The sequence below is a fragment of the Heterodontus francisci genome, chromosome 2 (assembly GCF_036365525.1).
Source record: "Heterodontus francisci isolate sHetFra1 chromosome 2, sHetFra1.hap1, whole genome shotgun sequence".
Taxonomy (NCBI): Eukaryota; Metazoa; Chordata; class Chondrichthyes; order Heterodontiformes; family Heterodontidae; genus Heterodontus; species Heterodontus francisci.
Genome location: NC_090372.1, coordinates 55,376,220 through 55,620,012, shown reverse-complemented (window position 1 = coordinate 55,620,012; position 243,793 = coordinate 55,376,220). Strand labels below are relative to the sequence as shown.

At 45.5% G+C, this 243,793-nt stretch overlaps 1 protein-coding gene across 1 annotated transcript; it reads right to left on the bottom strand.

Annotated features, from left to right (window-relative positions):
- Positions 1 to 715: 715 nt before the first annotated feature.
- Positions 716 to 177,649, bottom strand: LOC137380597 (E3 ubiquitin-protein ligase MARCHF11-like). The gene is made up of 4 exons (XM_068052664.1): positions 177,278 to 177,649; positions 130,608 to 130,763; positions 61,210 to 61,402; positions 716 to 1,041 (listed from the first exon to the last, which is right to left on the bottom strand). The coding sequence occupies exons 1-4, from the start codon at positions 177,647 to 177,649 to the stop codon at positions 716 to 718; spliced, it is 1,047 nt and encodes a 348-aa protein (XP_067908765.1).
- Between the last annotated feature and the right edge of the window lie 66,144 nt (positions 177,650 to 243,793).

Below are 243,793 nucleotides of genomic sequence, written 5' to 3'. Positions count from 1 at the left end.
TCAAAAAAAGAACACAAAGGATATTTAGGGAATTAAAATGTCAAAAGCTGCACTAAAATCAGGGTTAAGGCATATTGTTGAGACAGTATAGTGTGAGCTTTACCCTGCATCTAACCCTCACCTGTGCCTCATCTGGGAATGGGAACATTTGAGGCCAATACTGAATTTTAAAAAGCAGGACATTTTTCCATTTTCTAGCATTGACTTGTCTCTTTGATGAATACAAAATTCACCAAATTTAAACAATAGTAATTGGGAAACAAACCACTTGAGTTTCATTGGCTTTGTCACTGCTCTGTAACAGGTCCCTATTTTTATTCTAAGTATATTACCCAGTTATAATTTTGCAAGAAACTCTGTGGAATCTTTGTAAAGTAATAGTTTTGGACTTGGAAGGATGGGCTCAAACATATTACTGTTTAAGTAAGGTATTTTGGCAATGTATTTTATTTTTGAAAACTATTAATTGCAGTACACCATGAAAAACATATGCATAAAATATTAAGCTACAAACACAAATCAACTGACATATTTAATGTCTTAAAAATATATATATTACAGTAGCAATCAAGTAAGCACCATATCAAAAGTGCATGCATTTTATAAAAGTATTTTTAAATATATTACATTTACTTACCCTGTATACTTGTTTGATCATACAGCACAAATTTAGGAATAAACATTGCCTGTTAATTAGGCTGTGAGAAATACATTTTCATACTGTTGTTACCCTCATTACCACCTCAGCGGAACTGTTGTCATCATACTCCTCATCGTGTGGCCTGAATCGTGTGAGTAAATGTAATAAAGTGTAGCTGCAGTGAAATCCTTCAGACATTAACCGAGTAGAACCAACAGACCTTTGTGTTCTGAATTGATTCAGGGAGGCCCAAAATGTTTGATTGGCAGAGCTTTCAGCGTTGCTGCTGTTAATTTCTACATCTTTTGTTTTGTCGTAATTTAACACAGTCCAGTGTAGATTAACAGCTCTCCAGCGTTTAAATACCCGATATATTGCTGCTCCTTCATGAACAATTAGGCCTGTGAAAAAGAATGAAGTATGAAGTTAGAAGTATGACATTATCATAAGGGATGTGATTACAGTTCATTTTTGCATTGCAAGCACAGCATCAGGCCTCTGTCAATAATGAGTAGCCTCAGTTATCTAAATGGATGGTACCAGTAGAACACCTCTAATCAAAGCACTGAATTTAGACTTTCATAGGGAGATACCAAGATCTACATGGTACATCTCAGGTCACTGTAATTCAATCAGGAAATGAACAGATCGCGGAAACTGGATCTGCAATCTCTCACTCTGTGGCTTACACATAAATATGAGCATCATCTTTATGTAATCCTTTTCATAATCTAAGTGTACTAGTTCTAATTATTTTTGTTCCTAAAAATAGGGATATTTAACTACATTCTTATCAACATCATTCTATAGATTATTTTCCCCAAGCAGTCACAGACCTTATCACATTATTGATAACTTCCCCAATTGGTCATTCCTATAACCTTTCAAGTAGAATGGAAAAAATTAATAAGTTAATATTAAAGGGCGGCACAGTGGCGCAGTGGTTAGCACCGCAGCCTCACAGCTCCAGCGACCCGGGTTCAATTCTGGGTACTGCCTGTGAGGAGTTTGCAAGTTCTCCCTGTGTCTGCGTGGGTTTTCTCCGGGTGCTCCGGTTTCCTCCCACAAGCCAAAAGACTTGCAGGTTGATAGGTAAATTGGCCATTAGCAATTGCCCCGAGTATAGGTCGGTGGTAGGCAAATATAGGGACAGGTGGGGATGTGGTAGCAATATGGGATTAGTGTAGGATTAGTATAAATGGGTGGTTGATGGTCGGCACAGACTCGGTGGGCCGAAGGGCCTGTTTCAGTGCTGTATTTCTAAAAAAAAAGTAAACATGTTTCATGTGCTGAACTCTGGGAATAGGAAGAACAAAACAGGGTGAATTGATTAGTAATGTAAATGTATTTTGGATTCAGTTTGTGTACATAATTTTTAGTTAGAGTCAGAGGAAATTCCACTTTCAAAACTTGATGGACAAATACTCTTTAAATCACTGTTTACAGAGACTAAGAGGAATGGTGATTAAATAATGTGAATAGAAGAAAAGCAGGGTAAAATCAGTTTACATGTACTATTGGTGAGGGGACTGTGTGTGTGCATCTAACATTTATGAGTACAGTCAAATAAAAATGTTGATAGCATAGCTATTTTAGTCCAGGTTCTAAATTGTTATGCAAGTTCAGAGGCCACAATGGAGCTAAGGGATTTACAGAAATTAACAGGTATTGAGGATTTTTATAACAAAGGAAGTTGAGAAGAGTACATCGAGGTACACATACAAGGAAGCAGGCAGTCAACATAGAAACATAGAAAATAGGAGCGGGTGTAGGCCATTCGGCCCTTTGAGCCTGCTCTGCCATTCATTATGATCATGGCTGATCATCCAACTCAGTAACCTGTTCCAGCTTTTGCCCCATACCCTTTGATCCCTTTACACCCAAGAACTATTTCTAACTCCTTTTTGAAAACATTCAATGTTTTGGCCTCAACTGCTTTCTATGGTAGCAAATTCCACAGACTCACCACTCTCTGGGTGAAGAGATTTCTCCTCATCTCAGTCCTGAAAGGTTTACCCGATATCCTTAGACCATGACCCCTGGTTCTGGACTCCCCCACCATCGGGAACATCCTTCCTGCATCTATCCTGTCAAGTCCTGTCAGAATTTTATAGTTTTCTATGAGATTCCCCCTCACTCTTCTGAACTGCAGCGAATATAATATTAACCAACTCAATCTCTCCTCATTAGTCAGTCCCGCCATCCCAGGAATCAGTCTGGTAAACCTCTGCACTCCCTCTATAGCAAGAACATCCTTCCTCAGATAAGGAGACCAAAACTGCACACAATATTCCAGGTGTGGCCTCACCAAGACCCTGTATAATTGCAGAAAGTCATCCCTGCTTCTGTACTTGAATCCTCTCGTTACGAAGGCTAACATACCATTTGCCTTTTTTACCGCCTGTTGCACCTGCATGCTTACCTTCAGCGACTGGTGTACGAGAACACCCGGGTCTCGTTGCATATTCCTGTCTTCCTGTTTTTGCGACCAAAGTGGATAATCTCACATTTATCCACATTATACTGCATCTGCAATTCATTAGCCCACTCACTCAACTTGTCCAAATCACCCTGAAGCCTCTCTGCATCCTCCTCACAACCCACCCTCCCACCCAGTTTTGTGTCATCTGCAAATTTGGAGATATTACATTTAGTTCCCTCATCTAAATCATGAATGTATATTGTGAGTAGCTGGGGACCTAGCACCGATCCCTGCACTACCCCACTAGTCACTGCCTGCCATTCGGAAAAAGACCCATTTATCCCTACTCTTTGTTTCCTGTCCACCAACCAATTTTCTATCCATCACAATACACTACGCCCAATCCCATACGCATTAAATTTACGTGCTAATCTCTTATGTGGGACTTCGTCGAAAGTCTTCTGAAGGTCCAAATAAACCACATCCACTGGCTGTCCCTCATCAACTCAACTAGTTACATCTTCGAAGAATTCTAGTAGATTTGTCAAGCATGATTTCCCTTTCATAAATCCATGCTGACTCTTTCCAATTCAACCACTGTTTTCCAAGTGCTCTGCTATAAAATCTTTGACAATGGACTCTAGAATTTTCCCCACTACCGAGGTCAGGCTGACTGGTCTATAATTCCCTGCTTTCTCTCTACCTCCCTTTTTAAATAGTGGGGTTACATTAGCTACCCTCCAATCTGTAGGAACTGTTACAGAATCTATAGAATCTTGGAAGATGACCATCAATGCATCCACTATTTCTAGGGCCACTTCCTTAAGTACTCTGGGCTGCATAACATCAGGCCCTGGGGATTTATCGACCTTCAATCCTATCAATTTCCACAACACCATTTCTTTCCTCATACTGATTTCCTTCAGTTCCTCCCTCTCACTAAATCCTGTGTTTCCCAACATTTCTGGTATGATATTTGTATCCTCCTTTGTGAAGACAGAACCAAAGTATGCATTTAGTTGGTCAGCCATTTCTTTATTCCCCATAATAAATTCTCCTGTTTCTGACTGATTTGTCTTCACCAATCTTTTTCTCTTCACATACCTAAAGAAACTTTTATGTCAGTTTTCATGTTCCCCGCAAGCTTGCTCTCATACTCTATTTTCCCCTTCTTAATGAATCCCTTGGTCCTCCTTTGCTGAATTCTAAACTGCTCCCAATCCTCAGGTCTGTTGTTTTTCCTGGGAAATTTATATGCCTCTTCCTTGGATCTAATGCTATCTCTAATTTCCCTTGTAATCCATGGTTTGGCTACCTTTCCCGTTTTACCTTTGCACCAGACGGGGATAAACAATTGTTGCAGTTCATCCACGCACTCTTTAAATGTTTGCCATTGCCTATCCACCATCATCCCTTTAAGTAACGTTTCCCAATCCATCTTGGCCAACTCGCGCCTCATACCTTTGTAGTTTCCTTTACTAAGATTCAGGACCCTTGTCTCAGAATAAACTACGTCACTCTCCATCTTGATGAAGAATTCTATCATATTATGGTCGCTCATCCCCAAGGGGTCTCGCACCACTAGATTGTCAATTATTCCTCTCTCATTACACAATACCCAGTCTAGGATGGCCTGTTCTCTAGTTGGTTCCTCAACGTATTGGTCCAGAAAACCGTCCCGTATACATTCCAAGAATTCCTCCTCTACGGTATTATGACTAATTTGATTTGCCCAACCTATATGCAGATGAAAGTCACCCATAATTACAGACGTTCCCTTATCGCATGCATCTCTAATTTCCTGTTTAATGCCATTCCCAACATCACTACTACATTATGGGGGTCTATATACAACCTCCACTAACATTTTTTGCTCCTTAGTGTTTCTCAGCTCTACCCATATAGATTCCACATCGTCAGAGCTAATATTCTTCCTCACTAGTGCGTTAATTTCCTCCTTAACCAGCAATGCAACTCCACCACCTTTTGCCTGTCCTTCCTAAACATTTAATATCCCTGGATGTTTAGATCCCATCCCTAGTCACCTTGCTGCCATGTCTCCGTAATCCTGACTATATCATACCTGTTTACATCTATTTGCGTGATTAATTCTTTTTTTTTTTACGAGATACTGCACTGAAACAGGCCCTTCGGCCAACCGAGTCTGTGCCAACCATCAACCACCCATTTATACTAATCCTACATTAATCCCACATTCCTACCTCATCCCCACAATTCCCCTACCACCTACCTATACTAGGGGCAGTTTATAATGGCCAATTTACCTATCAACATGCAAGTCTTTGGCTGTGGGAGGAAACCGGAGCATCCGGCGAAAACGCACACAGTCACAGGGAGAACTTGCAAACACCACACAGGTAGTACCCAGAATTGAACCCGGGTCACTGGAACTGTGAGGCTGCAGTGCTAACCACTGCACCACTGCGCCATTTTATTGCAAATGCTCCGCGCGTTAAGGCACAAAGCCTTAAGGCTTGTCTTTTTAACATGACTTGTCCTCTTCCCAATATTTTTCACTCTGTCCCTGGTTGATTCTGGCCCTTGATTTCTCTGCCTATCACTTTTCTTATTCCTCTTACTGTCTTTTGTTCTTGTCTTTGATTCCCCCCTCTGTCTTCTTGCAAAGGTTCCCATCCCCCTGCCATTTTAGTTTAAACCCTCCCCAACCACTCTAGCAAATACTCCCCCTAGGAGATAGGGAGGGGTGAGGCCCTGGAGGGATTTGAAAATGAGCATAAGAATTTTAAAACTGAGGTGTTCTGGACCAATGTTATCAACGGGCATAAGGTAATGCATGAACAAGACTTGCTGCGAGTTAGGGCATGGGTAGCAGAGTTTTGGATGAGGTCAAGTTTACGTCGGGTACAAGATGGGAGGTCAGCCGGGAGAGCATTAGAATAGTCGAGTCTAGAGGGAATAAAGGCATGTTTCAGAGTTACCGCAGCAGATAAGCTGACACGGGGTGGAAACAGATGATTTAACAGAGATGGAAGTAGGCGGTCTTGGTGACAGAGAGTATATGGGATCTGGAGCTCAGCTCAGGATTAAATTGACCATTAAGTTTGCAAAGTCTGGTTCAGCCTTAGATACCGGCAGAGGGATGGCTAGGGAACGGATTTTGTGACAGGAACCAAAGATAATGGCTTCGGTCTTCCCAAGGAAATTTCTACTCATCCAATACTGGATGTCGAACAAATCAGAGATGTTGGAGGGGTCAAGGGAGATGGGGTGAAGTAGAAATCGTTGTCAGCATGGAACCTGATGTTTTTTCAGATGTTGTCATCAAGGAGAAGCATGTAGACGAGAAGTAGGAGGAAGCCAAGGACTAATACTGGGGGAGAGCCCAGAGGTAATGGTGCAGGAGCAAGCTATTGCAGATGATTCTCTGGCTATGACTAGATACAAAGGAATGGACCCAGAAGAGGGAATATTAGAATATGTTAGAATATCTTAAAAAAAATAAGGGGAAAGTTTTTTTTGTTGAAAATAAAACCTCTGGTGATAAGGTGAGTACTACTAAAGTGTTTTCTTTTAAGGACTTTAGATTGGAGTGGGTAGAACAAGGCCCCTAGTGCAATTAGTATTTTTTAATTAAGGAAGTAACTAATTAACCTAAGGGTAAGTCATGGCAGGAGAGCTAAGCCCTGTGATAGGCTCGTCCTGCACTATGTAGGAAATCAAGTGCGCTTCCAGTGTCCCTGACGACCATGTGTGCAGGTAGTGTATCCATCTGCAGCTACTGGCTACCCGCATTACGGAGCTGGAGCTGCGGGTGGATTCACTGTGGAGCATCCGCGATGCTGACGATGTCGTGGATAACATGTTTAGTGAGGTGTTCACACCGCAGGTAATGGCTGCACAGGCAGAAAAGAGATGGGTGACCACCAGACGGAGTAGTAGGCGTAGGCAGGTAGTGCAGGTGTCCCCTGTGGCCATCCTCCTCTCAAACAGATATATCGCTTTGGATACTGTTGTGGGGTGGGGCGGGGCGGGGGATGACCTCCCAGGGGAAAGCAGCAACAGCCAGGTTTGTGACACCACGGAGGGCTCTGCTGCACAGCAGGGCAGGAAAAGGGTTGGAAGAGCTATAGTGATAGGGGATTCTATCGTAAGGGGTGCAGATAGGCGTTTCTGTGGCCACAAATGAGACTCCAGGATGGTATGTTGCCTCCCTGGTGCTAGGATCAAGGATGTCTCAGAGCGGCTGCAGGACATTCTGAAAGGGGAGGGTGAGCAGCCAGAGGTCGTGGTCCATATTGGTACTAACGACATAGGCAGGAAGAGAGATGAGGTCCTGCAAAGTGAATATAGGGAGTTAGAGTCATAGAGTCATACAGCATAGAAACCGGACCTTCGGCCCACTGCGTCCATGCCGACCATAATGCCTATCTAAACTAATCCCACTTGCCTGCATTAATTCCATATCCCTCTATGCCTTGCTCATTCAAGTACCTGTCACGATGCCTCTGAAATGTCGCTACTGTTCCTGCCTCCATCACCTCCCCAGGCAGCTCATTCCAGATACCCACTATTCTTTGTGTGAAAGATTTACCCCTTTGATCCCCTTTAAACCTCCTCCCTCTCCCCTTAAATCTATGCCCTCTAGTTTTAGTCACCCCTACTATGGGAAACAGACTCTGGCTATCTACCCTATCTATGCCTCTCATAATCTTATATACCTCTATCATGTCCCCTCTCAGCCTCCTTTGCTCCAGGCAAAACAGACCCAGCCTATCTCTCTTCAGAACTCAAGCCTTCCAAACCAGGCAACATCCTTGTGAATCTTTTCTGCACCCTCTCTCGCTTAATCACATCTTTCCCGTAGTGCGGCAACCAGAACTGCAAAGAGTACTGCACATGCGGCCTAACCAACGTTATGTACAACTGTAACATGACGTCCCAACTCTTGTACTCAGTGCCTCGGCCGGTGAAGGCAAGCATGCCATATGCCTTCTTCACCACCCTGTCCATCTGTGTTGCCAGTTTCAGAGAACTATGTACTTGCACCCCAAGGCCTCTCTGCTCAGCAACACTCCCCAGGGCCCTATCATTCACTGTATATGTACAACTGTAACATGACGTTCCAACTCTTGTACTCAATGCCTCGGCCGATGAAGGCAAGCCTTCTTCACCACCCTGTCTACCTGTGATGCCACTTTTAGGGAATGATGTACTTGCACCCCAAGGTCTCTCTGCTCAAGAACACTCCCCAGGGCCCTGCCATTCACTGTATATGTCCTGCCCTGGTTTAACTTCCAAAAATGCATCACTTCACACTTGTCTGCGTTAAATTCCATTTGCCACTCCCTTGCCCATTTTCCCAGGTGATCTATATCCTGTTGTAACCTTAGACAACCTTCTTCACTGTCCACTAAACCACTAATTTTGGAGTCATCTGCAAACTTACTAATCATGCCCCTTACATTCACATCCAAGTCATTAATATATATGACAAACAACAGAGGGCCCAGCATCAATCCCTGCGGCACACCGCTGGTCACCGGCCTCCAATTTGAAAAACAACCCTCCACTACCACCCTCTGCCTCCTAACACCAAGCCAATTTTGTATCCAATTTGCTAGCTCACCCTGGATCCCATGTGTTTGAACCTTCTGGACCAGCCTAACATGGAGACCTTGTCAAAGGCCTTGCTAAACTCTATGTAGACAACATCCATCGCCCTGCCCTCATCAATCCTCTTGGTCACCTCCTCGAAAAGCTCAATCAAATTCGTGAGACATGATTTCCCATGCACAAAGCCATGATGACTATCCCTAATCAGACCATGCCTTTCCAGATGCATATAAATCCTGTCTCTCAGAATCCCTTCCAATAACTTTCCCACCACTGATGTAAGGCTCACCGGCTTGTAGTTCCCTGGCTTATCCCTGATGCTCTTCTTAAATAAAGGCACAACATTAGCTATCCTCCAGTCTTCTGGTACCTCACCCATGGCTAACGATGAGACAAAAATCTCTGCCAGGGCCCCAGCAATCTCCTCGCTTCCCATAGCATTCTAGGATACACCTGGTCAGGCCCTGGGGATTCATCCACCTTAATGTGCTTCAATACCTCCAACACCTCCTCCTTTGTAATGTTGATATGCTGCAGGACATCGGTGTTCCCTCCCTTGAACTCACTAGCTTCCATGACCTTCTCCACGGTAAATACGGACAAGAAATATTAATTTAAGACCTCGCCCATTTTCCATGGCTCCACACATAGATTGCCACACTGAGCTATAAGGGGATCTACTCTCTCCCTAGCTACCCTTTCACTCTTAATATACTTATAGAATCTTTTAGGATTCTCTGTTATCTTATCTGCCAGGGAAATCTCATGGCCCCTTTTCGCCCTCCTAATTTCCTTCTTAAGTGTACTCCTACATCCGCTATACTCCTCGAGGGACTCACTCAATCCTAGCTGCCTATATCTGACATATGCCACCTTCTTTGTCCTGACCAGACCCTCAATATCCCTCGTCAACCAAGGTTCCCTAAACTTGCCAGCCTTGCCCTTCCTTCTAACAGGAACATGCCGGCCCTGAACTCTTCCTATCTCACTTTTAAAAGCCTCCCACTTGCCAGACGTCCCTTGATCTGTAAACAGCCTCTCCCATTCAACTTTTGAGAGTTCCTGTCTGATGCCATGGAAATTAGCTTTCCCCCAATTTAGGACTTCAACCTGAGGACCAGTCCTATCCTTTTCCATAACTATCTTGAAGCTAATAGAGTTATGGTCACTGGTCCCAATGTGCTCCCCCACTGACGCATCAACCACCTGCCCATCCTCATTTCCTAAGAGGAGGTCGAGTGTAGCCCCTTCTCTAGTAGGGCCATCCACATACTGCTTCAGAAAACTATCCTGGACATACTTAACAAATTCTTCCCCATCTGATCCCTTAGCACGAAGGCATTCCCAGTCAATATTAGGGAAGTTAAAATCACCTACTATTACAAACCTATAATTCCTACACCTATCTGTGATTTCCCTACATATATGCTCCTCCACTTCCCTCTGACTACTGAGGGACCTATAGTATTACCCATCAAAGTGATCACCCCTTTCTTATTTCTAGGTTGTACCCATATGGCCTCGCTGGACATTCCCCCCGGGATATCCTCTCTAAGTACTGCCGAAATGTTCTCCCTAATCAATAGTGCAACTCCCCCTCCTCTCTTACCTCCACCTCTGTCATGCCGGAAGCATTGGTACCCCGGAACATTGAGCTGCCAGTCCTGCCCATCCCTCAACCACGTTTCCGTGATAGCTATAATATCACAATCCCATGTATCGATCCATGCTCTGAGTTCATCTGCCTTACCTGTAAGGCTTCTAGCATTAAAGTAAATGCAGTTTAGCCTATCAGACCTTCCGCGCTCCCTGTCCTGCCCCTGCCCAGCCTGCCTACTGGACTTTCTTGCTTTAACCTCTACATTTGCCTCAACTATCTCATCTGAGAGAATACAACATTGGGTCCCACCCCCCCTGCAAGACTAGTTTAAACCCTCCCGAGTAGTACTCGTAAACCTCCCTGCAAGGATATTGGTCCCCCTCCAGTTTAGATGCAACCCGTCCTTCTTGTACAAGTCACCTCTGCATCAGAAGAGATCCCAATGGTCCAAGTAGCTGGAGCCCTCCCGCCTACACCAGCTCTTCAGCCACGCATTCATTTGCATAATCCTCCTATTCCTACCCTCACTAGCACGTGGCACAGGGTGTAATCCTGAGATTACAACCCTCGAGGTCCTGCTTTTTAATCTTCTGCCTAACTCCCTATATTCACTTTGCAGGACCTCATCTCTCTTCCTGCCTATGTCGTTAGTACCAATATGGACCACGACCTCTGGCTGCTCACCCTCCCCTTTCAGAATGTCCTGCAGCTGCTCCGAGACATCCTCGACCCGAGCACCAGGGAGGCAACATACCATCCCGGAGTCTCGTTTGTGGCCACAGTAATGCCTATCTGCACCCCTTACGATAGAATCCCCTATCACTATAGCTCTTCCAACCTTTTTCCTGCCCTGTTGTGCAGCAGAGCCCTCTGTGATGCCACGAACTTGGCTGTTGCTGTTTTCCCCTGGGAGGTCATTCCCCCCCAACAGTATCCAAAGCGGTATATCTGTTTGAGAGGGGGATGGCCACAGGGAACTCCTGCACTACCTGCCTACGCCTACTACTCCGTCTGGTGGTCACCCATCTCATTTCTGCCTGTGCAGCCATTACCTGCGATGACCACCTCACTAAACGTGCTATCCACGACTTCCTCAGCATTGCGGATGCTCCACAGTGAATCCACCCGCAGCTCCAGCTCCGTAATGCGGGTAGTCAGTAGCTGCAGCTGGATGCACTTCCTGCACGCATGGTCGTCAGGGACACTGGAAACGTCCGTGATTTCCCACATAGCGCAGGAGGAGCCTATCACAGGGCTGAGCTCTCCTGCCATGACTTACCCTTAGGTTAATTAATTACTCCCTTAATTAAAAAATACTAATTATACTGGGGGCCTTGTTCTACCCACTTCAATCTAAAGTCCTTAAAAAAAAACACTTTAGTAGTATTCACCTTATCATCAGAGATTTGTTTTCCAACAAAAAAAAAACAACTTTCCCCTTTTTTAAAGATATTCCAACAGCTGCTACTCACCAACCAATCACCTTGCAGCTCTCCTCTGACGTCACTGTTTGCCCTTTTTTTCAAAACCCGGCACGCTGGAAGAGGTCTGACTGCTGTCCGCTCCCGGAAGGTAACAGTTTGACAGAAGGTTAAAAAACAGGACCTCAGGGTTGTAATCTCAGGATTACTTCCTGTGCCACGTGCTAGCGAGGGTAGGAATAGGAGGATAAGGCAAATGAATGCGTGGCTGTAGAGCTGGTGTAGGCGGGAGGGCTTCAGCTATTTGGAACATTGGGATCTCTTCTGGTGCAGAGGTGACCTGTACAAGAAGGACGGGTTGCATCTCAACTGGAGGGGGACCAATATCCTTGCGGGGAGGTTTGCTAGTACTACTCGGGAGGGTTTAAACTAATCTTGACAGGGGGGGGGGGGGGGGAGAGGGGTAGGGGTGGGACCCAAAGTAATAGTCTGTATGATGAGATAGTTGAGGCAAATGCAGAGGTTAAAGCAAGCAAGTCCAGTAGACAGGCCGGGCAGGGGCAGGACAGGGAGCGCGGATGGTCTGATAGGCTAAACTGCAAGAAGTCTTACAGGTAAGGCAGATGAACTCAGAGGTGGAGGTAAGAGAGGAGGGGGAGTTGCACTATTGATTAGGGAGGACTTCACAGCAGTACATAGCGGGGATATCCCAGGTGGAATGTCCAGCGAGGCCATATGGGTAGAACTTAGAAATAAGAAAGGGAAATTAGGAGGGCAAAAAGGGGTCATGAGATTTCCCTGGCAGATAAGATAAAGGAAAATCCTAAAAGATTCTATAAATATATTAAGAGTAAAAGGGTAGCTAGGGAGAGAGTAGGTCCCCTTAAGAAGCAGTGTGGCAATCTATGTGTGGAGCCACGGGAAATGGGCGAGGCCTTAAATGAATATTTCTCGTCAGTATTTACCGTGGAGAAGGTCATGGAAGCTAGTGAGTTCAAGGGGGGGGGGGGGAACACCGATATCCTGGAGCATATGCACATTACAAAGGAGGAGGTGTTGGAGGTTTTGAAGTGCATTAAGGTGGCTATATCCCCAGGGCCAGACCAGGTTTATCCTAGGATGCTATGGGAAGCAAGGGCGGAGATTGCTGGGGCCCTGGCAGGGATTTTTGTATCATCGTCAGCCACGGGTGAGGTACCAGAAGACTGGAGGATAGCTAATGTTGTGCCTTTATTTATGAAGGGCAGCAGGGATAAGCCAGGGAACTACAGGCCGGTGAACCTGACATCAGTGGTGGGAAAGTTATTGGAAGGGATTCTGAGAGACAGGATTTATATGCATTTGGAAAGGCATGGTCTGATTAGGGATAGTCAGCATGGCTTTGTGCGTGGGAAATCATGTCTCACGAATTTGATTGAGTTTTCCAAGGAAGTGACCAAGAGGATTGACGAGGGCAGGGCGATGGACGTTGTCTACATGGACTTTAGCAAGGTCTTTGACAAGGTCACACAAGGTAGCCTGGTCCAGAAGGTTCGAACACATGGGATCCAGGGTGAGCTAGCAATTTGGATACAAAATTGGCTTGGTGATAGGAGGCAGAGGGTGGTAGTGGAGGGTTGTTTTTCAGATTGGAGGCCGGTGACCAGTGGTGTGCCGCAGGGATTGATGCTGGGCCCTCTGCTGTTTGTCATATATATTAATGACTTGGATGTGAATGTAAGGGGCATGATTAGTAAGTTTACAGATGACACCAAAATTAGTGGTATAGTGGACAGTGAAGAAGGTTGTCTAAGGTTACAACAGGATATGGATCACCTGGGAAAGTGGGCAAGGGAGTGGCAAATGGAATTTAACGCAGCCAAGTGTGAAGTGATGCATTTTGGGAAGTTAAACCAGGGCAGGACAAAAACAGTGAATGGCAGGGCCCGGGGGAGTGTTCTTGAGCAGAGAGACCTTGGGGTGCAAGTACATCTAGAGTTAGATTAGGGCCAATCAAGGATAGTAGTGGAAAGTTGTGTGTGGAATCAGAGGAGATAGGGGAAGCGTTAAATGAATATTTTTCGTCAGTATTTACAGTAGAGAAAGAAAATGTTGTCGAGGAGAATACTGAGATTCAGGCTACTAGGCTAGCTGGGAATGAGGTTCACAAGGAGGAGGTGTTATCAATTTTGGAAAGTGTGAAAATAGATAAGTCCCCTGGGCCAGATGGGATTTATCCTAGGATTCTCTGGGAAGCTAGGGAGGAGATTGCAGAGCCTTTGTCCTTGATCTTTATGTCATCATTGTGGACAGGAATAGTGCCGGAAGACTGGAGGATAGCAAATGTTGTCCCCTTGTTCAAGAAGGGGAGTAGAGACAGCCCTGGTAATTATAGACCTGTGAGCCTTACTTCGGTTGTGGGTAAAATGTTGGAAAAGGTTTAAGAGACAGGATTTATAATCATCTAGAAAAGAATAAGTTCATTAGCGATAGTCAGCACGGTTTTGTGACGGGTAGGTCGTGCCTCACAAACCTTATTGAGTTTTTCGAGAAGGTGACCAAACAGGTGGATGAGGGTAAAGCAGTGGATGTGGTGTATATGGATTTCAGTAAGGCATTTGATAAGGTTCCCCACGGTAGGCTATTGCAGAAAATACGGAAGTATGGGGTTGAAGGTGATTTAGAGCTTTGGATCAGAAATTGGCTCGCTGAAAGAAGACAGAGGGTGGTGATTGATGGCAAATGTTCATCCTGGAGTTTAGTTACTAGTGGTGTACCGCAAGGATCTGTTTTGGGGCCACTGCTGTATGTCATTTTTATAAATGACCTGGAAGAGGGTGTAGAAGGGTGGGTTAGTAAATTTGCGGATGACACGAAGGTCGGTGGAGTTGTGGATATTTCCGAAGGATGTTGTAGGTTACAGAGGGACATAGATAGGCTGCAGAGCTGGGCTGAGAGATGGCAAATGGAGTTTAATGCGGAAAAGTGTGAGGTGATTCACTTTGGAAGGAGTAACAGGAATGCAGAGTACTGGGCTAATGGGAAGATTCTTGGTAGTGTAGATGAACAGAGAGATCTTGGTGTCCAGGTACATAAATCCCTGAAGGTTGCTACACAGGTTAATAGGGCTGTTAAGAAGGCATATGGTGTATTAGCTTTTATTAGTAGGGGGATCGAGTTTTGGAGCCACGAGGTCATGCTGCAGCTGTACAAAACTCTGGTGAGACCGCACCTGGAGTATTGCGTGCAGTTCTGGTCACCGCATTATAGGAAGGATGTGGAAGCTTTGGAAAGGGTGCAGAGGAGATTTACTAGGATGTTGCCTGGTATGGAGGGAAGGTCTTACGAGGAAAGGCTGAGGGACTTGAGGTTGTTTTCGTTGGAGAGAAGGAGGAGGAGAGGTGACTTAATAGAGACATATAAGATAATCAGAGGGTTAGATAGGGTGGATAGTGAGAGTCATTTTCCTCGGATGGTGATGGCAAACACGAGGGGACATAGCTTTAAGTTGAGGGGTGATAGATATAGGACAGATGTCAGAGGCAGATTCTTTACTCAGAGAGTAGTAGGGGCGTGGAACGCCCTGCCTGCAGCAGTAGTCGACTCGCCAACTTTCAGGGCATTTAAGTGGTCATTGGATAGACATATGGATGAAAATGGAATAGTGTAGGTCAGATGGTTTCACAGGTCGGCGCAACATCGGGGGCCAAAGGGCCTGTACTGCGCTGTAATGTTCTAATTCTAAAAATACATCGTTCCCTAAAAGTGGCATCACAGGTAGACAGGGTGGTGAAGAAGGCTTGCCTTCATCGGCCAAGGTATTGAGTACAAGAGTTGGAACGTCATGTTACATTTGTACATAATGTTGGTTTGGCCGCATTTGGAGTACTGTGTGCAGTTCTGGTTGCTGCACTACAGGAAAGATGTGATTAAGCGAGAGAGGGTGCAGAAAAGATTCACAAGGATGTTGCCTTGTTTGGAGGGCTTGAGTTATGAAGAGAGATTGGATCGGCTGGGTCTGTTTTGCCTGGAGCGAAGGAGGCTGAGAGGGGACATGATAGAGGTATATAAAATTATGTGAGGCATAGATAGGGTAGATAGCCAGAGTCTGTTTCCCATAGTAGGGGTGACTAAAACTAGAGGGCATAGATTTAAGGTGAGAGGGAGGAGGTTTAAAGGGGATCAAAGGGGTAAATTTTTCACACAAAGAATAGTGGGTATCTGGAATGAGCTGCCTGAGGAGTTGGTGGAGGCAGCTCATTCCATTTTCATTGCAGCAGCTTTTTCGGGAGCAGAGAGTGCGAGCGAGTGAGCAGCTGGGAAGGTCAGTTTAAAGTAAATTTAATTTCTTTTTGTTTTCAGTGGAGACCAGGGGGCTGCTGGGTAAGTAAAACCCTATATATTTGGGCCGTTTAAAAGAACTTGCCTTTCATTGCAGCAGCTTTTTCGGGAGCAGAGAGTGCGAGCGAGTGAGCAGCTGGGAAGGTCAGTTTAAAGTAAATTTAATTTCTTTTTGTTTTCGGTGGAGACCAGAGGGCTGCTGGGTAAGTAAAACCCCATATATTTGGGCCGTTTAAAAGAACTTGCCTTTCATTGCAGCAGCTTTTTCGGGAGCAGAGAGTGCGAGTGAGTGAGCAGCTGGGAAGGTCAGTTTAAAGTAAATTTAATTTCTTCTTGTTTTTCAGTGGAGACCAGGGGGCTGCTGGGTAAGTAAAACCCTATATATTTGGGCCGTTTAAAAGAACTTGCCTTTCATTGCAGCAGCTTTTTCGGGAGCAGAGAGTGCGAGTGAGTGAGCAGCTGGGAAGGTCAGTTTAAAGTAAATTTAATTTCTTTTTGTTTTTCAGCGGAGACCAGGGGGCTGCTGGGTAAGTAAAACCCTATATATTTGGGCCGTTTAAAAGAACTTGCCTTTCATTGCAGCAGCTTTTTCGGGAGCAGAGAGTGCGAGCGAGTGAGCAGCTGGGAAGGTCAGTTTAAAGTAAATTTAATTTCTTTTTGTTTTCGGTGGAGACCAGAGGGCTGCTGGGAAAGTAAAACCCTATATATTTGGGCCGTTTAAAAGAACGTGCCTTTCATTGCAACAGCTTTTTCGGGAGCAGAGAGTGCGAGCGAGTGAGCAGCTGGGAAGGTCAGTTTAAAGTAAACTTAATTTCTTTTTATCTTTCAGCGGAGACCAGGGGGCTGCTGGGTAAGTAAAACCCTATATATTTGGGCCGTTAAAAAGAACGTGCCTTTCATTGCAGCAGCTTTTTCGGGAGCAGAGAGTGCGAGCGAGTGAGCAGCTGGGAAGGTCAGTTTAAAGTAAACTTAATTTCTTTTTATCTTTCGGCGGAGACCAGGGGGCTGCTGGGTAAGTAAAACCCTATATATTTGGGCCGTTAAAAAGAACGTGCCTTTCATTGCAGCAGCTTTTTCGGGAGCAGAGAGTGCGAGCGAGTGAGCAGCTGGGAAGTTCAGTTTAAAGTAAACTTAATTTCTTTTTATCTTTCGGCGGAGACCAGGGGGCTGCTGGGTAAGTAAAACCCTATATATTTGGGCCGTTAAAAAGAACGTGCCTTTCATTGCAGCAGCTTTTTCGGGAGCAGAGAGTGCGAGCGAGTGAGCAGCTGGGAAGGTCAGTTTAAAGTAAACTTAATTTCTTTTTATCTTTCGGCGGAGACCAGGGGGCTGCTGGGTAAGTAAAACCCTATATATTTGGGCCGTTTCTGAACCCGAGACACTACACCTGTAGTGTCTCCCACCCGCCCTCCTCCTCTAACCAAAAAAAAAGGACTCGGTGGTGTGTAGATAAGGTAAGGGTTTTTCTATTTCTCTTTTTTTTAAATTTTATCGTGTGATTGTTTAAAAACTTTTCGTTCCTTTTTCATTTAACTAAGTTTAAGCTTAAGATTAAAAATGGCAGGAGATCTCAGACCTGTGACATGCTCCTCTTGCTCAATGTGGGAGCTCAGGGACATGGCTGATGTCCCTGACTCCTTCACGTGCAGGAAGTGGGTCCATCTGCAGCTCTTGTTAGACCGCATGACGGCTCTGGAGCTGCGGATGGACTCACTTTGGAGCATCCGCGATGCTGAGGAGGTTGTGGATAGCACGTTTAGTGAATTGGTCACACCGCAGATTAGGATTGCTGAGGGAGAAAGGGAATGGGTGACCAAAAGGCAGAGAAAGAGCAGGAAGGCAGCGCATGTGTCCCCTGCGGTCATCTCCCTCCACAACAGGTATACCGTTTTGGATACTGTTGAGGGAGATGGCTCACCAGGGGAAGGCAGTAGTAGCCAGGTTCATGGCACCGTGGATGGCTCTGCTGTTCAGAAGGGCGGGAAAAAGAGTGGAAGGGCTATAGTCATAGGGGATTCGATTGTAAGGGGAGTAGATAGGCGGTTCTGTGGTCGAAAATGGTATGTTGCCTCCCAGGTGCACGGGTCAGGGATGTCTCAGATCGGCTGCAGAACATTCTGAAGGGGGAGGGTGAACAGCCAGTTGTCGTTGTGCACATAGGCCCCAATGATATAGGTAAAAAACGGGATGAGGTCCTACAAGCAGAATTTAGGGAGTTAGGAGCCAAGTTAAAAAGTAGGACCTCAGAGGTAGTAATCTCAGGATTGCTACCAGTGCCACGTGATAGTCAGAGTAGAAATGAAAGAATAGTCAGGATGAATGCGTGGCTTGAGAGATGGTGCAGGAGGGACGGGTTCAAATTTTTGGGACATTGGGACCGGTTCTGGGGGAGGTGGGACTATTACAAATTGGACGGTCTACACCTGGGCCGGACTGGAACCAATGTCCTTGGGGGTGCTTTTGCTAACGCTGTTGGGGAGGGTTTAAACTAATGTGGCAGGGGGATGGGAACCAAATGAGGTCAGTGGAGAGTAAGGAGGTAGTAACTAAAGCCTGTAAGGAACTAGATAATGAAGTCAGCGTGACTAAGGGAAAGAGTAGGCAGGGAGCAGATGATGAAAGCAAAGGGACTGGTGGTCTGAGGTGTATTTGTTTTAATGCAAGAAGTGTAGTAGGTAAGGCAGATGAACTTAGGGCTTGGATTAGTACCTGGGAGTATGATGTTATTGCTATTACTGAGACTTGGTTAAGGGAAGGGCATGATTGGCAACTAAATATCCCAGGATACCGATGCTTCAGGCGGGATACAGAGGGAGGTAAAAGGGGTGGAGGAGTTGCATTACTGGTCAAAGAGGATATCACAGCTGTGCTGAAGGAAGGCACTATGGAGGACTCGAGCTGTGAGGCAATATGGGCAGAACTCAGAAATAGGAAGGGTGCGGTAACAATGTTGGGGCTGTACTACAGGCCTCCCAACAGCGAGCGTGAGATAGAGGTACAAATATGTAAACAGATTATGGAAAGATGTAGGAGCAACAGGGTGGTGGTGATAGGAGATTTTAATTTTCCCAACATTGACTGGGATTCACTTAGTGTTAGAGGTCTAGATGGAGCAGAATTTGTAAGGAGCATCCAGGAGGGTTTTCTAGAGCAGTATGTAAATAGTCCAACTCGGGAAGGGGCCATACTGGACCTGGTGTTGGGGAATGAGCCGGGCCAGGTGGTTGACGTTTCAGTAGGGGACTACTTTGGGAATAGTGATCACAATTCCGTAAGTTTTAGAATACTCATGGACAAAGACGAGAGTGGTCCTAAAGGAAGAGTGCTAAATTGGGGCAAGGCCAACTATACCAAAATTCGGCAGGAGCTGGGGAATGTAGATTGGGAGCAGCTGTTTGAAGGAAAATCCACATTTGATATGTGGGAGGCTTTTAAAGAGAGGTTGATTAGCGTGCAGGAGAGACATGTTCCTGTGAAAATGAGGGGTAGAAATGGCAAGATTAGGGAACCATGGATGACAGGTGAAATTGTGAGACTAGCTAAGAGGAAAAAGGAAGCATACATAAGGTCTAGGAGGCTGAAGAAAGACGAAGCTTTGAAAGAATATTGGGAATGTAGGACCAATCTGAAATGAGGAATTAAGAGGGCTAAAGGGGGTCATGAAATATCTTTAGCAAACAGGGTTAAGGAAAATCCCAAAGCCTTTTATTCATATATAAGGAGCAAGAGGGTAACTAGAGAAAGGATTGGCCCACTCAAGGACAAAGGAGGAAAGTTATGCGTGGACTCAGAGAAAATGGGTGAGATTCTAAATGAGTACTTTGCATCGGTATTCACCGAGGAGAGGGACATGACGGATGTTGAGGTTAGGGACAGATTTTTGATTACTCTAGGTCAAGTCGGCATCAGGAGGGAGGAAGTGTTGGGTATTCTAAAAGGCATTAAGGTGGACAAGTCCCCAGGTCCGGATGGGATCTATCCCAGGTTACTGTGGGAAGCGAGAGAGGAAATAGTTGGTGCCTTAACAGATATCTTTGCAACATCCTTAAACACGGGTGAGGTCCCAGAGGACTGGAGAATTGCTAATGTTGTCCCGTTGTTTAAGAAGGGTAGCAGGGATAATCCAGGTAATTATAGACCGGTGAGCCTGACGTCAGTGGTAGGGAAGCTGCTGGAGAAGATACTGAGGGATAGGATCTATTCCCATCTGGAAGAAAATGGGCTTATCAGTGATAGGCAACATGGTTTTGTGCAGGGAAGGTCATGTCTTACCAACTTTGAGGAAGTGACAAAGTTGATTGATGAGGGAAGGGCTGTCGATGTCATATACATGGACTTCAGTAAGGCGTTTGATAAGGTTCCCCATGGTAGGCTGATGGAGAAAGTGAAGGCGCATGGGGTCCAAGGTGTACTAGCTAGATGGATAAAGAACTGGCTGGGCAACAGGAGACAGAGAGTAGCAGTGGAAGGGAGTTTCTCAAAATGGAGACGTGTGACCAGTGGTGTTCCACAGGGATCCGTGCTGGGACCACTGTTGTTTGTGATATACATAAATGATTTGGAGGAAAGTATAGGAGGTCTGATTAGCAAGTTTGCAGATGACACAAAGATTGGTGGAGTAGCAGATAGTGAAGCGGACTGTCAGAGAATACAGCAGAATATAGATCGACTGGAGAGTTGGGCAGAGAAATGGCAGATGGAGTTCAATCAGGGCAAAAGCGAGGTGATGCATTTTGGAAGATCCAATTCAAGAATGAACTATACAGTAAATGGAAAAGTCCTGGGGAAAATTGATGTGCAGAGAGATTTGGGTGTTCAGGTTCATTGTTCCCTGAAGGTGGCAACGCAGGTCAATAGAGTGGTCAAGAAGGCATACGGCATGCTTTCCTTCATCGGACGGGGTATTGAGTACAAAAGTTGGCAGGTCATGTTACAGTTGTATAGGACATTGGTTCGGCCACATTTGGAATACTGCGTGCAGTTCTGGTCGCCACATTACCAAAAGGATGTGGATGCTTTGGAGAGCGTGCAGAAGAGGTTCACCAAGATGTTGCCTGGTATGGAGGGCGCTAGCTATGAAGAGAGTTTGAGTAGATTAGGATTATTTTCATTAGAAAGACGGAGGTTGAGGGGGGACCTGATTGAGGTGTACAAAATCATGAGAGGTATAGACAGGGTGGATAGCAAGAAGCTTTTTCCCCAGAGTGGGGGTTTCAATTACAAGGGGACATGAGTTCAAAGTGAAAGGTGAAAAGTTTAGGGGGGATATGCGTGGAAAGTTCTTTCCGCAGAGGGTGGTGGGTGCATGGAACGCATTGCCAGCGGAGGTGGTAGACGCGGGCACGATAGCGTCTTTTAAGATGTATCTAGACAGATACATGAATGGGCGGGAAGTAGAGATACAGACCCTTAGATAATAGGCGACAGATTTAGATAGAGGATTTGGATCGGCGTAGGCTTGGAGGGCCGAAGGGCCTGTTCCTGTGCTGTAATTTTCTTTGTTCTTTGTTCTTTGAACAGTAGCAACATTTAAGAGGCATCTGGACAGGTACTTAAATGAGCAAGGCCTAGAGGGATATGGAATTAATGCAGGCAGGTGAGATTAGTATCGATAGGCATTATGATCGGCATGGACGCTGTGGGCCGAAGGGCCTGTTTCTATGCTGTACGACTCTGAGGGCAATCCAGTCTAGCTGCACAATGGAGGAGAGCCATCGGAAGAGGAAGGTGTAGTCAACTGTGGCAAAGGCTATAGACAGGTAGAAAAGGATGAGGAGGGACAGTTTACCATGGTGAAAGTTGCATCGGATATCATTTGTGACTTTGATATGGGCCGTTTCAGTGCTGTGAAAAAGGAAGAAGCCTGATTGGAGATGTTCAAAGATGGTGTTGCGTGAAAGATGGGTCCGGGTTTGGGAGTTGACAACATATTCAAGGTTTTTAGAGAGCAAAGGGAGGTTAGATGGGCCAGTAGTTTGCAAGGATGGAGGTGCCAATGGCTTTTTTTTTTTTGAGGAGAGGAGTGATGATGACAGTTATGAAAAGGAGAGGAAACCGTTAACAATATCAGCTAACATTGGGACCAGGAAGGGAAGTTAGACAGTCAGCACCTCCAACAATAAGTGTGAGGTGCTTGTGAACTTCTTTTTCACGAAGATCGAGACCATCCGATCCCTCCATTCCACTCGCCCACCAAGCCAAACGTCCTCTAAAGCTCCCCTGCTGCCCTGGCCCTGAACTCACATCTTTCTCTAGTTTCTCTTCCCTCGTGCCCTCTCTGAGCTCATCTTGTCCATGAGACCTACCTCCTGCTCCCTCGATCCTATTCCCATTAAGTTGCTGAGCACCCAACTTCCCCTCAGGTCCCCATATCAGCCAATATTATTAACAGTTCTCTCTCTTCAGGTGCTGTCCCTCTCTCTTTTAAATATGCCATCATTGCCACTCTCCTCAAAAAAAATCAACCTTTACTCCACTGTCCTTGCAAACTACCGTTCCATCTCCAACCTTGTGAACATGTTGGTTTCTTCCAAATCCGTGCCCATCTTTCCCAGAACTCCATGTTTTAAGCTCTCCAATCAGGTTTTTGCCCCTATCACAGTACTGAAAGAGCACTGATCAAAGTCACAAATGACACCCTTTGTGACTGTGACAAAGATAAACTTTCCCTCCTCATTCTTTTTGACCTGTCTGCAGCCTTTGAAACAGTTGATCACTCCATCCATCTCCCTGGCAACAGTCTGAGATTAAGCCAATCTGTTCGCAATCTTGGTGTCATATTTGACCCCGAGGTGATCTTCCAACCACATATTCGCGCCATTACTAAGGAAATTACTATTTCCTCCTCAGTAATATTGCCCAACTTCGCCCCTGTCTCAGCTCATCTTCTGCTGAAACCCTCATTCTTGCCTTTGTTACCTCCAGACTTGACTATTCCAATGTACTCCTCGCTGGCCTCCCACATTCTACCCTCCGTAAACCTGAGGTCACCCAAAACTCTGCTGCCTGTGTCTTAACTTGCAGCAAATCCCATTCACCTATCACCTCTGTGCTTGCTGACCTATGTTGGCTCCCAGTCAAGCAATGTCTGCGGCGCAGTGGTTAGCACCACAGCCTCACAGCTCCAGGGACCCGGGTTCGATTCTGGGTACTGCCTGTGCGGAGTTTGCAAGTTCTCCCTGTGACCGCGTGGGTTTTCACCGGGTGCTCCGGTTTCCTCCCACAGCCAAAGACTTGCAGGTTAATAGGTAAATTGGCCATTATAAATTGCCCCTAGTGTAGGTAGGTGGTAGGGAATATGGGATTGTTGCAGGGTTAGTATAAATGGGTAGTTGTTGGTCGGCACAGACTCGGTAGGCCGAAGGGCCTGTTTCAGTGCTGTATATAAAAATTATCCTTTTTTTCAAATCCCTCCATCGCTCACCCCTTCTTATATTTGTAATGTCCTCCAGCCCGACAACCTTCTGAGATACCTCTGCTCATCTAATTCTGGCCTCTTGAGCAACCCCAATTTTAATTGCTCCACAATTGGTGGGGGTGCCTTCAGTTGCCGAGGCACGAAACTCTGGAATTCACTCCATACACCTCCCCACCTCTCTACTTCACTTTCCTCCGACAAGATACTTCTTAAGATCTACCTCTTTAATCAAGTTATTGGTCATCTGACCTACTATTTCCTTATGTGGCTCAGTGTCATATTTTGTTTTATAATACTCCTGTGAAGCACCTTGGGATGTTTTATTACATTAAAGGCACAATATTAATACAAGTTCTTGTTGTTGTAATAGGGTCAAGGGAGCAGGTAGTGGGACTTATGAACAAGATGAGCTCGGAGAAGGCATGAGGGGAGATAGGAGAGTAACTAAAGAAAGATGGAGAAAGGTGGGGGAAACTTGGGGGATGTTTGCCTTGGTGGGCTAGTGGAAAGGAGGCGGCAGAAACAGCTGAACAGATGGTCTCAATATTAGCAACAAAGAAAACCCTAAGTTCCTTGCACTTGTGAACTGAAGGTAGAGGGGGCAGGAAAGAGGGGTTTAAGAAGAAGGGTTTGTAGTGAAACAGGAAAACCCGTGGTTATTTTGCTTTCCAGGGTGATCCTGGAGAGTAGGATCTGATATTCCTTCAGGTGGTTCAGCCAGATCTGGCAATGAATCGCTAAACCAGTTGTCTGCCATAAATGTTCAAGTTATGAGGGAGTTGAGATGGGGCCATACTTGGGGGAGAAAAGAGAGAGAGTAATGGTTTTAATGGGGGAAAAGGCATCCAAGGTGGAGGTGATAGACTGACTGAGCGGATGAGTAGCTACAGAAATATTTTGCCAAATGGAGGGCCATTGGCTAGACAGTTGAGAACTTAAAAATGACCTAACAGTTTTTTTGGGGAGCGTTGAAGGAAATGGAGTTGGGATGGGGAAAGGGGGATGTCTGAGTGGAGAGGGAACCAAGGAGGGGCCTTACCTGTGATGGGCATGATGGAGTAGAAACACCATGTGAAATGGCAAAGTCTAATCAAGAGAAAGGCTAAGTTAGAGAAATGCCAGCATATATCAACTCCATGCAACTGAAAGAGTTTAGTATGTGATTGAATACTCGCAGAAGTGGGAAGACTGAAATATTTACATGACAATCCAAAATTGGATAAGGCCATAGAAACTGTGCATCCTTGATAATCAAATGATGGGAGAGGAAGCTAGATCTATGGTCATGAATAGGAAAATAGTATGGAGAGAAAGTCTGATAAATCAAAGAGAGAATATAATTATCAGCATCAATGTCATGCATCTTAGAATGCTTGAGGAAACAATTGAAAACATAAACAAGGCTTAGGAGCTTTATGAATGCATAATATGTGCCGAATATATGAGGAATATCAGGAGTAGTCAGTATAGAGTGGTCGCAAAAAGAATGCATTGCAAACAAAGTGTAAAAGTTGGGAATTTGGTGCAAGTGGGAATTCGTTCCAGAGGGTGAAAGAGGTGTTGTTTTTTGTCTCTGATACTTATAGTTGTTTGTGTTACAGCTAAATATTCAATATAATCTACCTGTAACTTAAACTAGACCAAGGGATTAATTAAAAGACTATAAGCTATTTGAGTAAATGCATAGACTAATTAATTAAATAAGTAAAGGTTATATATGGATAGCAGGTGGTGTGCTGCAACTACAGTATGTGGGAGCTTTCAGAGGGAAATGCAATCCCAAACAACTACCTCTTCACTATGCGTCTTCATCTCGAGAAACTTCAGGTCAGAGTTGTTGAGCTGGAATCTGAAGTGCAGATTAGGTTAGGAAGTGGTACAGTTCTTGTTATTGGCCGTGAGCAGGACAGTATGACTGTGAGTCAGGCAGGTAAGGGAGAAGCCTAGAGAAGTTGCTCCAACAGATACGAGTTTCTTGCTACCTATGTGGATGAGTGCAGTCAGCAAACTGACCATAGCACCATGGTAAAGGAGACCATTCGGAAGGGGGTGGGGCGAGGGGGAGAGGTGAAAAGGGATGAGGTAGTGATAGGGGACAGTATAGTCAGGGAGCTAGATACTGTTCTCTGCACCTGCAACCGAGAATTCCGAAGGTTGTGTTTCCTGCCTGGTGCCAGGGTTTAATACATCTCCTGATGGCTGGAATCTTGGAGATGGAGGACTGGACCAACAAAATAGGTGGAATGAGAAATGAAATTCGGCTGAAGGAGTCTGAAGAGCTAGGGTCAAAATTAATAAGCAGAATCTCAAAGGTAGTAATCTTTGGATTACTATCTGGGAGATGGGGGTTTTGATGCATGGGGCACTAACTGGCACCAGTATTGGGGAAAGAGGGAGTTGCTCTGTTGGAACAGGCTCCACTTAAACTCTCTGGTCTGTTTGACCTTTTGCCAATTTGTGACAAAATGAAAAAAGAGGGGTCGTAATTTTGATAATAAAGGATGACATAAGGACAGGAGTGAGGAAGGATCTTGGCTCGAAAGAGCAGGAAGTAGAATTGCTGTGTGTGGAGATAAATAATTTCACATTGCATTTGAAAATGATGTACAATAGCCCGAAACGAAAGCATTGAATAAGCAGGAGGGCCGAGTTGGCTAAATTAGCTAGATTGGGAAATTAGGTGTCAAGGTATAATGGTAGATGAGCAATGGCAAACATTTAAAGAAATACTTAATCATTCTCAACAAATTTATATTCCAACGAGAAATGAAAATTCCAAGGAAAAAGAGATCCTAACAAGCAATTAAGGATCGAATTATATTTTTAAAAAGGCTTAGACTAGTAAGTCTGAGGATTGGGCAAGTTTTAGATACCAGCAAAGGATGACCAAAAATATTGATAGAGGGAGAAAATAGAATATGAGGGCAAACCAGCCAGAAATACAAAAAACAGATTGTAAGAGCAAGTATGTAAAAAGACAGTAGCAAAAATAAACATGGGTCTGTCAGAGGCTTAGACAGGAGAAATTATAATGGCGAATAAGGAAATGACAGAAACTTTAAACAAATATTTTGGCTGGTATTTTGCCAGCCCATTGGAGTTGAGCTGGGAGGTAGGAGGGGCAGGAAAATGGTGGTGCAAGGGTGTCCAGAGGGAAGCCCGGTGTGGCTACTCCACCATTGGATATTCCCAGAGGTGGGAATGGCAGCAGTTCAGCCACCGACAAACCGGAGGCAGGTGGCCAATTTACATAATTAAAAAGCATTTTCCTGGGCAGCCGGCAATGGACCCCCACCGTGTGGGGAGGCTGCCACCTGCATGGAGGTGGCCTCCCAATGGCTTCCAGGGAGGGCTGTGGTCCTTGGTTTCTGCAGGTTCCATGCCTTGAAGAGGGGGCCCCCAGCTGCAATAGCCGCTCGTGGCCCTGTAGTGCCGTTGGGGGGATTACTCCTCTGATCGCCTGGGCCTGCCTGCCTGGCCCTCACGCAGCAATAAATTATTCATTCAATTTGCCTGCGAGGGCACCTCAATATGGAGGTGCCCTCCCTTTCCGCTCGGAGCCTCAGCAGCGACCACTTGTACTGGTGGCACTGCTGAGGCTTCAGAGCTGCTGCCATCCTTAATTGGACGATGGTCCTGGCGGCGGCCTCTTAATTCATCACCACCGGGAAAATTGCCACTGCTGTCCCGCTGCTCCCCCCAACATAGGTTCAGGACCCGCATTGGACCCAATGTCGGGCCTTACCTTGTGGCAGTAAAATCCCTGCCTTTGTGTCTGTCTTCACAGTAGAAGGCACAAAAAACATACCAGGAATTGTGCAGAATAAAGGGGCTAATGAGAGTGAGGAACTTAAAATAATTAGTATCAGCAGAGAAAGAAGTACTAGAGAAATGAATGGGGATGAAAGCTGACAAATGCCCTGGATGTGACGGCCTACATCCAAGGGGTTCAAAAGAGTTGCTGTGGAGATAGTGGATGCACTAGTTATGAGTTTCCAAAATTCCCTAGATTCTAGAATTGTCCACTGGGACATTGATAAAGCACCACACGAAAGGGTGTTGCACAAAATAAGGGTTCATGGGCTTCGGAGTTATATATTAGCATGGATGGAGGATTGGTTAATGCACAAGAAGCGGGGAATTTTCAATTTGGCAAGCTGTAATTAGTGCTGGTGCCTCAGTTATTTACAACTTAGATGAGGGACCATGTGTAACATATCCAAGCTTGCTGATGATACAAAGCTAGGTGGGGAAGTAAGCTGTGAGGAGGGCACAAAGGCGGGAATCATATGGACATAAAAAATAATCGAGGGTCAAGACCATTTCCTGGTCCCGACCCCGCTCGGGTATAAGGGGTGCCAACAGAGGGAATCTTCCAGGAGATGGCCAATTAACAGGCTGCCTCTGCATCTGGCGCCAATTACAATGGTGGAAGAATTCCAGAGGTGTGAATGCAAGACAATGCAGCCCACACCAGTGGAGTTCGGCAGCCCCCAATGTGAGACCAGTGAAAGCACTGCTGATGGCTAAGCAGATGGAGCGATTTTTTTTTTTATTCGTTAGGGGGATGTGGGCATCGTTGACGAGGCCAGCATTAATTGCTCATCCCTAACTGCCCTTCAGAAGGTGGTGGTTAGCGGACTTCTTCAACTGCTGCAGTCTTTGGGTTGTAGGTACACCCACAGTGCTGTTAGGAAGGGAGTTCCAGGATTTTGACCCAGCAATAGTGAAGGAACGGTGATATAATTCCAAGTCAGGATGGTGTGTGGCTTGGAAGGGAACTTGCAGGTGCTGGTGTTCCCAAACATCTGCTGCCCTTGTCCTTCTAGGTGGTCGAGGTCATGGGTTTGGAAGGTGCTGTCGAAGGAGCCATGGTGAGTTGCTGCATTGCGTCTTGTAGATGGTACACACTGCTGCCACTGTGCGTTGGTGGTGGAGGGAGTGAATGTTGAAGGTGATGGATAGGGTGTCAATCAAGCAGGCTGCTTTGTCCTGGATGATGTCAAACATTTTGAGTGTTGTTGGAGTTGCACCCATCCAAGCAAGTGGAGAGTATTCCATCACACTCCTGATTTGTGCCTTGTAGATGGTGGACAGGCTTTGGGGAGTCAGGAGCTGAGTTACTTACCGCAGGATTCCTAGCCTCTGACCTGCTCTTGTAGCCACGGTATTTATATGGCTATTCCAGTTCAGTTTCTGGTCAATGATAACCTGCAGAATGTTGATTGTGGGGGATTCAGCGATGGTAATGCTATTGAACATCAAGTGGAGATTGTTAGATTCTCTCTTGTTTGAGATAGTCATTGCCTGGCACTTGTGTGGCGTGAATGTTATTTGCCAGTTATCAGTCCAAGCATGGATGTTGTCCAGGTCTTGCTGCATATGGACACTAGCTGCTTCAGTATCTGAGGAGTCGTGAATAGTGAACATTGTGCAATCATCAGCAAACATCCCCACTTCTGACCTCCTGGTGCAGGGAAGGTCATTGATGAAGCAGCTGAAGATGTTTGGACCTAGGACATTCCCCTGAGGAACTCCTGCAGTAATGTCCTGGGGCTGAGATGATCGACCTCCAACGACCACAACCATCTTCCTTTGACTCCAAACACCGAAGAGTTTTCACCCTGATTTCAATTGACTCCAGTTTTGCCAGGACTCCTTGATGCCATACTCGGTCAAATACTGCCTTTCAGTCACTCTCACCTTCCCTCTGGAGTTCAGCTTTTTTGTCCATGTTTGGACTGAAGCTGTAATGAGCTCAGGAGTTGAGTGGCCCTGGTGGAATGCAAACTGAGCGTCAGTGAGCACGTTATTGCTGAGCAAGAACCACTAGATAGCACTGTCAACGACCCCTTCCATCACTTTGATGGTGATTGAGAGTAAGTTGGCAGGGCGGTAATTGGCCGGGTTGGATTTGTCCTGCTTTTTGTGCACAGGACATAGCTGGGAAATTTCCACATTGCTGGGTAGGTGCCAGTGTTGCAGCTGTACTGGAACTGGTACTGGGGAGGTGGTGGCATAGTGGTACTGTCACTGGACTAATAACGCAGACCCCCATGTTAATGCTTTGGGGACATGGGTTTGAATCCCAGCACAGCAGATAAAAGCAATAAGATACAAAACTTGTAAATCTTAAGATAGACCTCAGAATTAAAAAAAATGTGTGGTTAATTTTCCCCAGATATTTTACTTTGCTTAAAGTGGCGCAGTGGTTAGCACCGCAGCCTCACAGCTCCAGCGACCCGGGTTCAATTCTGGGTATTGCCTGTGTGGAGTTTGCAAGTTCTCCCTGTGACCGCGTGGGTTTTCATCGGGTGCTCCGGTTTCCTCCCACAGCCAAATACTTGCAGGTTGATAGGTAAATTGGCCATTATAAATTGCCCCAAGTATCGGTAGGTGTAATTGAGGGAAGGTGGTAGGAATATGGGATTAATGTAGGATTAGTATAAATGGGTGGTTGATGGTCGGCACAGACTCGGTGGGCCAAAGGGCCTGTTTCAGTGCTGTATCTCTAAACAAAATAAATAAAAAATAAAAAAAAGCCTCCGAGTTGTCCAAGATGGGGGCCTTGTGCTGAATCGCTGATTTAGCCCACGCTTAGTGCAAATTACATCTTGGTAAAGGAGTTGAATAACTGCCTAGAGAATCATTAAGGGGCTGATTGCCACTTAAATTGCCCACCAGCACTCAAACAAAGCCGTGAAGCATTTTGGTGGATAGCTTTTGACATAACTCCCTCTCCTAACAGCAACCAGCTGATTGGGAGTAAACAAGTCATTGCTAGTACTTTGAGCACTACTTAAAGGCACCTTTCACTTGCTGCTGGAGGTTTGAAGTGGTCTTTTGCAATGTATCAGGCAACTCTCTGGGACACTTTGTCAAGACTTCCCCAATACTCTATCAACATTATTTCAGATGTTCTCTGAGCAGTACACCTAAAAAGAATAAGTAAGGTGCTAAGCTACCTTATTGGATACTTTATCAGAGTCACCAGGAGAAAGGGTCTGGTTGGCCTCCGGTATCTTGTTCAAGGTCCCCCTTGGTCCAAGGAGGAATCAAAGGAGGACATGAGGCCAGGTAGAGCAGCATCAGCTGCTGCAGGAGAGAGAGACAGAAGGGCAAGGAGGACTTTGTGGGTACAAGACATCTTTCCTCATCTGAACCTCCTCCACCAGGAACTCCAGTTGTGCGTCCAAGAACCTGTGCGTTCTCTCCCTCATTCCCTGAGCCATCCTGAAACCTGCTGCTGTTTGTCAACCAACAAACTTCACACTTTCAGTGGAAGTGGGTACGTAGAACCCATAAACACTGCTCCATGAAAATTGCTTCTGATCAGCACTTGAGAAGTAAACTTGCAAGTGTCTGTTTTAGCACCTCCAGGCAAGTTCAAACTACAGTAATCAGCAATTGGGCACAAAATTGCATTTTAAAACCAGACTTTCAGACAGATGGGTCTTATTACCAGAGCGCCCATTTAGCACCTGTTTTCACCGATTGACCAAAATCACCCCATTTACCTCACACAAAGGGCTGGATTTACCAAGCCCATGACGTTGGGTTCTGTGGCTGGGAGATATGGAAGATTGTTCCGGCAGAAGCCCGCCACGGAGGCAGACACCAGGAGGGCCTGGCTCGATACTCCTGGTGGCGGCTAGGCTCCGTGGCGGCACCCCCGCCACTGGGCAATGGGAATTGATTAACAATGTTTAAATGAATGAGATGAATACATTTAAATAAATTTACCTTTAATCTTCAGGGCCCACCGCGATCCTCAATGTGGCGGCCAGCACTCCTGCGCCTTCAATTCCCCATCTGGGAAAAGCCGGCATGACACTGCTGGGGAGGGGGGAGGAGTTAAGATTTTCAGTGCGATGGGAGGGGGAATGGGGTCAAATAAACATTATGGGTGTAGGGGATGGTGGAAAGGGGTGAACTTTAAACGTTGTGCAGTCTGAGAGGGGGGATGGTCAGATTTAAAAGGTTAGTGTTTTGAGGGGGAAAGGGCAAATAGTTAATGTAATTGTTCTGGAGGGGGTGGGAAAGGGGAGTTAGAAATTTATTCAATAGATTTGGGGAGTGTAACTTTAAAAATTTAAATATGCTGGCAGGACTGGCTGCCCTTTAAAAATGGCGCAAGTGCCTGTGCACAGACAGCTGACGGTTACGAACAACCCGCCCCTCCATGTGATTGGGCGAGGCGGGCAGTCCCGGCTTTTAAATGAGCCACTGCATGGGAGATTGCGGCGGCTGTTTGGCATGCGGCCCGCCATTTATTTGAGCTCGGCACGCTCTTAAAATCCAGCCCAAGTTGTGGATATGAGGAATAGACTTCCAGCAGAAGCAAGAAATCTTGGGCTGGATTTTACAGACCACCCGATGTCGGGGGTCGTGGCAGCGGGGGGGGAAACTGCCATGCACCCTGACGCCGCGAAGGCCCGGCCCGATATTGCCGCTGGTGGTGAGGCCTTGTGGTGGCACCCCCCCCCCCCCCCACCGCCACTCGACAACAGGAGCCCCATTTAAATATTGAAATTAATTTAAATCAACAAATTCATTACCTTACACTTCTGCCCGTCGGTCCCGCTGCGATTTTCGTGCCGCTGGGCGATACTCCTGTGCCTTTGGATCCCCGTCTGGGGAACCGAGGCGGAACACTGGTGGGGAGGGTGGAGGAGGTAAGTTTCTCAGTGCGTGTGGTGGGGGGGAACAGGCTCAAAGTCATATCATTGGTGTAGGGGATGGTGGGAAAGGTTACAGTGTAAAGTTTATGAACTTGGGCGGGGAAGGTCAGGCGGACAACATGTGTGTTTTGGGGGGGGAGAAGAGGGCAAGTAATTAATTCTATAGTTATTGGGGGGGTGGGAGAGGGGCAAATTAAATGTTTAAAAAAAATTTCTTACCTGCTTCTTTAAATATTTAAATTGATCGGTAGGGCTTGAAGCCCTTTAAAAATAGCGTCAGTGCCTGTGTACAGGCAGCTGATGCCATTTGCCGGGGACGGGTAGAACGCCCCCTCCACGTCATTGGAAGGGGGGGCGGGGGGGGGTAGTCCGCCCCAGCTATTTAAATGGGCCGCCGAACCTAATATCGTGGCGGATCCGCGATGTGCGGCCTGTATGGGTGGGCCGCCATTGTTTTTGCCCGCCGCCAATTTCAGCGGCAGGAGTATAAATTCCAGCCTCTTGGGTGCAAAATTTGATAGCATCTGTAAATGCGCACGGAAGTTGCAAAGCGTGATTTACCGATACCCATAGAAACTTTTTGCTGACTGCTCATTTAAATATTTGCAGCGTGCAGTCAGTGCTAAGCATGCTGTTGAGTGGCTGCATGCAATGCCTGAGCAGGGGTGCAACATCGTGAGAGGCTAGCACAAGTTCAAGCTAGCTTGCACTATTTTAGGCCAGACCCGCAATGTCTACCACCTAGAAAGACAAGAGCAACAGATGTATGGGAACACCACCACCTGCAAGTTCCCCTCCAAGACACACACCATCCTGCCGTTCCTTCACTGTCGCTGGGTCAAAATCCTGGAACTGCCTTCCTAACAGCACAGTGGGTGTATCGACATGCCAAGAACTGCAGCAGTTCACCACCACCTTCTCATGGGCATTTAGGGCTGGGCAATTAATGCAGGGAAGATGACAGTATGCTCCTACGTCATTATCCTTCTCATGTCCCACTTCTCCCTGATCCCAAAATCTCTTCTAAATTTACAAATTTCAGATGGTCTTAGCATGCACCAGATGCTTTTTCCCCTCCCCTCACTGCAACCTTACCCTGTGCCTTTTTCCTTTCTGATCCCAAGAACTGCAACCTAGCCAGGCAATTGTGCAGGAATGTGAAGTGCAAAAGGAAGAACAGAGTGATGATGATGAAACACTGTCACTTGATTTCATACTTGCAGCCATCAGCCCTGATACTGGCACTGTATGTACTTTAGAGGGTAACATAGATGTGGGATCTTCCATCGGGCATGAGTGGCAAAGAGGATAGGGTACAGCAAGTGCTAGCGTGCCAGAGAGTGAGGCTGCATATAAATTCTGCTGCAGAGGACTCAAATGACGAGTTCAGTGGGGCAAGCAAACAGGAAAAGGCTGATGATCATGCACACAAAAATTTCTGGTATATTGGCAGGCCTACTAGAAAGCCTGCGGTCCCTGTCAAGGAGCATGGAGGCTTCAGGCACCAACTTGGCACAGAGCTTGGTGCAGATGTCTCAGCTTCCATTGCAGCACAAACAGAAGCCACACAATGTCTGAGTGCTATTGTGGAAGCTCAGACTGAGGTCATGCAAGCACGCTCAGACTGCTGCAATCATGGCTGAGGATACCGGTATTTAAAGGTGGCTTGCAGGGTCACACTGTGGTCCAGCAGTCTGTCCTCAAGAAGATTATAAGGACTGTTGAGGTGCCACCCTGGCTGTGGCTGTGGCTCTATGGAGCATGAAGCTGCTGTCCTCTCTCAGCATTCGTCCTCTCACCACTGCCAATCTGTCAGTGCCCTTGCTGTTGCGTGACAGCCAGCCAGCCCAGACTGCTGCTGCCCATGCCAAGATGCTGCAGTCCAAAGCCTGGCCTTCTAGGGCCAAAGTTGCACGAGGTCGTCCTGCAAGACCATCTGCACTCTCCCCACTGAAAGCAGCCATGCTACAACCACTGGTGTAACACAGTGTAGAATCACAACGCAAAGGTACACAGAAGTCACTCTAAGGCAATGCACAAGGATGATTAGTTGACTTCTGTATGGAATACTAGATGACTTGCTTGATAAAGTTGTATGGAATGTTTGTTTTGTGATGATTTTTATTTCAGCGTTGTGGCCAAGAGGACATTCTGTAACAGATGGTCCATAAGAGGGATAGTAAGGTGTGGAACTGCTGAATGGGGAATTGGCATTGCATTTACTTGTACGGCAGTCAGATAAGCCGATCGTGGACAGCCTGGTCAGAGTCATAGAGTCATTATTAGAATTAGAACATTACAGCGCAGTACAGGCCCTTCGGCCCTTGATGTTGCGCCGACCTGTGAAACCATCTGACCTACACTATTCCATTTTCATCCATATGTCTATCCAATGACCACTTAAATGCCCTTAAAGTTGGCGAGACTACTACTGTTGCAGGCAGGGCGTTCCACGCCCCTACTACTCTCTGCGTAAAGAAACTACCTCTGACATCTGTCCTATAATCTTTCACCCCTCAACTTAAAGCTATGTCCCCTCGTGTTTGCCATCATCATCCGAGGAAAAAGACTCTGACTATCCACCCTATCTAACCCTCTGATTATCTTGTATGTCTCTATTAAGTCACCTCTCCTCCTCCTTCTCTCTAACGAAAACAACCCCAAGTCCCTCAGCCTTCCCTCGTAAGACCTTCCCTCCATACCAGGCAACATCCTAGTAAATCTCCTCTGCACCCTTTCCAAAGCTTCCACATCCTTCCTATAATGCGGTGACCAGAACTGCACGCAATACTCAAGGTGCGGCCTCACCAGAGTTTTGTACAGCTGCATCATGACCTCGTGGCTCCGAAACTCGATCCCCCTACTAATAAAACCTAACACACCATATGCCTTCTTAACAGCCCTATTAACCTGGGTAGCAACTTTCAGGGATTTATGTACCTGGACACCAAGATCTCTCTGCTCATCTACACTACCAAGAATCTTCCCATTAGCCCAGTACTCTGCATTGCTGTTACTCCTTCCAAAGTGAATCACCTCACACTTCTCCGCATTAAACTCCATTTGCCATCTCTCAGCCCAGCTCTGCAGCCTATCTATGTCCCTCTGTACCCTACAACACCCTTCGACCCTATCCACAACTCCACAACTCTATCCACAACTCCATGGCACAAAAGGAGGTCATTCAGCCCTTCAAGTCCATGTCGGCTTTCTGTAGAACAATCCAATCAGTCCCATTCCCCTGCTCTATTCCCGTAGCCCTGCAAGTTTATTTCCCTCAAGTGCCCATCCAATTTTCTTTTAAAATAATTTCGTTTCAGCTTCCACCAACCTCGTGGGTAGTGAGTGCAGGTCATTATCACTCGCTGCATAAAAAAGTTCTTCCTCACATTTCCCCTGCAACTTTTGCACATCACCTTAGATCTGTATTCCCTAGTCCTTGTCCAATAGCTAATGGGAAAAGCTTTTCTTTGTCTACTTTATCTAAACCTGAAATAAGCTGGTACATCTCAATCTCCTTTGCTCCAAGGAGAACAACCTCAGCTTCACTAACCTAACCTTGTAGCTAAAATCCCTGTTCCCTGGAATCATTCTGGTAAATCTCCTCTGCACCCTCTCAAGGGCCCTCACATCCGTCCTAAAGTGTGGTGACCAAAACTGGATGCAATACTCTAGTTGTGGCCTAACCAGAGCTTTATAAAGGTTTAGCATAACTTCCCTGCTTTTGTGCTCAAAACCTCTATTTATGAAGCCCAAGACCCGTATGCTTTGCTAATTAAATTCTCAATATGCCCAGTCACCTTCAAATATCTGTGCACATGAACCCTCAGGTCCCTCTGTCCCTGCACATTCTTTAACATCCATAAGTCTATATTGCCTCTCCCTATCCCTTCTGCCAAAATGCATTACCTCACACTTCTGCCAGTTGTCTGCCTTTTCTGCTCGCCTACCTATATCCTGTTGCAGTCAATTAGTATCATCCTTACTGTTTGCCACAACTCCAACTTTGGTATCATTGGAAAATTTTGAAATTTTACAGGTCAATGCCAACTATCCTGGCAGCGGTCATGATACCTTTATTCAGTGGAGAGAGAAGCAGAGTTAACGTTTCAGGTCTGTGACCTTTCATCAGAACTGGCAAGGATTAGAAATGTAATTAGTAGGTTTTAAGCAAGTGAAGTGGGTGGGGGAGGAGAGAACAAAAGGAAAGGTGTGTGATAGAGCAGAGGGCAGGAGAGATTAACTGACAACGAGGTCATGGGGAAAAGGCAAAGGGAGTGTGCCAATGGTGTGGTGAAAGACAAAGCATTAGTGCAGAGAGAGTGTTAATGACAGAATAATGAACAGCTCTGTCCAAAAGCACAAACATGAAAAACCAAGTTTAAGGCAGGCACATGGTAAAAAAAAAAATGATAAAACAACATAAAATAAAATAATAAAATGGGCCAGTCATGCTCTGAAATTATTGAACTCAGTGTTCAGTCCGGAGGCTGTCGAGTGTCGAATCAGAAAATGAGGTGCTGTTCCGTGAGCTTGTGTTGATGTTCACTGGAACACTGCAGCAGGCGAAGGACAGAAATGTGGGCATGGATGCAGGGTGGTGAATTGAAATGGCAAGCAACCAGAAGCTCGGGGCATGCTTGCGGACTGAGCAGAGGTGTTCCACAAAGTGGTCACCCAATCTGCGTTTGGTCTCCCCAATGTAGAGGCGACGACATTGTAAACAGTGAATACAGTATACTAAATTGAAAGAAGTACAAGAAAATCGCTGCTTCACCTGGAAGGAATGTTTGGGGCCTTGGATGGTGAGGAGAGAGGAGGTAAAGGGCAGGGATTACACATCCTGCGATTGCATGGGAAGGTGCCGTGGGAAGGGGACGAGGTGTCGGGGGTAATGGAGGAGTGGTGCGGTGGGAACGATGTCTTAGGAATGCTGACAAGGGAGGGGAGGGGAAGATGCGTTTAGTGTTGGAATCATGCTGCAGATGGCAGAAATGGCAGAGGAAGATCCTTTCGATGTGTAGGCTGGTGGGGTGCAAAGTGAGGACAAGGCGAACCCTGTCGCGGTTCTGGGAGGGAGGGGATGGGATGAGGGCAGAAGTGCGGGAAATGGGTCGGGCATGGTTGAAGGTCCTGTCAACCACAGTGAGGGGGAATACTCAGTTGAGGAAAAAGGAAGACATATCAAAAGCACTGTTGTGGAAGGGTGCATCATCAGAGCATATGCGTCAGAGAAGGTGAAACTGGGAGAATGGAATGGAGTCCTTCCAGGAAGCAGGGAAGTGTATTTGAGGTAGCTGTGGGAGTCAGTGGACTGATAATGAATATTAGTGTGCAGTCTATCCCCAGAGACGGAGGCTGAGAAGTTGAGGAAGGAAAGGGAAGTATCGGAGATGGACCATGTAAAGCTGAGAGAAGGGTGGAAATTAGAAGCAAAGTTGATGACATTTTCCAGTTCGGGGAGAGAGCAGGAACCGGCACCGATACAGTCATCAATGTACCAGAAAACAAATTGGGGAAGGGGGCCTGCGTAGGACTGGAACAAGGAAAGTTTGACATACCCCACAAAAAGACAGGCATAATTCGAACCCATGTGGGTACCCATAGTACCACCTTTTATTTGAAGGAAGTAAGTGGAGTTGAAGGAGAAGTTGTTCAACATGAGAACAAGTTCAGCCAGGCGGAGGAGGGTAGTGGTGGTTGGGGATATTCATTATCAGCCCACCGACTCCCACTATATATAAAGGACAGGATTCTAGCTATCAGCACCATCTAAGAAAGTTTAACAGTAAGGAAGTTAATCTTTGATATTGAACCCTAAAATTTGGATTGATATGCAACATTGAGGTGAAGCTACAGAATTCTTGTATTCTTGACGTAAATATGGGATAAAAGCATGGTCAGCTTTGTTATATCTCTGTGATATTAATCCACTCGCACAAGTTAACTATCCTCATTCATTCAACAGATACTAATGGGAGTTTGGAACAGCATCCCAGTTTAGGACACAGGTGTTTTTTCTGCATGATTATAACTGGCAGATATAGGCATCAGAACACTGATGTTACTAATGCAACAAGTAAGGCCAAATCTCCTTAATAATCATAAACATCTATCCTTCTGCGACATCTGCCCCAGAAAATTTCATTTGTATTGGATTTGGATATTTGAAACTAAGGAGTACTTGGAACTTTTATTTTTTGATAGTATTAATGAGGTGGCGTTCTCCGTATTCATACATTTTCTCATCTACTGTCCACTTCTGTTTATATTTTTTTACTTGTTTGTGGGATATGGGTGTCGCTAGCTAGGCCAGCATTTATTGCCCATCCCTCATTGCCCCTGAACTGAGTGGCTTGCTGGGCCATTTCAGAGGGCATTTTAAGAGTCAATCACATTGCTGTGGGTCTGGATTCACATGTAGGCCAGACCAGGTAAGGACAGCTGATTTTCTTTCCTAAAGGACATTAGTGAGCCAAATAGGTTTTTACAACAATCGACGATGGTTTCATGGTCACCATTAGACTAGCTTTTTTAAATTCCAGATTTATTAATTGAATTCAAATTTCACCATCTACCGTGGTGGGATTCAAACCCGTGTCCCCAGAGCATTAGCCTGGGCTCTGGATTACTAGTCCAGTAACATCACTACGCCACCACATCCTCAATATCTATTGCTGCTTGCCATTAAGATGGGAAGTTCACCAACATGCAGTCATTATTAGAAAGGCTAAGATTATTTTCAGCAAGTCACAATACAGTGAATTAAGTATGTTAACCCTGTATAGTTGGCCAGCGTTAATCTATTATACACTAAAATAAATGGGTTCCGAAGAAGGGTAACTGACCCGAAACGTTAACTCTGCTTCTCTTTCGACAGATGCTGCCAGACCTGCTGAGTGGTTCCAGCATTTCTTGTTTTTATTTATTATTGTTAATTTATTATAGCCTGGTATGTGCATCCTTTGAAGGAGTCACATTTCCAATTCACCAATGTCCCAGGTACAAGAAAAGTAAAGCTTCACAGAAAGTACAAAATGCAACATTGGATGTGATAGAGGTAGGTTTGAAAACTTGTAGAAGCATAATTAATGTGTTCAAATAAACTACGCAATTAATTTTCATCTTAACTGTATTAGGTTGAATTCATTATTTTCAGGGACTGGAGTAGTACTTCAGCTATATCAGTTACTAAATCTTATTGTCAGTCTATGTGTGTATATCAACAATTTTTCTACAATTTTCTTTCCAGGGAGATGATAATTAGAGTTACTAATGAAATAATGTTGACCAAGAATTTTAATTTGGAATACAGGTGACTTAAGTTTTGGTTCTTCAATTAAAGAACTACAATTAATATAATTTTATACAACTCTAACAGCTCTGCAGCCTTGAGCAATTTTTTTCGGAAAGGAAGAAGCATACTTATTGCAATGTAGTTTGCAGAGAGCGGATTTGCATAATAGCAATACTTAACAGTACAATTAACACTTCTATTAGTGTAATGTGGTGCAGGACAGTGAGTCTAAATTGAATTGCCTATTTGATCAGTAGCCTAAATCCAAATGGGACCCAGTAACTTAAAACCTCATCACCAGAACTTTCAAACAAGCACCAAGACGTAGCTTGGCTGGTGGTGAGAAGGGCCCTCCCCGTCAGATCCTTCATGCACACCCGAAGTCTCGCCCCCTCCGCACAGTGCCCCCGCGTTGGCTGTGGTGGGGAAGAGACAGTCGCTCACCTCCTCCTGGAATGTGCCTTTGCAAAGCAGGTGTGGAAAGAGATGCAGTGGTTTTTGTCAAGGTTCATCCCAAGCAGCTCTGTAACACAGGAGTCTGTGCTCTACGGGCTGTTCCCAGGGACGCACACCGAGACAAACATCAACTGCTGCTGGAGGACTATCAATTCGGTGAAAGACGCCCTTTGGTCTGCCCGAAACTTGCTGGTCTTCCAGCGCAAAGAGTTGTCCACCACCGAATGTTGCAGACTGGCACATTCCAAGGTCCAGGACTACGTGCTGAGGGACGCACTAAAGCTTGGGGCAGCCGCAGCAAAGGCTCAATGGGGAAAGACCACAGTGTAAGGTTCCCCCACCAAGCTGGACTGAGGGGCTGGATCCATGGGAAACCCCTCGAACTGTATCGTTAATATTCCCAATTGCTGTAAATGCAAAACTGTAATTGACATGACAATTGTGAAACGGAAGGGTTGGGAAGAAACTCATGACAGTATTGAAGGAAACTGATCTCCCTTCTTGCAATGTTTGTATTTTTTGGTGCTGTTTGGAAACTGTTTGGCAATGTAATTTTTACAGATTTTTATGAATAAAGTATATTTTGGAAATAAAAAAAAATGTGTTGCAGAATGTCCTTTTGCGTGTCATTGTTGTGAAACAGATAGTAAGCTATGTGAGGCACTATGTAATGCTAATAGAGGAAGAGAGTTTGATACATTTCTGCTTTTTCAGATTGGTATCCTAGAATTACATTGAAATGCTGAAGAGATAATGGGAGTAATTTTCATCTCTACTGCATGGCCCTGGGAAGGACAGCATTACCCCTGAAATAATCAAGAGTGCCAAGCCTGCTATACTCTCAGCACTACATGAACTGCTATGCCTGTGCTGGGACGAGGGAGCAGTACCTCAGGACATGCGCGATGCCAATATCATCACCCTCTATAAAAACAAAGGTGACTGAGGTGACTGCAACAACTACCGTGGAATCTCCCTGCTCAGCATAGTGGGGAAAGTCTTTGCTTGAGTCGCTCTAAACAGGCTCCAGAAGCTGGCCGATCGCGTCTACCCTGAGGCACAGTGTGGCTTTTGTGCAGAGAGATCGACCGTTGACATGCTGTTCTCCCTTCGTCAGGTACAGGAGAAATGCTGCGAACAACAGATGCCCCTCTACATTGCTTTCATTGATCTCACCAAAGCCTTTGACCTCGTCAGCAGACCTGGTCTCTTCAGACTACTAGAAAAGATTGGATGCCCACCAAAGCTACTAAGTATCATCACCTCATTCCATGACAATATGAAAGGCACAATTCAACATGGTGGCTTCTCATCAGACCCCTTTCCTATCCTGAGTGGTGTGAAACAGGGCTGTGTTCTCGCACCCACACTTTTTGGGATTTTCTTCTCCCGACTGCTTTCACATGCGTTCAAGTCCTCGGAAGAAGGAATTTTCCTCCACACAAGATCAGGGGGCAGGTTGTTCAACATTGCCCGTCTAAGAGCGAAGTCCAAAGTACGGAAAGTCCTCATCAGGGAACTCCTCTTTGCTGACGATGCTGCTTTAACATCTCACACTGAAGAGTGCCTGCAGAGTCTTATCGACAGGTTTGCGGCTGCCTGCAATGAATTTGGCCTAACTATCAGCCTCAAGAAAACGAACATCATGGGGCAGGACGTCAGAAATGCTCCATCCATCAATATTGGCGACCACGCTCTGGAAGTGGTTCAAGAGTTCACCTACCTAGGCTCAACTATCACCAGTAACCTGTCTCTAGATGCAGAAATCAACAAGCGCATGGGAAAGGCTTCCACTGCTATGTCCAGATTGGCCAAGAGAGTGTGGGAAAATGGCGCACTGACATGGAACACAAAAGCCCGAGTGTATCAAGCCTGTGTCCTCAGTACCTTGCTCTATGGCAGCGAGGCCTGGACAACGTATGTCAGCCAAGAGCGACATCTCAATTCATTCCATCTTCGCTGCCTCCGGAGAATACTTGGCATCAGGTGGCAGGACCGTATCTCCAACACAGAAGTCCTCGAGGTTGCCAACATCCCCAGCTTATACACACTACTGAGTCAGCGGCGCTTGAGATGGCTTGGCCATGTAAGCCGCATGGAAGATGGCAGGATCCCCAAAGACACATTGTACAGCGAGCTCGCCACTGGTATCAGACCCATCGGCCGTCCATGTCTCCGCTTTAAAGACGTCTGCAAATGCGACATGAAATCCTGTGACATTGATCACAAGTCGTGGGAGTCATTTGCCAGCGTTCGTCAGAGCTGGCGGACAGCCATAAAAGCGGGGCTAAAGTGTGGCGAGTCGAAGAGACTTAGCAGTTGGCAGGAAAAAAGACAGAGGCGCAAGGGAAGAGCCAACTGTGTAACAGCCCCGACAATCAAATTTTTCTGCAGCACCTGTGGAAGAGCCTGTCACTCTAGAATTGGCCTTTAGAGCCACTCCAGGCGTTGCTCCACACACCACTGACCACCTCCAGGCGCTTACCCATTGTCTCTCGAGATAAGGAGGCCAAAAAGAACTGCATGGCAAGTAACCGAGCAAAGCAGATCACCTTCCCATTGTAGGAGCAGGCTGATGTGCATCTCACTGAGACTGACGTGAGAGGGTGGCAGGAGGCCATGTTGGAATTTTAAAAAGGGTCAAAGATTTTGAATGTAATGCACTAGGGTTCAGGAAGCCAATGTAGGTGATGAAAATGGGAGAAGGGGTCTTTGTCAGGGACTGGAGATGGGCAGCTGAGTTTTGAAACAGTTGAAGTTGAAGAGTGAAGGATAATAAGGAAAATATTGAAGAAATCATGCTGAGACGCGTCAAAGGCACAGACAAGGGATACAGCAGTGGAGAGGCTGAGGTAGGGGTGGAGACGGACAATGTTATGCAGGTAGAAAGTAGCAGGTTTGCTGAATAGGGTGTGAAGTTTGAAACTGGGTTCTGAGTCAAACAGGATGCCATGGTTTTATGCAATGTGCTTCAACTTGAGTCAGAGGCCGGGGTAGAGGATGGATGGAATCAATGACAATGAATCACTGTTTATGGCAGGGACCAAAAATGATAGCTCTGTTTTCCTGATGTTCATGTGACAAAAGTGAAATATATTTATCTAGGTGACTGCCTTTTAAATCCCGTCATAATATATAAATATTTCTAAAGTCTAATGCAGCAATTAGCAGTGCAATTCTGGGATTCCTGCTCTGCAACTGAAAGTGTGAGGGATTGGATTCCCAGGTCCCGCCAGCCATCGACGTACAGCCAATCCCAAATGGCAGAAATGGAGCTATTTCCACAATCATGGCAAGTAGGCTATGCCTGGTGTGAATTCTATTAGGTGTAGGCGGAGCATAATTGGCAGAATTCTGGAGGTAGCCCAGGAACTCCACCCCTCCACTACCCACCTCCTGTCCCTAAATTGTGAATGGCGGTGGACAATTAAATACCTAATGGGAGGAGATGGCTCTGTGAACACCCCCATCCTCAATGATGGCAGAGTCCAGCTAATCAGTGCAAAAGACATGGCTGAAGTTTTTGCAGCCATCTTCAGCCAGAAGTGCCAAGTGGATGATCCATTCCACCCTCCTTCTGAGGTCCCGACCTTTATAGATGCCAGTCTTCAGCCAAGCCAATTCACTCCGTGTGATATCAAGAAATAGCTGAGTGCATTAGATATAGAAAAGATTCGGCGCCCTGTCAACATCCCGGCTGTAGTGCTAAAGACTTGTGCTCCAGAACTAGCTGCACCTCTAGTTGTTCCAGTACAGCTACAACACAGGCACCTGACTTGTCCACAAAAAAGCAGGACTAATCCAATCTGGCCAGCTACCAATACCTATCAGCCTATTATCAATCATCAGCAAAGTGATGGAAGGTGTCACCAACAATGACAACAAGCGGCACCTACTCACCAATAACCTGCTCACCGATGCTCAGTTTGGCTCCAGACCTCATTACAGCTTTGGCCAAATATGGACAGGAGAGTTGAATTCCAGAAGTGAAGTGAGAATGACTGCCTTACCATACCAGCAGTATTTGACCAAGGTGGCATGAAGGAGCCCTAGTAAAATTGAAGCTGGTGGGAATCAAGGGAAACTCTCCACTGGTCATACCTAGCACAAAGAGGACAATCATCTCAGCCCCAGGAGCTCCTCAGGGATGTGTTTGGGCCCAACCATCTTCAACTACTTCATTAATCACCTTCCCTCCATCATAAGGTCAGAAGTGGAGATACTGGCTGATGATTGCACAGTGTTCAAAAAATCTGTGTTTTCGAGTCATAAGGCAGAATTTTGCCAGTCCCTGGTAGACGGGCAGGGAGGCAGGGGGTGAGGGGCTGGTAAAATCAGGAGGAGTCACTGCTCGTCTCCTTTCTTAGAGACCATCTGCTTTCAGAAAATCTGATAAATTTATCTGGAATCAAAAGTCAATATCCCATTGTCCTTTTCCGATATGCAATGTTTACTATTCTGACTTCAGCAGAGTTGCCTGGGCCTTCCATTGTTTCCAGGTATTAGCAGCTGCCATGCACATTTGCATTCTCAGAATCACTGACTCCTTGTTTACAATCCGAAAGTCTGGGAGGGTGAAGTTCATTGTTCTTCATGTGCCATACCCTTGCAGTTTCTCCTTTTCAAAAAAGTCTTGGATCTTGATTGGGAGGACTCTTGTGCGGAGGGTTTGGTAAGGTAAGGTTTACCTTTATTTTCACTTAATCTCTGTGTCAATTTAGAGCAGAGGGGATGGAAGCTAGGGCAGTTGCATGCTCCTCTTGCAGGATGTGGGAGGTAAGGGTCACTTGAGTCCCTGCTGACTTCACCTGTGGGAAGTGCACCCAACTCCAGCTCCTCACAGACCGCATTAGGGAACTGGAGCTGGAGCTGGATGAACTTTGGATCATTCAGGCGGCTGAGGGGGTGATAAGAGAGCAGTAAAAGGGAAGTAGTGACACCTAAGTTACAGGATAAAGGTAGCTGGGTGACTGTCAGGGGAGGGAAAGGGAATAGGCGCACGGTGCAGGGATCCCCTGTGGCCGTTCCCCTCAATAATAAGTATACCGTTTGGATACGGTATGGGGGGACGACCTACCAGGGGAAAGCCACAGCGGCCAGGTCTCTGGCACTGAGCCTGGCACTGTGGCTCAGAAGGGAAGAGGGGAGAATAGGAGAGCGATAGTGATAGGAGATTCAATGGTTAGAGGAACAGACAGGAGATTCTGTGGTCGCAAACGAGACTCCCGGATGGTATGTTGCCTCCCGGGTGCCAGGGTCAGGGATGTCTCGGATCGAGTCTACGGGATTCTTAAGGGGGAGGGGGAGCAGCCAGAAGTCGTGGTACACGTCGGTACCAATGACATAGCTAGGAAAAGGGATGAGGACCTGAAAAGCGAATATAGGGAGTTAGGTTGGAAGCTAAAAGGCAGGACGAGCAGGATAGTAATCTCAGGATTGATACCGGTGCCACGTGCTAGTGAGGCTAGAAACAGAGAGCGAGTGCAGCTGAACACGTGGCTACAGAGCTGGTGTAGGAGGGAGGGCTTCAGATATGTGGGTCATTGGGAAACCTTCTGGGGAAGGTGGGACCTGTACAAGAAGGACGGGTTGCATCTGAACTGGAGGGGCACCAATCTCCTGGGCGGGAGGTTTGCTAGAGCTCTTCGGGAGGGTATAAACTAGTTTGGCAGGGGGATGGGAACCGGGGCTACGGATCAGTGGATGGGGTAGCTGTTGAACAGGCAGATACAGAGTGCAGAGAGTCTGTGAGGAAGGTTAGACAGTTGACAGGGCAAAGTTGCAGCCAGTATGATGGGTTGAAGTGTGTCTATTTTAATGCAAGAAGTGTCAGGAATAAGGGTGATGAACTTGGAGCATGGATCAGTACTTGGAGCTACGATGTTGTGGCCATTACGGAGACTTGGATATCACAGGGGCAGGAATGGATGTTGGATGTTCCGGGGTTTAGATGTTTCAAAAGGAATAGGGAGGGAGGTAAAAGAGGTGGGGGAGTGGCATTGCTAATCAGGGATAGTATCACAGCTGCAGAAAGGTAGGTCGTCGAGGAGGGTTTGTCTACTGAGTCATTATGGGTGGAAGTCAGAAACAGGAAAGGAGCAGTCACTTTATTGGGAGTTTTCTATAGACCCCCCCAATAGCAACAGAGACAGGGAGAAACAGATTGGGAGGCAGAGTTTGGAAAGGTGCAGAAGTAACAGGGTTGTTGTCATGGGTGACTTCAACTTCCCTAATATTGATTGGAACTTCCTTAGTGCAAATAGTTTGGATGGAGCAGTTTTTGTCAGGTGTGTCCAGGAAGGTTTCCTGACTCAATATGCAGATAGGCCGACTAGAGGGGAGGCTATGTTGGATTTGGTGCTTGGCAACGAACCAGGCCAGGTGGCAGATCTCTAGGTGGGAAAGCATTTCGGTGATAGTGATCACAACTCCCTGACCTTTACAATAGTCATGGAGAGGGACAGGAGCAGACGGGATGGGAAAATATTTAATTGGGGGAGGGGAAATTACAATGCTATTAGGCAGGAACTGGGGAGCATAAATTGGGAACAGATGTTCTCAGGGAAATGCACGACAGAAATGTGGAGGTTGTTTAGGGAGCAATTGCTGCGACTGCTGGATAGGTTAGTCCCGATGAGGAAGGGATGGTAGGGTGAAGGAACCTTGGATGACAAGAGATGTGGAACAGCTAGTCAAGAGGAAGAAGGAAGCTTACTTAAGGTTGAGGAAGCAAGGATCAGACAGGGCTCTGGAGGGTTACAAGGTAGCCAGGAAGGAACTGAAGAATGGACTTAGGAGAGCTAGAAGGGGACATGAAAAAGTCTTGGCGGGTCGGATTAAGGAAAATCCCAAGGCGTTCTACACTTATGTGAGGAACAAGAGGATGGCCAGAGTGAGGGTAGGGCCGATCGGGGATAGTGGAGGGAACTTGTGCCTGGAGTCGGAGGAGGTAGGGGAAGTCCTAAATGAATACTTTGCTTCAGTATTCACTAGTGAGGGGGACCTGGTTGTTTGCAAGGACAGCGTGAAGCAGGCTGATATGCTTGAACAGGTTGATGTTAAGAGGGAGGATGTGCTGGAAATTTTGAAAGACATGAGGACAGATAAGTCCCCGGGGCCAGACGGGATATACCCAAGGATATTACGGGAAGCGAGGGAAGAGATTGCCGCGCCTTTGGCGATGATCTTTGCGTCCTCACTGTCCACTGGAGTAGTACCAGATGATTGGAGGGTGGCAAATGTTATTCCCTTGTTCAAGAAAGGGAATAGGGATAACCCTGGGAATTATAGACCAGTCAGTCTTACGTCGGTAGTGGGCAAATTATTGGAGAGGATTCTGAGAGACAGGATTTATGACTATTTGGAAAAGCACAGTTTGATTAGAGACAGTCAGCATGGCTTTGTGAGGGGCAGGTCATGCCTCAGAAGCCTTATTGAATTCTTTAAAGATGTGACAAAACACGTTGATGAAGGAAGAGCAGTGGATGTGGTGTATATGGATTTTAGCAAGGCGTTTGATAAGTTTCCCCATGGTAGGCTCATTCAGAAAGTGAGAAGGCATGGGATGCAGGGAAAGTTGGCTGTCTGGATACAGAATTGGCTGGCCCATAGAAGACAGAGGGTGGTAGTAGATGGAAAGTATTCAGCCTGGAGCTCGGTGACCGGTGGTGTTCCGCAGGGATCTGTTCTGGGACCTCTGCTGTGTGTGATTTTTATAAATGACTTGGATGAGGAAGTGGAAGACTGGGTTAGCAAGTTTGCCGATGACATGAATGTTGCTGGAGTTGTGGATAGTGTGGAAGACTGTTGTCGGATGCAGAGCTGGGCTGAGAAGTGGCAGATTGAGTTCAACCTGGAAAAGTGTGAAGTGATTCATTTTGGAAGGTCGAATTTGAATGCAGAATACAGGCTTAAAGACAGGATTCTTGGTAATGTGGAGGAACAGAGGGATCTTGGGGTCCATGTCCATAGATCGCTCAAAGTTGCCACCCAAGTTGATAGGGTTGTTAAGAAAGCGTATGGTGTGTTGGCTTTCATTAACAGGAGGGTTGAGTTTAAGAGCCGCGAGGTTATGTTGCAGCTCTATAAAGCCCTGGTTGGACCACACTTGGAATATTGTGGTCAATATTGTGGTCAGCGGGAGAAGAGCTTTGAAAAGCACGCCAAGAAATCGGAATCCACAGAGAGAGAGAGAGAACAGCCGGAGCAGAGCTTTGAAAAGCGCGCCAAGAAATCGGAAGCCACAGAGAGAGAGAGAGAGAACAGCGGGAGCGCAGCTTTGAAAAGCGCACCAAGAAATCGGAAGCCACAGAGAGAGAGAGAGAACAGCGGGAGCAGAGCTTTGAAAAGCGCACCAAGAAATCGGAAGCCAGAGAGAGAGAGAGAGAACAGCGGGAGCAGAGCATTTCTCGTGTATAGGCGGAGTGCACGCGGGACTGCTGGGTAAGTGAGGTTACATATCTGGGCGGTTGCTTTACCCGAAACACTACTCGGGTAGTGTCTCCCACCCATCCTCCTCCTCTAACCAAAAAAAAAAGTTCTGTCCGTCGGATTGCTAAGCTAACAAGTTTTGAATTGTTTTTTTGGTTTTCAGTAGATTTGTTGGGAATTTAGAATTGTGGGAATGGAGGTGAAAGCAGTTGAATGTTCCTCCTGCAGAATGTGGGAGGTAAGTGTCTCATGGACAAAGACGAGAGTGGTCCAAAAGGGAGAGTGCTAAATTGGGGGAAGGCCAACTACACCAAAATTCGGCAGGAGCTGGGAAATGTAGATTGGGAGCAGCTGTTTGAAGGTAAATCCACATGTGATATGTGGGAGGCTTTTAAAGAGAGGTTGATTAGCGTGCAGGAGAGACATGTTCCTGTGAAAATGAGGGATAGAAATGGCAAGATTAGGGAACCATGGATGACAGGTGAAATTGTGAGACTAGCTAAGAGGAAAAAGGAAGCATACATAAGGTCTAGGCGGCTGATGAAAGACGAAGCTTTGAAAGAATATCGGGAATGTAGGACCAATCTGAAACGAGGAATTAAGAGGGCTAAAAGGGGTCATGAAATATCTTTAGCAAACAGGGTTAAGGAAAATCCCAAAGCCTTTTATTCATATATAAGGAGAAAGAGGGTAACTAGAGAAAGGATTGGCCCACTAAAGGACAAAGGAGGAATGTTATGCTTGGACTCAGAGAAAATGGGTGAGATTCTAAACGAGTACTTTGCATCGGTATTCACCGAGGAGAGGGACATGACGGATGTTGAGGTTAGGAACAGATGTTTGATTACTCTAGGTCAAGTCGGCATAAGGAGGGAGGAAGTGTTGGGTATTCTAAAGGGCATTAAGGTGGACAAGTCCCCAGGTCCGGATGGGATCTATCCCAGGTTACTGAGGGAAGCGAGAGAGGAAATAGCTGGGGCCTTAACAGATATCTTTGCAGCATCCTTAAACACGGGTGAGGTCCCGGAGGACTGGAGAATTGCTAATGTTGTCCCCTTGTTTAAGAAGGGTAGCAGGGATAATCCAGGTAATTATAGACCGGTGAGCCTGACGTCAGTGGTAGGGAAGCTGCTGGAGAAGATACTGAGGGATAGGATCTATTCCCATTTGGAAGAAAATGGGCTCATCAGTGATAGGCAACATGGTTTTGTGCAGGGAAGGTCATGTCTTACCAACTTAATAGAATTCTTTGAGGAAGTGACAAAGTTGATTGATGAGGGAAGGGCTGTCGATGTCATATACATGGACTTCAGTAAGGCGTTTGATAAGGTTCCCCATGGCAGGCTGATGGAGAAAGTGAAGGCGCTTGGGGTCCAAGGTGTACTAGCTAGATGGATAAAGAACTGGCTGGGCAACAGGAGACAGAGAGTAGCAGTAGAAGGGAGTTTCTCAAAATGGAGACGTGTGACCAGTGGTGTTCCACAGGGATCCGTGCTGGGACCACTGTTGTTTGTGATATACATTAATGATTTGGAGGAAAGTATAGGTGGACTGATTAGCAAATTTGCAGACGACACTAAGATTGGTGGAGTAGCAGATAGTGAAGGGGACTGTCAGAGAATACAGCAGAATATAGATAGATTGGAGAGTTGGGCAGAGAAATGGCAGATGGAGTTCAATCAGGGCAAATGCGAGGTGATGCATTTTGGAAGATCCAATTCAAGAGTGAACTATACAGTAAATGGAAAAGTCCTGGGGAAAATTGATGTCCAGAGAGATTTGGGTGTTCAGGTCCACTGTTCCCTGAAGGTGGCAACGCAGGTAAATAGAGTGGTCAAGAAGGCATACGGCATGCTTTCCTTCATCGGACGGGGCATTGAGTACAAGAGTTGGCAGGTCATGTTACAGTTGTATAGGACTTTGGTTCGGCCACATTTGGAATACTGCGTACAGTTCTGGTCGCCACATTATCAAAAGGATGTGGATGCTTTGGAGAGGGTGCAGAGGAGGTTCACCAGGATGTTGCCTGGTATGGAGGGCGCTAGCTATGAAGAGAGGTTGAGCAGATTAGGATTATTTTCATTAGAAAGACGGAGGTTGAGGGGGGACCTGATTGAGGTGTACAAAATCATGAGAGGTATAGACAGGGTGGATAGCAAGAGGCTTTTTCCCAGAGTGGGGGTTTCAATTACTAGAGGACACGAGTTCAAAGTGAAAGGGGAAAAGTTTAGGGGGGATATGCGTGGAAAGTTCTTTACGCAGAGGGTGGTGGGCACCTGGAACGCATTGCCAGCGGAGGTGGTAGATGCGGGCACGATGGAGTCTTTTAAGATGTATCTAGACAGATACATGAATGGGCAGGAAGAAAAGAGATACAGAACCTTAGAAAATAGGCGACATGTTTAGAGAGAGGATCTGGATCGGCGCAGGCTTGGAGGGCCGAAGGGCCTGTTCCTGTGCTGTAATTATCTTTGTTCTTTGTTCTAAGAGTGTCCCTGCTGACTGCATCTGCGGGAAGTGCACCCAACTCCAGCTCCTCGAGAACCGCGTTAGAGAACTGGAGCTGGAGCTGGATGAACTTCGGATCATTCGGGAGGCGGAGGGGGTTATTGAGAGGAGTTATAGGGAGGTAGTCACACCTTAGGTAAAAGAAGTAGGTAGATGGGTTACCGTCAGGGGAAGGAGAGGGAACCAGTAGGCAGTGCAGGGATCCCCTGTGACCGTTTCCCTCAACAACAGGTATACCGTTTTGGATACTGTTGGGGGGGACGACTTACCAGGGATAAGCAATGGGGTACAGGTCTCTGGCGCAGAGTCCGTCCCTATTGCTCAGAAGGGAAGGAGGAAGAGCAGCAGAGCATTAGTCATTGGGGACTCCATAGTTAGGGGAACAGATAGGAGGTTCTGTGGGAACGAGAGAGACTCACGGTTGGTGTGCTGCCTCCCAGGTGCCAGGGTTCGTGATGTCTCGGATCGTGTTTTTGGGATCCTTAAAGGGGACGGGGAGCAGCCCCAAGTCGTGGTCCACATAGGCACCAACGACATAGGTAGGAATAGAGATGGGGATTTAAGGCAGAAATTCAGGGAGCTAGGGTGGAAGCTTCGAGCGAGAACAAACAGAGTTGTTATCTCTGGATTGTTGCCCGTGCCACGTGCTAGCGAAGCGAGGAATAGGGAGAGAGAGGAGTTGAACACGTGGCTGCAGGGATGGTGTAGGAGGGATGGTTTTGGTTTCCTGGATAATTGGGGCTCTTTCTGGGGTAGGTGGGACCTCTACAAACAGGATGGTCTTCACCTGGACCAGAGGGGTACCAATATCCTGGGGGGGGGGAGATTTGCGAGTGCTCTTCGGGGGGGTTCAAACTAATTCAGCAGGGGGATGGGAACCTAAATTGTAGTTCCAGTGTACAGGATGTTGAGAGTAGTGAGGTCAGGAATAAGGTTACAAGGACGCAAGAGGGCACTGGCAAGCAAGAACTTGGTTTAAAGTGTGTCTACTTCAACGCCAGGAGCATCCGGAATAAGGTGGGTGAGCTTGCAGCATGGGTTGGTACCTGGGATCTCGATGTAGTGGCCATTTCGGAGACATGGGTAGAGCAGGGGCAGGAATGGATGTTGCAGGTTCCGGGATTTAGATGTTTCAGTAAGAACAGAGAAGATAGTAAAAGAGGGGGGGGTGTGGCATTGTTAATCAAGGAGAGTATTACGGCGGCAGAAAGGACGTTTGAGGACTCGTCTACTGAGGTAGTATGGGCCGAGGTTAGAAACAGGAGAGGAGAGGTCACCCTGTTGGGAGTTTTCTATAGACCTCCGAATAGTTCCAGAGATGTAGAGGAAAGGATAGCAAAGATGATTCTTGACAGGAGCGAGAGTAACAGGGTAGTGGTTATGGGGGACTTTAACTTTCCAAATATTGACTGGAAATACTATAGTTCGAGTACTTCAGATGGGTCAGTTTTTGTCCAGTGTGTGCAGGAGGGTTTTCTGACACAGTATGTAGACAGGCCAACCAGGGGCGATGCCACATTGGATTTGGTACTGGGCAATGAACCCAGCCAGGTGTTAGATTTAGATGTAGGTGAGCACTTCGGTGATAGTGATCACAATTCGGTTAGGTTTACCTTAGCGATGGGCAGGGACAGGTATATACCGCAGGGCAAGAATTATAGCTGGGGGAAAGGAAATTATGATGCGATTCGGCAAGATTTAGGATGCGTAGGATGGGGAAGGAAACTGCAGGGGATGGGCACAATCGAAATGTGGAGCTTATTCAAGGAGCAGCTACTGCGTGTCCTTGATAAGTATATACCTGTGAGGCAGGGAGGAAGTTGTCGAGCGAGGGAGCCGTGGTTTACTAAAGAAGTTGAAGCGCTTGTCAAGAGGAAGAAGGCGGCTTATGTTAGGATGAGACGTGAAGGCTCAGTTAGGGCGCTTGAGAGTTACAAGCTAGCCAGGAAGGATCTAAAGGGAGAGCTAAGAAGAGCAAGGAGAGGACACGAGAAGTCATTGGCGGATAGGATCAAGGAAAACCCTAAGGCTTTCTATAGGTATATCAGGAATAAAAGAATGACTAGAGTTAGATTAGGGCCAATCAAGGATAGTAGTGGGAAGTTGTGTGTGGAATCGGAGGAGGTAGGGGAAGTGTTAAATGAATATTTTGCGTCAGTATTTACAGTAGAGAAAGAAAATGTTGTTGAGGAGAATACTGAGATTCAGGCTACGAGGCTAGATGGGATTGAGGTTCACAAGGAGGAGGTGTTATCAATTTTGGAAAGTGTGAAAATAGATAAGTCCCCTGGGCCAGATGGGATTTATCCTAGGATTCTCTGGGAAGTTAGGGAGGAGATTGCAGAGCCTTTGTCCTTGATCTTTATGTCGTCATTGTCGACAGGAATAGTGCCGGAAGACTGGAGGATAGCAAATGTTGTCCCCTTGTTCAAGAAGGGGAGTAGAGACAGCCCTGGTAATTATAGACCTGTGAGCCTTACTTGGATTTATAATCATCTTGAAAAGAATAAGTTCATTCGCGATAGTCAGCACGGTTTTGTGAAGGGTAGGTCGTGCCTCACAAACCTTATTGAGTTTTTCGAGAAGGTGACCAAACAGGTGGATGAGGGTAAAGCCGTGGATGTGGTCTATATGGATTTCAGTAAGGCGTTTGATAAGGTTCCCCACGGTAGGCTATTGCAGAAAATACAGAAGTATGGGATTGAAGGTGATTTAGTGCTTTGGATCAGAAATTGGCTAGCTGAAAGAAGACAGAGGGTGGTGATTGATGGCAAATGTCCATCCTGGAGTTTAGTTACTAGTGGTGTACCGCAGGGATCTGTTTTGGGGCCACTGCTGTTTGTCATTTTTATAAATGACCTGGATGAGGGTGTAGAAGGGTGGGTTAGTAAATTTGCGGATGACACGAAGGTCGGTGGAGTTGTGGATAGTGCCGAAGGATGTTGTAGGTTACAGAGGGACATAGATCGGCTGCAGAGCTGGGCTGAGAGATGGCAAATGGAGTTTAATGCGGAAAAGTGTGAGGTGATTCACTTTGGAAGGAGTAACAGGAATGCAGAGTACTGGGCTAATGGGAAGATTCTTGGTAGTGTAGATGAGCAGAGAGATCTTGGTGTCCAGGTACATAAATCCCTGAAAGTTGCCATCCAGGTCAATAGAGCTGTTAAGAAGGCATATGGTGTGTTAGCTTTTATTAGTAGGGGGATCGAGTTTCGGAGCCACGAGGTCATGCTGCAGCTGTACAAAACTCTGGCGCGGCCGCACCTGGAGTATTGCGTGCAGTTCTGGTCACCGCATTATAGGAAGGATGTGGAAGCTTTGGAAAGGGTGCAGAGGAGATTTACCAGGATGCTGCCTGGACTGGAGGACATGTCTTACGAAGAAAGGTTGAGGGAGCTAGGGCTTTTCTCATTGGAGCGAAGAAGGATGAGAGGTGACTTGATAGAGAGGTACAAGATGATGAGAGGCATAGATAGAGTGGATAGCCAGAGACTTTTTCCCAGGGTGGAAAGGGCTATCACCAGGGGGCATAATTTTAAGGTGATTGGAGGAAGGTTTTTGGGAGATGTCAGAGGTCGGTTCTTTACACAGAGAGTGGTGGGTGCGTGGAATGCACTGCCAGCGGTGGTAGTAGAAGCAGATACATTAGGGACATTTAAGCGACTCTTGGATAGGTACATGGATGATAGTAGCATGAAGTGTATGTAGGTAGTTTGATCCTAGAGTAGGTTAAAGGTTCGGCACAACATCGTGGGCCGAAGGGCCTGTACTGTGCTGTACTGTTCTATGTTCTATGTTTGATTCTCTGTTGTCCTGGCAACCAAGATTCCGGTCTTGTCTTTAAACTGAGTGAATGTGTGGTCAGCTGACATCTCTGACTCCATCACAGTTTTTATAAACATAATCGTGTTACAAAGTCTATTGTTCATAACACCTTACTGATGTTAAACTGATCAGCCTGCAGTTACTAGGAATATCCTTACACCCTTTCTCGAATAAGGGTGTCACTTTGCCACTCTCCAATCATCTGGCACCTCCTCTGTATCGAGGAAAGATTGAAAGAATTATGGCAAGCCCTTCTGCTATCTCCATCCCGAATTCCTTTAATAACCTGGGATGCAAGCCATTTGGATGAGGCGACTTGTCCACTCTTAAGCATAGCCAGCCTTTCTACTACATCCTGCGTATCAATTTTCACCCCACCCATTACCTCTACCATCTCTGCTTCTATTGATATTTTGTCGGCATTCTTTTCCTCAGTAAACACTGATACAAAGTACTCATTGAGTATTCTAGCCTTGCCCTATGTCTCAAAGCACATATCATTTGTCTCTAAAAGGACCCACCATGCCTCTTACTGCCCACTTGCTATTTACATGCCGGTAGAAGATTATTGGGTTACCTTTCGGTTCACTGCTCTTCTATTCTCAGTCTCTCTTTGCCAGTCTTATTTTCCTCTTCACCTCCCCTCTCAACTTATTGTACTTGGCCTGGTTCTCACTTGAAGAATTCACTTGACATGCATCATACATCCTCTTTTTTTGTTTCATCATATTCTATATCTCCATCATCATGCAAGGAGCCCTGGCTTTGGTTCCCCTGTCTTTCCCCCTTGTTGGAATGTACCTAGCCCCTGAAACATATCTTCCTTAAAGATCACCCATTGTTCTGTTACAGTTTTTTCTGCCAAACTTTGGTTCCATTTTACCCTGGCTAGATCCTCTCTCATTCCACTGAAGTTGGCCTTCTTCCAATTTAGGAATTCTACTTTAGATTGTTTCTTGCTTTCTACCATTACTAATCTAAACCTTAAGATACAATGATCACTCTTACCCAAATGTTCTACCACAGTTACTTTGTCCAGCTCATTCCCCAGCACCAGATCCAGCAATGCCTCCTTCCTAGTGGGACCAAGTACATACTGGTCAAGGAAGTTCTCCTGAACACATTTCAGATACTCCTACCCCTCCTTACCCTTTATTCCAACATTATCCCAATTGCTCTTTGGGTAATTGAAGTTCCCCAATATCACCACTCTACCTGCAGATTTGGTCCTCTCTCTCTCTCTGGTTTGCAGGTGATCTACCTGCTTTATGCCCTTTCAGGGCCCTAGAATTTCAGGACCCATGTTCCCATTCACATTGATACAAATAATACAAGATTGTCTCCAAACTGAGAAAGGAACAAAAACAAAGAATTCAAGCATAAACAATGCTGTTTGATTAGTTCAGTTATGTATATGGCTTATTCTCTCACAATGACATTGTTGGGGTGGAAAAGAAATCACTCCATTAGGAGCTCTAGCTACATTTGGATATGTAACAAATAAGTACCACTAATCCTACTGAACTGGACAATGGAAGAAAGACATTAGAGAAGGACCATGTGATTAACCATGTTGGAAGATGCAGAGAGGTCAAAGAAAATGAGGAAGGATAATACGCAACAGTCACAGTTGTGTGGAGGCGTAAACCTGTTTGAAGGGATTCAAACACAGAGATGCAGGCAAGGTGGGCATGAATCTGGGAGGAAACAACATGTTCCAGAACCTTCAAGAGGAAAATGAGATTGTGGACAGCACAGACCAGACATGGACTGATTTACCAAAAGCTTACTTGGTAAAGAAGTTCTCGACGTCATAGGGAATTGGAAGCATCATGAAAAATGTAAGGGACCTGACCTGACTCTGGATTTAATTTCACCAGTTTTGTGACTCCACCAAAAATAGGACCATATTGGCCCATGTCCACCACCAATGCAGTCCCAAGCTCCCTGTCTCACAAACTTGGGACTTGTGACTTTGCTCCAGAGTGAAACTGCTTTGCACTAAGACTCGTGTGTAAGCCAAAGATTTTAAAAGCCAATTACTCCCTGGTAGTAAATGAGGAAAAATGCAACTTTCAATTAGAATACTTATTTTCTCTGAAGGTTCCGCCTAAGCTTGGATAATAATTACTGTCAAATGCCTCACCTCAGTGACCGTTCTTCATTTCTGAACCAGATAGTGATCCTTTGATCATTGGGGGTGAAAAACAAGCCTGATGTCCTCACCCAATGTCCACACACATAAATACTGTGCAGTAGGAATCATTGGATAGCAATCCAGGCTGAGAATGCTTCGCTGTTTCCTTCCCTCACAAGTCCAGGGGCACTGAGACCAATTTATAATGTTCTTTCAGCAAACTCAGCACACTTCAATATACAAACCTGAGACCTTTCTGCTCTGGTTGGCTTACTAGCAGTTAGTGCAGTTAAGACTGAGCCATTCGAGGAATCTCAATTAATGCTGTTATTCATTTGCACTGATGAGGCTTGGGAGTTAGTGAGCATGGTACATGGTTTGGGGATATCATGAAGAGGCAATCCTTTAGGAAGTACCTTTTAGTTGCGCAAATTCACAGGGTTATGCAAGCTGTGTTAATGCAATCACATATTGATAAATGGACTCTTTTTCACCTTGGGCAAATGCGGATTAATTAAGGAAAGCCAACATGGATTTCTTAAGGGAAAAATCATGTTTCACTAACTTGCTGGCATTTTTTTGAGTAGGTAACAGAGACAGTTGATGAAGTGGTGTACATGGACTTTCAAAAGGCCTTGGATACAGTGCCACACAACAGACTTGTGAGAAAACTTATCGTTCGTGGAATAAAAAGGACTGATACATGGATAGAGAATTGTTGAGTGACAGGAAACAAAGTGTTGTGGTTAATAGATGTTTTCAGGCTGGAGGAAGGTTTGTAGTGGAGTTCCCCAGGGGTCAGTGTTGGGACCCTTGCTTTTCCTGATATTTGTCTTAATGACCTAGACCTTGATGTACAGGGCACAATTTCAAAATTTGCAGATGATACGAAACTTGAAAGCATTGTGAACTGTAAGGAGAATAATGTAGAACTCCAAAAGGACGTTTTATGATACTAAAGCAGTAAGGTACTTTGAGAAATACTCGGTGTATTGTGGTATAATACATTTGCACTGATACTGCATTATTTCAACATCTAAGCCACTTAGTTTGGAGTAATGTAGTCCTATGTAGGACTTGTACAAAGCTGTAAAGGGGGATAATGGGTGGAACTAAAGGGATGAAGGCTGGTGCAACTGCTAATTTAAAAAACAATAATGGTGGAAGTACCTCAGGTACAGCATTAATACTTTTTCATCACCTTCCATGTGTCTGTTTTTGTCAAGGGGAAGTTACATTTTTAATCAGTATACTAAACTTGTTTGAGCCCTTTAAATCCTGATACATAAATCAGCTAAATCCTTGAAGGTTAGATTTTTATATCTCTAAAACTCGCCTCAACTTCTAAGTTGTGGATAAACAATTACATTGGAACTTTTTCAGTTCAATGGCTATGATTATAAATCCATTTCCAGATGGCCAAATGGCAGGGGGCTGTCTGCAGTGGCTATTTTCATTAGGAGAATGATTTGCTTACACCACGGCTTTATAACTGCAGGCAGGTCACTGGTAACAGGAACATAGGAACAGGAGCAGGTCATTTAGCCCCTTGAGTTTGATACGCCGCCATTCAATAATATCCTGGCTGATCTGTGACCTAACTCCAGAGGTCTTTTGCTCCAAATCTTAGTTTTTTTTTAGTTTAGTTTTAGAGATACAGCACTGAAACAGGCCCTTCGACCCACCAAGTCTGTGCCGACCATCAACCACCCATTTATACTAATCCTACACTAATTCCATATTCCTACCACATCCCCACCTGTCCCTATATTTCCCTACCACCTACCTATACTAGGGGCAATTTATAATGGCCAATTAACCTATCAACCTGCAAGTCTTTGGCATGTGGGAGGAAACCGGAGCACCCGGAGGAAACCCACGCAGACACAGGGAGAACTTGCAAACTCCACACAGGCAGTACCCAGAATTGAACCCGGGTCGCTGGAGCTGTGAGGCTGCGGTGCTAACCACTGCGCCGCCTTAATAACTTTGAATCACAATCTATCAATCACAGATTTAAAATTTACAATTGATCTAGCATCTATTGCCATATGTGGAAGAGAATTCCAAACCTCTATCACCTAATTTCAGTCCTGAAAATTCTGGCTCTAATATTTAGCGTATGCCCCCAGACTTAGACTCCCCAACCAACGGAAATAGTTTCTCTCTATCTACACTATCTGTTTCCCTTAATATCTTGCAAACATTGATCAAATCACCTCTTAACCTTCCAAATTCAAGGGACTACAACCCTAGTTTGTGTTATCTCTCCTCGTAATTTCACCCTTAGAGTCCAGGTATCATACTGGTAAATCCATGTTGCACTTCCTCCAAGGCCAATATATCCTTCCTATGGTGTGGTGCCCAGAATTGCTCACAGTACTCCAGATGTGGTTTAACCAGGGCTTTGTATAGCTGAAGCCTGACTTCTACCCCCTTTTATTCTAGTTCCCTAGATATAAAGGCCAGCATTCCATTAGCCTTTTGATTATTTTCTATACCTCTTCATGACATTTTAATGATCTATGTACCTGGATCCCCAGGTCTCTTTGGACCACCACTGTTTCTAGCTTTTCACAATTTAGAAAGCACCCTGTTCTATCATTTTTAAGTTCAAATTGGATGACCTCACATTTGACTACTTTGAAATGTATTTGTCGCAGTTTTGCCTGTTCACTTAATCTATCAATATCTTTGGGAAATTCTATACTTCCATCTCTCTTTGTGGTAGACTCCTTGTTATTTGAGTATGTCGATCACACTGCTTACAATTGTGCCTACCTTTGTGTCATTGCAAAATTTGGATCTAAGTTGTTAATGCATACTATGAATAGTTCAGGCCCCCACCCAGATCCTTGCAGGACACCACTCATCACATTCTGCCAATCGAAAGTCTACCTGTTATCCCTACACTCTGGGCTGAATTTTATGAGTCCTCCGGTGTCGGCGGTCGTGGTGGTGGGGTCCTGGAAAATTCTTCTGGGACAGGCCCGACATGACCTCCAATGCCAAGAAGGCCCATCACATTTTACCAGCAGCGGCGAGGCCTTGGTGCGTATATTTAAATGTTAAAATTAAGTAAAATAAATGCAAATTAACTTAACTTGTTCTGACGGCTGTCCCATGCCAATATTCTGGCCGCTGGCCGGAACTCGTGCGCTTCGCATGACATTGGTGGGGAGGGGGGAGGAGAGAAATTATCAGGGCGGGAGCGGGGAAAAGCACTTTTTTTTGGCTGAGGGGATGTTAGAAAGGGGTTGAAGGACAAAGGTAGCAATGTTCGAGGGGGGCAAAGTTGATGATGGGAGAAAAGTTTATTATGTGTCCTAAATACATTTGATGGTCATTGGGGGGGTGGGGGGAGAGGGGCTTCTATCAGTTAATAAAGTTTAAAATTTTAAGTTGCCCTCCATGTCCTTTTAAAATTAAAACTGCCAGTAAGGACTTGCAGCCAGCCCTTTAAAAATGATGCCAGCACCTGCGTGGTGGTACCAGACGCCAATGCCTGGGATGAAGCGACCTCCCCCGGTACGTCATGGAGGGGTGGCCGCTCTGCCCCTTTCACTTAAATGAGCCCCTGCGCAAAATATCGTGGGGGTTCAGTGACGGTGCATCTGTGCAAGCGGACCACCAAGATGAGAGCTCGCCACCACAATTTGCAGCGCGCTCATATAATTCAGCCCTCTGTTTCCTGCCACTCAGCCAATTTCCTAACTAGGCCCATAATTTTCCTTCAATTCCATGAGCTTCGACTTTAACTGGTAGTCACATATGAGGGACTTTATCAAATATCTTCTGGAAGTCCCTATAAATAATATTCATAGATAATCCCCTGTCCACTACTTTAGTTGCCTCTTCAAAAAATAGTAAATATCTCTCAAATTTCTGATATTAAGAAACCTGCAATAAAGACAACCTGTGCTTAAAAAATCCTCCCTCTAATAAATTATAATTTAACAGACAGGACTCCTATTGTGCCATTTTTATGCCATACAATAAGAATTTTTAAAATATTTCCATCCAGGGCTACAGCTTAGCATCTTACCTGCTGCCTTCCCCTTTCTCACGCTGACATTCCACACTTCAGGGGCGAATGTCTCTGGTACAAAATATACTAATATACTACTTGTGCCTTTCTAATGGGACCAGAAAATAGCCAATGTAGGCCATACCTACCTTTGCCAACATGGAGCTGTATTGCTCAACAATCTGAAAATGTTCCCTTTCCCACACTCAGCAAAATCAGTATCTAATAATTTAAACCTGGAAATTGATGCTTATGCCATTAACGGATGAATGCTTAATGCCTTTGAATGACATTATACTGTCGGTTATTTTAAAGCAACATTAATCCATTTGCTTTGAATGGGTTAACAACAACCCCTCCTATCATCAATGATAACTTTGAAGCCTTAATGTGTAACAGAAATATTGATTTGGCTCTTACGCATTCAACGTACCTATGCAAACTAGATCCATAAAGCCATACATTCCATAGCAGATCTGAAATAAGATGTCTCTCCTCTGCCAAACTGCAGCAGGACTGAAGGCTGACCAAAGAAGCCAGGTCACACTTGCTATCAGAAAAAGGCAACCAAGGATCACTGCTATTATTTGAACCTTCTCAACCAAGGTCACTGTGATAGGTTCCCACTGCAGAAGAAAACAAACAACATATTCATTTGAAATGAACATCAATAAATAAAATTTAGGTTTTTTTTTAAGCCAACTGCTCCCACCATTCATATAGATTGCCTTTTGCAAACATTAGGATATAATTTTACATTTGCAACAAATAAATGTGTTGTATACAGTGCAGTGCTGTTCTATGGAGGTAATGTTGTGGATATGGCAATTATCCCTCACTAGGAAACACAAACTATTATCAACATACTTTCTTCCCCATATACAGGTCTCAGTTCGTTACTTGAATTGCTGTTTTCACTCAATAGTGATATATTACCAGTGAGTTCAATGATTCTCATTAGTAGAAGCAGGACCTCTCCCTACCAAAGTAAACCAGACTGGAATCCATTCTGTCGTCCAAAAATTTGGTAATGCCAGAGTTCTGCTTTTTATTTGTTTTATTTATTTTTCTACTGTTTTAGGGCTACTTTGTAAAACTTAGGAACTTTACAAAATAGAAATTAACCAATTTCTTGTAGTTGGAACAGATATATGTTTATTATGCATTAAATTAATTTCATTATACCTCCACATCTGCTGCACTTGTAGGCAGCACTAGGTACTGTCACACACACAAGAAGTGCGATTATAAACAAAATCTGAAAAGCTATAAAAACTGACTTTGTTTTCAAAAAATGAACCTTTCTTTTAAAAAGTAAACAATGCTCCAAAATGGCCACCGAAGAAGAAAAAGGGCTTGGCCTTTTGTATATTCAAACTGACAGGGACATAGGAAAATCTTCAAAGTTTTGAGGTGTCAATTGCACCCATCCTACACCCATCCTAAAACAGTCCAGAATTGATTGTCTTCTTCTGAAGCAAAGAAGGTGTGGAACAGCAACGTCCTGGGCCATTGTGTGATCACCATGGCGAAGAGACCAAAATGTGAAGTAACACAGCTTTACCTTAACAAAGCAACCTACAGAGAGATACCCCCAGAGAGAGAAAAAAAAGCAACATCCAGAAGCTTGTTTCCAGCAAATCAGAAGGCGCGTGCCCTGCTGTAGAATTCTGCATCTACACTATACAGCAGCGAACTAGAAGTGATCCTCTGACTTCAACTGAACTGTCAACCAAGAGAGATATGTACAATCATCTCAGGCCTGCAACCAACGAGAACTCAATTTCCAAGAGAATTCAACAGATTTACTGTGACCTCCCCTGAAACCTACCCCCTATTTATAATCGTTTTCACCTTTTTTCCCCCCTTCTATCTGTCTCTTCTTCTCTGTGTGTGCAAGCAAGTGCGTGAGTGGATGCAATTGCGATAATTTCGGGATAAGGCCTATTGATCAATAAACAATTGATTTTCTGTTTAGTAAACCTGCAAGAAAACCTGTTGCTGTCTGTTTATTTGACAAATAAAATACCAAGGGACGAAACCCTAATAACAAAAACACATTTGCTGCCATCAGGTGGGGAGTTGAACAGTGAGAACCTGAACAGTGGGAACCAACCACATCTCGCCATAACAGTAACAGTGGCCGTAACAGTATTTTCAATATTAAAGGTGTAATATTTTGTGCCGCTTGTGTGATACACAATAGCTTTTATGTAACTGTGAGATTGTATCCTCCTTTTAGTGAGCAATTTGGCCGCAGGGTGTTTTTTTACTCAAATAACTCAAAATGCTTCTGGAAAATGTTTTTAACCTGTCTTTTCTTCCTCAGGAACTGACATTTCTATTGTCCCAACAAATAAGAATTTATGCAAATTTTTTTAAAATCCAAAAAATATGTATTTACAATAATATGGTTACATTTATCAATTGAAATATGTTTTGTGTCTTTTAATGTCTTAATTAAAGCATTTAGAGCAACAGCCTAGGATTGGGCTTGATATTTTTGCCCAGAGCTGATTATTGTGAGCTGATTTTGGATTGTGCAGTTTCTTTTGGGCCTCCTTATCTCGAGAGACAATGGATACGCGCCTGGAGGTGGTCAGTGGTTTGTGAAGCAGCGCCTGGAGTGGCTATAAAGGCCAATTCTGGAGTGACAGGCTCTTCCACAGGTGCTGCAGAGAAATTTGTTTGTTGGGGCTGTTGCACAGTTGGCTCTCCCCTTGCGCCTCTGTCTTTTTTCCTGCCAACTACTAAGTCTCTTCGACTCGCCACAATTTAGCCCTGTCTTTATGGCTGCCCGCCAGCTCTGGCGAATGCTGGCAACTGACTCCCACGACTTGTGATCAATGTCACACGATTTCATGTCGCGTTTGCAGACGTCTTTATAACGGAGACATGGACGGCCGGTGGGTCTGATACCAGTGGCGAGCTCGCTGTACAATGTGTCTTTGGGGATCCTGCCATCTTCCATGCGGCTCACATGGCCAAGCCATCTCAAGCGCCGCTGACTCAGTAGTGTGTATAAGCTGGGGATGTTGGCCGCTTCAAGGACTTCTGTGTTGGAGATATAGTCCTGCCACCTGATGCCAAGTATTCTCCGAAGGCAGCGAAGATGGAATGAATTGAGACGTCGCTCTTGGCTGGCATACGTTGTCCAGGCCTCGCTGCCGTAGAGCAAGGTACTGAGGACACAGGCCTGATACACTCGGACTTTTGTGTTCCGTGTCAGTGCGCCATTTTCCCACACTCTCTTGGCCAGTCTGAACATAGCAGTGGAAGCCTTACCCATGCGCTTGTTGATTTCTGCATCTAGAGACAGGTTACTGGTGATAGTTGAGCCTAGGTAGGTGAACTCTTGAACCACTTCCAGAGCGTGGTCGCCAATATTGATGGATGGAGCATTTCTGACATCCTGCCCCATGATGTTCGTTTTCTTGAGGCTGATGGTTAGGCCAAATTCATTGCAGGCAGACGCAAACCTGTCGATGAGACTCTGCAGGCATTCTTCAGTGTGAGATGTTAAAGCAGCATCGTCAGCAAAGAGGAGTTCTCTGATGAGGACTTTCCGTACTTTGGACTTCGCTCTTAGACGGGCAAGGTTGAACAACCTGCCCCCTGATCTTGTGTGGAGGAAAATTCCTTCTTCAGAGGATTTGAACGCATGTGAAAGCAGCAGGGAGAAGAAAATCCCAAAAAGTGTGGGTGCGAGAACACAGCCCTGTTTCACACCACTCAGGATAGGAAAGGGCTCTGATGAGGAGCCACCATGTTGAATTGTGCCTTTCATATTGTCATGGAATGAGGTGATGATACTTAGTAGCTTTGGTGGACATCCGATCTTTTCTAGTAGTCTGAAGAGACCACGTCTGCTGACGAGGTCAAAGGCTTTGGTGAGATCAATGAAAGCAATGTAGAGGGGCATCTGTTGTTCACTGCATTTCTCCTGTATCTGACGAAGGGAGAACAGCATGTCAATAGTCGATCTCTCTGCACGAAAGCCACACTGTGCCTCAGGGTAGACGCGCTCGGCCAGCTTCTGGAGCCTGTTCAGAGCGACTCGAGCAAAGACTTTCCCCACTATGCTGAGCAGGGAGATTCCACGGTAGTTGTTGCAGTCACCGCGGTCACCTTTGTTTTTATAGAGGGTGATGATGTTGGCATCGCGCATGTCCTGGGGTACTGCTCCCTCGTCCCAGCACAGGCATAGCAGTTCATGTAGTGCTGAGAGTATAGCAGGCTTGGCACTCTTGATTATTTCAGGGGTAATGCTGTCCTTCCCAGGGGCTTTTCCGCTGGCTAGGGAATCAATGGCATCACTGAGTTCCGATTTGGTTGGCTGTATGTCCAGCTCATCCATGACTGGTAGAGGCTGGGCTGCATTGAGGGCAGTCTCAGTGACAGCATTCTCCCTGGAGTACAGTTCTAGGTAGTGCTCAACCCAGCGGTCCATCTGTTTGCGTTTGTCAGTGATTATGTCCCCCGATTTAGATTTGAGGGGGGTGATCTTCTTGATGGTTGGCCCAAGAGCTCTCTTCATGCCATCATACATTCCTCTGATGTTTCCGGTGTCTGAGGCCAGCTGAATATGACTGCATAGGTGTTGCCAGTAGTCGTTTGCGCAACGCCTAGCTGTTCTTTGTGCAGTACTTCTGGCTGCTTTAAGTGCTGCGGATGTTAAATCGCTGGGGGCTTTCTTGTAGTTCAAAAGTGCAATGCGCTTAGCGGCTATGACAGGTTCCAGCTCTTCATTATGAGATTGAAACCAGTCTGCATTTCTCTTTGCACTTTTGCCGTAGGTGGTCAAAGCTGACTCATAGATGGCGTCTCTGATGTGGGCCCACTTGGTCTCAGCATCCCCTGTGGGAGTGTTTTGAAGGGCTGTTACAAGTGAATTTAGAAATTTTTGTAACAGCTGTGGGTGAGAAATTCTGCTCGTGTTGATGCGCGGGTGGCCCTTCTGCTTGGAATGATGCAACTTCTTTGGTCTGAGTCTAACCTTGCTGCACACCAGGGAGTGGTCGGTGTCGCAGTCCGCACTGTGGAAGCTGCGTGTGATTTGAACACTGTTTAAGGCGGCTCGCCTTGTGACAATGAGGTCTAGCTGGTGCCAACGACGTGATCTTGGGTGCCTCCATGAAACCTGGTGACAGGGTTTAGTGTGAAAGAACGAGTTGGTGATGCAGAGGTTATGATAGGTACACAACTCAAGCAGTCTCTGCCCGTTCTCATTCATCCTTCCAACGCCATAGCGCCCAAGGCAGGAGGGCCATGAGTCATGGGCTTGATATTGGGCTTGATATTTTTGCCCAGAGCTGATTATTGTGAGCTGATTTTGGATTGTGCAGTTTGAGCATGTGTAATGTAGCTAATTTTCCAAGATGCACTAATGTCAGAGCTATGGCACAGAAAGAGGTAATTCGGCCAATCAAGTCCATGTCGGCTCTACATGGAGCTATGCAGTCAGTTCCACTTCCCTGCTTGATCCCTGTAGCCCTGCAAGTCTTATTTCAATAAGGTGGCCATCCAACTTTCTCTTGGAGTTCCGAAGAAGGGTCACTGACCCAAAACGTTAACTGTGCTTCTCTTTCCACAGATGCTGCCAGACCTGCTGAGTGGTTCCAGCATTTCTTGTTTTTATTTCAGATTTCCAGCATCCGCAGTATTTTGCTTATATTTCTCTTGAAGTCATTGATCGTCTCCACTTCCATTACCAACGTTGGCAGCGAGTTCCAGGTCATTACCCGCTGCGAAAAAAAGTGCTTCCTCATATTGCCCCTGCATCTTTTGCCTAAAACTTTCAATCTGTGTCTCCTAGTCATTGTAACATTTGTTAATGGGAACAGTTTTTCCTTATCTAACTTAGCTTGCCTAACTTGCTTTTCATAATCTTGTACACTTCAAGTAAATTTCGCTTCAATCTCCTTTGTTCTATGGAGAACAAACCCAGCTTTTCCAAACTAACCTTGTAACTAAAATCCTTCATCCTGGAACCATTCTTGTAAATCTCCTCTGCACCCTCACATCCTTCCTGAAGTGTGGTGACCAGAACTGGACGCAATACTCCAGTTGGGGCCTAACCAGAGCTTTATAAAGGTTCAGCATAACTTCCCTGCTTTTAACATAGAACATAGAACAGTACAGCACAGTACAGGCCCTTCGGCCCACGATGTTGTGCCGACCCTTTAACCTACTCTAAGATCAAACTACCAAAATACCCTTCATTCTACTATCATCCATGTACCTATCCAAGAGTCGCTTAAATGTCCCTAATGTATCTGCTTCTACTACCACCGCTGGCAGTGCATTCCACGCACCCACCATGCTCTGTGTAAAAAACTGACCTCTAACATCTCCCCGAAACCTTCCTCCAATCACCTTAAAATTATGCCCCCTGGTGATAGCCCTTTCCGCCCTGGGAAAAAGTCTCTGGCTATCAACTCTATCTATGCCTCTCATCATCTTGTACACCTCTATCAAGTCACCTCTCATCCTTCTTCGCTCCAATGAGAAAAGCCCTAGCTCCCTCAACGTTTCTTCATAAGACATGCCCTCCAGTCCAAGCAGCATCCTGGTAAAGCTTCCACATCCTTCCTATAATGAGGCGACCAGAACTGAACACAATATTCCAAGTGTGGTCTAACCAGGGCTTTATAGAGCTGCAGCATAACCTCGCAGCTCTTAAACTCAATCCCCCTGTTAATGAAAGCCAACACACCATACGCCTTAACAACCCTATCAACTTGGGTGGCAACTTTGAGGGATCTATGGACCTGGACCCCAAGATCCCTCTGTTCCTCCACATTACCAAGAATCCTGTCTTTAAGTCTGTATTCTGCATTCAAATTCGACCTTCCAAAATGAATCACTTCACACTTTTGCAGGTTGAACTCCATCTGCCACTTCTCAGCCCAGCTCTGCATCCTGTCAATGTCCCGTTGCAACCTACAACAGCCCTCCACACTATCCACAACTCCAGCAACCTTTGTCTCATCAGCAAACTTACTAACCCAGCCTTCCACTTCCTCATCCAAGTCATTTATAAAAATCACAAAGATCAGAGGTCCAAGAACAGATCCCTGCGGAACACCACCGGTCACTGAGCTCCAGGCTGAATACTTTCCATCTACTACCACCCTCTGACTTCTATGGGCTAGCCAATTCTGTATCCAGACAGCCAACTTTCCCTGTATCCCATGCCTCCTTACTTTCTGACTGAGCCTACCATGGGGAACCTTATCAAACACCTTGCTAAAATCCATATACACCACATCCACTGCTCTTCCTTCATCAACATGTTTTGTCACATCTTCAAAGAATTCAATAAGGCTTGTGAGGCATGACCGGCCCCTCACAAAGCTATGCTGACTATCTCTAATCAAACTATGCTTTTCCAAATAACCATAAATCCTGTCTCAGAATCCTCTCCAATAATTTGCCCACCACCGACGTAAGACTGACTGGTCTGTAATTCCCAGGGTTATCCCTATTCCCTTTCTTGAACAAGGGAATAACATTTGCCACCCTCCAATCATCTGGTACTACTCCAGAGGACAGTGAGGACGCAAAAATCATCGCCAAAGGCGCGGCAATCTCTTCCCTCGCTTCCCACAATAACCGTGGGGATACCCCGTCTGGCCCTGGGGACTTATCTATCCTCATGTCTTTCAAAATTTCCAGCACATCCTCCTTCTTAACATCAACCTGTTCGAGCATATCAGCCTGTTTTTATACTCAATGCCTCTATTTATGAATACAAGGATTCCATCTGCTTTACTAACCTTCTTCTTCTTTGACCTCCTTGTCTCGCGAGACAATGGGTAAGCGCCTGGAGGTGGTCATTGGTTTGTGGAGCAGCGCTTGAAGTGGCTATAAAGGCCAATTCTAGAGTGACAGACTCTGTCTTTTTTCCTGCCAACTGCTAAGTCTCTTCGACTCGCCACACTTAAGCCCCACCTTTATGGCTGCCTGCCATCTCTGGCTATCGCTGGCAACTGACTCCCGTGACTTGTGCTCAATGTTACAGGACTTCATGTCGCATTTGCAGACGTCTTTAAAGCGGAGACACGGACGGCCGATGGGTCTGATACCAGTGGCGAGCTCGCTGTACAATGTGTCCTTGGGGATCCTGCCATCTTCCATGCGGCTCACATGGCCAAGCCATCTCAAAAGCCACTGACCCAATAGTGTGTATAAGCTGGGGATGTCGGCCGCCTCGAGGACTACTGTGTTGGAGATGCAGTCCTGCCACCTGATGCCAAGGATTCTCCGGAGGCAGCGAAGATGGAATGAATTGAGACGTCGCTCTTGGCTGACATACGTTGTCCAGGCCTCGCTGCCGTAGAGCAAGGTACGGTGGACACAGGCTTGATACACTCGGACTTTTGTGTCCGTGTCAGTGTGCCATTTTCCCACACTCTCTTGGCCAGTCTGGACATAGCAGTGGAAGCCTTTCCCATGCGCTTGTTGATTTCTGCATCGAGAGACAGGTTACTGGTGATAGTTGAGCCTAGGTAGGTGAACTGTTGAACCACTTTCAGAGCATGGTCGCCGATATTGATGGATGGAGCATGTATGACGTCCTGTCCCATGATGTTCGGTTTCTTGAGGCTGATGGTTAGGCCAAATTCGTTGCAGGCAGCTGCATAAGGTTCAGCATAACTTCCCTGCTTTTGTACTCAATGCCTCTATTTATGAATACAAGGATTCCATCTGCTTTACTAACCACTCTCTTAATATGTCTATCACCTTCAAAGATCTATGTACATGCACCCCCAGGTCCCCCTGTCCCTCACACTCTTTAGAAAGTGCAATTTAACTGTCATGTGGAATAATTTTCCTTTGTTGCAGCAATATATGCGCAATGGTTTTTCATAATTATTCAAACAAGAGTTGGAGGACAAAAGCTTTATTCAGGTCTAATTATATTAAGTAATAACAAGAAATAATGCTGGAACCACTCAGCAGGTCTGGCAGCATCTGTGGAAAGAGAAGCAGAGTTAATGTTTAATTCACTAATTATATTAAGGTTTATTAAAAAGAGAGGGTCTATTTTTAAACAATGACAATTTTTGTGGGCCCTTTGGGATGGGCTGGGAGACAGAAGAGGGTGGAATATTGGGATGGAAGATATTGGGATGAAAGTCTGACGTCTTCACTTTGCTGCCGGACCTTCCCGCCGCCAACCAATATGGCGGGAGGATACCATAACTGAATGCAGCGGGAAGATAATTAAGTCAATTAATTATCTAATTGGGAGCAATTTTACAGGGGTGGGGGGGGGGGGGGGGTTCCATTTTATGAACGCCGCATGGGAACCACGGGTTTTCAGAGACTCGCCTGGTAAAAGGAGGCCACAAACAAGCTGGAGGATGTGCTGGCTATGATTTTCCAAAATTCCCTCGATTCTGGAACAGACCCAGCAGACTGGAAGTTAGCAAATGTAGCACCGCTATTCACGAAAGAAGGGAGAGAGAAAACAGTGAACTACAGGCCTAGCCTAACTGGTCATCAGGGAAGTGCTGGAATCTATTATTAAAGAAGTCTTATTAATGCTGTCAGAAAAGCATTTTGATTAGAACAATTCAACATTTTACAAAAGGGAAATCCTGTTTGACAAATTTGTTAGAGTTTTTTGAGGATGTAATTAGTCCCGTAGATAAAGCGGAACCAGTAGTTGCGGTACACTTGGATTTCCAAAAGGCATTCGATAATAGAAACATAGAAAATAGGAGCAGGAGTAGGCCATTCAGCTCTTTGAGCCTGCTTCGCCATTCATTATGATCATGGCTGATCATCCAACTCAGTAACCTGTTCCTGTTTTCTCCCCATACCCTTTGATCCCTTTCGACCCAAGAGCTATATCTAACTCCTTCTTGAAAACATACAATGTTTTGGCCTCAACTGATTTCTGTGGTAACGAATTCCACAGGCTCACCACTCTCTGGGTGCAGAAATTTCTCCTCATCTCAGTCCTGAAAGGTTTACCCCATATCCTTAGACTATGACCCCTGGTTCTGGACTCACCCACCATCGGGAACAACCTTCCTGAATCCACCCTGTCAATTCCTGTTAGAATTTTATAGGTTTCTAGGAGATCCCCCCTCACTCTTCTGAACTCTAGCGAATATAAGCCCAACCGACTCAATCTCTCCTCATACATCAGACCCGCCATCCCAGGAATCAGCCATACAAAAGTTTAATACACAGGATAAGGGCTCAAGGAGTTGGGGATAATATATTAGCATGGATAGAGGATTGGTTAATGGACAGAAAGCAGAAAGTAGGGATAAATGGGGCATTGTCAAGTTGGCAGGCTGTGACTAGTGGAGTGCCGCAAGGATCAGTGGAGGGGCCTCAGCTATTTACAATTGATATGAATGACTGAGATGAAGAGACAGAGAGTGATGTATCTAAATTTGCTGACGATACAAAGCTAGGTGGGAATGCAAGTTGTCAAGAGGACACAAAGAGGCTGCAAAGAGATGAGATAACTTAAGTGAGTGTTTTAAGTAAGTAAGTAAGTGATGGAGTATAATGTGGGGAAGTGTGAGCTTATTCACTTTGGTCATACGAATAGAAAAGCAGAATATTTTCTCAAAGGCATGAAATTTGTAAATGTTGATGTTCAGAGAAACTTGGGCGTACTCATACAAGCACATCGAGAGAGAAAGAGAGGAGAGAGTGTTTAAAAACAGCGCAGGAACTCTGGGAGCAGCAAAGTACATTGGAAGTGAAAAAGAGGAAAGAGAGCATTTAAAGACAGCACATGAACTCCAGGAGTAGCAGACCACATCGCCAGGGTTTGAAGTGCATTTGTTTCAATGCGAGAAGTATAACAGGTAAGGCAGATGAACTTGGAGCTTGGATTAGTACTTGGAAATATGATGTTGTTGCTATTAGAGACTTGGTTGAGGGAAGGGCAGGATTGGCAGCTAAATGTTCCAGGCTTTAGAAGCTTCAGGCGGGATAGGGGGGGATTTAAAAGGGGTGGGGGAGTTGCATTACTGGTTAAGGAGAATATCGCAGCTGTACTGCGGGAGGACACCTCAGAGGGGTCATGCAGCGAGGCAATATGGGTGGAGCTCAGGAATAGGAAAGGTGCAGTCACGATGTTGGGGGTTTACTACAGGCCTCCAAACAGCCAGCGGGAGGTAGAGGAGCAGATACGTAGACAGATTTTGAAAAGATGTAAAGGTAACAGGGTTGTGGTGGTGGGTGATCTTAACTTCCCGAATATTGACTGGGACTCACTTAGTGCTCGGGGCTTGGATGGGGCAGAATTTGTGAGGAGCATCCAGGAGGGCTTCTTGAAACAGTATGTAGATAGTCCAACTAGGGATGGGGCCACTCTGGACCTGGTATTGGGGAATGAGCCCGGCCAGGTGGTCGAAGTTTCAGTGGGGGAGCATTTCGGGAACAGTGACCATAATTCCATAAGTTTTAAGATACTTGTGGATAAGGATAAGAGTAGTCCTCGGGTGAAGGTGCTAAATTGGGGGAAGGCTAATTATAACAATATTAGGCAGGAACTGAAGAATTTAGATTGGGAGCAGCTGTTTGAGGGTAAATCAACATCTGACATGTGGGAGTCTTTCAAACGTTAGCTGATTAGAATCCAGGACTAGCATGTTCCTGTGAGGAAGAAAGACAAGTTTGGCAAGTTTTGGGAAGCTTGGCTAATACGGGATATTGTGAGCCTAGTCAAAAAGAAAAAGGAATCATTCGTAAGGGCAGAAAGGCTAGGAACAGATGAAGCATTTGAGGAATATAAAGACAGTAGGAAGGAACTTCAGCAAGGAGTTAGGAGGGCTAAAAGGGGTCATGAAAAGTCATTGGCAAACAGGATTAAGGAAAATCCCAAGGCTTTTTATACGTATATAAAGAGCAAGAGGGTAACCAGGGATAGGGTTCTGAAGAAGGGTCACTGGCCCGAAACGTTAACTCTGCTTCTCTTTCCACAGATGCTGCCAGACCTGCTGAGTTCCAGCATTTCTTGTTTTTGTTTCAATTTCCAGCATCCGCAGTATTTTGCTTTTATTATAGGGTTGGCCCACTCAAGGACAGAGATGGGAATCTATGTGTGGAGCCAGAGGAAATGGGCGAGGTGCTAAATGAGTACTTTGCATCAGTATTCACCAAAGAAAAGGACTTGGTGGATGATGAGCCCAGGGAAGGGAGTGCAGATAGGCCTTGACAGAAATCTTTGCATCCTCATTGGCTACAGGTGAGGTCCCAGAGGACTGGAGAATGGCCAATGTTGTGCCTTTGTTTAAGAAGGGTGGTAAGGATAATCCAGGAAATTATAGGCCGGTGAGCCTTACGTCAGTGGTAGGGAAACTATTAGAGAGGATTATTCGGGACAGGATTTACTCCCATTTGGAAACAAACTAACTTATTAGTGAGAGACAGCATGGTTTGTGTAGGGAACGTCGTGTCTTACTAATTTGATTGAGTTTTTTGAGGAAGTGATGAAGATGATTGATGAAGTAAGGGCAGTGGATGTTATCTATATGGACTTTAGTAAAGCCTTTGACAAGGTCCCGCATGGCAGACTGGTACAAAAGGTGAAGTCACACGGGATCAGAGGTGAGCTGGCAAGATGGATACAGAACTGGCTCGGTCATAGAAGACGGAGATTATCAGTGGATGGGTGTTTTTCTGAATGGAGGGATGTGACTAGTGATGTTCCGCAGGGATCAGTGCTGGGACCTTTGCTGTTTGTAGTATATATAAATGATTTGGAGGAAAATGTAGCTGGGCTGATTAGTAACTTTGCGGATGACACAAAGGTTGGTGGAGTTGCGGATAATGATGAGGATTGTCAGAGGATACAGCAGGATATAGATCGGTTGGAGACTTGGGCGGAGAAATGGCAGATGGAGTTTAATCCAGACAAATGTGAGGTAATGCATTTTGGAATGTCTAATGCAGGTGGGAGGTATACAGTAAATGGCAGAACCCTGAGGAGTATTGACAGGCAGAGAGATCTGGGCGTACATGTCCACAGGTCACTGAAAGTGGCAACGCAGGTGGATAAGGTGGTCAAGAAGGCATACGGCATGCTTGCCTTCATCGGTCGGGGCATAGAGTATAAAAATTGGCAAGTCATGTTGCAGCTGTACAGAACCTTAGTTAGGCCACACTTAGAATATTGCGTGCAATTCTGGTCGCCACACTACCAGAAGGACATGGAGGCTTTGGAGAGGGTACAGAGGAGGTTTACCAGGATGTTGCCTGGTCTGGAGGGCATTAGATATGAGGAGAGGTTGGAAAAACTTGGATTGTTTTCACTGGAACGACGGAGGTGGAGGGGCGACATGATAGAGGTTTAACAAAGTTATGAGCGGCATGGACAAAGTGGATAGTCAGAAGCTTTTTCCCAGGGTGGAAGAGTCAGTTACTAGGGGACATAGGTTTAAGGTGCAAGGGGCAAAGTTTAGAGGGGATGTGCGAGGCAATTTTTTCACACAGAGGGTGGTGAGTGCCTGGAACATGCTGCCAGGGGAGGTGGTGGAAGCAGATACGATAGCGACGTTTAAGAGACATCTTGACAAATATATAAATAGGAAGGGAATAGAGGGATATGGGCCCCGGAAGTGCAGAAGGTGTTAGTTTAGGCAGGCATCAAGATCGGCGCAGGCTTGGAGGGTCGAATGGCCTGTTCCTGTGCTGTACTGTTCTTTGTTGATGTCACTAAACAGCTGCAGAGCACCCTGAGGGAGGGTGAACAGCCAGCAGTCATGGTCCATAGGAAAGGGGTCTGATGAGGCGGTGCTATGCTGGATTGTGCCTTTCATATTGTCATGGAATGAGGTGACGATACTTAGCAGCTTTGGTGGACATCCGATCTTTTCTAGTAGTCTGAAGAGACTGCGTCTGCTGACGAGGTCAAAGGCTTTGGTGAGATCAATGAAAGCAACGTAGAGAGGCATCTGTTGTTTGTGGCATTTCTCCTGTATCTGACGAAGGGAGAACAGCATGTCAATGGTCAATCTCTCTGCTCGAAAGCCACACTGTGCCTCAGGGTAGACACGCTCAGCCAGCTTCTGGAGCTTGTTTAAAGCGACTCGAGCGAAGACTTTCCCCACTATGCTGAGCTGGGAGATTCCACGGTAGTTGTTGCAGTCACCATGGTCACCCTTGTTCTTATAGAGGGTGAGGGTATTGGCATCGCGCATGACCTGTGGTACTGCTCCCTCGTCCCAGCACAGGCAAAGCAGTTCGTAGAGTGCTGAAAGTATAGCAGGCTTGGCGCTCTTGATGATTTCAGGGGTAATGCCGTCCTTCCCAGGAGCTTTTCCGCTGACTAGAGAATCAATGGCATCACTGAGTTCCGATTTTGTTGGCTGTACGTCCAGCTCCTCCATGACTGGCAGAGACTGGGTTGCATTGTAAGGAATAGTAATTTAATAGGTGGGGTCAGAGTAAAGGAGAAAGAAATAAAGTCTCAATCAGGTTTACTCTGCATGTATGTGAATGCACGGAATGTGGTTAATAAGATTGGGGAGTTCGAGGCGCAGATTGCCATGTGGAAATACCATGTTTTGGCTATAACCTGGCTCAGTGAAGGACTGGGTGTTAAATATTCCAAGTGGATCAAGTATCAGTTGGAGAACATTTAGGGAACAGTGATTATTGTATCATAAGGTTCAGGCTGACTATGGAAAAGGACAAAGAATAATCCAGAGTACGAATAATTAACTGGGGGAAAGCCAACTTCAATTGTGTAAGAACGGATCTGGGATGAATAAATTGGAGCCAAAGGTTGACAGGAAAAAGAGTAGCTGAACAATGGGCTACCTTCAAAGAAGAGGTATTTTGGGCATAGTCAAGGTATATTCCCTCAAAAGGGAAAGGTAGGGTAAACAAAGCCAAAGCTCCCTTCATGACAAAAGAGGAAGAGAAAGTGTGCTTATGACAGATGTCAGGTAGAAATTACTATTGACAACCAGGCTGAATATAGAAAGTTCAGAGGGGAAGCAAAAAAGCAAATAAGAGAAGCAAAGACAGAGTATGAAAAGAGACTGGCAGCTAACATAAAATGGAATCCCAAAGTCTTCCATAGACATATAAATAGTAAAAGGGTGGTAAAAGGAAGAGTTGGGCCGATGAGGGACCAAAAAGGGGATTTACGCATGGAGGCAGAGGACATAGCTGAGGTATTAAATGAATACTTTGCATCTGTCTTTACCAAGGAAGATGTAACTTAGGCAATGGTGAAAGAGGAGGTAATTCCGACACTTAGAAGGGTTTAAAATTGATAAGGAGGTGGTAGTGGAAAGGCTGTCTGTATTTAAAGCGCATAAGATACCAGGACTGGATAAGATGCATCCAAGGCGCCTGAGGGAAGTCAGAGTGGAAAATTGCAAAGGCACAGGCCATAGTTTTTCAGTCTTCCTTAGACTCGTGGGTGGTGCCAGAGGACTAGAGAATTGCAAAGGTTACACCCTTGTTCAAAAAAGGGTGTAAAGATAAACCCAGCAACCACAGACCAGTCAGTTTAACTTCGTGGTGGAGAAACTTCTAGAAAGAATAATTTGAGACAAAATTAATAGTCACATGGACAAATGCAGGTTACTTAAAGCAAGTCAGCATGTATTTATTAAGGGAAAATCATGTTTGACTAACTTGCAGGAGTTTTTTGAAGAGGTAACAGAGAGGGTTGATGAGGGCAATGCAGTTGATGTGGTGTACATGGACTTCCAAATGATGTTTGATACAGACTAGTGAGCAAAGTTATAGCTCATCAAATAAACAGGACAGTAGCAACATGGATACGGAATTGGCTGAGTGACAGGAAACAAAGAGTAGTGGTTAATGGATGTTTTTTGGGCAGGAGGAAGGTTTGTAGTGGAGTTTATTTATTTATTTAGAGATACAGCACTGAAACTGGCCCTTCGGCCCACCGAGTCTGTGCCGACCATCAGCCACCCATTTACATTAATCCTACATTAATCCCATATTCCTACCACATCCCCACCTTCCCTCAATTCCCCTATCACCTACCTATACTAGGGGCAATTTACAATGGCCAATTTACCGATCAACCTGCAAGTCTTTGGCTGTGGGAGGAAACCGGAGCACCCGGCGGAAACCCACGCGATCACAGGGAGAACTTGCACACTCCGCACAGGCAGTACCCAGAATCAAACCTGGGTCGCTGGAGCTGTGAAGCTGCGGTGCTAACCACTGCGCCATTGTGCCACCCTTAGTTCCCCAGGGGTCAGTGTTTGGACCCTTGTCTTTCCTGATGCATATTAATGACCTAGACCTTGATGTACAGGGCACAATCTCAAAGTTTGTAGACGATATGAAACTTGGAAGCATTGTGAATTGTAAGGAGGTTAGAGTAAAACTTCAAAAGGACATAGACAAATCGGTGGAACGGGTAGACAGTGGCAGATGAAGTTCAATGTGGAGAAATGTGAAGTGATTCATTTTGGTCGGAAGAACATGAAGAGACAATAGAAAATAAATGGCACAAGTCTAAAGGGGGTGCAGGAGCAGAGGGAACTGGATGTATATGTGCATAAGTCATTGAAGGTGGCAGGACAGGTTGAGAGAGCGGTTAATACAGCATACAGTATCCTGGGCTTTATTAACAGAGGCATAGAGTACAAGAGCAAGGAAATTATGTTGAACTTGAACGACACATTAGATTGGCCTCAGCTGGAGAACTGCATCCAGTTTTGGGTGCCGTACTTTAGGACAGATGTAAAAGCATTGGAGAGAGTACAGAAAAGATTCATGATATTTGTTCCAGGGATGAGGAACTTCAGCTATGTCAAAGAACAGTGGCCATTCGGCCCTCCAAGCCTGCGCCGATCTTGATGCCTGCCCCGATCTTGATGCCTGCCTAAACTAAAACCTTCTGCACTTCCGGGGTCCGTATCCCTCTATTCCCATCCTATTCATGTATTTGTCAAGATGCCTCTTAAACGTCTCTATGGTACCTGCTTCCACCACCTCCCCCGGCAACAAGTTCCAGGCACTCACCACCCTCTGTGTAAAGAACTTGCCTCGCACATCCCCTCTAAACTTTGCCCCTCTCACCTTAAACCTATGTCCCCTAGTAACTGACTCTTCCACCCTGGGAAAAAGCTTCTGACTATCCACTCTGTCCATGCCGCTTATAACTTTGTACACCTCTATCATGTCACCCCTCCACCTCCGTCGTTCCAGTGAATGTCGATAAATTGGAGAGGTTCGGATCGTTTTCCTTGGAGAAAAGAAGGCTGAGAGGAAACTTGATGGAGGTATACAAAATCATGAGGGGTCTGGACAGTGTAGATAGGAAGAAACTGTTCCCACTCATGAAAGGTTTGAGAACGAGAGGGCACAGACTGAAAGAAATTGGTAAAAGAAGCAAAAGCCACGTGAGGAAAATATTTTCCACGCAGCGAGTGGCTAAGGTCTGGAAGGCACTGCCTGAAAGTGTGGTGGAGGCAGGTTCAATTGAAGCATTCAAATGGGAATTAGACTGTTATCTGAACAGGAAGAATGTGCAGGGTTACGGGGAGAACTGAGGAATAGCACTAAGTGAATTGCTCACTCAGAGAGCTGGTGCAAATATGATGGGCCGAATGGCTTCCTTCTGCACAATTCTGTGATTCTGTGATCGTACAATCATCAGCGAACATCCTCACTTCTGACCTTATGATGGAGGGAAGGTGATGGAAGGGAAGATGAAGCAGCTAAAGAGGTTGGGCCTACTCCTGTAACAATACCCTGGGATTGAGATGATTGCCCTCCAACAACCACAACCATCTTCCTTTATGCTAGGTATGGTGTCCACCAATGGAGAGTTTTACCCGATTCCCAATGACTTCAATTTGGCTAGGGCTCCTTGATGCCACACTCGGTCAAATGCTGCCTTGATGTCAAGGGCAGTCACTCTCACCTCACCTCTGGAGTTCAGCTCTTTGGTCCATGTTTGGACCAAAACTGTAATGAGGTCAGGAGCCCAGTGGCCCTGGCGGAACCCAAACTAAGCATTGGTGAGCAGGTTATTGCTGTGTAAGTGCCGCTTCATAACACTGTCGACGACACCTTTCTTCACTTTGATCGAGTGTAAACTGATGCGGCGGTAATTGGCTGGTTTGGATTTGTTCTGCTTTTTGTGGATAGGGCAATTTTCCACACTTTCAGGTAGATCACAGAATAGAATCATAGAAAGTTTATAGCACAGAAAGACACCACTTGGCCCATCGTATCTGCACCAGCCGAAAAAAGAGCCACCCAGCCTAATCGCCTAATCCCACTTTCCAGCATTTGGTTCGTAGCACTGCAGGTTACAGCACTCGAGGCGCATATCCAGACAACTTGTAAATGAGTTGAGGGGTTCTGCCTATACTACCCTTACAGGCAGTGAGTTCCAGACCCCTACCACCCTCTCACTGAAAAAACCTTTCCTTACCTCCCCTCTAATCTTTCTACCAATCATTTTAAATCTATGCCCCCTAGTCACTGACCTCTCTGCTAAGGTGACTTGGCCCTTCACATCCACTCTATCTACGTCCAATTTGGTACATTTCAATCAAATCTCCCCTCAGCCTCCTATGTTCCAAGGAGAACAACTCCAGTCTATCCAATCTTTCCTCAAAACTGCATTTTTCCAGTCCTGGCAACATCCTCGTAAATCTCCTCCATCCTTTCTGTAATGAGGTGATCAGAATGGCACACAGTACTTAAGTCGTGACCTAAGTAATGATTTATACAATTCCAGCATAACCTCCCTACTCTTATATTCTATACCTCGGCTAATAAAGGAAAGGATTCCATATGCCTTCTTAACCACCTCATCGACCTGCCCTGCTACCTTCAGAGATCTGTGGACATACACTCTAAGGTCCCTCACTTCCTCTCAGTATTCTCCCACTAATTGTGTATTCCTTTACTTTGTTTGACCTCCCCAAATGCATCACCTCACACTTCTCCGAGTTAAATTCCATTTGCCACTTTTCTGCCCATCTGACCAATCCACTGATATCTTCCTGCTCGCTATCAACCACACGGCCAGTTTTTGTGTCATCCGTAAACTTCTTGATCATGCTCCCTACATTTATGTCCACATTATTATATATACCACAAAAAACAGGAGACCTAGTACTGAGCCCTGCAGAACGTCACTGGAAACAGCCTCCCAGTTGCAAAAACACCCATCAACAATCACCCTTTGTTTCCTGCCACTGAGCCAATTTTGTATGCAGCTTGCTACATTTCCCTGGATCCCATGGGATTTTTTTGTTTAACCAGTCTGCCATGTGGGACCTTGTCAAAAGCCTTGCTAAGATCCATGTAGACCACATCAACTGCAACAACCTAATCAATGCTCGTTACTTCTTCAGAAGATTCAATCAAGTTAGTCAGACACCATCTTCCCTTAACAAATCCATTCTGATTATCCTTGATTAATCCATGCCCTTGTAAATTACAGTTTATCCTGTCTCTCAGAATTGATTCCAATAATTTGTCGACTACGGAGGTTAGCCTGAATGTCCTGTAATTATTTGGTCCATCCCTTGCTTCCTTTTTAAACAAAGGTACAATGTTAGCAATTCTCCAATCCTCCGGCACCACACCAGTATCCAGTGAGGACTGGAAAATGATGGTCAGAGCATCCGCTATTTCCTCCCTGGCTTCTTTTAACAGCCTGGGGTACATTTAATCCAGCCCTGGTGATTTATTCACTTTCAAGGATAGTAATCCCATTAATTCTTCCTCTCTCCCTATGTTTATCGCATCCAATCCTTCATACTCCTCCTTAACTACAATATCTGCATTGCCCCCCTCTTTTGTCAAGATAGATGCTAAGTATTCATTAAAAACCACACCAACATCTTCCACCCCTACACATAGATTACCTTTTTGGTCTTTTATGGGCCCTACTCTTTCCTTAGTTATCCTCTTACTCTTAATATATTGATAAAACATCTTTAGGTTCACGTTGATTTTGCTTGCCAATATTCTTTCATGTCCTCTCTTTACTTTCCTCATTTCATTTTTTATTTCACCCCTCCACTCTCTATACTCCTCTCGGCTTTCTGTAGTATGGAGTTCTTGGTGTCGGACATAACCTTTCCTTTTCTGCCTTATCTTACCCTGCAAGCTCTTTTACATCCAGGGGGCTCTAGATTTCCCTGTCCTACCCTTTCTCTTTGTAGGAAGATGTTTACTCTGCACCCTTGAATCTCCCCTTTGAATGCCTCCCACTGCTCTGACACTGATTTACCTTCCAGTAGCTGTTTCCAGTCCACTTTCACTAAAATTGGCCTTGGCCAATTGAGAATTCTAACTCCTGTTCTATCTTTGTCCTTTTTCATAATTACTTTAAAACTGAATTATGATCACTACTACCAAAATGCTCACCCACTGCCACTCCTTCCATCTGCCCAGCTTCATTTCCTAAAACCAAGTCCAAAACTGCACCCGCTCTTGTTGGACTTGCTACATACTGGCCAAAACTTTCTCCTGAATGTACCTCAAGAATTTTTCTCCCTCAATTCCTTTCACACTAAAAATAACCCAGTTAATATTGGGTAGTTAAAATCCCCTACTATTACTGTCCTATTGTTTTTGCACTTCTTGGAGGCTTGCCTGCATATCTGCTCCTCTATCTCCCTCTGACTGTTTGGAGGTCTACAGTACACTCCCAGCAGTGTGATTGCCCCTTTTTTGTTCCTTAGCTCAATCCATATGCTTCATGTGATGATCCTTCTAACATATCATCCCTCCTCACAGCTGTAATTGTTTCTTAGACCAAAATTGCCAACCCCTCCTTTTTTATCCCCTTTCTATCGTGTCTGTAAATCCTGTAACGTTGAGCTGCCATTCGTGTCACTCCTTAAGCCATATTTCTATAATAGCTATGATATCATACTGCCACGCGTCTATCTGTGCCCTCAGCACATCTGCTTTATTTGCTATACTCCTTGCATTGAAGTAGATACCCTTGAGCACTGCCAAACTCTTTTTTTTATTTTCTAAACTTTGTTTCCTCTGCTTTCCAAACTCACCCATTAATTTTCTGCCTTCCATTTTCATTTCTGATTTTGTCCCAACTGAATTTATCCTCAGGTCCTCATCCCCCTGCCAAACTAGTTTAAACCCTCCGCAACAGCACCAGCAAAACATCCCGCAAGGAACTCAGTCCCGGCTCTGTTCAGGTGCAACCCGTCCAGCCTGTACAGGCCCCATCTTCCCCACAACTAGTCCCAATGTTCCAAGAACCTAAAGCCCTCCCTCCTGCACAACTTTCCAGCCACACATTCATCTGTCTTATCCTTCTATTCCTGTACTCATTTGCGCATGATACTGGGAGTAATCTGGAGATTACTACTTTTGAAGTCCTGCTTGCTAATTTTCTACCTAGCTCCCTAAATTCTGACTGCAGGACCACATCCCTCTTTCTGCCTATGTCGTTGGTTCTGACGTGGACCACTAATGCTGGCTGTTCACCCTCCCCCTTCAGAATGCTCAGTGACATCCTTGACCCTGGAATCATGTTTGCAGCCACAGAAATGCCTATCTGTTACCCTATCAAATCACCTATCACCATGACTTTTCCAGCCTTTCTTGTAGCCCACTGTGCATCTGAGCCACCTGTGATGCCATGAATTTGGCTCTGGCTGCATACCCCAGATGAACCATCACTCTCATTAGTATTCAGAACCCAATTGGAGAGTGAGATGCATTCAGGGGACTCCTGTACTACCTGCCTAGTCCTTTTTGATTGCCTGGTGGTCACCCATTTCCTCTCTCCCTGCATACACTTAAGCTGCTGGTGACCACATCTATAAACGTGTTAACCACAAAACTCTCAGCCTCACAGATACACTGCACTGACACCAGCTGCTGCTCAAGTTCCAAAACCCAGAGCTCAAGCTGCTGCAATTGACGACACATCTGCACATATGGTTATCCTGGAGTTCCCACATAACACAGGATATGCACGCCAGAGGTTGGAACAGCCCTGCCATTCCTCTATCTATTAAATTATAAACCTTCCTACTACTAACAAACCCTGCTACTACTGAATACCATGAGTTGAGAATAAAAGGAAAAAAAAGGAAAAAAAAAATACTCACCAACCAACTACTTACCTGATTCCCACTGATGTTGTAGATGCCAGTGTTGTAGCTGTACTGGAACAACTTGGCTAGTGGCGCAGCTAGTTCTGCAGCACAAGTCTTCAGTACTACACCTGGGTTGTGGTCAGGACCCAGTATCCAGAGCCTTCAGCCGTTTCTTTATATCACATGGAGTGAATCGGATTGGCTGAAGATTGGCATCTGTGATGCCGAGATGGATCATCCACTTGACACTTCTGGCTGATAATGGTCGCAAATTCTTCAGCCTTGTCTTTTACACTAAAGTGCTGCACCCCCCACCCTGCCACAACTACCCCATCATTGAGGATGGGGATTTTTGTGGACCCCCCTTCTCTGGTTAATTGTTTAATTGTCCACCACCACTCATGTCTGGATGTGGCAGGACTGCAGAGCTTTGATCTGATCCATTGATTGTGGGTTCTGTCTATTGCATCCTCTTCTGTAGTAAGCTTGTGTTGTAGCTTCACCAGGTTGACTCCTTATTTTTAGTCTGCCTGGTGATACTCAAAGAGATCAAAGGGTATGGGGTGAAAGCGTGAACGGGTTACTGAGTTGGATGATCAGCCATGATCAGAATGAATAGCGGAGCAGGTTCGATGTGCCGAATGGCCTACTCCTGCTCCTATTTTCTATGTTTCTATGTTACTCCTGGAATGCTCTCCTGCAGTCTTTATTGAACTAGGGTTGATCCTTTGGCTTGATGGTAATGTTAGAGGGAGGGATATGCTGGGTCATGAGGATATAGATTACTATGTCAGGCTGTTGTTTGACTAGTCTGTAGGACAGCTCTCTCAATTTTGGCACAAGCCCCCAGATGTTGGTAAGGAATGTTTGAATGGTTGACAGGGCTGGATTTCCATTGTCATTTCCGGTGCCTAGGTCAATGCTGGGTCAGCAGCTCCTTCGCCCCTCTGCTAGTGAGCATAGCTCCACTAGCCACAATGCCTGAGGAGAGTCCTGTATCCAGCCAGGGCCCTCCAGGCATCGGGCAGCCAGAGGACAGTGGCCGAAGTCATCACAGGCCAAGGGGCAGCATGATCAGCAGCCTGCCTCCGGCCCAGCTGGTAGCGCAGGGGTTACACTTCATAGAGGCACTCAAACGTATTAAAAAAAACATCTAGAGACACTTGGGTTTCACGGGTGTTTGACATTTCTCTTATAAAGTTCTTTAGTTTTTGAAATTAACTTTCTTTGTGAAAAATTATTCTATCATGCCTTAATTGTGAGCTGCTGACTTCACCCTTCCCCTTTAGCGGATCCCAATGTAGGCACAGCCCGCATTTGATTAGCATCTCCCACGGGTCATAGCGCCTGATTCAGCAGGGCACTAGGCACGGAAGACAAGTGGAAAGGAGAAACTGACTGCATGCATTGAGGTGAGTCTTTATTAATTTTACTCTGAGAGGCCATCATGGTGGTTGGAATTGGGTAAGTTTGAGACTGTCTCTTGCATCTTTGGCCCCTCGCTCAATGTGCCTGGCCTCTGATGCAAGGGCTTCAACATCCAGTGCTACCTGCTCATCACCCTCCTCCACGTCCTCTTTGTCAGTGGAGGAGCGGCATTCAGTCATGTCCTCATCATGCAAGGCTTCCCCCCTCTACAGTACTGGATTATGCAGAGCACAGCAGACCACCACGATATGCGAGACCCGTGCTGGGGCATACTGCAGGACTCCATCGAATTGATCAAGGCACTGGAATCTCATCTTCAGAGCCCAATGGCCTGCTCAATGATCGCTCGGGTAGAACCATGGCAAGTGTTGTACCGCTCCTTCACTGCATTGTGACGGTTCCTCACAGGCATCAGTTGCCAAGTCTTCAATAGGTAGCCCTTGTCCCTGAGAACCCATCCCTGAAGGCGAGCAGGGAGCTGAAAAAGCTGTGGCAACTGGAACTGTTTAAATATGTGGGCATCGTGGCTGCTTCCCGGGAAGTGGGCATACACCTGCAAGAAACGCTTTCAGTGGTCACAGACCAGTTGAACGTTGGTGGAATGGAAGCCCTTTTGTTGATGATGATGGCTGGCTGATCCATTGGAGCCTTGATAGCCACATGTGTACAATCTAACACACCTTACACCTGGCGAAATCTAACGATTGCCCCGAAGCTGATTGCCCTCTTGGCCTTACTGTCAGTGCCAGTCCAGTACCGCACATAGTCGCCAGTCCTCTTGAACAGGGCATTGGTCACCTCCTTGATGCAGCAGTGGGCTGCTGCCTGGGAGATGCCACACATGTCCCCGGGGATCCTTGGAATGATCAAGAGGCGTAAACGTTAAGTGCCAGGGTGATCCTCAGGGCCACTGGCATAGGATGACCCCCGAATCCCATAGGTCACAACTCGTCCTGCAGCATGGCGCATAAGTCAGCGACAGACTCCTTGGAGAACCGCAGTCTTCGCTAACACTGCCGCTCGGACAATTGGAGGTAGCTAAGGCGGGTCCAGTACACACTCTGTTGTAGATCGGCCATTCTTGGCATGGCCAGCTGCTGCTGCTCTCGTCGTGGAGATTCACGGGCAGGTGCAGCTGCATCCCGGCCCTTCCTCCGTTGGAGGCGCCGCATCATACCATGGGGATCCAGAAAGACAGGGTGTATGAGACCCGTGCCAGGTGATCAGTATGCCTCCAGAGCACTATCAACACAGAGACAAACCTACCTTGACAGCTTTCCTTTTACTACTCCTCTCGGCAGACTTGCTAATGGCCCTCAAGTGCACACCCTTGCTGTTAGCCGACCCTTTCACCCAGCAGTATGGGTGCCCAACCCACTCACGCAAGAGTTTGGGCACCTGATACTGACACTCAAGCCCTGCTTGCAGACCACCCGAGACCCAGCTCCCCACTGCAGATCACCTGAAACTCAGTCCCCCACTTTGCAGACCACCCGATTCCAGCCCACCCAGTACTGCCACCCGAGACCAAGCCCACTCGTGCAAAGCACACAGCACTGCAGTCTGCTCCCTCCACTTCCCCTATGCAGTACTAGTCATGACTGCCTACCCATTGCGCACTGAGGCCTTGCCTCAGTGCCACCAGTTTTCAGCGGCCAGGGTTCCGAAGGCACATGATGGCTTCCCATCGTCCACTTAATTCCAAGCCCCACATTGAATCACTTTCAGTTACAGGCAAGTGCATGAAAATTGCAATTTAGAACAAAGAACAAAGAAAATTACAGCACAGGAACAGGCCCTTCGGCCCTCCAAGCCTGCGCCGATCCAGATCCTCTATCTAAACATGTCGCCTATTTTCTAAGGGTCTGTATCTCTTTTCTCCCTGCCCATTCATGTATCTGTCTAGATACATCTTAAAAGACGCCATCGTGCCCGCATCTACCACCTCCGCTGGCAACGCGTTCCAGGCACCCACCACCCTCTGCGTAAAGAACTTTACACGCATATCCCCCCCTAAACTTTTCCCCTTTCACTTTGAACTCGTGTCCTCTAGTAATTGAATCCCCCACTCTGGGAAAAAGCCTCTTGCTATCCACCCTGTCTATACCTCTCATGATTTTGTACACCTCAATCAGGTCCCCCCTCAACCTCCGTCTTTCTAATGAAAATAATCCTAATCTACTCAACCTCTCTTCATAGCTAGCGCCCTCCATACCAGGCAACATCCTGGTGAACCTCCTCTGCATCCTCTCCAAAGCATCCACATCCTTTTGGTAATGTGGCGACCAGAACTGCACGCAGTATTCCAAATGTGGCCGAACCAAAGTCCTATACAACTGTAACATGACCTGCCAACTCTTGTACTCAATACCCCGTCCGATGAAGGAAAGCATGCCGTATGCCTTCTTGACCACTCTATTTACCTGCGTTGCCACCTTCAGGGAACAGTGGGCCTGAACACCCAAATCTCTCTGGACATCAATTTTCCCCAGGACTTTTCCATTTACTGTATAGTTCACTCTTGAATTGGATCTTCCAAAATGCATCACCTCGCATTTGCCCTGATTGAACTCCATCTGCCATTTCTCTGCCCAACTCTCCAATCTATCTATATTCTGCTGTATTCTCTGACAGTCCCCTTCACTATCTGCTACTCCACCAATCTTAGTGTCGTCTGCAAACTTGCTAATCAGTCCACCTATACTTTCCTCCAAATCATTAATGTATATCACAAACAACAGTGGTCCCAGCACGGATCCCTGTGGAACACCACTGGTCACACGTCTCCATTTTGAGAAACTCCCTTCTACTGCTACTCTGTCTCCTGTTGCCCAGCCAGTTCTTTATCCATCTAGCTAGTACACCTTGGACCCCAGCCGCCTTCACTTTCTCCATCAGCCTGCCATGGGGAACCTTATCAAACGCCTTATTTAAATAGCAGTCCCATCACTTCAGGGCAGTGACACCCCCTTGGTGCTTTTCCACTGCTGACTAAATCCGGAACCTATGTCATGATCCCAGATTTCTTGGAGGACGCTATTCTCTGCTCCCCCCCCACCCCCATCCCTCCGATCCTGCTCCAAACAGCCTCACGAAATTCAGCCCACTGTGCAATTTTGATCTCTATATTTATCTAAGGATATACTTGCATTGGAGGCAGTACAGTGAAGGTTCACTAGATTGGTTCCTGGGATGAGAGGGTTTTCCTATGATGAGAGGCTGATACGGATGTGATGGGCTGAATAGCCTCCTTCTGCCCTGTAACAATTCTGTGATTCAGAGTAAATTGGGTCTATATTCTCGGGTTTAGAATAATGAGAGGTGATCACATTGAAACATACAAGATTCTGAAGGGGATGAATAGGGTAGACACAGACATTTTTTCCCCGGCTGAGGAATCGAGAGCAAGAGGGCACAGTTGGTGCAGTGGTTAGCACCGCAGCCTCACAGCTCCAGGGACCCGGGTTCGATTCCGGGTACTGCCTGTGTGGAGTTTGCAAGTTCTCCCTGTGTCTGCGTGGGTTTTCTCCGGGTGCTCCGGTTTCCTCCCACAAGCCAAAAGACTTGCAGGTTGATAGGTAAATTGGCCATTATAAATTGTCACTAGTATAGGTAGGTGGTAGGGAAATATAGGGACAGGTGGGGATGTTTGGTAGGAATATGGGATTAGTGTAGGATTAGTATAAATGGGTGGTTGATGTTCGGCACAGACTCGGTGGGCCGAAGGGCCTGTTTCAGTGCTGTATCTCTAATCTAATCTAAAAAAATAAGGGGCCAATCATTTACAGCTGAGATGAGGAGAAATTCCTTCACTCAAAGTGTTGTGAATTTTTGGATTCTCTACACCAGAGGACAGTGGATACACCAGCAATTAATATATTTAAGGCTGAGATAGACAGATTTCTGGTCTCATAGTGAATCAAGGGATATGGGGAGCAGGTGGGAGTTGTAAGGTGGAGCAGGCTCAATGGGCCATGGAGAGTGGAGCAGCAAATGAAGGCAGGAGGGAAGGAGAAAAGATACTAGCACTATGGAGGTGTGCTGCCAGATTCCCATCTGGGCATTGGCACTTCAGCACAAGAAATGGGTTGCGGGTGGGAGGTGTCTGGTTAAGAGGCCTTGGAAACAGAGATGCCACCTGCCATGGGCCGCATTCACCCAGACTTCGGGGCCTCCGGAAAGAAGGAGGAGGAGCAGAGAGGGAGGAAAGTCCAGCCATAGGCAGCCACAAATCAGCAACCTCAGGGCCAAGTGGAGGGCCTGCCTCAGGAAGGGGACACAGGAGCAGGGTGCATAAGGGCACACCACCAGCTTCCTGAGCACAGAAGAGGTTACCCTCCAGAAAGAAACCACCCTCAGCCACCTTTAAACATCTGAGCAACAGTGTCACAGAGGACACTGCCTTTCCAGGGAGGTCATCACTGAACTGTGTGCCATGCTGGAGGACAAGCTTAGCCCAATGGGAGGTGGTAGCCATCCAATGCCAATGGCATTGAAGGTCACCATGACTCTGAACTTCTATGCCTCCAGATCTGTCCAGCAATCCAGTGGAAATATGTGTGGAATCTACCAGCAGCTCATCAATGCAGCGAGACGGTGACCTGTTCAAGGGGGCCAGTAAATATGTGCATTTCTGCAACGATCTGGACAGTCAGGCTGAGAGGTCCATCCGGTTCAGTGCCATATTTGGATTTCCCCAGGTGCAGGGCATGATTGGCCACATGTGTGCAGTCATTCTATGTCTCCCACAGACCAGCCAGTGGCCTTCATCAACAGGAAGGGCTTCCAGTCACTCAATGTAAAACTGGTCTGTGATCACAGCAGGCAAATCCTTTAAGTCTGTGTTTGGTTCTGGGGAAGCCGCCACAATGCCTATATACTTCGGCAGTCCCAGATGCCACGGCTTCTGTGCCCGCCCCCCCCACGTACCTTCAGGGATGGATACTCAGCGACAAGGCCTATCCACTGAGGAAAAGCCTACTAATGCCTGTGAGGAACCCATGCACGGTTGCAGAGGAGAGGTACAACACCTGCCATGGGGCAACCCGAGTGACCATCAAGCAGGCCACAGGGCTACTGAAGATGTGATTCAGGTGCCTTGATCGATCCAGTGGAGCTCTTCAGTATGCCCCAGCAAGGGCCTTGCATATTGAAACGGATATTGCATATTGCACACGAGAGGTCACTGACCTGAAACGTTAACTCTGCTTCTCTGTCCACAGATGCTGCCAGACCTGCTGAGTATTTCCAGCATTTCTTGTTTTTATTTCAGATTTCCAGCATCTGCAGTATTTTGCATCTATCTTGCATATCATGGTGGTCTGCTGTGCATTGCACAATCTGGTGCTGCAGAAAGGGGAAGCATTGAACAATGAGGAACTCATGGATCGCGATGCCTCCTCCGATGATCTGGATGTGGAGGCGGCTGCTGACCAAGCAATGCAAGATGAGGGACCTCAGAGACCATAGGCAAGGCACAATGAGATACATGCAAGGGAGGTTCGGGATGCGCTAATACTCAGATGTTTTAAATGACCCTTACTACCTGTTGGATCCATACCAATAAAGCCTTATCTTTCTGCAGCCCTGCTGTCACCTCCTTCATTGACCATTCCATCACCCTGCACCCAGTTGCACATCGCACAGCGGCAAGGGTAATGCATTGAATGCACACAGCATGGTCACTTGCAACCAGCCCCATGAGGAAGCCAGAGTAGAACTGAAGTCCCATAGGGCCACGACACAAGGAAGGAGATTTAGCACCAATACATTAATCCTTTAGTAAACGGCAAAAGAAACGCAAGGCTTCGCAGTTTGACACTCTCTGCTCCCATCAACCCCAGTGCAGCTAGGTGCCCTTCTTAACTCTCTTCCATGTGCTCCTATGTGGTGCTCCATTTTGCGGGCAGCTGAGATGGAGGCAGGCTGCTGACCTTGCTGCCCTGTGGCTGAGGATGATCTTAGCATCGTCCTCTGGCTGCCTAAGGCTGGAGGGCCCAGAATGCTCAGGCGGTTCAGCACATCCTACACAGTCATCATGGCTACCTGAGATGCTCATATCAATGGTAGCAGGACGAAGGAGCCACTGTCCACACCAGGAGCGTCCTGAGAGAAGCCCCCAGATTCAGAAGACAGCTACTCCTCCTCTTTTACAAGGTACACTCTTACCTCCCTGCTGATTTGAGAAATGCAAGCACCTGGTGGAGACTCTGGGTGCCTTGTCTCCCCCTTTCACCTTGCCACTGCTGCATAGAGCTCATGGAGGAGGCAATGGCATGCAGTTCTGTGCAAACCTCCGGCATCCACTGAGTGGTCTGCTGGATCTGGCTCTCCATGAGGGTCATCAATCTCTTGATGGAGGACGCCAAGCATGCACCAGTCAGAGACATGGCAGCACTCATGGCTTGGATGGACTCCTCTATCATTCACTCGTGTGCATAGCCTCTGGAATCTCCGCAAGTTGTTCCTTTACCTTATGCTGCAGCTGCAGCATTTGCCATGATGCCAAAAACTCCAGAGGCACATCATCAGCCTGAGGCTCAGCATCGCCCTGGCCTCCAACGTCCTCCGACTTTCAGTGGCCTCGACTGTCACAGCCTCAGTCAGCTGCTCAAGCGCATCTGTGGCATGCTCAACAGGCTGTGACCCCGAATATATGGAGACCCACCCATGTGTACTGGTGGAGGGTGTGGGAAATGATATGATGGTGCACCCTCGGAGGTCCCTTCCTCCTCCTCAGAGTTGGGCAGCTGTCCCCCGGCCACTGTAGCTCTCTGTCCTTTGGCCTAATCTGTGTGAGAGAACAGACAGATTAGTATTATGCATTTCCTATTACGTCCTTCCAAGTACTCCTAGTGTGCAGCTCCATATGTCCAGTGGCAGTCACATGAGCACCATGCCTTGTGTGCGTTAGAGGCTTCCTGTCCCTCTACACCCGGCCACTCACTCTCTTTCGTCTGCACTCCTGACTCGCCATCAGCAATGGCGCGGCCGCCATGCTGCCCTGTCAGTTCCAACACCTCCTCCTCCATGGGGGTTAGGATGGCCAGGAATGGAACCTCTCCACTGGTCTTGGCCTGTTCCATGAAGTTATGTCTGTCTTCTCCTGCAAGAAGAAAGATGAAAGCTGTTAGTCATCCCATGAAGGCAAGCACAATGCCTATGCTGGTGGCAGCCCAGCAGCTCAAAATGGAGGCACCTGAATGCCTCCTGCATGTAGCCACTCTTGAGGGACCTTGCTGGAGTCAACAGTCACAGATGGACGCCTCTCACTGAGAAACAGTCATGCCTCTGACAGGATATCTTGCTGCCTAACCTCATTGCCACCGACGGGGTGGTCACTCTCTCCACCAAACTCACCCTCTTGTGTGCCACATGCAAAGGTCAAAGGGAAAAGAGGTATGGAGTACTCACCTTGGCAGAACAAATAAAGTCATTGACGCACTTGTGGCAACCCCATGGCTGCTGACCTCCTCTGCAATCTCCATCCAGGTTTGCTTAGTCAGGCAGACCGGTCTCCTCCTCCCATCCCTGGGGAAGAGGACCTCCCTCCTTGCCCTTGCAGCCTGGAGGAGAGCCGGCAGGAGGTATCACTGAACCATGGTCTTCCTTCTGCCATTTCTGCTGCCGTTTTCCTTCCTTTCTTAAGGTTTCCAGGCAGTTCCTGTTAGATTCAGTGCTGGTAGCTCTTTAAAGATGCTGCCAGCTTCAGCCATGGCATGACCGCCGCCTCTCTGCCCGCCTCCACTCCCTCAGTGGTCGGCCCTCACGCCTTCTGACTCTTAATTGACTGGCTGTCGTAAGTTCACATGTGGCTAGTTGATACCCGCCAAAGCAGAAGTGGCTCCTGCGGGTTGAGCCTGCAGCTTCGCCACAAAATTCAGCCCACTGTGTTGAAATGTGTACAATTGAGGAAAAATAGACTGCTCATTATACACCTGTTGTATCTCTTATTTTCTGTGCTTTTCACTTTAGAAAATGAATTCAGCTCAGAAAGAGAATGGCCCTGATATTTCCATGGCTACATTTTCAGTATGTGGTGACTGGAGTTATGAGCAGGAAACCTGGAGGTGAGGATTTCTCGAAAGTCCTGTATGACATAATTTCTTTCTGATGATTTCCTGCCTGCTGGCCAACCTGATTTACAACCCAGCTGCTTGTCGGGCAGGCAAATCTGCAGCTCAAGGTCACACCCGAGCAAAGGGTAGATAGGGAAGGTAGAAGGATTGCAGTTGGCAGGGTCTCGTGGAGGGTGGAGGTCTCGCGATGGACGGGTTGGGTCAAGATGGTGGTTGGGGGAACAAGATTGCGGTTGGGGCGGTCTCTGGGAAATCTTGTGACAGTCGGAATGACGTTGAGATGGCAGTCAAGGGAGCAAGATGGTAGTCAGGATGGCGGTCGGGTGGGGTGAGATGGCGGTCAGTGGGAGTGCGATGGTGGTCAGGGGATGGAGATGGTGGTCAGAGGTTGAGATAATGTTTTAGTTTAGTTTAGTTTAGAGATACAGCACTGAAACAGGCCCTTCGGCCCACCGAGTCTGTGCCGACCATCAACCACCCATTTATACTAATCCTACACTAATCCCATATTCCTACCAAACATCTCCACCTGTCCCTATATTTCCCTACCACCTACCTATACTAGTGGCAATTTATAATGGCCAATTTACCTACCAACCTACAAGTCTTTTGGCTTGTGGGAGGAAACCGCAGCACCCGGAGAAAACCCACGCAGACACAGAGAGAACTTGCAAACTCCACACAGGCAGTACCCAGAATTGAACCCGGGTCGCTGGAGCTGTGAGGCTGCAGTGCTAACCACTGCGCCATAATGGTCAAGATGACAATCGGAATGGAGTCTGATGGCAGCATTATGGTGTTCAGGAGGTGAGATGGTGCAAGGGATGCAGGGGGGGTGGGAGCACCCGTGGGATGGTTGATGATGCTGGGGTGAGAGATAGCAGGAAGAAGTTGGCCAACATTAGCTAAAAATTAAAAAACTTGTAAAAATGCAGGAACGTAGTGTCCTTGAATGTTATCAAACTGACCCATCTCCACAGAGTGGATTGGCCCCTGCCTTCTGCCCTGCCTCTGTTAAAACCAGAAGTTGTCAGGTTTGAAATTTTTTTAATTTTACCTTCTCAACCAAGCCAACCCAACCTGTTCTTGACAGTTAAATTTATCCCCAATGTGTCCTTCCTCGTTGGAGTTCAGTTTAATTTTTAAGAAATATGAAAATTGAAGCATACAGCTTTTGATTCCCTCACCTAAGAGTGCACCAGCAAATAAGGTCACAGTAGGTAAAATGGTAAAAATACAGAATTAAAGGCGCTTTATCAGAATGTATGCAGCATTCATAACAAAATGGATGAATTGATAGCACAAATAGAAATAAATGACTATGATATGATAGCCATTATACAGAGACGTGGTTGCAAGGCGACCAAGACTGGGAACTAAATATTCAAGGGTATTTGACATTTCAAAAGGATAGGAAGAAAGGAAAAGGAAGTGGGGTAGCTCTTTAATAAAGGATGAGATCAGTGCAGTAGTGAGAAATGATCTTGGCTCAGAAGATCAAACGTAGAATCAGTTTGGGCGGTTATAAGAAATAGCAAAGGAAAGAAGTCACTGGTGGGAGTTGTTTATAGGCCCCATAACACTGTAGGGCAGAATATAACTCAAGAAATAATGAAGGCTTGCAGGAAAGGTACTGCAATAATTGTGGCCGATTTTAATCTTCAATTAGATTGGACTAATAAAATTGTCAAAGGAAACCAGAAGGATGACTTCAAACAGTGTATTATAGGGACAGTTTCTTAGAACAATAAATTCTGGAATCAACCAGGGAACAGATTATTTTAGACCTGGTAAGGTATAATGAGACAGGATTAATAAATGACCTCATAGTAAAGAATCCTCTAGACAAGAGTGATCATTACATGATAGAATTTCATATTCAGTTTGAGGGTGAGAAGTTTGGGTATGAAAATAGTGTCTTAAACTTAAATAAAGGCAATTACAAGGGAATGAAGATGGAGTTGGCTAAAGTAGACTGGGAAAATAAGTTAAAAGCGAAGACAGTAGAGAAGCAGTGTCAGACATTTAAGAAGAAATTTCATAACTCCCAACACAGAAGTATTCCATTGAGAAAGAAAGACTCCATGTGAAGGATGTACCATCCATGGCTAACTAAGGAAGTTAAGGATGGTATCAAATTAAAAGAAAAGGTGTACAATGCAGCAAAGATCAGAGGTCGGCCTGAAGATTGGGAACATCTTAGAAACCAGCAGAGGATGACTAAAAAAAGGGAGAAATTAAAATATGGAATAAACAAGCAAGAAATTTAAAAACAGACAGTAAAAGCATCTAAAACTATATAAAAAGTAAGAGAGTAGCTAATATAAGTGTTGGTCCCTTAGAGGATGAGACTGGCAAACTAATAATGGGAAACAAGGAAATGGCAAAGACTTTGAACAAGTATTTTGTATCTGTCTTCACAGTAGAAAACACAAAAAGCATCCCAAGAATAGCAGAAAATGAAGTGGCAAAAGGAAGGGAAGAACTTAAAACAATCACTATCACTAAAGAAAAAGTACTAGGAAAACTCATGGCACTAAAAGCTGACAAGTACCTTGGAAGTGATGGCCAGCATTCTAGGGTTTAAAAAAAAGTGGTTGCAGAGAGTTGTAATCTTTCAAAATCCCCTAGATTCTGGAAAGGTTTAAGTGGATTGAAAAACTGCACGTAACACCTCTATTCAAGAAAAAGGCAGGGGTGGGGGGGAGGGGCGGGGGGAGCGACAGAAAGTGGAAACTGTGGGCCAGTTAGCCAACCATCTGTCATTGGAAAATGCTAGACTCCATTATTAAGGAAGTAGTAGTAGGACATTTAGAAAATCATAAAATCATGTTGACTCTGCCTGATTGTATGAAAGGAAAACTGTGTTTGACAAATTGATTAGAGTTCTACGAGGATATGACAAGCAGGGTGGATAAAGGGGAACCATTAGATGTAGTGTATTTGGATTTCAAAACGGCATTCATTAAGGTGCCACATAAAAGGTTACTACACAGGATAAGAGCTCATGGGGGTAACATATTAGTATGGATCGAGGATTGGCTAACTGACAGGAAAGAGAGAGTCGGGAAAATGGGGCATTTTAAGGTTGGCAAACTGAAACCAGTGGAGTGCCACAGGAATTAGTGCTGAGGCCGCAACTGTTTACAATCTACATTAATAACTTGGATGAAGGTACCAATTGTATTGTAACCAAATTTGTGGACAATACAAAGATAGGTAGGAAAGCAAGTTGTGAGGAGGACATAAAATATCTGCAAAGAGGTATAGATAGGTTGTGAGTGGGCAAAAATTGGGCAGATGGAGTTATAATGTGGGGAAATGTGAGGTTGTCCTCTTTGGCAGGAAGAATAGAAAAGCAGAATATTATTTACATGGAGAGAGACTGCAGAATGCTGTGGTACAGAGGGAGCTAACTACCTTTGTACATGAATCACGAAAATTAGCATGCAGGTACAGGAAATAATTAGGAAGGCAAATGGAACGTTAGCATTTATTACAAGGGGGCTAGAGTATAAAAGTAGGAAAGTCTTGCTGCAAACAAAAGAACAAAGAACAAAGAAAATTACAGCACAGGAACAGGCCCTTCGGCCCTCCAAGCCTGCGCCGATCCAGATCCTCTATCTAAACATGACGCCTATTTTCTAAGGGTCTGTATCTCTTTACTTCCTGCCCATTCATGTATCTGTCTAGATACATCTTAAAAGACGCTATCGTGCCCGCATCTACCACCTCCGCTGGCAACGCGTTCCAGGCACCCACCACCCTCTGCGTAAAGAACTTTCCACGCATATCCCCCCTAAACTTTTCCCCTTTCACTTTGAACTCGTGACCCCTAGTACAACTGTACACCTAGATTACTGCATACAGTTTTGGTCTCTTTACTTAAGGAGCAATAGACTTGCTTTGGAAACAGTTCAGAGAAGGTTCACTAGGCTGATTCCTGGAATGAAGGGCTTGTCTTATGAAAAAAAGTTGAGCAAGTTATACTCATTGGCATTTAGAAGAATGAGAGGTGATCTTATTGAAACATACAAGATTCTGAGGGCGCTTGACAGGGTAGATGCTGAGAGGATGTTTCCCCTTGTGGAGGAATCTAAAACTAAGGGTCAGAGTTTCAAAATAAGGGTCTCCCTTTTTCAGACAGAGATGAGGAGGAATTTCTTCTCTCAGAGGGTAGTTAATCTTTGGAATTATTTTCCCCAGAGAGCAGTGGAGGCTGGGTCATTGAATATATTCAAGGCTGAGTTAGACAGATTTTTGATCTACAAGGGAGTCAAGGGTTATGTTCTTATTACTTCGTTATCACTGGTGTTACATTGACATAAAATTTAAATAGAGACGGAGAGAAACAGAAATAGCGGGCTGCATTTTACAAGTTCGCTGCCGATCTCAGCAGCAAGCGTCAAAGATGGTGGCCCACACGTGCAGGCTTTAACCCGCAAAGCTGCCGTGATATTAAATGCGGCTGCTCATTTACATGGTCGGGGCAGATCACCTCCCCCCCCCACCCCCCCGATGATGTGGAGGGGCGGGCGGTTCATCCCTGGCAACAGCGTAGGCACCATTGCGCAGGCACCAACCCCATTTTTAAAGGGCTTCGAGTCCTTCAATTTCAGTTAGATATTTAAAATTATAGACCTTTTAACTTTTATTGAAAAAATTGTAGTAATGTTTCTCAACCTTCTCCTACACCCCCAATCACCATACAGTTCATTCCTTGCCCTCTCCCCCACCCCCTGCAACATGCTTACCTTTCATACCCCCAAAGTTTATGAACTTTTCACTTCAACCCCTTTCCACTATCTCCTGGGCCAATCGGATTGCTTTGACCCCACTCCCCTCACCCCCTACACTGAAATACTTACCTGCTCCCCCCGTCCCACCAGTGTCCTGCATCGAATCTACGGACGGAGATACGAAGGCGTGAGAGAGCTGTCCACCAGCAAAAATATCACACCGGTACAGACAGCAGGAGCAGGTATGTAACTGAAAACTTTAAATAAATTAACATATTTAAATTTGAGCCTGCTGCCGAGTGGGGTGGGGCCAACATGAGGCCTCGCCACTGCTGGCAGTATGACACTTTTCTACCCCCGCCCCTCCACATTCCCCGACGCGGGGGTTCTGTAAAATTCGCCCCAGAGAATGAGAGATATCTTTACTCATCTTAATTAGTTTAAAGAATGTTAAGTTTTGAAAATTCTGTCACTTGTGCTTTGTTCATTATATTCAGAATGTTCACATTTTCTTATAGATGTGTGCAAAAGAGAACTATACATAAAGATACATGTCTTGGAACTAATCACACAACACAAAATACAATATTAACAGAGATCTTTGGACAGTCACAAACCAGTGATGTCATCGATGGAATTTAATTGGAATTTTGGAGCAGATGCAAGCCATTCCAAACCAATTGCGACATTTCACCAGAGTACTTTCACTTTATCCTTACTCGTGCCTCTTAACTCTCAAACCAATTACCAACCAATGTTACAAGCCTACCTTCAATTTTGCAGACTCGGAGGGCGGAGTTCCGGAGCAGTGCGTATATAAAAAAAAACTTACCTCGAGGATTCTCGGAGCAGACTAGGAGGGCGGAGTTCTGGAGCGGTGAGTATACAGAGTAAGTTACCTCGGGTGGGGGAAAACAAAAGCTGAAAAAGTGACGTCACAGGAAAGCTGTGACCTGATTGGCTGGTAGGGAATCTGTACCGAATTTGAAAATAAAACTGATAAAAATTGATTAAATCACTAATTAACTAATTAATAAGTAGAGTAACTAAACCAGAGGGAGGAGATTACTGTATTTAGACAGCATTTAATATTTATTGTAGAAATCTAGCACTCGGGAGCACATAGTGAAGTGGATCATAATTTAGTAAGGATTTAATAAGTATTTATTTTATATCAATTAACTAATTAGTGCTAGAAATGTCAGTTAGAGGGGTGAAGTGCTTCACCTGTGAGATGTGGGAAGTCCGTGTCGCTTCCAGCGTTCCGGGCGACGACATCTGCAGGAAGTGTACCCAGTTGCAGCTCCTCACAGACCGCATGGATCGGTTGGAGCGGCAACTGGATGCACTGAGGAGCATGCAGGTGGCGGAAAGCGTCATAGACAGGAGTTTTAGAGAAGTGGTTACACCCAAGGTGCAGGCAGATAGATGGGTGACCGCTAGAAGGGGCAGGCAGTCAGTGCAGGAATCCCCTGTGGCTATCCCCCTCTCGAACAAGTATACCGTTTTGGATACTGTTGGGGGGGATGGCCTATCAAGGGAAAACAACAGCAGCCAGAGCAGTGGCACCACGGCTGGCACTGTTGTTCAGCAGGGAGGGACAAAGCGCAGAAGAGCAATAGTTATAGGGGACTCTATAGTTAAGGGCACAGATAGGCGCTTCTGTGGACGTGAAAGAGACTCCAGGAAGGTATGTTGCCTCCCTGGTGCCAGGGTCAAGGATGTCTCTGAACGGACAGAGGGCATTCTGAAGGGGAAGGGTGAACAGGCAGAGGTTGTGGTACACATCGGTACCAATGACATAGGCAGGAAGAGTGATGAGGTCCTGCAGGGGGAGTTTAGGGAGTTAGGTAGAAAGTTTAAAAAACAGGACCTCGAGGGTTGTCATCTCTGGATTACTCCCTGTGCCACGTGCCAGTGAGGCTAGAAATGGGAAGATAGTGCAGCTAAACACGTGGCTGAGCAGCTGGTGTAGAAGGGAGAGTTTCAGATATCTGGACCATTGGGCTCTCTTCAGGGACAGATGGGACCTGTACAAGAAGGACGGGTTGCATCTAAACTGGAACGGCACTAATATCCTGGCTGCAAGGTTTGCTAGCGTCACTCGGGAGGGTTTAAACTAGTGTGGCAGGGGGGTGGGAACCAGAGCAGTAGGACAGCAAGTGAAATAAATGAGGAGGATATAGTAAATATGGCCAGCAGGATTAAGAGGAAGAGCAGGCAGGGAGATGTTGCTGAGCACAGCGGGACTGGTGGTCTGAAGTGCATTTGTTTCAATGTGAGAAGTATAACAGGTAAGGCAGATGAACTTAGAGCTTGGATTAGTACTTCGAAATATGATGTTGTTGCTATTACAGAGACTTGGTTGAGGGAAGGGCAGGAATGGCAGCGAAATGTTCAAGGCTTTAGAAGCTTCAGGCGGCATAGAGGAGGATATAAAAGGGGTGGGGGAGTTGCATTACTGGTTAAGGAGAATATCACAGCTGTACTGCGGGAGGACACCTCAGAGGTCATGCAGCGAGGCAATATGGGTGGAGCTCAGGAATAGGAAGGGTGCAGTCACGATGTTGGGGGTTTACTACAGGCCTCCCAACAGCCAGCGGGAGGTAGAGGAGCAGATATGCAGACAGATTTTGGAAAGATGTAAAGGTAACAGGGTTGTAGCGGTGGGTGATTTTAACTTCCCCGATATTGACTGGGACTCACTTAGTGCTAGGGGCTTGGATGGGGCAGAAATTGTGAGGAGCATCCAGGAGGGCTTCTTGAAACAGTATGTAGATAGTCCAAATAGGGATGGGGCCATTCTGGACCTGGTATTGGGGAATGAGCCCGGCCAGGTGGTCGAAGTTTCAGTGGAGGAGCATTTCGGGAACAGTGACCATAATTCCATAAGGTTTAAGGTACTTGTGGATAAGGATAAGAGTAGTCCTCAGGTGAAGGTGCTAAATTGGGGGAAGGCTAATTATAACAATATTAGGCAGGAACTGAAGAATTTAGATTGGGGGCAGCTGTTTGAGGGTAAATCAACATCTGACATGTGGGAATCTTTCAAACATCAGCTGATTGGAATCCAGGACCAGCATGTTCCTGTGAGGAAGAAGGATAAGTTTGGCAAGTTTCGGGAAGCTTGGATAACACGGGATATTGTGAGCTTCGTCAATAAGAAAAAGGAAGCATTTGTAAGGGCTGGAAGGCTTGGAACAGATGAAGCACTTGAGGAATATAAAGACAGTAGGAAGGAACTTAAGCAAGGAGTTAGGAGGGCTAAAAGGGGCCATGAAAAGTCATTGGCAAACAGAATTAAGGAAAATCCCAAGGCTTTTTATACATATGTAAAGAGCAAGAGGGTAACCAGGGAAAGGGTTGGCCCACTCAAGGACAGAGATGGGAATCTATGCGTGGAGCCAGAGGAAATGGGTGAGGTACTAAATGAGTACTTTGCATCAGTATTCACCAAAGAAAAGGACTTGGTGGATGATGAGCCTAGGGAAGGGAGTGCAGATAGTCTCCGTCATCTCATTATCAAAAAGGTGGTGTTGGGTGTCTTGCAAAGCATTAAGGTAGATAAGTCCCCAGGGCCTGATGGGATCTACCCTGGAATACTAAGGGAGGCAAGGGAAGAAATTGCTGGGGCCTTGACAGAAATCTTTGCATCCTCATTGGCTACAGGTGAGGTCCCAGAGGACTGGAGAATAGCCAATGTTGTTCCTTTGTTTAAGAAGGGTGGTAAGGATAATCCAGCAAATTATAGACTGGTGAGCCTTACATCAGTGGTAGGGAAACTATTGGAGAGGATTCTTCGGGACAGGATTTACTCCCATTTGGAAACAAACGAACTTATTAGCGAGAGACAGCATGGTTTTGTGAAGGGGAGGTCGTGTCTTACTAATTTGATTGAGTTTTTTGAGGAAGTGGCGAAGATGATTGATGAAGGAAGGGCAGTGGATGTTGCCTATATGGACTTTAGTAAAGCCTTTGACAAGGTCCCGCATGGCAGACTGGTGCAAAAGGTGAAGTCACACGGGATCAGAGGTGAGCTGGCAAGATGGATACAGAACTGGCTCTGTCACAGAAGACAGAGGGTAACAGTGGATGGGTGTTTTTCTGAATGGAGGGATGTGACTAGTGGTGTTCCGCAGGGATCAGTGCTAGGACCTTTGCTGTTTGTAGTATATATAAGTGATTTGGAGGAAAATGTAGCTGGGCTGATTAGTAAGTTTGCGGACGACACAAAGGTTGGTGGAGTTGCGGATAATGATGAGGATTGTCAGAGGATACAGCAGGATATAGATCGGTAGGAGACTTGGGTGGAGAAATGGCAGATGGAGTTTAATCTGGACAAATGTGAGGTAATGCATTTTGGAAGGTCTAATGCAGGTGGGAGGTATACAGTAAATGGCAGAACCCTTAGGAGTATTGACAGGCAGAGAGATCTGGGTGTACAGGTCCACAGGTCACTGAAAGTGGAAACGCAGGTGGATAAGGTAGTCAAGAAGGCATATGGCATGCTTGCCTTCATCAGTCGGGGCATAGAGTATAAAAATTGGCAAGTCATGTTGCAGCTGTACAGTACCTTCGTTTGGCCACACTTAGAATATTGCGTGCAATTCTGGTCGCCACACTACTAGAGGACGTGGAGGCTTTGGAGAGGGTACAGAGGAGGTTTACCAGGATGTTGCCTGGTCTGGAGGGCATTGGCTATGAGGAGAGGTTGGAAAAACTCGGATTGTTTTCACTGGAACGACGGAGGTGGAGGGGCAACATGATAGAGGTTTACAAAGTTATGAGCGGCATGGACAGCAAAAATCATGAGATATAAGATTTAATGCATAAAGGTAAAGAAGCATATATAAACACACAATGGTTACTCATTCCATTTTCGCAGAATAGTCGACTTTGGCAAAATTCGATCCTCCTACTAGTTACTAAAAATTAAACTCGTTTTGTTCGTCCACTACAGTCACTGTAAATAAGTGACATTGCACATTATTATTGTTATAAAATCGTATTTTTTGTTTACACTTTGTTCTTGGGATGTGGGCATCACTGGCAAGGCTAGATTTATTGTCCAACTCTTATTGCCCTTGAGAAGGTGCTGCCTTCCTGAACTGCTGCAGTGCGTGTTGTGTAGGTACTCCCACAGTGCTGTTAGGCAGGGAGTTCCAGGATTTTGACCCAGCGATGATGAAGGAACCACCGTTTCCAAGTCAGGATGGTTTGTAACTTGGATGGAAACTTCTAGGTGGTGGTGTTCCCATGCACCTGCTGCCCTTGTCTTTCTAAGCAGTCCAGAGGGAGGTAGGAAGAAGTGTCAGAGTTGGTGTTCAGCCTTTGCAAGGTAGAGGTCGTTTCAACAGACAACAATAGTCTCTCGTCAGTACAATCTTAGGGTTGGACCTAAGGGAACGGAGTGCAGCAAGTTCAGAGGCAGACAGTGAGTGAGGGCAGCAAGAAATTGAGACGGTCGATGTCACACTGGCAGTTCCCAATGAAAAGATCTGAGAAGGTAAGGGGCCTGAGGAAGGGGTCCATAGATAGGGAGCACACATGGAGATTGCTGTATGGTGGGAGGACTCCTGGCCAATGAAGTGGGCACAGAGGCAAAGGCAATGGAAGCAGAGCTGGGCGTAGTTCCGAGCTTGAAATTCATTGAGACGGGGGCATAAAGAGTTGAAACTTAGGCCTTTTCTGAGGACAGATCATGCAAAGTTAGAGAGAGGGAAAGGTCAGAGGGTATCGTGAGGGTATCTGGCTGAAGATGGATGCAAATGCTTCAGACTTGGCTTCTGCACTGATGTCCTGGGCTCCCCCATCATTGAGGATGAGGATGTTTGTGGACCCTATTCCTCCTGTTAGTTGTTGAACTGTCCACCACCATTCTTGACTGGATGTAGCAGGACTACAGAGCTTAGATCTGCTCCGTTGGTTGTGGGATGCTTAGCCCTGTCTATCGCATGCTGCTTACGCTGTTTGGCATGCAGGTTGAAGCTTCACCAGGCTGACATCTCATTTTTAGTTATGCCTGGTGCTGCTCCTGGCATGCCCTCCTGCACTCTTCATTGAACGAGGGCTGTTCCTCGGGCTTGATGGTAATGGTAGAGTGGGGGATGTGCCAGGCTATGAGGTCACAGATTGTGGTTGAATACAATTCTGCTGCTGATCATGGCCCACAGCGCCTCATGGATGCCCAGTTTTGAGTTACTAGATCTGTTTGAAATTTATCGTATTTTGCATGGTGGTAGTGCCACACAACAGTACCTCAGTACCTTGCTCTATGGCAGCGAGGCCTGGACAACCTATGTTGGCCAATAGCGACATCTCAATTCATTCCATCTTCACTGCCTGACGATGCTGCTTTAACATCTCACACTGAAGAGTGCCTGCAGAGTCTCATCGACAGGTTTGCGGCTGCCTGCAATGAATTTGGCCTAACCATCAGCCTCAAGAAAACGAACATCATGGGGCAGGACGTCAGAAATGCTCCATCCATCAATATTGGCGACCACGCTCTGGAAGTGGTTCAAGTGTTCACCTACCTAGGCTCAACTATCACCAGTAACCTGTCTCTAGATGCAGAAATCAACAAGCGCATGGGAAAGGCTTCCACTGCCACGTCCAGACTGCCCAAGAGAGTGTGGGAAAATGGCGCACTGACACGGAACACAAAAGTCCGAGTGTATCAAGCCTGTGTCCTCAGTACCTTGCTCTATGGCAGCGAGGTCTGGACAACGTATGTCAGCCAAGAGCGACGTCTCAATTCATTCCATCTTCACTGCCTCCAGAGAATACTTGGCATCAGGTGGCAGGACCGTATCTCCAACACAGAAGTCCTCGAGGCTGCCAACATCCCCAGCTTATACACACTACTGAGTCAGCGGCGCTTGAGATGGCTTGGCCATGTGAGCCGCATGGAAGATGGCAGGATCCCCAAAGACACATTGTACAGCGAGCTCGCCACTGGTATCAGACCCACCGGCGGTCCATGTCTCCGCTTTAAAGACGTCTGAAAACGCGACATGAAATCCTGTGACATTGATCACAAGTCGTGGGAGTCAGTTGTCAGCGTTCGCCAGAGCTGGCGGGCAGTCATAAAGACGGGGCTAAAGTGTGGCGAGTCGAAGAGACTTAGTAGTTGGCAGGAAAAAAGACAGAGGCGCAAGGGGAGAGCCAACTGTGTAACAGCCCCGACAAACAAATTTCTCTGCAGCACCTGTGGAAGAGCCTGTCACTCTAGAATTGGCCTTTGGCCTTTACTCCAGGCGCTGCTTCACAAACCACTGACCACCTCCAGGCGCTTATCCATTGTCTCTCAAGATAAGGAGGCCAAAGAGTAAGAGTGCCACACAACACAATGGTTGGTACCCTCAGTGTGAAGACCTACCAAAGGCACCTCCAGGCTCTGGAGAATTTCCACCAGTGGTGTCTCTGCAGGATACACAAAGTCAAGTGGGAAGACAGGCAAACAAACTCCAGCAACCTCACTGAAAGCTCTAGCATTGCAACCATGATTATGTGAAATCAGCTCCACTGGTCTGGACACTGCATCCACGTGCCAAATAATCAGCTTCTGAAGCAGATCTTTTCACAACTAAAGGATGGCACCTGATCGCAAGGAGGACAGAATTTTTTTTTTTTAAGGACACTCTCTGAAGGTCTCAATGAAAAGGGGACAAATTGACATCATCGCTTGGGAGGAACTGCCGCAAACCATACCATGTAGTAGTGCCTCATCCAACAAGCAGCAACATTCAGAAACTGACTGCATCAACTCTGTTTTGTAGAAGCAACTAACACGAAAGGAGAGCAGAACTCTGGCTTGAGAAATCCCCCCCCCCCTTCCTCAGGGCAACTCTTGTCCTGTCTGCCCAAAGACCTGTGGTTCCAGGATTGGTGTGCTGAGTCACCTGAGGATATACAATTCATGAAGCCTGGCAGGTGTCATCCTCGTTTCGAGAGAGTGACAACAACAAAAATATTGAAGGGATAAAAGGTGATAAATGGCAAGAGAGCATTCAAGAGGGATGTCAGAGAATAGAACCAGGTGAAGTAGAGCACAGGACTGAGAATGGCCGGGTGTAAAAACACATGAGAATTTGGGCAGGGGAGATGGTGTCTGACCTATGGGTAAAGGACTGTGATCTGTAATCTGGGGGTACTTTCAGAAGAGGGCAAAAGGTGCTTGGGATCTAGGAGAACAGCAAGGGAGGAGCTGAGGCTTGTAAACACTAATGAAGATTTGGGTCCTTAAAGCATGAAGAGGGGAGGCTGGGGCCATCCAATGCTTTGGTAGACAGGCAGTTCAGCATCTAGTGAGAGAGGCAGTGAGCACATAAGGAAGTCAGTGTGTGTTTGGGAGAAGGCTGTGGGTGCTTGGGAATGGAAAGGAAAATCGGGCGGGTTGTATAACAGATGAACAATCTGTTATCACCCGTTTTGTGCTCCTGCCAAAGTTTAATTTCACCCCCAGTGTGAAATAATAGACTGCCAAGGTGAGACAGTACAGGAAGGTAGAATGATCAATGCTTCTGAAGACGACAGAGAAATTGTCAGAGAATGTCACTAATGAAGTTTACCAGAGCAGTCTTTGTCCTATGAGCAAAGTTAGCAGGATAATATTCAGGATTTGCATTTGCCAATTGTATGAAATATCTAAACTAGTTGCGGAGGTCAACTGCAACACCCCGATTTCTCTCTTTTTCATGTCCATTAAGTAAGAACGTATGTGAGCGTGGCCCAGTGTTCTCCTGAGACTATTTGTTATGAAGATATTCAAACTTTGACAGCAGAAGTTAATTTCAACACCATAAACTTTGTATACGTACGATGCTAGCTTCTGCTGTTTGCCGGAGTTCTGGCAAAAAATAAAGAGCAAAGAGCAGAGGTAATTTGTGCAAGTACACAAGCCACTAATTTCAGTTTTAAGAATGTAAGTATCTTGGAGCTGGACTTTAAGGAGCCCTCAACGTCGGGATCCATGGCGGAGGGTGCCTGAAGATGGCCCCAGATGAGGCCCGCCAAGGACCTCGACACCAGCCTCCCTGCCGCTAGGTGGCGGGACTACAATTTCATTATTCAAATCAATGAAATTAATACATTTAAATATACTTACATCTCATCTTGCTGGCCCGCCACGATCTTCGGCCCGGCAGCTGGCACTCCATGCCTTTAGATCCCAGTTCGGGGTAACAAGGCACAACACAGGTGGGGAGGAGGTAAGTTTATCAATGCCGGGGTGGTGGTGTGGGGGAACGGGGTCAAATACATGTAGTGGATGTAGGGGATGGTGGGAAGGGTTGTAGTTGTAGGAAATCTCCTGCTGATTACCTATCATTCCCCGCCACCACACCGCACCCCCTCCCCCCGCCAGCTGATGAATCAGTACGCCTCCAGGTGGTGAGGGAACCAACAAGAGGGAAAAACATATTTGACCTCGTCCTTACCAACCTGCCTGCCACAGATGCATCTGTCCATGACAGTATTGGTAGGAGTTAACAATATTGAAAATGCTGGTCCCTTTAATTAAACAGGACTCATTTCAGTGTTAATAGAGAGCGGGTGATGCTCATTATAGTTTTGTATTTAAGGGCTGGGATTTTGCCCAGTTGCGGAGTTGCCTCTGGACAGAGAGTTAGTCCAGATAGAAGGAGTGGGAACTGATGTTTGGACTGAAATATGAATTACCAGTAAAACAGTTATGGATCAGAGACTGTTATTGGCGTTCTCATTTTGGTGACTGGACATCTGCCTGTTTAACAGGAGTGACCACTGCACAGTCCTTGTGGAGACGAAGTCCTGTCTTCACATTTAGGATACCCTCCATCGTGTTGCACTACCACCGTGCTAAATGGCATAGATTTTCAAACCGATCTAGCAATGCAAAACTGGGCATCCATAAGGCGCTGTGGGCCAATAACAGCAGCAGAATTGTACTCAACCACAATCTGTAACCTAATGGCCCGGCATATATCCCACTCCACCATTACCATTAAGCCGGGGTATCAACCCTGATTCAATGAAGAGTGCAGGAGGGCATGCCAGGAGCAACACCAGACATACCTCAAAATGAGGTGTCAACCTGGTGAGCTACAACCCAGGACAGCATTATGCCAAACAGCATAAGCAGCATGCGATAGACAGAGCTAAGCGATCCACAACCAATGGATCAGATTTAAGCTCTGCACTCCTGTCACATGAATGGTGGTGACGATTAAACAACTAACTGGAGGAAGTGGTTCCACAAATATCCCTATCCTCAACGATGGGGGAGCCCAGCATATCAGTGCAAAAGATAAGACTGAAGCAGTTGCATCCATCTTCAGCCAGAAGTGCCGAGTGGATAATCCATCTCAGCCTCCTCCTGAAGTCCCCAGCAGCACAGATGCCAGTCTTCAGCCAATTCGATTCACTCAAATGACTGAAGGCACTGGATACTGCCAAGGCTATGGGTCCTGACAACATTCCGGCAATAGTATCACAGAATAATAGTGCAGAAGAGGCCCTTCGGCCCATCGAGTCTGCACCGATGCATTAAAACACCTGACCTGTCTACCGAATCCCATTTGCCAGCACTTGGCCCATAGCCTTGAATGGAGACCTTTGTACTGAAGACCTTTGCTCTAGAGCTAGCTGCGCCCCTAGCCAAGCTGTTCCAGTACAGCTACAACACTGGCATTTATCCAGCAATGTGGAAAATTGTCCAGTTATGTCCTGTACACAAAAAGCAGGACAAATCCGACCCGGCCAATCACCACCCCATCAGTCTACTCTCGATCATCAGTAAAGTGATGAAGGGAGTTGTCAACAATGCCTCAAGTGGCACTTGCTTAGCAACAACCTGCTCACTAATGCTCAGTTTGGGTTCCGCCAGGGCCACTCAGCTCCTGACTTCATTACAGCCTTGTTGCAAACATGGACAAAAGAGCTGAACTCCAGAGGTGAGGTAAGAGTGACTGCCCTTGCCATCAAGGCAGCATTTGACCGAGTATGGCATCAAGGAGCCCGAGCAAAACTGGAGTCAATGGGTATCAGGGGGAAAACACTCCACTGGTTGTTAAGTGAGTCATACCTAGTGCAAAAGAAGATGGTTGTGGTTGTTGAAGGTCTATTATCTCAGCTCCAGGACATCACTGCAGGAGTTCCCCAGGGTAGTGTTTTAGGCCCAACCATCTTCAGCTGATTCATCAATGACCTTCCCATCATAAGGTCAGAAGTGGGGATGTTTGCTGATGATTGCACAATGTTCAGCACCATTCACGATTCCTCAGATACTGAAGCAGTCAGTGTAGAAATGCAACAAGACCTGGACAACATCCAGGCTTGGGCTCATAAGAGGCAAGTAACATTCGTGCCACACAAGTGCCAGGCAATGACTCTCAAAGAAGAGAGAATCTAGCCATCTCCCCTTGACATTCAATGGCATTACCATCGCTGAATCCCCCACTATCAACATCCTGGGGTTCACCATTGACCAGAAACTGAACTGGAGTAGCCATATAAATACCGTGGCTACAAGAGCGGTCAGAGGCTAGGAATCCTGAGGTGAGTAACTCACCTCCTGACTCCCCAAAGCCCGTCCACCATCTACAAGGCACAAGTCAGGAGTGTGATGGAATACTCTGCACTTGCCTGGATGTGTGCCGCTCCAACAACACTCAAGAAGCTCGACATCATCCAGGACAAAGCAGACTGCTTGATTGGCACACCATCCACAAACATTCACTCCCTCCACCACTGACGCACAGTGGAAACAGTATGTACCATCTACAAGATTCACTGCAGCAACGCACCAAGGCTCCTTAGACAGCACCTTCCAAACCCACGACTTCGACCACCTAGAAGGACAAGGGCAGCAATTGCATGGGCACACCACCACCTGCAAATTCCCCTGCAAGCCACACACCATCCTGACTTGGAACTATATCGCCATTCCTTCACTGTCACTGGGTCAAAATCATGGAACTCCTTTCCTAACAGCACTGTGGCTGTACCTACCTCACATGGACTGCAGGGGTTCAAGAAGGCAGCTCACCATCACCTTCTCAAGGGCAATTAGGGATGGGCAATAAATGCTGGCCTAGCCAGCTACGCCCACATCCCATGAATGAATTTAAAAAATGTCAAATGGCATTTAAGACGTTGAAGGCCATTTTAACAAAGGGACCAGTTCTTACAGCCCCAGATTTTAATAAACCATTCAAGGTAGCTGTCAACACCAGTGACATAGGGGTCAGAGCAGTACTGCTCCAAGATAACAATGCTGGTATGGAACGGCCCATGAGCTACTTCTCTACGAAGCTTAACAAACATCAAAGAAAGCACTCAACCATCAAGAAAGAAGCTTTAAGTCTTGAACTGGCTCTATAATTATTTGAGGTATATTTAACCAATTTTCTTTCTTTTGGGCCTCCTTATCTCGAGAGACAATGGATACGCGCCTGGAGGTGGTCAGTGGTTTGTGAAGCAGCGCCTGATATATAGTCAGGGAGAAATGCTGGTTTATACAGACTACAATCCACTTGTGTTTCTGGAAAAGTTCAGAACAAAGAACCTAAGGCTGTTTCACTGGAGTTTAACGTTACAGCCATTTATCCTACGAATTGTACATGTTGCAGGGAAAAGCAACGTAATTACTGATGCTCAGTCCAGAGTTTAAAGAGCTATAAGAGTGAGATGTGAAAATTTTAGAATGTTTGAATTCTACTAATCCCAATTCTGTTCTGAATTAAGCTGTATGATTTTATAAATATGATGGACATAAAATATGATTTTATGGGACCCCTTGAGGCAGGGAGAATTATGACCAGTGGTGGGGATGGAAGGCTCGTTGCCCCTCCATCAGCAAGCGATCTTATCGGGTGGGGGAGCGGGATAGGCCGATGACAGCCTTCCTACTCAGAGACTAACGGAGGCCCTTGAGTGGCCTATTAAGGGACTCTTCCCACCGCCGCTGAGATCTCAGCAGTGGCGGGGTGTGCCTCTGCCATGCGGGAAGGGCGCCGTGTAAAACAAGGCGCACTCCCTGCAGGCTTGGGGGGGTCCCTCCTCTATGGGCAATCTGAGGTCCACAGAGAACCCCCGCTGGGAACCATTTCACCCCCCGGGAACCCTCCTCCTGGACTGCACAACTACCGTTTTCACTCCCTCAGCAGGACCTTCTGACTGGCCCCAGTGACCCCACCTCACCATCTGATTGGCCAGCTGCTCATGGAGCCGGGATCCCAATTTTTAAAAGGATGGGGATCCTGGCTCATAAAACTTTCATGTAAAAAGACTAGAGGAATGCGCCAGGGGGCGGGGGGGAGGGGGGAGGTCAAGGAAAAGCCGAGTCGGGGTTCTGCCTCCGACACAAGATCCACCCCGATGTGGTTTTGTAGAAAATGTAAGTGTTAACTGTACTGTATGTAGTAAGCTATTTGTTAAGAATATTTATGGTATTACGAAATTACTGTACCTTTGAACTATTGTAAAGAAAACATTACTGCAGTAAAAATAATTTTTTACATGGGGGGAGGGGGAATGGTGTGATTCAGTCCGAGTGTGCAGACTGCTATTTGAACAGTTGAACTGTTGAATGTACTGCTAGGCAGTGACTTTGGGATGATAAGCTTGTGTTTTTCCTGAGACAGTCATTTACTGGAAAAGGAAACTGAAAGCTTCAGAGTTCTGCAGAAGATAGAACTGAAAGAAACTAGTTAAAACAATCAGTCCTATGATCAGAGGTGTGACTAGAGACACGTGACTGGAGCTCAGGTGCCATTTAGAAGACCAGTCTGCAGTGTGTGTTGAAGCAAGCAGCAAGGTGTGTTCTTTTTTTATAAAGAGACAAAGTTGCTGTAATTGGATAAAAACAAAATACTGCAGATGCTGGAAATCTGAAATAAAAACAAAGTGCTGGAAATACTCAGGAGGTCTGGCGGCATCTGTGGAGAGAGAACTGGCAAAGATTAGAAATGTAATAGGTTTTGAACAAGTAAAGCGGGATGGTGGTGGGGGTGGGGTGGGGGGGGGGAGTGGGGAAGAGAACAAAAGGGAAGGTGTGTGATAGGACAGAGGGCCGGAGAGATTAACTGAGCAAGGAGGTCATGGAATAAACGCAAAGAGTGTGTGTTAATAATGTGGTGAAAGACAAAGCATTAGTGCAGAGAAAGTGTTAATGACAGAATAATGAACAGCCCTAGCCAAAAGTATAAACATGAAAAAAATAGTAGGCAAAGAGGTTGGTATGCCAGACAACAACAGCAAGTTTGATCACAATGTTAGACCTGAGAGAACGGAGTGCAGCAGGTTCAGAGGGAGACAGGTCAGAGTGAGGGGAGCAGAGAAATTGAGACGGCCGATGTCTCGCCGACAATTCTCAATGAAAAGAGCAAGAGCACAAGTCCTCCCCTTGACCAGCAGACCCATTCACCCGCCTCCAGCATACTCCCTCAACCTCAACACCCCCCCCCCCACCCCCAGCCTCTTGCCTGCTCTTGCTCTTACGCCTGTCTTTTTGTGGGATATGTTGAACATTCCTTGTTCCAGTCCTACTCAGGCTCCCTCCCCCAAATCTTTTTCCAGTACATTAATGATTGTATCGGTATCATTTCCTGCTCCCGCTCCAAACTGGAAAACTTTATCCACTTTGCTTCCAATTTCCACCCTTCTCTCACCTTTATGTGATCCATCTCTGACACTTCCCTTCCCTTCCTCAACTTCTCTGTCTCAATCTCTGGGGGTAGACTGCCCACCAACTCCCAAGCTACCTCGAATACACTTCCTCACACCCTGCTTCCCGTAAGGACTCCATTCCATTCTCCCACTTTCCTCGTCTCCAACACATTCAAAGCATCAACCTCCGCCATTTCTGCCACCTCCAGCGTGACCAATCGCATCTTCCCCTTCCCCTCCTGTCAGCATTCCGAAGGGATCGCTCCCCCCGCAATACCTCGGTCCACTCCTCCATTATCCCTGTCACCACGTTCACCTCCCATGGCACCTTCCCATGCAATTACAGGAGGTGTAATACATACCCTTTTACCTCCTCTCTCCTCACCATCCAAGGCCCCAAACACTCCTTTCAGGTGAAGCAGGATTTACTTGTGCTTCTTTCAATTTAGTATACTGTATTCACTGCTCACAATGCGACCTCCTCTACACTGGGGAGACCAAATGCAGATTGGGTGACCGCTTTGTGGAACACCTCCACTCAGTCCGAAAACATGACCACGAGCTTCCTGTCGCTTTCCATTTCAACACACCCCATTGCTCTCATGCCCACATTTCTGTCCTGGGCTTGCTGCAGTATTCCAGTGAACATCAACACAAGCTCAAGGAACAGCACCTCATTTTCCAATTAGGCACACTACAGCATTCTGGACTGAACATTGAGTTCAGAGCATGTCTGGCCCTTGTTTATTTTTATTTTATTGTATTTTGTTTCATTTTTTGACCATGTGCCTGCCTACTGTTATTTTCATGTTCATGCTTTTGGCTAGGGCTGTTCATTATTCTGTCAAAGAACAGTACAGCACAGGAACAGGCCATTCGGCCCTCCAAGCATGCGCCGATCTTGATGCCTGCCTAAACTAAAACCTTCTGCACTTCCGGGGTCCATATCCCTCTATTCCCATCCTATTCATGTATTTGTCAAGATGCTTCTTAAATGTCTCTATGGTACCTGTCATTGACACTTTCTCTGCACTAATGCTTTGTCTTTCACCACACCATTAGCACACTCTCTTTGCCTTTGCTCCACGACTTCCTTGTCAGTTAATCTCTCTGGCGCTCTGTCCTATCACACACCTTCCCTCTTGTTCTCTTCCCCCAGCCCCGCTTTATTGGTTTACAACCTATTACATGTCTAACCTTGCCAGTTCTGATGAAAGGTCACCGACCTGAAATGTTAACTCTGCTTCTCTCTCCTTAGATGCTGCCAGACCTCCTGAGTATTTCCATCACTTTCTGTTTTTATTGCTGTAAATGGAACCTGTTTGCTGGGAGCTGGCCCTCAGTGAATACAAGGTGGTACAGGTGTTTTCTGTGACTTAAGGAGTTACTTAAGGCAACACTGGTGGAGCTACGGCATCAAGACTGTTGTGAGAAAATACGGAGGTTCTGGAAGGGTGCACAGTTTTGATGGAGGCAGTATTGGTGGAGTTCGAATTGCAGTGGAACTGCTATCGAATGGAACTCGACGTTTGTATCTTGGTTGATGGGATTTGGAGATCTACTTGAAAAGTTCAAAGACCTGAAGGACTTTGTGGCTGTAATTGGTGCTACCTTTGCTGAGAGGGCTATCTGAAAGAACGGAGATCTATTTTTGTTGCATCTAAAAATGAACATGTAATCTTTAAGCTAGATAATATATCGACTGTGATTTAACTGCTAGTTCATATTTAATTTATGTTGGTTTTGGTTTGATCGTTAAAGTATAATTTATAAAAGTGAAATCTTGTCCATTTGTTTTTTTGTAAATTGGGGTCGGTTGGTGGATTGGATTCTTTTGGTTTATGATCTTCATGGGGATCATAACACTGTTGTGTTTCTTGCCCCGAGGTATAGATTGACCTATTAATCTTTACATGTGCATTCAAAAGTATCCTGCTTCTCCAAGTTTTGTGCCTCTAATAATTTATTTAAATGCAACTGTATTGTCCCCTTGCGTCCCCAAAGTCCAACTTCCTAAAATGGAGAATCTCTGTTGTACTTTCCGTATTTATTAATGTCATGGGCACAGTTTTGAAGATTTTCTCTAACTTAGTTTGTTCAGTCTGTATGGCTTGCATGTCTCCTTAAACAATCAGATTAAAAAATCATTAAAAAGCAGTGGAGAGACAGATGCAGGAAGTGTCAGTTAAAACAGTGGCCCGGAGTTTGAGATCAGTGCAAAAGAATGGCGCTTGTCGTTCACCTGTTGCAAAGCCGCAAAATTTAATAAGACCCGGAAAAAGGTGCAGGAATCACGATGCAGGATTAACCTGTACCCATACTGACTGGACAAATCAGATTGGCAGAGGTAACATGGAAGATGAATTTGTAGAGTGCATCAGGGATTGTTACTTAGAGCAAAGCATTGCAGAACCCACCAGGGAACAGGCTATTTTAGATCTAGTAATGTGTAATGACATAGGATTAATAAGAGATATTGTCGTTAAGGATCCTCTATGGGGTAGCGATCACAACATGGTAGAATTTCAAATTCAGTTCGAGGGCGAGCAACTCTGGTCTCAAACCAGTGTCCTCAACTTAAGCAAGGGCAATTACAGAGGTATGAAGAAAGAGTTGTCTGGGAAAATAGACTAAGGGGAAGGTCAATGGAAGAGCAGTGGCAGACATGTAAGCAGATATTTTATAATGCTCAGCAAAAATTTATCCCGGTCAAAAAGGAGGACTCGATGGGAAGGATGAACCACCCGTGGTTAACAAAGACGGTCAAAGAGAGTATCCAATCAAAAACTAAGGCATACAAAGCGGCAAAAACTAGTGGTCGGCCAGAGGATTGGGATTTTTTTTTAAGAACCAGCAGCAGATGACTAAAAAGCTAATAAAGAGGGAGAAAATTGATTATGAAAGTAAATTGGCAAGAAATATAAAAACAAACAGCAAGAGCTTCTACAAGTATATAAAAAGAGAGTAGCTAAAGTGAGCATGGGATCCTTGGAGGATTTGACTGGAGAATTGATAACAGGGAACAGGGAAATGGCAGATAATTTAAACCAATATTTTGCATCGGTCTTCACGGTGGAGGACACTATAAACAAGCCACAGATATCAGATAAGCAAGGAGCTAATGGGAGGAAAGATCTTCTAACAGTCTCTATCACGAGGGACAAAGTATTTGACAAACTAATGGGACTAAAGGCAAACAAGTCACCAGGACCTGATGGCCTACATCCAAGGGTTTTAAAGGAAGTGGCTGCAGAGATTGTGGAGGCATTGGTTAAAATATCCCAGAACTCACTGGATTCACGGAGGGTCCCAGTGGATTGGAAAACCGCTAATGTGATGCCCCCGTTCAAGAAGGGAGGGAGACAAAAAGCAGGAAACTATAGGCCAGTCAGCCTAACATCGGTCGTTGGAAAAATGCTACAGTCCATTATTAAGGAAGAAATAGCAGGACATTTAGAAAAGCTTAACGCAATCAAACAGAGTCAACATGGTTTTGTGAAAGGGAAATCATGTTTGACAAATTTGCTAGAGTTCTTTGAGGATATAACAAGCAGAGTTGATAAAGGGGAACCTTTAGATGTAGTGCATTTGGATTTCCAGAAGGCATTCGATAAGGTGCCACATAAAAGATTATTGCACAAGATAGGAGCTTATGGTTTTGGGGGTAATCTATTAGCATGGATTGAGGATTGGTTAACTCATGGAAGACAGAGTGTTGGGATTAATGGGTCTTTTTCAGTTTGGAAAGATGTAATTAGTGGAGTTTCACAAGGATCAGTCCTAGGGTCTCAATTATTTACTATCTATATTAATGATGTGGAGGAGGGGGCAGAGTGTAATATATCCAAATTTGATGATGATACAAAAATAGGTGAGAGGGCATGTTGTGATGAGGACATAAGGAATCTGCAAGGGGATATTGATAGGTTGAGTGAATGGGCGAAAACCTGGCAGATGGAGTTTAATGTAGGAAAGTGTGAGGTCATGCACTTTGGTAGGAAGAATCAAAAGGCAGACGATTATTTAAATAGAGAGAGACTCCAAAAAAGTGCAGCACAGAGGGATCTGGGTGTTCTTGTGCATGAAACACAAAAAGTTAGCATGCAGGTGCAACAAGTAATTAAGAAAGCAAATGGAATGTTGGCCTTTATTGCTAGGGGGCTGGAGTTTAAAAATAGGGAAGTCTTGTTACAACTGTACAGGGTGTTGGTAAGGCCACACCTGGAGTACTGTGTACAGTTTTGGTCCCGGTATTTAAGAAAGGATATACTGGCATTGGAGGCAGTTCAAAAGAGATTCACTAGATTGATTCCAGGGATGAAGGGGTTGACTTATAAAGAACAGCTAAACAGGTTAGGCTTTTTTTCATTACAGTTTAGAAGAATGAGGGGCGATCTTAATTAAACATACAAAATTCTGAGGGGGCTTGACTCTCTCTCCCCCGTCCCCTGTCTCTGTTGTTCCCCCCCGCCATGTCATCCTCACTCTGTGTCCCTCCCCTCTCTGTTCCCCTTTCTCTTTCTCTGTCCCCCCTTCTCTCTCTCGCTCTCTCTGACAGTTGCAGTGAGCGGGAATGCTCAGCAGATGGTTAGCTAGTTTTTTTTTAAATCACAAGTGAGTTTCACAGTAACAGGTGCTGACATCGGGAACAGCTTTTTCCCAGCTTTGGACAGATTTGGAGTTTTCTAGCAGGTTCCCATTTCTTTTTTAAAAAGCCTGCAGGAAAACCCCAAATCTGTCCGAAGTTCAGAAACTGTTGCTTGCGTTCTCATGCAGCACCTGTCAGCTGTGAAACTTTTTTTTTAAAGCCGGTCTGAAAGAAGTCACAGACTCCCAGTGAGGATGAAGAACAGCCCGGTATAGTTTACATCTGTGGCCCAGATGGAAACCTTTGGTGGGCCAGATCCTGGCCTGCAGGCCAAATGATGGACAACCCTGAGCCAGCACAAGTTCAAGATAGCCAGTATTCACTTCTTAAAGGGAGGTACATTTTGGCTGGAGCAAGTGTTGGAAGTAACTGTAAAATTGATTTTGACCTGGGAAAGACAGAAGAATGTCAAAACATGGCAGACAGTAGTAGTAATAATGGTGACATTATTTCCCATGCCGCACGGTCCTGTGCTTTCATCTTCAGTTACTCGTAAGAGCCTCCCATTTTTTTAACTTATATGAGCAATGAGCAGTATGACTAAGGAAAAAGTATCTGAAGTGGTTTCCCATTGCCTTCCTCATATGTGCTTTAAAAGAAAGACGAGTCTTCTTCCCGAAGGATCCTCCACCTCAAAGTAGCCTTTGTCCAATTCGCTGGTTTCTCCATTGGCCATGGCTTGAAACCCTGAGCATGGGATCCTTACCTTGGCCTGGGGCAACTCTCAAAAGGGCAGGGATGACCACCCCCGAGGTCTCAAATGACCCTGCTACCCTGTGGCAGAGATTGGGCTCCAAGACTTTCCAATGCTGCAGAGGAGGCCTAGGTTGACAAGTGCTGAGGAAGGGAAATGGCCCTCCAGACAAACTCACAGAGGCAGTAGGAGCAGATAGCTGTGGAAGTCAATGCCAGGAGTCTAGTCCCGGGCACCCTAATGCAGCGCTGCAAGAAGTTCCATGACCTCACATGTGTGGTCAAGATTAGTAAATGCATCTTCAAATGGCAAAGGCACCACACCCCCATCACTCACACACCAACAATTTCTATCAAACACAATTCAAAACTAGCATTCAAAGTTTTCCCTCAGCCTTGCGCATATAGCACTGCTGCAAGTCTCACACTCACATCTCACAGCTTGCACAATTAGCCACATCACCCAAACACATTGCACCTTAATCACTGACACTCTTCCCTCTCTCTTGCAGAACAAGGTGGCATATAACTGGAGGTAGCAGCACATAACTGGGAGGGGAAAGGCATGACTATAAGTCCTTACCCCACTTGAGACAGTGCTCGCAATCACTGGAGTGGCCATGACTGTGGCCAGAGGCAGGGTGGAAGGATTGAAGATGACTGTATGCTCATATCTAATCCTCCTTCTCTCATTCCACAAAACACTCATCTCACAACCTCTTCTGATTTACAAGAGGCAGACGGTGTAAGCATGCACCTATTGCATTCCCCCCACCTCCTCTCACGACAACACTACCCTTTCTCCTTTCAGATATCTAAGAAATGCAACCTGACCAGGCAGTGGTGGAAGAAAAAGAAGTGGAAAAATAGGAAGACAGTAATGATGAAGGAACACTGTAACTCACTCTCACATTCTCAGCCACCAGCTCAGATACTGACACTGAGGGTACTTGGAGGAGAGCTTAGAAGCGGGATCTGCACATGTTGAGACATCTGGCACAATTGGATTGCAGCCAGGGCAGGTGACAAGAATAGCACAGGTGCCAGCTCATTGGAGGACCCACATGAGGACTTTGATGGGGCAGCGTTCAGAAGAAGGCTGATGGAAATGCTTGGTCCATTGGTAGGCCTGCCAGGAAGCCGGCGATCAATGCCAAGGAGCACAAAGGAGTCTGGCAACAAATTGGCACACGGCTTTGCGCAGAGCTTAGAGCCCATCTTCTCCAGCCTAGAAGTGGTAGCCAACTCCATGAGAACACATGTGGACCCATCCATTATGCAGCATCTGATGGCCTATGCCTTAGCTTCCATTGCAACACAGGCTGAAGCCACTCAACCTCTTAGTGTTGCAGTGGAAACTCAGATTCAAGTTATGCAAGCTCAGCTTGCTGCCACGCAAGTTTATTCTGCTCGCATGTTGCTGCTACAAAGTCTCAGATTGCTGCCATCATAGCTGCAGATACCAGTATTCAAAGGGGCTTGCAGGGTGTCACAGCAGTCCAGCAATCTGTCCTCCAACACATTGCCAGGATTGCTGAGGTGCTGCCACGGGGGAGTGGCAGTCACACTATGGAGAGCATGAACCTGTGGTCCTCTCTCAGGATAATAACATTCGTCCTTCCAGTGCCCTTCTTGTTGGTCAGTCAGCCAACCTGACTGTTGCCCCCCATGCTTAGGTGGTGCAGTCCAAAGCCAGGCCTTCTAAAGTCACAGCTGCTCACGGCCATCCTGTAAGGCCAGCTCCAGTCTCCCACACTGAAAATCAGCAGCTTTCCACCAGCCATGTTGAAGTCACTGGGGTAGCGCATGGAAGATAGGTTTGAGACTATTGGTGAATGGAATTTGGGGTTGAGTTCACGGGTACCACAGTATGATGAGTCAATCATGGACAACCTGGCCAAAAAGGAGCTATCTTGGTTGCCTTCTCCCTTCCTCTTTCCACAGATGGTCACCAAATAGCTGGTGGCAAGGGCTGTTCCCTCAAGATAGCGAGGTTGGCAGCATGTTTCAGACCATGACGAATGTTGGGCGGCACAGTGGCGCAGTCGTTAGCACTGCAACCTCACAGCTCCAGGGACCCGGGTTCAATTCTGGGTACTGCCTGTGTGGAGTTTGCAAGTTCTCCCTGTGTCTGCGTGGGTTTCCTCCGGGTGCTCTGGTTTCCTCCCACAGCCAAAAGACTTGCAGTTTGATAGGTGAATTGGCCATTATAAATTGTCACTAGTATAGGTAGGTGGTCGGGGAATATAGGGACAGGTGAGGATGTGGTAGGAATATGGGATTAGTGTAGGATTAGTATAAATGGGTGGTTAATGGTCGGCACAGACTCGGTGGGCCAAAGGGCCTGTTTCAGTGCTGTATCTCTAAAAAAAAATCTAAAATATGGTCGGTGGATAGACCTTGTTGTCCAGTCTTCTGCTTTGTCATGGTGGCTCAAATGCAGATTGCCATTGAATGAAGGCATCATGACTGCCAAACATTGACTTGCATGATGGTCTCATACCTCGTTGAGGCAGTGAATCCCTTCCAATTCCAGTATATCCCAAAATTGATATGTGCTGCCCACAAAGCAGTGTGTGTGCAGTCAATGGCATGCTACACATTGGGGAAGCCTGCAATCCTCGTGAAGCTAGGTGCTCACTCCGGCTGCTTCTCTCTGCAAGGGAGAATGAAATGTATTTAGCTCTCTTGGAATACAGAGCTTTAATGACCTCCATTGTGCAATAATGGATAGTGAACTGGGAAATATTGCAAATATCGTCTGCTCCAGCGACAAAGGTTCATGGCCAAGATCACCTTCACAGCCACTGGCAATGCTGTACTCGCCATACTGAGGTTGCAGTCTTGTGTACAGCAGGTGGCAGATTTCAGTTAGGACCTCATTAGTGAAATAGAGATGTCTGACACACTGTTACTCAGTGAGGTTCAGGTAGGAAAATTGTTCCCTGAACATTCTAGGACGATATGGCCTCCTGCTCAGAGCTCTTCTCAACTCTCCTCTTCCTCCTTCTTCCAGCAGCACGCCCTGCTGTGTGTCACCTCTGATCATTCTCATCGTCATGCTGTAGGCCAAGGGGGATACAAACTACTGCACCCATGTCTGGGAGCAAGTGGTCTACACAGAAACCTTTCAGTCAGGACAAGGTCTTGCAGCATCTGTCACACTACTCTCTGTAGCCATTAGCAAATTTAAACAACCCTGAAAACCACAGAAACACTTCTACAATTGCAGCAAGGGCCAGCAGAAATCAATCAGCAACTGACCACTTTGGCCTCCTTGTCTCAAGAGACAATGGATAAGCGCCTGGAGGTGGTCAGTGGTTTGTGAAGCAGTGCCTGGAGTGGCTATAAAGGCCAATTCTAGAGTGACAGACTCTTCCACAGGTGCTGCAGATAAAATTGGTTGTCGGGGCTGTTACACAGTTGGCTCTCTCCTTGCGCTTCTGTCCTTTTTCCTGCCAACTGCTAAGTCTCTTTGACTCGCCACACTTTAGCCCCGCCTTTATGGTTGCCCGCCAGTTCTGGCAATCGCTGGCGACTGACTCCCACGACTTGTGATCAGTGTCACAGGACTTCATGTCGCGTTTGCAGACGTCTTTAAAGCGGAGACATGGACGGCCGGTGGGTCTGGTACAAGTGACGAGCTCGCTGTACAATGTGTCCTTGGGGATCCTGCCATCTTCCATGCGGCTCACATGGCCAAGCCATCTCAGGTGCTGCTGGCTTAGTAGGGTGTATATGCAGGGGATGTTGGCCACCTCGAGGACTTCTGTGTTGGGGATACGGTCCTGCCACCTGATGCCAAGGATTCTCCGGAGGCAGCGAAGATGGAATGAATTGAGACGTCGCTCTTGGCTGACATACGTTGTCCAGGCCTCGCTGCCGTAGAGCAAGGTACTGAGGACACAGGCTTGACACACTTGGACTTTTGTGTTCTGTGTCAGTGCGCCATTTTCCCACACTCTCTTAGCCAGTCTGGACATAGCAGAGGAAGCCTTTCCCATGTGCTTGTTTAATCACCAGGTTACTGGTGATAGTTGGGCCTAGGTAGGTGAACTCTTGAACCACTTCCAGAGTGTGGTCACCGATATTGATGGATGGGGCATTTCCGACGTATGTCCCATAATGTTCATTTTCTTGAGGCTGATGGTTAGGCCAAATTCATTGCAGGCAGCCGCAAACCTGTCGATGAGTCTCTGCAGACACTCTTCAGTATGAGATGTTAATGCAGCATCAGCAAAGAGGAGTTCCCTGATGAGGACTTTCTACTTTGGTCTTCGCTTTTAGATGGGCAAGGTTGAACAACCTGCCCCCTGATCTTGTGTGGAGGAAAATTCCTTCTTCTGAAGACTTGAACGCATGTGAGAGCAGCAGGGAGAAGAAGATCCCAAACAGTGCAGGTGCGAGAATACAGCCCTGTTTCATGCCACTCAGGATTGGAAAGGGGTCTGATGAGGCGCTGCTATGCTGAATTGTGCCTTTCATATTGTCATGGAATGAGGTGATGATACTTAGTAGCTTTGGTGGGCATCCAATCTTTTCTAGTAGTCTGAAGAGATCACGTCTGCTGACGAGGTCAAAGGCTTTAGTGAGATCAATGAAAGCAACGTAGAGGGACATCTGTTGTTCACGGCATTTCTCCTGTAGCTGGCGAAGGGAGAACAGCATGGTGGATCTCTTTACTCGAAAGCCACACTATGCCACAGAATAGACACGCTCAGCCAGCTTCTGGAGCCAGTTTAAGGCGACACGAGCGAAGACTTTCCCCACTATGCTGAGCAGGGAGATTCCACGGTAGTTGTTGCAGTCACCGCGGTCACCCTTGTTCTTATAGAGGGTGATGATATTGGCATCGCGCATGTCCTGTGGTACTGCTCCCTCGTCCCAGCACAGGCAAAGCAGTTCATGCAGTGCTGAGAGTATAGCAGGCTTGGCACTCTTGATGATTTCAGGGGTAATGCCGTCCTTCCCAGGGGCTTTTCCACTGGCTAGAGAATCAATGGCATCACTGAGTTCTGATTTTGTTGGCTGTACGTCCAGCTCATCCATGACTGGCAGAGACAGGGCTGCATTGAGGGCGGTCTCAGTGACAACATTTTCCCTGGAGTACAGTTCTAGGTAGTGCTCCACCCAGCGGTCCATTTGCTTGCGTTGGTCAGTGATTGTGTCCCCTGATTTAGATTTGAGGGGGGCAATCTTCTTGATGATTGGCCCAAAAGCTCTCTTCATGCCATCATACATTCCTCTGATATTTCCTGTGTCAGAGGCCAGCTGAATAGGTGTTGCCAGTAGTCATTTGCGCAGTGCCTGACTGTTCTTTGTGCTGCGCTTCTGGCAGCTTTAAGTGCTACAGATGTTAACTTGCTGGGGGCTTTCTTGTAGTTCAGCAGTGTGATGCGCTTAGCGGCTATGACAGGTTCCAGCTCTTCAATGTGAGATTGAAACCAGTCTGCATTCCGCTTCACACGATCACCATAGGTGGTCATTGCTGAGTCATAGATGGCGTCTCTGATGTGGGCCCACTTGGTCCCTGCATCCCCTGTGGGAGTGTTTTGGAGGGCTTTTTCAAGTGAATTTAGAAACTTACATAACAGCAACTGACCTGAAACTAGTGAAGAGTTAAATAGCACAGGCAGGAGGTCCTTCTTGCTACTGAATGTTTGTTCAGCTAAGCAAGGTTTAGAGAAGGTGTTAGCTGGCTCCACAATGGCAGCACTGGTGTCAAATCAGTGTTACATGATGATTGAGGGAATGATCTACTTGTTCTGCACGATTCTGGTGAACACTTCCTACATGTTTGCGAGTGCCCTAACCAAAATGGCATCTGGTACGGTCAACATCAGAAGCATGTGGGCACACTGCAGACACCATTTTTGAGCCTAAATGGCACCCATAACACATGAGAATCTGCTGGTTACAGAGTCTAAACCAGGATGTACAAAGCAGGAAATTACAATTAGATTTAAATGATTACAGAAAGTGGAGCAAAAATTAGGAAAGACAGTGATTAAGGAGACAGTGAGAGAGATAAAAGAGACAGACATAAAAAGTAAACTTTTTTTTAAGTTCTCCATCATTAATTTTCTTCTCAGGAAATAAAAATGCACACTTGCATGATTAAATTTTCAGGGCCAGAGAGGGTGCTCAGCAGTTATGATCACTTATTACACCATTAAGAACTTACTCCTGAATTCATCAGCCCTAGCTTTTTTCAGCTGTTTCTAGTGTAGAACTAGTGGGAAAGTACCCTAATTTGCATTCATTTCAGTGCCGAGTCTATCAATGAGGACTGCAATAGCGCACCCTGTGGAGGAGCAGGATATCTCAAACAGCAACTTCCAGATTTGCACATTTAACTGCAAATGTGCAGATGCCAGAATTTGCTTTCTGATTATCTGCATTATAACAGTGAGTGCTATGAGCCTTACCGTTATTCTTATCCCAAAATCCAGCCCACTGACTTCAATGTTAAATCAGGTCCAGAAAACAAAATGAAGATAGGGGAATAAAGATTGGATTGAGAGAGATTCATAGAGTTATGCAGCACAGAAACAGGCCCTTCGGCCCATCGTGTCCATGCCGGCCATCCAGCACCCAACTATTCTAATGCCATATTCCTGCACTTGACCCGTAGCCTTGTATGCTATGGCATTTCAAGTGCTCATCTAAATACTTCTTAAACGTTGTGAGGGTTCCTGCCTCCACCACCTCTTCAAGCAGTGTGTTCCAGATTCCAACCACCCACTGGATGAAAAATTTTTTCCTCAAATCCCCCCTAAACCTCCTGCCCCTTACCTTAAATCTATGCCCCCTGGTTCTTGACCCCTCTGCTAAGGGAAAAAGTTTCTTCCTATCTAACCTATCAATGCCCGTCATAATCTTGTACACCTCAATCGTGTCCCCACTCAGCCTTCTCTGCTCCAAGGAAAACAACCCTAGCCTTTTCAGTCTCTTTTCATAGCTGAAATGCTCCAGCCCTGGCAACATCCTGCTGAATCTCCTCTGCACCCTCTCCCAGTGCAATCACATCCTTCCTACAGTGTGGCGACCAGAACTGTACACAGTACTCCAGCTGTGGCCTAACTAGCATTTTATACAGCTCCATCATAACCTCCCTGCTCTTATATTCTATGCCTCGGCTAATAAAGGCAAGTATCCCATACGCTTTCCTAACCACTTTATTTACCTGTGCTGCTGTCTTCAGTGATCTATGGACAAGTACACCAAGGCCCTTCTGACCTTCTGTACTTCCGAGGGTCCTACCATCCATTGTATATTCCCTCGCCTTGTTAGTCCTCCCAAAATGCATTACCTCACACTTTTCAGGATTAAATTCAATTTGCCACTGCTCCACCCATCTTACCAGCCCATCTACATCTCCCTGTAATCTAAGGATTGCCTCCTCACTATTTACAACACCACCAATTTTCATGTCATCTGCGAACATACTGATATTACCTCCTATATTCACGTTTAAATCATTAGTGTACTCTACAAACAGCAAGGGTCCCAGCACTGATTCCTGTGATACACCACTGGTCACAGGCTTCCCAATCACAAAAAGAGCCCTCGACCATTACCCTCTGCCTCCTGCCACTAAAAAAAGAGATAAAAGAAACACAAAGAAAGAATAAAAGAAAAATATTTAATTTTTTTTAAGACTCCAACAATAATTAACGTCTGAAGGAATGAGACTACACATTTGTAAAAATAAATTTTCAGTGCCAGATAGGTTGTTTGGTAAAAATTAAGTCTTACCATGCTGTTAAAAGTGTGCTTACATTGGAATGGGCAAGTTTCATTTGTATATATCAGGTAAGTACTCAGCAACTTCACATTAATCAACAATTTCACTTATATAGCACATTTAATGTAGTAAAATATCCCAAAGTACTTTCATAGGAGCATTATCAAACTAAATTTCACACTGAGCTACATAGGGTGATATTAGGGCAGGTGACCAAAAGCTTGGTCAATGATGTAGTTTTCAAGGAACACCTCAGAGAAAGAGATAGGAACGGAGAGGTTTAAGGAGGGATTTTCGGAACATGGGACCTCAGCAGCTGAAGGCACAGCCACCAATGATGCAGCAATTAATATTGGGATGCACAAGATTGGAGGAGTGCAAATATCTCAGAGGGTTATAGGACTGAAGGAGCTTACATAGATAGGTAGGGGCGAAACTATGGAGGGATTTGAAAACAAGAATGAGAATTTTAAAATCAAGGCAATGCTTAACCAGAAGCCAATATAGGTCAGTGAACATGGGGATGGTGCATGATCAGAACTTGGTGTATGAGTTGGGATATGGGCAGCAGAAATTTGCATAACCTTTAAGTTTATGAGGGTGGGAGTAGTGCTGTCGTAGATAAGTCCGCAGGTTACAAAGGCATGGTTTTCAACAGCAGATGATCTGAGGCCGGGTGGAGTTGGGCAATTTTCGAGGTAGAATTAGATTGTCTTAGTGATTAGAGTAGAAATGTAGTCAGAAGCTCATCAAATGCAACATCAAGGTTGCAAACAGTCTGGTTCCGCCTCAGGTAGTTGTTAGGGGCAGTAACAGTAACAGTGGCTAGGGAATGGAGTTCGTTGTGGGGACCAAAGATAATGGATTTTTTGTTCCTAGTATTTAGTTATATTTGAAGATGAGTCTCTTAGCAAGATACTGTCATCGTGCAACTTGTAGCAGAGCACAGCTCGGACAACAATTTTTTGATTTCGTGTTTCACTCGCGCGTGTGGTCACTGGAGGCCACTGTCCAATTTTCATGTTAATAAACATAGAATACATACAGCCATAGAAAAGCTACTCACAGAAAGCGGCCATTCAACCCATCATGTCTGCACCGGCTGAAAAAACTAGCCACCCAATCCAATCCCACCTGCCAGCACCTGGTCCGTAGCCTTGCACATTACAGCACTTCAAGTACAGGTCCAGGTACATTTTAAATGAGTTGAAGATTTCTGCCTCCACCACCAATCTGGGCAGTGACTTCCACACACCCACCACCCTCTGGGTGAAAAAGGTTTTCCTCATGCCCCCTCGAAAAATCTACAAATCACCTTAAATCTGTGCCCCCTGGTTATTGACCTCTCTGCAAGGGGAAACAGGTCCTTCCTGTCTACTCTATCTAGGCCCCTCATAATTTTGTACACCTCAATTAAGTCACCCCTCAGCCTCCTCTGTTCTAAGGAAAACAACCCTAGCCTATCCAATTTTTCCTCATAGCTACAACTGTCAAGCCCTGGCAACATTCTTCTCTCCAGAGCAATTATGTTCTTCCTGTAATGTGGTGACCAGAAGTGCATCAATACTCCAGCTGCGGCCTAACCAGCGTTTTATACAGTTCAGCATTATATCCCTGCTTTTGTATTCTATACTTTGGCCAATAAAGGAAAGCATTCCATATGCCATTTTCGCCACTCTATCTACCTGTCCTAAAGAACAAAGAAAATTACAGCACAGGAACAGGCCCTTCGGCACTCCAAGCCTGCGCCGATCCAGATCCTCTATCTAAACATGTCGCCTATTTTCTCAGGGTCTGTATCTCTTTGCTTCCTGCCCATTCATGTATCTGTCTAGATACATCTTAAGAGACGCTATCGTGCCCGCGTCTACCACCTCCGCTGGCAACGCGTTCCAGGCACCCACCACCCTCTGCGTAAAGAACTTTCCACGCATATCCCCCCTAAACTTTTCCCCTCTCACTTTGAACTCATGACCCCTAGTAATTGAATCCCCCACTCTGGGAAAAAGCTTCTTGCTATCCACCCTGTCTATACCTCTCATGATTTTGTACACCTCAATCAGGTCCCCCCTCAACCTCCGTCTTTCCAATGAAAATAATCCTAATCTGCTCAACCTCTCTTCATAGCTAGCGCCCTCCATACCAGGCAACATCCTGGTGAACCTCCTCTGCACCCTCTCCAAAGCATCTACATCCTTTTGGTAATGTGGCAACCAGAACTGCACGCAGTATTCCAAATGTGGCCGAACCAAAGTCTTATACAACTGTAACATGACCTGCCAACCCTTGTACTCAATACCCCGTCCGATGAAGGAAAGCATGCCGTATGCCTTCTTGACCACTCTATTGACCTGCGTTGCCACCTTCAGGGAACAATGGACCTGAACACCCAAGTCTCTCTGTACATCAATTTTCCCCAGCACTTTTCCATTTACTGTATAATTCACTCTTGAATTGGATCTTCCAAAATGCATCACCTCGCATTTTCCCTGATTGAACTCCATCTGCCATTTTTCTGCCCAAATCTCCAGTCTATCTATATTCTGCTGTATTCTCTGACAGTCCCCTTCACTATCTGCTACTCCACCAATCTTAGTGTCGTCTGCAAACTTGCTAATCAGACCATCTATACTTTCCTCCAAATCATTTATGTATATCACAAACAACAGTGGTCCCAGCACGGATCCCTGTGGAACACCATTGGTCACATGTCTCCATTTTGAGAAACTCCCTTCCACTGCTACTCTCTGTCTCCTGTTGCCCAGCCACTTCTTTATCCATCTAGCTGGTACACCCTGGACCCCATGCGACTTCACTTTCTCCATCAGCCTACCATGGGGAACCTTATAAAACGCCTTACTGAAGTCCATGTATATGACATCTACAGCCTTTCCCTCATCAATCAACTTTGTCACTTCCTCAAAGAATTCTATTAAGTTGGTAAGACATGACCTTCCCTGCACAAAACCATGTTGCCTATCGCTGATAAGCCCATTTTCTTCCAAATGGGAATAGATCCTATCCCTCAGTATCTTCTCCAGCAGCTTCCCTACCACTGACATCAGGATTTTCCCTGCTACCCTTCTTAAACAAGGGGACAACATTAGCAATTCTCCAGTCCTCCGGGATCTCACCCGTGTTTAAGGATGCTGCAAAGATATCTGTTAAGGCCCCAGCTATTTCCTCTCTCGCTTCCCACAGTAACCTGGGATAGATCCCATCTGGTCCTGGGGACTTGTCCACCTTCAGGGACCTGTGGACATGCACTCTAAGGTCTCTCACTTCTTCTACCCCTCTCAATATCCTCCCATTTATTGTGTATTCCCCTGCTTTGTTTGCCCCCCACAAATACATTACCTCATACTTCTCCAGATTGAATTCCATTTGCCACTTTTCCGCCCACTCAACCAAACCAATGATATCATTCTGGAGTCTATAGCTATCCTCTTCACTATCAAACTACACAGCCAATTTTTGTGTCATCTACAAATTTCCCAATCACGCCTCCCACATTAGAATGCCCTGCCTGGGAGGGTGGTAGAGGCAGGTTGCCTCACATCCTTTAAAAAGTACCTGGATGAGCACTTGACACGTCATAACGTTCAAGGCTATGGGCCAAGTGCTGGCAAATGGGATTAGGTAGACAGGTCATGTGTTTTAATGCATCGGTGCAGACTCGATGGGCCGAAGAGCCTCTTCTGCACTGTATTATACTGTGATTCTGAGATTTAAGTCCAAATCATTAATATATACCACAAACAGCAAGGGACCCAATACTGAGCCCTGTGGAACGCCACTGGAAACCACAGTCCATTCGCAAAAACATCTGTCGACCTTTTGTTTCCTGTCACTGAGCCAATTTTGGATCCAACTTGCCACATTCCCCTGTATTCCATGGACTTTTGTTTTTCTGACCAGTCTGCCATGTGGGACCTTGTCAAATGCCTTACTAAAATCCATGTAGACCACATCCACTGCACGACCCTCATCAATCCTCCTTGTTACTTCCTCAAAAAATTCAATTAAGTTAGTAAGATACGACCTTCCCTTAACAAATCCATCCTGACTATCCCTGATTAATCTGCATCTTTCTAACTGGCAGTTTATCCTATCTCTCAGAATTGATTCGAATAATTTGCCCACCACCAAGGTCAGACTGACCGGCCTATAATCATTTGGCCTATCCCTCGCACCCTTTTTAAACAATGGTACAACGTTCGCAGACCTCCAATCCTCTGGTACCTCGCCTGCATCTAGTGGGCGCTGTTAGCTGTACAATTATTTCTGCTGCAAAATCCAGCCCATAATATGCAACAGACCTTAGCAATGTGTTTCTTCAGTGTATAATCCCTCATCTCAAACCATAACATTTCTGCCTTGTCTATGCTGAATCCAGTTTAATTATTCCCCTTAATTTCATATTTTCCTTTCCATAAAATTTGTGCAACTGTAAGGACAGACTTTCCTTACCATATAATTAAATATCCAGTTATGCTATCTGAAACTTAGTATATGGTCTCTGCACTATCATATTTGCAGAATTAGCCAAATTCCCAAACTATGAAGTAATGTTGAGACATCCCAAGTAAACCGACCCTTGGACCCTGTGGATTGACTATCAAAAGCAGCATTCTTCAATTATATCTTGCAGTGAAATATAACAGTACAGGCATTAAATTCATGATTAATAGGCGAACCAAATGTTCAAAAACAATTATTCAAACAATAACATACTCCGGCATTGTTGGTTTTGGTTCAAATTGTAACAACTCAATGTAGCATTATTGTTATTTCTTATGCATGTATTATTATTTAAACCAGAGCAACTGAGAATATTAAAATGGTCAAGATCATTTTCATCATATCTGTACAGATAAGTTAATAAATTCACAGTTGCATAAAGAGAGAAAGACAGAGAGAAGCGCCATTTTTATCTATCGTGTGGAGATGATGTCATAACCTATGACTAGCATGACTGAAACTTCTATTTCAATGTTCCTTGTGTGGCTTTCAGTTTGTACTGTTGAATGTTTTTAGTAGTTATGAAAGTTTATTTTATTAGTAGGAAATCTTAACTAGGGAAAAGTTGATCATTGCATAACATGATGGCATTGCTTACACTTATATTTTTTGCCAAAGTAAGAATTTTTCATCAATATGTCTATAGTATACAATTGCAGTATATTAAGCTATAAGTAACCAATGTGTTACCAATATTCAAATGTTACCAGTCAGTATCTTTGCTAAAATAATAGTCAAAGGAATTTTACATTAATGTGTTCACACTCCTACCAATGTCAAACAATGCAGTTTCAATTTACAATATGTTTTATTTTATGTTCTATAGAAAATAGTATTTGTTTCTTATTTAAAAAAGCTACAGTTGCAATGAAGATAAATGTGCCATCAATACATACTGATGTATTTGTCAAACACCTTTGTTGCATTAAACAGTCACATTCACATGCTCAGATCTTACTGTGCCTGGACAGTACAGAATGCATTTGTTTGAGGCTATGCAAACATTTGATGCAGTACCTATGGGCTTTTGGTTGGCTCATCATTGTCAGCTGGCTTAGCAGCGTCTTCATGTGAACCCATAAAATAAAGTTCACTGGACATTAAAAGTGTACTGGCATAGCTAATTCATGTCAGCAAAGTATATTATTGTAACATGCGATTCTTGGCATAAAAGCCTTCCTGAGGTACAGACATCTCAGCCTTTGGTTTAAAATGAATCTTATTCATGAATATACTTGGTATGATGACTCTTTACCTGGCATGGTCTTTTCATTCTTATTGCTACAACATGGTATCTGTAACAGCAAATCTCACAGCTCCATGACCCTCTTTCACTAATCCACTTCAAAAGGCATGGCTGGTGGGAGTAGCGTACTGAGCCATCACATCGACAAGGACTCAGCAATTCACCCTTAAGGAGGCACAAAGGGAGAACAAAATACATTGAAGGTTTAACAAACTGCAATACAGTTAGCACCAGCTAGTGCAAATATGCTTAGTCCAGACATTTCCTCACATGAAACACATCTTCAGGCGTCATTCGATTCTCAAAGCATTCAAATTAATATGAATGTGATTTAAAACCTTCTACAATGATCATGTTTCCATCACTTTCAATGCCTTTCCTTTTTCAGCTGGTCTTAAAGGACGAGTGAAAAGGTGAGCTATGATTAGAAAACATCTGACCTGAACTATGGATATATTTCCCAGAAGTAATTCTTTCAGTTAGGTCTTTTTATTTGGCATACAAGTCTGAAGTAATTTTTTTGACTTCTTGCTCAGACAGTAGGTTACCCTAATCTTGTAATCATTGTAGGGTGCATGCTTTGTTATCTTCAACTGTTTTTCTTCACTCAGAGAGTGGTGAGCCTGTGGAAGAAATTTCTTCACCCAGAGAGTGGTGAGCCTGTGGAATTCGCTACCACAGAAAGCAGTTGAAGCCAAAACATTGTATGTTTTCAAGAAGGAGTTAAATATAGCACTTGGGTCGAAAGGGATCAAAGGGTATGGGGCAAAAGCGGGAACAGGCTACTGAGTTGGATGATCAGCCATGATCATAATGAATAGCAGAACAGGCTTGAAAGGCCGAATGGCCTACTCCTGCTCCTATTTTCTATGTTTCTATGTTTGAATTGATTGGTCATACATCTGGAAATAATTCACAATTTTCCTGTTCCTTTATGTGCTGCATTCCTGACCTCAAGCATGCAGCAACGGCAGGCACCAACTACTGATTTTGGACTAGCTCACAAAGAAGAAGAAAATAGAGGGGCCATCGCCACATCTTCTGCCAAAAAGTGTCTGAGTGGCATTGGCTGAGGCTTAGGAATGATTGTATAGTATGGAAGGAGACCCAAACAAATGAGCCTGGAGAAAGTACCTTAAAAAGTATGAATCTCATCCTTAAAAAAGAAAAATCAGAACAATGCTTACAAGTTAGGTAGCTTCCTAGCTAAAGAGTAAAAATAACCTGAAAAGTTAGCAATTGTCAATTTGCAATTGATTGAATGTATATCACTGGTAAACTTTATTGGATCCTGAATACATTGCATCCTTTCCATGGGGCTCAGTTTCTGGCATGGCCAGAACATCTACCATTCCTACAATTACTACAACATAAAAGAATGCTACTACTTCAAGGAAAATCCATGCCACAAAATCAAACCATCTTATTTCTTAATTAAATAAAAGCAAAATACTGCAGATGCAGGAAATCGGAAATAAAACCAATAAAGTACTGGAAATACTCAGCAGGTCTGGCAACATTTGTGGAGAGAGAAGCAAAGTTAACGTTTCAGGTCAGTGTCCTTTCATCAGAAGTGGCAAAGGTTAGAAATGTAATAGGTTTCAAGCAAATAAAGTGGGGGTGGGGCAAAAGAACAAATGGGAAGATGTTGATCGGACAGAGGGTCACAAGAGAATAACTGACAAGAGGTCATGGGGCAGAGGCAAAGAAAAAGAGTGTGTTAATGGTGTGGTGAAATACAAAACGTTAGTGCAGAGAGAGTGTTAAATGACAGAATAATGAAAGCCCTAGCCACAAGCAAAAACAAGAAAAAAAATGAAAAAAAACAGTGGGCACATGGTAAAACAAAAGTGTAATGATTAAAGAAACTAAAATAAAATGAAATACAAATAAAAAATACAAATTAAAACTTAAAAAAGGTGGGGGCCAGTCATGCTCTGAAATTGTTGAACTCAATGTTCAGTCCAGTAGGCTGCAGCGCAGAGGCCTACTTTAGGTCGGGAAAACGAACCCAACCCGAACCCAACCGAACCACCGTGGACCTGAGCCCGACCTGGCCCGAGTCCCTCTGCTTTTGCCCCAAGCCCGCCCCGACTCAACCCGACCCAACCATCTGTTTACTTACCTCCAGACTTGGAACCTCCACGAAGCTGTCGCGCATGCGTGATGACGTCATAGTGACATCACTTGCTCACTGCGCAGACTGTTTCGTCCCGGACTCCCAGCTCAGGTAAGTTTTTTATTTTTAATACTTACTGGCAGAGCACTTACCATATGTGTCCGGACCGACCCGACCCCGACACATGTTGCCGGGTCCCGTCAGGTAGCAGACCTCTACTGTCGCGTGCCTAATCGGTAAATGAGGTGCTGTTCCTCGAGATTGCGCTGATGTTCACTGGAACACTGCAGCACTCCCAGGACAGAAATATGGGCATGAGAGCAGGGGGATGTGTTGAAATGGAAAGCGACAGGAAGCTCGGGGTCATGTTTTCGGACTGAGTGGAGGTGTTCCACAAAGCAGTCACCCAATCTGCGTTTGGTCTCCCCAATGTAGAGGAGACCACATTGTGAGCAGCGAATACAGTATACTAAATTGAAAGAAGTACAAGTAAATCACTGCTTCACTTGAAAGGAGTGTTTGAGGCCTTGGATAGTGAGGAGTGAAGAGGTAAAAGGGCAGGTATAATATTGCAAGGGAAGGTGCCGTGGGAAGGAAACGAGGTGTCAGGGGTAACGGAGGAGTGGACCTAGGCGTCGCGGAGGGAACGATCCCTTCGGAATGCTGACAGGGGAGGGAAGGGAAAGACGCTTTTGGTAGTGGCATCACGCTGGACATGGTGAAAATGGCGGAGGATGATCCTTTGGATGTGGAGGCTGGTGGGGTGGAAAGTGAGGACAAGGGGAACCCTGTCTTATTTCTTCATCTTGTTTCACCACACAATCCTTTAGATATGCAGGAAATGTCATATTCCTCAGTGGATTATGGTGTGTTTAAATAAAATATGTTTGTTGACTCTCACTGCCTTTTCATTCGTATATTATTCAGCCTTGTTGCCATTGTCCTCTGAATCACTTATGCCAATTACATCAAGTTCAACCTCTTGTAATGACAGATATTTCTTGTTACTCTCCAACCATTTTTTCTACAGCTCATTCTTATTTGCATATCACAGTATGCTGTGGTGTGACAGGAGGTATAGGTCTGCTACCCGACCCAAACCCGACGACATGTGTCAGGTTCTGGTCAGGTCGGGTCGCTCTTCCGGGTCCGGCTTTCAGGCTCGGGTCAGGTCCAGGTCGGACACACACAGCAAGAAGTGTTCAAAGTAAGAAAACCTACCTGAGCTGGGAGTCCAGGATGTTAAAGAGGGAAACTCTGAGTCTGCGCAGTGAGCGTCTCTATGACGTCATCACGCTCATAATGCAGAGTCCTGCAGATTCGGAGTCGCAAGGTAGGTAAAGGCAACATTCCGGTGGTCGGGTCAGGCTCAGGTTGGGTTGGACACGGGGGAAAAATGGAGGGACTCGGGCCAGGTCGGGCTCGAGTCCAATGTGGTTCTGTCAGGTTCGGGGTGGGGTTTTTTTTTATCGTGACCTGAGCAGGCCTTTAACTGGAGGGTAGTTTTTCTTGCTCATAATTTTTCACTGAAGATTTGGTTACTTCCTTAATCTGAGTTTTGAATATGGTTTTGTCTGTCCATCTGGATCAGATCATTCTGCCTTTTATATCACAGCATACTGTGATATGCAAATAAGAATGAGCTGTAGAAAAAATGGTTGGAGAGTAACAAGAAATATCTGTCATTACAATGTATTGACGTGCTCTTCTTTTTCTGATTCAGTAAGGCTGTTGCAGATGCTTTATGTGTCTGATAAATTTGTGCAAATCTTAAAGTTAAATGTGAATTTTTTTTTTAACTTCCCATAAATCTTTCTATTTTTCCATAATCATTTTTGTGTGTATCAAGATAAAGGACATGAGTGCTGAAGAAACACTTTCCATTTCAGCAACCATTGTCAGTATCAATCACTCTTAAGTCTGATTTAGTAAGTGGCTATGGTGACATAGTTTTAGATACAAGGACCATTTTAGTTGAAAATTCCTTAAATACCTTCACACAGTATAGATAAATGTACTTCACACGTACATTTTTACTTAAAAAATCTATTAACCTTCAGTAATCAAGGAACTAAAGAACTCACAATGATGAAATAACACTCATACTCTGATTTTTGTCATATAATTTTACCAATAAACGCACAAAAAGGTTAACATTCACAATACTTATTTGCATAGCATATGTATAAGATCACATGTTCAACAACTGTGCTTGTTACTCATTTTTTATTTACTAATCAGAAATGCAATTTGCTAGTGGCTGACACATTGGACAATACTGAGCTAGAAGCAAAGTAAAGTTCCGTCTCCTCTGCCAACAACAATGTGCCTCAGCCTAGCCTCACGAGTATTACCTATTTCTCCAGTGTAGCACTTTTTTTTCAATTCTCACACCAATCATTCAAATGTCTGTCTGTATTCCCATGCCCTCTAGGAACTGGACTGACTGCCCAAACACATATAAAAAATACTTTTGATTCACTTCCCCTATTGGTCTTGATAACATCTAGAATTATATTAACTGCAAAAGTATTATCCGGGTATGGCAGCTGTCAAGTGTCAGTTACTGTATTGCAACTTTTCGAATCCTTGAAACCTAGGGATAGTTTTACAAATTCAAACAACTGGCAGAAGAAGCTCCATACTGGGTACAGAAATTCACAAATTGCCCCTGTTGTCTAAAAATCTATGATTACAAGCAGGTAGTTGCCAAATGAAAGCATCTGCAGAACACAACCACTTGGCATTCTGCACTTTTCCGTTCCCTCAGCAAGCTCTGCAGGATTTCACAGCTACCTCAACTTTGTTGGCGATATCAGGGCATCAGTCTTTTTCATGTAGTGACAATTTTGTCTTCAGGAGTTCTTGGTGATCATAAAGTGCAAGGCTCACTGTGCAATCTTGCAATATTTCAAGTAGAACAGATATATCATTTATATTCAACATCTTATGTGTGTTTATTACCATGTATTATTTGCCAGTTTGTTGGCACTTTATTACAGGCGTGGTAAGTATTTTTCTTTGGTTTTGTCTAACTGCATCTAGTCTGTCCAGTCCTGTTAGAATTTTGTAGGTTTCTATGAGATCCCTTCTCATTCTTCTAAACTCTAGCGAATACAAGCCTAATTGACCCAATCTCTCTTCATACATCAGTCCTGCCATCCCAGGAAACAGTCACTGCACTCCCTCCATAGCAAGAACATCCTTCCTCAGATAAGGAGACCAAAACTGCACACAATACTCCAGATGTGGTCTCACGAAAGCTTTGTATAATTGTAGCAAGACATCCTTGCTCCTGCACTTGAATCCTGTCGCTATGAAGGCCAACATACCACTTGCATTCTTAACTGCCTGCTGCACCTGCATGGTTACTTTCAGCGACTGGTGCATAAGGACACCCAGGTCTCGCTGCACCTCCCCCTTTCCCAATCTTTTGACGTTCAGATAATAATCTGCCTTTCTGTTTTTGCCACCAAAGTGGATAACCTCACATTTATCCACATTATACTGCATCTGCCATGTATTTGCCCACTCACTCAACCTGTCCAAATCACACTGGAGCTTCTCTGCATCTTCCTCACAGCTCACACTCCCACCCAGTTTTGTGTCATCTGCAAACTTGGATATATTACCTCATCTATATCATTAACATATATTGTGAATAGCTGCGGTCCTAGCACTGATCCCTGCAGTAACCAACTAGCCACTGCCTGCCACTCGGAAAAAGACCCGCTTATTCCTACTCTTTGTTTCCTGTCTGCCAACCAGTTCTCTATCCATGTCAGTACCTTATCACCAATCCCATGTGCTTTAATTTTGCATGCTAATCTGTTATGTGGGACCTTATCATTCACTGGTTCTCCCTTATCTATTCTACTAGTTACATCCTCAAAAAATTCCAATAGATTTGTCAAGTATGATTTCCCTTTTGTAAATCCATGTTGACTTTGTCCAATCCTGTCATTGTTTTCCAAGTGTTCTGCTACTACATCTTTTATAATGGACTCTAGCATTTTCCCCACTACTGATGTCAGGCTAACCGGTCTATAATTCCCTGTTTTCTCTCTACCTCCTTTTTTAAATAGTGGGGTTACAATAGATACCCTCCAATCCATTGGAACTGTTCCAGTGTCTATAGAATTTTGCAAAATGACCAGCAATGCATCTACTATTTCAAGGGTCACTTCCTTAAGTACTCTGGGGTGTAGATTATCAGGCCCTGGGGATTTATCGGCCTTCAATCCCATCAATTTCCCTAACACCATTTCCCTACTAATACTGATTTCATACAGTTCCTCCTTCTCACTAGACCCTATGTTCCCCAACATTTCTGGGAGGCAATTTGTTTCCTCCTTTGTGAAGACAGAACCAAAGTATGTATTTAATTGGTCTGCCATTTCTTTGTTCCCCATTATAAATTCCCCCGTTTCTGACTGTAAAGGACCCACATTTGGCTTCACTAATCTTTTTCTCTTCACATAGCTATGGAAGCTTTTACCATCAGTTTTTATGTTCTCTGCAAGCTTACTGTCATACTCTATTTTCCCCTTCTTATTCAATCCCTTTGCCCTCCTTTGCTGAATTCTAAACTGCTCCCAATCCTCAGGTTTGCTGCTTGATCTGGCCATTTTATATTTCTCCTCTTTGGATCTAATACTATCCCTAATTTCTTTTGTAAGCCACGGTTGAGCCACCCTTCCTGTTTTATTTTTGCACCAGACAGGAATGAACAATTGTTGTAATTCATCCATGCACTCTTTAAGTGCTAGCCATTGCCTATCCACTGTCAACCCTTTAAGTAACGCTCCCCAATCTATCATAGCCAATTAGTGCCTTATACCTTCATAGTTTCCTTTATTTAGATTCAGGACCCTAGTCTTGGAATCAACTCTCTCACCCTCCATCTTAATGAAGAATTCTATCATGTTATGGTTGCTGTTCCCCAAGGGACCCCGCACAACAAGATTGTTAATTAATTCTTTCTCATTACACAATACCCAGTCTAGGATGGCCTGTTCTCTAGTTGCTTCCTCAACGTATTGGTCCAAAAAACAATCACATATGCACTCCAGCCATTCCTCCTCTACAGTATTATTGCCAATTTGGTTTGCCCAATCTATATGTAGATTAAACTCACCCATAATTACAGTCGCACCCTTATTGCATGTCTCTAATTTCCTGTTTAATGCCATCCTCTACATCACCACTGCTGTTTGGGGGTCTATATACAACCCCCACCAATGTTTTCTGCTCCTTGGTGTTTCTTAGCTCTACCCATACAGATTCCACATCAGAATTCCCTGAGTTAATTCCTTCTTCACTATGGTATTGATTTCCTCTTTTACTAACAATGCTACTCCACCTCCTTTCCTTTTTTGCCTGTCCTTCCTAAATATTGAATACTCCTGGATGTTCAGTTCCCATCCTTGGTCACCCTGCAGCCATGTCTCCGTAATCGCAACTATATTGTATCTATTTACATCTATTTGCGCGGTTAATTCGCCTACCTTATTGCGAATACTCCGCACATTGAGACACAATGCCTTTAGGCTTATCTTTTGAACATTCTTAGTCATCTTAGCATTATTTCCCACTATGGCCCTATTTGTTTCTTGCCCTTGATTTCTATGCCTTCCACTTTAGCGTTTTTGTTTCCTGTCCTTCGTTTCTATCCTTGTTTCCTCCTCCTCAATATGCACTTCATCACCTCCCCATTTATCTATCTACCATTGTCATACACTCCACTCCTTATGCAACGTAATGCATCTGTCACATTGTCATCTCACCGAATGCACTGCATCTATCAAGTGACTACCTCATCTTCACTCACTCACAGGTCTGTTCTTTTGCCTGTAGTAGGTGAGTGCAAAATGCAAGGGAAAGGGACAAGTCTGGAGGTAGTCTACCACAACTAGTCTATCTAACAGATACAGAGAAGGATGCCCTACAGATGAGTGGCACCTCTGCATCTTAGAGATGAAGAGACAGGGAGCTCCCAATTAGCTGTTGACAGAAATACAAATATTTCTGACACATATGCTGACTTTATTCCATCAATGACTGAACTATGAGAAGTATACTAAGTGTCAAGATTGTGACTTTACCACAACCAAATTGTACCCCTTCCAGGCCTTCACACATATAGCGAGCATCACAAGACATCCATAAGTACAATTCCTCAGAGGATCTCATTCCAAATGAGGTTGCACCATCGCAGGACAAACAGCTGTGCAATAGTGCAGATACTCGCACATTGATGGGTCCATGTAAAGTTAGTTGGGTTTTCACCTGGTGATTCACACCTTATAAGTGAGAGTGAGCTGACACTGGTGGCAGGGACTGCTGTGGGGAGCCCATGTTGGAGGCACAATTTTCTCCATGCTCTGCTCAACTGGACACAGATTCTGAACCCCAGGGGTTATCCCTGAGAAGGAGATGATAAATGTGCATCAGCAACTTAGCCAAGTTCTGAAAGACATGCCACACCCATTATCCACAATAGCAGAGAGGATGGAGGAGTCCAACTCAATCAGCAATTGGTTGGTAGCTCAGGGAACTATGAGAATGCCTGTCATGGAAAGAGTGGCTGCCTCCATGGAGCTTCAAGTACAACTTTCAACTGAGTTCATGCAAGCCATGGCCATGGCCATGCAGACTTTGAATGCCAACTCATCTGTCATTTTAAACAGGCTGACAGATGTGGCCTTACAATGCCTCACTGATCTCCATGAAGCTGGCCTGCAACAGAGTGGTAGCAGTGATGTAGGGCTGGCCTAGGAGAGGGATGATGTTGAAAGGGAACATAGCAGTTCAAACTCCACTTAAAGTGCTCTTACTCATAGAGAGAGAGATACAGCACTGAAACAGGCCCTTTGACCCACCGAGTCTGTGCTATCAACCACCCATTTATACTAATCCTACATTCCCTCTCACATCCCCACCTTCCCTCAATTTTCCTACCACCTACCCACACTAGGGGCAATTTATAATGGCCAATTTACCTATCTTTTTTCCAAATAAGTGACAGCCATTCACTGCTTATCCATATCAACATGTTGCCTCATCTTGCAAGGCCATGTCTGCCTCTGCACAGGTGCAGGTGGAGCAGTCTTTGTCAGGCCTCTCAGGGGTTTCAAATCCCAGAGGGCATCGGGCAAAAGCATCTCAGCAGACATGGCAAAGATCTGAGCAGCCTCTACCTCTTGCTGAAGTTGCATGGGATGCAGCGTGTGGAAGCAATATAAAGCGCAATTACAAGGAATTGTAATTCACCAAGGGTATGTAACATGGGTGTTTGACAAATGTTAAGTTGTTAAATTTGCTTTTGAAGTTAAAATCATGTTCCAAAGACCTCATTATCTCTCCTAAGGTCATTAGTAACCAATAATTACCCACTATCTGAAAGAATTAAATATTCGACTTTGTCGAATATGTTTCTTGCTGGCATCCAAACGTGGCTCAGCTAAATCCAGAAATTGGCACACTGGAACCAGTTTGCAGTCTTGCTTCATTTTTCTCTGATTTTAAGGATACAAAACGACCTGAACCCATCCATTCTTGCCTGTTAAAATTCTCCCCCATTGTGCCTGTGGTCCTGAGATGATTTCTCACACAACAGTGATCAATGAGCTATTTATAACAAAATTAACTTATTGATAAAGAACATGTGAACTATTTTGCTGAGAAAAAGGCCCCCGCAGGAGCAGGCAGGAGGCGGGGAGCGAACATAAAATTGGGTGGGAGGCAGGGGGTGCCATTCCTGCATTTCCATTGTCTTCCTGCCATTGCTGCAATTTTACCAGCAGCAAGGGAAGTGACAAACAGCCTGCCCACCCCGACAATTAAGGCCCTTAACTGGCCAATTAATTGCTACTTAAGGGCCTCCTCCCACCACCACTTGAATATTACCAGCAGCGGGTAAGTGGTTCAGTAGCTCAGAAGGGTGCCCAGTAAAACCTGGCAGCCTCCTTGCGGGCTGTGGGGGGGGGGGGGGGAGGGCCTCGTGATCGGGCACCCTGCTCCCAAGGGAGGGTCGCCCCCCCCCCCGGCGGCACAAGCCATCCCCACTGGAGCACCTTCCCCCCACCCTTCTTGTGCGAACCACTAGCCCCCCCACCCCCACCATCCTTTGCCTCACCAGGGCCTAGGTAACTGTCCCTGGCGAGGCCCCATACATTTACCTGTATTCTGTGGCCTTGTCCATGTTGCCAGTCCTGGCTGGGTGCAGTCCCAGTGGCACTGCTGGGACAGAAAAGCTGCCAGCCCGCTGATTGGCTGGCAGCTCATGTAGGCAGGACTTCCTGTCTCAGAGGGGCAGAAGTTTCGCCTGAAGACAATTAAGGGCCTGGGCCACATAAAATTACAGAGTAGCTTCCAGGCCTGCCAGAGGCGGGCTTGCCACTGACTTTTTCTGCCAGTGGGTGGGGCCAATGGCATGACGTAAAGTTCTGGCCAATGTTTCCTTCTGGAGTATCACGTTCAATTTTGGATCCACTATTATTGTTCTTGGAGAATATTCAATGGAAGGCTACAACATTATCCTGGATTGTACAGGCTGTGGATTGCACTGGAGGCGCGGGGGGTGGGGGAGTAAAATCGCGTGGCGTCAGTTGTGCCCTCCGATATCATCACGCTGAGTCTGCATTTTACCAGCGGCGGACAGCAGGTCGAGTAAGAATAGAATGCACGTTTTCAAAATCGGCAATTGAGAGCTTGTTAAGATTGTTGAAGACCCAATTGAATGGCATTTTACATGCCTGTTCCAATTTAATGAGGAGTGAATGGGGCGTCAGAGTCGCAGCGGGTATTTAAGGGTGGCAAAGGAGCGGCAGCTGGGGTCATTGCTGCATTCAGCAGCCTTGGGGTCAAGGGGTTTGCACTCACAGAAAGGCTAGTGTGGTACGGCCAGAGCATTTAGCATTGAAGTGGGGGAGGTGAGGAGCCAGGGATCTGGGGTCAAGCCTCCATTGTGCCATCAAGCTCCTGGCACAGGGGTCAATCAAAAATGGGCTGCGGAGGGGTGGGTGGGCAGTGTTGAGGAAGTAACTGGAAGAATGGCCCATCAGACCAACAGTACCCTAATGCAATGGGCATTGTCCATTCAGGAGGCAGATCCTCCAGCGAGGAGGTGAATCTGAGAGGGAGGGTGGTGTGGGCACATAGATCCAGTCAGCAGCAACCTCATGGCCACCGGCAGGGGCACCTCGGGATGGGGAAGCAGCATAAGGCCGCATCGGTAACCTCTTCGCCCTCTCCCAATGGCAGGTCCACACTGCTGGCTGGATGTCCTCTAAGGCTGATGGAGGCAAAAGTGGTCACAGACTGCTGGGCAGGAAAGTATGAGACAGCGTTTCAGTGCTGGTGGCCCTTTAAAGATGGTGCTGGAACATCCGATTACATCAGCTGACGACGTGGCCACCGCCTTGGACTCTGCCTCTGGCTTGTGAATGGTCAGCCACCCTGCCTGCTGGCTGTTAGCTGGCACGAGATTACTCCAAGAATGGGGATCAGCGTGGGAGAGCCAGCACCCATACTTTCAATTCTGCCTTCCCCTCCCTGCTGGGTCATGTAAAATCCTGGCCATTAATACGACAACTTAGAGGCCTTTACATGAAGGGTGATTGTGTATCCTGGGACTTTTCTTTCTTCAGGTGACGAAGTGGAGATTTCATAAGGATTTTAAGATCTTGAACAATTTGATAAGTTGAAAACAGATGGGTTTTTCAGGTGTATCCAAAATTTCAGACCTATGGATGTAAATTTAAGTTAAGGGAAAGTAAATAGGCAATGAAAAGAAATTTCTTCAGGAAAGGGGTGATAACTTGATAACTAGTGGGAACAAACTGCAAATGGAAGTATTGATCTGGAAAACTAAAGGATTTCAAAAAAGAAACTTCCTGATATTTTATTGTAACATTTTATAAATGAGAAAGAAAGGGAATTATTAGATGTATTGACTTGATAGAATCCTACTTAGAATATGTTACTTGGGAAATTCCTTTATGTTTTAAAGTAGCATATGCACAATGCAACCTCTAATGGTCAGACATTTCAGTTGTTGCACAGAAAGCACATTTTACAAGTTTTTGTCAATCCTCCTGGTTGTTAGGAGTATATATTAAAGCATGCTTGATTGTAATCTTATTACATGCTTGTTGAAAGAAAATTCCAGTGACTTTCAATTCCACAAAATATGCCACAACACAGAGAATTGCCAAAGTGCAAAAGAAGACCAAAGCTGCCCCAAATACAATACTATACAGGAACCTCATTTGGCAGACCAGCAGAGTGTAATGAATGAAGCATTTCTGTGTATGATGCATTATTTCTAGCTGGCCACAGCACATAAGTTAAAATTGATAACTGCTAGCTGCTTCTGCAAGCTGCTGAGAATATACATTAGGGTAAATTTCTGATAGCTTCTTCCCCTCGTCCATCATAGCTTTGCAGGAAAAGTTGCAGAAACCATGGAAAATATTTGTAAATGGTACTTATACCATTTAGCCAAGTTGATTTTTTCTGAATATGCTGTTAGCATTCAAACAATATAACACACATGATAATCTCTCAGCCAATCTTATTCAGTTCATGACAGTACCTCTTGATATAAATTGAGTTCAATTCCAGTCAGGTTCAGCAACCCTTCCCCAAACACAAATATATATAGACAGGAAAAAATTGCTAACTGTAGTGGCTTGTAGTATTTCAATTTTTCAATGGATTTTTTAACAGCTGAGCTTCCTCTCTAAGCTATGTATCACCATATGTGTCATTTATATTTATGATATCTAATCCAATTTTGAGGATAGTCTCCATTGATTTTATTTAATGGGTTGGATTTTGTTCTTCCCCCAGGTGTCAGGTTCCATGGCAGGATGGGCCTGAAGATGGCTCTGGATGAGGCCCGCCATGGACCTCAATGCTGTGAGGGCCCGGCCCGATCATCCCGGCAGCGGCAAGGCTCTGTGGCTGCCCCCCCACCCCCACTGCTGGGCGACAGGACCACAATTTAAATATTGAAATGAATAAAATTATTAAATTTAAATAGACTTAACTGCAATCGAGAAGCTGCCGTGATCTTTGGCACGACGGCTGACACTCCTGCGCCTTCAGAGGGAAATGTGGCGCCACACTGGTGGGGAGGGAGGAGGAGGTAAATTTGTCAGTGGTGGGGGGGGGGGAAACGGGGTCAAATATACATCATGGATGTAGGGGATGGTGGGAAGGGTTGAACCTTAAACTTTGTGCAGTCTATTGGGGGGGGGAGAGGTCAGATGTAAAACATAAGTGCTTTTGTGGGGGGGGGGGGGGGGCGGGGAAAGAGGGCAAATAGTTATTGTAATTGTTATTGGGGGGTTAAGAAAGGGATGTTAGAAATTTATTTGTTTAATTTAGGAGGGTAGGACTTTAAAAATTTAAATTGGCGGCAGGGCTGGCTGCCCTTTCAAAATGGTGCCAGCGCCAGTGCAAAAGCAGTTGACACCATTGCCAGGGACGGACAGCCCACCCACTCCACAAGATTGGGGTGGGGGCGGGCCGTCCCGGCTATTTAAATGAGCCACCGTGCTTGAGATTGTTGCAGCTCTTTGGCGTGTGGCCCGCATTTTTTGAGCTCGCTGCCAATATTGGCAGTGGGCTTTTAAAATCCAGCCCAAGGGTCAAGGGCCTCCCCTCCCAACATAGCACACACCCTAATGTTGGAGATCCCTGTGGGTACAGGATGCATGATGAGCAGCATGGTTCCATCTCTGCAGATGCAGCCTTGTGCTCCATGGTGACCTTACTCACTGTTTTGAGAAGGTGACCATGCTTCTCCTTCCATGATGCTCCAGCCATTCTGAGGTCCAGTCACCTTCATGGCTTCCTCCTCCATCGTGGTCAGGACATGGAGAATTGGTAACCCACCACCGATCTTGACCCACTCTCTCCGATTATGTACTATCTTCTCCTGCAAACAGAGGGATGGAAGCTGTGGGCCACCCAGTGAAAACAATCCCAAGACATAGGCTGGTGATAGTCCAGCTGCCACTGATGGAGGGACACAGAGGCCTCCTGCATGTGGCCCCTTTCCAGGGACCTCGCAAGGGTCTGCTATGAAAAGTAGTCCCCTTTCAGGGCCAATTCACCATGCCTCAGGCAACTTGCATACATCCCGACCCTTTGCCCAGCTCTCCACGCAACGCACCCTCTTGTTTTGCCAGATGCAAGGCCCAAGAGGATGAAGGCATTGAGGTACTCACTTTCGATGCCCATGACGTCATTGAGCTGCTAGCGGCACTGGACCCATGTCCTTGGGGTGACCCCATGGCTGCTGACTGCCTCTGCTATCTGAAGCCAGGTCTGCCAAGTTGTTAGTCTGCCAGGTCTCCTCCTCCCATCTCTTGGGAATAGAATGTTCTTTCTCTCTCTGGCAGCCAGTCGGAGCACCCGGAGGGAGGTATCAGGGAAGCATCGGGCCGCCTGGGATCTCCTCTCAGCCATCTCTCCATTTCCTATATGACCTCCTCTCCCAGGCCTACAGACAACAAAATTAAAATGGTGCCAGCACCTGCCGAAGCTGACTGACACCAGACTCTCCGCCTCCGCCTCCCTGATCAATAATTATCAGGTCATGTGTCTCACTGTCCTTAATTGGCTGGCCGCTGCTGGATCGCGTGGGCTCTTTTCATTTTTTTTTAAAAATGTAGTAGTTGCATGCAATTCTGGTCGCCAGACTACCAGAAGGACGTGGAGGCTTTGGAGAGGGTACAGAAGAGGTTTATCAGGATGTTGCCTGGTCTGGAGGGCATTAGCTATGAGAGGTTGGATAAACTCGGATTGTTTTCACTGGAACGACGGAGGTGGAGGGGCGACATGATAGAGGTTTACAAAGTTATAAGCGGCATGGACAGAGTGGATAGTCAGAAGCTTTTTCCCAGGGTGGAAGAGTCAGTTTCTAGGGGACATAGGTTTAAGGTGAGAGGGGCAAAGTTTAGAGGGGATGTGCGAGGCAAGTTCTTTACACAGAGGGTGGCGAGTGCCTGGAACTTGCTGCCGGGGGAGGTGGTGGAAGCAGGTACGATAGCGACGTTTAAGAGGCACCTTGACAAATACATGAATAGGATGGGATTAGAGGGATACGGTCCCCGGAAGTGCAGAAGGTTTTAGTTTAGACAGGCATCACGATCGGCGCAGGCTTGGAGGGACGAATGGCCTGTTCCTGTGCTGTACTGTTCTTTGTTCTTCGTTCTTTATTTGCCAATATTTAGTACTATATTTGCAAATAATGTCATGAAAAAAAAATCTGCATTATATTTTCAACTGTTTTTATAATGTGTGCTGTGAAGTAAAACTAGAAATTTTGTTTGAAATATGTTCCAAATTGCTAACTGCTTTCAAAGTAATGTTGTTGCATTTCTTTTTAATTTCAGTTTACAAGGACATTGCCTCACACCCGTTTCTGGTCCCAATGGCTGGACTAGCATCTTCCCGGCCCCGTTAATTTTGTTTCTGCCTGACCTGCTGTGTGTTTTCAGCATTTTCTGTTTTTATTTCAGATTTTCAGCATCACAGTATTTTGCTTTTGTTTGGAAGTGTGAGAGTCAACCTTTCCTTCACCACATCAATCCCCATTCCACTCAACATAAGTCTTTTCTCATTATTTCTGTCCACTTTTACTGCACACCATTCTCAGACTGGGAGAGCCACAAGCGACCTGCTCTTAGTCCTCTGTCACACTCATAGACCACTGAAAGGCACTCTGGAGGCAATGTTGGTTAGCTTATGTCCTCATTGCTCTGTTATGAAGTATTATTTCTTTTAGTATGAACTATTGATTTACAAATAAACTCCAAATATAAGAGCTTTTAACTAAATTATGCTTCAATAAATTTCCAAAGGACTACTTCTTAAAGTGAGGGACAGGTTGCAATTAGGTTCATACTAACATTTCACTACATATCAAAACACACAGACCAGTCTGCAAGCATTAAATAAATTTAACATGTACCAGCATGACCAAGGCTGGTTATACAGTTTTTGTGCATTTGTCAGCTTGTGGATCATTAAGTTAGATTATTGTTAGGTCATTCGTCTGAAAGCAAAAAGATATCTAAAGCTTTATAGCATTTGCCATTATTTTTGTCTCATGACACCTGCAAGGCTGCTTATTCAATATAGCAAAGGTTAATGTAAAACTTTGGACTCTTACATGAAAACACTGAGCTACAGAACATTGTGATACAATCAATGTAGCTTGGTCGAATTATTACTACATATATAAATGGATTTCCTGAAAAATTCTAAAAAATCAATACAAGGCTGGGTAGATATATTATTTACCTAGACTGTAGGTAAAAGCAGAAAATGCTGGAAATACTCGGCAGGTCAGACAGCATCTATGGAGAAAGAAACAGAGCTAACGTGACCTTTCATCAGAACTGGGAGAAGTTAGAAATGTAATCAGTTTAGAAGAACAAAAGGGAAGGTCTGATAGGGTGGAGGACAGGAGAAATTAAATGACAAAAATGTTTCATGTTGCAAGGGCAAAGGGAATGGTAATGGGACTATCTATCGAACAACTGTCTAGCCTTTGGCCCTCCATTCGCCATAACATTTCTGCAGCTACTGATTTGCAGAACCATACTCTCACCTCCACCTTTGATGACGGAGTCCCCAGTAAAAAGATCGGTCTCTCTCACCCTGACCATTCCCTCTGCTGTGGCTCTCATCTCCACTCCCTTAAGTCCAAAGGCGCAGACTTGAAAAGGTATGAGGACAACTAGTTTAGTCATCCACCTCTAGATCTAATCAGACCACTTAAAAAACATTATTGGGTCCTACTCTCGTCTGCTAAAATTGCTCACTATTCCACTATCATCTCTACTGTAAAACATCTTCATAAACCCCTCTCCCCATCCCCTCCAACTTCACCTCCAACAATAAGTGCAAGAAGCTCATGGATGTCTTTTCCACTATCGAGACCCCCCCCAATCAGCTGCCTCTGCCGCCTCCCTCCCTTCCAATAGCCCGCCTGGCCAAGGTTCCTATTTTGCTCCCTGCTTTAATCCTGAACTCGCATCTTGCTTCCTTATTCTCTCTTATCTCCTCTCATGCCCTCTCTGAGCTCCTCTTGTCCATGAGACCCAAATCCTCTTCCCTCGATCCTATTCCCACTAAACTGATGATCATTCAACTTCCCCTCCTGATCCCCATGTTAGCCGATATTGTTAACAGTTCTCTTCAGGTGTTATCTCTGCCCTTAAAATCTGCCGTCATAGAAACATAGAAAATAGGAGCAGGAGTAGGCTATTTGACCCTTCGAGCCTGCTCCGCTATTCATTGTGATCATGGCTGACCATCTAACTCAGTAACCTGTTCCCGCTTTCTCCCCATACCCTTTGATCCCTTGAGATCCCTTTAAACTCCATCTTGAAAACATACAATGTTTTGGCCTCAACTGCTTTCTGTGGTAACGAATTCCACAGGCTCACCACTCTCTGGGTGCAGAAATTTCTCCTCATCTCAGTCCTCAAAGGTTTACCCCGTATCCTTAGACTCAGCCACCATCGGGAACATCCTTCCTGCATCTACCCTGTCAAGTCCTGTTAGAATTTTATAGGTTTCTATGAGATCCCCCCTCACTCTTCTGAACTCCAGCGAATATAATCCTAACCGACTCAACCTCTCCTCAGATGACAGTCCCGCCATCCCAGGAATCAGTCTGGTAAACCTTTGCTGCACTCCCTCCATAGCAAGAACATCCTTCCTCAGATAAGGAGACCAAACTGCACACAATATTCCAGGTGTGGCCTCACCAAGGCCCTGTATAATTTCAGCAAGACATCCCTGCTCCTGTACTCAAATCCTTTCGCTATGAAGGCCAACATACCATTTGCCATTTTTACCGCCTGTTGCACCTGCATGCTTACCTTCAGCGACTGGTGTACGAGAACACCCAAGTCTCGCTGCATATTCCCCTTTCTCAGTTTATAGTCGTTCAGATAATAATCTGCCTTCCTGTTTTTGCGACCAAAGTGGGTAACCTCACATTTATCCACATTATACTGCATCTGCAATGCATTAGCCCACTCACTCAACTTGTCCAAATCACCCTGAAGTCTCTCTGCATCCTCCTCACAACTCAACCTCCCACCCTGTTTTGTGTCATCTGCAAATTTGGAGATATTATATTTAGTTCCCTCATCTAAATCATTAATATATATTGTGAATAGCTGGGGTCCTAGCACCGATCCCTGCGGTACCCCATTAGTCACTGCCTGCCATTCGGAAAAAGGCCCATTTATTCCTACTCTTTGTTTCCTGTCTGCCAACCAATTTTCTACCCATCGCAATACACTACACGCAATCCCATGAGCTTTAATTTTACACGCTAATCTCTTAAGTAGGACTTTGTCGAAAGCCTTCTGAAAGTCCAAATAAACCACATCCATTGGCTCCCCCTCATCAACTCTACAGTTACATCCTCGAAGAATTCCAGTTGATTTGTCAAGCATGATTTCCCTTTTGTAAATCCATGCTGACTCTGCCTGATTCTACCACTGTTCTCCAAGTGCTCTGCAATAAAATCTTTGATAATGGACTCTAGAATTTTCCCCACCACCGACATCAGGCTGACTGGTCTATAATTCCCTGCTTTCTCTTTACCTCCCTTTTTAAATAGTGGGGTTACATTAGCTACCATCCAATCTGTAGGAACTGTTACAGAGTCTATAGAATCTTGGAAGATGACCACCAATGCATCCACTATTTCTAGGGCCACTTTCTTAAGTATTCTGGGATGCATACCATCAGGCCCTGGGGATTTATCGGCCTTCAATCCCATCAATTTCCCCAACGCCATTTCTCTACTCATACTGATTTCCTTCAGTTCCTGTCTCTCACTAAACCTTGTGGTCCCCAACATTTCTGGTATGATATTTGCGTCCTCCCTTGTGAAGACAGAACCAAAGTATACATTTAGTTGGTCAGCCATTTCTTTATTCCCCATAATAAATTCCCCTGTTTCTGACTGTCAGGGACCTACATTTATCTTCACCAATCTTTTTCTCTTCACATACCTATAGAAACTTTTGTGTCAGTTTTTATGTTCCCCGCAAGCATGCTCTCGTACTCTATTTTCCCCTTCTTAATTCGTCCCTTGCTCCTCCTTTGCTGAATTCTAAACTGCTCCCAATCCTCAGGTCTGTTGTTTTTTCTGGCAGATTTATATGCCTCTTCCTTGGACCTAATGCTATCTCTAATTTCCCTTGCAAGCCATGGTTTGGCTACGTTCCCCATTTTACTTTTGCGCCAGACAGGGATAAACAATTGTTGCAGTCCATCCATGCGCTCTTTGAATGTTTGCCATTGCCTATCCACCGTCATCCCTTTAAGTAACGTTTCCCAATCCGTCATAGCCAACTTGCACCTCATACTTTCGTAGTTTCCTTTAATAAGATTCAGGACCCTAGTCATCACCACTCTCGACAAAAAAACCCTTGCAAACTACTGTCCCATCTCCAACCTCACTTGTTCTCCAAAGTCCTTGACTGCATTGTCACCTCCCAAATCCATTCCCACCTTTCCCGGAACTTAAAGAACAAAGAGAACAAGGAACAGTACAGCACAGGAACAGGCCATTCGGCCCTCCAAGCCTGCGCCGATCTTGATGCCTGCCTAAACTAACACCTGCACTTCCGGGGCCCATATCCCTCTATTCCCTTCCTATTCATGTATTTGTCAAGATGTCTCTTAAACGTCGCTATCGTATCTGCTTCCACCACCAACCCTGGCAGCAAGTTCCAGGCATTCACCACCCTCTGTGTAAAAATCTTGCCTCGCACATCCCCTCTAAACTTTGCCCCTCGCACCTTAAACCTATGTCCCCTAGTAACTGACTCTTCCACCCTGGGAAAAAGCTTCTGACTATCCACTCTGTCCATGCCGCTCATAACTTTGTCAACCTCTATCATGTCGCCTCTCCACCTCCGTCGTTCCAGTGAAAACAATCCGAGTTTTTCCAACCTCTCCTCATAGCTAATGCCCTCCAGACCAGGCAACATCCTGGTAAACCTCCTCTGTACCCTCCTCAAAGCCTCCACGTCCTTCTGGTAGTGTGGCGACCAGAATTGCACGCAATATTCTAAGTGTGGCCTAACTAAGGGTCTGTACAGCTGCAACATGACTTGCCAATTTTTATACTCTATGCCCCGACCGATGAAGGCAAGCATGCCGTATGCCTTCTTGACTACCTTATCCACCGGCGTTGCCACTTTCAGTGACCTGTGGACCTGTATGCCCAGATCTCTCTGCCTGTCAACACTCCTAAGGGTTCTGCCATTTACTGTATACTTCCCACCTGCATTAGACCTTCCAAAATGCATTACCTCACATTTGTCCGGATTAAACTCCATCTGCCATTTCTCCACCCAAGTCTCCAACCGATCTATATCCTGCTGTATCCTCTGACAATCCTCATCATTATCCGCAACTTCACCAACCTTTGTGTCGTCCGCAAACTTACTAATCAGACCAGCTACATTTTCCTCCAAATCATTTATATATACTACAAACAGCAAAGGTCCCAGCACTGATCCCTGTGGAACACCACTAGTCACATCCCTCCATTCAGAAAAACACCCATCCACTGATACCTTCTGTCTTCTATGACCGAGCCAGTTCTGTATCCATCTTGCCAGCTCACCTCTGATCCCGTGTGACTTCACCTTTTGTACCAGCCTGCCATGCGGGACCTTGTCAAAGGCTTTACTAAAGTCCATATAGATAACATCCACTGCTCTTCCATCATCAATCATGTTTGCCACTTCCTCAAAAAACTCCATGTTTGAATCCCTCCAATTAGATTTCCGCCCCTACCTCTATACCGAAACAGCTCTTATCAAAGTCACAAATGGCATCCTATGTGACTGTGACAAAGGTAAACTTTCCCTCTTCATCCTTCTCAACCTGTCTGCAGCCTTTTATTCTGTTGACCACACCACCCTCCTCCAACGCCTCTCCACTGTTGTCCAGCTGGGTGGGACTGCTCTCCCTGGTTCCATTCTTATCTATCTAATCGTAGCCAACGAATCACTCGCAATGGCTTCTCTTCCTGCTCCCACACAGTTTCCTCTGGTGTCCCCAAGGTTCTTTCCTTGGTGCCCTCCTATTTCTCATCTACATGCTGCCTCTCTGTATCATCCAAAAGCACAGCATTAGTTTCACATGTATGCTGATGACACTCAGCCGTACATTACCAACACCTCTCTCAACACCGCCTCTGTTGCTAAATTATACAACATCCCGTACTGGATAAGCAGCCATTTCCTCCAATTAAATATTGGGAAGACTGAACCATTGTTTGCGGTCCACACTCCAAGCTCCATTCCCTAGCTACTGACTCCTTCACTCTCCCTGGCAACAGTCCAAGATTAAGCCAGTCTGTTCGCAACCTTGGTGTCACATTTGACCCCGAGATGAACTTCCAACCTCATATTCATGCCATCACTAAGACCGCCTATTTTCACCTCCAGAACATCGCCAGACTTTGCTTCTGTCTCAGCTCATCTGCTGCTATTGTAACACACTCCTGACTGGTCTCCCACATTCTACTCTCCGTAAATTTGAGGTCAGCCAAAACTCTGGTGCCTGTGTCCTAACTTACACCCAGGCCCATTCCCCTATCACCCCTGTGCTCCCTGGCACACATTGGGTCCCAGTCAAGTAACAACTTGAATTTAAAATTCTCATTCTTGCTTTCAAATCCCTCCTTGGCCTCACCCCTTACCATCTCTGTAATCTTCTCCAACCCCCAACCCTCCAAAATATCGGCACTCCTCTAAATGAGGCCTCTTGATTATCACTGATTTTAATTGTTCCAGCATTGGTGGCCATGCTTTCAGCTGCTTAGACCCCAAGTTCTGAAATATCCTATCTATATCTCTCTGCCTCTCCACCTCGCTTTCCTCCTTTAAAACCTACCTCTTTGAACCAAGTTTTTGGTCATCTAACCAACTATCTCCTTTTGTGGCTCGGTATCATACTTTGTTTCATAATGCTCCTTTGAAGCACCTTGGTACATTTTATTATATTAAATGTGCTATATAAACAGGTTATTGTTGTTGTTATAAAAGCAAAATACTGCGGATGCTGGAAATCTGAAATAAAAACAAGAAATGCTGGAACCACTCAGCAGGTCTGGCAGCATCTGTGGAAAGAGAAGCAGAGTTAACGTTTCGGGTCAGTGACCCTTCATCGGATCCCAGTTCCTAAGAAGGGTCACTGACCCGAAACGTTAACTCTGCTTCTCTTTCCACAGATGCTGCCAGACCTGCTGAGTGGTTCCAGCATTTCTTGTTTTTATATTGTTGTTGTTGTTTGCTGGGAAAAATAAAGAATCACAGGATGCGTCTAGAGGAGGTGTGAATGGTAGGATATCTGCCATCCAAATGCCAAGTAAAGGAAACAAGAGAGAAATGAGAGAAAAAAAACAAGCAAAGAAATACAATACAAAATGAGGGTAGAAGTTATGATCTAAAATTGTTGAACTCCAGTTGAGTCCAGAAGGCGATAAAGTTCCCAGTCGAAAGATGTACCTCAAGCTTGGGTTGAGCTTCATTGGAACAATGTAGTAGGCCAAGGACAGAAAGGTCAGAGTGGCAGTAAGGTGGAGAATTAAAATGACAGGTGACTGAGAGCTCAGGGTCACATTTGTGGACAGAACGGAGAGTGTTCTGCAAAGCAGTCACCAACTCTGTGTTTGATCTCCCCAATGTAGAGGAGACTCCATTGTGAGCAGTGAATATAGTATACTATATTGAAAGACCAAGTAAATTGCTGCTTCACTTGAAAGGTACATTTGGGGCCTTGGACGGTAAGAAGGTAATAGGGCAGGTATTGCATTTCCTGTGCTTGCATGGAAAGTAGCCATAGAAATGGGAAGGAGTGTTGGGAGTGACTGAGGCGTGGACAAGGGTGTCGCAGAGGGAATGGTCCCTTCAGCATGTTGAAAGGGGAGGGGAAGGTCTGTTTGGTGGTGCTTTCATGCTGAAGGTTGCAGAAATGACAGTTGAATATGGAGGTAGGTGAGGCGGAAGGTGGGAGCAAGGAGAATCTAAACAGCGGTTTTGGGAGGGAGGGGAAGGGGTGAGAGCAAAAGAACATGAAATAGAACAGACACGGTTGAGGGCCATGTCAACCACAGTGGGGGAGAAATCCTCGACTGATGAAGGAAGGGCAGTGGATGCTGTCTACATGGACTTCAGTAAAGCCTTTGACAAGGTCCCTCACAGCAGACTGGTACAAAGGTTTATAGTATATAAAATGATTTGGAGGAAAATGTAGCTGGTCTGATTAGTAAGTTTGCGGACGACACAAAGGTTGGTGGAGTTGCGGATAGTGATGAGGATTGTCAGAGGATACAGCAGGATATAGATTGGTTGGAGACTTGGGCGGAGAAATGGCAGATGGAGTTTAATCCGGACAAATCTGAGGTAATGCATTTTGGAAGGTCTAATGCAGGTGGGAGGTATACAGTAAATGGCAGAACCCTTAGGAGTATTGACAGGCAGAGAGATCTGGGCATACAGGTCCACAGGTCACTGAAAGTGGAAACGCAGGTGGATAAGGTAGTCAAGAAGGCATACGGCATGCTTGCCTTCATCGGTCGGGGCATAGAGTATAAAAATTGGCAAGTCATGCTGCAGTTGTACAGAACTTTAGTTAGGCCACACTTAGAATATTGCGTGCAATTCTGGTCGCCACACTACCAGAAGGACGTGGAGGCTTTGGAGAGGGTACAGAAAAGGTTTACCAGGATGTTGCCTGGTCTGGAGGGCATTAGCTATGAGGAGAGTTTGGATAAACTCGGATTGTTTTCACTGGAATGACAGAGGTGGAGGGGCGACATGATCGAGGTTTACAAAGTTATGAGCGGCATGGACAGAGTGGATAGTCAGAAGCTTTTTCCCAGGGTGGAAGAGTCAGTTACTGGGGGACATAGGTTTAAGGTGCGAGGGGCAAAGTTTAGAGGGGATGTGCGAGACAAGTTCTTTACACAGAGGGTGGTGAGTGCCTGGAACTTGCTGCCGGGGGAGGTGGTGGAAGCAGGTACGATAGCGACGTTTAAGAGGCATCTTGACAAATACGTGAATAGGATGGGAATAGAGGGATATGGACCCCGGAAGTGCAGAATTTGTTAGTTTAGGCAGGCATCAAGATCAGCGCAGGCTTGGAGGGCCGAATGGCCTGTTCCTGTGCTGTACTGTTCTTTGTTCTTTGTGGGAAAAGGAAGACATATTGGAAGCACTAATATGTAAGATTGCATCATCCGAATAGATGCGATGGAGATGGAGAAACTGGGTGAATAATTTCGCACTAAATTACTATAAATTGGCAATGCCACTCCAAAACATCATATGCATGTTTGGAAAATACATTAGAGAATTTTTTTTTAAATGAGTTTGTCTTCCCAAAGTGAATCCCTGCATACAAAAGTAAAATTCCACAAATGCTGGATATGCTCAGCAAGTCTGGCAGTACATTTGGAGCGAGAAACAAAGATAATGCTTCAGGCCAATGAGAGGTCATTGACCTGAAATGTTAATCCAGTTTCTCTCTCCATGAGTGCTGCCAGACCTGCTAAAAGCACATATCGGAAATTCAGTTCAGCAGACCTCTCATTATTTTCAGTCAACTTCCCTTGCAATTTTTTTTGAATGCAAGGGCTATTTCTTTAAGTGCACAGCCCCTTTAAATGTTTTTGCAAAGCCGCACACACGCAATAATTTAAAAGGGGCTGACTTTGCATGGCCTGCGAAGGGACTTTTGCATAGTTATGCAGCTGCACAGCTTGGAGGAAACATTGTTCTCAGTCCATTAATTTTAGAGGATGCATGAATTAGGATTCTCAAAATGCATTCCCGATAGGTGAAGCTTCACAAAGGGAGCATAAACTTGGAAAATTATACATTGCGTATATTTAAAAAACATTAGTATATCTCCATATTAATTTTTAGGATGGCTTATTTAAAGTATGCAAGGTATCAGAGCTGTGTACTCATTTGTGGTAGTTTGTTTTTGATGCCTATCATTTAAGAGACATAAGTCATAGAGTCATAGAAATATGGCACCTTTCCACTTTTGGCACTGTTTTGACTTCATGTATTTCCAAGTTAGATATCCAGCTCAAATATAGAGTAAATCTCTCTGGTGATTCACAAAAAATTTCTTTCTGCTATTAGGGTTCAGTGTAAAATAAGACAAGTCAAGGTAAATGGTTATTTTTCAGACTAGAGGATGGTTTTCAATGGTGTTCCCTAAGGGTCAATGCTAGAACCACGGGCAAATTTTGAAATTCTACTTTGTATTGCAAGACCAAATTGTATATATTAGCAAAATAGCAATGATACTAAACTTGGAGGAGTGGCAAACAGTGAGGATGATACAAATTGACTGCAGCAGGACATAGATAGGCTAGCAGAATGGGCAGGCAAGTGATAGATGGAATTTAATACAGACAAGTGTGAGGTAATGCATTTTGGCAGAAGAGAAAGGGTGAGGCTTTATAAACTTAATGGGCACAGTTCTGAAGAGTGTGCAGGAACAGAGGGACCTGGGGATGCATGTGCATCAACCTTTTACAGGAGGCAGGACATATTGAGATAAAAACAGAAAGTGCTGTAAATACTCAGGAGGTCTGGCAGCATCTGTGGAGAGAGAAACAGAGTTAACAGTGGAATTTTGCATTGGGCGGGAGGCCCTGCTCACTGGCTGGAAAGTCAGGGGCAAGTCCGCCTCCGCTGGGCCTAGGGAGCCAGGCTGGGATTTTTTGTTCCCCAGACCCTTAATTGGTCTTGGACGTGACTTCCACTTCCTTGAAGCAGGAAGTCCCGCCTAATGGAGCTGCTGGCCAATCAGTGGGCTGGCAGCTCTTAGTCCCAGCAGCGCCACCGGGAGCGGTAGTCACTCCTGGGACTACATCCAGCCACCAGAGGCAACAGGAAGGATGGCCCCGGAACTCAGGTAAGTTTTTAGGGCCTCACCGGGTACAATTGGATGGACCCCGGCAAGGCAAGGGGCGTCGGTTGGAAGGAGGAGGCAGGAGTATTGAACATTGTGGGTGGTTGGGGCTTCAGGGGCGGCCTTCCATGGGGCACAGGGTGCCCGATCAGTAGGGCCCCATACCCCCCAGCCCCGAAGAAGGCCGCCTGGGGCCTTTGCAGTCCGGCTGCTGAGGGTAAAATCGGAGCGGTGGTGGGAGGCGGCCCTAAAGTGACAGTTAATTGGCCACTGCCAATCTCACTGCCCCGTGTAAAATTGCAGAAGGGAAAGGCCACCCCCCCCCCCCCCCCCGCCACCTCCCACTCAATTTTAAGCTCCCCCTCCACCCCCCACCATGAGCCCACTCGTGGGGGGACTGTAAAATTCCAGTAAATATTTCAGGTCTGTGACCTTTCATCAGAACACTCATCGGGACATATTAGGAGATTGGTTAGCAAAGCATATGGGATCTTAGACTTGATACATAGAATACAAAAGCAGGGAAGATATGCTGGACCTTTATAAAGTTCTGGTTAGATGCCAACTAGAGTGTTGCATACAGTTCTGGTCACCACACTTTAGGAAAGATGGGAGAGTCCTTGAGAGGGTGGATTTTAGTTACAAAGTTAGGTTGGGAAAACTGGGGTTGTTCTCCTTGGAGCAAAGGAGATTGAGGGGAGATTTGACAGAGGTGTACAAGCTTATGACAGGCTTAGATAAGGTAGACAAGGAAAAACTGTTCCCATTAACTGATGGTACAAGGGCTAGGGGACACGGATTTAAGGTTTTGGGAAAGAGATGCAGAGGGAATATGAGGAAAAAGATTTTTTATGCAATGAGTGGTAATGACCTGGAACTCGCTGCCCATGGGGTGGTTAATGCAGAGACAATCAATGATTTCAAAAGGAAATTTGATGGGCAATTGAAGGAAATAAACTTGCAGGGCTACGGAGATTGAGCGGGGCAGTGGGACTGACTGGATTGCTCTGCGGAGAGCCAGCATGGACTCAATGGGCCGAATTGCCTCCTTCTATGTCGTAAATGGCTATGACTCTAAAACTGCACAAATCTGTTCGCTCAAAGTCCATCAATGTGGCTGGTGTGAGAAATGAACAAAGATATATTAGTGCAGTAAGGGATCTTTCTCTGATGATAAGATTAAGGCATATTGTTGCAGTCATCACTGCTGAAGCTGAAAAGCGACATTTGAAACTAAAGTGAAGGAATATATCTCCTCTTAATGAAATATATATTATGCGCATAATGGCCTGAAATTTCCCTGGCCTTATTTACACCAAGATCAAACTAATATTTACATGCCTCCTACACCAATTACACCAATGAGAATTTATGCACAAGTTTCCCGCAGATCCCATTTGCCTACATTGGAATGTAAAAAAAACATAAAACCTGTGCAAGTTCAGTGTAATTAATTGGGGGCCTCAAGAACTCAGGTGGAGCTAAAGCATTGAACGTATGTCACACTTCAGAACCAGACTTAGATGTTGGAGATTAGTGTCAAATAATTTCTCTTTTTAATTATTTTGGATAAGCCAGTAAGGCCAAATTGTAAAGTGCACAGCAGGCCACAATTATTTTTGCTACCCTTTCTGCTGCACACAGCAGGATATTCAGGAACAGGAACTGGCCATTTAGAACCTTTATAGGACATACAGTCCTCTCTATCACCTGCCTGGTCACAGCATGGGCTCAATTGTAATACTCTTCGTAACGCTTCATTACGGATCACACGGAATTGTGTAATTAGCGAGGATATCAGGGGGAAGACACTCCATTGATTTGTTTCTCCTCCCTGAATTGCTATGTGGCTTAATGGTGTAGGATAAAAGCATCACAGCAGCTTCCTACATGCTGTGCTTTGACGTGTAGTATCCGTTGCTGGGTATCACAAACAATCCACATGATCAGCGAGTGGAATCCTTTTCTGTTTAAGTGTCTCAATGAGTTCCACATTAGCACCTTCAGAGCCACATGGGGGTGCAGTCAATTACCTCATGACTCTAGAGAAGAGAGCAAACCTGTAGAATTGAATGGTCCTGTCTTTCTGTTCTACATGCCTTTGCTGCTGAAGTCAGGTGCTCTCCAGAAAAGGCCATCTGTTACCTGGCAAATTCAGGTCCTTACATTTTTTTGGCTGATATCACATAGATTCTCCATGAAAGCTCCAAAGTTGTAAAAATCAGTGCAGTGATGGCCTTCATACCTACTGATAATGCTCTGTGGGATGGTGACTATGGCTTGCGCTTTTCTTCCAGATGGCAGATAGATTCCATGCACGAGTCTGAAAAATCTTGGTGCAGTGCGACTAACAGCAGTGTTACTGTATAGTGAGGTCCCACTAAGAATAAGAAGAAAAAAATTGCAAGGAAACCTGCAAAGAGCAGAAATCCAACAAAATATTTTGGGGACTCTTCACCACTCAAATACCTTAGTTATGCCGTTATCAGATGACGGGATACTGTTATGCCAATCATATCCAGCCGTAAACCTAGCCTGCATATTAATGGTATAAAAAGGAAACTTATATGAGCTAATATAAAATCTTTATTGCCGTTCCCAGCAGAGAAGGGGCTTTAAAAACCAGCCCAGTGAATCACCAAGCACAACCATGCAGGAGCTAAGGCAGGAGGACAGAACAGCACAGGAGCTTAGACATAAAAACAAGAAATTATGGAAATACTCAGCAGGTCTGGCAGCATCTGTGGAGAGAGAAGCAGAGTTAACGTTTCAGGTCAGTGACCCTTCATCAGAACTCAGACGTTAATTTCAAGGGCCTGGACTAGGGTAGCACAGTGGCGCAGTGATGAGAGCATGGAGGAGTCCAGCTCCAACTTACTTTGGGAAAGGTGTGAACACCATGCTGTCAGCCATAAAGCAACTGGTAAATGAGGCCCACCATGATGGAGCCTCATGATAGACTAGCAGAATGGACTGACAAGTGGAAGATGGAATTTAATAAGGAGAAGACTGTGGTGATGCATTTTCTCAAAAGGGATGGGGGAGTTGTTATAGACTTAATGGTACAGCTCGAAAGAGTGTACAGGAACAGAGGGACCTGGGGTGGCAGAGAGAATAATTAACAAAGCATACAGGATCTTGCGCTTCATAAATAGAGGTATTGAGCACAAAAGTAGGGAGGTTATGCTGCACCTTTATAAAGCTCTGGTTAGGCCACAAGTAGAGTTCTGGTCACCACACTTTAGAAAGGATGAGAGGATTTTTGAGAGAGTGCAGAGGAGATTTACCAGAATGGTTCCAGGGATGAGGGATTTTAACTACAAGATTAGGTTGAAGAAGCTGGGGTTGTTCTCCTTAGAGCAAAGGAGATTGAGGGGAGATTTAATAAAGTTGTACAAGATTATAACAGGTTTAGATAAGGTAGACAAAAGAAAAGCTGTTCCCATTAGTTGATCGTACAAGGACAAAGGGACACAGATTTAAGGTTTTGGCCAAGAGATGCAGGGGTATTGTCAGGAAAAAAATGTTTATACAGCGACCTGGAACTCGCTGCTTACAACAAGGGTGGAGAAATGGAGAAGATCAATGATTGCAATAGGAAATTGGATGGGCACTTGAGGGAAATAAATTTGCAGGACTACAGGAATAGATCATGGGAGTGGGACTGACTGGATTGCTCGACGGAGCGCCGGCATGGACCCAATGAGCCAAATGGCCTCCTTCTGTGCTCTAATGACTCTATGACTCTTGTGACAACTCTGACAGGTTCCATCGCAGCTCATGCTGCGGCCATCAAAGCTCAGGCTGTTACCACCTTGGCTGTACTGTCCAGTGTTGACATGGGGGTCCCAGAGTGCCACATCATTCCTGCAGTTTGTTCTCATCACTTAGCTCCAAGGCAGGATCCTGCCAGCAGCCGCTCTGCCCACTTCTCGCCTGTTCCTGAAACTTAGGCCAGAAATGCATTTTGCGCTCATCCCGTCCCCTGCCTGCCTGAAATCCACTTGGGGTCCATATCAATGTTCTCCATGTCTCTTAACTTTTCTCATAACTAATGCCTTTCATTGCTGGCACCATATTATATACCCTTTTCATGGTATTGACATCTTTCCTAAAGTGAGGGGTTCCAAACTCAGAATATTCTAACTGTGATCTCAAAGATTTGAGGTTCTTTGGAGGGCCGAATGGCCTGTTCCTGTGCTGTACTGTTCTTTGTTTTTTGTTCTGATGAAAGATCACAGACCTGAAACATTAACTCTGTTTTTCTCTCCACAGATGCTGCCAGACCTGCTGAGTATTTCCAGCGCTTTCTGTTTTTATATAAAAGATTTGTACTGGTTTAACAACTTATAGTTTTTATACTCTTGTGACTATTTATAAAACCTAGGATTCCATAAGTTTTACCATTTAATATAAATTTCAACTCATTCTTCTTTTCAAATATATCACCTTACATTTCTATGCATTGAATTTAATCTTACAACTATCTAGGCAATCTACATCATCTATATTCTCCTGAAGTCACATTAGTCCACTTCACAGTTAACCAGGCCCCCTATTTTGTGTCATTTGCAATTTTTTTACTACATTGCCTATGACCAAGTCAAGATCCTATTTTATATGCACACATATTATTTTAGTTTAGTTTAGTTTAGAGATACAGCACTGAAACAGGCCCTTCAGCCCACCGAGTCTGTGCCGACCATCAACCACCCATTTATACTAATCCTACACTAATCCCATATTCCTACCACATCCCCACCTGTCCCTATATTTCCCTACCACCTACCAATACCAGGGGCAATTTTATAATGGCCAATTTACCTATCAACCTGCAAGTCTTTGGCATGTGGGAGGAAACCAGAGCACCCGGAGGAAACCCACACAGACACATACAGTTGCGACCAGGTGAGAAAGGGGTCTAGGGATTCCCTCTCAGCCCTTGCCTGGTTTGACCGTAACAGGGTTTAAATTTTAAAACACCATGTTTTTAGCCCCCCCTCAGTGAATCCTTGTTCAACTGTAAGGCAAAAAAATCAACCAGACAGGTTTTCTTAGATTTAAACAAGAAAGGTGCAAGTTTATTAACCTTAAAACTCTAATGCAGTTAAAACTGCTATGAATACGTGACATGGCCATGCTGGCATGCATACACGTTAAACACACACGCAGATAGAGACGGAAAAGGGGCAAGAATAAAGGAGAAATGTTTGAAGCAATAGCTGGAGGTCATTTACTGTCCTTTGAGTTCAATGTAGAGTCTTTGATTGCAGTTAAGTCTTGTCATTTCGTTGGGGCCTTGTGCACGCTTTCAAACTTGTTCCGAAGTAGGAGTCTTCTCTCTTGAGGTTTAAGTAAATTCAGTGGATCTGGAAATTCGTGTGAGAGAGAGAGAGCCAGGGAGAGAGACCTTCCTTCTCTGTTGTCTTCAAAGCAGTCTCTGTCCTCAACCTGTCCTGTGAGCACAATTCAAAAACCCTGGGCCAGCAGGTTAGTCATGTGACATGTGATTAGTTGTTTTTTTAACAAACTCTCCTGCGTTTTTGTGGATACCTTTCATCTTTGCAGACACTCTCAGTGGGGGGTGTGGGGGGGGGGGTGAGTGGGAGCGGGGGGGCGCGGAGAGATGAAATGCTGGCTTGTTCCACCTTCAATGTCTGGTGATCAAAATCCATTTGGGTTAATTGGATCAGGGAGCAGTTCCATTTTCTTTTCCTAGGCAACTGTCTCTCAGAATGTAATTTTTTCCAGCCGTTGCTGACCTCTTTAAACAATTCATCTCTCCAGTCCAGCAACATTTTAAAATTAATGTTTATATGACTAAATTAATATGCCTCATTCATGGCAGATGGAGTCTTCATGACATCTCCATACCCAGTGGAATGAAATGCGATTTTTAGAAGAGCATTTTATTAAAAGGGACTAGAGAGAAGGGTAGGTACAGGAAAACACACAAGCATCTCGCTCATTCGTTCAGAAATCCTAAAAATTGTTAGAGCCTGTCTTTCCTCTGTAGCAGGGCTGTTTAAAAATGCCCTTTTTGGCATCCCAATAAACATGTGATTTTGGGGGAAGTTTTTCAGTTTGCACATTTCCATGACTGCCTAGGGTGTCTTTGTTCCTGTTGAGGTCTGCAGGGAGAGGGTTAGATTTAATTAGCCCTAGGTTGGAGTTCTGCTCAGCAGTGGGTGGATCCACTCTAAACTCTCAGTGCTTTGATGAGTCACCTTAGGGGATGGTTGGTTCCCCTTTTTTCCAGACTGTGGGGAGGAATTCCTTGCTAATCTTCCCTTTGTCCTCTGGGACACTCCTGCTTGCAGGTATTTATCCAGATTCTACTGCACTCCCTTGCGGCACTTCGACGAGGTGAGACAGTTTCTCTGCCTTGTTGAGGACTTTCTTTGTCTCTGCAGGTTCCTGTTAGCAACTCTGGTGGGGTGTTACTAGTATCTGCATTTATATAGGAAGTTGTGGGGTCTAACCTTTCAAATATTTTGGGGTTGGCTGACCAGACAGTAGGGGTTTCCATTTGGGATTCCTCCCAGACTCCCTTTAACCTGCCCTCTTTGTCCCTTTTTCTCCTTTCCTTTCAAACCTTCTGCCTGCCTGTCACCCTTTGTTCTCGGCAGGGGTCCCTTACAGTTCACCAGCCCTCTGCTGGAGGGTCCTCCAAAACCGATACAGGACTTAGGGGTGCAGATTTCACTGTAGGTTGGGGTTTCCCCTCAACCTGGCACACGTGGCAACTCCTACAGTACTCCACCATATCTTTGTGGAGTTGTGACCAGTCAAACTGCTGTCTTATGCTGGTTTTGGTTTTCTGTACACCAACATGCACAGCCACTGTAATCTCATGGGCCATTCTTAATATTTCTTTCCAGTATCTCTGTGGCACTACTAACTGGTGAACCACTGTCCAATCCTTGTCCTCAAGTCTGTGAGGAGAGCTTCATTTGCTCATCAGTACCTCATTTTTTAAATAGTAGCAGTCAGGGACTCCCTCTGCTTTAATTTCTGACTGGGCAGCCTGGGCTAACGATCTTAGTACTGGGTCAGCTCGCTGAGCCTCAGCAAGGGAAGATTCATTTAATTCATTCCCTGGGTCTTCTAACTTTCCAAAGAAAGTCTCAGCCAGGCAGACCTCATGGTCATCTGCCTGCAGTACCAATTCAGTCTCCTCTGGGGGAGCTGGTTTGATCATGGCCCTATTCACTACACATTCAGGGAAACTGCAGAGGACTGTCTCCTGCCACTTCCCTGTTTCTCTGACCCCCAGCAGTCTTCTTTCAATACTTAGGAAGCTACCACCTTCGCCCCCACCAGATCATTACCTAGGAGCAGGTCAACCCCATCCACAGGCAAACTAGGGACAATCCCTATGGTCACCGGTCCCAAAACTAGGTCGCACTCCAAGTGCACCTGATGCAAAGGTACGGGCGTACACTGCCCTCCAATACCATTCACCACCATTCTGGTATTTACTGCACGCTCTGGGGGAAAGATCGCTTTTCCCAGTAAAAGAGATCTAGTGGCCCCTGTGTCCCTGAGGATTACTATGGGCTTGCTTGGCCCACTCAAGGGGTATGGGTTTACTCTCCCTTCAGACATAAAATCCTGATAACCCTCAGGAATCCTATTACATTTTCCTGCACTTGCAAGCAGTAGGCTTCCTGGGTCTTACTATTACTGCAGTTAAAGCCACAGCTTGCTCAGCTGTGCTTTCCATCAGAGTCCCTTCTCCTTCACTGAGCAGGTGTGCCCCGATTAACCCTACAGGCTTTCCCTTTAGTTTTCAACAATTAGCTCTTGACCTGCTTTATTACAATGGAAGCACACAGGTCTCCGGAGCTCGCTCCTACTGACAGCACTGTCCTTTTTGGCTGGAGGAGGGCCCCCTGTGTCTCTTGCTTTTCCTTCTCTCCCAGGACTACTTGGGCTTCTATCACCTTCCCATCCTTTTTGGATTTGTGGGAGTGACTAGGAAAGGTTTTCCCCTGGGCAACCAACTTATAGATAAGAGCAAACTCATCAGCCAGAACTGCGGCTTGCCAGGCACTATGAACTTTTTGTTCCTCTACGTGCATCTTTATGGAGAGTGGGAGAGAGTTTTTAAATTCCTCGAGCAAAATTACCTCTCTGAGATTTTTATAGCTGGGCTGCACTTTAAGAGCACTTAGCCATTGGTCAAAAGCCAGCTGCTTATTTCTCTCAAACTCCAGATAAGTCTGATCAGCTTGCTTCTTGAGGGTTCTAAACTTCTAGCGATAGGCTTTCAGTACTAACTCATATGCCCCGAGGATAGCATTTTTTGTCAGTTCGTAATTGGATGAACTCCCATCTGGCAACAGGGAATAAACCTGATGGGCTTTTCCTGTTAGCTTGCTTTGTAGCAGGAGAGTCCAAGCCTCAGCTGGCCCCTTTAACTGCCTTGCAAGTTTTTCAAAAGATACAAAAAATACTTCCACGTCTCCCTCATTGAATTTTGGAATCAATTGGGAAAATTTTAACAATTCTGTACCCAGCCCTGAATTACGATCCTCAATTTATTTTATTTTTTTATTTATTTAGAGATACAGCACTGAAACAGGCCCTTCGGCCCACCGAGTCTGTGCCGACCAACAACCACCCATTTATACTAACCCTGCAGTAATCCCATATTGCCTACCACCTACCTATACTAGGGGCAATTTACAATGGCCAATTTACCTATCACCTGCAAGTCTTTGGCTGTGGGAGGAAACTGGAGCACCCGGCGAAAACCCACGCGGTCACAGGGAGAACTTGCAAACTCCACACAGGCAGTACCCAGAATTGAACCCGTGTCCCCGGAGCTGTGAGACTGCGGTGCTAACCACTGCGCCACTGTGCCGCCATGCTTTCACTGGGGTCTGTCGCCCCCTAGTTAACTCAAGCCACCTCAGCTCTCTCTCTTCGCATTTCTTCTGGAAAGCTCTTTCTCTCTCTCTCTCCTGTCTCTCTTTTTCTTTCTCCTGTCTCTCTCCTTCTCTTTCTTGAAATTCAAGTTTCCTCTGTTCCAATTGTATCTTTACTGTCGGAGTCTATTTCTAACCCTGTTTCAGCTTCTTCAGATTCGAGGGAAAAATGGTTGACCACTAGTCTTAGGAGTTCAGACTTTCTAGCCTTGGCACGGACAGCGATCCTACACTGCTCAGCCATTTTTCTCAACTACTCCATAGACAGTGCTTTTAACTTATCCCAAGTTACTTCACACTGGCTTGGGGAGCTACTCGCTTCAGTCACAGACATGTTAGTATTCTAGCACACACAACCACAAGAAACCCTGTATTGAAATCTTTTCTCTTTTTGATTGGGATCAATTTGACTTCCCACTTAAAATTTCTCATTTGTCTGTGGGTCGAATCTCAGACACTAGCCCCCAAATTTCTGTTACGATCAGGTGAGAAAGGGGTCTTGGGGTTCCCTCTCAGCCTTTGCCTGGTTTGACCATAACATGGTTTAAATATTAGAACACCATGTTTTTAGCTCCCCTTCAGTAAATCCTTGCTCACTGCCCTCCAAATGTAAGGCAAAGAAATCAACCAGACAGTTTTCTTAGATTTAAACAAGAAAGATGCAAGTTTATTAACCGTAAAACTCTAACTCGGTTAAAACTACTACGAGTATGCGGCGCGACCATGCATACGCGATAAACATACATGCAGATAGAGACAGAAAAGAAGAAATAATAAAAGAGAAAAGTTTGGAGCAATAGCTGGCTTCATTTGAGTTCAATGATTGCAGTCTTAGATTGCAGTTAAATCTTGCTGTTTCGTTGGGGCCCAGTGCATGCTTTCAAACTTGTTCCAATGTAGCACTCTTCTCTCTTGAGGTTTAAGTGACTTCAGTGGATTTGGAAATTCGTAAGAGAGAGAGAGAGAGAGAGCCAGGGAGAGAGACCTTCCTTCCCTGTTGTCTTCAAAGCAGTCTCTGTCCTCAACCTGTCCTGTGAGCACAATTCAAAAACCCTGGGCCGGCAGATTAGTCATGAGACTTTTTTTTAAAAACAAACTCTCCTGCATTTTTGTGGATTCCTTTCATTTTTGCAGACACCCGCAGTGGGGGGCGGGGGGGGGGGGGGGTGGAGGAGGGGTTGAGGGGGCGGAGATAGAATGCTGCCTCGTTCCACCTAATCTATTTGGGTTAATTGGATCAGGGAGCAGTTCTTTTCCTAGGCAACTGTCTCTTAGAATGCAAATTTTTCCAGCCACTTCTGATCTCTTTAAACAATTCATCTCTTCAGTCCAGCAGCAGTTTAAAATTAATGTTTATATGATGAAATTAATATGCCTCATTTGTGGCAGATTGAGTCTTCATCACAATGCATATATGCATATATACATATAAGAGAAAGGGATAGAGAGAAGCAATGCTCATAACATTGGCCCCAGTAGGGCATCACTAGTTAAATCCCCCCAGTCTGAAAAACATCCATTAACCACTACTTGCAGTTTTCTGTCTTTCAACCAACCTCCAATAAAATCATAAGATCATAAGAAATAGGAGCAAGAGTAGGCCATTTGGTCCGTTTAGCCTGCTCTGCTGTTCAATAAGATCATGGCTGGTCTGATTGTGGCCGAAACTCCACTTCCTTGCTGGATCCCCATAACCCTTTACTCCTTGTAAATCAAAAATCTGTTTAACTGAGCCTTGAATATGTTCAATGCCACAGCCACTGTTCTCTGGGGAAATGAATTCTGAAGATTAACGATCCTCTGAGAGAAGAAATTCCTCCTCATCTCCAACTTAAAAGGGAGATCCCTTATTTTGAAACTGTACCCCCTAATTCTAGATTCCCCCACGAGCGGAAACATCTCAGCATCTAACCTGTCAAGCCTCCTCAAAATCAAAATGTTTCAATAAGATCACCTCTCATTCTTCTCAACTCCAATGAATATAGGCCCAACCTGCTTAACCTTTCCTCATAAGACAACCCCTTCATCCCAGGAAGCAACCTAGTGAATCTTCTGTGAAATGCTTCCAATGCAAGTAAATCCCTCCTTAAGTAAGGAGACAAAAACTGTACTCAGCATTCTAGATGTAGTCTCACCAATGCCCTTTAGAGTTGTAGCAAGACGTCCCCACTTTTATACTCCATTCCCCTTGCAATAAATGCCAATGTTCCATATGCCTTCCCAGTTGCTTGCAGTACCGGCATGCTAACTTTTTGTGATTCATGTACAAGGACATCCAGATCCCTCTGTACCGCAGCATTCTGCAGTCTCTCTCCATGTAAATAGAATTAGAATTAGAACATTACAGCGCAGTACAGGCCCTTCGGCCCTCGATGTTGCGCCAACCTGTATAATATTCTGCTTTTCTATTCTTCCCACCAAAGAGGATAACCTCACATTTTCCCACATTATACTCCATCTGCCAAATGTTTGCCCACTCACTTAACCTATCTATATCTCTTTGCAGACACTTTGTGTCTTCCTCACAACTTGCTTTCCTACCTATCTTTGTATAATCTGCAACTTAGGCTATTGTACAGTCGGTTCCTTCATCCAAGTCATTAACATAGATAGTAAATAGTTGAGGCCTCAGCACTGATTCCTCTGGCACTCCACTAGTTACAGTTTGCCAACCTGAAAATGCCCATTTATTCTGACTGTCTGTTTCCTGTTAGTTAGCCAAACTTCTATCCATGCTAATGTATTACCCCCAACACCATGAACTCTTATCGGGCTGAATTGTATAAGCAAGTGGCGAGCGAAAACAATGGCAGTCTGCCCGCGCGCGCCGCACATCACGGAGCCGCCGCAATCCTAAGCGCGGCGGCTCATTTAAATATCACGTGGAGGGGGTGGACTGTCCGTCCCCAGCAATGACGTCAGCTGCCTGTGCGTAGGCACTGACACCATTTTTAAAGGGCTGTAAGACCTACCATTAAATTTAAATATTTAAAGCACAAGGACATAAAAATAAAGAAATTTCTTCTACCCCTCTCCCACTCCCCCAATAACAACTAAATTACTTGCCCTCTCCTCCCCCAAAACACTTAACTTGTCACCTGACCACCCCCCAAAGTGCATAAACTTTAACCTCAAACCCTTCCCACCGTCCACTACACTAATGATGTTACTTTGACCCCGCTTCCCCCTCTCCCGCACTGAGAAACTTACCTCCTCCTGCCTCCCCATAAGTGTTCTGCCTCATTTCCCCAGACGGGGATCCGAAGGCGTGGGAGTTCCGGCCACCGGCCCGAAGATCATTGTCTGGGAACTCAGGCTGGGACTTAAGTATAAAGTAATGCATTAATTTGCATTCATTTGAATATGAAATGTGTGTCCCGTCACCGAGCGGCAGGTGGGGGGGGGCACCACGAGGCCTCGCCGCCACCGGCAATATCGGGCCGAGCCCTCCCAGCATCGGGGTGCATGGCGGCCCTCTCCCGAAGGCATTTTCCAGCCCCACCCCGCCACAAAACCTGACATCAGGGGGTCTGGAAAATCCTGCCCATCTTGTGTAGTAACCTTTTATGTGTCACGTTATCGAATGCCTTTTGGAAATTCAAATATACCACATATACTGGTTCCTCTTCATCCGCCCTGCTCGTTACATCCTCAAAGAACTCTAATAAATCTAACAAACATGATTTTCCCTTCATAAAACCACGTTGACTCTGCCTGGCTGCATTATGATTTTCTAAATGTCTTGTTACTACTTCCTTAATAATGGATTCTAGCATTTTCCCATGACAGATGTTAGGTTAACTGGCCCATAGCTTCCTGCTTGCTGTGCCCCACCTCCCTGACTTCTTGAATAGAGGTGTTATATTTGCAGTTTTCCAATCCGGTGGGACTTTTCCAGAATTTAGGGAATTTTGGAAGATTACAATCAATGCATCCACTACCTCTGCAGACACTTCTTTTAAGACCCTAGGATGCAAGCCATCAGGTCCAGGGGGACCTGTCAGCCTTTAGATCCATTAGTTTTCCTAGTACTTTTTCTCTAGTGGTCGTGATTGTTTTAAGTTCCTCGCTCCCTTTTGCCTCTTGATTTTCCATTAGTCTTGGGATGCTTTTTGCATCTTCTACTGTGAAGGCAGATACAAAATACTTGTTTAAAGTCTCTATCATTTCCTTGTTTCCCATGATTAATTCCCCACTTTCATCCTCTAACGGACCAATGTTTACTTTGGCTACTCTCTTCCTTTTTATATATGTGTCGAAGCTTTCATTGTCTGTTTCTTTATATTTCTTACTAGTTTACTCTCATACTCTAATTTCTACCCCTTTACATTTTTTAGTCATCGTCTGCTGGTTTCTAATATTTTCCCAATCTTCTTGTCTACCACAAATCTTTTCAGCACTGTATGCCTTTTCTTTCAATTTGAAACCATCCTTAACTTTCCTAGTTAGCCGTGGATGATGTATCAAAGAACAAAGAACAAAGAAAATTACAGCACAGGAACAGGCCCTTCGGCCCTCCAAGCCTGCGCCGATCCAGATCCTCTACCTAAACATGTCGCTCTATTTTCACATAGAGTCTTTCTTTCTCAATGGAATATATCTTTGTTGAGAGTTTTTCCCAGGGTGGAAGAGTCAGTTACTAGGGGACATAGGTTTAAGGTGCGAGGGGCAAAGTTTAGAGGGGATGTGCGAGGCAAGTTTTTTACACAGAGGGTGGTGAGTGCCTGGAACTTGCTGCCAGGGGAGGTGGTGGAAGCAGATACGATAGCGACGTTTAAGAGACATCTTAACAAACATATGAATAGGAAGGGAATAGAGGGATATGGGCCCCGGAAGTGCAGAAGGTGTTAGTTTAGGCAGGCATCAAGATCGGCGCAGGCTTGGAGGGCCGAATGGCCTGTTCCTGTGCTGTACTGTTCTTTGTTATGAAATAGCTCCTTAAATGTCTGCCACTGCTTCTCTACTGTCTTAACTTATAACTTATTTTCCCAGTCCACTTTAGCCAAATCTGTCTTCATACACTTGTAATTGCCTTTATTTAAGTTTAAGAAGCTAGTTTCAGACCCAAATTTCTCACCCTCAGACTGAATAAGAAAAAATATCATGTTATGATCACTCTTGCCTAGAGGATCCTTTTCTATAAGGTCTTATATTAAAACTGTCTCATTACACATTACCAGATCTAAAATAGCCTGCTTCCAGGTTAGTTCCAGAATGTATTGTTCTAAGAAACTGTTCCTAATACACTCTAAGAAGTCATCCTCTGGGCTACCTTTGCCAATTTGATATGTCCAAACTACATGAAAATTAAAATTGCCCAGGATTATTGCAGTACCTTTCCTACAGACCTCCATTATGTCTTGATTTATAGTCTGTACTACAGTCGAGCTACTGTTATAACTATTCCCACCAGTTGCTATTTCTTATCTCCACCCAAACTGATTCTTCATCTTAATCTTCTGAGCCTTTTCCCTGTTGTCCTGGCCAGTATTTATCCCTCAACATCACAAAAACAGATTATTTGGACACAACTTACTGATCGCATCCTTTATTAACAGAACTACCCCACCTCCTTTTCCTTTCTTCCTATTCTTCTGAAGTGTCAAATATCCTTGAATATTTAGTTTTTAGTCTTGGTCACCTTGCAATCACATCTTTGTAATGGCTATCATATCATGCCCATTTATTTCTATTTGTGCTATGAATTCAGCCATCTTCTTACCAATGGTGCATGCATTCAGATAAAGAGCCTTTAATTCCATCTTTTTAACATTTTTCCCTCCTCTGACCTTATTTGCTGGTGCACTCTTATGTTTGTATACTCTGTCCCTTCCTTTCATACTCTGGTTATCATTACCCGTATCACTACCCTGAACTATTGCCTTGCCCTTTCTTGTTAACTTTCTAAATTTCTCCTCAGCTGAGCCCTCCCCCTTACTATTTAGTTTAAAGCCCTCTCTACACCCCTAGTTATATGATTCACCAAGACACCGGTCCCAGCGTTGTTCAGGTAAAGGTCATCCCAACGGCACAGCTCCCTCTTTCCCCAGTACTGATGCCAGTGCCCCATGAATCAAATTCCATTTTTTCCACACCAACCTTTAAGTCATGCGTTCAACTCTCTGAACTTATTTACCCTATGCCAATTTGCTCATGGCTCAGGTAGTAATCCAGAGATTTTTACCACTGTGGTTCTGCTTTTTAATTTAGCCCCTAGCAGAACCTCTTTCTTAATCCCACCTATGTAATTGGTACTCACATGGACCACAATGACTGGCTCCTTCCCCAGCAATTCCAAGTTCTGCTGCAGCCCTGAGGACATTTCCTGGACCTTGGCACCAGGTAAGCAATACAGCCTTCAAAACTCATGCTCTCAGCTGCAGAGAACTGTATCTATCCCCCTAACTATATACTTCTATTAATACTATGTGCCCCCTGTGTAGCACCTTACCAAAACACATTTCTTTATCAATGGATTCCATTATTTTGTCAAAGAATTCTTAAGTTTGTCAGACAAATCCATGCTGGCTTTAATTCACTCATGTATTTCTAGGTATTAACATTATTCCACATAATGGCCTCTGGAAGCTTACCCACTACCAAAGGTAGGCTGACTGGTCTACAGTTATCTGAGTCTTTATTATTTCCTCTCTGACTTCATTCAACATTCTCAGATGTTTGCAATGAGGGCCCAGTGCCTTCTCACTTTGAATTCCACTTTTTTCAGTATTACTTTCTTATCTATCGCTATTTTATCTAATTACTACACCACCTCTTCATGAAGTCTTTCATTCCCACTATCACACAGTGAAAACTGAATATTAATTTATTATGTTCACCGTTCTTCTATCCTCTACAGGGAGATTTCCCTAATTGTCCCTAAATGTCCCTACTCTTTCTTGAACTATTCTTTTATCTTTTATAGTATTTCTAAAATCTTTTACTCTTTATATTGTCCACTAGTATTTGTCATATGTTCTCAGTCATTCTATTCTTGTTTATTTCCCCTCTACATTTTCTTCTTTGACTTAACTTTCTTTAGTATTATTCACTCTATATTTGTCTTATGCCTCTTTTTAAAGTTTAATTTTAATTTTAAGTTTCTCTACTCATCCAAGGAATTCCAGATTATGCACCTTTACTTCTTGTGGCAATGTACCCTAATTGTCTCCTGTTTGAACATTTCCAATTGTTTATGCACACCTTTTCATTCCAGTTTGTCTCGGTTTCCTTTTCAATTCACTGAAATCATGTTTTTCCCAGTTTGACTATTCCCTCTCAATGTTTATATTGAAAAATGTTACGATAGCTGTCTCCTAGATATCCTGCTACCCACATACTACCTACTTATCCCATGTTATTACTTAGAACTTGATCCAGAATTGCCACTAAATTAAAGCAAAATACTGCAGATGCTGGAATCACAGAATTCAGCCCTTCGGCCCATTGAGTCTGCACCGATGCATTAAAGACACCTGACCTGTCTACCTAATCCCATTTGCCAGCACTTGGCCCATAGCCTTGAATGTTATGACGTGCCAAGTGCTCATCCAGGTACTTTTTAAAGAATGTGAGGCAACCCGCCTCTACCACCCTCCTAGGAACTGCATTCCACACCGTCACCACCCTCTGCGTAAAAAGGTTCTTCCTCAAGTCCCCCTTAAACCTCCTGCCCCTCACCTTAAACGTATGTCCCCTCGTAACTGACCCTTCAACTAAGGGGAACAGCTGCTCCCTATCCACTCTGTCCATGCCCCTCATAATCTTGTACACCTCGATCACGTCACCCCTCAGTCTTCTCTGCTCCAGCGAAAACAACCCAAACCTATCCAACCTCTCTTCATGGCTTAAATGTTCCATCCCAGGCAACATCCTGGTGAATCGCCTCTGCACCCCCTCCAGTGCAATCACATTTTTCCTATAATGTGGTGACCAGAATTGCACACAGTACTCCAGCTGTGGCCTTACCAAAGTTCTATACAACTCCAACATGACCTCCCTGCTTTTGTAATCTATGCCTTGATTGATAAAGGCAAGTATCCCATATGCCTTTTTCACCACCCTATTAACCTGCCTTTCTGCCTTCAGAGATCTATGGACAAACACGCCAAGGTCCCTTTGTTCCTCGGAAGGTCCCAGTGTCAGGCCATTCATTGAATACTTCCGAGTCACATTACTCCTTCCAAAGTGTAAATTTGAAATAAAAACAGAAAGAGCTGGAAATATGCAGCATGTCTGGCAGCATCTGTGTTCTGATGAAAGGTCACAGACCTGAAATGTTAGCTCTGCTTCTCTCTCCACAGATGCTGCCTAACCTGCTGAGTATTTCCAGCACTTTCTGCTTTTATTTCAGAATTGCCACTGTCCTTGTTGGTTTAAAACATGCTGACCTAAAAAGTAGAAACATTGACAGGCAGAGAGATCTGGGCGTACAGGTCCACAGGTCACTGAAAGTGGCAACGCAGGTGAATAAGGTAGTCAAGAAGGCATACGGCATGCTTGCCTTCATCGGTCGGGGCATAGAGTATAAAAATTGGCAAGACATGTTGCAGCTGTACAGAACCTTAGTTAGGCCACACTTAGAATATTGCGTGCAATTCTGGTCGCCACACTACCAGAAGGACGTGGAGGCTTTGGAGAGGGTACAAAGGAGGTTTACCAGGATGTTGCCTGGTCTGGAGGGCATTAGCTATGAGGAGAGGTTGGAAAAACTCGGATTGTTTTCACTGGAACGACGAAGGTGGAGGGGCGACATGATAGAGGTTTACAAAGTTATGAGCGGCATGGACAGAGTGGATAGTCAGAAGCTTTTTCCCAGGGTGGAAGAGTCAGTTACTAGGGGACATAGGTTTAAGGTGCGAGGGGCAAAGTTTAGAGGGGATGTGCGAGGCAAGTTTTTTTACACAGAGGGTGGTGAGTGCCTGGAACTTGCTGCCAGGGGAGGTGGTGGAAGCAGATACGATAGCGACGTTTAAGAGACATCTTGACAAATATGTGAATAGGAAGGGAATAGAGGGATATGGGCCCCGGAAGTGCAGAAGGTGTTAGTTTCGGCAGGCATCATGATCGGCGCAGGCTTGGAGGGCCGAATGGCCTGTTCCTGTGCTGTACTGTTCTTTGTTCTTTTGTCACTTATGTAACTCTTACCTCATCCTACCGCTAGTTAACTAAAATTCTCGCTGCTCCTGTATTTTTCAAATATGCCTATATATCTTTTCCTCTATCAACTATGATCTACAATATGCTCTGAATAAAATAGAAGCTCCATTCTTATTCCCTGACTCTAAACAGATAGATTCAGCTTTGCATCAACTCATGTTCTGGTGCTGTGATGGATTTTTTTTTGATTAACACTGCTACCCTGCCTGCCTTGTTCCCTGTTCTATCTTTCCTTAATATTCAGTAATATGGAGCTTTCTGCTCTTAGTTTTGCCCGAGCCTGAACATTGCCATTCTTAATACTATTACAACATACCCTCCCTGTTATGTTTCATAAAACTGAGCCATAAAAACAAAGCTTAAGCAGATAGGTAAATATGAGCTCTGAGATAAGTTCTGTCTGGGAACATATATATTTGCTATTCTTTACAGAAACAGTTACTACCTTACAGAAAAACCCGGAATACATTGTTAATGTTCCAAGGTGCCACACCTGAAACTGCATTGTGTGCTCATCTGTAACAATTATGAATTTTTATCTCATTGTTATTTCATTGATTATTAACAAGCCTTGTGCATAATCATTACAGGGTGTCATACTGACTGTAAATAATTATTGGGTTTATTCAAAGCATAAAAGATTCAAATTATTGTCTCCCAAAGTGCAAGTGAAGTATTCAGTCACTCTCAGGAATTGAATTATCCTAAAAATCCACCATGTCACTGGCAAAATGCTACAAGTGCTCTGTGGAATTTAATAAGTACAAAATGAACACAAAACTGAAAATATTCCATTATTTTGAATTTTCATGGTAAATTGTAAAATCCTGAGGATGATGCAACTTAAGGATCTGCTTTCCCATTGGTTATCAATTGTCATGACCCATTATTGGAATAATGAAAAAGCAAAATACTGCGGATGCTGGAAATCTGAAATAAAAACAAGAATTGCTGGAACCACTCAGCAGGTCTAGCAGCATCTGTGGAAAGAGAAGCAGAGTTAACGTTTCGGGTCAATGACCCTTCTTCGGTTCCGAAGAAGGGTCACTGGCCCGAAACGTTATCTCTGCTTTTCTTTCCACAGATGCTGCCAGACCTGCTGAGTGGTTCCAGCATTTCTTGTTTTTATTTTATATTATATTGGAAAAATGTGCATGTTTTCTAAATAAACCTAATACCAGTGTAATATTTTGGTTATCACTCACTTGAAACATGCTTGCTTGCCTTCATCGGCTGAGGCATTCAGTACAAGAGTTGGGACGTCATGTTACAGTTGTACATAACGTTGGTTAGGCCGCATTTGGAGTACTGTGTGCAGTTCTGGTCACCGCACTACAAGCTAGAGAGGGTGCAGAAAAGATTCACAAGGATGTTGCCTGGTTTGGAGGGCTTGAGTTGTAAAGAGAGATTGGATAGGCTGGGTCTGTTTTCCCTGGAGCGAAGGAGGCTGAAGAGGGGACATGTTAGAGGTATATTAAATTATGAGAGGCATAGATAGGGTAGATAGCCAGAGTCTGTTTCCCATAGTAGGGGTGACTAAAACTAGAGGGCATAGATTTAAGGTGAGAGGGAATAGGTTTAAAGGGGATCAAAGGGGTAAATTTTTCCAACAAAGAATAGTGAGTATCTGGAATGAGCTGCCTGAGGAGGTGGTGGAGGCAGGAACAGTAGCAACATTTAAGATGAATGAGCAAGGCATAGAGGGATATGGAATTAATGCAGGCAGGTGGGATTAGTATAGATAGGCATTATGGTCGGCATGGACGCGGTGGGCCGAAGGGCCTGTTTCTTTGCTGCACACACTATGACTCTATGAAATAAGAAAGGAGTGGAATTTTGAAAATGACATTAATGTCCTCACAATAAGTGTATTTTTTCTCATGGATAGACCTTATTTGCTTAGTGTACCGATTTCCATCCTTTCACTAAGTAAAGAGAAATGCAGGTATCAAGTCAACGATCACTTTTGCTTGCGCAGAAGGCAGTTTCACGGATGAGCGTCAGTGAAGCAGGAGAAAATATAAATGTTGCGCTGACCAGCGTACTGAAACTAAAGGCACTATCCGTCAAGCTATCTCCACTCATACTCCCAACTATAGTGTAATAAAAACAAGAAATGCTGGAAATGCTCATCAGGTCTGGCAGCATCTGTGGAAAGAGAAGCAGAGTTAACGTTTCAGGTCAGTGACCAGTTCCGAAGAAGGGTCCTACTGAGTATTCCCAGCATTTCTTGTTTTTATTTCAGATTTCCAGCGTTTGCAGTATTTTGCTTTTATTCCCATCTACAGTGTAACGTGTATTCGGTGAGTGTTAAACTCACTAAAATATTTAAACTCCAACCTTCAAATAGTTACACATGTTTATTTTACGATATAAGAGGAAAATAGACATATCCTCTTGGACGCTTTAAGTGTGTTTTTGTTTTAAAACTGCACAGATGATTTCCGCACTTTTTTCTCTTCTATTCTTACCTGTTCCGACCCTTGGAAGCATATTCTGCAGGTGGGAGTGATGCCCCCGTTGCGAAAGCTGCTGTTGCTGCTGCACACCGACTCGGCGTCATTGGCGCAGGAGACCGCCCCACTCTGGTAGCTTTCGTGTTCGGGAGCCCGGCTCTCTTGCTTTCCCGGACATTTCCTCTCCTCGGGTTTCGCCGAGATCAACCTCTCTTTTTCGGCCGCTTCTCCTTCCTCTTTCTGCCTTTTCTGAGCAGCCGGTAGCGAAACTCCGCCGAGAGCGCCCCCCTCCGGGTTGGGGGCGGCGGTGGCCGCCGGGGCCCCGCTGATGCTGCTTTCTTTCTCCCTGTGCTCGTCCTGCTGCGGGAGGCGCTGCCGCTCGCTCATAGCGCGGGGATGGGGATGGGAGGGTGGCTGTGTGGGATCGGGGGCGACCTCTCGTATCTTCGGGAATGAGAGAAAGGAAGGGGGGATTGGTTCGAGGATTGGTACGGGTAGGAATGAAAAGGGAAGCAGGTAAGGGAGGCGGGGAAAAGGGAGGGAGAGAGGAAGGGGAAGCTTTTAAAATCGTCTTAAAAAGAGACAGACCATTTCAATCCGCATCGTGAGGCAAGGGCTCCGGGATACAGGCAGATGGAAGCCGGTTGCGGATCAGCCACGCCAGCAAACTGACTGATACACATCCCACACAGGGCACAGGAGCAGGAGCGGCAGCCGTTTGACCGGACAGTTCGGTTCACTGGGAAACACCCGATTCAGATCATCACAGCTGTGGAAGGCGGAATCGGCGCCACAATGCCGCCCGCGGTCTAGAATCCAGACCTCATTGCCACCTGGAGCTGGAAAATAATAACAAAACAGCGAGCCGGGCGACCATTGTTTCCTCACAAACAGCGCACGGGAGGACAAGGGTGGGAACGATGAACTCAACGTTCTCGGTTCGCTACACTGAGTTTTATACCTGACAGATCCAAGATAGCAGCATAGTTGTTTCTGTCACTTGGGGAAGGGATGGCAGTGATTATCATTTGCCTTTTTTCTGCTCGTTCATTCTCCGGTTCCCCAGACTACTGGAACGGTAGAGGCAAGATTTCATGAGCATCAGAAAACGTTAGGACATAAGCGGAGTTAATGCGAGAGCATAATTCCATTTGATAAAAGACATATTCTTACTAATGCATAAATAAAGGATTTTTTTTTCATCGATGGGATGGATATTATTCCTGAGGAAATGAAACGCTTTCCGATCAAGTGCACATGTGACAAGTATAGCAGAGCGGAGCGAACTTCCCTCTATTCTGTTCCAGCAATATGCCTCAGCCCCAACCGCACATCATCTCCCCCATTGCATTAGTTTCCCATCATCTTTAAGACTCTCTGAGTAACAAATTTAAATTCAGCCCAGGCCCCAAAGATTAAACACCAATATCTTACCTACTGCAACACCAGAACGAGATATTCTGTGCGAAATTAAACTTGAGGAATTTCAAATATGATTTTCAACAACAATGATTTGTATTTATATAGCACCTTTAACACAGAAACAAAATCCCAAGACATCGCTCAGAAGCATAATCATAAAATTCGACACCAAAGGAGATATTGGGAGGTTAGTAAAAGATCTGGGTTTAAGGAGGATCTTAAAAGTCGAGAGGAAAGTGGAGATGCCCAGAGGTGTAAGAAGGGAATTTCAGAGTTTAGGGCCTAAATGGTTAAAGGCACAGTGTAGTAAATGGTGTTGGGGAAGGGAATCTGGGAAGTACAAGAGGCCAGAGTTGGCATTCTCAGAGAGCTGGGGATGGAGGAGATTACAGAGATAGGTAGGGGCGACGCTATGAAGGAATTTGAATATGAGGGTGAGAATTTTAAATTGAAGACGTTAAGAGTGCTCAATCCCCAGATACTGCCAGGCCTCCTGGGCTTTTCCAGTCTTTTCTGTTTTGATTTCAGATTTCCAGCAGTAAGGATTTCCAGAAGGAAATGAATGTAGTGAAGTGAGTGATAATGAAGAAAGGGAAGGGAAGGATAAACCTGTTGAGTTGTCATTCAAACGAAGAAGATGTAGAATTAGTGAAGAAAATTGGGGTTTAGTTGGAAGAGAAAAGGGTAGTGAGAAGGCAGAAGGATAAGGAACCTGTTAGTAGTGACTGGGTGGGATTTGAGCTACTGGGAATTCAAGGTGTGGTCTGACCAAAGTACTGCACAGTTTGATCATATCCTCCTCTGACTTACTTTCAACTGTTTTGGCTATGTAGTTCAACATCCTGTTGGCTTTATCGATTGGTTGGGCATGTATGATGTTAAGTCTATTAAGACTTGTAGGTATCATCTCACTTCATCCTTAGTTATTTCAAAACTGCTCATGGAGTACATAAGTATCTTATTTTTCCTTACAATGTACAGTACTTATTTGCATTTGATTTCATCTGCCATTGCTTTTCTCATCTACTTTTCTCACCTATCAATTTTTAATATCTGAATTGAATCCTCCAGTTCCACTGCCCTTTCTATTTTGGATTCCTCAGCAATTTTACCACTTTTCATTGAGTTTGAGTCCAGGTCAGTTAAGTAAATAAGAGACAGTAGTAGGCCAAAATTGAGGCCTTGGGAATCTCATTCACTTTCAACTCTTCAATTTAGTTCCTCAAATGAGTATCCATTATTTTCCACTGTTCAACCAGTTTCTTATCCATTACCAGAGTTTACTCTGAAAGCCCATAGATTTCAAGTTGAATAATACTTTTTCATACAGAATTTTGTCAAATGCTTTTTGGAATTATATGTACACAACATGGGCTTTTTGCAGTCCACTTAGGATGTCACTTCCTTAAATATATTGAGGAGGTTTCTTTTGGCATGATGTTCACATTCTAAATCGATGTTAGTTGCTGTTTATTACGTCATTATTGTACAGATATTCCCGATAATTCCATTCCTTCATATGGAACAGAAGTAAGACTATTGTGCCTGTACCTGCTTTTGTCTATTTTGTACTGTTTTGATGAAGGGCATTATGGTTGCCTGCTTCTAATTTACTCCAGTGAGACCTTTCTGCTTTCTTTTTGCAGGATTCGTAGAAATAATTTTTTCCTCCTCATATCACTTTTACTGTACTTGTTAATCCACTTGAGTCAGATTTGTTTGGCCTGAGCTGTTGATTTTTGGTATGTGGTTCTTGCATCTCAGCATTATACTTTAAAACTCTTCAATTTCTCATAAAAGTGTTGTTGAACAACTGCCAACAATCTATTTTCTTTATTTAATTTAGACTTTTTTAAGTTCTGTACTTGGCTTAAATAGGAACATAGGAGCAGCAGTAGGAGTAGGCCATTCAGCCCATCGATCCTGCTCTGCCATTCAAATAGATCATGGCTGATCATCTACCTGATCGCCACTTTCCTGCACTATCCCCCTATCCCTTGATGTCATTAGTATCCAAATGTCTATCGATTTCTGTCTTGAACATTCTCAATGATTGAGCTTCCACAGCCCTCTAGGGTGGAGAATGCTAAAGATTCACCACCCTCTCAGTGAAGAAATTCCTCCTCATCAGTCTTAAATGGCCTACCCCGTATCTGAGACTATGTCTCCTGGTTCTAGACTCACCAGCCAGGAAAACATCCTATTTACATCCACCCTGTTACGCCCTGTAAGAATTTTGTAAGTTTCAATGAGATCATCTCTCATTCTTTGAAACTCTAGACAATACAAGCCCAGTTTCCTCAATCTCTCCTCCTAAGACATTCCATCATCCCAGTGATTTGTCTGGTGAATCTCCATTTCTGGATCTCAAATCATGTTAAAATTCCGCTGAAGGAGAGTCCCAGAATTTGAGGGTCAGCTTCTTAACAATTCAAGCAAAAGTGCTCTACTCCAACGCTCTTTATTCACATTCTGGACTTTTGGACAGCATCAATAAATCTGTAGAATTCCTAGCATGAAGGGTGATTTGGGATAAATGGAGTCTCTCCCTTTCCAATGTTTCTTTTTCCATGCAATTATTTGGTTCCCTAATGAAATTTACTGTTCGCTAATTCAGCTTAGGCCTGTTGTAATTAAATGAAGGGACTTCTCCCATTTATTAGAAAAATGTTCAAAATGCAGGCAAGTAGAACATGTTTCCTTTTATTACCTAAACTGAAGTAAAAATAATTTATTGGAATATTATCCCTGAATTAGTTTAGTTTAGAGATACAGCACTGAAACAAGCCCTTCGGCCCACCGAGTCTGTGCCGACCATCAACCACCCATTTTATACTAATCCTACACTAATTCCATATTCCTACCACATCCCCACCTGTCCCTATATTTCTCTACCACCTACCTACACTAGGGGCAATTCATAATGGCCAATTTACCTATCAACCTGCAAGTCTTTGGCATGTGGGAGGAAACCGGAGCACCCGGAGGAAACCCACGCAGACACAGGGAGAACTTGCAAACTCCACACAGGCAGTACCCAGAATTGAACCCGGGTCGCTGGAGCTGTGAGGCTGCGGTGCTAACCACTGCGCCACTGTGCCGCCCCAAAATTAAATTATAGAAAATCCATAATCCCCTCAGAGAGGCTGCAAAATATTAGTAAATATCTAAAATGCATGGAGTGGGAACCAACCAAAAACTGCCTTTCCCTAAAATATAGCATTGTACTGAAGATGAAGGCTTGGCAGAACCTCCAGTCTAGAATGTGCCAATCTGCGTTTCAGACTCCAACACCAGAAATTGTATGTTTTGATTCTTCAGTTGTTTACAGGAGTGACAAAATGATAACATTCTCATCTTTGGTCTTGCACAATTGGATTCACCTTCAGCGAACATGAGTTAACAATACAATTGCTCACCACATTCAAAATAAAAAAAATAGCAATAAATCGTAGGTTTTCCTGACTATGAATATCAGGAGAATGTGAAGCTGGTTAAACTATTTAAAAATATTTCTCTAACTTCAAGATCCAAATGATGGAGGGGAATTTTAACTGCCAATATGTTTTCAGGAAGCCACTGGTTTCAGTTAGATTCTCACCCACGATGATTTTAATTGTCAGCCCTCATTAACGTTACTGACTGACTTCCTGTGATGTGGCTGCCATCGTTGGTGAAATTTACCACTTTATGAGCCATTGCCTTCAGTAGTGGAGAAAATATTTAAAAGTGGCAAGGAAAAACTGAACACTCCACCCCTGAAATTTGTTGATGCTGAGCCTGTTTTACAGATGTAAAGTGTCCAATCTAGTGGGCAGCATGCTGCACCAGAAGTGTGCCATTTTCCATCTTGAGGGAAATGGAAGATATATCGGAAGATTTGGTATGAAAGTTCTTCTGATACATCTTTTTCCTCAACTGAGGATTCCCCTCCACCGTGGCTGACAGGGCCCTCAACGATATCCATTCCATTCCCTCCCTCCAAGAAACATGATAGCGTTCCTCTTGTCCTCACCTTCTACCCACCAGCTGCCACATTCATCGGACCATCCTCTGTCATTTCCACTACCTCCAGTGTGATGCCACCACCAAACACATCTTCCCCTTCCCTTTCAGCATTCTGAAACGACCAGTCTCTCCGTGATATCCTACGTCTGCCCTCTGCCTCCTACACTGTTCCAATGAAGCTCAGAATAAACTTGAGGGACAGCACCTCACAGCCTTCCAGTCTCAGCATTGAGTTCAACAAGTTACGAACATATGAACATACATACGAACATATGAATTAGGGGCAGGAGTAGGCCACTCGGCCCTTCGAGCCTGCTCCACCATTCAATATGTTCATGGCTGATCTAATTACTCCACATTTCCACCTACCCTCAATAACCTTCCACCCACTTGCTTATCAAAAATCTACCTACCTCTGCCTTAAAAATATTCAAAGACTCTGCTTCTGCCGTCTTTTGAGGAAGAGAATTCCAAAGACTCATGACCCTCTGAGAGAAAAAATTTCTCCTCATCTCCATCTTAAATGGTTGACACCTTATTTTTAAAAGTGACTCCTAGTTCTAGATTCTCCCACAAGGGGAAACATCCTTTCCACATCCACCTGTCAAGACCCCTCAGGATCTTATATGTTTCAATCAAGTCGCCTCTTACTCTTCTAAATTCCAGCAGATACAAGCCTAGCCTGTCCAATCTTCCCTTGTAAGACAGCCTCCCCATTCCAGGCATTAGTCTAGTAAACCTTCTCTGTACTGCCTCCAATGCATTTACATCCTTCCTTAAATAAGGAGACCAGTACTGTACACAGTACTCCAGATGTGGGTCTCACCAATGCCCTGTATAGCTGAAGCATACCTCCCTACTGCTCTATTCAATTCCCCTCGCGATAAACAATCATTCTATTATCTTTCCTAATTATGTGCTCTACCTGCATACTAACCTTTTGCGATTCATGCACTGGGACACCTAGATCCCTCTGTATCTCAGAGCTCTGCAATCTCTCACCATTGAGATAAAATGCTTCTTTTTTATTCTTCTTGCCAAAGTGGACAATTTCACACTTTCCCACATTATACTCCATTTGCCAGATCCTTTCCCACTCACTTAACTTATCTATAACCCTTTGTAGCCTCCTTATGTCCTCTTCACAAGTTACCTTCCGACCTATCTTTGAGTCATCAGCAAATTTAGCAACCATACCTTTGGTCCCTTCATCTAAGTCATTTATAAAAACTGTAAAAAGTTTGAGGCCCCGGCACAGATCCCTGTGGCACACCACCTGTTACAGCTTACCAACCACACATTTATGTCTACTCTCTGTTTCCTGTTAGCTAGCCAATCTTCTATCCATGCCAATATGTTACCCCCGACACCATGAGCTTTTATTTTCTGCAATAACCTTTGATGTGACACCTTATCAAATGCCTTCTGGAAATCTAAGTACAATACATCCACCGGGTCCCCTTTATCCACAGCACATGTAACTCCTTCAAAGAATTCCAATAAATTGGTTAAACATGATTTCCCTTTCACAAACCCATGTTGACTGTGCCTGATGTCATGCAGGCACTGCACCCACCCCCCCCCCCCAACCACACCCCCCACCACGCCAAGACTGAAGCGCACATTATTACGCCACATGAACATTAAAACTTAAAATTGTGGCTGGGAAGAAAAGAGGGCCTATCACAAGGAATTGCCAAGCCCCTGACTGGAAAGACATTTGCATGCTGGCAGACAGTGTTAGAACAAGGGACCCAGTCCTTGCTTCCCCAATACACATAAGAAGTGGTCAAACCAGTTTAGTCACATGACTAACTGACTGTTGGAGTTTTTTGAATTTGAACTTGCTGAGAGAAAAAACTCAGAAAGCTGTTTGCTCCTGGACTGAGAACACCTCTCTCCTGTCTTCTCTCATCTCGCGCTCACCAGCTTCGGGAACCATTGAAGACATATGAACCCCAAGAGAGAAAAGTCTCAAGTTTGGGGGAGGTGGTAGCGTAGTGGTATTGTCACTGGACTAGTAACCCAGAGCCCCAGGGTATTGCTCTGGGGAAGGGTTCCGAAGAAGGGTCGCTGACCCGAAACGTTAACTCTGCTTCTCTTTCCACAGATGCTGCCAGACCTGCTGAGTGATTCCAGCATTTCTTGTTTTTGTTTCAGATTTCCAGCATCCGCAGTATTTTGCTTTTATATTGCTCTGGGGACATGGGTTCAAATCCCACCACAGCAGAAGGTGGAATTTGAATTCAATTAATAAATCTGGAATTAAAAAGCTAGTCTAATGATGGCCATGAAACCATTGTTGATTGTTGTAAAAACCCATCTGGTTCACTAATGTCCTTTAGGGAAGGAAATCTGCTGTCCTTACCTGGTCTGGCCTACATTTGACTCCAGACCCACAGCAATGTGGTTGACTCTTACATGCCCTCTGAAATGGCCTAGCAAGTCACTCAGTTGTATCTAACTGCTGGCACTGCTACCCCACATGGACTGCAGCGGTTCAAGGGCAATTAGGGATGGGTAATAAATGCTGGCCTGGCCAGCGATGCCCACATCCCATGAATGAATAAAAAAAAATACAGGGAACAAGGTTTAAGAAGAATACTGGGCCCCAACGAAAAGCAAGACTACTTACAAAAGGACTACAGTGTGCTCGGGGCACAGTAAACAAGAAATTCTTCTGATATTGCCTCAAATCTCTCCATTTTATTTTTCTCCTCTTTTCTATCTCTGTTTGCGTGTGCGTATCGCGTGTGCATGCTGGCATGGGCAAGGCGTTTATCCATAGGTATTAACCGAATTAGAGTTTAGGTTTAAGTTTTAATAAATTTCACTTCTTTAAACCTAGGAAAGCCTGTTTATGCTCAGTTCTTTGCCTTATAATTGGAGAGTGGTGAACAAGGATTCACCAAAGGGGAGCTCAAAACACAGTCTGTTTAAAATTAAACACTGTTGCAATAAGACCAGGTGAAGACAATAAAAGACCCCTAGACACCTTTCTCACCTGGTCGTAACACTGATTATCTTGAATTTTTCTAAATGCCCTGCTATAAAGTCTTATAATAGCTTCTAACATTTTCCCTAAGACAGATGTTAAGCTAACTGGCCTGTAGCTTCCTGCTTTCTGTCTACCTCCCTTTTTGAATAAAGGAGTTACATTCGCTATTTTCCAATCTAAATGAACCTTCCCCAAACTTAGGGAATTTTGGAAAATTAAAACTAATGCATCAACTATCTCACTAGCCACTTCTTTTAACATGCTCGGATGAAGTCCATCAGGACCCGAGGACTTGTCAGCCCGCAGCACCAACAATTTGTTCAGTACCACTTCCCCAGTGATTGTAATTTTCTTGAGTTCCTCCCTTCCATGTCCTGACTTACAGTTAATACTGATATGTTACTTGTATCCTCAATAGTGAAGACCGATGCAAAATATCTGTTCAATTCATCTGCCATCTCCTTATTATCCATTATTAATTCCCCAGACTCACTTTCTATAGGACCAACACTCACTTTGTTAACTCTTTTCTTTTTAAAATATCTATAGAAAAGAAACTCTTACTATCTGTCTTTATATTTCTAGCTAGATTTCTCTCATACTCTAATTTCACCTTCCTTATTAATATTTTAGTCATTCTTTCCTGTTTTTTATATTCTGTCCAAACTTCTGACCTGCCTCCCATCTTTGCGAAATTATATACTTTTTCTTTACATTTGATACTATTTTTAACTGTTTTAGTTAACCATGGATGGCAGGTCCCACCCTTGGAAATGTTCTTTCTCGTTGAAATGGATCTATTCTGTGTATTCTGAAATCTCACCTTAAATGTCTGCCACTGCATCTCTATTGACCCATTCCTTAACCTAATTTGCCAGTTCACTGTAGCTGGCTCTGCTTTCAGGCCCTCATAATTGCCCTTATTTAAGTTTAAAATACTAATCTTGGACCCACTCTTCTCTTCCTCAAACTGAATGTAAAATTATGATCGCTGCTGTCTAGGGGTGCCATAACTATGAAGTCATTAATTAATCTTGTCTCATTGCACAATACCAGGTCTAGTATAGCCTGCTCTCTGGTTGGCTCCAGAATGTATTGTTCCAAGAAATTATCCCCAAAACATTCTATGTACTCTTCAATTAGGCTACCTCTGCACATCTGATTTTTCCAGCCTATATGTAGGTTAAAATACCCCATAATTATCTCTGTACCTTTCTGACAAGCTGCCATTATTTCTTCCTTTATACCCCATCCAACAGTGTGGTTAATGTTAGGTGGCCTGTACACCACACCCACAAGTGACTTCTTGTCTTTATGATTTCTCATCTCTACCCAAACTGCTTCTACATCCTGGTCTCCTGAACTTAGGTCATTCCTCTCTCTTGTGCTCATACCATCATTAATTAACAGAGCTACCCCTCCACCTTTTCCTAGCTTCCTGTCCTTCCTAAATGCCATATACCCTTCAATATTCAGGTCCCAATCTATGTCGTCCTGCAGCCATGTCTCTGTAACGTCTATCAGATCGTACTTACTTATTTCTATTTGCGCTCTCAATTCATCTGTTTTGTTTTGAATGCTACGTGTATTCAGATACAGAGCCTTTAGTTTTGTCCTTTTGTTATTTTCGTAACCTCTAGCCTTATCTGTTGACTTACTCTTAGATTTGTATGCTCTGTCCCTTCCTGTCACAGTCTGTTTATCATTTCTCTCTTGCCTTGTCTCGACTCCTTGATTTACCATATCTTCCCAAATTTGATCCCTTGCCCCCACTATTCAGTTCATATCATAACCTTTACCCCTATTTTTTGTTTGTTTTCATTCTTGGACAGCAGCTGGAGGTGATGATTCTGCTTTGCCCATTTACACCTCCTGTAGATCAATCTTTTATTTCTTTACTTGTCCCATTAACATCTTTTGCCTTGCACCATCATCCATTTTGCCATTTAATCTCTCATGCCCTCCACCCTGTTGCAAAACTTGCTTTTTGTTCTTGCCCCATTACCCACCCCTGCCCCGCACCCCACAACTTTCTGTGCCACTGTACTTGCTTAAATCCTGTTATGTCTCTAACTTTTTCCGGTTCTGATGAAAGGTCATTGACCTGAAAAGTTAACTGTTTTTCGCTCTTCGCAGATGCTGCCAGACCTGCTGGATGTTTCCAGCAATTTTTATTTTATTTCAAATTTCCAGCATCTGCTGTATTTTGCATTTGTACTATGGGATTCAATATGATAGATACAAAGAAAAAATTTTGTCTGGTGGGGGAATCCAGAACAAGGTGATGTAATATTTGGCCATTTACAAGTGAAATCAGAAAGCACTTTTTCACACAAAGGGTAGTGGAAATCTGGAACTCTCTCTTTCAAAAGGCTGTGGCTAGATCAACTAACATTTTCAAAACTGAGATTGGTAGATTTTTACCAGATAAGGGATGTAGAGCACTGGTGGATAAATGAAGTTGAGGTACAGATCAGCCATGATCTACCAAAACAGAACAAGCTCAAGGGACTGAATGACCTACGTTCCCATGTTCCTAGGCCTTTTCAGATGATCCCACTGGCTTCATGAATAGCAAGAGCTTCCATTCCATTAACGTACAACTAGTGTGTAATCACCAGAATCATACCATTTCAGTCTGTGCTAATTGTATATTAATTGTGCTTAATTGCATGCAGGCGCAACGATATACAGTCGTGAGGGAGCTGCCCTAGGATTCCTCAACATTTATTCCGGACCCCATGAAATATTATGACATTGGGTCAAAAATAGGCAAGGAAACCTCCTGCTGATAACCAAGCCCCTTCCTCAGTACTTCTCCATGTTAAACTCCACTTGGAAGAAGCACTGAGGATAGCAAGGGCACAGAATGTACTCTGGATGGGGAATATTAGATTTAGATTTAGGAAATGAAGATGGGCAGGTGGAAGGAGTGACAGTGGGAGAACATTTTGGTGGTAGTGATCATAATTCAGTCAATTTTAACATAATTATGGAAAAGGACAGAGCTAGAACAGGAGTTAGAGTTCTCAATTGGGGCAAGGCCAATTTTACTAAACTGAGGAGTGATTTAGCGGAAGTGGACTGGAAATAGCTACTTGAAGGTAAATTAGTGTCAGAGCAGTGGGAGGCATTCAAAGGGGAGACTTACAAGGGCAGCACAGTGGAGCAGTGGTAGCACTGCAGCCTCACAGCTCCAGCGACCTGGGTTTGGTTCTGGGTACTGTCTGTTTGGAGTTTGCAAGTTCTCCCTGTGATCGTGTGGGTTTCCTCCCACATGCTGAAGACTTGTGGGTTGATAGGTAAATTGGCCATTGTTAAAAATTGCCCCTAGTGTAAGTAGGTGGTCGGAGAACTGAGGAAAGGTGGGGATGTGAGAGGGAAAAATGGGATTAATATAGGATTAGTATAAATGGGTGGTTGATGGTCAGCACAGACTCAGTGGGCCGAAAGGCCTGTTCCTGTTTCAGTGCTGTATCTCTCTATGTTTCAAAGGGTTCAAGGTAAACATGTTCTCACAAAGAGAAAGGGTGAGGTGGCCAAATCTAGAGCTCCATGAATGTCAAGGAGCCTACAGGGTAAGATAAGGCAGAAAAGGAAAGCTCCGATGAAGGGTCACTGACCTGAAACGTTAACTCTGCTTCTCTTTCCACAGATGCTGCCAGACCTGCTGAGTGATTCCAGCAGGCCGCCCCCTCCTCCCAACCCAACCCCGGGATCCAAGACGCCCCCTCCCCCCAAACGACCACCCTAGCCTCACCAGGGCACGACCGATTCCCGAGGTGAGGCAACCCAAACTTAACTTCCGTCCCGGCTCCTTGGTATCCTCCTCAGTCGGCTGGGCTGCAGTACCAGCAGTGGCCACTGCTCCCGGTGGCGCTGCTGAGACTAAGAGCTGCTGGCCCGCTGATTGGCCAGCAGCTCACTGAGGCGGGACCTCCTCCAACAAGTGGGTGTAAGTCCCGCCTCCGGTTAATTAAAGCCTGGAGATTCGTAAAATACGGGACGGATCCCCAGGCTGGGCGGAAGCGGGTTCGGCACCGACATTTACATCGGAGTCCGGCTCCCGTCCACCCACTGTAAAATTCCGGCCAGGATAAATGAAATCAGGCCTATTACCGCCCCATCAGTCTACTCTCAATCATCAGCAAAATGATGGAAAGTGTCATCGGCCGTGCTATCAAGCAGCAGTATTCGGCAATAACCTGCTCAGCGATGCTTAGTTTTAGCTCTGTCCAGGCCTCTCAGCTTCAGACCTCATTCCAACCTTGGCCCCAAAAATGGGCAAAAGTGCTGAATTCCAGAGGTGAGGTGAGAGTGACTGCCCTTGACATCAAGGCAGCATTTGGTCGAGTGTGACATCAAGGGGCCCTAGCAAAATTGGGAATCGGGGGAAAACTAGCACAAAGGAAGATGGTTGTGGTTGTTGGAGGCCAACATCTCAGCCCCAGGACACCACTGTAGGAGTTCCTCAGGATTGTGTCCTAGGCCCAACCAGTTGCTTCATCAATGAACTTCCCTCCATCATAAAGTTTGAAGTGGGGATGTTCACTGCTGATTACACAGTGTTCAGTACCATTTGCGACTCCTCAGTTACTGAAGCAGTCTGTGCCCGCATGCAGCAAGACCTGGACAACTTTCAGGCTTAGGCTGATAAGTGGCAAGTAACATTCATGCCACACAAGTGCCAGTCAATGGCGATCTCTAACAAGAGAGACTCTAACCATCTTCCCTTGATGTTCAATGGAATTACCATTGCTGAATCATCAACATCCTGGGGATCACCAGTGACCAGAAACTTAACTGGACCAGCCATATAAATACTGTGACTACAAGAGCAGGTCAGAGGCCAGGAATTCTGAGGCGGGTAACTCTTCTCCTGACTCATCAAAGCCTGCCCACAAGAGGCACAAGTCAAGAGTGTGATGGAATACTCTCCACTTGCCTGGATAAGTTGCAGCTCCAACAACACTCAAGAAGCTCAATACCATCCAGTACACAGCAGGCAGTTTGATCGACACCCCATTCACCATCTTAAACAATCACATCGTCCACCAGCAGTACACAGTAGCAACAGTGTGTACCATCTACAAGATGCACTGCAGCAATTCGCCAAGCCTCCTTCAACAGCACCTTCTTAGCCCACGAGTCCTACCACCTAGAAGGACAAAGGCAGCAGACGCATGGGAACACCACCACCTGCAGGTTCCTCTCCAAGCCATACACCTTCCGCTGGGTGAAAATCCTGGGACTCCCTCCCTAACAACACTGTAGGTGTACGTACACTACATGGACTGCAACATGGACTGCAGCTCACCACCACCTTTTCAAAGGCAATTAGGGATGAGCTTGCTGGTGATCCCATGAACAAATATAAAAAATTTGGGGATTCACTTGAACCCCGATAAAAATAAACACAGACTAAAACTATTGTGTTTGGGTTAGGATCTGGAAGGGATATCATTTGGGGAGCACTTTGGTGGAAGTGATTGTAATTAAGTTATGTTTAGGGTAGTTATTGAAAAGGACAAAAATGGTCCAGGAATAAAAGTTCTCAATTGGGGAAAAGCTAATTTTACCACACTAAGACGTGATAGAGCTAAATTGGACTGGAAACAGCTACTTGAAGGTAAATCAGTACCAGATCAGAGGGAGGGATTCAAGGAAGAGATAGTGAGAGTTCAGAGCAAGTATGTTCCCTTAAAGAAAAAGGATGGGACAAACAAATCCAGAGCCTGCTGGATGTCAAGGGACTTTAAGGAAAGGAGAAAGAGAAAAAGGGAAGCATATGACAGATACTGAGATGCAATACTGCAGAAAACCTAGTGGAGTATAAAGAGTGTAGGGGTGAAATCATAAAGGAAATTCGTAAATCAAAGAGAAGACATGAAAAAATATTGGCAAATAAAATAAGAAAAATACAAAGAGTTTTTTAGAAATACATGAAGAGCAAGAGGATAACTAAAGAAAGACTAGGGCCTAATAGGGACCATAAAGGCAACCTGTGCGTGGAGGCAACGGATATTGGTATGGTTCTTAATGAATACTTTGCGCCTATTTTTACAAAGTAGTGGGACAATACAGGGAGGAGGAGTGTGAAGTATATGATGAAATTAACATAGTGGGAGAGGAAGTGTTCAGGGGTTTGATATCTTTGAAAGTGGATAAATCCTAGGCCCGGACAAAATGTATCCTAGACTGTTAAGGGAAACAAGAGAAACATAGACACTTAGAAAAATAGGAGCAGGAGTAGGCCATTTGGCCCTTCGCGTCTGCTCTGCCATTCTGATCATGGCTGATCATCCAAACTCAGTAACCTGTTCCCGCTTTCTCCTGGTATCCCTTGATGCCATTAGCCCTAAGAACTATATCTAAATCTTTCTTGAATATATTTAACGATTTGGACTCAACTGCTTTCCGTGGTAGACAATTCCACAGGTTCACCACTCTCTGGGTGAAGAAATCTCTCCTCATCTCAGTCCTAAATGGCTTACCCCTTATCTTTAGAATGTGACCCCTGGTCCTGGACTCCCCCACCATTGGGAACATCCTTCCTGCATCTAATCTGACCAGTCTTGTTAGAATTTTGTAGGTTTCTATGAGATCCCCCCTCACTCTTCTGAACTCCAGCGAATATAATCCTAACCAACTCAATCTCTCCTCATACGTCAGTCCCGCCATCCCAGGAATTCCAAGAGAAACAGGCAGGTAGTTCAGGAGTCCCCTGGGGTCCCGCTTGCAAATCGGTATTCCATTTTGGAGGCTGATGAGGCTGGTTCCTCCAGGGAGTGCGGACAGAGCCAAGCTTCTGGCACCACAAGCAGCCTGTCTGCACAGGAAGGGGGAAAGAGAGGAAGAGCAATAGTAATGGGGGATTCTATAGTCAGGGGAACAGATAGGCGCTACTGTGGCTGTCAACGTGACTCCAGGATGGTGTGTTGCCTCCCTGATGCCAGGGTCCAGGATGTCACTGAACGGCTGCAGGGCATCCTGAAGGGGGAGGGTGATAAGGCAGAGGTCATGGTACATGTTGGTACCAATGACATAGGTCGAAAGAGGGATGAGGTCTTGCATCAAGAATTCAGGGAGTAGACTAAAAAGCAGGACCTCTCGGGTTGTAATCACTGGATTACTCTCAGTGCCACGTGCTAGCAAGTATACAAATAGGAGAATAGCACAGATGAATGCGTGGCTTAAGAGTTGGTGCAGGAGGGAGGGTTCTAGATTCCTGGACCACTGGGACCGTTTCTGGGGAAGGTGGGACCTGTACAAGCGGGACGGTCTACATCTGAACCAGAGGGGGGCTAACATCCTTGCTGGTGGGTTTGCTAGTGCTGTTGGGAGGAGTTTAAACTAATTTGGCAGGGGGAGGGGACGCAGACTCCTAGCAGAATAGGGATACAGCTAAGCACAGAAAAGCAAACAAGTCAGAGGGAATACAGCGGAAGTAAGTTTCAAGGGAGTAAGACCAGGATGGAAGGCCTCAACTTTAATGCCAGGAGTATGACAGGTAAAACGGATGAGTTAAGGGCAATGATTGACACGTGGAATTGTGATATAGTAGCCATCACGGAGACATAGTTGAGGGAGGGGCAGAATTGGCAGCTCAATATCCCGGGATATAGAATCTTCAGGTGAGACAGAGGAGGGGGTAAAAGAGGAGGGGGCATTGCAATATTAGTTAAGGAGTCAGTTACTGCAGAAAGGAGAGATGATATCTTGGAGGGGGCATCAAATGAAGCTTTATGGGTAGAGTTTAGGAATAAAAAAGGGACAGCCACATTGCTAGGTGTTTATTATAGACCACCAGATAGTCGGCGGGAAATTGAGGAGCAAATATGTGTGCAATTTGCAGAGGTGTGTAAAAATAATAGGGTAATTATATTAGGTGATTTCAACTTTCCCAACATTAATTGGGATAGTCATCGTGTTAAGGGCTTAGATGGAGTGCAGTTCTTAAAATGTATGCAGGAGAACTTTTTAGCTCAATATGTAGAGGATCCAACAAGGGAAGGTGTAGTGCTGGACCTAATTCTGGAGAATGAAGCCGGACAGGTGGTTGATGTGTTGGTGGGGGAGCATTTTGGTGAAAGCGACCATAACATGGTACAATTTAAGCTTGTTATGGAGAAAGAAATCGACAAGTTGCAAAAAAAAAGGTTTTGGATTGGGGGAGAGCGAATTTTAGTAAAAAAAGGCAGGATCTGGCCAAGGTAGACTGGAAAGAGTTAATTGTTGGGAAATCTACAGAAGAGCAGTAGGGGGCATTCAAAAAGGAAATGGGGAGGGTACAGGTCCAACATGTTCCCTCTAGCGTAATAGGTAGGAGCAACAAGCCCAGAGAACCATGGATGACCAGAAACATTCAGGGTATGATGAGAAGGAAAAGAGAGGCTTTTAGCAAATACAAGGTGAGCAAATCAATGGAAGCATTAGTGGAATACAGAAAGTGTAGGAGGAGCTTAAGAAAGCAATTAGGAGAGCAAAGAGGGGATATGAGAAAGCTCTGGCTGGTAAAAGTAGGGAAAATCCCAAGATATTCTATAAGTATATCAATGGGAAGAGGATAACCAAGGAAAGAGTATGACCCATTAGGGACCAAGGGGGAAATTTGTGGGTGGAGCCAGAGGACATTGGTAGGGTGTTGAACAAATGCTTCACATCTGTCTTCACCCAAGAGAAGGAGGATGTAGATATGGAACTTAGAGAGAGAGACTGTGAGGTTCTTGAGTAAATTGTCATAGGGAGTGACAAGGTAGTGGAGGTTTTGGAAGGCTTAAAAGTGGACAAATCTCCAGGTCCAGATGATTTAGTTTAGTTTAGTTTAGTTTAGAGATACAGCACTGAAACAGGCCCTCCGGCCCACCGAGTCTGTGCCGACCATCAACCACCCATTTATACTACTCCTACACTAATCCCATATTCCTATCACATCCCCACCTGTCCCTATATATTTCCCTACCACCTGCCTATACTAGGGGCAATTTATAATGGCCAATTAACCTATCAACCTGCAAGTCTTTGGCATGTGGGAGGAAACCGGAGCACCCGGAGGAAACCCACGCAGACACAGGGAGAACTTGCAAACTGCGCACAGGCAGTACCCAGAATCGAACCCGGGTCCCTGGAGCTGTGAGGCTGCGGTGCTAACCACTGCGCCACTGTGCCGCCCCAGGATGTGTCCCAGGATGCTGTGGGAGGCGAGGGTGGAGATTGTCGGGGCTCTGACCCTAATTTTTAAGTCCTCTCTGGCCACAGGGGAGGTGCCAGAGGACTGGAGAACAGCTAATGTGGTCCCACTATTTAAGAAAGGTTGTAGAGATAAACCAGGGAACTACAGACCAGTGAGACTCATGTCAGTGGTAGGGAACTATTGGAGAAAATTCTGAAGGAGAGAATCTATCTCCACTTGGAGAGGGAAAATTTGATTAGGAATAGTCAGCATGGCTTTGTCAGAGGGAGGTCATGCCTAACAAATTTGATTGAATTTTTTGAGCATGTGACCAGGTGTGTAGATGAGGGTAGTGCAGTTGATGTAGTTTACATGGATTTCAGCAAAGCCTTTGACAAGGTCCCACATGGGAGACTTATCAAGAAAGCAAATGCACATGGGATACAAGGTAACTTGATAAGGTGGATTCAAAATTGGCTTAGCTGCAGGAGACAGAGAGTGATGACAGATGGATGTTTTAGTGACTGGAAGCCAGTGTCCAGTGGTGTACCACAGGGATCTGTGCTGGGTCCCCTATTTTTTGTCATTTATATAAACGACATCGATGACTATTTGGGGGGTAGGATCAGTAAGTTCGCGGATGACACAAAGATTGGCCCAGTGGTTAACAGTGAGGTGGAGTGTCTTAGGTTACAGGAAGATATAGACCGGATGTTCAAATGGGCAGAAAAGTGGCAGATGGAATTTAACCCTGAAAAGTGTGAGGTGATACACTTTGGAAGGAGTAATGTGACACGGAAGTATTAATGAATGGCCTGACACTGGGAAGTTCCGAGGAACAAAGGGACCTTAGCGTGTTTGTCCATAGATCTCTGAAGGCAGAAGGGCAGGTTAATAGGGTGGTGAAAAAGGCATATGGGACACTTGCCTTTATCAATCGAGGCATAGATTACAAAAGCAGGGAGGTCATGTTGGAGTTGTACAGAACTGGTAAGACCACAGCTGGAGTACTGTGTGCAATTCTGGTCGCCACATTATAGGAAGGATGTGATTGCATTGGAGGGGGTGCGGAGGCGATTCACCAGGATGTTGCCTGGGATAGAACATTTAAGCTATGAAGAGAGGTTGGATAGGCTTGGGTTGTTTTCACTGGAGCAGAGAAGACTGAGGGGTGACGTGATCGAGGTGTACAAGATTATGAGGGGCATGGACAGGGTGGATAGGGAGCAGCTGTTCCCCTTAGTTGAAGGGTCAGTTACGAGGGGTCACAAGTTTAAGTTGAGGGGTGGGAGGTTTAAGGGGGACTTGAGGAAGAACTTTTTTACCAAGAGGGTGGTGACGGTCTGGAATGTCCTGCCTGGGAGGGTGGTAGAGGCAGGTTGCCTCACATCCTTTAAAATGTACCTGGATGAGCACTTGGCATGTCATAACATTCAAGGCTATGAGCCAAATGGTGGCAAATGGGATTAGGTAGACAGGTCAGGTGTTTTAATGCATCGGTGCAGACTAGATGGGCTGAAGGGCCTCTTCTGCACTGTATTATTCTGTGATTCTATGAATAAGTCTGGTAAACCTTCGCTGCACTCCCTCTACGGCAAGAACAACCTTCCTCAGATAAGGAGACCAAAACTGCACACAATATTCCAGGTGTGGCCTCACCAAGGCCCTTTATAATTGCAGCAAGACATCCCTGCTCCTGTACACGAATCCTCTTGCTATGAAGGCCAACATACCATTTGCCCTTTTTACCAGCTGTTGCACCTGCATGCTTACCTTCAGCGGCTGGTGTACGAGAACACCCAGATCTCGCTGCATATTCCCCTCTCTCAGTTTATAGCCGTTCAGATAATAATCTGCCTTCCTGTTTTTGCTACCAAAGTGGATAACCTCACATTTATCCACATTATACTGCATCTACCATGCATTTGTCCACTCACTCAACTTGTCCAAATCACCCTGAAGCCTCTCTGCATCCTCCTCACAACTCACCCTCCCACCCAATTTTGTGTCATCTGCAAATTTGGAGATATTACATTTAGTTCCCTCATCTAAATCATTAATATATAGTGTGAATGCCAACATTCTGAAAAAGACCCGTTTATTTCCTGTCTGCCAACTAATTCTCTATCCATCACAATACACTACCCCCAATCCCATGCGCTTTGATTTTACTCGCTATACTTTTATGTAGGACTTTGTCGAAAAACTTCTGAAAGTCCAAATAAACTACATCCACTGGCTCCCCCTCATCATCCCCAGATACATCCTCAAAGAATTCTAGCAGATTTGTCAAATATGATTTCACTTTCGTAAATCCATGCTGACTCTGTACGATTCCACCACTGTTCTCCAAGTGCTCTGCTATAAAACTTTGATAATGGACTCTAGAATTTTCCCCACTTCCGACGTCAGGCTGACTGGCTTATAATTCCCTGTTTTCTCTCTACCTCCCTTTTTAAATAGTGGGGTTACATTAGCTAACTTCCAATCTGTAGGAACTGTTCCAGAGTCCATAGAATCTTTTTTTTAAAGAGATACAGCACTGAAACAGGCCCTTCGGCCCACCGAGTCTATGCCGACCATCAACCACCCATTTATACTAATCCTACACTAATTCCATATTCCTACCACATCCCCACCTGTCCCTATATTTCCCTACCACCTACCTATACTAGGGGCAATTGCGAATGGCCAATTTACCTATCAACCTGCAAGTCTTTGGCATGTGGGAGGAAACCGGAGCACCCGGAGGAAACCCACGCAGACACAGGGAGAACTTGCAAACTCCACACAGGCAGTACCCAGAATTGAACTCAGGTTGCTGGAGCTGTGAGGCTGCAGTGCTAACCACTGCGCCACTGTGCCGCCCTTTTGGTTACCTTTCCCGTTTTACTTTTGCACCAGACAGGAATAAATAATTGTTGCAGTTCATCCATGCGCTCTTTGAATGTTTGCCATTGCCTATCCACCGTCATCCTTTAAGTAACGTTTACCAATCCATCATAGCCAACCCGTGCCTCATACCTTCGTAGTTTCCTTTATTAAGATTCAGGATCCTTGTCTCAGAATCATCTATGTCACTCTCCATCTTGATGAAGAATTCAATTAAGATCGCTCATCCCCAAGGGGTCTCGCACAACTAGATTGTCAATTATTCCTCTCTCATTACACAATACCCAGTCTAGGATGGCATGTTCTCCAGTTGGTTTCTCAACATATTGGTCCAGAAAAACCATCCTTTATACACTCCATGAATTCCTCCTCTATGGTGTTGTGACTAATTTGATTTACCCAATCTATATGCAGATTAAAGACACCCACTAATATTTTTTGCCCCTTAGTGTTTCTCAGCTCTACCCATATAGATTCTACATCGTCAGAACTAATATCCTTCCTCACAATTGCGTTAATTTCCTCTTTAACCAGGAATGCAACTCCACCGCCGTTTACATTTTGCTGTCCTTCCCAAATATTGAATAACCCTGGATGTTCATTTCCCATCCCTGGTCACCCTACGGCCATGTCTCCGTAATCCCAACTATATCAGACCCGTTTACATCTATTTGCACGATTAATTCATCCACTTTATTGCGAATGCTCCGCGCGTTAAGGCACAAAGCCTTAAGGCTTGTCTTTTTAACATTACTTCCCACTATTTTTCACTGTGACCCTGTTTGATTCTGGCCCTTGATTTCTCTGCCTATCACTTTTCTTATTCCCCTTACTGTCTTTTGTTCTTGTCCTTGATCCCCTCCCTCCTCTGACTCCTTGCAAAGGTTCCCATCCCCCTGCCATTTTAATTTAAACCCTCCCCAACCACTCTAGCAAATACTCCCCCTAGGACATCAGTCCAGTTTGTACTGGTCCCACCTTCCCAGAACCAGTCCCAATGTCCCAGGAATCTAAAACCCTCCCCCTCCTGCCATCTCTTCAGCCACGTATTCATCCAATATATCCTGCTATTTCTACTCTGACTAGCACGTGGCACTGCTAGTAATCCTGAGATCACTACCTTTGAGGCCCTACTTTTCAACTTACTTCCTAACTCCCTATATTCTGCTTTTAGGACCTCATCCCTTTTTTTACCTACGTCATTTGTACCAATGTGTACCACGACCACTGGCTGCTCACCCTCCTCCTTCAGAATGTCCAGTAACTGCTCTGAGACATCCTTGACCCTAGCACCAGGGAGGCAACATACCATCCTGGAGTCTTATTTGTGGCCACCGAAATGCCTATCTATTCCCCTTACAATTGAATCCCCTATGATTATTGCATTCCCACACTTTTTACTCCTCCCCTGTGCAACGAATTGGGCTGTTGCTGCTTTCCCCTGAGAGGCCATGCCCCCCAACAGTATCCAAAGCAGTATATCTGTTTTGCAGGGAATAGCCACAGGAGATTCCTGCACTGCCTGCCTAGTCCTCTTGCTCTGCCTGGTGCTCACCCATTCCCTTCCTGCCTGTGGAGTCTGAGTCTGCGGTGTGACCACCTCTCCATACGTGCTACCCACGATACTCTCCGCCTCGTGGATGCTCCACAGTGTTCCGAGCTGCTGCTCCAGCTCTGAAACCCGGGCTTCCAGGAGCTGCAGCTGGAGACACTTCCTGCACACATGTGGTCCCAGGCACTGAAATTGTTCCCGGCTTCCCACATAAAGCTTGAGGAGCACACCACGGCTTTGAGCTCTCCTGCCATGACAACCCTTTAAATTAACCCTTTTGTAAGATGCTTAATATCAAATAATATCAATTACTCTAGGGCCCTTCTTCCCTGGTCCTCGTTACTACAGAACTCCCTAAAAAACACTACTTACCATATATGAAAATAAACTGTTGATCTTTCAACAAAGAACAAAGAACAGTACAGCACAGGAACAGGCCATTCGGCCCTCCAAGCCTGCGCCGATCTTGATGCCTGCCTAAACTAAAACCTTATGCACTTCCGGGGACCGTATCCCTCTATTTCTTACCTTAGTTACTAAGCCAGCTATTTAGAGCTATTCCCTAACAGCAGTTACTCACCAACCAATCACCTTGCAGCTTTCCTGTGATGTCACTGTTGACTTTTTTTTTTACAAACTCCAGCGTGCCTGAACTGCTGTCCCAGCAGGTAAGAGACTGGGCCACGATCCTTGGGTTCGATTTATAGGCTCCGCTCTCGGCGTTCTCCCCACAGGTCCGCTCCCAGAGTCTATGCAAGTTTGAGCCGACCCACCAGGTTTAGGCATCAAGAACATCTGTGAATTCCAGCTGCCCTGACTAGTTTCTACTAAGCTGCCCTTCAGCATGCATTGTACCTCTGCTTCCACTTGGGCATGTCTGTCTGACCTAAGCGGCAAGGATGTTGTTTTGAAGGAATGGTGGCTAAGGTTGTTCTTTTGGGCCTCCTTATCTCGAGAGACAATGGATACGCGCCTGGAGGTGGTCAGTGGTTTGTGAAGCAGCGCCTGGAGTGGCTATAAAGGCCAATTCTGGAGTAACAGGCTCTTCCACAGGTGCTGCAGGGAAATTTGTTTGTTGGGGCTGTTGCACAGTTGGCTCTCCCCTTGCGCCTCTGTCTTTTTTCCTGCCAACTACTTAGTCTCTTCGACTCGCCGCAATTTAGCCCTGTCTTTATGGCTGCCCGCCAGCTCTGGCGAATGCTGGCAACTGACTCCCACGACTTGTGATCAATGTCACACGATTTCATGTCGCGTTTGCAGACGTCTTTATAACGGAGACATGGACGGCCGGTGGGTCTGATACCAGTGGCGAGCTCGCTGTACAATGTGTCTTTGGGGATCCTGCCATCTTCCATGCGGCTCACATGGCCAAGCCATCTCAAGCGCCGCTGACTCAGTAGTGTGTATAAGCTGGGGATGTTGGCCGCTTCAAGGACTTCTGTGTTGGAGATATAGTCCTGCCACCTGATGCCAAGTATTCTCCGAAGGCAGCGAAGATGGAATGAATTGAGACGTCGCTCTTGGCTGGCATACGTTGTCCAGGCCTCGCTGCCGTAGAGCAAGGTACTGAGGACACAGGCCTGATACACTCGGACTTTTGTGTTCCGTGTCAGTGCGCCATTTTCCCACACTCTCTTGGCCAGTCTGGACATAGCAGTGGAAGCCTTACCCATGCGCTTGTTGATTTCTGCATCTAGAGACAGGTTACTGGTGATAGTTGAGCCTAGGTAGGTGAACTCTTGAACCACTTCCAGAGCGTGGTCGCCAATATTGATGGATGGAGCATTTCTGACATCCTGCCCCATGATGTTCGTTTTCTTGAGGCTGATGGTTAGGCCAAATTCATTGCAGGCAGACGCAAACCTGTCGATGAGATTCTGCAGGCATTCTTCAGTGTGAGATGTTAAAGCAGCATCGTCAGCAAAGAGGAGTTCTCTGATGAGGACTTTCCGTACTTTGGACTTCGCTCTTAGACGGGCAAGGTTGAACAACCTGCCCCCTGATCTTGTGTGGAGGAAAATTCCTTCTTCAGAGGATTTGAACGCATGTGAAAGCAGCAGGGAGAAGAAAATCCCAAAAAGTGTGGGTGCGAGAACACAGCCCTGTTTCACACCACTCAGGATAGGAAAGGGCTCTGATGAGGAGCCACCATGTTGAATTGTGCCTTTCATATTGTCATGGAATGAGGTGATGATACTTAGTAGCTTTGGTGGACATCCGATCTTTTCTAGTAGTCTGAAGAGACCACGTCTGCTGACGAGGTCAAAGGCTTTGGTGAGATCAATGAAAGCAATGTAGAGGGGCATCTGTTGTTCACGGCATTTCTCCTGTATCTGACGAAGGGAGAACAGCATGTCAATAGTCGATCTCTCTGCACGAAAGCCACACTGTGCCTCAGGGTAGACGCGCTCGGCCAGCTTCTGGAGCCTGTTCAGAGCGACTCGAGCAAAGACTTTCCCCACTATGCTGAGCAGGGAGATTCCACGGTAGTTGTTGCAGTCACCGCGGTCACCTTTGTTTTTATAGAGGGTGATGATGTTGGCATCGCGCATGTCCTGGGGTACTGCTCACTGAATGCTGTCACTGAGACTGCCCTCAATGCAGCCCAGCCTCTACCAGTCATGGATGAGCTGGACATACAGCCAACCAAATCGGAACTCAGTGATGCCATTGATTCCCTAGCCAGCGGAAAAGCCCCTGGGAAGGACAGCATTACCCCTGAAATAATCAAGAGTGCCAAGCCTGCTATACTCTCAGCACTACATGAACTGCTATGCCTGTGCTGGGACGAGGGAGCAGTACCCCAGGACATGCGCGATGCCAACATCATCACCCTCTAAGGTTGTACATCCTGGCTTATCCCGACAAACCTTTTGAAACGTTGTGAAAACCCTGGTTAGGACTTCATGCTGTTTTGCCTCTAAGTGCAAAAGCATATTGTCTAATTTTCCTAGCCATTCTGTATTCGCTAATCTGGTAATTGGAGGTTCAATCTGAGAATTTCCTAGGCTTGCGTCTGCCTCATTCTCACTATACTTTTCTTTCTCAACAGTCCCGATTACTTTTTTTTTAGAATTAGAACATTACAGCGCAGTACAGGCCCTTCGGCCCTCGATATTGCGCCGACCTGTGAAACCATCTGACCTACACTATTCCATTTTCATCCGTATGTCTATCCAATGACCACTTAAATGCCCTTAAAGTTGGCGAGTCTACTACTGTTGCAGGCAGGGCGTTCCACGCCCCTACTACGCTCTGAGTAAAGAAACTACCTCTGACATCTGTCCAATATCTATCACCCCTCAACTTAAAGCTATGTCCCCTCGTGTTTGCCATCACCATCCGAGGAAAAAGACTCTCACTATCCACCCTATCTAACCCTCTGATTATCTTATATGTCTATTAAGTCACCTCTCCTCCTCCTTCTCTCCAACGAAAACAACCTCAAGTCCCTCAGCCTTTCCCCGGAAGACCTTCCCTCCATACCAGGCAACATCCTAGTAAATCTCCTCTGCACCCTTTCCATAGTTTCCACATCCTTCCTATAATGCGGTGACCAGAACTGCACGCAATACTCCAGGTGCGGTCTCACCAGAGTTTTGTACACCTGCAGCATGACCTCGTGGCTCCGAAACTCGATCCCCCTACTAATAAAAGCTAACACACCATATGCCTTCTTAACAGCCCTATTAACCTGGGGAGCAACCTTCAGGGATTTATGCACCTGGACACCAAGATCTCTCTGTTCATCTACACTACCAAGAATCTTCCCATTAGCCCAGTACTCTGCATTCCTGTTACTCCTTCCAAAGTGAATCACCTCGCACTTTTCTGCATTAAACTCAATTTGCCATCTCTCAGCCCAGCTCTGCAGCCTATCTATGTCCCTCTGTACCCTACAACATCCATCGGCACTATCCACAACTCCACCGACCTTAGTGTCATCCACAAATTTACTAACCCACCCTTCTACACCCTCTTCCAGGTCATTTATAAAAATGACAAACAGCAGTGGCCCCAAAACAGATCCTTGCGGTACACCACGAGTAACTAAACTCCAGGATGAACATTTGCCATCAACCACCACCCTCTGTCTTCTTTCAGCTAGCCAATTTCTGATCCAAAGCTCCAAATCACCTTCAACCCCATACTTCCGTATTTTCTGCAATAGCCTACCGTGGGGAACCTTATCAAACGCCTTACTGAAATCCATATACACCACATCCACTGCTTTACCCTCATCCACCTGTTTGGTCACCTTCTCGAAAAACTCAATAAGGTTTGTGAGGCACGACCTACCCTTCACAAAACCGTGCTGACTATCGCTAATGAACTTATTCTTTTCAAGATGATTATAAATCCTGTCTCTTATAACCTTTTCCAACATTTTACCCACAACCGAAGTAAGGCTCACAGGTCTATAATTACCAGGGCTGTCTCTACTCCCCTTCTTGAACAAGGGGACAACATTTGCTATCCTCCAGTCTTCCGGCACTATTCCTGTCGACAATGACGACATAAAGATCAAGGACAAAGGCTCTGCAATCTCCTCCCTAACTTCCCAGAGAATCCTAGGAAAAATCCCATCTGGCCCAGGGGACTTATCTATATTCACACTTTCCAAAATTGATAACACCTCCTCCTTGTGAACCTCAATCCCAGCTAGCCTAGTAGCCTGAATCTTAGTATTCTACTCGACAACATTTTCTTTCTCTACTGTAAATACTGACGCAAAATATTCATTTAACACTTCCCCTACCTCCTCTGATTCCACACACAACTTCCCACTACTATCCTTGATTGGCCCTAATCTAACTCTAGTCATTCTTTTATTCCTGATATACCCATAGAAAGCCTTAGGGTTTTCCCTGATCCTATCCGCCAATGACTTCTCGTGTCCTCTCCTTGCTCTTCTTAGCTCTCCCTTTAGATCCTTCCTGGCTAGCTTGTAACTCTCAAGCGCCCTAACTGAGCCTTCATGTCTCATCCTAACATAAGTCTTCTTCTTCCTCTTGACAAGCGCTTCAACTTCTTCAGTAAACCACGGCTCCCTCGCTCGACAACTTCCTCCCTGCCTCACAGGTACATACTTATCAAGGACACGCAGTAGCTGATCCTTGAATAAGCTCCACATTTCGATTGTTCCCATCCCCTGCAGTTTCCTTCCCCATCCTACGCATCCTAAATCTTGCCTAATCGCATCATAATTTCCTTTCCCCCAGCTATAATTTTTGCCCTGCGGTATATACCTGTCCCTGCCCATCGCTAAGGTAAACCTAACCGAATTGTGATCACTATCACCAAAGTGCTCACCTACATCTAAATCTAACACCTGGCCGGGTTCATTACCCAGTACCAAATCCAATGTGGCATCGCCCCTGGTTGGCCTGTCTACATACTGTGTCAGAAAACCCTCCTGCACACACTGGACAAAAACTGACCCATCTAAAGTACTCGAACTATAGTATTTCCAGTCGTTATTTGGAAAGTTAAAGTCCCCCATAACAACTACCCTGTTACTCTCGCCCCTGTCGAGAATCATCTTCGCTATCCTTTCCTCGACATCTCTGGAATTATTTGGAGGTCTATAAAAGACTCCCAACAGGGTGACCTCACCTCTCCTGTTTCTAACCTCGGCCCATACTACCTCAGTAGACGAGTCCTCAAACGTCCTTTCTGTCGCTGTAATACTCTCCTTGATTAACAATGCCACACCCCCCCCTCTTTTACCATCTTCTCTGTTCTTACTGAAACATCTAAATCCCGGAACCTGCAACATCCATTCCTGCCCCTGCTCTACCCATGTCTCCGAAATGGCCACTACATCGAGATCCCAGGTACCAACCCATGCTGCAAGCTCACCCACCTTATTCCGGATGCTCCTGGCATTAGAATTAGAATTAGAATATTACAGCGCAGTACAGGCCCTTCGGCCCTCGATGTTGCGCCGACCTGTGAAACTATCTGACCTACACTATTCCATTTTCATCCATATGTCTATCCAATGACCACTTAAATGCCCTTAAAGTTCATTGAAGTAGACACACTTTAAACCAGGGTCTTGCTTGCCAGTGCCCTCTTGCGTCCTTGTAACCTTATCCCTGACCTCACTACTCTCAACATCCTGTACACTGGCACTACATTTTAGGTTCCCATTCCCCTGCTGAATTAGTTTAAACCCCCCCGAAGAGCACTAGCAAATCTCCCCCCCAGGATATTGGTACCCCTCTGGTTCAGGTGAAGACCATCCTGTTTGTAGAGGTCCCACCTACCCCAGAAAGAGCCCCAATTATCCATTAAACCAAAACCCTCCCTCCTGCACCATCCCTGCAGCCACGTGTTCAACTCCTCTCTCTCCCTATTCCTCGCTTCGCTATCACGTGGCACGGGCAACAACCCAGAGATAACAACTCTGTTTGTTCTCGCTCTAAGCTTCCACCCTAGCTCCCTGAATTTCTGCCTTAAATCCCCATCTCTCTTCCTACCTATGTTGTTGGTGCCTATGTGGACCACGACTTGGGGCTGCTCCCCCTCCCCCTTAAGGATTCCAAAAACACGATCCAAGACATCACGAACCCTGGCACCTGGGAGGCAACATACCAACCGTGAGTCTCTCTCGTTCCCACAGAACCTCCTATCTGTTCCCCTAACTATGGAGTCCCCAATGACTAATACTTTGCTCCTCTTCCCCCTTCCCTTCTGAGCAACAGGGACAGACTCTGTGCCAGAGACCTGTACCCCATTGCTTACCCCTGGTAAGTCTTCCCCCGCAACAGTATCCAAAACGGTATATCTGTTGTTGAGGGAAACGGCCACAGGGGATCCCTGCACTGCCTACTTGCTCCCTCTCCTTCCCCTGACGGTAACCCATCTACCTACTTCTTTTACCTGAGGTGTGACTACCTCCCCATAACTCCTCTCAATTACCCCCTCTGCCTCCCGAACGATCCGAAGTTCATCCAGCTCCAGCTCCAGTTCCCTAACGCGGTTCTCGAGGAGCTGGAGTTGGGTGCACTTCCCGCAGATGCATTCAGCAGGGACACTCTTGGCGACCCTTACCTCCCACATTCTGCAGGAGGAACATACAACTGCCTTAGCTTCCATTCCCTCTATTCTAAATTCCCAACAAATCTACCAGCAGTCCCCTGGTCCTCCGAAAACAAAAGGGAATTAACTTTTAAACTTCCACTGAAATTGACTTCCCAGCTGTAAGCTCGCTCTCGCACCTTCGCTACTGTCAAAGCTGCAGTCACCAAAACTAAAAGGAGTCGCTTAAATGTCCCTAATGTATCTGCTTCTGCTACCACCGCTGGCAGTGCATTCCACGCACCCACCACTCCTGACATACCTGTACTGGCTTATCCTCCTCCCTGCGGTAATATTGTTTAACATTTTAATGTGACACAACCGGTTCTTCTTCTGGCGATCAGGGGTGTCAATCAAGTAATCTGCCTTACCCACTCTTTTGATCACTCTATGTGGGCCACTGAACCATGCTTTTAATGGATCTCCCTGTAATGGTAACAACACTAATACTTCATCTCCTGGTTTTTCGGTAGGTTGTGGTTTTCCCACCATTTGACAGGTATGGCATGTCCTACAAAATTGTCTCACGTCCTTTGTAAGACCTGGCCAGTAATAATGTTGGCTTTTATGTGATTTGGTCTTCAGACTTAGAACATAGAACATAGAACATAGAACAGCACAGTGCAGGCCCTTCGGCCCACGATGTTGCGCCGAACCTTTAACCTACTCCAGGATCAAACGACCTACATACCCTTCATACTACTATCATCCATGTACCTATCCAAGAGTCGCTTAAATGTCCCTAATGTATCTGCTTCTACTACCACCGCTGGCAGTGCATTCCACGCACCCACCACTCTCTGTGTAAAGAACCTACCTCTGACATCTCCCAAAAACCTTCCTCCAATCACCTTAAAATTATGCCCCCTGGTGATAGCCCTTTCCACCCTGGGAAAAAGTCTCTGGCTATCCACTCTATCTATGCCTCTCATCATCTTGTACCCCTCTATCAAGTCACCTCTCATCCTTCTTCGCTCCAATGAGAAAAGCCCTAGCTCCCTCAACCTTTCTTCGTAAGACATGCCCTCCAGTCCAGGCGACATCCTGGTAAATCTCCTCTGCACCCTCTCTAAAGCTTCCACATCCTTCCTATAATGAGGCGACCAGAACTGAACACAATATTCCAAGTGTGGTCTAACCAGGGCTTTATAGAGCTGCAACATAACCTCGCGGCTCTTAAATTCAATCCCCCTGTTAATGAAAGCCAAAACACCATACGCTTTCTTAACAACCCTATCAACTTGGGTGGCAACTTTGAGCGATCTATGGACATGGACCCCAAGATCCCTCTGTTCCTCCACACTACCAAGAATCCTGTTTTTAAGCCTGTATTCTGCATTCAAATTCGACCTTCCAAAATGAATCACTTCACCCTTTTCCAGGTTGAACTCCATCTGCCACTTCTCAGCCCAGCTCTGCATCCTGTCAATGTCCCGTTGCAACCTACAACAGCCTTCCACACTATCCACAACTCCAGCAACCTTCGTGTCATCGGCAAACTTGCTAACCCAGCCTTCCACTTCCTCATCAAAGTCATTTATAAAAATCACAAAGAGCAGAGGTCCCAGAACAGATCCCTGTGGAACACCACTGGTCACCGAGCTCCAGGCTGAATACTTTCCATCTACTACCACCCTCTGTCTTCTATGGGCCAGCCAATTCTGTATCCAGACAGCCAAATTTCCCTGTATCCCATGCCTCCTGACTTTCTGAATGAGCCTACCATGGGGAACCTTATCAAACGCCTTGCTAAAATTTATATACACCACATCCACTGATCTTCCTTCATCAACGTGTTTTGTCACATCTTTAAAGAATTCAATAAGGCTTGTGAGGCATGACCTGCCCCTCACAAAGCCATGCTGACTGTCTCTAATCAAACTGTGCTTTTCCAAATAATCATAAATCCTGTCTCTCAGAATCCTCTCCAATAATTTGCCCACTACCGACGTAAGACTGACTGGTCTATAATTCCCAGGGTTATCCCTATTCCCTTTCTTGAACAAGGGAATAACATTTGCCACCCTCCAATCATCTGGTACTACTCCAGTGGACAGTGAGGATGCAAAGATCATCACCAAAGGCGCGGCAATCTCTTCCCTCGCTTCCCGTAATATCCTTGGGTATATCCCGTCTGGCCCCGGGGACTTATCTGTCCTCATATCATTCAAAATTTCCAGCACATCCTCCCTCTTAACATCAACCTGTTCGAGCATATCAGCCTGTTTCACGCTGTCCACACAAACGACCAGGTCCCTCTCACTAGTGAATACTGAAGCAAAGTATTCATTTAGGACCTCCCCTACCTCCTCCGACTCTAGGCACAAGTTCCCTCCACTATCCCTGATCAGCACTACCCTCACTCTGGCCATCCTCTTGTTCCTCACATAAGTGTAGAACACCTTGGGATTTTCCTTAATCCTACCCGCCAAGACTTTTTCATGTCCCCTTCTAGCTCTCCTAAGTCCATTCTTCAGTTCCTTCCTGGCTACCTTGTAACCCTCTAGAGTCCTGTCTGATCCTTGCTTCCTCAACCTTAAGTAAGCTTCCTTCTTCCTCTTGACTAGCTGTTCCACATCTCACTATCCTGCACTATCCCCTTTGTCCTGCAAAAGGAACGTTGTCTGCTAACCTTAATAATCCTTGGCGATATTTAGGTGGTACCACTATCTGTTTAGCAACTGTCCAGTCTTTGTCGGCAGGTCTTTGAGGTCCATTTCCTCCTCAAAACCCCGTTTGCCTTCTAGAACTCCTTTCACCTCAGCTTCTGACAGAGCCTTCTGTGCTATTCAGTATATCTCTGGATCAGCTTGCTATGCTGCAATGATAAATGATCTGTTAAACATCTCATTTGGATTATCTAAATCCCCAAATAAAGTTTCAGATACCTGGCTATCTATTTGCGGTGCCCCTTTTACTTCCGACAATGGATCCTATTTAGCCATTGCATGGGTAGCTACACATGCAGGAAATAGTCCCGGAACTTGTTCCTGTAATTGCTCCGTTTCCTTAATTTCACTTGGTTCCTCTGTAATTATAGGAGAAACTGGTACTTCTAATCCAGCCAAATCATTTCATCGGAGTAGATCAATTCTGTTTACTGGCAAACCGTGGACAACTCCTACAGTTACTATCCCAGATATTAAGTCACTTTCTAGGCATACTTTATACAAAGGTACTCCCCACCAATTCAATTAACTAAAACGTTAGCATTCAAGGCGCTCTCTGGTGGAAACCTTATATCTTTCCCCAGCAAAAGTGTTTGGGTTGCTCCTGTGTCCTTGAGAATAATGATAGGTTTTCCTGGTTCACTTACAGGACAAAAAATTATTATAGCTCTCAGGTATTTTATTCTTAACCTCTACACTCCTTTTAGTTTTAGTATCTGGTTTCACAGCTGTCGTTAAAGCTACAGCCTGGTCTGCCATACTCTCAGTCAGAGTCTTTTCCTCTGCACTGGCTTTGCGTGCCCCAGCAAGTCCTCTGGCTTTACCTTGCAATTTCCAGCACTCTGAATGAAGGTGACCAGTTTTGTTGCAATGATACTCCTTTGGCTTGCGAACCTCACTTCTACCCTCAGCACCTTCCTTTCTGACCCGAGGAGGTGATCCTGGGGCATTCCCAGCTGTTCCTTCTTGTCCCCGGCTACTTGCCTTCCTTTCACTCTCCCACTTTCTGTCCTTCTCGGGTTTATGGGGGTGATGGACAAAATAGGTTGGCTTATTCACAAGCTTAAACTCATCAGAAATCTCTGCTGCTTTTTAGCTTTCAAAACTTGCAGGTTATCTATATGAATTCTCACCACTGAAAGAATGGAGTTTTTAAAAACTTCTAAGAGAATCAATTCTCAAAGATTCTCATATGTGGTTTCTGTCTTTAATGCCCGTATCCAACGGTCAAAAGTAATTTGCTTCACTCTCTCAAATTCTAAATATGTCTGCCCAGCCAGTGGGTTTCCTCCGGGTGCTCCGGTTTCCTCCCACATGCCAAAGACTTGCAGGTTGATAGGTAAATTGGCCATTAGCAATTGCCCCTAGTGTAGGTAGGTGGTAGGGAAATATAGGGACAGGTGGGGATGTGGTAAGAATATGGGATTAGTGTAGCATTAGTATAAATGGGTCGTTGATGGTCGGCACAGACTCGGTGGGCCGAAGGGCCTGTTTCAGTGCTGTGTCTCTAAACTAAACTAAACAGCCAATCTCTGTAAATTCCTAAACTTCTGACGGTAAGCTTCAGATACTAACTGATATGCAGCAAGAATAGCCTTTTTGCCATCTCATAATCTGCAGAAGCCTCTTCAGAAAGCTTCATGATTTGCCAGCAGGCTATTTTTTCAAAAGATATGAAAAATGCCTCTACATCCCTTTCTTCGAACTTAGGAAGAGTCTATATAAATTTCAACAACTTTTTGCTGGGTCCTGATCTAAATTCAGATTCTTCCTGACCTTTTTATCTTAGTTCCATCTCTTTTAGCCTAAATTCCCTCTCTTTGTCCCTGTCTTCCAATTCAAGTTTTTTTGTTTCTAACTGAATCCTAGCCAATACCACTGCAACAGTCTCAGACCTACTACTTTCTTGTTCCTTGTATTGCCCTTCATCAGCAGCATCATGATCATCTTCTTCTACTAATTCCAGATGTTTGGCTATTATGTCAATTATCTCTGCTTTTTTGGCACCTAATTTCAATTCCAACCCCAACTTCGCTGGCAATTCTTTTAATTTGTTTTTTGTTAAAGTTATCAAGTCACTCAGGGAAACGCTCTGTTTTCCCCAAAACTCTGCTGCAAACACTAATGCCATTACAATGGTATAGACGGCACCTTGTACAACCTGGTTCTTTTATTTCTTCGTAATTGGCGTTAGAGTTAGATCCCAACAATGAAGTTTCCAATTGATATGATCCCCAAATGCGAGAGAAATTAAACATGATGCCAGACGCAAGACCTCAATTTAAATATGTTATCCCAGAGACGAGTAATTAATATGATTCCAAATGTGAGCCCTTCAATTAGTCTCTTTTTTAAAATTCATTCATGGGATGTGGGCATCACTGGCCAGGCCAGCATTTATTGCCCATCCCTAATTGCCTAACTGCCGAAATTGGCAGCGGATGTGAACAATGGCGGTCCACTTGTGCGGACCGCGGGTTGCGGAGCCACCATGATATTAAATGTGGCGGCTTATGCAAATAGCCAAGGACCATGGCGGGCCTCTGTCAGAGGCATTTTCCAGCCGCTCCCCCTGACCCCGCCACAACCCCCAACCTCAGCCCATTATATCCGTGATGGCAGCATAGTACATACAGTATATGAGCATCTTGATGTTAAGACACACACACCTCCCCCATCCTGATTTATGTTAGTAAAACATGGGAAATGTTCTTATTTTCTTCACTCAGGAGGAAACTTGCTTAATTCAGCACCACAAAAAAATCCATAAATTGATGAATGGAATCAGTTAGAAACAATTTTAATGATCCCTTGATATAGCCCACATTTTATCCCACAGACTGAAAACAGCAAAGTCATATGTAAACCAGCAGGCATTGTTCGAGAACAATATGCTAGCAAAATCCTTAGGCTAATGTGATTATCCCAAGCTGGTTCTGCTGCAAAGCTGTAGCTTAAAAACATGCATGAGCTTGATTGTGCTGATAGCTATCCAAATAATCATTATCATATCATAGTAATGGTATCTGACATGATCAATGGCCTCTTTGGTTGTAAAGCTAGGCTTAGTTGCTTCTTAGTTATGATTAATTACATATCTTAGATTAAATAACTTTATATTTCATGCCTCAAAGGTGACATAGCACATGGGATTGCACTTTACATATTAGAGCTATTATAATATATCAACTGTTTAAAAAAAAGGTTAGATAAATGTTGGCAGGTGATAGTGGTCAGGGAGTATATAATGCTGACACCAATTTGGTAATTGTCACTTATTTGCAATGATATTCCCAATTTTAGATTCAAAAATTGAACCTACTTTGATGTGCATCATTCTGGAAAATAAATGGATAGTAGCGTGTAATCAATATGTTTAAATGGCTTTGCACTCTGCCTCACTGTTGCTGATGATAAATCTCACTATTGCCATTTTCCTGATATTTACAGCTTTGCAGACATGTCTTAATTTCAGCCATTGCCATTTCTAGATAGTCAACTGTAATTCAGTAAGCATAACTAGAGCTTTTCTGTTTGTGGAGAAGTATAGAATTGTTTTCCTGTTAGTAGTTCTTTTCAGCTACCAACTTATTGTGCACTTTTATTTCTGGCTGCCAGTTAGAACATGACAGTTCGAAAAATGGCTGAGCATTAGTGACCTTTCCTGTGGTCAGAGAGGGCAGAAGGCACCCAGGTCTAGGAATTTGGGGCAGAAGCAATACTGCCAGAATGCTAGCCTACTTAGAATGGATCTTTAAATCTCAGTGGTAGGAGGCCATGAGCAGCTCTTTGGTCTTCTTCCCCCCACTATTGAAAATACATGTCCTCAGACTTTGCTGAAAAATACCATACCTTACACCATTTGCAGGCCTCAGTGGAACCCCATCTGGCTGAAAGCAGATGTGAGAGTCCCATTAAGGTTTGTAAAAAGACCCCACACCTTAATTAGGGAAAGATAATTGATCCTGGACTGGATTAAATACCTTCCCAAAGAGATCTGGTTTCTTCACTGGGAGCAGACTATCCAACGAAGAGCATTTTCTGCAGAGCCTCATAGGACCCTCGCTCTGCCATTGGAGTGTCATGGTGCCAGTCGAACATTCTGACTAGTAACTCGGGGCAGTTGCCTTTGAATCCTTACAGGTATGCATATAAAAGTCAAATAATTACCCTTAGTGCCAGTCTTCTGTGTGCCTTTGCCTGTCCTACTGCTCCTACACAGTGCAGGGTTGGCGGAAGGTTGCTGATTTTAAGTGGGAGAGACTGCAGATGGCCTTGCAGGATGATCCCACATAGCTCTGATCCCAGAAGATTTAATTCTCCATCTTGCTCCCATGCTGATCTCTCTGTCCTCAACCTCCTACAGTGTTCCACTGAAACTCAATGCAAGCTCAAGGACAGCACCTCAACTTTCGATTCGGCACTTTACAGCCTTCCAGACTCAACAGTGAGTTCAACAATTTCAGATCATAACCTCTGTCCCTTTTTTGTTTCCTTTTTCATTCCTGGTTTTCTTTTTTTTTGTTTTCAGATGGTAGCTGTTCAAAATTTTGCCATTCACACTTCCTCTAGCCACATCTCTTTACATGACCCATTACTTATCATTTAATTTCTTTGCCTTCCACCCAATCACAGACCTTCCCTTTTGTTCTTTTTCCCACCCTTCCCCCTTCCACCGACTCTGTACTTGCTTAAAATCTATTACATTTCTAACATTTCCCAGTTCTAATGAAGGGTCATTGACCTGAAACATTAGCTCTCTTTCTCTTACCATAGATGCTGCCAGACCTGCTTAGCATTTCCAGCATTTTCTGTTCTTATTTCTGACACTGGCTTTGGACTGCACCACTTCAGCTGGCAGACAGGCAACAGCAGAGGCATTGGCGAAGTGGCAGTGGTGGGAAGGCGAATGCTGTCAATCTGAGAGAGGATAGCAGGTTTGTGCTCGATGAAGCCACTGCCACTCTCCCGAGGTGGCATCTCAGCAATCCTAGTAATCTGGTGGAGGGCAGATTCCTGGACTGTTGTGACACCCTGCAAGCCCCTTTGAGCACTGATATCCGCATTTATGTTGGCAGCAGGCTGAGCCTCCATAGCACTAAGCTAAGCTTGCACTGCAGCACTCAGGCATTGGGTGGCTTCCGCTTGTGCTGCAGTGGAAACTGAAACATCGGTCATCAGACGCTGCATCATGGTTGGTTCACCACCACTTTCACGCTGGAAGGAATGAGCTCCAAACTCATTAGTTAGGTGCAAAGCCCAGTGGTTGGTTTGTGCTGGATTCCTCCATGTGCCTTGACATTGACAGCGGGCATTCTGACAGGCCTAGCAAAGCACCAAGCATTCATTGTGCATTCCCATCAATCTTTTTCTATTGGACACCTCATTGAAGTCCTTATTTGAAACCTCTACAGCAGAATTTCTGTGTGACCATGCCCTCCAGGCACCTGCATGTCCCTTTCCCCTCACCGTCTCTGCAAGCCACTCATGCTTAATGACTCTTGTACAGATCCCACCTCAAAGCTGCACTCTAAAGTACAAGCAGTGCCATTAACTGAGCTGGTGGCTGTGAGTGTGAGATCAAGTACAGTGTTTCATCATCATCAGTCTCTTCTTTGTCTTGCATTTCATGCTGCTGCAACACTGCCTGCCCAGGTTGCTGTTCTTGGGTATTTGAAAGGAAAAAGATATAGGAGTAGGGTTGGGGTGAGAGGACGGGGGAAAGCAAAATGTGCATGCTTACACCATCTGCAGCTTGTGAATCAGAAAAGATTGTGCAATGAGTAGGAAGTGGGATGTTAGAAGGAGGGTAGGTGGGAACGTACCATCATTTTCAATCCTTTCAGCCCCACTGCTGACCACGGCCTCAACAATGACCACTCCAATGATGATGACCACCATCTCCTCCATCAGCATTAAGATATGCAGCCATGCCTACATCCTGCTGGTTAGGTGCTACAGTCTTCAGTTATGTGTCACCTTGTCCTGCAAGAGAGAAGAAAGTGTGTCTGTGAGTGTGGTGCAATGTGTTTTAGTGATTTGGTTGTCATTGTTGAATAGCTGGCAATGTGTGCAAGCTGTGAGATGTGTGTTTGAAGCTTGCAGCAGCACTAAGTGTGTGAGGTGAGGTGAAGCTGATGGAGACTGTTGGTAGGTAAGTGGTGGGGTGTGCTGCATTGAGCCATGTGTGAGGCTGTTGGTGGAATGTGACATTTGAAGATGCAGTCATTAACTTTGAGCGTTCGTATGAGGTCATAAATTTCTTTCAGCATTGCATCCAGATGCTCGGGGCTACACGACTGGCATTGACCTGCATAGCTATCTGCTCCCATTGCTTTCTCAGAGTTTGTCTGGAGGACCACCTGGCCCCCTGTGGATAGAGGATCTCTCTCTCCACGTGTCCACCTCTTGCACCAAGGCCTTCAGTGCTGCATTGGAGAACTTTTTTGCTGCACTGACGATCAAGATGGCGACGGCTATGCCAAATCTATCACATTTTGATGTGCACTCTGAGTCCTCATCTGTGTTTCCACATTGGCAGAAGTAGCTGTGACGACTCAAGGGCCAAGGATAAGAGAAAAAAGGCTTTATTTCTCCACTGTGGAGGTGAAGAATTGGAAAATATTTTTTAGACACTTATGCCTGCACAAGATTACTACGACTCAGCAAAAAATGCGCAAACAACCTATTTCATGCGCAAGAGAATGTAATATATGAAACAATTATTTTCTGACGAACCAAGCAAAAAGCAAGTGAGACAGTTGATCAATATTGCAGGCAACTGAGACAACTGGCAACCAAATGTGACTTTGGTGATGTCGAACAGGAAATCAAAACACAAATAATTGAAGGTTGCGTCTCTAGTCAAATATACAGAAAAGCACTCAAGAATGACAGAAAGCTGTCAGAGCTGCTGAGTTGGCAAGATTGCTATCCCTTTCAGAGTCCAGAGCTGCCGACGTTGAGGCTGCCAACAGCAACTGTCCCACTTCAAGCTCAATCCATGTGAACAGTGTTCACTGTTCATGTGCCAGGCAATCACTTGCAAAGCAAAGACAGCAATCTCACAAACAGGATCATGACATATCCAAGCAATGCTTCCACTGTGGCAGTACTTATCCACACCAGACAGTATACCCTGCTGCTGGCAAGCAGTGTAAAACTTGTGGGAAACTCAACCATTTTGTTCACGTTTGCCACTCACCAGCAAAATCAACTGTTAAGACCAATACTACTAAAAGGGTGCCACGCCTGTGTACCACACCAAAAGGGTGAGAGAATGTAGCCAATGTAGAGATAGATGACCCTGAGTATAAACAACAACAAAAAAACAAAGAACAGTACAGCACAGGAACAGGCCATTCGGCCCTCCAAGCCTGCGCCGATCTTGATGCCTGCCTAAACTAAAACCTTCTGCACTTCCGGGGCCCATATCCCTCTATTCCCTTCCTATTCATGTATTTGTCAAGATGTCTCTTAAACGTCGCTATCGTATCTGCTTCTACCACCTCCCCTGGCGGCAAGTTCCAGGCACTCACCACCCTCTGTGTAAAAAACTTGCCTCGCACATCCCCTCTAAACTTTGCCCCTCGCACCTTAAACCTATGTCCCCTAGTAACTGACTCTTCCACCCTGGGAAAAAGCTTCTGACTATCCACTCTGTCCGTGCCGCTCATAACTTTGTAAACCTCTATCATGTCGCCCCTCCACCTCCGTCGTTCCAGTGAAAACAATCCGAGTTTTTCCAACCTCTCCTCATAGCTAATGCCCTCCAGACCAGGCAACATCCTGGTAAACCTCCTCTGTACCCTCTCCAAAGCCTCCACGTCCTTCTGGTAGTGTGGCGACCAGAATTGCACGCAATATACCAAGTGTGGCCTAACTAAGGTTCTGCACAGCTGCAACATGACTTGCCAATTTTTATACTCTATGCCCCGACCGATGAAGGCAAGCATGCCGTATGCCTTCTTGACTACCTTATCCACCTGCGATGCCACTTTCAGTGACCTGTGGACCTGAACGCCCAGATCTCTCTGCCTGTCAATACTCCTAAGGGTTCTGCCATTTACTGTATACCTCCCACCTGCATTAGACCTTCCAAAATGCATTACCTCACATTTGTACGCTCCTTAGGACACAGCAACCAGCCATATGTGGCAGTGACCATTGGCTGCTCAAAAGTAGATGCTCTCAGATACCAGAGCATCTGTTAACATCATGGGAAATAAAAGGTTGAACAAACCTCAGGACTGCCCCCTCCTTTGGAAACCAGGGAATACAAAAGTCTACCCCTACAACAGTAACAAACCACTATAAAGTTCTTGGGACTTTTGAAACACCTGTCATATTCAAAGACACCAGGACAAATGCTGTATTGGAGTCATAGAGAAATAAAACACCAAAACAGGCCATTCGGCCCACCGAGTCTGCGCCAACCATCAACCACCCATTTATACTAATCCTACATTAATCCCATTTTTCCCCACCTTCCCTCAATTCTCCTACCACCTACCGACACTAGGGGCAATTTTTACAATGGCCAATTTACCTATCAACCTGCAAGTCTTTGGCATGTGGGAGGAAACCAGAGCACCTGGAGGAAACCCATACAGTCACAGAGAGAACTTGCAAACTCTGCACAGGCAGTACCCAGAACCGAACCCAGGTAGCTGGAGCTGTGGTGCTAACCACTGCACCACTCATATTCTATGTCATATCTGGTGAAAATGACACGCTCATCAGTTTCCACACAGCAACAGATCTGCACATGATTGCAGTCACATATGCAGTCCTTATGCATACCAACAATGTTCTTGTACTGTATGTTGACCACTTCATCAGCAAACTGAAGGGTGCTGCATGCAAGCTGCATGTAGATCCCAAGGTGCGTTTAGTTGTGCGCCAACATTGACGAATACCGTTCCATGTCAGAAAGCAGGCAGAGAAGGAACTTCAGCACTTGCTTGACCTCGACACCAATGAGAATGTTAGGGTCTAACCCATACAAGTTGTCAAGAAATCCAAGAGCAGGAACAAGATCAGAATTTGCGTTGATATGCAGTCGCCAAACCAAGCAAAACAATGAGAAAGACATTTGACACCGAAAATTGACGATATCATAGAGAGAAAGTGAATGGGGCCAAATGTTTTGCTAAACTTGACCTCAATGCAGGCTACCATCAAATCAAACTTGCAGAAGAATCAAGGTATCTTACAGTATTCTCCACTCATATCGGACTCTTTCGTTGTACGAGGCTCAACCTTGGAGTCAACTCAGCAGCTGAGGCATTTCAACACATGATTCAGTCTGTACTGCAAGGAATTGAGGGCATGCTGAATATCATCAATGCCATTCTCATCTACAGTTGCACTGAAAGTGAACTCGAGACACGTCTACATGCATGCCTAGAAAGTCTTCGAGAATGCATCCTCAGACTGAACAAAGACAAGTGCCTGTTCAATGAAAGCAGAGTTGAATTCTTCGGTCATGTATTCACCTGATCCATGGAAAGTCTAAGCCATTGCAAATGCTGCAGATCCTATGAACATGCATGAACTCCAGAGTCTACTTGGAATCATCACATGCTGTAGTCATTTCATTCCTGACCTCGCTACACTGTCTGCCCCCTTATGCGATGTGACAAAAGAGATCGCCAAGTTTGAGTGACCAAATCACACAAACAGGCTGTACACGAGATCAAACAACAGTTGTCAGCAAGTTGCACAAATGCTCACTTTGACCCAAGAAAATCATCCAGCTAGCCGTGGATGTGAGCCCGCTTGGTTTAGGTGCAGTACTCATACAGAAAGACAAAGCAGGTCACCCATCAAATGTCACGATGTCAAGCAGATCATGACTTCCTATAGAACAACAATATTTGCAAACAAAGAGAAAAGCACTCTCAATCACATGGAGCATTCTACGCTTTTATCTCTACTTGAATGCAAGCTGAGTTCGAAGTGATAACCGATCATAGGCCACTGGTGAGCTTGTTCAATGATACGCATAGCAAGCCACCTACTCAAATAGATCATTGGATACTCAAACTACAAGAGTACGAGTTCTGTGTTGAATATCAGCCAGGCAAGCTTAACCTTTCGTGCCATTGTTTGCCAACAATCCGTCATACTAGTTGCAAGGAGCAGAATGCCAAACAACATTTTAACTATGTGAGCATAAACGTTGTGTCATAGTTGCTAAAATTAGCTTATATCAAAGTGACAAAAAACAAGACGAAGCTATGTATGGCAGCTATTGAATCACAAAACTGGAAAGACGTGATTGAGAAGCATCTACAAATGAAATCGCTCATATGACACAAGGTCTTTACAATGTTCAAAATGAGCTTCTGATATCATGTTACACAACAACTGCATTGTCATTCTGCAGTCTTTGAGAGAATGTGTTATAGAAATGGCACATGAGGGTCACCAGGGAATTGTCAAAACCAAGCAACTTGTTTGGGAAAAGGTATGGTTCCCGGGAATTGACTGCATGATGGAGCACAACATTGATCAGTGTTTGCCATGTCAAGAAGCCATAATGTCAAATCTTCATGAGCTGCTCAATATGTCTGAACTACCTGCAGGTCCATGGACTGAAGTTAGCATAGACTTGGCGGACTCACCCATTGATCAGCACTTGCTTGTTGTCACTGATGGCAACAGCGAATTCCCAGTCGTAGAAATAGTTATGTCTATCTCTGCGAAAGCAGTCATCTCAATGCTTGACCAGATTTTCCCTTAGTTTGGAGTCCCTCAAACAGTGAGAAGCGACAATGGACCCCCATTCATTAGTGATGAGTTCAGTAAATTCACAAACTACCTGGGCTTCACTCACTAAAAAGTCACACCCTGTTGGCCAAGAGCTAATGGAGAAGTTGAGAGATTCATGCGTACCTTGAACAAAATTATCTGTACAGCTACTGCTGAGAGTAAGTTATGGAAGCAGGAGTTGTATTGTTTTCTTTGCACTTACAGAGTGAGCCCTCACTTGACCACTGGAAAGCCTCCAGCTATGCTCATCTTCGCACATCCTGTGAGCACACGTCTTCCTGAGCTACCCTGCAAAGCTAACGATCAACACCTACGCGAGTGTGATCAAGGACAGAAAGATTGCATGAAAGCAAACGCAGAACAAAACATGAAATTCAGAACTATACCATTAAAGCCAAGAGATAAAGTGCTTGCAAAATGTGATGGTTATGTTGGAAAACAAACCCCCTTTGACATTTAGCCATTTGTTGTGAGCAACACAACAGGATCACTGATCACTGCTAAGCGTGGTTTGCATATCATCATACGCAACGCGTCATTCTTCAAAGTGTTGCAAACGCAATCCGCAAGCATTGCACCCGATAAAGCATGGCTACCTGACCCGAATCCGACCAGACCCGACGACATGTGTCGGGTTCGGGTCGGGTGGGGTCGGACTTCCTGGTCCGGAATTCGGGCTCGCGTCGGGTTTCCTTTGCACACCTCTAGTGCCATGTGTTTTCTTCCAGTGATCTACAAACAGAGATCTTGCAGCTGCTGAAGTTGGACGCCCTCTCCCTTACATATCTGCCATGGAATCCTGCTGTTGCGTTCAAGCTGCAGGGGTTCTGATTGGACCTCCTGCTTCGAGAGCCTGCCTGTCATCCTTAATTGGACGGCAAGCCCGCCCTCAGGTGAGTGACTGTTTCCCACACATTGCAAGCTTCTGACCCCTGCATTTGAGCCTGACAGTGGGGTTCAGAAGCCTGCAGGAAAATCCTGCCCTTGAGTGCAAAATCTGGGCTGATCCTCCAGTGCTGCATGTTGGACATGCTGTTTTAGGAAGAGTCTTTAAACCTATGCCCCATTTGCCTTAGATTTAGATTTAGATTTAGAGATACAGCACTGAAACAGGCCCTTCGGCCCACCGAGTCTGTGCCAACCATTAACCACCCATTTATACTAATCCTACATTCCTACCACATCCTCACCTGTCCCTATATTCCCCTACCACCTACCTATACTAGGGGCAATTTATAATGGCCAATTTACCTATCAACCTGCTGTGGGAGGAAACCGGAGCACCCGGAGGAAACCTTCTCAGATGGACATAAAAGATCCTGTGGCACTATTCAAGGAAAAGCAGGAGAGTTCTCCCCAGTGTCCTGACCAATGATTATCCTGCTACTAACATCACTAAAACAAATTGTCTGGCTAAAATTGTCTGCCACGTATCATATGATACAACAGTATCTCATTTATACTTTGGGATGTCGTGAGGTGCGCAAGACCTTTCTTTTTCTTTCGACATGATAGAGGTTTACAAAGTTATGAGTGGCATGGACAGAGTGGATAGTCAGAAGCTTTTTCCCAGGGTGGAAGAGTCAGTTACTAGGGGACATAGGTTTAAGGTGCGAGGGGCAAAGTTTAGAAGGGGATGTGCGAGGCAAGTTCTTTACGCAGAGGGTGGTGAGTGCCTGGAACTTGCTGCCAGGGGAGGTGGTGGAAGCAGGTATGATAGCAACATTTAAGAGGCATCTTGGCAAATACATGAATAGGATGGGAATAGAGGGATACGGTCCCCGGAAGTGCAGAAGGTTTTAGTTTAGACAGGCATCAAGATCGGCGCAGGCTTGGAGGGCCGAATGGCCTGTTCCTGTGCCGTACTGTTCTTTGTTCTTTGTTCTTTGAGAACCTGCAATCAAGAAGGACTGATCATTTATTGGTGATTGTCTGGTTATCTTTTGTAATAATATTTGTGTACTCTTGCATTGTAGTGTTTTGATAACTTCTTTAGATTGTGTGGTAGTGGTGGTTTTGAAACTGTCTTGAAGATACAATAAAATCTTAAAGACCAAACTTGTGTGTCCCACGTAATTTCTGATTAATCTCAAGTAAAAGAATCATAACCCTGTAACCATCAGGAGTGAGATCTTACAACAGGGTCCAATGACAATGGCTTCGGTCTTCCCAAAATTTAGTTGGAGGAAGTTTCAGCTTGTCTATTACTGGGTGTTGGACAACCAGCCTGACAACTTAGAGACTGTGGAGGGGTCAAGAGAGAAAGCAGAGCTGGGTGTCGTCAACATCCATGTGGAAACTGGCATGTTTTTCTATGATGTCACTGAGGAACAGCATGTAAAGAAGAAATAGGTAGGGGCCAAGGATAGGTCCTGGGAGGACATAGCATGGGACCGGGAAGAGAAACCATTGCAAAATGATTTTCTGGCTATGATTAGATAGATAAGAAAAGAAACAGGCGAGTGCAAACCACCCAGCTAGATGATAGTAGAGAGGTGTTGAAAAAGGATTGTGTGGTCAACCATCTTTACCAAGAATTAATCACATATTAGTGATCTTAAATTTTCCTTAAGCATTTACTAATGATAATTCAGTGTGCATTTCTCCATTTAAAATATAATTAATTATTCTGGAAACTCATTTCTTGATTAAAACATGGTTCCTTTCCAAACACAAATTACCTCAGACTGTAAGTTTAGAAACAATGCTTAATGATACCATTTTAGTTTTAAGAGCATAAGAAATACGAGCTGGAGTAGACCATATGGCCTGTCGAGCCTGTTCCGCCATTCAGTATGATCATGGCTGATCTTGAGCTTCAACTCCACTTTCCCACCAATTCCCCATATCCCTTGATTCCCTGACAGACCAAAAATCTGACTAACCCAGCCTGAAATATATTCAACGATGGAGCATCCACTACCCTTTGGGGTAGAGAATTCCAAAGATTCACAAGTGTTTGAGTGAAGAAATTTCTCCTAATCTCAGTCCTAAATGATCAACCCATTATCCTGAGATTGTGCCCCATGTTCTAGATTCCCCATCCAGGGGAAACAACCTCTCAGTGTCTACCCTGTCAAGCCCTTTCAGAATCTTCTGTTTTAATGAGATCATCTCTCATTCTTCTAAAACTCCAGAGAGTATAGGCCCAATTTACTCAACCTCTCATCATAGGACAACCCTCTCAGGCCAGGAACCAATCTAGTGAACCTTCGCTGTATCGCATCCAAGGCAAATATAAAAATATTTTTTTAAAAGTCCATTCTTGGGCTGATTTTAGATTTGGATCGCCATAGTATCCTAAAATCACCCTCATGATTAGAGCAGTGAGTTGCATTACCTTGCTCTGGACAGCTTGTTTTCAAATCTGTCAATCACAGTAACGTAAAGATTGTAAGAATTACTGACAAATTCTGTAGCTGATGACCAAGTCTCAGAAAATATCCAATGGCAATTTTCTATAAAGTTGGCATTGTAAAATCCTCATTTTTGTTTTAGCATTATTTCAAAGTCTCTACTTTGTTGGCTATGTTAGTCATTGGCTTTAATCAGATTTTATATACCATGATAATGGTATAATTATTTCTGAGGAACAGCAGCAGAAAGCTGCCAACCCATGGGGGAAGAGGAAAAGCTAGTAAACAAGGAGGCGAGATGATAATGCCAAGCCCTTTATTTGATTGTTTTTGTTGCCTATTTGAAATCTTTGCCGTGCCATGGAATAAACCATGCCAAAGCATGGAGAGGAGTTTCCAAGATGCTTGTAAGTGTATGGGCTGGAGCCTTTTTTTGAACAAGGGATAGATCTCCCGCTATGCATCAAGGAACAGTTCATAACAATCAAGCAATAAAAATGTGTAAGAAAAATAAGAATGCACCATGCTTTGACTGACTGGCACATTAGAGGCTGTGACTGCAGCACATGAAGTCCACATGGCATAGAACTGCATTTTTAAACCTTCAATTTCAGCTCAAGTAAAGAAATTAAAGGCTGTAGAATTGGAAGCTCCATACTCAGAAAATGGCATGTGGCACACTTCTGACCTCTTCCAATGCTGCACGGTGCCATGTGCTGGGAAGGGCACTACCATGGGCATGCCATGCATGCACTGAAAGCTCTCGACTTCAAGCAGCCATTCTGGCTCAAAAACAAGAAATGCTGGAATCAATCAGCAGGCCTGGCAGCATCTGTGGAAAGAGAAGCAGAGTTAACGTTTCGGGTCAGTGACCCTTCTTCGGAACTCCAAGGCAAATATAAAAATATTTTTTAAAAAGTCCATTCTTGGGCTGATTTTAGATTTGGATCGCCATAGTATCCTAAAATCACCCTCATGATTAGAGCAGTGAGTTGCATTACCTTGCTCTGGACCATTCTGGCTGATCTGCTGCAGCCTTTGAAACTTGGGGCTGAATTTTATCAGCCCGTTGTGGGTCCCAGTGGCTGCACCGGAAGCGGATGCCATTGCTTCATGTCATGTGTGCAGCTGGCCAACTGCGATCACAAGGCAGCTGGCCAATTAACATAACTGAGGCACATGGCCCATCCTATTGCAAGACGGGGGCAAGCTATAAGGCACTGATGGGGCGTCAGTTGACGAGAACGCAGGTGCTGGCGCCATCTTTAAAGCGCTGCCAGCCCTGTTTGTATTGCTGCCTTTCACTGATGCAGTGAATCTGGAGTGCAGCTGGACTCCTCTACTGCTGCTGTAACTCCTGGACCCCTCTTCTACTATGCTGCTGCTGGACATTCCTGGACCGCTTCCTCAGTTGCTGTTGCTTGACCTTCCTGCTCCACATCCCCCCACCCCCCACTCCTGTCTCTTGGACCCGCTTCTGCTTCTGCTGCTGCTGTAACTCCTGGATCGCTCTCTACCACTGCTGCTGTAACTCCTGGATCGTTCTCTGCCACTGCTGCTACTGCTATAACTCCTGGATCGCTCTCTACCACTGCTGCTGTAACTGTTGGATTGCTCTCTACCACTGCTGCTACTGCTATAACTCCTGGATCGCTCTCTACCACTGCTGCTGTAACTGTTGGATTGCTCTCTACCACTGCTGCTGTAACTGTTGGATTGCTCTCTACCACTGCTGCTACTGCTATAACTCCTGGATCGCTCTCTACCACTGCTGCTGTAACTGTTGGATTGCTCTCTACCACTGCTGCTGTAACTGTTGGATTGCTCTCTACCACTGCTGCGACTGCTATAACTCCTGGATCGCTCTCTACCACTGCTGCTGTAACTGTTGGATTGCTCTCTACCACTGCTGCTACTGCTATAACTCCTGGATCGCTCTCTACCACTGCTACTGTAACTCCTGGATTGCTCTCTACCACTGCTGCTACTGCTATAACTCCTGGATCACTCTCTACCACTGCTGCTGTAACTCCTGGATTGCTCTCTACCACTGCTGCTACTGCTATAACTCCTGGATCACTCTCTACCACTGCTGCTGTAACTCCTGGATTGCTCTCTACCACTGCTGCTGTAACTCCTGGATTGCTCTCTACCACTGCTGCTGCTGCTGCAACTGTTGAACGCCCCCCATCCACACCTCTGCTGCTGTTGCTTGACATTCCTGGACCACCTCATCACCACCACCACCACCACCACCCCCTCACCACCCCACCCCCCACCTCTGCTGCCACTGCTGTAATTCTTGGACCCCCCCCCCCCCCGCTGCTGCTGTTGCTGTAACTCCTGGACACCATCCCTGTCGACTACTGCTGCTACGACTGCTAGACCCCCCTCTGCTGCTATTGCTGGACCTGCCTGGAACCACCCCCCCCCATCCCCCACCGCTACTGCTGCTGTGGACCCCACTTCTACTGCTACTGAAACTCCTGCACCTCCCTGTACTCTTGCACCAGGACTGCAGACCGACTAGACAGCGTGAGAGCCAACTGGGACCATGTCCAAGGTAAAACACCAGGTGGTCCCGCGGTTTTGCATTGCCTTCCTGGAGATTCTCCTCCAGGCTGCAAGGGAAAGGCGGGAGGTGCTCTTTCCAAGGGATGGCAAGAAGGGATCCTCCAGCCTGACCAAGCTAGCCTGGATGGAGATTGCAGCGGAGGTCAGCAACTGTGGGGTCACCAGCTAGAACTGAGTCCAGTGTCACAACAAAGTCAATGACTTCCTTTGCTCCTCCATACCCATCTCCTCTTTGGGGCTTGCATGTGGCTACGCGGGACAGAGCACTACATGGGGAATGAGTGACCACAAAGGCACTGGCAAGTGGGTGAGGCTTCAGCACATCCTGTCAGATGCATGGTTGCATCTCAGCGACAGGCCATCTTCTTTCACAGCTTAGCCCCAATACGTCTCCTGAGAGTGGATGTGGAGGGAGCTGTTTGTGAGATCCTATCAGGGGATGAGCAGCTGTCACGAGCGAGGTCTAATTCTAGAATTCTTTGAGGAAGTGACAAAGTTGATTGATGAGGGAAGGGATGTAGATGTCATATACATGGACTTCAGTAAGGCGTTTGATAAGGTTCCCCATGGTAGGCTGATGGAGAAAGTGAAGGCGCATGGGGTCCAAGGTGTACTAGCTAGATGGATAAAGAACTGGCTGGGCAACAGGAGACAGAGAGTAGCAGTGGAAGGGAGTTTCTCAAAATGGAGACGTGTGACCAGTGGTGTTCCACAGGGATCCGTGCTGGGACCACTGTTGTTTGTGATATACATAAATGATTTGGAGGAAAGTATAGGTGGTCTGATTAGCAAGTTTGCAGACGACACTAAGATTGGTGGAGTAGCAGATAGTGAAGGGGACTGTCAGAGAATACAGCAGAATATAGATAGACTGGAGAGTTGGGCAGAGAAATGGCAGATGGAGTTCAATCAGGGCAAATGCGAGGTGATGCATTTTGGAAGATCCAATTCAAGAGTGAACTATACAGTAAATGGAAAAGTCCTGGGGAAAATTGATGTACAGCGAGATTTGGGTGTTCAGGTCCATTGTTCCCTGAAGGTGGCAACGCAGGTCAATAGGGTGATCAAGAAGGCATACGGCATGCTTTCCTTCATCGGACGGGGTATTGAGTACAAGGGTTGGCAGGTCATGTTACAGTTGTATAAGACTTTGGTTCGGCCACATTTGGAATACTGCGTGCAGTTCTGGTCGCCACATTACCAAAAGGATGTAGATGCTTTGGAGAGGGTGCAGAGGAGGTTCACCAGGATGTTGCCTGGTATGGGGGGCGCTAGATATGAAGAGAGATTGAGTAGATTAGGATTATTTTCATTAGAAAGACGGAGGTTGAGGGGGGACCTGATTGAGGTGTACAAAATCATGAGAGGTATAGACAGGGTGGATAGCAAGAAGCTTTTTCCCAGAGTGGGGGATTCAATTACTAGAGGACACGAGTTCAAAGTGAAAGGGGAAAAGTTTAGGGGGATAAGCGTGGAAAGTTCTTTACACAGAGGGTGGTGGGTGCCTGGAACGCGTTGCAAGCGGAGGTGGTAGACGCGGGCACGATAGCGTCTTTTAAGATGTATCTAGACAGATACATGAATGGGCAGGAAGCAAAGAGATAGAGACCCTTAGAAAATAGGCGACATGTTTAGATAGAGGATCTGGATCGGCACAGGCTTGGAGGGCCGAAGGGCCTGTTCCTGCGCTGTAATTTTCTTTGTTCTTTGTTCTTCGTTCTAACTGTGTCCTTCTTTTTGCTTGCAGAGAAAAGGGCCCATAACACCAGGGATACTTCGAGGACTGGCAGTGGGATCACTGATGTGTGACCTCTGATGTCGGTAGAGGAGGCAGCTCCAGAGCTAGCGGGGACCCAGGGTAGCTGAGCAATCATGGATGGTGAGACTAGAGTGGCTGCATAAGAGAGTGAGGATTGTGTTCGTGTGACCTCTACCACAATTCTGGAGATCCACATCACGCATGGTTGACACGAGGAGATCTGCCCAACCTAACCCACACGTGGTTGTGTTCTCTCATGTAGGTCATGGCATTTCAGAAGCAAGCGCAGCTGCTGGGACAGGGGGCCTGTGGTCCACCTCTGAGGAGGAGGATGAACAGTCAAACGATGCACCGTCACAGCATTCCCCTACACCCACCACCGGCATAGATACTTCCACTTTGGTGGGTATGCACTCGGGGTGAAATTCGGGGTCATTAGCAGGTGACAGCACCACACACACACCCGAGCAGCTGACAGAATCTGTGACAGATGAGGCCACTGACAGTTGGAGGATTGTGGGTGGCCAGGCCCATGCTAAGCCCCAGGTTGATGATGAGCCTCCGGTGTCAGCAGCACAGGGCATACTGTAGTTGCAAAGAGAGGTAAGGCAACATCTGGCGGAGCTGCCAGAGGCAATACGCAGCCATAAGCGGACAGTGAAGTAGTCCATCTATGCCACGAGTGCTGCCATGTCTCAGGCATGTAAACACATGGCTTCCTCCATCGAGAGGGTGGCAATCCTCCTGCACACCATTGCCTTGGCCATAAGCTGATTACAGCAGTGGCAAGGCAAGAGGGGGACGAGCGCCTGGAGTCTTCTCCAGGTCCTTCTATGGTCAGCAGGGAGGTTCAAGTGAGCCTTGGAAGGGAGGAGGAGAGGCTGACCACCGCAGCTGGGTGCTCCCCTCAGGGTGCTCTATGTGTGGACAGCAGCTCCTCAACTCCTGAGGAGTTTCTTGCACCTGCGCAGGAAAGCCTCAGCCAGCCAGGGCACTCCAGGCCTCAGGCAGCCAGAGATCACCTGCCAAAGTCATCCCTGGCCAAGGGACAGCACAAGCAGCAGCCTGCCTTCACCTCAGCTGCCAGTGCAGGGAGTCGCATCACATAGTAGCACATGAAAGCAAATAAATAACAACACCCAGATGCACATGGGGCTTCACAGGTCTATTAATTGTGGCCTTTGCTTTGGTTCCTACAATTGTGGTAATAAATAGAGGTCAGATTCATTGCTGTAAATGGCTCATGCTTTCATTGCTGACTTGTGAGATGCAACCTTCATCCTTGCACCCTCAATGGGCTGCCAGTGTAGGCACAGGCCGTGTTTGGTCAGTATCTCAGATGTGTCACAGCATGTGTTGAAACTGGGCGTTAGGCACTTGAGTGCAATAGGAAGGAAGCTACAGGCAGAATACAGTGAGGTGAGTCTTTATTGAATTCACTTTAAGAGGCCATCATGGTGGCAGGAAGCGGGTATTTATGAGGTTGTGCTTGCCTCCCTTGCACGTCACTCAATGTCCCTGGCCTCTGGTGCAAGGGAATCAAGATCCAGTGCGGCCTGCTCAGTAGCCTCCTCCACATCCTCCTCACCGGATGAGGACTGGCGATCAATCATGTCCTCTTTATGCAAGGTCATCCCCTCTGCTGTGCTAGATTGTGCAGAGCACAGTAGACCACCATGATATGCAACACCTCACTGGGGCATACTGCAGGCCTCTACTGGATTGATCCATGTACCAGAATTTCATCTTCAGCAGCCCAATGGCATGTTCAATGGTCACCTGGGTGGACCTGTGGCAGGTGTTGTATCTCTCCTCTGCTGCTGTGTGAGGGTTCCTCACAGGCGTGAGTAGCCAAGTCTTCAATGGGTAGCCCCTCTCCCCGAGAATCCATCCTGAAAAGCTGTGTCACCTCAGACTGTCGGAGTATATACGTATCAAGGCTGCTTCCTGGGAAGATGCACACGCCTGTAGGATGTGCTTCCTGTGGTCACAGAGCAGATGTATGTTGATTAAGTGGAAGTCCTTCCTGTGGATGATGACGGCTGGCTACACCATGGGAGCCTTGATGGCCACATCAGTCTATCACATGTTGCACATGGGGGAATCCAGCAATTGGCGTAAAGCTATGGCCCTCTCCTCCTGACTGTCAGGGTTGGTCCAGTACTGCACATAGTTGCCAGCCCTCCTGAACATGCAATTGATTACCGCTTGATGCAACGGTCGGCTGCTGCCTGGAAGACCCCACAGATGTCCCCAGTGGATCCCTGGAAAGAACCAGAGGTGTAGAAATTGAGTGCCATGGTGATCATCATGGCCATGGGCATTGGGTGTCCATCGAAGCCTATAGGTCGCAGCTTATCCTGCTGCATGTTACATAAGTCAGTGACAGCCTCCCTGGAGAGCTGCAGCCTTCACTGAAACTGCCGCTTGGACATTTGGAAGCAGCTGAGGCAAATCTGGTACACTTCTGATGCAGATAGTCCCTTTTTGGCATGGCTGGCTACTGCTTTTCTTTTGGGGCTTCACAGGCAGGCCCAGCTAGATCCTGGCCCTCCTTCTGTCTGAGCCACTGCTGTGCAGCATGGTGTCCACAAAGATGCGGGGTTATGAGAACCATGCCAGCTGGTTTGTACCCTTCCTGTGCACTGTCCTTGCAGTTACGAACTTGCCTTGGGACCTTCCCATTGCTACTGTCCTCTGAATATGCGCTAATGCCCCTCAGCGCACATCCTTGCAGAGAACCAAGCTCCCGAGAGTGTGCCCAGCCAACCCTTGCACATGAGAGTCCGCTCACCCTACCTTTATGCCCGAGAATGCGTCCACCCTACCTTTATGCCCGAGAATGCGTCCACCCTACCTTTGTGCCCGAGAATGCGCCCATCCTACCTTTGCACCCAAGAATGCATCACCCTTGCAGACAGCCCAGCACCGCAGGCCAACAATGGCCTCCGTTCCCCCTGTTTCCCTTATTCACTGCTCCCCATGGCGGCTTACCTTGATGACACTGAGGTCTCGTCTCAGTGCTACTATCTTTAAATGGCCGGGGATCTTAAGGCGCATGATCCCCGTGTGCCAGTGACTAAATTTAATCCCCACATAAAATTTGCTGCAATTCAATTCAAATGCATTCCAACTAGCTGCTCACTAATTCAAATTGCAGTCCTGCCACTTTGTGGCGGCAACACTGCCTTGGAGCTTTCCTGCCACTGACAAAATCCGGAACCAATGTCACGATTTCTGGATGAGCATATCCACCCTGATTTTTTGCCCACCCCCCCCTATGCTTCCACTCGCACTCCTTCTGGCAAGATAAACTCCAGCCCTTGGACTACGCAGGTCCACTGAAGTCCTGTGCTAATCACTCTTCAGCTGTGGGATGAATCTCCAATTAGTGCAATTTAAAGGTAGAGGCATCTGACTCGCTTTTGACTTACTGCTGCTACTGGAAGGTTTGTGGAAGTATTGTGGAGTGTTTTTGGAGGTGTACTATGTCCGAGGTGCGAGGTGTGCACTGTCTTTTCTAGTTCCACTTCTCCACAGGTCACAACATATATTTAAATGTTTACCCAGTTACCAGTTCAGTCAATCATAGACTCAACTCTTTATCCCAGAATAAAATACACCAACAGAATTATCAGTTTATTATCAAACAAGACTTAACCAGTAACGAAGCAAATCATTAACACACAGATTGAAATATGAAAGTTCCCTTTTTAAATCCCCCAATTACACTCACACACACACACACACACACAAACACTGGAAAAAATACAGAAATTCTCTCTGCAGAGGTCTGTTTACTGAGCCCAAAGCACATGACTTCCAGCACAGGTGGTTTTCAAACAACATCTCAAGTGTCCTTTCGGTGAACTTGCTAAAATAAACACATGCATGGAATCTTTTCAGTTTTAACAGAAGTTCTCAAATGGAAACACTTTTGTAACAGTTGTTGTGAGTTACTGGATTTTGTAGAGAGTATTGCTGCATCCGTATAGGAGGGCAGAGGATTTGGTGGCCTGTTATACTAAGGCTGCAACAAGTGTGGGAGGTATACTAGGGGCACCTCTGGGTCTGTAACATAACAGACAAATGGAGCAGAAGCTGCAGAAAGGGGAAGCTCTACAATGAGAGAAGAGCAGAAGGACTCTCCTCAAAAGGCCCTACCCACCATAAATTTTCAGGGTGCACTTCTCCTACCTTCACATCATCCAGGAGGAATGCCTGAGGTGCCTGAGATTCACAAAGGAGGCGGCACAGTGTCACCTCCTTCAACAGGACCTGCAGCTGCACACCAGAGCAAGGACAACATTGTCAGTGACTGTCAAGGTCATCGTCACTCTAAAATTCTTGTGACTGGATTTTTCCAAGCGGGAACAGGCAACATAATGAACACATCCCAGTATGTCACATATTGCAGCATCAGGGAGGTGATAGAGGCCCTGTATGCCAGGAGAGGCAAGTCCATAATTTTCTCTTGAAGCACAGAGAAGCAAGATAAGGGAACACGTGGCTTTGCCAGGATAGCAAGATTCCCAATGTTGCAGGGAGTCATCTGTTGTGTTATTGGCTCTTAACACAAATGTGCCAAATACTATAACAATGGTTGGTAAACTAAATGAAGTGTTCTTTATTGAAGAATAACAGGATTCTATGATAGCTCTTCAATACACGTGCCACCTGCTGACTAACATTGTTCCAACTGCTCTCTCACTTGCATCACTCCCTATGATGATGTAAACCAAACTATTTAGTTTAGTTTAGTTTAGTTTAGAGATACAGCACTGAAACAGGCCCTTCGGCCCACCGAGTCTGTGCCAACCATCAACCACCCATTTATACTAATCCTACATTCCTACCACATCCCCACCTGTCCCTATATATTTCCCTACCACCTACCTATACTAGGGGCAATTTATAATGGCCAATTTACCTACCAACCTGCAAGTCTTTTGGCTTGTGGGAGGAAACCAGAGCACCCGGAGAAAACCCACGCAGACACAGGGAGAACTTGCAAACTCCATACAGGCAGTACCCAGAATTGAACCCGGGTCGCTGGAGCTGTGAGGCTGCGGTGCTAACCACTGCGCCACTGTGCCGCCCTATTATTCAGTGATATGTTAATCAGTATTAAAGCAATTAAAGAAATATCACAATATATACACAGGCCTCTGTGGGCCCCACATGTAATCAGGGAGAGATACAGGAACCGCAAAAGGTTCCACTCCATTAATGTGTAGTTGGTGTGTGGTCATATGCAAACTATCATATTGGTGAATGCCTGTTATCCTGGCAGTAATCACATTGCCTTCATCCTGAGGAAGTCTGGCATTCCCGCCATCTTTGGGCCACCACAAATAACGAGAGGGTGGCTGCTCAGAGATTAGGGATACCTCTCTACATGTGACTGATGACCCCCCCCCCACTGTTGGCACCTGACTACACAAGGCCAGTGGGCCTACAATGAGGTTATGCTGCCACCACGAACATCATGAAGCAGACCATCAGTGTTCTTAAGCAACTGTTTCACTGACCATTCAGGGGTGCTACACAATACTCTTTGGAGTGAGTCCTGAAGTTTGTGCTGGTCTTGCTGTGACCTCCTTAACGTTGCACTTATGAGGGTGCAACCACCGCCATCAGGCATTTCTCCTTAGAAGGACAAGGAGGGAGAGGAAGAAGAGGAGGAAGAGAAGGGGGAACTGGGATTCCTTCACTCTGAACGGGCTGTCTGTGAGTGCCTAATCACACTCTGGTTCCCTTAGGAGATCATCCCTTCATGACCATGGCTCCACTATTCCCCACCTTTCTATCCATCTGTGACATCCCATCACTTGGCCAAAATCCTTAATAAATCCGCCAAAAAAATCATTGCTATAACCTCTTTATCCAACAACATATCCAATTACACAGATAAAAATGAACTATTCATCCTTGTGCATTTCCTTAGTGCCTGTCCTGCAGATATATTTGCCTATCCTAGTGCTCCTATGCAGTGCTATCTCAGTGGCTGCAGCATGGCTGGTGGGAGGCTCCTGACTTTCACTAGGGAAGACTTCAGATGGCCTTGCAGGGTATCTCTTGAACAGCTTTGGGACTCAACAGCCCAGCTTTGGCATGCACCACCTCGGCAAGGGCAGCAGCAGTCTGGGCTGGTTGGTTGATAGGAAAAAGCAAGGGCACTGGCAGAGTGGCAGTGGTGAGAGCACAAGTGCTGTCATCGTGAGAAAGGACAGCAGGCCTTTGCTCCACAGTACTACTACCACTCCCCTGGGCCAGTGCCGCAGCAATCCTAATAATTTGTTTCAGCAAAGATTGCTGAACTGCTATGAAAGCCTGAAAGCCCCTTTGAGCCCTGATATCCCAGCCATGATGGCAGCAGTCTGAGCCTACATGGCGGCAAGTGTGGATCTCATGACCTCTGTCTGACCTTCCACTGCAGTAGCAAGACGTTGGGGGCTTTTGCCTATGCTGCAGTGAAAAGCAAGATGTCACACCATCAGCAACTTGCACTTCATGCCAGACAGCAGGATGACAGTGAAGAGTTGGGAAGGGGCATAAGGCAGGAACATACCATCATCCTCAACGTTCTCGGTGACACCCGATACAATGGGCTTTGTCAAAGTCGGCCCCATGAGACAGAGCACCAGCTTCTCCATGGGGCTCAGAAGATGCAGATTTTGCTCTGCTCCCTGCAATTGTGTACGATCTTGTCTCGCAGGAGAGAGGGAAAAATGCCATCGATTGCAAAATGTTTAGTTGACATGCTTGAGGTAGCTGAATAACTTGGAGGGATGTGTGGGCTGAGAGAGGTGGGTATATGGCTTGCTTTACTGGAAGGTCATAGAGTCATAGAGTCATAGAGTTATACAGCACAGAAACAGGTCCTTCGGCCCATTGTGTCTGTGCCAGCTATACAGCACCCAACTATTCTAGTCCCATATTCCTGCACTTGGCCCGTGGCCTTGTATGCTATGACATTTCAAGTGCTCATCTAAATACCTCTTAAATGTTTTGAGGGTTCCTGCTTCCAACCACCCATTGGGTGAAACATTTTTTCCTCAAATCCCCCCTAAACCTCCTGCCCCTTACCCTAACTCTATGCCCCCTGGTTATTGACCCCTCCGCTAAGGGAAAAAGTTTCTTCCTATCAATGCCCCTCATAATTTTGGATACCTCAATCATGTCCTCCCTCAACCTTCTCTGCTCCAAGGAAAACAACCCTAGCATTTTCAGTCTCTCTTCATAGCTGAAATGCTCCAGCCCAGGCAACATCCTGGTGAATCTCCTCTGCACCCTCTCCAGTGCAATCACATCCGTCCTATAGTGTGGTGACCAAAACTGTACATAGTACTCCAGCTGTGGCCTAACTAGCGTTTTATATAACTCCATCATAACCTCCCTGCTCTTATATTCTATGCCTCGGCTAATAAAGGCAAGTATGCCATATGCCTTCCTAACCACCTTATTTATCTGTGCTGCTGCCTTCCTGGACAAGAACACCAAGGTCCTTCTGACTTTCTGTATTTCCTAGGGTCCTACCACCCATTGTATATTCCCTTGCCTTGTTAGTCGTCCCAAAATGCAATACCTCACACTTTTCAGGATTAAATTCCATTTGCCACTGCTCCACCCATTTTACCAGCCCATCTACATAGAACATAGAACATTACAGCGCAGTACAGGCCCTTCGGCCCTCGATGTTGCGCTGACCTGTGAAACCATCTGACCTACACTATTCCATTTTCATCCATATGTCTATCCAATGACCACTTAAATGCCCTTAAAGTTGGCGAGTCTACTACTGTTGCAGGCAGCGCATTCCACGCCCCTACTACTCTCTGAGTAAAGAAACTACCTCTGACACCTGTCCTATATCTATCACCCCTCAACCTAAAGCTATGTCCCCTCGTGTTTGCCATCACCATCCGAGGAAAAAGACTCTCACTATCCACCCTATCTAACCCTCTGATTATCTTGTATGTCTCTATTAAGTCACCTCTCCTCCTCCTTCTCTCCAACGAAAACAACCTCAAGTCCCTCAGCCTTTCCTCGTAAGACCTTCCCTCCATACCAGGCAACATCCTAGTAAATCTCCTCTGCACCCTTTCCAAAGCTTCCACATCCTTCCTATAATGCGGTGACCAGAACTGCACGCAATACTCCAGGTGCGGCCGCACCAGAGTTCTGTACAGCTGCAGCAGGGTAGATGCAGGAAGGATGTTCCCGATGGTGGGGGAGTCCAGAACCAGGGATCATCGTCTAAGGATATGGGGTAAACCTTTCAGGACTGAGATGAGGAGAAATTACTTCACCCAGAGAGTGGTGAGCCTATGGAATTCGCTGCCACAGAAAGCCGTTGAGGCGAAAACATTGTATGTTTTCAAGAAGGAGTTAGATATAGCTCTTGGGCGAATGGGATCAAAGGGACGAAAGCGGGAACAGGTTACTGAGTTGGACGATCAGCCGCGATCATAATGAATGGCGGAGCACGCTTGAAGGGCCGAATGGCCTACTCCTGCTCCTATTTTCTATGTTTCTATGACCAATTAAAAAAGAATACTGCTACCATGTCCTTGGAACCAGACTCTGGGAGGTGACCTGATCTGGCCAACTGCTCCCATTCCCTTTTGAGGGCCTCCTGGCCCTTTGTGGAAACATGGCCTCTCCTGCTGCTAACCTCCATTATTAAGGCCTTTAGCACTACTTCCATGAACCTTGGAGCCCTTTCTCCTCCCTGGTGCTCAATTTATTTAGCTTTTCTTTACAGCCAATTGCAGAACTAGTAGTCAGCAGCAGCTTCTTTCTACCAAGTGGAGCTCGCCTTTAAGAGGGGCAGGCTGCCTTTCAGAGGTGCAGACTCACTGGGATATATGCTAGCCACATACACTGCTAGGCTCCTTATTGAACGTTCAGCAGCCAGACAGCAGTGTGGGTCACATTCGGCTGAATGCTACAATCAGGCAAATGAGAAGGCAGCATGGAGCTTGCCTGTTGCCTGCCTCAATGGGACCGAGCGCAGGCAGATTGCGAATTGTGAACCCACACCTGAATATGGGAGGAAACAAATTTTTAGCTCAAAAGTTTGGTTAGTGGCAGAATTTCCACCATGTCATAGTTCTTCTTGATGACATATAAACTAAAGGGCTGTCATGAAGGCTCTTACATTACTAATATTATTTTAGGACTTGTATTTCAAAGACTGAGGAAAATACCTGAGAAGATGTCTGGATTTGTTTTTTTAAAGGGTCACTGGAAGGACACTTGGGACTTTGTTTAAAAAAAAACACTTACTGGAAGTCACATGTCTTAAGCTGGTTAAATAGCCGGGGCTTTATGGACTATGGAACAAATTGGACTTAGAAAAGTCACATGTCTGGATTTATGGCTGTCAGGAGTTTTGGTTTCATTTTTGGATATTGCTTATAGTTCAGTTGGTTTGTATCCTGCTAAGAGAGAAGCCACCCAACTCATCCTTTCCCACCTGCTTTGGAAAATCTTCTGAGAATCCAGTGTGATAGCTGAATCTATTGATGCAGTAATTCTCCCAAAAAGCCTGCAAGACTACTCCTCAACATCTCCTGAACAGAACTGCTCCAGAAAGATCCCAGTGGACAGCCGTCTACGTGTAGCCAGACGGCAGACCAAAGGGCCATCTGGAACATTCCATATCTTATCCTTTTTCTTGAAGAATTGACAATAACTTGTTTGAAGTATTTTTTTTTAATGATCTCTGTAAAGCCAGTTTCTTTCATTTTTCTTTATTTTTTCTTGAACCGCTGTGTGCGTGCGGGTGTTTTAGAAGGCTCGATATTTATACTTTCATAAGTCAAACTGTGTGTTAATGAGCTTTGCATCTTTATTGATTAAGTCTTGTTTTGTAATAAATCAATAATTTTGTTGTTTATTAAAGAAACCTGGTTGGCGGATTTTTATTCTGAAACTAATATAGATAAGGTAATTGGCCATATTGAAATAAATATATGTTGTGACCAGTGGAGTAGTGGGACTAGAGAAAGACAGTGCATTCCTCCAACCTCAGTCGTAACAAGGGGGTTCAGGAACAGAGAGAACGGGGGGTATATGTGCACAACTCATTGAACCTGACAGGGCAGGTTGCGAAAGTGGTTTAAAAGTCATATAGGATCCTGGGCTTTATATATCGAAGCATAGAGTACAAAAGCAAAGAAGTTATGATGAACCTTTATAAAACACAGGTTTGGCCTCAACTGGAGTATTGTGCCCAATTGCTGCACTTTAGGAAGGATGTCAAGGCTTTAGAGAGGATGCAGAAAACATTTACGACAATGATTTCAGGGATGAGGGACTTCAATTATGAGGATAGATTGGAGAAGCTGGTGTTCTCCTGAGAGAAGTGAAGGTTAAGAGGAGATTTGATAGAGGTATTCAAAACCAAAAGGGGTCTAAACAGAGTAGATATGGAGAAACTTTTCCTTTGGCAGAGGGGTTGAGAAGGAGAGGACACTAGTTTCAGGTAGTTGGCAAAAGAATCAAAGGCAACATGAAAAAACTTTTTAATGCAGCACTGCCTGAGAGGGTGGTGGAGGCATATTCAATTGTGTCTTTCAAAAGGGAATTGGATAAGCACCTGAAGATAAAAAATTTGCAGGGTTATGTGGAAAGACCAGGGGGTAAAGGCCGGCTCGGGTCTGCAAATGAAACCTGACCCGAGCCCGAGAGAACTACATCCGACCCAGAGCCCGACCCAGCCCGAGTCCTTTCATTAGCAAGTGGACTGATTAGCAAGTTTGCAGACGACACTAAGATTGGTGGAGTAGCAGATAGTGAAGTGGACTGTCAGAGAATACAGCAGAATATAGATAGATTGGAGAGTTGGGCAGAGAAATGGCAGATGGAGTTCAATCAGGGCAAATGCGAGGTGATGCATTTTGGAAGATCCAATTCAAAAGTGAAGTATACAGTAAATGGAAAAGTCCTGGGGAAAATTGATGTCCAGAGAGATTTGGGTGTTCAGGTCCACTGTTCCCTGAAGGTGGCAACGCAGGTAAATAGAGTGGTCAAGAAGGCATACGGCATGCTTTCCTTCATCGGACGGGGTATTGAGTACAAGAGTTGGCAGGTCATGTTACAGTTGTATAGGACTTTGGTTCGGCCACATTTGGAATACTGCGTGCAGTTCTGGTCGCCACATTACCAAAAGGATGTGGATGCTTTGGAGAGAGTGCAGAGGAGGTTCACCAGGATGTTGCCTGGTATGGAGGGCGCTAGCTATGAAGAGAGGTTGAGTAGATTAGGATTATTTTCATTAGAAAGACGGAGGTTGAGGGGGGACCTGATTGAGGTGTACAAAATCATGAGAGGTATAGACAGGGTGGATAGCAAAAGGCTTTTTTCCCAGAGTGGGGGATTCAATTACTAGAGGACACGAGTTCAAAGTGAAAGGGGAAAAGTTTAGGGGGGATATGCGTGGAAAGTTCTTTACGCAGAGGGTGGTGGGTGCCTGGAACGCGTTGCCAGCGGAGGTGGTAGATGCGGGCACGATGGCGTCTTTTAAGATGTATCTAGACAGATACATGAATGGGCAGGAAGAAAAGAGATACAGACCCTTAGAAAATAGGCGACATGTTTAGATAGAGAATCTGGATCGGCGCAGGCTTGGAGGGCCGAAGGGCCTGTTCCTGTGCTGTAATTTTCTTTGTTCTTTGTTCTTTGTTCTTTATTATTTCCCACGCCCAACCCGACCCGACCCAACCCGACCATCCTTCCACTTCTCACTTTGCTGCTTATCTGCACAAGCTTAAAATAACTGTAATAACAGTAATAAGACCACCTTTCAAGTCCAAAACGTATATTAACATTGGAGCCACTTACCGGAGGTGGTTATGTCCGACCCGTCCCGACCCGACCCGAGCCCGAATGCCGGACCCAGAACTGCGACCTGACCCTAACCCAACATGTGTCATCGGGTCCCGTCGGGTTTGGGTCGGGTAGCCGGCCTTTACCAAGAGCAGGGGGGAGTGGTGTGTGACTAGCTGAATTGTTCTTGCTCAGAGCTGGCACAGATTCGAAAGGCCAAATGGCCTCCTTCTGTGCTGTAACATTTCTATGATTCTATGACAGTTTGCTGCTCTTTCCAATCTTTTAATGCTCTTGGATCTTTAAATTCATCTATAGGCACATCATTTCTGCATTATTTTAGTTATTAGTCTCTTTATTTTAAATGGATTAATAAAACCAGCATATATCAGAATTTTGGCCACTGAGCAGTTGATCAATCCATTTTTGTTTTCGTTCTTCAAAATTTGCATACTTGAGGAGGGTGAATGTTGTGCACGACCATGGTATTTTTACATCAATGGAATCATCCAAACTAATGTTTTGGAGGGTTTAAACTAATGTGGCAGGGGGATGGGAACCAATTGAGGTCAGTTGACAGTGAGGAGGTAGTAACAAAAGCCTGTAAGAAACTAGATAATGAAGTCAGTGTGACTAAGGGGAAGAGCAGGCAGGGAGCAGATGATGAATATAAAGGGACTGGTGGTCTGAGGTGCATTTGCTTTAATGCAAGAAGTGTAGTTGGTAAGGCCAACTTAGGGCTTGGATTAGTACCTGGGAGTATGATGTTATTGCTATTACTGAGACTTGGTTGAGGGAAGGGCATGATTGGCAACTAAATATCCCAGGATATCGATGCTTCAGGCGGGATAGAGAGGGAGGTAAAAGGGGTGGAGGAGTTGCATTACTGGTCAAAGAGGATATCACAGCTGTGCTGAAGGAGGGCACTATGGAGGACTCGAGCAGTGAGGCAATATGGACAGAACTCAGAAATAGGAAGGGTGCGGTAACAATGTTGGGGCTGTACTACAGGCCTCCCAACAGCGAGCGTGAGATAGAGGTACAAATATGTAAACAGATTATGGAAAGATGTAGGAGCAACAGGGTGGTGGTGATAGGAGATTTTAATTTTCCCAACATTGACTGGGATTCGCTTAATGTTAGAGGTCCAGATGGAGCAGAATTTGTAAGGAGCATCCAGGAGGGTTTTCTAGAGCAGTATGTAAATAGTCCAACTCGGGAAGGGGCCATACTGGACCTGGTGTTGGGGAATGAGCCCGGCCAGGTTGTTGAAGTTTCAGTAGGGGACTACTTTGGGAATAGTGATCACAATTCCGTAAGCTTTAAAATACTCATGGACAAAGACGAGAGTGGTCCTAAAGGAAGAGTGCTAAATTGGGGGAAGGCCAACTATACCAAAATTCGGCAGGAGCTGGGAAATGTAGATTGGGAGCAGCTGTTTGAAGGTAAATCCACATGTGATATGTGGGAGGCTTTTAAAGAGAGGTTGATTAGCGTGCAGGAGAGACATGTTCCTGTGAAAATGAGGGATAGAAATGGCAAGATTAGGGAACCATGGATGACAGGTGAAATTGTGAGACTAGCTAAGAGGAAAAAGGAAGCATACATAAGGTCTAGGTGGCTGATGAAAGACGAAGCTTTGAAAGAATATCGGGAATGTAGGACCAATCTGAAACGAGGAATTAAGAGGGCTAAAAGGGGTCATGAAATATCTTTAGCAAACAGGGTTAAGGAAAATCCCAAAGCCTTTTATTCATATATAAGGAGAAAGAGGGTAACTAGAGAAAGGATTGGCCCACTAAAGGACAAAGGAGGAATGTTATGCTTGGACTCAGAGAAAATGGGTGAGATTCTAAACGAGTACTTTGCATCGGTATTCACCGAGGAGAGGGACATGACGGATGTTGAGGTTAGGAACAGATGTTTGATTACTCTAGGTCAAGTCGGCATAAGGAGGGAGGAAGTGTTGGGTATTCTAAAGGGCATTAAGGTGGACAAGTCCCCAGGTCCGGATGGGATCTATCCCAGGTTACTGAGGGAAGCGAGAGAGGAAATAGCTGGGGCCTTAACAGATATCTTTGCAGCATCCTTAAACACGGGTGAGGTCCCGGAGGACTGGAGAATTGCTAATGTTGTCCCCTTGTTTAAGAAGGGGAGCAGGGATAATCCAGGTAATTATAGACCGGTGAGCCTGACGTCAGTGGTAGGGAAGCTGCTGGAGAAGATACTGAGGGATAGGATCTATTCCCATTTGGAAGAAAATGGGCTCATCAGTGATAGGCAACATGGTTTTGTGCAGGGAAGGTCATGTCTAACCAACTTAATAGAATTCTTTGAGGAAGTGACAAAGTTGATTGATGACGGAAGGGCTGTCGATGTCATATACATGGACTTCAGTAAGGCGTTTGATAAGGTTCCCCATGGCAGGCTGATGGAGAAAGTGAAGGCGCTTGGGGTCCAAGGTGTACTAGCTAGATGGATAAAGAACTGGCTGGGCAACAGGAGACAGAGAGTAGCAGTAGAAGGGAGTTTCTCAAAATGGAGACGTGTGACCAGTGGTGTTCCACAGGGATCCGTGCTGGGACCACTGTTGTTTGTGATATACGTTAATGATTTGGAGGAAAGTATAGGTGGACTGATTAGCAAATTTGCAGACGACACTAAGATTGGTGGAGTAGCAGATAGTGAAGGGGACTGTCAGACAATACAGCAGAATATAGATAGATTGGAGAGTTGGGCAGAGAAATGGCAGATGGAGTTCAATCAGGGCAAATGCGAGGTGATGCATTTTGGAAGATCCAATTCAAGAGTGAACTATACAGTAAATGGAAAAGTCCTGGGGAAAATTGATGTCCAGAGAGATTTGGGTGTTCAGGTCCACTGTTCCCTGAAGGTGGCAACGCAGGTAAATAGAGTGGTCAAGAAGGCATACGGCATGCTTTCCTTCATCGGACGGGGCATTGAGTACAAGAGTTGGCAGGTCATGTTACAGTTGGATAGGACTTTGGTTCGGCCACATTTGGAATACTGCATACAGTTCTTGTCGCCACATTATCAAAAGGATGTGGATGCTTTGGAAAGGGTGCAGAGGAGGTTCACCAGGATGTTGCCTGGTATGGAGGGCGCTAGCTATGAAGAGAGGTTGAGTAGATTAGGATTATTTTCATTAGAAAGACGGAGGTTGAGGGGGCACCTGATTGAGGTGTACAAAATCATGAGAGGTATAGACAGGGTGGATAGCAAGAAGCTTTTTCCCAGAGTGGGGGTTTCAATTACTAGAGGACATGAGTTCAAAGTGAAAGGGGAAAAGTTTAGGGGGGATATGCGTGGAAAGTTCTTTACGCAGAGGGTGGTGGGCACCTGGAACACATTGCCAGCGGAGGTGGTAGATGCGGGCACGATGGAGTCTTTTGAGATGTATCTAGACAGATACATGAATGGGCAGGAAGAAAAGAGATACAGAAGCTTAGAAAATAGGCGACATGTTTAGAGAGAGGATCTAGATCGGCGCAGGCTTGGAGGGCCGAAGGGCCTGTTCCTGTGCTGTAATTATCTTTGTTCTTTGTTTCTTTTAATTAAATCTTTAGATTCTAAAGGCAAACCAATGTTTAATTTTTTTACTTGGTTTTACAGTAAAGCAATAACCAACCTCAATTTATGGTGTTAGTTTTTTCTTTCATTCACAGATGGAACTGGAAAGTTCTTTGGTGTATCCCTTGTTAAAGTTAATAAACAAAATTCACAATGTTTTGCTGTAAAATAATAATCTCAATATTAAGTTGTTATATCAGAAACAATCCACTTGTGGTTTAGAGCTTGAATAAAAGTGGCAGTTTATTTTATTTCTGTTATTAAATGCTTTTCATGAAAGTTCTAAAAATCAGTATTGCATTGGTATAGATATATTTCATAGAAACATCTGCATTTATACGTCGTTGGCATGTTATGAGAACAAAGCATTTCTGCTGTTTGCGCTATTTTGCATATGAGAAATGGAATAGTGTTCTTGTTTGAGTTTTATACTGGAATGGGATAATTGTATTACAATCCACCAGAATATTGGAATATAGCTACTGTTTAAAAGTTTTTATCATGTGTGCACATTGTGGGAGCTACAGGAAATGTTCTAATTTGATTCATGTGTATTTTAAGACTCATGAGAACTGCAAAGACAACCACTGTGGCATTTATTGGCTCCATGTTCCATTAAAGCCTCAACCTTTAAGTCACATTGATCAGTTGAATCACTTCCTTACTTTGAAATCTCATAATCTGATACTGCGTATTTCAAGGGTTCTTAGGCTTTATCTCCCTTGAATTGTGGAAATAGCTCAAAGGACAGAGAGCGTGCTCCACATTTCTCCGATGCAGCACTAGAGACTTTGGTGCAGGGGGTGGGCAGGAGGAGACAGGACCCTCAAGGGACCAGGAT

Coding starts and splice junctions, on each gene's coding strand:
- LOC137380597 (XM_068052664.1), bottom strand. CDS start 177,649: ATGAGCGAGCGGCAGCGCCTCCCGCAGCAGGACGAGCACAGGGAGAAA. Junction 61,403..130,607: donor GAATGAAAAGACCATGCCAG/GTAAAGAGTCAT, acceptor TTTCTTCTGCAG/TGGGAACCTATCACAGTGAC. Junction 1,042..61,209: donor TATGGATCTAGTTTGCATAG/GTACGTTGAATG, acceptor TCTTTTTCACAG/GCCTAATTGTTCATGAAGGA.